Genomic DNA, 286,947 nt, shown 5'->3' with positions numbered 1-286,947 from the left:
ACACAACTTCATGTAGCAAATTATATTATTGCATGAAACTTAAATTGATTTCATTGGGTTTAAAGATATAACCTGAGATCTGGATCTATATTTAATCTTTTCCTGTGTTTCAACTTCAATAATGCAAATGATTAAGCGTATCTTAAGGAATTACATAAATATGTTCAAGACTTTGCTAATTTAGGATTTAAGACTTCATACTTTCATCAAATTGTCTTGCGAGTAGACTTGAAATGTCAGATTTAGTCTCAGGTCACCCGATTACTCTGTAAAACTATCTTAGCCATTCAAAGAGAAGGCTAGCCAGCTTGAGTTATTAAACACAGCATCAAATGGATCACTTCTCCACATATTATTGGTACTAAGAACACAAAATATTTCCCTCTTTCTAGTTACTACCACAGTTATTCCCAATGAACAGTTTTGACAGTTGATATCCATAGAGAGGTATCATGAGCATCTTAGCCTGTGATTATGACCGTTATTAATGCTTAGTAAGTACCAGGAGCTGTTCTAAATGAGTAAACCAATTCAGCCAAGCCTCCAACAACCCTTCAAAACAGGTCCTTCTGCCAGGCTCACTTTACAGATGGAGGGAAACTGAGACACAGGAAGGTTAGCTAATTTGCCCAGGATCAGACCTAGAGTAAGTGACAGAGCTGGGATTTGAACCCAGGCAAGTCTGGCTCCAGAGGCTCCCATGATACCCTCCATGATACTACCATTGAGTGTGGTCCCACTGGTCACGGGGTAGGTGCTTCTTAATCTGGGATGATGATTACACTTCGTGCCCTGTCATGACTCCATTCCCTCACCAATCTTCTCTCTTGGAACAACTGAGAAATGTCCATTTACCCAAGCTTTCTGCCATTTGGCTTCTTGGGCTAGAATAGACAAAAGATGCCATTGCACATTCTGCACTAAACTCACGTAGATCAAGGGTCAACAATAAGCCTTTGTAGTAGTTTGCTGGGGACTGTCATAAAAAAAAAATTAAAAAAAAAGACTACTGATTGAATGGCTTAAATGACAGAAATGTATTTTTTCACAGTTCTGGAGGCTACAGGTCTGAGAACAAAGCTTCAGCAGTGTTGGTTCTCCTGAGAGTGAGGGAAGAATCTGTCCCAACCCAGTCTCCATCTTCTCTCTCTTCATATCGTTTTCCTTCTGTGTGTGTCTCTGTCCAAATTTTCTCTTAAGAGCAGTAGTCATATTGGATTAGAGCCCATCCTAATGATCTCATTTTAATTTAATTACCTCTTAAAGACCCTATCTTCAAATATGGTCACATTCTGAGGTATTGGGGGTTAGGACTTCGACATGTGAAATTTTGAAAGGATACAATTTGAAACCTTCATTGTTTTAAGCTCCTGAGTTTTGGGTGTGTCTGTTACCACAACATATTCCAGACTATCCTGACACATACAAAAAAACACACAATCACACATAGACTCGAAATGACAGAGTTGTCTGTCCATATTTATGACCCTATTAAAAACCACACTAGAGACTTCACTGAAAAGAAAATCACATGTATTGCAGACATGAATAGATTAGCCCACAGAAGTATTCTTAGAGCTGGAATATCTTTATTTTTTTCTCCATTTCAGGAAGCTAAAGACTAGAGACGATAAATTTCTTTTTCTGGCCAATAGGAAAGTCCCGGATCCAGGACGACTCCCAGTCACATGCTCATTCCAGCCAGCTTGGCCGCCTTCCCGCCTCACTGGGATCCAAGATGGCAGCACCAGTCACCCAGTGAAGCATTTTTTTCCCCTCAGGCCAGACCTGTCAGTGACTCCACAGGCCTGTCCAGCCTTGACAGTTATGAACTTGGAATGCCTCTTGCTCACCTAGATGTTGTCATCTGACTTGTGACAGATTAATTCCTTAATCATCTGTTTGAGTTTTTCTACTTCATATTAAACCTCTCTTCCTATTTCCTCATGGTGGTGAGATTGTCAGAGAGTTAAGAGGTGGTTTATGTCTTCCCCAGGGGAGGACCTTCAGACTGAGAGGAGCTCCTGGGGGAGGGGAAATACCTTCTGTCATAGTTTCCTGTGGCTGTTGTAACAAATTACCACAAACTTGGTGACTTAACATGAAAGAAATGTTTTCTCTCACAGCTCTGGAGGCCACACGTCCAAAATCGAGGCGTCAGCAGAACCGCATGTCCTCAGAGAGTTCTGGGGGAGAATCCTTCTTTGCCTCCTCCTGCTCTGGGGCCTCTCAGCATTCCCTGGCTTTCTCGGCTGTGTCCCTCCAGTCTCTGCCTCAGTCTTCACACAGCCTTCTCTGGAGTCGCAAATCTCCCTTAGAAGGATTCTTGTCACCGGGTTTAGGGTCCACCTGGATAACACAGGATCATCTCATCTCAGGATCCTTGACTTATTTACATCTGCAAAGATCCTTTTTCCAAATAAGACAACTTCTAGGAATGAGGAGGGGATCAGCATTCAGTTCACTCTACTCTCTCTGTGTGGTGTTGTGAAAACTTCCTCCCAGAACAAGTGTGGAACTTAAATGAAGGTTGCGTTCACCTGTTTGCCCCGTTCTTCCTGGTTTGTCCCCTCTTTGCCTCCTTCTGCTTCTGCCTTCTCTCCACAGCCAAGGACAATCGTGCTCGCTGACTAATTTGGTCTAAGGTTTTAGGGGATAGGCGCTTCCTCCCAGGTAACGGTGGCTTAAATTTGAATAAGAGAGGGGACAGTTCTGCACCAGCGCAAAGTTTTCTCCTTGTAAAATATTAGATGTTGCTGAGGGATATATTTCTGGATGGGAAGAGGGAAAGGGAGTGGGAGGATTCCTTCCAATGGGTGCATACCTTGCATCAGATTCTATCAGATTCTACTGTCACATTAGTTTTGGGGACAGAGTCACACACTGGTCAAATGTGGGCTTCGATCTAAGTCAAGAGGGGGTGTGTGTGTGTGTGTGTGTGTGTGTGTGTGAGATAGAATTACTACCCAACCTCATCAAGCTAGATTGCTGAAACCAGGAAAATTAAACCAAACAAAGATAATACTAATATTGCTAATAAAATACTGTCATTTATTTGGCATTTACAACGGGCTAGGCACTATAAAGTTTCTTACCCATTTTCCCAGTTTTATTTGCAGAAACAACTATACATGTTTAAGATGGGCACAACCTGTTTAAAAGTGGTTCTTGGGGCTCATGGGTGACTCAGTCGGTTAAGCATCTCTCTTTGGCTCAGGTTGTGATCCTGGGCTCCTGGGATCACACCTTGTGTCGGGTTCCCTCCTGGGCAGGGAGCCTGCTTCTCCCTCCGCCTCCGCACATCCCCCTGACTTGTGCTCTCTCTTTCTCTCAAATATATAAATAAAATCTTAAAAAAAAAAAAAAGTGGTTCTCGTGGGGCACCTGGTTGGCTTGGTCAGTAGAACGCGCAGTTCTTGATCTCAGGGTTGTGAGTTCAAGCCCTGCATTGGATGTAGAGATTACCTAAACATAAAATCTTTTGTTTAAAGATTTTATTTATTTATTTGACAGAGATCACAAGTAGGCAGAGAGGCAGGCAGAGAGATGGGGGAAGCAGGCTCCCCACTGAACAGAGAGCCCGATGCGGGGCTCGATCCCAGGACTCTGAGCTGAAGGCAGAGGCTTAACCCACTGAGGCACCCACGCGCCCCACCTAAACATAAAATCTTAACAAATTTTTTTTTTTAAAGATTTTATTTATTTATTGGATAGACAGAGATTGCAACTAGTCAGAGAGGCAGGCAGGGAGAGAGAGGAGGAAGCAGGCTCCCTGCTGAGCAGAGAGCCCGATGTGGGGCTCGATCCCAGGACCCCGGGATCATGACCTGAGCTGAAGGCAGAGGCTTTAACCCACTGAGCCACCCAGGCGTCCCAACAAATTTTTAAAAATAAATGAAAGTGGTTCCTATGAAAAAAATATAAAGGTTTCAGTCAACCACAAGCTTAGTCAATGAGTAACATCATCACATGTGTGGCTGCAGAAGGGGGCACAAGTTAAGGCTGTTTTCATGCCATTGTAGTGCCCAGATCGAGGGTAGCAAATAGATCTAGTTTAGCAAGAAGCCCCCTCTTATACTCCATTAACTGAGCTCAGGGTCTTGAGGGACACAAGATAAAGGAAGTATCTTCCAATGTTATGGTCACTCATTTGTGGACAGAATATCTTCTCTATATCCTGGAGGAGGCTTGAACATTCTAGAAGCAAAGCTTGAATCTCTCCCTTTAGCTCTCTCTCCCTCCACACAGCACAACCTTGGAAGAGCCACTTCTACCTTGACCCTTAACCTCATCTTCCTCCCGGGCAGCCAAAGGCTTCCTCCCACCAGTACAGCCCAGCCCTCAGAGTTATCTCCCCACTCTAGGGCAACAACATCCCTTCTTGCTTCAGTCTGTCTTCACCGTGAGCCTCTCCAGGAAGAGGACCAATGAAGACGGGGCAAATGAGGGAAGAAATAAAGCTTGTAGACCAGCATTTGAAGAGAGACAACTGGAATGGGACTAGGAGCTGGCCCCCCAAGCGGGAGTGAACAGCTGAAGGAAATGGAGGTATTTAACTTGGAGAAGAGATTGGGGGTCCCATAAGCACGCCATCTATTGCATGACTGCTGGGTTCCAGACTCTATTCTCCATGCTTTGTCTACCCTCTGCCTCCTTACTTTGACTTCACAGGAACCTTCTGAAAACTCAATGGCCCTCTTTAAAGAAGAGCAATTCAAGGCCATGAGAGTTTCAGTAATTCACGTGAGGGCCAATAGCTAAGTTAATGTCAAAGCCAGCCCTCCACCTGGGGAGGTCTAACCTCACTGTAACACCATCAAGAGGGAGAAAGCAAAGAGGTGTATTATGTTTCACACCAGAAGATAAATGTAGCGGCGAAGGGCCAACATTCCAGGGAGGCAGATTGTTGGCTCGGTCTAGGGAAGGATTCGGTAACAGTTAGAGCTGCCCAGTAACGAGTGGGCGGCCCCGCGGCTCCCTGCGGCTCCCACCAAGGAGGCTCTAAGCAGAACTTGGGCAACCATCTGCCTGGATATAATTAGGAATTCCGCCCTGGAGGGAAGGTTGGGCCAGGGGAACTCGGTGAGAGAGGATAGATGTGCACTAACTGATTCTAGGCAGTTCTAAAAAAAAAAAAAACTAACATTCTAGGATTCCCCAAACCTGACCAACTTGCTTGAAATACGAAATCCATAACAGTCACTGTCTTCCACAGCTTGGCATCCAAACCAGAGAAAAGCAGTTGACCATGTTCATTTCCTGGGCCGCTTCTCCTATGGTCTCTCTCACTTAGGATTACTTTTTCACTCACTGTATTTTCTTTTCCTTTACTATACACTGAAGAACAATAGCATACTTCAACTCTCATTAGAGCATTCCTGAGGCATGAATCACGCCTGAATTCTCCATTCCCATCATGAATGATTTCATGTGTGCCAAGTATCAGTTCATACGCTCTATTCCGCAGAAAGCTTTCGGGTTTCAGGCTGTGTGTTCTGGAAATCTGGTATAAGAACTCTCTGGCAACCTCTGCTTCATGATGAGTCTCTATATTTCATCATTTTAACAACCTCATTCTGGAAGCCTGAGAGCACTGATGTGGGGAAAAGGCGATCTAAACTCAGTAGTAAAGACACGACAAGCCCTAACCCTTCCCTAATGCCTACTGTGTGCCAGGCTCTGTGTGGAACATTTTCCATATACTAGCTTATTTCATATTCGTAACTGCCCTATGAGATCGGTACTATTCTAATTACCCCCATTTTAAAGATGGGGAGGTAGAGGCGTGGGGACGTAGGGTAATTTGCAAGGAGTGGGGCTAGGATTCAAATCAGGGCGGTTGGGTCCCAAGATCCCCACACTTCATCCACACTATCCTGCCTCTGGCTGTGGACCCATGGATGGCCGAGAGACCCTGGGTGAGTTGTCTGCTTCACCGAGCTGTGGCTTGTCTGTGACACGCAGGACTCTTCGGGAACTTGGCAACCTCCAGCCCTGAGATTCTAGGAAGCAGCATTTCCAGGCTGCTACACTGGGTACGCATGAGGCTCTCCATCTCCCTGGGAGCCAGCCAAGAAGCCTCCATTCCCCTGATGGGAGAGACTCGTCAGTCTGCTTTCAGAACTCTCCAGGCATGAAAATATAGACCCTCTTAGACTAAGGGATCTGTTTCGGGGTGTGGCTGTACCAGCTACAATCCATTTCCCTCATTCTTAGGTGCCACCTGAGGACCAGGGCTCAGCATGTGTTAAAACACCCTCCACATCCTCAAAGTTGTTCATTAGAATTTCCTAACTTCCATCCAACAAAGTATACCATTAATCACACGCTTTAGATTCATTTATTCATGTACCCAGTGCACATTTATTGAGTGCGAGGCAAGTGACTGGGCTCTGTGTCTATATATTTAGAGTTTGGTGAAATCTGGTACTGGCCGCTGTCTTAGGCTTACGCTCGCTGCTCTAAGAGATACGTCTCCGTGTTTTAACACCTTCACAGACCAAGGTTGATTTCTTATTCAGATAGGCTAAGTCGATTCTCACCCACTTTCTTTCCCTCCTGTGGCCCCACCTTCCCTGGGGCATGAGAGTCATTTCCACTCAGCTCCCTGATAGGAAATGAGCCAGATCGTAGAGGACACTCCTTTCTCCAACTCACCTTTGCCCAGAAGTGACACACGTCTCTATTTATACTGGTGAAGGTCTAGATGTGAGGTCTGGGTGCGTGGATCGGGGTGGGTGCTCAGAAATGTCCTCCTCGCTTGGCAGCCTCTTCCCAGAGGGCAGCCACTCTGGTGGGTGGCGGCCGGCATGAGCCACATGGGGCCAGTAAACGGGGATGTGCCACCAGGAACCGCTAGGCTCTGCAGTGGAATTTCCCCAGGCAGGTATGCCCTATGGCAGGGATGTGGACATGGCTCAGTACGTACACCTTTGGCAACTTTGGAAATCACTTTGAAAGCAATTTGGGAACAAAGGATCTTTCTTTGTAAACCCTTCAATGGTGGCTGTGTGCATTCTCTGTGGGCTGATTTAATTCTTGCAAATTAGTCATGAGTCATTCAGAGCCAAGTCTGGAACATGAAGCAGAGGCTCAGTAATGCCCTTTGGAATCAAAGTCGAAATGTATCAGTGCAGTGAGGAGAGGGAGTGTCCTGTGTGCTGGCCGGCTTGACCCTGAAAACATTTCCCTGAGAGGAGCTGAGCTCCCGGAGTGTTTTGAATCAAGGCGGGACCGTTGGATGAGGGCAGCGGGAGCAAGAAGGCTCTTCTGCGTGTCAGAGGATGTGAATGTCGGGTGTGTAACCCGGGACGGGACTCAGGACTCTCTCTGAGCCTGGTCCTCATCAGTAAACTGAGGACGGGCTGGCGGGGGGCGGGAGGGTTGTGGATCAGGTCGCCTCTCACCCTTGAAGCGCTGACATTTGAGATTCTAAGGAGAAAGCTTTCAAACACCACCTTTCATCTGCATAGGTCAGCAACGATGGGGCCGTTTTAAATACTGCCTCATTATTGCTCACAGTCAGCCTGGATTTCTGGGTATTTACCCACTGTATGTTCTAGAATCAGAGAAGCCCAGGCAGGAAGTTCCATCCATCAGGGGGCCTGTGGGTTACATGTGACACCCGCCGGGCCTCAGAGCCTCCCTCCACTTTCTCCAGTATGAACTGGAAAAATGATAGTCCCCTCCCCGTGGGCATAGTGTGAACATGAAAATAAGAGAATGCAGTATCTTTTTTTTTTAAATTTATTTATTTGTCGGAAAGAGAGAGCACAAGCAGGCAGGGTGGCAGGCAGAGGCAGAGGGAGAAGCAGGCTCCCGGCTGAGCAAGCAGCCCCATGTGGGACTTGATCCCAGGACCCTGGGATCATGCCCTGAGCTGAAGACAGCCGCTTAACCCACTGAGCCACCCAGGTGTCCCAGGAACGCAGTATCTTAGCACAATGCCTGACACCAGAAAGTGCCGGTCAGTCCTCCTGCTTGGACGGGATCCCTGTGACTGTAACTGTCACCCATCCCACTTCCAGAACGTCTCCGCGACACCCCTGCCAGTGATCGGGCTCCTTTGGCATGCCCCTCACACAGGACTCCTTGCTTCCCTGGGCAGCATTCCTCTTTGGATAGTGCTGTTCTTAAACATTTATTTCAGGGGCACCTGGGTGGCTCAGTCGGCTGGGCATCTGCCTTCAGCTCATGTCCTGACTCCAGAGCTCTGGGATTGAGGTGTCAGGGTCCCTGCTAAACGGAAAGTCTGCTTCTCCCTCTGTCCCCACCCCCATGCATGCGTAGGCACGCTCTCTGAAATAAACCGGTAAGATCTTGAAAAAAAATAAACCTTTATTTCATAAAAAGTAATAATAATAGCTACTACCATACAAAGGCTGCCAGACAAAGAAGCCTCTTCCATGAGAAGGCTCTCACAGGCGGAATGCCAGCTCTAAACGCTCTCCTGACTGTCTCTCCACTGTCCTCGTGTTTGTACTTTTTTAATTGTTCCTCTTATAAAAACGAATTGTTGTTCTTTCACAATTCTGACTCCTCCCTGAATAGGAACCGGCTTGTCTTTATTTCCCTTAAGTGGAGCACATGGATGGGGCAGGAGGTGTGATTGGGCCTGAGCCCAGCCGGACAGGAGTGTCTCAGGGGCTCAGCCGGGCCTGTGCACCACAACCGCCTGGGAGCTTTTAAGAAATCATATCTCAGACCATTTGCATCAACTGCCTCGAGAATTTGACATCAATTTTTTTTAAGCTTCTAGGTGATTCTAACGTGCAGCCAAGACTTAAAAGCAATGTTCTAGATGCTCCTATTAATGTGGTCTAATAGTACCATCAGTGTTTGCTAGGCTCATTCATCACAATGGTGAGTCGTATTTAGGCTGGCTCAGTGGGTTGGGCCGCTGCCTTCGGCTCGGGTCGTGGTCTCGGAGTCCTGGGATCGAGTCCCGCCTCGGGCTCTCTGCTCAGCGGTGAGCCTGCTTCCCTCTCTCTCTCTGCCTGCCTCTCTGTCTACTTGTGATCTCTCTGTGTCAAATAAATAAATAAAATCTTTAAAAAAAAAAAAAAAAAAAAGAATGACCACATCTTTTTCTACTGAGTCAAGAATCCCCAATTATTTACTGTGTATATATATTTAAATATATAACATTATATTAGATATCTTTTTTTTTTAAAGATTTATTTATTTATTTGACAGACAGAGATCACAAGTAGGCAGAGAGGCAGGCAGAGAGAGAGGGGCAAGCAGGCTCCCTGCTGAGCAGAGAGCCCAATGTTGGGCTCGATCCCAGGACCCTGGGATCATGACCTGAGCCCAAGGCAGAGGCTTAACCCACTGAGCCCCCCAGGCGCCCCTATATATCTATTTTAAAGATTTATTTAGTTTTTTGAGAGGGAGTATGCAACCAAGGGGAGGGGCAGAGGGAGAGAGAGAGAAACTCAAGCCGGTTCCCTGCCAAGGGTGGAGCCCGGAGCAAGGCTTCATCTCATGACCTTGAGTTGAAACCAAGAGTGGGTCGCTTTACCCACTGAGCCACCTAGGAGCCCCTGTGCCTGGTTTTTGTATTATTCAAGTGCAAATACTTCATACAGATGAACTCTTTTCCGGCTAAATATGTCTCTTTTGTATAACCCAGAAGTAAGCAAATTTTATGTTATGTTCACCACAATTTTAAAAACCCCAAGAGCCAAAGGCTGGCTCTAAAGACCTCCCTCCAGTTCTCATCAGTGCCTGAGTCAGGACCCCTCAGAAAAAACCAGTCTGCAGCCTAGAGCAGGTGGCAGGAAACTGCGAATAAAAATAAGTAAATGAAGCTGATGTCGGCCTCCCACGGACATCATCATTCCCCTCTGGTAGACCAGACCCTAATGGATCTCATCAGTGCGTGAGCATGCTCCCTAATCTGTTAGCGCATCTGTGAACCCACCAGCTTCCTCGCCTTTCAAGGAAGGAACTGAGGTTGGAGAAAACAGTGGGAGGAAGGCAGGGGAACCAGGCTGCTCGCCCCGCCTGCTCGGGAGCTCCTCTCGGGGCCGGCTGCCGCCTGCGGACCCGAACAGACACCTGCCGGGCCCCTCACGACAGGTGGAGCAAAGAGCTGCTCTTCCTTCCTTTTGCTTATTTCCGTGCACTCAGCGTGAAATGCCCAGGGACAGCGGACCGCTACCGGTCGGGCTCGGGCCGGGGGGAGGCAGCCAGCTCCGCGGTGTGTAGCTCCCCCTAGCGTTCGTGGGGTTCCCTTCGCGGGTCAGAAACGCGGTGAAAACGATTTCGCATTTTAATAACACCATCAAGTTTGTCGTGCAGTCTCCATCAGCCTTTGTACCCGTCACCCTCCGAGGAAACCCTCCACGTGGTAATATGAAAACATCTAGGGTTCCTTGGACTAAGTCTATACAGACAAAGAAAGAAAACAGAAACTATGGGGCTTTTTTGGTGTTTAGGTCTCAGCAAAATCCTCTTGTGACATGGGATTTCTTAGGGGGAAGATCAGTTCCCTTTGCTTCATCAGCGTCCGTCTGTCATTAGCATCCTGCAGAGAGCATCATATCTCTGACCTTACGGCCGCAAAGCGGGAGGCGCCTTGCCTTCCTGCTCCCAGGGCGGACTTACTACAGGCCAGACCCTTACCCTGTAAGGTCAGGTTGGAATACTTTTCTCTGCAAAAGAAGTGGCTTACCCTTGATACACATATTTTTGGAAGTCACAGACTCTTGAGAAAATAAGGCAAATTCTGGACCCGCCTCCCTTCTCTGCCCCTCAAATGCACACGCCTACAAACACACACGCACAAAGTGTGCACACAACTGCGGGATGTGTGGGGGTTCGGTCTCCCTAAAAGGCATTCATGGACTCTGGATTCCAGGTCAAGAACCTGATGGGGGTCCTAGATGCCCCGAGGGTTGGGAGTGCAGTGCCCAGTGAGAACGCAGCTGGCTCCATTCCTGGGGGGGAGGGTCGCCAATCTGAGGCAAGCAGGCACCTGTTAGAGCCGCTTACGGTTTTCAGAGCAGCTCACAGACATCGTCTCCAGGGAGATCGGTAAGGGCAGGACCACTCAAGGCAGGGCGACAGCCGCTGAGGGAAGAGATGCAGACAGAATATCATAACCAAATCCTTATAAAATAGTTCTCCCTCTTCTCCACACCCATGGAGCCATCAGCTGATGACGACAGTGAAGGGACACAAGGGGGAAGGAACTGTCTCGTAACGCGCTGGGGAGGCAACGTCATGGACACCGTGCTCATTCAGGGAGATGCTGAGTTATCCTGACCCAGGCCTTTGGGGGGAACCCTAAGAGAGGCTGGCAACTGGACACCAGGCTTGTCACTAAATGAATAGAGGCGTTTTCAGCCAGTGGGATATCCACTGTACCAAAGTGTCGTCTTCCCCGCCACCTCGAAGGATGCCCAAGTCAGCTGCAGGGTGGCTGCCGCTGCTGGGAGCGTGGGTAGTCCCTTGACAGAGCGTCCTCTGCTGCTCTGCAATGATCAGTTATGAATCTTCATCTCTCACCGGCCACATGTAATCCCAGTCTCCAACTCAACTCAAGAATCATCACCTTCTGTGTTTGTCTAGGTCCTCTGAGAAGCAAATGCCAAGAGGGGGTTAAATACGCGAGGATTTTAACAGGGGGAGTGCGTGTGTGAGGAAAAAACCGGGAGCTGGCCGAGGCTGGGAGAGCTGTAGGATGTGATGCAAGTTTAAGTGAGTGAAGAAGAACAGGAGAGAAGGTCGGTGGGAGGGTTCTTGGACTGTGCCATCTGAGGAAGGCTCATCAAAGCTGAGTTAGGGAGGTCCTCCTGCCCAAAGTCAACCTTCTAAGGAGTGTGTGCCCCCTGAATGATCCAGCCTTAGTATCCTTGCCGCACTCATCTGGTAGTGGGAACAGCCTATGGTGAGCATGGTCTTGGGGCCAAGACAGTGCCATTGGTCACTTACACTCCCTATAGTTGGAGGCCTGTGGGTACCGTCTCATGGCCATCACACCTTCTGTCCTGACAGCTCGTTTCAGTTCTCCAGCCTCACTGGCTCCGAAGCTTGCTAGCTTCACTTCTCCACCATCCATCACTCCTCTGTGACTCATTTCCCTTCTCCAGCAACTTAGATGACAGGGCCCGTCCCTAGAATCGCTCTCCTGCAAACACCCTGAAGGCGGCTGACCGTGGCTTGCTCTGAGATGCTCATCTGGTCTAGCAGACCCTGGTTTTGGTGTGTCTGTTCCCCACACCCTTCTGCTTAGCAGAACCCTCCCGTTGTTCGTGGAGTTCAGCACACTGTCCTAAGCCAATGGTTGTCAAACTTCGCCGTGGCTCAGAATCACCTGAAAGGCTTGTTAAGGCACAGAGCGTGGGCCTCACTCCTGTTCTGATTCAACAGGTCTCCACAGAGGCTCAAGAATTTACTCAGTAGTAAGTTCTCAGGTGATGCTCAAGTTGTAGGTCAAAAATCCCACTCTGAGAACCGCGGTCTCAATTCATCCTAGCAAACCCACGGCCCTCTTGCCGCGGTAGTTGTCAGAATCTGAAGAAGAGGCCGTGGGCTCCCTGGCTGGTGGAAGATTCTCTCTCCCTCCTGCGCCGCATGAACAAGGAAGCAGGTGGACCTAATTGCCAATAGCAGTCATGTCACAACCGCAAGACACAAGTCATGGCGAGGAACCGATACGTGAACAGCAGAGCAGAGAAGAAAGAATCCGGATCCTTGAAGAAACCACTGGGCCACGGAATCACCCATCCCTGGAGCTTGACCTACCTCTGAACTTCCCTTTAAGTTAAATAATTCATTTTCTTATTGTTTAAGCTGGTTTGAGAGAGGTTTTCTGTTACTAGCAAACAAAAATATCCTAGCTGGTACACCTAGGAAAAACCAAACCCTCACCTAACCCAACTGATGTCTGAGCTTGTACCTACACCTAAACAGCTGAATACTTAAAAAAAAAAAAAAGGTTTTGTTTATTTATTTGAGGGAGAGAAAGAGCATGAGCAGGGGGATGGTTAGGGGGAGAGGGAGAAGCAGGCTCCCCCCCTGAGCGGGGAGCCTAACTCTGGGCTTAATCCCAGGAGCCTGAGACCGTGACCTAAGCCAAAGTCAGATGCTTAACAGACTGAGCCACCCAGGCACCCCTAAAAATGTGTAGTTATCTTGCTATTAGACCAGCTGTACATCCTGTGTGGTGGTTGAGCAGAACTCCACTTACCTTATTGCATTTGCTTATCTACCTGCCCATTGGGCATAATTCTTTCATATAGCTGGAAGCCAAAAAATCTTCCTTTGGCGTTGGTTTGATGACACGCTGTATGTCTCACGTCTCAGCAGCAGCAGGGGGCTACTGCTCAGCTCTGTGGCCAGCTGGCAGCTACTACCATAGGATGAAATATAACGACCTTTCCCGTTTTAACCATTTTAAGCATTCAGTTCAGTGGCTTCACATTTTATGTTGACCTGCTCCAGTCGCCCTGACAAAGCAGCACAGACTGAGTGGCCTTCAACACCAGAAATTGACGGTTCTGGAGGCTGGAAGTCCAAGGTCAAGACCCAGCAAGCTTCCATTTCTTTTCTTTTTTTTTTTTTTAAGATTTATTTATTTATTTATTTGACAGAGAGGGACATGGCAAGAGAGGGAACACAAGCAAGGGGAGTGGGAAAGGGAGAAGTACGGTTCCCGCTGAGGAGGGAGCCCCGATGAGGGGCTCGATCCCAGAACCCCAGAATCAGGACCTGAGCCAAAGGTAAATGCTTAACGACTGAGCCACCCAGGTGCCCCAAGCTTCCATTTCTGACGAGGGCTCTCTTCCTGGCTTACAGAGGGCTGCCCTCTCTGTGTCCTCTCATGGCCTTTTTTCCTGTGTCTGCACAGACAGGGGGGTTAGTGAGGGAGTTGGGGAGAGAGAGACATCCAATGATACGGCACAGGATTTGGACCAGGGCTCTTTCCTATTTCTCCCCCAGGAGCAGATTTGTTCTTCTTTCCTTTCCCCAGAAGTGATGGGTCCTTATCTAGGGTTTGGGAGGTAGAGGTTTGATGTCCCTTCCCCAGCAGTTTAAGACTTTTGCTCTGTATGCAAGAGGAGTCCCAGCACGGAAGGTTTTGTTTTTTTTTTCCTTTAATTGCTTTATTTTATTTTATTTTTTATTTTTATCAACGTATAATGTATTATTAGCCCCAGGGGTACAGGTCTGTGAATCACCAGGTTTACACACTTCACAGCACTCACCGTAGCACATACCTTCCCCAGTGTTCATAACCCCACCACCCTCTCCCAACCCCACCTCCCCCCGGCAACCCTCAGTTTGTTTTGTGAGATTAAAAGTCTCTTTTGGCTTGTCTCCCTCCCTGATCCCATCTTGTTTCATTTTTTCCTTCCCTACCTCCAAACCCCCACTTTGCCTCTCAAATTCCTCATATCAGGGAGATCATATGATAATTGTCTTTCTCTGATTGACTTATTTCGCTCAGCATAATACCCTTTAGTTCTATCCACATGGTTGCAAATGACAAGATTTCATTTCTTTTGATGGCTGCATAGTATTCCATTGTATATATATACCACATCTTCTTTATCCATTCATCTGTTGATGGACATCTAGGCTCTTTCCATAGTTTGGCTATTGTGGACATTGCTGCTATAAACATTTGGGTGCACGTGTCCCTTTGGATCACTACATTTGCATCTTTAGAGTAAATACCCAGTAGTGCGATTGCTGGGTTGTAGGGTAGCTCTATTTTCAACTTTTTGAGGAATGTCCATGCTGTTTTCCAGAGTGGCTGCACTAGCTTGCATTCCCACCAACAGTGTAGGAGGGTTCCCCTTTCTCAGCATCCTCGCCAGCATCTGTCATTTCCTGACTTGTTAATTTTAGCCATTCTGACGGGTGTGAGGTGGTATCTCATTGTGGTTTTGATTGTATTTCCTGATGCCAAGTGATGTGGAGCACTTTTTCATGTGTCTGTTGGCCATTTGGGTATCTTCTTTGCAGAAATGTCTGTTCATGTCCTCTGCCCCTGTCTTGATTAGATTATTTGTTCTTTGGGTGTTGAGTTTGATAACGACAGGGAAGTTTTATGCCATGTGACAATCGTGGCCAAACCCCTCCCACAGGCCCACACTGGTGCCTCTGGTCTTCCACCCGGCCCCCAGGGTTCTTGTGAGCGCCCAGTGGAAGCCCCTGGAAAAGAGCTATCCATGAATGCCAACTTCTCTTGTGTTTGGTCCTACACTGTCTTGCCAGTGTATACTCAACCTTTAACAATTTGTTAAAATTTTAGCTGATTTCCTCTCACCTGCTTGTACGGCGGTCAGTGCCTCTTCCTCCCAAGCTCTGCCACAGATAGAACAGTCCACGTGTCCATCTTTACTCAGGGGGTCCTTTGCCTCCTTGGAATTCCAGCTACTTATCTGCCTTGCAACACTGGCTGTTGTGAAGCCCTCCAAAGAAGTCCTGGTGTAGATGACCCGGCTTCCTCTTGTCGTTAGGGCGAGAACAGTGTTCTTCCCAGCTTTCAGCGTCTTTGGTGGGAGAAGAGCCGTCACACAGAGGTATGCTGAGATCCAAATGGAGGAATGTACGTGCTGCCACTTGATCGATTCTATGGTCCTTGTAAATTACGGTCATGAAACTTACACAAGGGTAGCAGGGCTACTCCTGATCTCTAACCGCAACCAAACAGACAATGCAAACAATCCTAATTTCAGGCGACGGCAGAGCAGAAAAACAGTAAGGCAGCCCGTAATGGGATGCCACACAGAGGTGAACACGTTACTGCATCAACCGCACTAAAAAAATCTAAGCAATACAACAAGCTGAGGAAACCAGACACAAAAGAGCACAGACGCTGTGATTCCACTTAGAGCAAGTTCAAAAACATGCAAAAAACTACAAAACATAGGTTAAGGTGATAAAGCTATAATGAAAAACAAAAGAATGATTAGCGTAAGATTCAGAATAGGGGTTTGCATTTTTTGAAGAAAGAAGTTGGTAAAATGCCAGTACAATTTAGGATTTCTGTTTCCCCATGACAATTGTTTCATTGCTTTAAAGGGCTTTAGGGAAGGTCAAATGTAATGAGTGCTGACGTAACTGGTCTGATTAAACATTAATTTTCCGGTGCCAGATGTGGAGCCTGAATTAGGTTCTTTGCTCCGTGGAGGTGAGGACTGCGCCCAGGAACACTGACCTGCAGGACATGTGAGGCGCGTCGTCACCTCTTGTCATTTTGACACCCAGAGCATTAGGTATGGAGCCTCTCCAATAAAGGAGGCCATTAAGGACTCAAGTTTCTCCTGGGTCTAGCACGATTTGGTACAAGTTGAGTCCAGAAAAGGGGGGTGTGATCTACTACAACAGCTTAGGTGTCCTCGAAGAAAGCTGGGTCCCATCTTGTCTCACTAGAGAGGGACCAGCCCTGGGCCGGGGAGGTCTCCGTGGGTGGAAGAGCAATAGACCATCTAGGGACCCCAAAAAGAAAGCCATGTTTCAAAGCAGCATGTGTTTTGGCAGGGTCTGATCCCCGTTCCGCTAAGAGACGCCAAAGAGGAAAGTGCTTTGAAAAGCATCTAATAAAGCACTTACCCAGCCTTTCCCGAGTACTTATGGAATGCCAGGCACTGTTCTAGGCTCATTATAAATATTAGCCCATTTAATACTCATAACCGCCATAAGAGGTGGGTAATATTATTATTCCCATTTTACAGAGGGGAACACTTGCTCTGGGGAGTACGGAGAGTAAAGAAGGGGCTGGAACATGGGCTCGGTGGTCCAGCTCCTGAGCCCCGCTCTTCACCAACCCCCCGGGCTGCCTCAGAGTCTCCAGCAGTCCTCACAAAACCTTGTGACTGATCTATGACTCAGGAGTTCTAAGGTCCCCGGTTGGAAGAGGCAGAGGAAGGGTCTTGCCCAACTGGAGACGTGGGCTTGTTTTCATAGAATTTAACTACTGGTCTGGAGTCATCAGCCGCATTTGCATAGCCCATAGACCAGCCCCAGGTGAATGCCACCTATGGCCCTCAGAGCTGGGAGGATTGTCTCCTCTCCCTCGTACAGACTTTGTACAGCAGCCCTGGAAACAAAATCACAAGAAAGTACAAGAGACAGGGTTAAAATTTGCACTAAAATGATAAATCGGATGAACGATCTAGTAAGTCTGGCAGAAGACCAAAGGTCAACAAGAAACTGCTCTCAACCTTGACTGTGGACAGCTCTTTCCAGGGCCCCACCTGCGAAATGAAAAGCTGGACCAGGAATTTCCAAACACAACTATGCTTCCGGGTCCCCCAGAGAGATGTGGAAAAAACAGAGACTTCTCCTCCCTACCCCCCACAGTTCTGAATGACCACGGAAAGCTAGGGACAAATCATTCTAGAGTGATTCGTTGGGGTTTAGCATACACCACGTCCTATGAAACAGATTCTACATGACCACGAGATTTGCATTACTTAGAGTTAAAAAGAATTCCTTACCAAAATGTCCACAACTCCAATACTTAAAGAAGTTGGTTGGGACAGTTGGCTAGGAAGAAAGAGGAGCTCAGATCCCTTTCTCTTATAAAAATATGTAGTTTTAAATTGTGAATGGGCAGGGAAAGGAGTTCTTTTTTAGGTCTCAGTCATGGGTCACATGTCAGACAACACGCCAGGCCCACATCCTCTTAACTGGAACTAAGTGACGAACGTCCTATCATCCCCACTTTGCAGGTGAAAAGTGAGATTAGGGGAAAAAATGAGCATTTCACCGATAATCACAAAGCTCAGAAAGTCAGCCAGACGCTAGATAAATACATGCATACAGAGATAAATACATCTCCGTGTATAAACACGTCTCTGAAGCTTTCTATTTCCGTGCGTTCACCCATGAGTCTTCACGTGTAAACCGCATATCTTCATCCAGTCTGTTTTTCTTACTACCGAGAACATAAAAACGTGTCAAGTATCCCCCAGGGACAAGGTTTCTTCCTGCTTGATTAGTAGCCCATCTCAAATTACCCCGTTTTTTTCAAAATTAGGGACCCTGAGCAGAGGGAAAGGATCCAAACCCTCACCAAATGAACTTGGATAAACCCTTGACTCTCTACTAATAAAAAACCAATTCTCTGTTTTAAGAGCAACTATCTTCACCCTATAGTCAATACACATTTTTGGATAATTTTTAAAGACAGTTAATAGGAATATTAGTATTAAAAGAAATCTTGAGAAAGGAACACTGGAATAAACCAAATTCAGCTTAAAAAAAAAAAAACGAGAGAGAGAGAGATTTAGAATAGCTATCCATGTTTCAAAAAACTTTTTTCTCAAACAGCATTGATGATATTGGGCTCCAGCCATAGTTAATAAGTAACCGAAATGTACACACTCAGTCTCCCCCCACCCCACCCCCGTACACTGCATATCCAGAAAAACTCCTGGTGTAGCATTGTCCATCTAAACACTATCATTTCAGTTTGTTTAAATATTTATTATTAAAACAACTTTCCAAACAAGTGACTTCATTTAAATTATTTTTGCCCACACTTTGATGGCCCAATGCAAACACTTTCCATAGCTTCATGTACCTTTATCATTTTGAATGGCAATACATGATTTTGCATAACTGTCTTTAGTACGTGTCAAATTTGGTGATACTTTCAATTCCAAATATCTTGGCAAGTACTTTTTCAAAGGTGTGACAGAATAGGGGCGCCTGGGTGGCTCAGTGGGTTAAGCCCTTGCCTTTGGCTCAGGTCATGATCTCAGGGTCCTGGGATTGAGCCCCACATCGGGCTTTCTGCTCAGCGGGGAGTCTGCTTCCCTTCCTCTCTCTCTGCCTGCCTCTCTGCCTACTTGTCATCTCTCTCTCTCTCTCTGTCAAATAAATAAATAAAATATTTGAAAAAAAAAAGGTGTGACAGAATATACAAGTGTTTCCTTTTGGATAGCTGCACACTTACTAGGCGCCATCTTTTGAAAACGAAAACAAGAAAACACTAGTCATGGATTTTAGCTCTAGAAGTATCCTTAGAGAGCATTTGGGCCAAAAGTCCTATTGTATGCTTGATAAAACCAAAGTCCAGAACTTGCTCACTCCTTTGCCGGAGGCTTCTTCTCTGTAGGCTGCTTTTGAAGATCTACGTGAGAACCATGTTCCTCTGACTTCGCCGGGACTGCAGCCAGGAGAAGGAGGAGGGGGGCAGTAAGGAATGAAGGACAGTGGTGAGCCATCTGGGCCCATCCATCCTGCGCCTCTGTGGCATAGACTGGGGTGGGAGCTGGGGAAAGAGGACACACAGGCGTTCATGTACGCACACTTCCTGCAAGATCCCGTTCACTTAGACAAGAAGACAAGGGTCTAGACAAAGTGAGTCACATGCATGGGACAGGATCCAAGCACAGGAGCCATACCCTTGTGCAGCTTTTCCTAGGTTCCCTTCAGTGCGTGTGACAGTTGTTAGATGAAAAGAAAAGTCGAGAACTCTGTTCTCTCAGACCCTCAACTCTACGCGATAGACCTGTCATGTCACGTAAGTATAGTTGGGAGCCTACTGGAATCATGGCCGGGGAGGGCATGTAGCTCTGTGGTTCCCAAGAACCAGGGTTCCAGGTAAGTAGGCAGGTCAGGGGTGGCGCCTCAGAATCTAGAGTCTAACTTTTAAAAGTCCTTTAAATTGTTCTGATGGGCAGACTGGTTCGGGAGGCACTGATATGGCCCATCTCCCACCTGGGTGTGAGACTCACGTCTCATGCAGCCAGGAGCTTGACTTGGGAAGCTTGATGTCAGGGATGGAGGGAATTAATTTCTATCTCCAATGTTGTTCAATCTGATGTAATAACCTTTGCTTGGATAACAAGACTTATGTAATACAATGTTGGTTACATTTTCCATTAGCTCAGTGCGGTCTTCTAGATATACCTTGACAAGATATGCCTGTTGGGTATGAGCCAAACCCTGCCAACCACCAGCTTACTCAGAGCTCACTCTCCAAACTTGGAGAGTTGGAGTTGGAGAGCTCACTCTCCAAACTAGCTGATACACTCACCATTCCTGCTTCCCTCTGGGTTTTGATGGGGTGCCCTCAACCGCTCCATTTCCTTTTCATACTTCCCGCTCCTCTTTCAAGACTAAGCTCTGGTGCCATTATTTCTGGAAAACTTTCCCTTACCACCATGGCCTGGGTTAGAGGCCCTCCTTGGCTTCACAACAGCCTCTGCTTTTCTCTAATGCTGGACGAGGAATAGATCTGGGGAAGTAGAATCAAGACCCAAGTTTTGTACCTGTTCACATTGAGCCTTGGTGCACGCCAACATTTGGAGGTCTGGAAGAAGGGGAAGAGCAGTAAAGGATGTTGGGGAGGAACGACCAGTGAAAAGGAGAAGTTTCACACATAACTGTCTCCATCTCAAACTTTCGTGTCTCACTCATGTCAAGTCCAAATCTACGCTCTTGACTGGCATCAGAGGGGCTCTGCTCCACACAGTGACTCAGGGACCCAGGCGACGATGCTTTGTCACCTGCAGCAGTGGCTTCCATGGTTACCCTGGGCATCCCCCCCCCAGCCAGATGGCAAAGAGCAGGGTAAAGGAGGTGCTCCTTAGCCTGGGACCAAGCCTCACCACTTCTGCTCACATTCCACTGCAAGAACTACTTTGTGCCCTGACTAGGTGACAGAAGGCTCTGGAAAAGGTAGTCCCCTGCCAAGCAGCTCCATCCCAGAAACAGCTCTGAGTGGAAAAGGAAGAATGAGTCATTGGTGGACATCCATCTGACTGTGCCATAGATACCTTGAAATGAAAGAGAAGACAGCAGCTCGGGAAGCAGGCAGTGATCAGCTGGGTGAAATGCTCCTTTTCTGTCCCTTTCATGAAGGCTGAGGGTTGTCTGGTGGTTGATGGAGCGGTTTTGGGGGGGTGATGGAGTCAAAAGTATGAATGGAGTCAACGCGTGTACCCCCTTTACAGATCAAAGAGCCAGGAAAAAAAAGTGATTTTTATATATTTCCCCCTGGAGGATTGGTGGATTTTGTTAAATGTCTCCAGGAATTTTGGTTACAGTGGTGCATCTGGTTCTGGTCTGAGTATAACATGAAAACAAGAGACAAGAACCATCAGAGTCTGCCCCAGTCAACGCGGAGAAGGCTGGACCATTTTCTGATCCTAACTCTTTTCACAGGTCAGATCTTGCCTCAGACCCAAGGATTTAATTCTCCTAGCTTCCAGCGCTCTCTTTGTGAAAGCCATTCTCTTTTGTCACCTTCTCTGATTCCTTAGTAGGAAAATCCCCACTTGTCCAATATTCCGGCCATTTGAAATTTGAAATTTTACGCCCGAGAGTGTGATTTATACAGAAAGGAGCAATTTGCGGCCCATTTATTGTACCCTATGTTATTTTTTAAAATTCAGGTCATTTGCCCTGATCTTTATTGCTGAAAGTGAGTTGACCATTTGCAGGAGCATAGTAGCTGCTAAGAGGAATCTGTTGTAGACCATTCTTGAGGACCATTAGCTTTTCGCTGGGGGGCAGATGGTGTTTGCTATTTATTGTGTGGTTCGGTTGCCTGCATCTTTCCCCCAGAGGTTGTAGATAGAACCTTTGAAAGCACTGAGGATAAGCTTTTAGAGTGCCACGAAAATGCACAGGGTAAGATGGAGTTGGAGAGTTAGCTAGTAGGCGGAAGGGTGGCTAGCAAGGGCTTTATTTTACTTATGATCAGGCTGATTTAACTGCCTCCTGACTCCATATGTTACTCCCCTTCTCCCGAGCTCCAGAGTTAATCATAAATAATGTGTATCTATTCATTTCACCCTAAATGCAAATACCAGTCCTGGAACAAATATTTAAATGGTGCCAATCAGAGCCTTTTATGTTCTTCTTATCAAACCCCAAAGTAAACACAGCTTCAGAAAATACTTTCTTTTCTATGAATGTTATTCTGAAATCTAGTTTACAGGCTACAGGATTTTAACTCAGCCCCTGGCTCTACCACAGAGAAAACCAAGGCCTAGGGCAGGTGTCGGGATAGGCTCAAGGAGACTTGGTGATAGAGTTGGAAATAAAACCCAGGTCCCTCCACTGGCCCGGTGCTCCCCTCCGCTCCCTCTCTAAGTGCACCCCTTCATTTCAGGGGTGGGGGAGTTACAGTTAGAGCCATGTCCACAAGACCCACTCCTGCCCCTCTCCGGGTTCAATGCCCTTGCTGGGGGAGGGGGCATTAGAGGAAGATGGGGGATCTCCTCTCATTGCCAGACAGGGCAAGACAGCCACCTGTCAGTCCCTGGCGTAGAAGGAAGGCACAAGCCCCTTTTCACTGAATGCTACGAGGAAGGGTGGGGCAGAGAAGATGAGGAAAATAGGGAAGAGGAAGAACCCCTCTTAAAGGAGAATGGATGGGGGAGCTCATTCTCTACCAGAGCCTGAATATGTCTACACCCCCCATCTGTCCCCTTCTCTGCAACACTGCCCGCTCTGCTCCAGACCACCATCACTCTACACTCAGCCCGGGGAAGACTTCCGAGGGGACTCCTGTCCAGGCCCACCTCCTCCCATCCAACACCAGCACAGCAGCCTGGAGACCTTTCTTAAAATGCAGATCTGATAACTCCGGCCAGAAATCTCCGCAGGAGCAGGAGGAAGCCCACCCTTTACAACAGGACTTCCAGGATGGCTGGTGATCTCCCCCTGGTGCTCCTTCAGCCTTATGACTCCTGACTCTCTCCCCTGACTCCTCTCTCTCCTGACTCCTCAACAGAATGTTCCAACAGACACTCTCTCGCCCCAGACCTCTGCCTCGGGAGGTCCTGCAGACGGGAGCGTTCTCTCCCCCACCTACTCTTGGTATAATTGTTTGTTTAATGCTTGTCTCCCCCCACCCCCATACCTGGTGAAGTACCATGAGGGCAAGGTCGTTGTTGTCTTCCTAGCTCTAGCATAATGCCTCGGATTTCAAAGATCCTTTGTAAATGTATAAAAATTGAATGAACAGGTAAGTGACATTCTGCATGTCTTGCAAAGTTCGTAATGGAAGTCCCCTCCAGGAGGGAGCTTTCCCACGATTCCCAAAGCACAGAAGGTGCCAACCTACGTGCTCCCACCACAGCTCAGGCCACCCTGGCACTTCTCATACTGGGGTGTCATTGCCCATCTTCTCTGTCTCCTCCCTCTGAGGAGGATGGGGTGGGGGAGCGGTGGGGTGCACAGGGAACACGGCAGTCTTCCCCACTTTATTGCCGCACTGAGGTCAGGGCCACAGACAGCATTCAAACTCAATACTTGTCCAACGAAGGACCCTACGCAGAACTTCTTTGATTTCCAAGTTGAAGCCCCCACCTTTGCTTTCAAAAAGGGTGGAAACCCAGAGTCTCGGGGTCACGGTCGTCCACATCTACCATCTACATCTACGTTCCTTTTGTGCTGGGCCCTGTGATAAGCACTTCGCAGACCCCATGAGCGACGTCCAGGCTCCACCAGCTGGTGAGTACGACTGAGGGCTCCGATCTCATTATTTCCCATATTACCTGAGTTTGAACACCCATTGCCCCCAAGTACCAATGTCTGGCTGGCTGTCTTTTTCTTCCTCTGATGGCATGAGTTCCGGCCTTTTTTGGTTTGTGAATCTTCATCTCTCTCTCTCTCTCTATCTCATGTTTTTTTTTTTTTTTTTTTTTTTTTTTTTGCTTCTTTATGTAAAGCTAACATTCTGACTCTGGGTAAATGATTCCACTTCACGGTCTTTTCCTTCCATAACTATAATTTGGAAGTAATAATAATACCTCATGGGACTGTGGCAGACTGAAAGAACCTTATGCTATAAAACACGGAGGACAGAGTGTTCTGATGCCAGTGCTGCGGCCGGTCTCGCTGTGCCACCCGCCAGTCATCCGCGCCCCGCTCAGCCTCACGCTTGTGCAGGAAGCGATCTGCAGACAGAGCCAGCATCTGCCTGATTCCAGCCTCCCAGGGGACCCCACGCAGGTCAGGGGCTTAATCTGATATAGCAGGGGATCTGGGTCGGTGGGTGGTGGAGGGGGTTGGTGTGTGGAGATCGAGAGCAGGATTATATGCTATTATGAGCCAAACTGCATCCTCGCCCACCCCCAATTCATAAGTTCAAGCCCCAGCCCCTGGTGTGATTGAATCTGGAGAGAGGGCCTTTAAGGAGGTAACTAAGGGTAAAGGAGGTCATCTGCGTGGAGCTCTAACCCAGTAGGATTGGTGTCCTTCTTATCTAAGAAGAGGAAAAGACGCCAGGGATGAGAACCCACGAGCAAGATGGCGAGAGGACGTGGGCGGAAGGAGGCCACCTGTAAGCCAAAGAGAGGTGGCGGGAGGAACCAAACCTGGGGACACCTCGATAGCAGACTTCCAGCCTCGAACGGTGAGAAATGAGAAATGTTTGTTATTTAAGTCCCCGCAGTGGGCGGTATTTTGCAGGGCAGCTTTAGCAAAGTAATGTATTACCCAAAGATGGTTATTGGCTCTCATTTTTGTGTTTGGGAGAGCGGCTATCATGATTTAGACAGAAAGAAGTTTCCCTTTTTTTCTTTTTTTAAGATTTTATTTATTTATTTAAGATAGAGCACAAGGACGGGGAGGACTGAGGGAGAGGGAGAAGCAGCCTCCCCGCTGAGCAGAGAGCCCAACACAGGGCTCGATCCCAGGACCCTGGAATCATGATGTGAGCCAGATGCAGACGCTTCACCATCTGAGCCACCCAGGCGCCCCAGAAGTTTCCTTCTAAAAATGGTGCTTGGGGGGCTCAGACTCTTCATTTCAGTTCAGGTCATGATCTCAGGGTGAGGAGATGGAGCCCTGTGACTGGCTCCAGACTCAGCAGGGACCCTGAGTGGTCTCAGGTCTCTCCCCCTCTCCCTCTGACCCCTCAATGCCCTCTTAAAAAAAAAAAGTGCCTGGAGCAGGATATGTGAACTGCAAATGACAGTAGCCATTTTGTCACTGCTGTTGATGGTGGTCATGTTGTCACGGTTAGGCTCATTGCTGAGAGGAACTGCTTGCTCAGAGCGCTCCACAGCCTGGAAGGTTCAGACACCCTCAGGAGAAAGCCAGAGATCGACTGTGTTCTCCACATACTAGATTTTTTTTTTTTTTTAAGATTTCATTTATTTATTTGAGAGAGAGAGACAGCAAGGGCGGGAACTCAAGCAGGAGCAGAGAGAGAGGGAGAAGCAGGCTTCCCGCTGAGCAGGGAGCCTGATGTGTGACTCGATTCCAGGACCCTGGGATCATGACCTGAGCCAAAAGCAGACGCTTAGCGACTTAGCCCCCCAGGCGCCCCACAAGATTTGTTTCTGAGGTATACTCGGCCTATAACTTTATACGAGCTTCAGATGTGCGACAAGAGGATTCTACACTTGTGCGTACTGCAAAACGGTCACTGTTAGTAAGTCTCTTACCCACGATCACACAGTTACGGAAGATTTTTTTGGTTATGAGAACTTTTAAAAAATTCAACTTCAAAAAAATAATTTAGTTCTGTTAACTATACTCACCATGCTATAAATACATCACCAGGACTTACTTATTTTGTAACTGGAAGTTTGTACCTTTTCACCCTCTTCATCCATTCCCCTGCCCCCACCACCTCTGAGAATCTATTCTCTGTATCTATGAACTATTTTTTATTGCTATTTTTCCCTTTTTAAAGATTCTGCGTATAGCTGAGGTCATATGGTATTTGTCTTCTCTCATTTATTTCTTTTAGCACAATGCCCTCCCGTGCCATCCATTGTTAGGAGCGGCAGGACTTCCATCTTTTTTACGGCTAAATAATATTCTACCATCTCTCTCTCCCGGTGGACTCTTCGATTGTTCCCATATTTTGACTATTGTATATAATGTTGCACTGAGCGTGGAGGTGCATATATCTATTTGAATTAGTGTTTTAATTTTATTCAGATAATATCCAGAAGTAGAGTTGCTGAATCAAGTGGGAGCTCTATTTTTGATTTCCGGAGAAGCCTCTGTATTGTTTTCCATGATCACACTGGTTTACATTCCCACCAACAGGATACAAAGTTTCCCTTTTTCTTCATATCCTCATCAACACTTATTTCTTGTCTTCTGGGGAACAGCCATTCTTTTTTTTTTTTTTTTAAAGATTTTATTTATTTGACAGACAGAGATCACAAGTAGGCAGAGAGGCAGGCAGAGAGAGAGGAGGAAGCAGGCTCCCCGCGGAGCAGAGAGCCCGATGTGGGGCTTGATCCCAGGACCCTGAGATCATGACCTGAGCTGAAGGCAGAGGCTTAACCCACTGAGCCACCCAGGCGCCCCGGAAACAGCCATTCTAACAGGTATGAGGTGGCATCTCATTGCAGTGTTTTTATTTGAAGTATAATTAACACAAAATGTTAGTTTTGGGTATACAACATCGACTGAACAATTTTTTTTGAAGATTTTTTTTTTAAAGATTTATTTATTCAAGAGAGAGAGAGAGAGAAAACAGGGGGAGGAGCAGAGGGAGAGAGAATCCCAAGCAGATTCCTCGCTGAGTGTGGAGCCCAACTTGGGGCTTGATCTCACAACCTTGAGATCATGACCTGAGACCAAGAGTCAGATGCTCAACCAGTTGAGCCACCCAGGTGCCCCTTGAGTCAACAATTCTATATATTACTGAGTGCTTACCACGGTCAGTGTGGTCACCATCTGTCAGCATACAGCAATTTCACAGTATTATCGACTGCATTCCCCATGCTGAACTTGTCATCTCTGGGACTTATTTATTTTATAACTGGAAGTTTGTACTTAATCCCCTTCACCTATTTCACCCTTTCCCCACCACCCTCCACTCCGGCAACCATCCATTTGTTCTCTCTAAGAGTCTGTTCATCGTGGTTTCGATTTGCATTTTCCTGATAATGAGTGATGTTGAGCAACTTTACATGCGACGGCTGTCCACCTGGATGTCTTCTTGGGGAAAATGTCTTTTCAGATCCTCTGCCCAGTTTTTAATCGATTGTCTGTTGTTTTGCTGTTGAGTTGTTGAGTTCTTCATGTATTTTGGAGATTAGCCCCTTATCAGATATACGATTTGCAAATATTTTCTCCCATTCAGTAGGTTGTCTTTCCATTTTGTTGGTGGTTTCCTTTGCTGTGCAGGTTTTTGTAGTCCCACACAAGACTTTTTTTCATCTTGAAATTCCATGGGTGAAATCGAAGATGATTTGTTTGAATCCAAACAAACGGACCAGAAGGGAGATGGACAATAATGAAGATAATTAAAACGGGAAAAGCATTTAAACACGAAGGCAAGATGGATATTGTGAACAAGGGTGAGAGGGAAAGCCTTAAAGCCAATCATAATGGAGCAAATAGGAAGGAATAAAATCACTTTAGATGAATAACTGATAAGAGGGTATCCTGCTGTATATTTCTCACATCAGTGTAACAAAATACTTTCTGTATAAACTTCTTTTTATTTTTTGAGGCAAAGGAAAGGTCTATTCTCTTTCCTTTCAGTGTAACAAAGCGCTGTTGGCCTTCTGAGTCACTGTGAATTATGTGGACTTCTGTTGTTTGCCTCAGAATCTTGCCATCATTTTTATGTTGTTCTATGAGAAAATTGTGTTTTGCATTCCAAGCGGATTTTGCATCACAACATGTCTATAAATTGGGACAGCTGGTTTCGAATTTTAACAAGAGGCCGTCATTGCTGCCAACACTCAGACTGATGTATCATACCCCATAGGAGGGAAAAGAAAACTATCAGATCACAGCTAAGTTGAAATTCACTTTCTGCCTCATAAATGTGTTCTAAAGGAGGAAGGCTAACTGCCTCCCCCTATTAAACTCTGACTTCCGTGTTAGTGAATTTCCTCTTTATTTTTTGTGTATTCCAAAGTCCCTACAACAATCTCTATTTCATTTTTGCAATCCGAAAAAAATATAACAAAGGCTTTTTAAAAGAGAGACTCTTTCATGTGGTTAAAAAAAAAAGTCCTTAAAGTTAAAAAAATTCCGTTTGGCCCTGAGAAGATTTCATTTATTCCTGTCTCTTTGGAGCAATGCCACAAACTTCATTTGTAATGTACCAAGTTTATCTTTGGAGGGAAGATTGCAGAACAGTGAGGAGGGCAGGTGTCCTTTATTTGCCCATAACCTCATAAACTTCAGCTTATTCTGTGCCCTGTTGTCACCAACACCTGCATGACGGCTGGGGCTAACAAAAGAGGCATTCAGGGGCAGAAAACTATCGTTAACAGAACTCCAAAGTCAAAGTTGCGTCTTTGTTGAGTCCGCTCAGTTAGCGGTGGATTTCTTTTCTCAATGATAAATAATTCACATAGTTCATGAACTTAAAAATATGAGACGCTTTACAGTGAAAACTTTTGGGTTCTTCTTCTGTGCAGTTTTGATCTCTGAGACTTCACAGGTCACTAATTACTTTTGTCAATTTCAGGTTTATTCTTTCAGAACTTCTTTAGGCAAATACAAGCTTATATGACCTCGTGTATACTTTAGTCTGGGGATCATTTAAAGAACACCATACAGGGTCACCTGGGTGGCTCAGTGGGTTAAAGCCTCTGCCTTCGGCTCAGGTCATGATCCCAGGGTCCTGGGATCGAGCCCTGCATCTCTCTGCTCAGCAGGGAGTCAGCTTCCTCCTCTCTCTCTGTCTGCCTCTCTGCCTACTTGTGATCTCTGTCTGTCAAATGAATAAATAAAATCTTAAAAAAAAAAAGAGCACCATACAAAGTAGAAATGATCTTCTTCTAGGATTTTTTTTCCTTTTGGGTGTAAGAAAAATTACTGAACCTTATTATATGTTTTTAGTTTTCTAGCAATAGTAGAGATAGCCCAGCCTACCAACCAGTGCTTGGCTAGGCATCAATACATGTGCCTTTAGTTTAAACATGACACTGAACTATAGTTCCTTGACTTCAGTGAAGAGAATACGCATCTGTTACTGCGAAATGGGGAGAGATGTGTCAGGGCTCCGAGGAGTGTAAGTTCCCAGGCAAAAAGAAGGAATTAATGATTACCTTCATGTGGACTATGATGTCTTCTAATCTTCCTTTGATGATGCATGAACAGCCTTAAATTGTGGCTCAAAACTATTAAACTAATTTGCAAGGCAAGACACATCTATCAGATATAATCTCCAATAACGAACTTGGCAGGCGACCTTCTTTTATTGCTTGTAAATGCCACTGCCGTTAGCCGAAGTTTACTGAATCTTCGGAACGCGCTTGCTACCATCCAGAGTGAGATGACTGAGTCGGGGGAGATCTCTGGACATTTAGAATGTCTAAAAAAGCCATTGGTAACTAGCCACAGAAGAGAGCTATGGCAATTTGCTAAGGAAGCAATGGCGGTATGCCCTCTGTCTTTCAATATGTCTGAAGGCACTCATTTAACTGGATTTCACAGAATTGTTTTGCATAAATCAATATTAACACTCAGGTTATATTTTATTTTTTTAAAGATTTTTATTTATTTATTTATCTGAGAGAGAGCGAGCCCATAATCAGGGGGAGCAGACTCCCTGCTGAGCAGGGAGCCGGATACGGGACTTGATCCCAGGACCCTGGGATCATGACCTGAGCCAAAGGCAGACGCTTAACTCACTGAGCCACCCAGCACCCAATTGTTGATTGGTAAATACATTTTGTTTTCCTGGACAAGAAAAAGCAACTTCATCATTCTGGATATTGACCTTTTGCATATTGCTAGAATCTATGAATATTTTGTGTAGGATTTTACATTTAATGTTCACAAGGGAGAATAGCCTGGAATTATCCTTTCTCATAATAGCTTTGTTAAATGTTAATATCAAATTTATACTGGGCTCATAAAATGAGGCAGGAAGTGTCCTCTCCCCCAGCATAAATAATTTATTATGAACATTCTAATGTCACACTAGTGGGCTTGAGAGTTCACTCAGGAGGACTCTGCTCGGGGGGCCAGGAGGTAGGTGGGAAGACAGGATGCTGAGGATCAGACTTCAGGCCGTAGCCTTGCTCAGCTAAGTGGTGCCAGGCAGGAAAAAAAACCAGGCCAGGTCAAGAACCCTCAGGTCTCCCTTAGCCAGGCCACTCAAGGTTTTGTGCCCTTACCCCTGCTTCCTCATTCATGGGCTCTTCAGGAAGAGAGAGGTGGGAGGAGGCAAGAAGCTCTCTATGGGAGCCTGGCGGGCTCAGGCGATTGAGTGTCTGGCTCTTGAATTCGGCTCAGGTCATGATCTCAGAGTCGTGGGATCGAGCCCCGCATGGGGCTCCATGCTTCTCCTTCTGGCCCTCCACCTTCCCCTGATTGTGTGTGTGTGTGTGTGCACTTGTAGGTTTTCAGTGTTCTCTCCCAGTAGGGGGGACCTCACCTGCTCTGATGGAGACTGCCATTTCCACGCCTTCTGGAGGACGATAAACACTGTTTTGTCTGTCAGGGTTTAGAAATACTCTTCTGCTTTTTTTTTTTTTAATACTTTATTTATTTATTGACAGGGCAAGAGAGAGAGAAAGCAAGAGAGCACAAGCAGGGGGAGAGGCAGAGACGGAAGGAAAAGCAGACTCCCTGCTGAGCGGGGAGCCGGATGGAGGGCTGGATCCCAGGACCCTGAAGTCCTGACCTGAGCCAAAGGCAGACGCTTAACTGACTGAGCCACCCGGGCGCCCAGTACTGTCTGGTCTTTCCTGTGGGGCCATCTTGTCTGCCAGCTTCGGGCTGTCCTGGACCTAGAAGGGGCCCCCCACAAACCGTGGGTCACCATGTCCTTCTTTACGCTCTGGTTGGTAGGGCTGGCCCTGAAGGGCTGGGTCCTGGAGGTTTCCAGACGCTGCCACCGAGGTGCTCACTGCCGCATACATGGAGAGGGACTCACAGTAGAAAAAGCTGAGGAACTTCATGGTATATTCCAGCGGCATCAGCTGGACTGCCTTGTACCACCCCCAACAGCCTCCTAACCTTCTAGTTCTGCCTCTGGGAGAGAGTTCCTCCATCTCCATGTCTGGGAGAGATTATATCAGCCTGGAGGAGGAGGAGAAAAAAAGAGAAAACGAAGAATGCATTCAGTAGAATTCCGTTTATTGAAATTTCAAAAACAGGCAAAAATAAGCTCTCCTGTTTAGTAATGCATTCAGAGCTGGCAGAGCTGGAGAGAGGAGCGAGAAAGTGTGCATCACAAGGATCAGAACGGCAGCTGTGCCTTGAAGGGAGCGGGGATTAACCCTGCAGCATGGGCCAACAGAAACTGCTCCGGTGTTAAGTGTTACTGAGCTGGGTGGTGGGGAAGAAAATGTGCATCACAAGGATCAGAAGGGCAGCTGTGCCTTGAAGGGAGCGGGGATTAACCCTCCAGCATGGGCCAACAGAAACTGCTCCGGTGTTACGTGTTACTGAGCTGGGTGGTGGGGAAGAACGTTGCATTGAAATCCCTTAAACCCGGGGTTATAATTCGGTTTTAAGGCATAGTCTTTGAGTGATGATCTCTGGACCAAATCCAGCTTGCTGCCTTTTTTACAATAATATTTACTGGAATACAACCATTATTAATCATGTGCTTTAGTGCTACAAACATTCTACAGAAGTTCTGACAGAGACCGGATGTCCCACAAAGCCAGAAATATTTACTGTCTGGCCCAGAAGAATTCATGAAACATGTGCATAGTTTCAAGCGGAGGTTGTTTTATTATTTTTTAAAATTTATTTATTTTTAAAGATTTTGTTTATTTATTTGAGAGGGAGAGAGAAGAGAACACGAGCAAGAAGCAGGGGCAGAGAGAGAAACAGCCTCCCCACTGAGCTGGGAGCGCAGCTTGGGGCTCCGTCCCAGGACCCTGAGATCATGACCTGAACCAAAGGCAGATGCCTAACCACCTGAGCCGCCCACCCACCACAGGCAGACGTTGTTTTGAACCTTATATATAAATTGTATGCACTCTTCTGTATGGAAGGCATTTCACATTTTTTAGAAGCAGAAAAAGAGATGAAAAATGAATGGGATTAGTTCCTAATATGGTTAATATTTATTCATTAGTTTATATAATCTTTGTTTTGAAGACCCACTCTGAGAATCGGATTCAAGGATCATTTGGTGTCATTAACAAAAACTCATTTGTGCTGGTTCATGTAAAGGAAGCATAGGCATCCAGCTTGTAGTAATGGGCAGGTAGGGGTGGCTCCCCTGGCCTGTGGGAACAGAAGCATTTCTAAGAAGGGATTGTGGGTTGGGAACAATGATTTCACACATCTAACAACATAAGAAAGGAACAGGGGTGGGCCTTGTACCATAAACCGTAGGGGTAAGTGATAGATGTTGAAAGTTATTACACGATCCCTTTGAAGTGTATACAGGGATTAATTTGCACCTGGTATTAAAATATTTATAAATATTTTTAAGCCCTTGAACTAGGAGGCTAAATTTGGGGGAAGGATGGAAGAGAATGATGAGATGTTAGTGGAAAACAACAACTATAACAACAACAAAAACAAACAAAAAAACCCCAAAACAAAAACAGCTGAGAAGGAAGGGCAAAAGCTAACAAAGACATTGACGGAAAGCCTTTGAATAGGATTGATTTGCAAATGAGCACAGGGGAGTGCACACACTAAATGATTCTTACATCAAAATAGTAGTCCCAGGCGGTGTGCGTTTGTGATTAACTTGCTGGAAATCACACGTACTGAACTCTTACTGCAGTACGTGCCCTGGGCTCTTTACACTCAAAGCAGCTGTCACTCTACCTCCCACTTAGAGATGCAAATGAACTAGCTGGAACTGGAGCCCGCTGGGGAGGGATGGGTGTGGCGCAGTTTTCCCAACCTCCTCTAGTGGAGATGTGCGAGCTGGGGAAATTCGGTTCCTTTGACTGGCCTAACTCCCCAGGGGAGAACGGACGTAACCTTACAGTAAATTAGGGGATATATTCTGTAGGCAATGGACTAGGTTTCCGTTATGGCAGTGAACATCACTTTGGATGAACTTTAAAATACAGGCTACATACCCCGAAGTGGAATGCCTCCTTGAACTGTTCGCACCTTCCTCAAGGCTTTGGATGGATAAATTGCCCAATTGTTTTCCAAAAACCTGTAGCAAGTCAGACTGTCTCTGGCAATGCAGAGGGCTCCTGGCTTCTCAGCATCCTTGCTGGTACAGATGAATTTCTGTAAGCCTGCAAGTAGAAAATACTGCCTTGTTTTACTCTGTGCCGAATTACTTGAGATGACAGACCTAGGTAGCTCGGTAGATAAAGTTCTAGTCTTTAAAAGGTGAAAATTTTCCACAACTGAGGGCAGTCAAAAGAATATGCCTCAGAGTACCCCCAGAAAAAGCCCGAAAAGAGAGTTTCCGCAGTGCTGTGAGCGGTGATAGCAATGCTGGGATAACAATGTTCATGGACCATTTATTCAGAAAAATAACTTCTCATGTTTATGTTTTAGGAAAGGAAGAAAGCATATTTTTAGTTGGATTAATAGGAGTCCTAAATAAGATAATACATGCAAAAAATGTAAAAAGTCACATAATTTTATTTATTTTTATTACTTTTTGTAATTTTTAATCATACCCAACGTGGGGCTCGAACTCACAACCCCGAGATCAAGAGTTGCATGCTCCACTGACTGAGCCAGTCAGGCACCCCCAAAGTCACATATTTTTAAAGACACGCTTCAGGTAGATCATGTATTAGCAAATATGGAAAGTATACTAAAGTCAGGTTCGGGAAATGATAGTTATGAAAAATACTCATAACCCTCCAACCCCCCAAAGCCAAGCAAGTTTACCACCACAGACTCTGTATGTGTGCTGATGGGATCGAGCACGAGGTGTTTACACGAGGAACCACATTCATTCAAACCAGCTGACCTACGTAGTGCCCATATGTCATTTCTAGACACTGCTAGCAAACATCTAGAAAGTCGTAGAACAGTCCACGACTGTCATACCGAAAATGCTGTTTAACCCTATGTTCAGCAGAACAGGACACTGAATGGCAAGACAGATTTCTAAGTAGATACACTTACCAAAGCAAATGGGTATTAGGTGCCAAATAACAGTTCTATAAATGTATATATCCTGAGGTAATTCCAAATTAAAAAATTGTTTCATCCCCAAGTGCAGTTTTTATTTTATTTATTTTTTATTTTTTATTTTATTTTATTTATTTTTTTTTAAAGATTTTATTTATTTATTTGACAGAGATCACAAGTAGGCAGAGAGGCAGGCAGAGAGAGAGAGGAGGAAGCAGGCTCCCTGCTGAGCAGAGAGCCCGATGTGGGGCTCGATCCTAGGACCCTGGGATCATGACCTGAGCCAAAGGCAGAAGCTTTAACCCACTGACCCACCCAGGCACCCCTTTTATTTATTTTTTAAAATATTTTATTTATTTGACAGAGAGAGAGAGAGGGACTGCGCCTGTGCACGCATGCACATGTGGCATGAGTTGGGGGAGGGGCAGAGGGGGTAGGACAAGCAGACTCCCCGCTGAGCACAGAGGACCCCACACAGGGCTGGATCCTAGGACCCTGGGATCATGACCTGAGCCAACGTCAGATGCTTAACCAAATGAGCCACCCAGGTGCCCCCCAAATGTGGTTTTTATTTTTTTAATTTTTTAAAAGATTTTATTTATTTATTTGACAGAGAGAGACAGCAAGAGAGGGAACACAAGCAGGGGGAATGGGAGAGGGAGAAGCAGGCTTCCCCCTGCGCAGGGAGCCCAATGTGGGGCTCCATCCCAGGACCCTCATGATCATGACCTGATCTGCAGGCAGACACTCAACGACTGAGTCACCCCGGCACCCCACAAATGTGGTTTTTAAAATACTTTTTATTTTGAAATGATACATTCACAAGACGTTGCAGGAAAAAACCACCCAGGGAAGTTCAGCGAGCTTTGTCTGGCCTCTTCCAGTGGTAACATCCATAGCATCAGAGCAAAACCAGGAAACTGACTGCTCATATGATCCACAGAGCTTATTCACGTGTCTCCGATTTCACAAGCACTCCTGTGTGTGTGTGTGTGTGTGTCTATGCAATTTCAAGTGTAGCTTCACCTAATCACCAATCTAATTAAGATACAGACCTGTTCTGTCACCGCATGCCTGCCTCCTGTGTCCCTTCTATATCCTCCCAACTCCCACCCTTAACCCCGGCAATCACTAGTCTTTTGTTATTTCTAGAATGTTCTATAAATGAAATCATACAATATATAACCTTTGAACTGTTTTTGTTTTTTTTTCATTCAGACTGATTCCCTAGATCCAAGTTGTGGAGTGTATCATTAGTTCCTTCCTCATTATTGCACAGCAGTGTTCCATGACATGGCTGCGTGGCAGTTTGCTCAACCATTCACCCATCGAAGGACATCTGGGCTATTTCCAGTTTGGGACTATCGTGAATAAAGCCACTACAAACACTTGTGTATAGATTTTGCATGAACTTGAGTTATTTCTTGGGATCAACGCCAACGCCAAAGCGCACGATTGCTGGGACATACGGGAAGTGCATGTTTAGTTCTTTAAGCCCCTGCCAAACTATTTTCCAGAGTGGCTGTACTATTTTACATTCCTATCCGGTGATTCTATATTCTTGCCAGCATTTTGTGTCATCAGTATTTTTTTATTTTAGTGATTCTGATTAGGTTTGTCATGATATCTCACTGTGGTTTTAATTTGCATTTCCATAGTAGCTAATAATGTTGAATGTCTTTGTGTGTGCTTGGTCATTTGTGTATGCTTTCCACTGCCATGTCTGCTTATGTCCTAGTTGGATTGTTTGGGTTTTTTAAAAAATTCATCATTTGTATATGCTTTCTGGTAAAATATGTTTGTTTTCAATTGGATTGTTTGGGTTTTGGGAGAACTTCTTATATATTCTGGATATAAGTCCTTTGTTGGATATGTGGTATATAAGCATTTTTTCCCAATCCATAACTTGCCTTCTTACCCTTGTTCACAAAGCAAAAATGCTTAATTCTGATGAGGTCTAATTTATCAGTTTTTCCTTTTATGGATTGTACTCTCAGTGTGAAGTCTAAAAACTCTTCATCTAGTCTTAGAGTCCATAAATGTCCCATTTTTTTCCTAATAGTTTTTAGATTTACACTGTATATTTAAGTTCAAACCCTCTAGCACAGTATAGCAAGCCCACCACTAGCCAGCCAGCCACCTCTCCAGCCACACACCATCCGTCCCTGATACTGAAACATTGCCATCTGTGAAACAGATGGCGGGGTAGGTGTGCCGAGGGTTGCTGGCTCATGAGGCAGGTAACTGACTATTTGCTTAAGGATCTAAAAGTACCTTGAGACAGAGAGCCATGATTTCAAAGTTCTAAACATGAGAGTCTGCCCAGGGTTCTCTGATAGAATTATTGGTTTTGAACTTTCTCCTCTCGTGATAGGAAGCAAGAACACTCATAGTCGGAGATCTTGCAAAATAAGAGAGTGGGAGATGATGGGACACCCACCTCCCCCATAATCAACCCAGAGAAAGCAAATTTCAACTCCAAGAGGAAAGTATGAGTGTCTTTGCCCATGTGGCTCAGGAACCCCATCTCTTTTGGAAACACTGGAATTATGAGAGAGCAGCAGGACTGATCTTCTTGCCAAAAGTTGCATCAAAAATAAGTACCAAAAATTAGTCTGACTTGCGGACAGGCAAAGGGAAAGTTCTTATTTTTTACTAAAATGTTCTTGAGAATGAAAGATCTGGCAGACTCCAGAAGATGGTCCTCTGATAGTTTAGCGGTTAGAAGAAGATGTCCCCATGCTCCCATCCACCTCAGCACGCACAGAGTTGGGCCCAGTGACACCGCACAGGCTGGAGCGCAAGGGCAACACAGCTACCCCAGGCTGCCGAGGCTGGTGGATCTTCCCCAGAGACAAGGGTCGACCTCCACCCTCCTGGGTAGGGGGAGGGTCTTCCATCCACCTGTGAGCTGCCTAGGAGTCAAATGACAAAAACAGACAAGTGGAGATTTCTAAAAGAATTTCAAGGTATCTTATGGTTTGGGGTGCCATTGTAAATGGGATCGACTCCTTAATTTCTCTTTCTTCTGTCTTGCTATTGGTGTAGAGGAATGCAGCTGATTTCTGTGCATTGATTTTATATCCTGACACTTTACTGAATTCTTGTATGAATTCTAGCAGTTTTGGGGTGGAGGCTTTTGGGTTTTCCACATAAAGTATCATATCATCTGCAACGAGTGAGAGTTTGACTTCTTCTTTGCTAATTTGGATACCTTTTAGTTCTTTTTCTTGTCTGATTGTTGAGGCTAGGATTTCTAGTACTATGTTCAGTACCAGTGGTGATAGTCAACAGCCCTGCCATGTTCCTGACCTTAGGGGAAAAGCTCTCAGTTTTTCCCCATTGAGGATGATATTTGCTGTGGGTTTTTCATAGATGGCTTTGATGATATTGAGGTATAAACCCTCTATCCCTATACTTTGCAGAGTTTTGATCAAGAAAGGATGCTGTACTTTGTCAAATGCTTTTTCAGCATCTATTGAGAGTATCATATGGTTCTTGTTCTTTCTTTTATTAATGTATCATATCACATTGATTGATTTGCAGATGTTGAACCAACATTCCAGCCCAGGAATAAATCCTACTTGGTCGTGGTGAGTAATCCTTTCAATGTACTGTTGTATCCTATTGGCTAGAATTTTTGCATCCTTGTTCCTCAGGGATAGTGGTCTGTAATTCTCCTTTTTGATGGGGTCTTTGGTTTTAGGATCAAGATAATGCTGGCCTCATAAAATGAGTTTGGAAGTTTCCCTTCCATTTCTATTTCTTGGAACAGTTTCAGGAGAATATGTATTAATTTTTATTTTTTTTAATTTAAAAGATTTTATTATTTATTTGACAGAGAGAGAGATCACAAGTAGGCAGAGAGGCAGGCAGCGGTTGTGGGGGACAGGCTCTCTGCTGAGCAGAGAGCCCGATGCGGGGCTCGATTCCAGGACCCTGAGATCATGACCTGGCCTGAAGGCAGAGGCTTAACCACGGAGCCCCATTGGTGCCCCATCTTCTTTAAATGTTTGGGAGAATTCCCCTGGAAAGCCATGTGGCCCTGGGCTTTTGTTTATTGGGAGATTTTTTTTTTTAAAAGATTTTATTTATTTATTTGACAGAGAGAAATCACAACAAGGCAGAGAGGCAGGCAGAGAGAGAGAGAGAGGGAAGCAGGCTCCCTGCTGAGCAGAGAGCCCGATGCGGGACTCGATCCCAGGACCCTGAGATCATGACCCGAGCCGAAGGCAGCGGCTTAACCCACTGAGCCACCCAGGCGCCCCTATTGGGAGATTTTTGATGACTGCTTCAATCTCCTTACTGGATATGGGTCTGTCCAGGTTTTCTGTTTCTTCGTGGTTCAATTTTTGTAGTTTATATGTCTCTAGGAATGCATCCCTTTCTTCCAGATTGCCAAATTTGCTGGCCTATAGTTGCTCATAAAATGTTCTTATAATTGTTTGTTATTTCTTTGGTGTTGGTTGTGATCTCTCCTCTTTCACTCATAATTTTATTAATTTGGGTCCTTTCTCTTTTCTTTTTGATAAGTCTGGCTAGGGGTTTATCAATCTTATTAATTCTTTCAAAGAACCAACTCCTAGTTTCGTTGATTTGTTCTACTGTTCTTTTGGTTTCTATTTCATTGATTTCTGCTCTGATCTTTATTATTTCTCTTCTCCTTCTGGGTTTGGGTTTTCTTTGCTGTTCTTTCTCCAGCTCCTTTAGGTTGTGTACTTGAAACCTTTCTTGTTTCCTGAGAAAGGCTTGTATTGCTATATACTTTCCTCTCAGGACTGCCTTTGCTGAGAGACACATGTAATTTTAAGTTTCTTAGTAGCTGCATTTTTAAAAGTATGAGAAACATGGAGCGCCTGGGTGACTCAGGGGGTCGAACTTCTGCCTTTGGCTTAGGTCGTGATCTCAGGGTCTTGGGATCAAGCCCCGCATCGGGCTCTCTCCTCAGCGGGGAGCCTGCTTCCCCCTCTGTCTCTGCCTGCTTCTCTGCCTACTTGTGATCTCTCTGTCTGTCAAGTAAAAAAAAAAAAAAAAATAGAAACAGGAGAAACTGATTATAATTATCTATTTTATTTAACCCAATACATCCAAGAGTTTATCGATATAAAAATTACTTGCCTTTTCCTATACTAAGTCTTCAATATCTGGCATCTACTTTATTATTTTATAGTCACATCATATCTCAGTTTAGACGAGGCAGGTTTCAAGTGTTCGGTAACCACACATGGCTTGTGGCTACTGTCTGGGACAGTGCAGATCTAGAAAAAACAGTTCCAGGTGCCACAATTGACACCGTGTACAAAGAAACTTATTTTATTTTTAAAGATTTTATTTATTTGTGAGGGAGAGAGCAAGTGAGCATGAGGGCAAGCAGGGGGAGCTGCAGGCAGAGGGAGAAGCAGGCTTCCCGCTGAGCAGGGAGCCCAATGTGGGACTTGATCCCAGGACCCTGGGATCATGACCTGAGCTGAAGGGAGATGCTTAACCAACTGAGCCACCCAGGAGTCCTGAAACTTATTTTATTTTTAAAAGACATGTTTAGGGGCACCTGGGTGGCTCAGTTGTTAAGCATCTGCCTTTGGCTCAGGTCATGATCCCAGGGTCCTCAGATCAAGCCCCACCTTGGGCTCCCTGATTGATAAGCCTGCCTCTCCCTCTCCCTCTGCTGGCTGCTCTCCCTGATGTGTTCTTTCTCTGTCAAATAAATGAATAAAATCTTTTAAAAAAAGATTAAAAAAAAGATTTTATTCATTTATTTGACAGAGAGATAGACAACGAGAGAGGGAACACAAGCAGGGGGAGTGGCAGGGGGGAGAAGCAGGCTTCCTGCTGAGCAGGGAGCCCTATGTGGGGCTCAATCCCAGTACTCCAGGACCACAACCTGAGCCGAAGGCAGATGCTCAACATCTGAGCCACCCAGGCACCCCATGAATAAAATCTTAAAAAATAAAAATAAAAAAATTATAAGACATGTTTATGTGTATATCCACAGGAGAATACATTGTAGTATATACTCACACATATAGTAAATAGCAGTGAAAGTTAATGAGCTAGAGTTTCACATATCAAGCTGATGGACCTCTCAATGTGGAATAGAAAGAACCATTGCAGTAGAATACATATCCTAGGGTCACCTGGATGGTTCGGTCATTAAGCGGCTGCCTTTAGCTCAGGTCATGATCCCAGGATGGGATCAAGTCTGGTGTCTGGTTCCCTGCTCAGCAGGGAGCCTGCTTCTCCCTCTCCTGCTGCTGCTCCCCTTGCTTGTGCTCTCTCTCACTCTCTGTGCCAAATAAATAAATAAAACCTTTAAAAAATGTCTTAAATGTTTCATGGCAAATTTCTTAGGAATGTGGGAAAACACATTATTATTATTATTTTTAATTTGAGAGAGAGAGCATAAGTGGGGAGGAGGGGCAGAGAGAGAGGAGAAGCGGACTCTCAGATAAGCAGGCCACCCCATGCAGGGCTCAATCCCAGGACTCTATGATCATGACCTGAGCCAAAGGCAGACATTTAACCCACTGAGCCACCCAGGCACCCCAGAAAACACCATATTTTATTTTATTTTTTTTATTTTTTTTATTTTTTTAAAGATTCTATTTATTTATTTGACAGAGAGAGATCACAAGTAGGCAGAGAGGCAGGCAGAGAGAGAGGAGGAAGCAGGCTCCCTGTGGAGCAGAGAGCCCGATGCGGGGCTCGATCCCAGGACCCTGAGATCATGACCTGAGCCGAAGGCAGCGGCTTAATCCACTGAGCCACCCAGGCGCCCCGAAAACACCATATTTTAGTACTACTATTACTATTGTTATTTTGATAATAGCTTATAAAGCTAATTGAACCTAAGGACTCTCCTTCAGGAGGAAAACTGCAAGAAATGAACGAAGGGTAGAGCTGGGATGCTCACACATCAAAAAGTCAAATCTCTATGTCCCCAAAGCACTGAAGAGCCAGACATGAAGCTGCAGCTCTTTCTCCCCATCAGCTAAGAAGGGACTGACGCTTCGTGGAATCCTTCAGTTAGGAGAGCTTCAACTAGAGCAGGTAGGAAAGTCCTATCTGTCATTTCCCTACTCCTGACAGCCATCCCCGAGGAGAAGAGAAGCTATAGACTGGGCTCGGAAAGGCGGGTCTTAAAACCATCTTGTCAAAAACCACATCTGATTACTCAGCCTCCACTGTTGCGGACCGAGCCACGTGGAATGCAAACTCCAGCTAGATAAGCTCTTGGTCATTCACCTTCCACTCAGCCCTGAAGTGAAATCAAGAGATCGCATGTAGGCAGACCTGCCCTAAACACAAGATTATCTGCTTCCCAAGATGACCTAACACTCCAGACTTAGGGAGCTCATCCTGAGATGAGAATTCAGTCACCGTAGCCCCTGAGCCCGGGGAAACGCTGGCCATGTGTCTATCCTTCCATAGAGATCAAAGGACAAGATTGCCAAAGTCTAACCCAAGAGGGGAGGTCACTGACACGAGCTGGCTATCAGCATGTGGATCTGAATCTTGACCAATTTGCAAGAGAAGAAATGAAAGCAGAGGGATTTGTCACTCAAGGAATTTATTTCTCTGGGTGAATTATAGTGAGTTGTCACATTCCTCCACATATTCGAAATTGCTTTTGAGCCACCCTAGGAAGTGAGTACGATTTGACTTTGTTCTTCCATCCCTCATTCTCTCCCCTCCCCTCCCCTCATCTGATTTTTTTTTCTTTTGATGGTGAAATTAATTAAGATACTATAATAAGATACTATAACAGAGTATCTTATAAATAAGATACTGTAATAGAGAAGCCTTCAAATAATACTGGCTATCTTACCAGTAAGATAGCTGTTTATTTCTCCGATGCGTAGAGGTCCAAGCTAGCATGGCAATCCCAGCCATACCAGGAAGCTTTTTCTTACCTAAATTACTCTGTCGTCTACAGCATGTGGTTGTTAATCTTCTCATGATCCAGCCTGGTGGCTCCTGACCCCGATGACTCATCTGTACTCCATTCTGCAGAAAGAAAGAACAGGCCGCTTTCCCTGAAAGTCATGTCTATCTGTAGATAGAATAAAGCCCCCAAGGAGATTCATGTTCCAATCCCCAGAACCTGTGAAATAGCAAAAAGGACTTTACAGATGTGGTTAAGTTAAGGATCTTGGTGTGGGAGTACGATTTCTTAACTTCGGATTTACTGCTGGTGAGTAAGCTCACTGGGCTCGTTTTGTCCAGGAGAGACACACTTTTCCCCAAAGTGGCAGCAGTAGGAAACCATATGATGAAAACAAGTTAGTTATTTCAAAGAAGGGAGGACTGAAGTTGTAACAGTAATTTGGCTCAGATATGTTGGTTTGTATATTGATTTTGATTTTATAGGCATCATTGATGGCAAAATGCAGGAACAATGATACATTATTTGTAGAAATGGATAGTTTGGGGCGCCTGGGTGGCTCAGAGGGTTAAGCCTCTGCCTTCGGCTCAGGTCATGATCTCAGGGTCCTGGGATCGAGCCCCGTATCAGGATCTCTGCTCAGCAAGCAGGGAGCTTGCTTCTCCCTCTCTCTGCTTACCTGTGATTTCTGTCAAATAAATAAATAAAATCTTTAAAAAAAAAAAAAAGGAAGAGATAGTCTGATGAACCAATGGAACCGCCAAAACTTAAGCAGCACTAAACATGCAAAACAGAAGAGTTCTCAGGGGACCCCGCGATCATGACCCGAGCCGAAAACAAGAGTCAGAGGTTTAACCAACTGCCACACAGGCCCCCCTGTGTGGAGCCTACCTTAAAATAAAATAAAATTTTGAGATGTCTGGGAGGCTCAATTGGCTAAGCGTCTGCCTTTGGCTCAGGTCATGGTCCCAGGGTCCTGGCGTAGAGCCCTGAGTCCGGCTCTCTGCTCACTGGGGAGTCTGCTCTTCCCTCTACCCTTTGATCGCTCTCTCAAATAAATAAAATCTTGGGGCACCTGGGTTGAAGCCTCTGCCTTGGGCTCAGGTCATGATCCCAGGGTCCTGGGATCGGGCCCTGTGTGGGCCTCTCTGCTCGGCGGGGAGCCTGCTTCCTCCTCTCTCTGCCTGCCTCTCTGCCTACTTGTGGTCTCTGTCTGTCAAATAAATAAAATCTTAATAAATAAATAAATAAATAAATAAAATCTTTAATAAAATTTCAAAAAATACAGTTGCTGAGATGCCAGTAAAAAAGACTGAATCAAAGAGGTTTGCTTGGAAGTAGGTGAATCTGTGTAAAGATAGCTCAGGAATGTTTGTCTAGGATAGCGTAGCTCAGTGTTTTCAGGAACTGACTAGTGCTATAGACCAACCAACTGAACAAGTAAAGCTACTGTTTTCATTGCAGCTTGATAAATGAAGAGAATTTGCTAATGATAATATTTAAAGTATATTTTGAACACAATGGCATTATAAAGGAAGGATTATTTCTTTCAGCTTCATTGACTACAGACACAATTAGCTCTGAACTGTATAAAACTCTGAGGGGTTATATTGGCAATTAAATGTAGCTTGGAGTTTCAGATTTATGCAGGAATGAGTTTTGATGGTGTAGGTGTAATGACCGGGAAGTTCCTGGAATAGTTACACAGATTAAGGGTTTTATCCCAAAATGTAAATCAACATACGGCTTCCCTCATCAAAAAGTCTTTCCACAAAAAAACTAAAAAATGCATGCCTAGTGTCATAGTGAAAATTATGAGTTAAATAAGAACTAATGTGTTAAATTGAGATTATTCTTTTTGTTAATATCGTGAAAGCTGATTGTATATAATTATTATTTCATGCTGCAGTACAGTATTTATTGAGGAAAGCAGTTAGGTCGAAAATGTTTGAACTAAGGGATGCCTGGGTGGCTCAGTGGGTTAAGGTCTGCCTTTGGCTCAGGTGGTGATCCCAGGTTGTGGGATCGAGTCCCACATCAGGCTCCCTGTTCAGTGGGGAGCCTGTCTCTCCCTTTGCCTGCTGCTTCCCCTGTTTGTGCATGCGCTCTCTCTCTGACAAATAAATAAAATCCTTAAAAAATAATAATAAAATAAAAAATTTGAACTAAGAAACAAAATTGATGCTACTGCAAAATGAGAAATTGGGTTAGTCCCAAAGTTTTAAAGAATGAATTAGGGACACCTGGGTGGCTCAGTCGGTTAAGCATCTGACTTCAGCTCAGGTCACGCTCTCAGGGTCCTGGGATCCAGCCTAGGGTCAGGCTCCCCACTCAGCGGGGAGTCTGCTTGTCCCTCTGCCCCTCCCCCGACTCGTATTCTCCCTCTCTCTCTCTCTCAAATAAATAAATAAAATCTTTTTAAAAGGGAAAGAAATATTTACATCCAAATGACTTAAATCTTCAGAAAAATTCTGTCACAAAAGGTATAAGTTTCGGTTATCTAGAAAACAGAGCAATATAAACATTTCTCATGCCCCACGGGTAAGTTCAATTAGACGAGCGGTCACAAGGAGTCTCTGTCATATGAATTTAGATTATGAAAAAACCAAGAGGATGAGACTTTTCAAACAGAACTTCAGAGTATTCCATTCAGAAACCATGTCCCAGTGCTGAGATGAGAAAAATCCAGAAGATGTTAAAGGGCCAAGTGTTCAGTCCGGATGGGTAGATCCCAGCTGTGGCTGCAATTCGGGTTTTGGCAGCAGATTAGAATTCCCCGGTGAGCACTTGCAGATCCTGGGCCCTGGCCATCCTCAACAATAAAAATCAGGATCTTGAAGCTTCCCGGGTGAGTCCAATGTGCATTCAAGCTTGCTTGAGTGCCCCCCCCCCCCCCCCCCCCCCGTCTACAGCAGCGCTTCTCAAAACCCCGCAGGTCCTGTTAAATGCAAATTCCACTTCAGTAGGTCTGGGGCGAGACTGTGCTTCCGGCTGATGGCGAGGTTGCCAGTCCAGAGAACCTTGAAGAAACAAGGTTCAAGGTGGTAGGGGGCATGCCACCCCAAGGTGCAACTCATGAGCAATTAGAAGGACAACAGGTGAGACTTTTAAAAAAATTCCCACACTTTTTTTTTTGACGGTAAAATATACAGAACATGACATTTCCCATTTTTATCATTTTAAGTGCACAGTTCAGCGGCATCACATACACTCACACCACCCGCCTCCAGGACTTCATCTTCCTAAACTGAAGATCATTCAACACTGACTTCTCATTTCCCCTCCTCCTCTTGAGCCTCTGGCAACCACCGTTCTACTTTCTCTATCAGTTTGACAACTCTGGGAGCCTCTATCAGTGGAATCATGTAATATCTGTCCTTTTTTTTTTTTTTTTTTTTTTTAAATAAACTCTACCCACAACGTGGGGCTTGAACTCACGACCCCAGCATCAAGAGTCGCATGCTCTGCCGACTGAGCCAGCCAGACGCCCCGATAGTTGTTCTTTTGTGACCAGCGTCATGGAGCACAGTATCCTTAAGTTTCATCTGTGTTCTAGCCTGTGTCAGAATTTCCTTCCCTTTTAAGACTGGGTAACATTGAAGCATCTGTATAGACACATTATTTTTTAGCAAATCTCTGTTGGAAACAGACAGCAGTTTTGATTGCCAAAGAACATACCCAGAACATTCCCCAGAGCAAAAGGAATCTGTCCTTCGTAATAGGAAGATGGCCTGATGCCAGGGGCCCCGACTGATCACCCTCTTCCCATTTAACATTAATTGGGGAATTCCTGGTTTGAAAGAATTATTTATTAATGACCTAACTATGTCATCGAGAGGTCAGCCACTTGCATTTTGATGACAAAGCTGGTGGCGGGACCAGGTCCAGGAGGGTGTGGTCGCAGATGAACCTTGGCTCATGTGCTCTGAGGTCACGCCGAAATGACGGAGAACCTTTACATGAAAATGCCTCAGTGATAACTGTGCAGAGGCAGCCGACCTCTGGGGCTGGCTCTGGTAACCGGTTTTTCCTGGTGGAGGTAATGCCTCCCTAAAAAAAGAAAAAAAAAATTCCCCCAAAGGAAATGCACAGTGAATTCTTAGCAGGACTAAAATGAAAAAGGTTGACACCCAAAAATAAAACAATGTAAGAAAATTCCAAAGGAAACGTTTGGTCTCCATTTAGAAATGTGAGAACACATTTCCAGCAAGTCAATTAAGATTGAAACTGACAAACGGGGAGGGGTGGGTATTTTTGTGAGTCTCAAGTATCAGGAAGCTTCCCCCTTGACAGGCCCTGCGTATCTCGCTGTGATCTCTGCAACCGGTGGTTTTTACTTGGAGGCTACATTTTGCCCTGCTGCTCTCTTTCCGTGTTTAACTGGCATTTGTGAACAGGGGCTTATTTCATAATTCTAGAATGGGAGGGATCTGTCTTCTTGATTCCAGAAACAACCTGGTATTAGTGGAAAGAGCTTAGAACTGAGAATTCCATAGGCCCAGGAGAGACTCGTCCTCTGTCACTCACCAGATTTTGGCAGGTTATTTATTTTTACTGTCTCAGCTTCATGGATCTTATTGGTGAAACGAAACTAACAATACCTTCCACATAGGGTCAGTGTAAGGGCACATGAGATAGCGTTGGTAGAAGTGTCTGGATATAGGAGCACTCTACAAATATTGGTACGTCCTTTCTGTGTTTGTGATGCATGCACTGTTAGGTCTCAGGGACTCGAGAGGAGCCAAACTAGACCTATCCTCAAAGAGCTTAAAGTCTAGAGGGGAGGCGGTTCTTAATCAAACAATCACAAATGTCTAGTCGAACCTGGGTTTAAGCTGTGTGGCAAAAGAAAGATGCAGAAGGCGGGGCGCCTGGGTGGCTCAGTGGATTAAGCCACTGCCTTCGGCTCAGGTCATGATCTCAGGGTCCTGGGATCGAGCCCCGCATCGGGCTCTCTGCTCGGCGGGGAGCCTGCTTCCTCCTCTCTCTCTGCCTGCCTCTCTGCCTACTTGTGATCTCTCTCTCTGTCAAATAAATAAATAAAAAATCTTTAAAAAAAAAAAAAAAGAAAGATGCAGAAGGCTATCAGATGAATTATGAGGGTGTGAGTGCGACTGTAGGGGAGGGTTTCTCTGGGAAGGGACGACTGGCCTGGGATTTGAAGGACAAGCAGGCATCAGGCAGAAGACTGTTCTAGGGAGAGGCCTCCAGATGGACAGTTGCAGGCAAGTGAGAGGGTGAGGGCAGACAGACAGCGGGAGCCCACAGGGAGAAGTTGCTATGGCAGTGAGGGAGGCCCAGCCTGGGGATGGGGGTGGTACTGGGTCACACCCAGGAGTTTTGTCTTTATTCTGAGACCAGGGGAAGCCATGGAAGGTGAAGAAGTCACTGTTGAAGGCGAACAGTTCACTCGGAGGAAGTTCCCTGGTCCAGCAGGCAGATGGTGGTAGACTGGGACGGTGGTGATCAAGATGGCGGCGTGAATTGGAAACCTTCGAGGACATAAACGTCTAGGCGTCACATGGCATCTGCTCCATACATGTTTGTAGAACGTATCAATGAATCAGTGGCACTTTTTGTGTAGGACTGATGACTGGCCTGATGTCAATCTGAAGCCCATGATGTGGCTCAGTGGTTTAGGCCACTGCCTTCGGCTCAGGTCATGATCTCAGGGTCCTGGGATCGAGTCCCGCATGGGGCTCTCTGCTCGGCAGGGAGCCTGCTTCCTCCTCTCTCTTTCTGGCTGCCTCTCTGCCTACTTGTGATCTCTGTCTGTCAAATCAATAAATAAAATCTTTAAAAAAAAAAAAAGAGTGAAACACAGGTGAACCTTGAAAACATGAGGGGAGGTGCAGAAATCCGCCACAAAAGACCACATATTATATGCTTCCTCTTATACGAAATGTTTGAAATATTAAGACAAGCAAAAACTGGGGTGCCTGGCTGGCTCAGTCGGCAGAGCACGTGACCCTTGACCTCAGGGTCATGAGTTCAAGCCCTATGTTGGGTGTAGAGATGACTTAAATGAATGAATGGATAAATAATGAATGAATGGATGAATAAATTAATTTAAAAAATGAAAAGGCCTTGGGGACCCACCTGGCTGGAACACATTGCCTTTATTTACAGCCACGATGGCTCTTTTAAAAATTTTTTTAAAAAGGAAGACCAAAAACTATAGAGGCAAAGTAGTTAACGGGTGCCAGGGGCTGAGAGAAATGGGGAGATTGAAGGCTTACAGCTAAAGGTTCAGGGTTTCTTTTTGAGGTGGTGAAATACTCTAAAATTGTGGAGGGGGTTGAACAACTCTGTACTAAAACCCATGACACCATACATTTTAAGGGAGTAAATAATATGCTTTGTAAATTATATCTCAATAAAGCTGTTACACACACACACATATTCAAAATATCCATACACGGTAGCGACAGGGGGGAGAAGGCGGCCCACGGTCATAAACGCCGCTGCCCATTGCCGGAATAGTCCAGTGGGCATGATCTCTGTGGTGTTGAGGTTGGCACTTCCTGACTCAGTGTCCTCAGGGGAGGAAAGCATCCCTGCCCCTTCGCCCCACCCTTGTCCTGGCTTCAGACTCCTTCCAGAGTGAATGAAGTGCTGTGTACAGACCTGGAGGGAAGGAAGAGGGAGGGCGCTTCATTTTTCTAGCCACCGCCTGGCTGCTTTGCTCTGTAGATCTGGAGTGAGGAACGGTCCCATGACAGCAGCTGCCACTGAACAGTGATTCAGAGGAGGACAGAAACTCCTACTCATCCTCTAGGTCTCTCTTTAGATTACACCTCCTCCAAGAAGCCTTCTGTGACTTCTGAGAATGAGTCAGGGCCATTCCTGCCTTGCGACCCAGCTTACTTATGACGTTATGATGGCTTGTTTCCCTCCCCGCGTTCCCGCTGAGCTGCCACCTCCTTCAGGGCGGGCATGGGGCTTATTGGCTAGTTGTTACCCCCCCCCCCCACCACCACCACTCAACCGTAGGGGCTCATGCATGAGTCTTTAGGAAATGAATGAAACAAACGCAGCCCTGAGCCCATTTGCAAAGACGATGAAAACCGGGCTTTCCGAAGATGGTTTCACAAAGTCTTAGTGCAGAAAAGATTTTGTAGCCACAGCAGCCGAAAGAGACTGGTCTGAGGGAAGTTGCTGGGGAGCCAGATGCTTGGCGGGTAAGAGGACATGAATCAACGCGTGCAGATGACCTCATGCTTCCCCAGAGCAGCGATCGCTTTCGCATTGCTCAAGCACTGGGAATCTCTCTTCCTTCCCAAACAATTCCAGGTCCTAATACAGGTGACACTTTGTACGACCAACGTCTCCTCTTCCAGCCCGTGGGGGAGGAACGATAGTCCACTAGTGCTGATACAAAGGTGTTTCCTTTATTTATTTATGTTTATTTATTTTTTCTTTTTCCTTTCAATAACACACAGACTGGAGTTCTGGGATTCAGGGTTGAAATTCATGGTCTCCTTTCATGGGTCCCCATACTCTAGGAAAATGGTTATATACTAACCTATTTTGGTTTCTTTAATGCTACAAACATGCGAAATGCCCCCCCCTTCAACAGAGTGTCATTTGGCTTTATTAATAGCTAAAAAGTATTTTTTTTTAAGATTTTATTTATTTATTTGACATAGAGAGAGATCACAAGTAGGCAGAGAGGCAGGCAGGGAGAGAGAAGGGGAGGCAGGCTCCCTGCTGAGCAGAGAGCCCGCTGCGGGGCTCCATCCCAGGACCCTGGAATGATGACCTGAGCTGAAGGCAGAGGCTTTAACCCACTGAGCCACCCAGGCGCCCCAGTAGCTAAAAAGTATTTACATGTAATTGGACCAAGTTGCACCTACCCACTTTGAAAGGGCAAGCGGGCTGTGCTGGGGCCATTAATACTTCATTTTGCTGGGCTCTGCCATACCCTGGCCTTGGAGCCTCAGTTTCCAACTGCGTAAAATGGCTGGGTGGCTGAGGGTTTTAAGGTTGTTTCTATCTCTCATGGGGATGTAGTTTTTAACTGTGGGTGAGGTCCAGAACCAAGGTCCAAGGCCAAGGAAGAACTCTTGAGACATTTTTGGTGCAAAAGGTGATTTTATTAAAGCACGGGAGGGCACCTGTGGGCAGAAAGAGCTGCACTGGTGTTGTGAGGGGGGACAGATTCTCTACTTGGGAGCTGGGGGAGGTAGGGACAAAGGGAGGCATCCAAGAGGACTTTGATATGCTAAAGAAGGCTCTCAGGATCCTGGAGGCTTTGCCCGGGTCCAGCTAAGGTGGTTTTTCCCTCTAGCAAAGCGTTAACATTCAGACCAGTTGGGAGTTTCCTAAAGGAATGTCATACTCAAGTACTGGTCCATGGACTTCAGGTTATCAGGAAATTTTATTTTGTTTACATTCCTTTCTACCTCTGTTTCCCACATCACTTCGGAGGGGAGGGTGATGTGAGGGCTCCTGGCATTGAGTTATGGGTCTATCAATAACCTAAGAATGCTTTTCTTCTTGTAAATCACTAAGACATTTGTAAACGAATGGAGACTTGTGTCTTCTAGGACCGTGATCTCTAATAGTTAACCATTTGTTTTTCCTTCCCTTAGTGTTAGGGTGGCCAGGAGTGACTGAGGAAGATCACCCCTGTCAGGGTGTGGGACGAGGGAGAAAGCAGGGGAACAAAGTCTCCCATCAGCGAGTCAAGTGTCCACCACACCACTGCTTAACCCAAACAACTGTGTGAGTGCAAATGACATTCCAAGAGAGATAAGGTTCCCCTTGTACCCATGTTGACAGGACTCTTGTGTCCTTCAACCCGGGTTAGTCTCTTGCTTCCGGAACAATGGGTGGTGGCCTCTTGTAACTTGAGGGGTTCTCAAAGAATGCCTGCTCCAAGAGCTCAAGGAGGATCTTTTCTCCTCAGACTTGGCTGTAGCTGCTGCCTAAAATTTCACCACCAACCACCAAGAGTTAGGTCATCCAGCTAAAACATTAATTTCTGTTGAAAATGACGATAATCTTGGAAGGGTTAACACATGTGGCTGTGATCTGTCATTTCTCTCTCCCAACTGACACCTAGCAGGAGAAGGCGTACCAAACCATGGGGAGAAGAGTGAGCTGTCTCATCACGATCACTGAAGTCCTTCTTGAAGAAGGTGGGCCCAGGCTGAGCCCGAGGGGAGCCTGGGATGGCAGGAGGGTGGGATGAGACTTCCTAGCACCTCAGGGATGGAAGAATGAGCCCGAGGATGGAAGCTCCCATGAGAGAGACAGTGGAGATGGATTTTGGATCAAAAGCTTTCAGTTTCGAAAAGGACCTTGATGGTCATTTGGTCACACACACCCACTTTACATGGGAAGGATCTCTGTCAGAGAAAGGTCAGGTGATTTGAGGAGGCACCTAAGAGGCCCCTAGCAGGTGTCTGAGGTACAGGCCTCAGACCCTGTCCCTGATTTCTAGTTCGGGAATTGTACCGTCTTCCAGGTCGTTTTTTAATTTTGTTCCCCACAGGTGTGGGGTTCCGTGGAGGGGGGCTGAAGTGTTGAGGGAAAGGGATGAGGTGCTAGGGCTTGGCTGGTGGGGGAACCAGGTTTTATGGGGCCTGAGGTTTGTACCAGGGGTGGAGGGATGGGCTCTCTAAAAAACAATTACAGGGCGCCTGGGTGGCTCAGTGGGTTAAAGCCTCTGCCTTCGGCTCAGGTCATGATCCCAGAGTCATGGGATCAAGCCTCGCATCAGGCTCTCTGCTCAGTGGGGAGCCTGCTTCCTCCTCTCTCTCTGCCTGCCTCTCTGCCTACTTGTGATCTCTGTCTGTCAAATAAATAAATAAAATCTTTAAAAAAAATTACAAAATTAAAAATAACAAACTTAGGCACAAGGCCTTTGAGGGTCCCTGAAGGCTGGGCGCCATTAGCTTCATGGTAGACCTGCCATCGGGGTCCCACCATGGGTTCAGACAGGTCAGCGCCTCACAGGACACTCCCGCTTTAAGGTCTTACGGTTAAAAAAGAGAGAGAAAATTTTGTAAAAAAGTCTGAAAATCGCTGCTCTGTATTAGCTGTTACTTGGCATCAATTAGGACTAGCCAGCATGGACCTCATCATCTGCCAACGTTTAATTGTCAACATTTTTGAGAAATTAATTTTTTTTTTTTTTTAGAAATTAGTTTTAAGTGAGTCATAGGACATATGCTTGTGCAGGACTCAAAGCTAGGACTCGGAGAAGCGCAGTAACGTTTGACTCACAAGATGGAATCTGAGTGATTTTTTATCAGGTGCCCCACAATCAGATGTCATAGATTGTTCAGATTTTAATGCACAGGGCTTTAACCCATTTTTTTTTAAAAGTTTTTTTTTTTTTTTTAATTTATTTGACAGCGAGAGAGAGAGTGAGAGAGCACAAGCAGGGGGAACAGCAAAAGGAGACGGAGAAGTAGGCTCCCCACTGAGCAGGGAGCCCAACCCCCCCGGGCTCACTCCCAGGGTCCTGGGATCATGACCCGAGCTGAAGGGAGATGCTTAACCAGCTGAGCCACCCAGGTGCCCTATAATGCACAGCAGTTTAAAAATTACTTTTAAATGAAGCATACCTTAAAAAGCCTTTTTTTGTTTGTTATGTTTTGTTCCGGCCTGTGTTCTAAATACTGGCATCTTTCTCATTCATGGATGGGGGAAGGAAAGTCAGCTAGAACTCTCAATGCATGAGAATGGGAGGAATGTCCTCATCCTAAGGAAAGAGAAGTGGGAGCAACAGGCTTCAGTACTATCAAGTCCTTGATAATCTAGAAGATAAAGTTGTCCTGAGGGTAGCATGAGTTTTATCAGTTAGCTCTGTCCTTTGTCCTTCTGGATTGTTTGTGGGTTCTAATATTGCTCTTGTTGGTTGGACAGTTACGGAGTCAGGGCCAGGGTCCCCAACAGGAAAATACGGAGTCAGGACAGCTGAAATCAAACAGCACTAATGTCCCGTCTGCAGCTTAGACAGGACAGCACTGGCATTCTGCTTTGCAGTCTTTGCAGAAATGACTTCTGCAAAAGGTCCTCAAATAAGGCAATTAATTAACCACAAGACATTTGTCAATAACACGGGCAAGGGGCAGTTAAGACATAAGCCCCAGATGTAGAGGGAATCTTAAGCAGACTCTGCACCGAGCGGGGAACCCAACATGGGGCTCGATGGCATGACCCCGAGATCATGACCTGAGCTGAAACCAAGAGTCATGTTTTAACCAACCGGGCCACCCAGGAGCCCCTCACCCTTTTTGATGCCCAACTTTAATTTGTAAAAAAATGGGGGGGGGGCATGTGTTAACTGACCTCATTATGGTAAACATTTCATAATACATGTGTACCAAATCATCAGTTGTACACTTGAAATGTACACAGTGTTATAGATCAAATATATTTCCAAAAGGCTGGGGTAGGGGGAAGAAAAGCTATGAGAGAGGACGGGTTCCAACAGATATTAAATATAACTAGAAAGGCTTTCCACAGTGTGGTGTTGGTGCACAGAAGCAAACAGCAGTAGAAGAAAATCAGATGAAATTGCCTAATTAGTATATGATGAAAGTGCCATCTCATCTCATCACGGAGGCAAATGTTGGCTTTTAATAAATAATGCTGGGATGTGTGGTTAGCCACTTGAGAAAATAAAATTAGAGGAATACTTTATGTGATGCATAAGATATAAATTCCAAATGCATCAGGGTTGTAAATGTGAAAGGGAAGGAAGGAAGAAGGGAAGGAAAAGAAAGGAAGGAAGGGTTAGAGGGTTAGAAGCTGATTGTGATTTGAAGAGTAAAAAAATACAAACTTCTTTTTTTTATATTAGTTTCAGAAGTAAATATGAACTTTTAAAAAAAAAGATTTTATTTATTCATTTGGCGGAGAGAGACACAGCAAGAGAGGGAACACAAGCAGGAGGAGTGGGAGAGGGAGAAGCAGGCTCACAGGGAACCCAAGGTGGGGCTCAATGCCAGGATCCTGGGAACAGGACCTGAGCCTAAGGCAGATGCCCAATGACTGGGCCACCCAGGCAACCCCCATCTTTAAAAGATTTTATTTTAAATATGAACTTCTTAACTATCAGTTATTATTGTGAAATTCCTACCTTTTACCCATTCATTTGGGATAAAAATACTGAAGACCACGAAGGCCTAAATGTTTGGTGGAATGAAAGCTCATTGAAGTATTTCAAGTTCTTGTACCGCTCCGTGAATTAATTTATAAGGTTACAACTCTGGTTGTAAAAGCATTGGTTTTCGGTTAGTTTTGCACATGAACGAAAGGCAATGAGGATGGGTTGGGGGCGAGGTAGTAGAGGGTGAGAGTCTGGTTCTGGGGTTCCACACTAAGACACATTCCAGTAAAAATTTAGAACCGGAGAAAAACCTTCCTAAAAGTGGAAAGCTGATCATCTGTAAAGAACTGGGAATCAAAATAATATCAAACATCTGAACAGCAACACTGGAGTCTAGACGCTAAGGAATTCTAAAAAATTCTTTAAAAAAGTGTTTTCCAACCTCAAGTTCAATATGCAGTTAAACTATGAGAGCGGAATAAAGACATTTCCAGATGTGGAAATGTATAGGTCCTGTGGGTTGCCTATCCAACAGCTACTCTCCTAAAACTCCATCCCTACTGACAAAGACCAGTTCCCACAACGGGTGCTGATAATGACATATACTCGTTTTTTTTGGTCTTCTACCAAGCTAAGATTGGTCAGATGACCAGTTTCTGACAAATGAAATTAGCTAGCTGCTGCAGCCACCTGTGACCTGAAAGAGGGAAATCATCACCATTCTGATGAAAACAGGGCAGAAGTATGAGAAGTACCTGGGCTCTGACGCAATCACTGAGCCACTAACCCAACTGAGAACCCTCCACCTCCAGAGACTTACAGGTTTGATGATGATGATGATGATGATGATGACGGTAAAACAACCCATTTGTATTCCAGAACACCAAAGGCATCTTAATGGACATAGTAAGCCTCAAAATATTCCTTTCTCATGTTTCCTTTTTCAGATGTGCTCCACCAGAATTAGCAAGTCCAACAAAAATGAAAATGTGAAGTAACAGGAAGTCTCAGGAGGGTGGTGAGGGGAAGTCCTTCAGGACAACAATAGTATTCACAGAAGAACAGGGACAGAAGGCTCCAGCAGAAGACATTGCAAGGAGGGAGAATGTAAACTGGTAAGTTATGTGTTTGTCTATCCCGAGAAGAGCTTTGTGGTTATGGGAGCAATTTAAGGCTTAAATTAATGGTAGGAAAAAGGTGGGGATTAGTAATTGGGAAAAAAGAAAGGCAATAATTAACCCAGGTCAAAACAAAAAACTTTAGGAGAAAGGAAATATAATCATAGAATACCATGTAGCTTAGGTGAAAACAATATTCCTGTAGTCATAATACCGGATCCACTGAACATGATTTAACTATAGATGGCAATCTAATTATGATGGGAGACAGGGTGAGTGAGTGTGTGGGCACATCGTTGTGCTGGGAATAGAATGCATGACAGTTAACTCTTCCTCCCCCATAGCAAAAAGTCCATAGATGATGTCTAAGACAGAAAAAACATCAGAAATAGCAATATAAACATGTTATTCATATTGTGAAAGTAAATGCAAGAACCAACAAAAACTTCTCTGGAGAACATTTGAGCATGAGAAATGGTGGGGTAGGGGCATTATTGCCTTTCGTTAGAAACGTTGTAGTACTACTTGAGTTTTTAAACTTTACGTATTTATTACTTTGACCAAACTAAGTTAAATTTAAAAATTATACAGGGACATAGTAAAAAAAAAAAAGAATTTCAACTGTACAAAGACATTTGTGAAAATGTCTCCTCTATAGAGATGAGCACTGTGAATAATTTCTTGTGCATCCTTCCAGGTTATCTATCTACCTTTCTATCACACAAATACATAACACACATGTATATTATTTACATGTTACACAAATGGAGACAACTTGTAAACATCACATAAATTTTATTTGTATACACATACTCTTCTGTACTTTGCATTTTCACATAACAGTATATCTTGGGGATGTTCCAAACAGCAGCACAAGTAGGTCTCCTAATTTTTAACAAGGCTGATTATTATCCTGTTTTATGGATGTAACCTCTTTTAATGGACATTGAGGCCACCTCTGGTCTTTTGCAGTGAAGAATGTGCTGCAATGAATATTTGTGTACATTTACCTTTGTGTAAATGCTTACATATATCTCTAGGATAAATTCCTAGACACGGATTGTTGTGGCACAAGGCACACATGTTTTGTTATGTGCTTCTGTATTTCCTCCCAAAGGAATCACATAATACACAGCCACCAATAGTCTAGGAATGCCCATTTCCTCATAAACACTGTCCATGCAGTGCAATTCCAGAATTTCCTTTTTTTTGTCTTTGCCAGTGTGATCAGTGTTTCTTACTGCTTTGTTCTTGCGCTTAGTTGGGAGGGACAATCATTCATGCTGGCTGGCAGTTTAGGAAAATTAAAAAGGCAGTATTCATATACAGGCTAGGCTGCTGTAACTTTATGGAAGAATTTGAATACCATTCTTTGTATTGCTCCAATGATGGCAACAAAGGCTTAAAAATATCCCAGTTCTAATAAAACACAAACTTTTCTTGTACCAGGGGCCCACCATTTCCAGAAGCAAGTCAAGGAGGGCAAATCACAACCCACTAAATAATAAGAACTGGAGAAAAGTAAGAGGTTTAGAAGCCTTTAAAATAGTGGTGGGTTGGGTGCCTGGGTGGCTCAGTTGGTTAAGCCATTGCCTTTGGCTCAGGTCATGATCCCAGAGTCCTGGGATCGATTGAGTCCCACAATAGGCTCTCAGCTCCATGGGGAGTCTGCTACTCCCTCTGACCTTCTCCCCTCTCATGCTCTTGATCACTCTCTCTCTCTCAAATAAATAAATAAATAAATAAATAAAATCTTTAAAAAAAATGAAATAGTGGTGGGTTGTAGTTGGTCAGATATTTCTGGAAGCCAGTCTGGTAAATACAGAAATATTCAACAATAGCAATGATTAAATAAATCATCAGCAGGAGAAAATACAAATATTGAGAATGATGACTATGCAGACCCTGCTATGAGAATTACTAGGCACTTAGGTGACAGAGCAATGTTCGATGCCAAGAAAGACCAAGAAGAATAAGACTCAGGGGCGCCTGGGTGCCTCAGTCATTAAGCTTCTGCCTTTGTCTCGGGTCATGATCCCAGGGTCCTGGAATGAAGCTCTGCACCAGGCTCTCTGCTCAGCAGGAAGCCTCCTTCTCCCTCTCCCACTCCCCCTGCTTGTGTTCCCTCTCTCTATCAAATGAATAAATAAAATCTTTTTTTTTTTTTAAAGATTTTATTTATTTATTTGACAGAGAGAGATCACAAGTAGGCAGACAGGCAGGCAGAGAGAGAGGGGGAAGCAGGCTCCCTGCTTAGCAGGGAACCTGATGCGGGGCTGGGTCTCAGAACCCTGGGATCATGACCTGAGCCAAAGGCAGAGGCTTTAACCCACTGAGCCACCCAGGTGCCCTGCATAAATAAAATCTTAAAAAAAAAAAAAAAGTCTCAGTCTTGGGTCTCAAAGATCTCCCATGTAGTGGGAAATAAGCACTGGTTAACAGTTAAAATACGGTGGGATTAAGGCTTCTTTATGCTATGGGGACTATACTATTGTCTGGGGGCATCTGGGCATGGCTTACCCAGAGGAAGTTACTTTGGCTGGAGACCAGGCAGATGAATCAGGAGGACATTTTTTAAAGATTTATTTATTTGAGACAGAGGGAGAGAGAAGGAGAGAGAGAGAGCACATGCATGAGTGGGGGTGGGGAGGAGCAAAGGCAGAGAGAGAAACAGACTCCCCACTGAAGCAGGAAACCTGATGCGGGGCTCAATCCCAGGCCTGTGAGATCATGACCGAGCCAACGGCAGGCATACACCTAACTGACTGAGCCACCCAGGTGCCCCCATCAAGTGCTATTTAGAATTCAATGAACTGGGGCGCCTGGGTAGCTGTGTTGGGCCTCTACCTTGGGCTTGGGTCATGATATCAGGGTCCTGGGATCGAGCCCCTCATCTCAGGTTCAGTGGGGAGCCTGCTTCCCCTCCCTTTGTGCCTCTCTGCCTCCTTGTAATCTCTCTGTCAAATAAATAAATAAATAATCTTTAAAAAAAAAAGAATTCAGTGAACTGCAAGCAGCTCAGAATAGTAGGAACTTAGTTCATGAGGGATGATGGATGAAGTTGGAAAAGTGAACTGTTTTCATGTAAAATGTAAAAGGTAAATGATGAAAACTGTTCTCATGACACCGTGGTAAATGATGAAAATGGAATACGTACAGACTTCTTACGATCACGTGAAAACATGGCTCTGTACGCTAAAAGGTCACCAGGTATTTTCAAAATTGTTGATTAATTATGAATTAAGTTTAACTGGTGTTAATAGTTCAATGTAATGTTCATGACATTTTCATATAGATAGTAGGTAATGAAAATCTCCTTGTAAAAAAAACTGTAGATGAATTCTATATATTTACATACTCATGAATATGAAAGAAAGAGATGTGAACTTAATGTGCTGAGAAATATCACCTCCCCTGACATCTCTTGCGTGTTAAGCGTGGGTACTAACAAAATAATGGAGACACAGTTCCCTAATGTTTAAGGTTTCTTTTGCAGTCCAATTTTTTATTTAAAATGGTGGTCAGAAAAAAAGAAGTCAGTAAGGAGTAAAGGAAGTATTGCCTCCTTTAAATCAGAAGAATTTGGAAAATCATTTTGCAGAGACAACAGATAATATCGCCTATATCTGTTGTTTTAAATGACATTTCAAAGAAAGTGAGGCAGACTATTTGAAGCTTCTAATTCCACTTATTGCAAAGACAGACTCACCTAAGAGGTACGTTCTTATCATGTTTAGAATTCTGGAGCTGGGCTAGAAAATGGCTGGGAAAAATTGCCTTCCAACTGCGTTAATCTTGAGCATCAGGCACGGGTTAGGGTAGCACCTAGTGTGGCTTGAATACCTTTCTGTTGGCATTAAATGCTTTAGTTTATTTAAAGTGACCACTGAGCTTACTAAAGAGGTGAATACAGTCAGTATACCTCCCTTTAAACATCTTTCATTCTTTACCTCGTATCTTGTAGGAAAAAATTCTAGGAAATGAATTTTCAGTAAAATGAGCTTGTTCTCTTGGAACCTCCCCAGCCTTCCTACCCACACCATGGAAATGCACAGGAGTGTTGCCAAGAAAAGGAAAAAAAAAAAAAAAAAAAAACAGAGAGAGAGAAGGAAAAAAAAAAACAACAAACAAACAAAAAGAAACAGGAAACTGCAAACCGGCAAACCCTGAAAAACATTGTTAGCCTTATTTAGAAATGGCTGTTTCTGTTAATTACTTTCCCCAACATGGAATTATTTTCCCCTTGCAAGGGAAAGCTGTTGGTTATGGAGCGGGAGTGGCTTCTCCATAAAACCAGAATACTTATTCCATCCCATCGGGGTACGCTGAGAAAACAGTGCAGAGGTTGGTGGGATCAGGGCGGGATTCCAGGACAGAGTGACTCATGGAAGATTCATTTCAAAATCAATCTCTTTGTCGCATTCATGAAACACTTTCAGGGATTGACCTGACTAGACCCCCTGAAATTTGGCATGGTTCTCTCACAGAGGACAAAAGTCAGGACTTCGAGGTGAGCTCCTTCCTTTCTCAGCAAGGGCAAATGTGCTCTGAGAGCTGCCTTCTCAATGACCGGGAGAGCGCATGGGAGGGCAACATAGCAGGACAGGGTTTGAACACGCTTTGGTGGGTTCTAGGTGAGATGAGTTTTCAAGGAATTTCTCTCCCCTAGGATGAAACTCCTTCGCCTTCTTGCAAGTCTTTTCCAAACCCAACTCTTCATGAAGCCTACCTTGACCATTAATTTAAAATTGCAACTGTTTCTCTCACTCCTAATCTCTTAACCCTACTCTACTTTTATTATGTATTTTTAATGTACAGTTCGTAAGTGTACGGGACAGTGAGCTCTTACATATGTGTACACTCATATAACCATCACCCAGGTCAAGATACAGAATTTGTAGAGCACCCTAGCAGTCTGCCTCAGTGGCCCCTCGCAGCCAGTCCTGTTCTATTTTCTCAAAGCGTTGTCTCTTTTTAAGATGCAACTTGCCAGATTGGTTCACTGATATATCCCAGCAACTGGAACAGTCAGCGCCTACTAAGTGCTATTGTTAAATGAATGAATCTTTATTTTTTTTAGAAGATGGTGTTTATTTATTTAAGAGAGAGAATGAGAGAGAGAGAGAGAGAGAGAGCATAAAAGGAGAAAGGTCAGCGGGAGAAGCAGACTCCCTGCAGAGCAGGAAGCCTGATGTGGGGACTGGATCCTGTGACTCCAGGATCATGACCTGAGCCAAAGGCAGTTGCTCAACCAACTGAGCCACCCAGGCACCCCAATGAATGATCTTTAAAACAATACCCACCGTGTCCCCTTTTCCCCACCTCTCCCCACCCTCTACTCCACGTGGTCTGTAAGAGAAACAAACTGGCTTGAAATCTTGGTGTCTACACAGGGGTGTTAAACACAGCCACAGCAATGTTACTGACCCGATGTGAGTTTAGGTGGGGACTGGATGGATCTTAGTATAATCTGTTTTCTATGCAATGCTTTCTTGGACAGATTGATCACTTGCTGGTAGATCTGCAAGAAAGAAGGGATTCTTCCTTTAGTCTAGAATCCTCTCTTTACTCTTAGGTGTACCGGCCTTTCTCGTGGTGGGGCAGAACCCTCCTCGGTGGCCTGCCTTCCTTCTGACTCTGCTGTTACTAATGCCAGCACCTAGCTTGGGGAACTTGGCCCATCTTCATGCTTCTGTCTGCCAGTCAGTTGTAGATTCTGGCCACTCTGTGCCCTGCCATTACTCTTGATGCTGTCCCGGAACGTTCCTCCTCCTTCCAGTGGCAAGTCCTTCGGGCCCACTTTATGTTGCTTTACTAACTTCTTAACTTCAGTCTTACCTTCTTTCAAGCTAGTCTAGTTATTTTCCCTAGAACACAACACGGATCGTGCAACAGTTGTGGTCATAAACTTTCAATGGCTTGCAAGTGCTGTCAAAAGCAAGCCCAAAGTCCTTAACCCACCCCTCCAGCCCTATGGACAGCCGTTGCACTGTCAGCCAACTGGTTTTCCCCATTGCTGTTCACTGGTCCCTGTGTTTTCCCGCTTCTATACCTTTGCCCTGCTGTTGGGTTCAGAAAATGGAAGGAACCATTTGAGGTCATCCAATCCAGTCTCATTTTACAGATGAGGAAACTGAGGCCCAGAGAGATTAAGTGACTGACCAGCCCACTTGCTCAAAGTCAAGTGTGACAGGGTGCCTGGTTGGGCTCAGTGGGTGGGGCATCTGACTCTTGATCTTGGGGTCCTAAGTTCAAGCCTCATGTTGGGCACAGAGATTACTTAAAAAAAAAAATCAAGAGTGTCTAATGATAAAGAAACTCGGGGCAGTTTAGGGTTTAACGATACCAGTGGAATCTTTCACATACCGGGAGGAAAAATAGTGGGCTATTCTTTGAATATCCTCTCCGCCCAACTCTGATCCCTGAAAGTGTGGCTCTCCTAGCCCCAACTGAGGCATGGCCTCCTCAGAGAAGGCTTCCTTAAGCCCCCAGGTGGGTGTCTGAACTCTTAGGCCCCGGACCTGAAACTCTGATCTGCAGGTAACTAGATATTTATCTGTGAATTCTATCTTCCCTACTACACTTTAAGCAAACTTTTTTTTTTTTTTTTGAAGATTTTACTTATTTATTTGAGAGAGACACAGCGAGAAAGGGTACACAATCAGGGGGAGTGGCAGAAGGAGAAGCAGGATTCCTGATGCCGGGCTTGATCCCAGGACTCTGGGATCTTGACCTGAACCCATGGCAGAGGCTTAACGACCGAGCCACGCAGGCGCCCCTAAGCAAATTCTTTGATTCTCTTTAGAGACTCTTCCACTGTGGGTGAGCAGTAAACTGCTGCTGAACGGAGTTTCCAGTGTGCGGCACACACTTGAGGAGGCAAGATTCACAAGCCCAGACACCTGCCCGGCGACCACGCACGGGAGTCCCAAACTTCCAGCTACTGCGAGCCGTTTCACCCGCTGCACCTTGGCTGGCAGACCCAACCCCCTAAAGGTGAAGGTTGGTCCCCACAGAAGGCCTGCGTGCTGCCACCCCACAATAAGTTTCTCCAGGTCTTTCGGCGTAGTCCCTTTCCCCACCCTCCTCGCGGTGAGCCGCGACGCGCGTTGGGTGACCGGTCCTGGAACGTGACTTGGCGTCGAGAGTGCACGGCTCCCCTTACCGAGGGAGGTCAGGTCCCCGGCAGGCCGCAGCCCGGCCAGCTTTCCGGGCTGGCGCGGTCACCGACCCCGGGTGGCGGCCAGGCTGGCGGAGGCCGGCGGGAAAATGACGCGAGGCTGGTGGGGCGGGGTGGCGAGCGCGGCCCCCAGGGAGGCGGGGGCGCCGGAGGAGCCGACAGCGACCGCAGCTGCCAGGTCGCGGGTCCGGCGAGGCGGGGGACGCGCTCCGGGGACGGCCGGGGTGCCCACCTGCCGCCAGGGCGCACGGAGGGCGCCAGGCAGGACCTGGGCCTGGTGTGCCCGCCCAGGGGCTCCCCGTTCAGCCCCTCTCCGCCCCCGGGAGGGACAAAGGGAGGGCGGACGGCCGGGCCCGCCCCTAGCCCCAGCCCCAGCCGCGGCTGCGGGAGAGACTGGAGGCACCACCCCGGAGCGGAGAAACCAGTTTAGCCGGTCCGGGGGTGCGGAGGGAAAAGGGCGGCCGCTGAGGACGGGCGCACGGACGCGGGGCGGGAGAAGGCGGGGGAGCCAGTGGCGAGAGGCGAGAGCCAGAGGAGCCGACGCCAACTGGACACGCTTCCAGGGGCTCCGAGCCAGCCCCCGTGCGCCATGAAGCGCTAGCGCGGCCGCCGGGGCTGGGGCCAGGCGGTGGCGGCGGCGGCCAGGTGCGCAGCGAGCGCGCGGAGGGGCGCGCCCCCGGCGGATGTCCCAGCCCGGGCCAGAGAGCGCCAGGTAAGGAGGGGCGCGGCGCGGAGCCCCCAGACTTCCCCACTCGGGCGATCCCGCGGTGTCCCACAGGTCCTCTGGCCGCCCCGAAGCGGGCGGACTCCCGGGATCCGGGATGCGGTGGCCCTGGCTGTCCGCGGCCCCCGGCTCCGGAGCCCCAAAGGGTGGGATTCAGGTGGGGGCTGTAGGAAACTTGGCGGCCTCGGGGACGGGGAGGCACAGCTGGCGGGACAGGCAGCGCCCAGAAGACGTCCAGGTTTCACTTGCCGGGAGGAGAGGGAACTCGCAGGTGGCGTTTGGGCTGTTCGGGTTTGCCACGCACATGTCTGGGGTTAAGCTTTAAGGGGCGAGCCAGGCAGGACTTGCAGGCCCTTGAGGGGAGAGCCGCTGGTTTTCCTGCCGTGTCTGCCGCGCCTCGGGAAGTCTCCCCTGGCCAAGTTCTGTTGGGGCCCCCTTTGGGAGCCGATGCCAACGTGTCTGGAAAAGACCTTAGGACCTCATGTACCAGGCGCACCTGCGGGGAGGGTTGGAGGGCGCCTGCTGCAGGACCAGGTACGCTCCTGGCATCTTTCGTGAGCTTTAACGCGGGTCGGGAGGTGATGGGGAAGAGGGACACTTTTCCCGGTGATGGTAGGGTCGTCTCCGCCAACTCCGGCGTCACCGCCACAGGCCATCTCCTTCCCTCCCCAGTATGATGCCCGGCGCTGTCACTTCGCGGCTGTGCGTGCGGAGCGGCAGCTGTCGCCGCGGAGGTTGCAGAGAAGGGCGAGTGTTTTAACCCTCCGCTTCCCCACACACTCCCCAGGGAAAGAAGAGGCTTCAGTGGTCCGCCCAGCTTCTCCGAGGGGGTGTGCGCGTCGGGTCCCGGAACGCGGCTGGGGGGGCGGATTCGCCACAGCTGTAGGGGGAGGACGAGAGGGCGGAGGGGATGCGGAACGCGGGAGGGGAGTTGACACGCGCGGGTCTGGGGCCCCTGGGCGGCATTTCCGCCCCGCGAGTGCCCCCAACCCCACCTGACCCCTCCCGCCTGCCCGCGGTGCCCCCGGCCGAGTCCAAGTTCTCGTTCAGCGCCCGAAGCCGCCGGGCTCCCTTCCCGGAAACTGCCCGCCCCGTTGGCGTGAGAAAAGATTGTCTCCCATCTTCCTGGTTGCGTTGCCTGCAGATTTCTGCCTCCACTCCTTGAGCATTGCAGGAGACAGCACAGGCGACGAGCCTGGAGATCGCCAGGCACGCAGTACGCTATGGGCGAAGGTTGACTCCTTTTAGGAACAAAAACTGAAAATGTGTGGTAAAATCTCCAGGGATGGTAAATACTAGAGCGTAGAAAAAAGAGAAAGCACAAATTGTGAATTTTCACGGTCTCCAGAGCACTTTGGTGTTACACCTAAAATGCCACTCGTTAATGTGGGGCCTATTGGGGAAGGCTTTATGTGAACGTCCTATAAATACTTTCACCGTGCCAAAGATAATGAATGCTTGTTAGCTGGTTCCTTTCTGGGGGAGAAGTCCGCCTGCAGTTACTCTCAGAATTTTCTTAATGACTTTCATTATGTGCTGGAGGCTTCCTTGTTGTAATTTTAGGTAAGAAACCGTAACCACTTTCTTCTTTTGCTGCTTGCTGGTGGCTGTGCTTTGGGGATTCTTGGCGATTCTCTCGTGTCTGTTACGGAGGGCCAAATAAGGCTCTTGCGGCTTGATGCTGGTGAACGTGCATGCCGTCTGTGTGAGAGCACCTCTGGCTGTTTTCGAGCTTTCCTTCTGGCTTTTAAGGAAAATGCGTGCCAGAGTGCACTTGTTCTTGATAGTGATGGACTTAGGAGATTTTTTTTTCTTTAATTTGTTTGTTTGTTTTTAAAGATTTATTTATTTATTTATTTGACAGACAGAGATCACAAGCAGGCAGAGAGGCAGGCAGAGAGAGAGGGGGGGAAGCAGGCTCCCCGCCAAGCAGAGAGTAGGATGTGGGCCAGACCCCAGGACCCAGAGACCATGACCCAGGCCGAAGGGAGAGGCCCAACCCACTGAGCCACCCAGGCGCCCCTTTAATTTTGTTTTTAAATTGAGACTTTATTTTTTTTTAAGTTTTTTTTTGGAAAATTTTTTTTGAGAGCGATAGAGAGTACAAGCAGGGGGAGCAGCAGGCTCCCCACTGAGCAGGGAGCCTGCTGTGGGGCTCTATCCTAGGACCCTGAGATCACAACCTGAGCAGAGGGCAGATGCTTAACCTATAGAGCCAGGCAGGTGCCCCTAAATTGAGACTTTAAAATACTGCTCAGCGTGGAGCCTGCTTGTCACTCTCCTTCTGGTCCCCTTCCCGCTGCTTGTGCTCTCAAATGAATACAGTCTTTAAAAATGATTTGGTACGGATCACCTCCTGCTGTGAGGTGTTTCCCTGTCTGCCTGCCTAACTTTCCTTCCTTCCTTCCTCTTCCTAAAGCAGGGAGTAGTGGAAAACCTGTGGTTTTAGATTCCCGCAGGATTTCATTCAGTTCTTTTACTTATTTTAAGTTGTATTTGATTTTTATAATTTTTTATTATATTTGCTTTTTATTTTTGTTTATGTATTTATTTTTACCGATTTTCTTTATTTATGAGAGATGAAGAGAGGGAGGGAGGCAGAGGGAGAAGGAGAGGAAGAAGCAGTCTCCCCACAGAGCCGGGAGCTTGATGAGGGACTAAATCCCAGGATCCTGGGATCATGACCTGAGCTGAGCAGACACTTAATAACTGAGTCACCCAGGCGCCCTGCATTTACTTTTAAAATTGTCTAAACTTAGAAAATTCCTAAATTTTCTGAACCTCAATTTACCCCCAAAAAGTTATTATCAACTTCCTTTGGTTGTTGTCGAGAGAATTAGAGAACAGACGAATGTCCTTTAAACATAGTACGTGTTCTTATGTTCTTTCTTCATTAGACTGCTATTTTAAAAATAGTATAATGCCCAGATGTTTGATGTATTTTTTTAAAAGATTTTATTTATTTATTTGATAGCACAAGCAGGTGGGAAAGGCAGAGGGAGAGACTCTGCAGGCTTCCCCCTAAGCAGGGAGCCCAATGCAGGGCTCTATCCCAAGACCTTGGGGTCATGACCTGAGCCCAAGGCAGATGCTTAACCAACTGAGCCACCCAGGTGCCCGTTCCATGTATTTTTAGTATTTTATTGCCTTGCTGGTTTGAATTCCTTTTCATAAACAACATTCATGAGATCCAGGTGATCCTTATAACTCTAGTGAGATTTGAATCTGTTATTTACGTTTTCTCTTATGAATGCAGAGGCACTTGCTTTTTAGTTACCTGAACGAGTTTTGTGGGGTCCATCCATGTCACGTATGTCTAAAGAAAGGTGTTTTTAAAGTCCCTTTAGTGCATAATTTTAGATTGCTTCTGTGTTTGCTTCTAGATCCCTCTCGTGGGAAGTTTCTTTGGAAGGGGGGGGTCATGTGAGTTTTCAGGTGTTTGTTGGCATCACTGTTAGCTTAATTGTATTCATAACACCTGCAGATATTTTGTTACTTATTAAGATAAATAAAAATTAATTTGCTGCCAGGGAGTTTTAATAACACAAAAAGAAGAGAGCTTATCCTTCATTTTGTTAGCCAGGTTATTCTTGAATGCCCATCCCTGTGCCCAACTGAAAAGAATGCCCAATCTGAGATCTTGTCAGATCTGGTGTTCATGGAAGACTAGCATGGTGGAGGAAGAATCTAGAAAGTGTGTATGTATAATACAGTCTTGTTTCTTTTTCTTATTTTTCAAAAACGGAGAAATTACCATCTGATCCTAAGAATACATTAGTATTCTCCCCAATACTTCTAAATGCGTTGTGCTTTTAAATACATTGTTTCCCAAACATGCGCAACAGGAGGTGTGTTCCATACTGGTCCCAGGGCCCCTGGAGCCCAGAGGCTGGTGACTTGCGGGCTTCGCAGTCCTTTGACCTAACTTGGAATCCGGGTCTCACAGCTTTCTTAGCCGCATAACCTAGGCCAAGTTACTTAATCCGTCTGGCTTCAGTTTTTTAATCTGTAACATGGAATAATAATAATAACAACAACAACAGCAGCAGCACCTCACAAGGTTTGTGATGAATTCCAAATAGCAGCATGAATCCAGCGAAATTTAGCGTGGCACAGAGCTCAGTAAGACATAGTCATGAATATTGGTATCGGGTTGGGGCACCTGGGGCACAATCGGTTAAGTGTCCGACTCTTGGTTCTGGCTCAGGTCCTGATCTCAGGGTCCTGAGATCGAGCCCTGAGGAGGGCTCCACACTCAACATGGAATCTGCTTAAGATTCTTTCCCTCTCCCTTTCCCACCCCCACCCCCCCACACTTGCATTCTTTCTCTCTTTCTCTCCTCTCTCTCCAAAAATTGTTTTACTGTTATGTTGTCATTGCTATTGCTCAGTAAATACTCATTGCTCACCCAGCATTTGCCTCTCTCCTAGACTATGTAGGAAACAGGAATCACTTTGCATGTTGGTATTTATTTAAAAAAACATAGGTGCGGGGCGCCTGGGTGGCTTAGTGGTTTAAGCCGCTGCCTTCGGCTCAGGTCATGATCTCAGGGTCCTGGGATCGAGCCCCACGTCGGGCTCTCTGCTCTGAAGGGAGCCTGCTTCCCTCTCACTCTCTCTGCCTGCCTCTCTGCCTACTTGTGATCTCTCTCTGATCAATAAATAAATTCTTAAAAAAAAAAACCAAACATAGGTGACTGTTTGCACCAAGCCCTGGCAATAAAGAGTCTCTTAGGGTAGGAGTGGGATTCTGAACCTTCATATCCAGGATTTGACTTCTGGAGCATAGATGTTTGGGGACAGCATGAAATTCAACTGGCCTCGGTGGCCTACGGACATGCCCACTCAGTCACAACCATGAGCTTCTGGGTTGGTGGAGTTGCTTGGGACATATGGAGCACTTCTGGGTCTCCTTTACCCCCCACCTGCTATCTCTTTCCTTCGGCCTCTGTACTTGCATTAAAAAAAAAAATTACTCTTCCGTGTTCAGAACTCAGGAGTTTCTGGAACTTGAGTCTTCCCGAAAGGATCTGCGCCCTCTGTGTCTCTCATTTGTGGCGCCTAGTAAGCAGTGCTAATCAGCGACCCTTGGGACAGTCCAATTCATTCCTTCATTTAAAAAAATGCCTTGAGGCTCTCTTCTCTAGGCTCACTGTCCTGGGGATTACCTACCTCCCTGCTTTGTCGAAGCCTGTGAGCATAGCAGAGGGTCTGAGTTATGGGTTTGTTTGTTTTTTCTTCTTTGGCAAGAAAGGAGCCCGGGTGTTCTCTTTTCCCTCTGGTCTCTGGATGTTGTCCCTCTTAGCAAGGGGAGATGGTGAGCCCAGCCGGATTCTGGCTCAGAGGCTCTGTGGTCATTATCCGTCTCCAGGCTAGTGAATTTGCACTGAAGAAGGGAGAGAGCTGGGCCAGGAAGCTGCCTCTCAGTCTGGGGAAAGGCGTGGACTCCTGATGGGGGTGGGTGGTGGGTGCTGAGGTCACCCTTGTCCTGGGGCAGCCTTTCAGTGTCCGTGGCCACCTCCCCTTCTTGGCACTGAGAACCCTGTCGTTTGGCATTGAGTACATGTGTATCCTGACCTTTGGCTGGTGGCTTTGCTCGATGACGGGGGCTGTCCTTTATGACTTTGTCTCTCTGTTGAGTGGCTTTCCTTCACCAGAATTGAGGCTTGTTTGGTTTAGAGCACACGGTGTTTGAAATCTGTTTGCTAACTTTCCTCATGTTGGGGGGGGATGTTCTCATTGGAACTGCTCAGGCACCCAGCATGGTCCTTACATGGTCTCCGATAGTCTGCTCTTGCTGTTGGGGGAGCTCCCGTGGGATGGATGCATTATTTTATAAAGTGCAAAGTGACTTGTACACAGATTCCTTGTGTCTTCTTGGGGTGCAGTGACCTACGGAGACCATTCTCTGAGATACGTATAGAGGACCCGTGGATCCAGAAGAAACGTTTAACGTTCTCTAAAAGGAAACTGTTGACCATCTGTCTTGGGTGGTTTCAGTACTCACTCACATGAGAAGATGGGTCAGATTTTGTATGTTTCGTGCTGGAAACTGTTGGTCTCACCACAGGATCAGGAATCAATTTGCGGGCCTCTAAGCCCGGCACTGGCAAACGTTATATCAGAAATTCTGGAGGCTTACTAAGCAAGCAAAAGCAAGTGTGTAGGGCTCATCGGAGGGAAGAGATTGTGGAGATTCTGTGAAAATCTGTACTCATGATCTCCCCGTAGTGGAGAAGTTTATTTCATGGGAATTTTGTCTAACTGTGGTAAAATTTTGATACAATTTGGCTTTAAAAAAATTTTTTTTAAAGATTTTATTTATTTATTTGACAGAGACACAGTGAGAGAGGGAACACAAGCAGGGAGTGGAAGAGGGAGAAGCAGGCTTCCCCACCCCGAGCAGGGAGCCCCGGACGTGGGACTTGATCTCAGAATTCTGGAACATGACCTGAGCCGAAGGCAGACGCTTAACAACTGAGCCACCCAGGCGTCCCAAGCCGGTTTTAAATGTGAATTCAGTGGCAGTGAACACCTTTATGGTATCTGGTAACAGTCACCACTGTCCATTTTTCATGAATTTTTTCATCATCCCATTCTGAGACATGGTATCCATGAAACAGTAGCTCCCCCATTCCCCCTATTCGAGTTTTTTAAAAAGATTTTATTTATTTATTTGACAGAGAGATCACAAATAGGCAGAGAGGCAGGCAGAGAGAGACGGGGAAGCAGGCTTCCTGCTAAGCAGAGAGCCTGATGTGGGGCTCAATCTCGGGACCCTGGGACCATGACCTGAGCTGAAGACAGAGGCTTAACCCACTGAGCCACCCAGGTGCCCCCTCTATTCCATTTTGTCTCCGTGGATTTGGCTAAGTACCTCATGTAAGTGCCATCATGCAAAAAAAATGTATCCTTTTGGGACTGGATTATTTCATCCAACACAGTGTCCTCATGGTTCACCCATGTCTTAGCAGATGTCAGTTGCCTGCCTTTTCAGGGCTGAATAATCACTGTATATACCACATTTTGTTTATCCATTCGTCATCCATTGACACTCCGGTCAAGTCCACCCTTGGCTGTTGTGAATAATGTTGCTATGAAGATAGGCAAATGAGTGTCTGTTTGTTCATAGATTTTTTATTTTAAAGATTTTATTTATTTATTTGACAGATCATAAGTAGGCAGAGAGGCAGGCAGAGAGAGGAGGAAGCAGGCGGGTCCCCACTGAGCAGAGAGCCTGATGTGGGGCTCGATCCCAGGACCCTGAGATCATGACCTGAGCTGAAGGCAGAGGACTAACCCCCTGAGCCACCCAGGTGCCCCTTGTTCATAGGTGTTTTTGAGATCATTTTTGGTTTTGTGACACTTACCTTTCAAAGAAAGTGGCTAAGAAGAGCAGGGACGATTTCTTCCAAAACAGCTTGGAGATGAGAACGAGTGGAACCACGGCGAGGCTGGTTGTGAGGGTGGTTGCGTGGAGGGCTGTGAAGGGCGTGACACGCTTCTCTTTTTCACCTGCCGCTGCTCCTAGGAAGCCGACCCGTGGTATGGCTGATACTGTGCTTGCCCGCACAGGTGTGGACGCTCAGGAGCCCTGGTTCCACAATCTGGAAGCTTCTGCAGACCACAGCTGTCTTCCAGGGGGGACATTCTGTAGTAGAGAGAGAAAAAAAAATCCTTTCCTCCAAAAGTGACTTGGGTGAACACACACTGTTTTCTTTTGGTGGGAGGAGGGTTAGCATGTGAGAGAAACTGACATTTAAATGTTTGAAAATGGAATACTTAATAGACTGAGTTCTACCCTGGGATCGAATCCATGGTTTTCAAACAAAGCTTTAAGGCCAAAGGTCAGTTATAGACCGCGGAATGGCAGAATTTGCCCATGTTGCATCTGTGTAATAATAGCAGGAGAAAAACCAGAAGCCCTTTTTATATAATTAGATGTCAGTCTATTAGATTAAGGGTCTCTTAATCTGTATTTTTTTAAAAGATTTTATTTATTTATTTGACAGACAGAGATCACAAGTAGGCAGAGAGGCAGGCAGAGAGAGAGGGGGAAGCAGTCTCCCTGCCAAGCAGAGAGCCCGATGCGGGATTTGATCCCAGGACCCTGAGATTATGACCTGAGCTGAAGGCAGAGGCTTTAACCCACTGAGCCACCCAGGCGCCCAATCTGTATTTTCTAGAGAACAGCAGACTCTCAGTTTATGTTCAGACTGTGAAAAATTAGCCAAAATAAGAATTTGCATGTTTTAAAAACAGTTTTTTTTTTTAAAGTGAAAAAAATAGTACTCAAACTAACCCCCAATACTACCATCCTTGGGTATGCTAGTCCTATGCTAGTCACAGCCACAAAAAAAGGATGTTGGGGCTAACATGGCTGATGTCTCGGAGGTTTGATACTTGATTTTGTCCAGCACAACTTGATTAAGATTGTTCAGAATTTTTTTTTTTTTTTCTCGGTCTTGGGCATCCCCCCTTATGAGAACCTCAGGCTGTGTGAGTTGGTGAATAGAAGGCATCTGATCTGTCCCTTTGAGATCACTTGGACCAACAGTCTTTTTGAAGCTGAAGGCAGTTTGCTCAGGCCTGTCTCCTTGTTCGACTGACTCTTGGCCTCCCTTCCTGAGTTCCATGGCCAGAGAAGGACACTCTCGGTTTCTCTTAAGGAACTTTCTGTCTCCTCCTCCATTCCGCCTAGTGGACCCTCTTTCTTAACCTACTGGTCTGAAACAGAGACCTCATTTATCCATCCTCCCGGCTGCCCAGGAGATGTTAAAAGGCACATGCTGTGTGCCAGGCACTTGGCATCTGTTGGTGAATCCAGTCCATGAGGAGACACTCTTCGTGGGCTCACCTTCTAGAGAGGGGAGAGAAACAGTAGATACTAAAGGTAGTAAACGTGTATGATGTGGCCTGTCTAACAATAAGTACTGGGGAGGGGCAGGATGAACAGCAAGCTGGACCGGGTAGAGGGGCGTGGAGGAGGGGATGGAGAGAACAGGATGCCGTTGTCACGTGGAGAAGGTGACATTTGAGCAAAGACTCAGCAGGGACAGGGGGAACCTTGAAGATCTGGGAACAGAGTGTCCCTAAAGGCAGAGGGAACCGATTTCTCTGGGCAGAGGCCCTAATGTGCAGGTGCTTGGTTCCTGATTGGTCTGATGGGGTCCATGAACAGGTGGTTGGCTATTCTTCAAGCCAGTGAGTGAAGAGGGAAGTGGGAGGAGAAGCCGCGAGCAGCAGGAGGGAGACCCCCACCGTGCAGGGCTTCCTAGGTGTATAAGGACTTGGCTTGGAGGGTTTGACGTTGTGCAGGACTGGGCGGCGGTTGGTGCGGGATGTTGCCCGGTGGAGTAGCGTGATCTGTGGTCTGGTTGCGTTTTAAAAGGGTCATTCTGGTTGCTGTGCTGGGATGGGGGAGGGGGTGGTCCTAGGCAGGGAGACGGGGCAGGAAGCTGACCCAGGTGAGCTGTGGTGGAGGCTGAGACCTGGGCGAGCTCTCTGTGCGGGAGAGAGTTGTGGACATATGGAAAGGCAGAGCCAACAGGATCTGCGGTCGGATCTGCCGTGGGGCATTAGAGAGGAGCCAGAGATAACTTTCTTGGCAGAACCTGGGTTGCAGACGGAAATCTGAGTTTCAGAATGCTGTAAACTCAATGGGCTGTGGTCTAAAGCGGCTCTTCAGAAATATGCATATTTATGTAAAATCTTGGTCCGGAGGGCTTTGCCTTTGTTTATCCTCAGAGCCTGTCTTCCTGCTTTGGTGGGGGTGGGGGAGGAGGACTGGTGTTAGAAAAAGGCAACGGTTTGCATAAAGCAGAGGCCTTTCCTGGAAGGCAGATGGTCTGTAATCCACAGGGTTTGCAGCGCAGGGGGGCCTGTGCTGCGGGAGGGAGACGGTGGCGTCTCCTGGAGGGTGCTGCGGCTGTTGGTGCTGGCCCCTTGCTGTGCATCTCCGCGGGAAGACAGGCTCTTCCCACCCCTCAAACGCGGGCAGACCTCCTCCCTCTCCAGCCACATGTTATCTTGTTTGTTTGTTTGTTTGTTTGTTTTGAGAGAGAGCGAGAGCAAGCAGGGCTTGGAGGGGGTGGGCAGGGAGACTCTGAAGCAGACTCTCCGCTCAGTGTGGAGCCTGAGGCAGGGCTCGATCTCGCCACCCCCAGATCATGACTGGAGCAGAAACCCAGAGTCAGGCTTAACCAACTGAGCCACCCAGCAGTCCCCTCCCCCCACCCCACACAGGTGGTCTTTTTCTTAAGCAGCTTTGTGGAGATAAAATTCCAGTACCTAGAATTCGTCCTTTTAAAGTGCTCGGTCTAGTGGTTTTTAGGATATTCACCGAGGTGTGCAGCCCTCACCGCGGTCTGTTGTGGAACGTTTTCATCACTCCAGAAAAGAGGTCCTGTGCCGCTGAGCGGTGGCTCCTGTTCCTTCCTCCGCTCAGCTCCTGGCCAGGTCCAGTCCGCTTTCCCCACTCTGGACTCTGTGTATTTGCCTCTCTGGACATTTTGCATAAACAGAATCCTCCAACATCTGTTCTGCTGTGTGTGACTCCTCTTAGCAGAATGTTTTCTTTTGTTAAAGACTTTTTATTTATTTATTCGAGGGAGCATGGGGGAGGAGCAGAGCGACAGGGACAAGCTCGCTGCGCTAAGCATGGAGGCTGACTCGGGGTGCGATCTCATGTCCCTGAGGTCATGACCTGAGCCCGAACCAGGAGTTGGATGTTTAAGTGACTGAGCCCCACCCCCCCCCACCCCACCCCGTCCTGGGGGCCCCTGAGCAGAGATATCCGCATTGTAACATTTATCTGTACTTAATTCCTTTTCCTTGCTGAACACACCAGTTACTTTTGCACGTGATGCGTTCCTGAAAAAAGACACAGGAAATGGAAACATTAGTCATGAACAGATCAACTGACATGTTACAAAGGGAATTGCTTGTGCCCGGAGAGCTAAGTGTGAGCTAAGTGTGAGCACACACACACACACACACACACACACACACACACACCCACCCTCATGCATGTACATTAATTTGTTCTCTTTCCCAGTTGACGAGTGCATGGAATCTGTGGTTGCATCTAAGGACCATGGCTTTCTGGTATCCTCATGATTTTCTTTCAATGAATGATTCAACAATTACTTATCACATCCCCCCCTACACTCCAGAGCCTGTGCCGGGAAATGCTCACTAATAGAAGGATGAACAAAACACACATGTCCTCCTCTTCCTGGAGCTTACAAGGGTCGTTAGGGGTGGGGTGACAGAACTAGATATTAAATAAAATACTGAATAAAGGAAATAGGAAACAAACTGATATTGGAATTACCATCTGTGATAAGCACTTGAAGTAAAAATAAGACACTTTTTTTTTAAGATTTTATTTATTTATTTGACAGAGAGAGATCACAAGTAGGCAGAGAGGCAGGAAGCAGGCTCCCCGCTGAGCAGAGAGACCGATGTGGGGCTCGATCCCAAGACTCCGAGATCCTGACCTGAGCCAAAGGCAGAGGCTGTAACCCACTGAGCCACCCAGGCGCCCCATAATATAAGACACTCTTAAAAGAATAATGAGATCCTACTTAAAAATGGCCCCAGAGGAACCTGGATGGGCTGTTGATGGATGAGTGGATAAACAAATACGGTGTATCCATAGAGTGGAATGTTATTCAGTCTTTCAAAAGGGAAGAAGCTCTGACACATACTGTAACATGAGTGAAACTTAAAGACCTTGTGCTTGGTTAAATAAGCCAAACACAAAAGGACCAGTATCCTACGATTCCACTCTATGAGGTACCTAGGATAGTCAAGTTCACAGAGATGGAAAGTAGAACAGTGCTCCCCAGGGGCAGGGGAAGGGGGAATGGGGAATTATTGTTTAATAAGCATTTCAGTCTGGGATGATGAAAAAATTCTGGAGCTGGGTGATGGTCATAGTGGCACAACAGTGCAAGGGGAATGTACTTAGTATCACTGAACTGTACTCTTAAAAATGGTTCAAACAGTAAATTTTTGTTACATGTATTTAACCACGATAAAAAAAAAAAATAGCCTAGGTGTGTCTCTTGGAGGAGATTATACTTGAGTTGAGACCTGAAGGATGAGGAGCACCAGTTAAGACTTCCCCTGGTTCAGCTGATGGGAAGGGCATGTGCAAAGACCCTGTGGTGAGAGCTCATTCTGTGTTCTAGGAGCTGTGAGAAGGCCAGAATAGCTGGGGTAGGTCATGGTGAGGCCAAGAAGCATGAAATGAGGTAGGCAGGGACCAAGCTGATGGGAGGGCAGTCAAGTATTTTTAAGCAGCAGAGTGACATGATTTGATTTCTGATTTTAGTGTGTAACTCAGACTGTGATGTGCGGAATGCGTTTGGGGGGCACGAAAGCAGTTGGATGTCCGTGAGGGAGATGATGGGGGCTCGGTGTGGACCAGGGTGACCGGAGTAGAGATGAGACATGGAGGATAGGAACTGTGTTTGAGAGGTGGGGTCTTGGTCTTGGTGTGGATCAGATTTGAGGACCTCCTAGAAGGAAGTGTCTGGTGAGGCTCAGATTTCTAATATAAGTGACTAAAGATTATGGCCTCAGAGGCAGAGGAGCAGGCATGAAGGGGAAGAGTTTAGCTTCCGTCATGTTCAGTTCTAGTGGCTGGGATACCCAGGAAGGGCCAGAGGTCCAGCTTAGATCGGTTCAGAAAGCTTGGCTGCAGACACATAACTCTGGGAACTGGAGGCGTGGAGATGAGTTTCTGGAGTTCCACAGGGACGTTGGAAAGCCTATGAAACTGGTGCATTCTAATCCTCAGGGTCAGGCTTTTAATTTTGATAGATTTTTATGAAATCATACATTCAGCCTTTTTTTTTTTTTTAAGTAATAAAGCATTTACATTTGAGCAAAAAAAAAAAAAAAAAAAAGGCACTTGTCCAAAGGCACTGGCCCTGCTTTATGGATAAAGAGGAGGTGGAGGGCCGATGCAGTATTGTCTAATACACAGAACAACTGCCCACACACCAAAATGTTTATCGGATGCAGGAGAGGGCCAGTTTGTTTTGAATGGGGACTTGATAAAGTCCCGGGATTTCTCAGATAGTCAGGCATTTAAATTGTGTGGTGTATGTATTTACTGGCCTCTTTTTGCAAGTGAAGGAGCTATAACCTGCCAGAGGCCTCAAAAACTGGAAGTTAAAAACAAAACAAACAAACAAACAAAAACCCTGGAAGCTCAACTGTGTTTTCTCAGCTCCCAAGGTGAGGGTTCTTTCCAGAACCTCACAGCTGTGTTAGAAAAGCATTACAAATGACCCAGAAATTGGTTAGCCAATGAGAATACAGGGCACACAGTTACATTTGAATCTCAGATGAACAGCAAACAAAAAACTTTTTTTAACATAAGTATATCCCATGTAGTGTTTGGGACAGACTTACACACACACAAAAAATTTGTATCTGAAATTCAGATTTAACTGCACGTCCTACATTTTATTTAGAAACACTACCCAGAATTGAACTTTTGGAACACAAAGATGTTTGCGATTTGAGGACTACTTGTGTTTTTGAAAATTGGGGGGGAGGAGGGTTGGTTTACTTGTTCCCTCAAAATGGCTGTGTTGTGTTACTTACCTGGTCTTTGATGAATATTCATTATTTGTGATAAACAGCAGCCTGGTGTTGGGGAAAGGCCTTGGGGTCAGGAGATGTCTGATCTGGCCAAGTCACTGACCAGTGACTACACCTTGGCTAGTAATAACATACTTTTACTAGTATTTTTAGGCCACTTCATTGCTTTGAAGTCATCTCACTTGGCAGTTATTTGGCTGGATGGTGTATCCCCATGGACCAGAAGAGCAACACAAGGGAGAGCAAGGTCTGGGTGGATGGTCTCTGGCTGGAGCTGGGCTAGGACCCTCTTCACAACTTTAAGTTCAGTGGCGGCAATTAATTTTCAAAGCTCCCATTTCCTGTGCTTCCTGCCACGCCCCTGCATTTGATAGCATACCTTCCTGATGTCATTCTCTGCACAGTCTCTATGCCGTAAGGTTCCAACTTTTAAAAGTTACATGGTGGGCATAATTCCAAGATGTAAGTTAAGACAATGAAACATGCCGCTTTGGCAGTCAGGGGCAGCCTCCCTGTACATTGTCCTTCCTCTGATGGAGCCGGTAGTATCTGACAAGCCTGATTTGGAATTGAAAGCTTAGTTTCTTAGATGAGACATTTCCATAATAACAGTGATGCTTATTGGGATTTTTGAAATCCTGATACTTAAAGTGTACAGTCCCAGTGGATACCTCCAATATCTATAGACCCAGATGTGGATAGCGCATATTCTATATTTTGGGGAGTTCTTCCTGTTCCTTTTGGAATATACTGTTGTTACATGCAGCCAGTGCTAACCACAGCTCCTGGCACACAGTAGGAACTCAACAATGTGTTGACTGAGCCATTATAACGGACCCTATCCCTTGAGGACAGCTGTGAAGGCTATTACGTTCACCTTTCATGCTGACTTAGAGAGCTGTAGCTGTGCTAGAGTTAGTGCTTCCCTTCACATATTTAATATGTAGTGGGGGAATCATACAAAAACCTATTTCAGGTACAAGGAGGTAACGGTTTTCGTACAAGGTAAGAAAAAAGAAACCCGCCTTTCCGACGGCAGTCTGTCTTGTTTCATCCCAGATTCACTTTGATGAAGTTTTTTTTAATGTTTACCCAACAAATACCATAGAGCCCTTCAGAAGGTTTATCAAATTTTAAATGAGGCCTTTTTGTTTTAAATGGGTTTTTTCCTGCATTTTGAGAAGTTTTTAATCTACAGAATAATAGTTCCAACATTCTAGTCACTAAAGTTTGGCCAGAATTTAGAGCATCTTTATTTTTTTATTTTTATTTTTATTTTTTTTTAAAGATTATTTATTTATTTATTTGACAGAGAGAGACCACAAGTAGACAGAGAAGCAGGCAGAGAGAGAGAGAGGGAAGCAGGCTCGCCGCCGAGCAGAGAGCCCAATGCGGGACTCGATCCCAGGACCTTGAGATCATGACCTGAGCCGAAGGCAGCGGCTTAACCCACTGAGCCACCCAGGCGCCCCTAGAGCATCTTTAAATCAAAAGGCTCTTTTTTAAAAGTTAAAAATCAGTAAAGCTGTGCAATTTGTAAGGCACGACTTCAGGTTTGACGAGGAAGTTTCCAGCAAAGACCCAGCCGGAATAACAAAAGGAAATCTAGAGCCCGTCCCACGCTACCCGGCCTCCGTGTTCTGGTGGGATTTTATGCTTACTTTTTATCAGATGAAGTTCTGTTTTATTTATAGGTTCCTTGGCATGTGTCCTGAGGAAATCAGTAAGGATAATATGGCTTTGATTGTACTTGTTAGAGGACTGAGGGAGCACACATGTTGGTGACTGTTGTAAGAACTTTTGATCATAAAGTAACATTTTGTTCGTGGCATTGTCTTAGGAATGGCCCAATGACTTTCAGTCTAGAGGACCCTTAGGATTTGTTAATATCACAAAGTTCATTGTTTTCAAATTTTTATGTTAGCATACTTCAAAGGGGCAGCTGGGTGGCTCAGTTGTTAATTGCCTGCCTTCGGCTCAGGTCATGATCCTGGGGTCCTGGGATCAAGCCCCACATCGGGCTCCCTGCTCAGTGGGGAGTCTGCTTCTCCCCCTGCCACTCCCCCTGTTTGTGTTCTCCCTCTCTCTCTGTCAAAAAATAAACAAAATCTTAAAAAAATAGTTCAAATCTTTCAAACAATATATTTTTTAAAGATTGTATTTATTAGAGAGAGAGAGCAAGTGGGGGTGCAGGGGGGCATACAAGAGGGCTGTGCTGGAGAGTGGAGCTGGATGCTGGGCTAGATCAGATCCGGACCCTGGGATCATGACCCGAGTTTTACCGACTGAGCCACCCAGGCACCCCTCAAACAATACTTTTATCCTAACATCCTGCTGGCCAGTCCTTCTGTACTTTAGCATTTGTCTGATTAAGCTCTAAGTGGTTAGGAATCCTTTTTCTGTCCCAAAGGGTTCAGTCGGTGTTATCTCCCAGATCTGGTGGTATTTTAACCCCTTGTACTAAACAAAGATAGTAGTATCCCTCCTTTGATTGTTGATTTTTTCTTTTTATAAAACTCCCTATAACATTTTTGGGGGTTCCTAGTTTTCATGAACCTTTAGATGACCACATTTATTATTGAAATGAAGGCTCTTAGATTAGAGGCTACCCAACAAAATTCCCAGCTCTTTCTCCCTGTTTACGTTAAATTTAACTGGATCCTTCCCTCCCTGACCTCTGCCCACATTAGTCTCCACTTAACAGGTGACCCTGAGATTTCTATTTTATTTCTTTGCTTATTTCCTGGACTGGTGTGGGTCCCATCTTTATTTATTTTCTTTAAAGATTTTTATTTATTTATTTGACGGGGAGAGAGCGAGCACGCACAAGCAGGGGGAGTACGAGGGAGAGGGAGAAACAGGCTTCCCATTGCACAGGGAGCCCAACACAGGGCTCAATTCGAGGAAACTGAGATCATGACCTGATCCAAAGGCAGGTACTCAACCGACTGAGCCACCCAGGTACCCCAGGTCCAATCTTTCGACCAACTGAGCAGCCTACATTTACTCATATCCTTAGTAGCAAAATTAAAATGGCAGAGTGATTAGTACTTGATAATCTGGCATTGTGATAGACTCTTTTTAAGATTTTTTTTTTTTTAAGTCATCTCCACACCCAGTGTGGGGCTCGAACTCATAACCCTGAGATTGAAAGTTGTACCCTCTGTGGACTGAGCCAGCCAGCTGCTGCTATGATAGACTCTTAAAAAGCCCAAGCTATTGTCTAAGGAGGAAAGCATTTAATGCAAAAAGAAAAAGGCTGACAATGATATATTTGATCATTAAAATGCTTTCAGTAGGAAAGGAATGTTTTCATTCCTGAAGTTAATGGTGCAGTCACTTCTCCTGTTACCTGATATGAAATGTCATTTCCCTCTTAGCTGGAATTCTAATAGGACCGAGTATACTCCTCTGTCTGAGGGTCTCCGCCTGTGCCTTGTTCTTTGTCTGTGATTCCCATACCCCCCACATACCTGCCGATCAGGAGCTACTTCCTCCTTGAAGACTTCCTGATTCTCCAACCTCCCGGGTCAAAGTGAGGGGCCCCTCCTCTGTTCTGGTCACTCTCTGTACATTCCTGACTCAGATCTCACCCTCTCCGAGATGGTACCTAGCTTTTATTTCCTGTGCAAACTCCTCTTGATTTAGGGGTAGTTACCTAAACTCTGCTTTTCAAAGAATGGTCCTAAAGCAGCAGCCGCAGACTTCCCCAGTTAGAAGCTCGGGAAGCAGAACCCAGCCATCTGTGTCTGAATGGAACTTTCACATGATTCGGACACCTGCTCCAGTTGAGGACCGCTGCCCTGCAAGGTTTTGGTGAGTAGGATTCTGAAGGCACGTCTAGCTGTGGCAGGGAAGGGTATGCTAAGATTTCTTAGTGACCTCCATCACCTTGAGCAAGGGAGAAGCAGGACAGATGTGGGCTCGGGCAGTGCTATGCTGCACTGCAGTGTAATCGCTGGTCTGTCTGTCTCTGCACCAATCTGTCACCTGCCTGAGAAGAGCCTGTCGAGGGGCTCTTCTAACCCATCCCCCAGCATGGCGCTTACTGGTAGCAGCAGCTCTGCAAGGATAAGGACAGCAGCGGAGTCAGACAGATGCACTTTTCCACACTGAGAGTCACTGGAATGAGCTGTTGTTATTCGAAGATGTTCTCTGAGAGCAGGTGTTTAAGTTGGTTGTTGAAGAACCACCTGTGGCCTGATCAAGTAAACTTCATGGCTTCATTCCTTTAGTAAGGTGCCAGAAGAGAATAACCACATTCTTGGACTTTATGACTTATTAAAATAGTCACAAAAATTGGTATTTTAAGTTTTTTAGTACTAACTTCTGGTGCATATTGCCATCCTTTGCAAATGCCACAAAATACCGGGGATTATTTTTAGTTTGCTCCTACTTGGGGAAAACGGACTCTTGTGACATCTTGGTTTGGATAGGAGATCTTTTTACCAGTGATACTTGGAAGCTTCTAGCCCATTCCATCACTCTGAGCTATAAAATACTTGCATACAAGGGCAAAACAGCTCCCACCAAGATTCACTCACTATTTGGGGTTCTGTGTTTTATTATCAAAAGACAATAAAGCCAAAAGGTTTTCAAGATCTATGGACCCTGTTGGGGTTAGCACAACTACAATTGTTTCTTTCTAGATAGAGTAAGGTCAAGCTTAGGAGTAGGTCTGGTTTTACTCAGTGAATTCTAGGCGCTTGTCCACAAAGCCAGAATATGAGAAAGGTGAAGCGATTTGTGGAACTCTTCCCCTGGGTGGGCTGTGGACTTTGAAGACCAAAGTCCGGCTCCAGCTTTATTAGAGACGGCAAAAGCATCCCTAACCTAATCAACCGGGGCGATTTGGGGTCCTAAGGGGATGTTTTAGGTTGTCGCAACTGAGGGGGTGCTGCTAACATTGACAACACCCAGGAGGCTGCTAAACATCCCATGATGCCCAGGACCACTTGAACAACAAGACATCCCGCCCGAAATGTACAGTGCCCGGCTGGGGAAATCTTACCCTACACCTTGGACCAGAGTCCTCTGAGAATGCCGGTTCCCGGGACTCCCTCCCTGCGTGCTTCTGCTTTCCTGAGGGAATCTGCTCCGTTTCAGTGGCTTTCAGTGCCGTTAACACAGCAGTCCCTGCAGTTTTCTCCCTGCCAGCCTGTCCTGTCCTGTCCGCTCTCCAGGTCTCCGGGTCTCCAGAATGGCGCTGACCGCCCCCCTCCTCCCCAGCTGGTTTAGAATGACTCCTCTCCAGCTGGTGCTGAAGCCAGGCACTTGGACTTGAACCATGACCCCTTCCTTCTCCACATTGCGTCAACCCGACCTCCATTTCCTTTTTTTTTTTTTTTTTTTTAAAGATTTTACTTATTTGAGATAGAGCATGAGGAGGGTGGGTAAGGCAGAGGGAGAAGTGGGCTCCTCGCTGAGCAGGGAGCCTGATGAGGGACTCAATCCCAGGACCTTTGGATCATGACCTGAGCTGGCAGCAGACACTTAACGGACTGAGCCCCGCAGGCGCCCTGCGACCTCCGTTTCCAGTCCATCTGTTAGGTCTGCTGCTTCTACGTCCACGAGACCTTGAGTCCACCTGATTGTCTCCACTGCCTCCCCCTTGTTCAAGCCACCACCACCCTCCTCCTGAGCTCCCCTCCCCGCCAGGAGTCCCCTAGCTGATGTCTCCATTCCCATTCCAGAGCACTGCTCGGGTCCTGGACACATCTGTGCCCAGCTGTGAGGTTTTTTGTAGCTCATTATGGCATTGATAACATTTACCTCCTTCCTGTGGCTTAGCAGGTCCAGCCTGTGACCCTCCTGCCAGTTTCACTCTTGTCCTGCTTCAGCCGCTGGAGCATGATGGCCCTTTCCTGTCTCAGGACCTGCACATTGGTTGCTTTCTCGCCTGAAAAGCTCTTCCCCCCAAGGACTCCTTATCTTTTGCTTTTGGGGCCCAAGTTCATTTCATTGGAGTATTCTCTGATCACCCCTCGTAAAAGTAGGTCCCCCTTGCTTCTTCTCATCCCTTCATTTGCTTATGGGTTCTTTGGTGTGCGGCTCCCTGAATCTGGAAGCTTCCAGAGAAGGGACCACATCTGTCCTGCTCTGTACAGCTCAGTGGTGGACGGAATGGCTGCGGCTTGGTGTTTGATCACTATCTGGGGGATGTTAGTGGGAGTGGTTGCTGCCTGGGTGGTCGGGTGAGTGAAGGGAGAGCAGCCTGCAGGGGTGAGGGGGCACAGAGAAGGGAGTTACTCAGGTCAGGGGCACTCAGGAAGCTTCCTAAGAGGGGGTTTAAACTGGAGGACATTCTTGAAGAATGGGTGGGGAAAATACTTTAAAGGGAGCCTGAAGCAGCTCTGGCCTCTGAGAGACCCACAGCCACCCAGAAAAGTGGCTACTTCGACAGTGTAGACCACGGTCTTCTCAAACATGAATGCGTATATGATCTCTGGGGAATCTTGTGAAAATGTAGATTCAGGGTTGGTTGGAAGGTGAAATTGTGCAACTTTCCCAAGCTCTGGATGATGCCAGGGCTGCCGGTCTGCAGGGCACCAGGCTGGGCAGGACCAGCTTATTGTTGAAAGGACAGCAGCTCCGTCCTTATGGGCCCTTTGATAAAGGGTGGAAGACATACCTTCCATATTTTCTCCGAAAATTTTCTTCTGGACTTTCCTGTGGAACAAGGAGACATCTGATGGCTTCATTTTAGGCAGCATCTTCCAGCTGTAACTTGATAACTTTCAAGTTCTTATTACCCGGGCCTTCTAGTGTCATTAGGGAAGTAGACATATACACATAGTTGTTTCTGAGCCCCGATGTTCTGTCCTGTTACCTGTTGTCAAAGGACCACAGCAAGCATGTTGGCACTTTGTTAGATACCAGGCCCGTAAATACTACCCGTTCTGTGTCCCTGCCCAGGTGCATTCTCCTGTAATCTGCACCTTGTCTGTTTCACGGCTTCTCCACAGCACGTCTGTTGCTCGAACACTCTGTTCTCTGCTACTTCTGGGCAATCACCCCGCTTTCCTATCAGCCTGTGCATCTTTTAAAAAAACAAACTAGTATTGGGGCGCCTGGGTGGCTCAGTGGGTTAAAGCCTCTGCCTTCAGCTCAGGTCATGATCCTAGGGTCCTGGGATCAAGCCCCACATCGGGCTCTCTGCTTAGCTGGGAGCCTGCTTCCTTCTCTCTCTCTGCCTGCCTCTCTGCCTACTTGTAATCTCTATCTGTCCAATAAATAAGTCTTAAAAAAACAAACAAACAAACAAAAAAACCCAACAAACTAGTATTAATCCAGGCCAGTCATCATTCCGAGGGTAAATCTGTTTTCCTGAAAGAACCCCATCATAGTCCAGTCTGGAACAGTGGATTCCCTATTAACCTCAAGATGTGTAAACCAGCAGTGACTGGGGAGTTGTCTGTGTGGGGGTGTTCAGTCTTCTTGGGGTTGTAATAAACGAGGGTCTTCAACTCGGCTGCACGTTGGAGTCACCTGGGGAGCGTCAGCTGTATTGATGCCCTGAGTCCCCCACGTGGTGGTGGTGGTGGGGGGAGGTGGGGGGGTTTAGTGCTGGGAGTCACCCAGGTCGGGTACATCTGGGGGTTTCCAATGCATAGTGGAGGCAGAGAATTGCCTGGAAAGTAGACACTGGAGAAGTCTGCCCTCTATGGGATGTCTTTCAGTGTGTCCGAAGTTCACAGGGGCTTGTGGAAATGCGGGGATATCAGCATATGGGGGAAGGGATTGAAATAAATGAGCCGTGTCACTCTGACTCAGGACTGGGTTCTGTGATCGTAGCCGCTGTGGGCGGCCTGGATGGAGTCCCAGCCTCAGCTCACCTCTGTGTTGGGAGTTGCTGATGACAAAATACTTTCAGCTGCAGTATCTTTAGGTCACAAGAATTCTAAAGAGGGCAGGCTGCCTTTGCTCTGTCTGTCCTTTCCTCGAGGGGCACAATTCTTTGTCATCGGCGATTCCCCTGTGGTGTTGTCCTGGCCTGGAGCCCCTCCCAGCCTGTCTTTAGGCTGCGTTAGGGACCAGGCTCCCAAGGCAGCCGGAGCGTCTCCTGGCACTTCCCGTATTGAACTGTAACAATCTGTGATGGTTTCTCCCCTCTTAAGGGTCATGATCATGGTAGCCCCTTCACCCCAAGGGTCTGTAACCCAGTAGGCAGTCACTAACTGATGATTTCCATCCATCCGTCACTGCTTTCAGCTGGGGACACAGGGCGCGGGGAGACGAAATAGAGTCCAGCGCTCACCTCCCCTAACCTTTCAGAGCCCCAGATTCCTCTCACAAAAATGAAGAGTTTGGAAATTTTCTCTAACGTCCCTTACAGTTCTGAAACAGGTGGTTCTGTTTATCATTTTAACTCTTTGTTGCAAAAACTCAACAAAGCTCTCCGGGAGGGTGTGAGACAGTCTTAAGAAGATAGAGTACAGGTATGATGGGCAGGAGCAGAAATTCCCATGTCCCTTCAGCCTGGACCAGGGACCCAGTCCTGACTGCAGTGCGTTAGTATCCCCTCAGGAGGTTGAGAAAGTAGAAACTCCAGGGTCAGACCCTTTTCTGACCTTCCCCAGGTGATTCTGATGTAAGCCAACTGGCGTTGGAGGGTCTCTTGTGTTCTTCTGGAGGTAGCTCCTGTCTGATCAGCAGTGGTTACGTGAATGGACTTCAAGTCCATTTTTATGAATTCTAAACAGCTACCCGACCCCCAGCAGCCCCGCTGGGCCCTGACCAGCGACATGCGTCGTGCACACATTGCTGAGACCAGCAAGGGGCCTTCTGTCCAGATCATGAGGGAGTCAGGGACGTGGCTGCATACACCTGACTCGTGACCCCTTAGACATCACTTCCTAATCAGGGTGAGGAGGAGGGGCGGGTGTGGGCAAACAGAAGAGAGGAGGACATGGGAAACCACATCTTCCTCCTCTTGGGTAAAACTGTTCACAGAAAAAATAAGTTCACATATGGTGTACAATATTGATTGCAAGGCAGCCGCTTTGGCTAAAGCCAGTGAGAAGGTTTTGAGGCTTGGGGTGCCGGGTTGGCTCAGTCTGTTGAGCGGCTCACTCTTGGTTTCCACTCAGGTCACGATCTCAGGGTTCTGGAATAGAGCCCTGCGTCCGGGCTCTACGCTCAGCAGGGGGTCTGTTAGAAATTCTCTCCCTCCCTTCCCCTCTGTCCCCCTCACCCCCTCCCCATTTTCTCAGGCATGCACTCTCTTCTCTCTTTTTAACAATAAATGAATTTTAAAGATGTTTAAGGGTTGTAAAATGGGATCATTTCTCTGGCCTTGTGTCTGACTGGCAAACGATTGAAAATTCGCATTGCCAGTGTAATTTTGACTCTCCCTGGCCCCAACACACACCTTTCCAGAAGCCCGCTTTTTCTTGGTCTCCGCACGCACACCCCCCCCCCCCCCCCCGCCCCCCCGCAACCCAGCTTGGAATGGAAGGCAACCTACCATCGCTCAGCAGTGTGATAAGATCTGACTCCTCATTGTTAAATTCCCAAGCTGTTAATGTATACCAACAAGCAACAGGATGTCCCTTACAGCTGCACATCTCGGGTTTGGGAGCCCCGCCAAAGGGAGCCATTCACCGAGTCAATCCTGTAAAACCTTCAGTTATGTTTACCGTCATTGCGAACTCATCCGTTTTCGCAGAAGGGCATTTTAAGGAAATTGACCCATTAAATATTTTCCTTTCAAGGGTTTAGTTAAGTGAGTAAAAGATTAAAATGGCCTTGTTTGCTTTACCTTTTCTAACTTCAGATTAAAAAAAAAAATCTCCAGGGGCGCCTGGGTGGCTCAGTGGTTTAGGCCACTGCCTTCAGCTCAGGTCATGATCTCAGGGTCCTGGGATCGAGTCCCGCATCGGGCTCTCTGCTCAGCAGGGAGCCTGCTTCCCTCTCACTCTCTCTGCTTGCCTCTCTGCCTACTTGTGATCTCTCTCTGTCAAATAAATAAATAAAATCTTTAAAAAAAAAAAAAAAAAAAAAAAATCTCCATTTATCAGTATCTCCAAGACAGTTTTATATATATAGCCCAATTTGGGAATAGGAGATTCATAATAATCCAATAGGATCAGAAATGTGGACTTAAAGGTCAGTTGATTGAGCTTTTGAACTATGGCATTGATGTGCTGCAGTGGTTTACAGAGGGCTCAGCGAAAGGAGAATGCTTACCGGGATTGCCTGTTTCATTTCCCTTTTATTGCATAACACAGGCTAAGCCTTGATAATTATCCCCGCCCCCCACCCATTAAATCTAAACACTGTATTCAGTGATGCTAAAATAAAAAAAAGGATGCTAAAATAAAAAAATAACGTATCACACCAGGGCTGATAACCCTTTGATTTTTTAAAAGTGAATTTGGGATTTTACTTTTGCCTCCCTCTGGAACCTTCCAGTTCCATGAATGCTTGTAATGCTTCACGTCTGCTGGTTTTTTGATGGGAAGTCTCGGCTCCCTGTTTTGCATCGACTGCTAGATCTCTCATGCTTGTCGCATGCGAGCTGTCTCAAGGGACTTTTTTACCAAATTTGGGGCCCCGCTGAAATGTCTCTATTCTCGTCAGTGTAGTTTGCGGTTTCTGCTGTTTCTGGGACACCTCTCTCCTTGTCAAGGAGTTGGACCTGATGATGCGCTTGTCATGAACAGGATATGACACAAGGGATGGGACGTCACTTCCAAGGTGAGGGTGGAAAAAAGACCCTCCTTTTGACTTGCTCTCTGAGCCGCCAGCTTGCAGCCACCAGCCCACAGGAACCAAATCCTGCCAGGAGGCCTGTGAGTGAGCCGAGAAGCAGAGGCTTAGGTCAGACCCAAGATCCTGAGCTATTGAAACTGAGATAATACTGTGTTTTCAATGGCCAAAGTCGGGGTCATTTGTTACGCAGCAGTCGGTAACTCATACAAGGACACAAATTCAAGGTACAATTAAAGTGTCCCCTGCTGCTGGGGCACACTCCCTCTGTCGTGAGTGTTGGAGTTGCCAAGCATCATGGGTAAGGCAACATGTGAAATCATCATGGTTACTTTCTGATGAAGGACTCCAACAAAATTAGCTTCCAAGCTTCAGTGTTCCCATGTATTTTTGTTTGTTTTTCAGTTTAATTTTTGGAATAAGTGAAACCCGTGAATGCTACAGTCTTCGAAAGGTCCGAAAGGGTGTAAAGTGTGGAGTCAGTCTTCCCCCTTCCGTGTCAGTGCCCACGTCCCCGCCCCAAAGTCAGTAGCCCTTACCAGTTTATCTGTTGCCTTTCTAGAGAGAGTCTTTGCATTTACAAATGTGTACATGACGGATGGGTGCAGACCTGTCCCGCCCCCACACAGAAACCACATGGCAGTGAAGTTTGACTTTCAGCTTGGACTCAGAATCAGGAATGTGGTTGATACATAATCGATGGAAAACTTATGTAATTCCCGCCAATGGATTCTTTTTTTTTTTTTTTTAAACATTTATTTGACAGAGACAGATCACAAGTAGATAGAGAGGCAGGCAGAGAGAGAGAGGGAGGGAAGCAGGCTCCCTGCCGAGCAGAGAGCCCCATGTGGGACTTGATCCCAGGACCCCGAGATCATGACCTGAGCCGAAGGCAGCGGCTTAACCCACTGAGCCACCCAGGCGCCCCCGCCAATGGATTCTGACCTGAACCTCACAGATAAGAAATTCACTTAAGGAAACAGTGGAAAAACCCTGGAGAGACATGATGATAACAAGTCCTAGAATGACTGGGCTTCGTGGAACCCCCTGGTTTGTCCCCTTGCCTCTTGGGCAGGATAGTATTTAAACCATCCAGAGGGGCTGCTTTTGAGAGACTGCCATCATGAGATAGCTTCTTGATCATTGAGGAAACGGCGAGATGGAAATAACTCTCCTTACCAGAAAATGTCCCAGATGGTTGTTCTAGAATTTTCTCCCCAGAAACCCTATTGTGAAAAATTAGGGGTGCGTGTGTGGTTTGCTTCTGGGAACTAAGATGGCTCTGCATTAGCTATGGAGTGAGTCCCAAGGACAGATCTGAAGAGAAGGGCTTGTTCTCGCTCCTCTACTCGTCTGTGTGCCTGCCCCCGTGATGGCTCTGGGTAATGGTTGTTAATGGTCTGGTTGGTGGCCCCGGCTGTGGAATGGGTGCTGAGTCCTTCCTTGGGTGGCTCTGCAGCCTTTCCCTCACCTCTCACCTGTTCCTGTCTCCATTTCCTCTCTGCAAGGGGAAGGTGGTGACACCGTAGCTTTCAAGGATGGGGAGGCCCAATAAACACGGTGTTTGAAGGCCAATAAATGCCTTAGAAGAAAGGCGCCATATGAGTTTGAGGTGGTTATTCTCGTTAAGGTCGTTACCTGTACAGCTGCGGGCAGCAGGCCAGACAGCTCGCCCCAGAGGTCAAAGGGCGGAGCCGTGGGATTCAGCGGCACACAGGTGTTAGCTGTGTTTCCTTGGTGTGTAGTGTCGGCCCTGACTGGAATGGAACCAGAAAGTACGCCCACCTGGATCATCGTCACGGGTCCGCCAGTGCCCTGCACTTCTGGTTGGCAGAGCACTAGGAGAAAGTGCAACGATGGCGGCCATGGTTCGGTGACTCATGGTTCCTTGGACTGGAATCCAGTGTATTGTGTGCTCCTTGTTCTGGCATCCCTAGTAGATCCTTGTTTTTATTCTGACTAAGGCCTCACAGGAACGGTGTGGTTTCCCATGAATGCTTCCTTAGGTCACCGCTCTCTGACAGGATCTCTTTCCATGTGGAGAAATCTGAGAGCCAGTTAATGTTTCTTAATTTTAGGCCACTCACCTGTGACCCTGATGGTTGGAGTGAGAATTCCTTCCTTCCCACCTTCCTCTGTCCTCCCTCCATCTCCGTCCTCCCTCCATCTCCGTCCTCCCTCCGCCTTCCTCTTTCCATCCCCTTCCTTCCTTCCTTCCCTCCTTCCTTCCTTCCTTCCACCAAACACTGGAGCACCTTCTATGTGCCTGGCACTGTTCTAGATGTTCTGGATTCACTGAAGAGAAAAAGAGAGCATATTTCTGTCCTTACTGAGCTTACGTTCCCACATGGAGAGAGGGAGAAGAAACGCACGAGCGCACGGCTGTTGGCTGGTGAGAAATGCAATGGCAGGAGGGGTGAAGACTAACAGTGAGGAGATGAGGGTTTACTGTTCTGCGTGGTCACGAGGAGGTCTTTCTCACAAGCTGAGTGTTGCTCCATCCCACGAGTGTCTGTTGCCTCCTTCGCCTTGGGCTGCACTCTGGCTGCCCCATTTACCCCAGCTGGTGGGACTGGCTTACCCCACCTGCCTGCTGCCCCGTCCTGTCGCATTTTCCGTCCTCCTTCCCAGCTACAAACAGGCTCTACCGTGTCCTGCACCATCTGCCTCTCCCACCAGAACGGATGCTCCCCGAGGGAAGGGATTTTTGTTTCTTGTGTTCAGATCTGCCTGAAAGCTGTTTCTTCTCCCTGGGAAGGGCTTTCAGTGAGCCCTCTCCCTGCTCTGCCTTCGCCTGTCTTTGTCATCTGCAAGCCGCAGGACCGTAGGGACTTCCTGTCATCTTGCCTCAGCCACAGATTGGCTTCCTCTCTCCCTGGAGTCCCTGCTCAGGCTTATCATTTCTAAACTGCCTATCTGATGAGGCCAGTTTCTGGGAAAGAGGCCCCAGGCTCTTGACACGGACACTTCCGGGAAGAGCGCTCCCCCTCCTTCCATGCTCTGCTGATGCTTCAGCCCCTGGAGCCATCCTTGCTTGTTCTGGAATGTTCCTGCCCCTTCCCACATCTCCATGTCCTCCCTGTCCCAGTGTCACTCTGTCACAGTGTAGATACTCTGTGGGCCTTATTCCTGTCTGTCTCCCCGGAGACGGAAGCATGGGAGGGACAGGAGGCCTGTCTTGCCCACAAGCCGCTGGCAGATTACCTGCCTGAAGGCCTGGGGATAGTTGTCTGAAGCATGAGGAGCCTCTCATGGCCTCTGCTTGCTGAGCTCACAGTTCCAAATGCCTCCCTCCTGCAAGGCCTCCCAAGCCTTGCCTCAGTCTACCTCTCCAGCCTCCTCTTCAAACTGTCTTCTTCCTACACCTGCCTGCGCTCTTGTAGCTAATCCCGGCATCCCCTAGGTTTCCTCTCCTGACCTGTCTTTCTCTTACTTCCCGTCTCCCACCCGGATCACCGCCCAACTCAAATAACTCCCGTCCGCTCTTTACCCTTCCTTGAGGTCCCCGCTCTCTCCTGTGGCTTCTCCTTCTAGAACCTGTCATGCTGAATTATAGTCACCTGGATATTGGTCACTGTTGCTGTTTGGACTGCAAGAGGAGGACAGGGCTCCTATTTTATATGTCACTGTATACTCTAGGTATATATATGTCATATTCGTGTATATTTGATCTTTATATCTGTGAATATCTTTAATATACTTCATATATATCTCTCTAATCATGTGGGTTTTTTTAAATAAGATTTTACTTATTTATTTCACAGAGATCACAAGTAGGCAGAGAGGCAGGCAAAGAGGGGGGAAGCAGGCTCCCCGCTGAGCAGAGAGCCCGATGCGGGGCTCGATCCCAGGACCCTGAGACCATGACCTGAGCCGAAGGCAGCGGCTTAACCCACTGAGCCACCCAGGTGCCCCACAATCACATGGTTTTTGGATTAACAGAGGAAATGGTGGAATTTTGTGTCTTAGGAGGTTTGTTTCTTATGACTACTCTTAACTTTTCTGTAATGCATGGATATGATAGAATTACAGTTTAACCTCCGCTCTGGAAGGTTTCCTGTGGTGGGACTTCGGGGCTTTACAGTGTGGCTTCTTTGTCTCACAGCTAAACGTAGAGCCTGCCTTTTCTTCTGGGTATTTATCAGGAGTTTCTGGGCCTCAAGCTGTGCTCCCTTCTGAATGTGGTTTTCCTGGTTGTTCAAGAAAAATGCTGAGAGTGTCCCTTGACGTTGCAGGAAAATGAACTTCTCTTGTCTGACACTACTCAGATCTGGAAACTGGGTGTGTTCTGATCAGATCCCTGCTCTCCGACATCGGGGATCGTAGTAGAATTCAGACCTGAGGCAGCGCCCCAGAGCTGGAGCGTGCGTGGCGCATGTGACGGACTCAGAGGGCTCATCACCTACCAAAAAGGAAACACGGCAATAGACGTTTATTTACTGATTAGATTTCCAAGGAGGCTCCGTGCCCGGGGCAGGGCTCGAACTCCCCACTCCGCCATCAAGAACTGAGATCAAGAGTGGGACACTTTACCAAGTGAGCCACCCAGGGACCCCTACAAATGGGCTTTTAAAGCGCAGATCACTTAGCTTTATGGAAGCTTCATGCGGGAAACCTGCTAACCTCAGACACTGAGGAATTACCGAGAAGGCAAGTCGAAGGGTTTGAAGTTGAGCAGAGGACGGAATGGCCTTGAAGGAGGCGATGCACGGCTGCCGAGGAGGGAGCCGTGGGATGGCTGGTAAAATGCCATCTGCCTGTGCAAAGGACGACCAGCCTGTCCCCTAAAGCAGGGGGTGTGTCTCCAAGAGAAATGGCTCTATCATGAATTTATGAAATGGCTGTGGAAAAAATTAACCCTCTTAATTTTCCTATCAGCGGTACTGGCACGAAACCCAGATTTCATGATAAAAATTAAAGTTCATGTCCCTACTAGGGAGGTGACATTAAGTAACCCGTGTCTGACTGTCCCTTGTCTGTTCTTCTAGCTCTCTTTCACAGCAGGCATGTGGGGATGCTTTTGCCTACGGATCTATTGCTGTGCCCTTGAAACCTGCGGTGGCGGGCAGGCTCAGGGTACCTGTCCTTAGGTGTGCTTTGCTCCACGGAGAAGCCACCGTACCGGCTGGAAGTTGATCTCGAGGCTCTGTGGCCTGGTCCGGTTCTCAGCGCGGGGCTGGCTGGAGCTAGTGGGAGGAGCTTTGTGTCTCCTGGGGGGCCCCTGGGTGAGCAAGGGGAGCAGTGGGGAGAGGGCTTCCGGCAGCCACAGAAAGAAACATTATTGCACGTGGTGACCCAGTGCCACGGTACCGTTTTGTATAGAACGCAGGCCTCTTGAGGCAGTTGAGCGTTTTGTGGACGAGTCTGGAAAGATCCATTCTGATCTTCAGACAAGCAGCTAAAATCTTTGGATTCCTATCAGCAGCTTGGTGTGAGCGGGGCACGTGGGCGGCCGGCTGCGCGGTTCCGTCTGCTTCTGCCTGAGAGCAAGAGAAAGGAGTTCCAGGCAGCAGGACAGTTCATGCGGGAACCTGAGGGACTAGGTTTGAATCTAGGCTCTCTGATATACTAGTTGTGAGGTCCTGGGAGGCTTTCTAGGCCTCAGTGTCTTCATCTGTGAAATGGGAACAGCAGAACCTATGTCATTGGGCCCTTGTGAGTTCCAGATGCATTTGTGTGTGTGAAGTGCTTGGAAGAGGACCCAGCACATAGTATTGGCTTGAGCGAGGCGGGCTGGTGCCCTGTCATTACTTTGCTAAGTCAGAAAAACAAGTCAACGCTTCTTGCATACTCTGTGCCTTTTGCTGTGCGTCTGGAATGCGGCCGCCGTGGTGCTCCTGTCTCTTCTCTGTACTCCCTTCTGGACTCTTTGGGGTCCTGTTCAGTGTTTCCTGCCCTTGAGATAATCCGCAGACTAACTGCTTCCTGCTTTACCCCGGCCTCCCCGAGGGACCTAACGCTGTTTCTTGAGAGTCCTTGTGGATGTTCGCCAAACTGGGGATTGGTGGATAAATGGCCTTCCATTCATGGTGGTTTGGTGTGAAAAGGCCATGGGCATCCCTGGGAAGGCTCTAGAGAAACTGGTTTTCACCCCAGGAAGGGCTCTAATCAGGGCGTGGAGGAGGGAGCCAATTAGATCTTCATTTCCATCCCCGCAGGGCAGAGCCGGGCAGAGAGGAAGCCCGAGGACAGGCAGCTGGCCTGCAGACAGGCACAAGACCCCACGGGGCAGTGAGGATGGGGCTGTTCTGGACTCCCAGGCTTTTGAGCAGTATAGACACTCAGCTCTCCTTCCGAGATGTCCCTCCCCTTAACATGCCTGGGCCAGGAGAATGTTGAACAAAGATGCGATGTGTGGTTGGCCTCAGTTCGCTTCCAGAAGCCACCTGTCCCCTTGGCATCGGGACTTGGATGCTCAGACAATCTGGTTGGACCTATCTCCTCTCGGGAAACTTGCCCCCCCTCCCCGAACCTTCAAGGGGAGGCAGCCCTGGGGGACCCAGAACTCTTGGGTGTTGCCTCCCTCCTCAGGCTGTGCAATTCCTTTCTGAGCAACTGGGAAAAGAAAAACATCGCTGGATTTTTATTTGCATCCGTCCTCACCCACCCCTGGCTTCTTGGGCTTTTTAACTGGCTAGAAACGATGGCCGGTGCGGTCAGCCCAAGGGTTAAATCTCTCTGCTGGGCGTGTGTTTCATTTTGGAGCAGAACTCATTTCCTCCCCGCATCACTTTCCAGTTGTCCTCACTTGGGGTTTGTTACCAACTTGGCATGAATGTCTCTTGGCTTTTATTTTTAGAACTTAGAGTAAGGATTAGCAATGTAATATTATGAATCCTGTGTATTGAATTAGGTAGAATGAACAATAGAGAAAAAGCCTTCAAAGCTTAGCTTTTTGGCATGTAAACAGTAAAATGGCTTTGTAGAATTTTAATCTAGGGTATATTATCCTCCCTCTGTTCCCCTGGCCAATTATTTTAAGGATTTAGAAGTGGTTTTGGAGAGTGAGTGTGATTCTGGGATTCTTTGTAGTGGCTTGGAAAAAATATTCCTTTTATGTCTTATGATAAGGAATATGTAAGGATATTTATAGCTTGGGTATATATGATGAGGAACTGCTACTTGTCTAGGTTTTTATTCTGTAATTAAAAAAAAATCAATTTAGAGCTTGTATTTCTGAGTTTTCCTTCCTGAAGGCCCAAACCAGTTACATGCTGGTTTAATGCAGTAAAACCGAGATGCCTGGCCCGTCTTAAGTCCAGTCCTGTGTTTCATCTCCCGGACCAGCGCTGTCCGATAGAACTTGCCGTGATTATAAAATGTTGTCTGTCTGGTCACTGGCCACATGAGCATTTGAAATGTGGCTAATGCCGTGGAAAAACTGGCTTTCATTTTTGGTAAATAGCATCACACGATTAGGGGTTCCTTGTATGGGACTGGATAGTGGACCTGGGCTGTTCACAGGACAGCCTGAACAGCCTGTGACTCGGGCAGCAGTTGGCTTTTGGAGAAGCTAGAGCTAGGATCAGGTGGGATCAACCTAGAATCAGAGGGAAGTGTGTCTCTGGCCCCTCCCTAACACCCAGAGGCAATGTCTGCGGGACCTAAGCCCTCTCAGAGAGGTCCTGTTCAGGCCTTTGGTCTTAGAGGTAAAGCCATTAATGCTGAAAGCCCTTGCTGAGGCTCTGTGTTGCCTTGAGGATAAACCCTGAGGTCTTCAATGTCCATAGTCTCTCCTCACCTCTCACACCCTCACGCATCACCTTCCTCATCACCCCCAACTTCCCACCACAGGGAAAGTTTTGTGTTCCAAGAACAGGGGGTGCACCTTCTCCTCTCTCGACCTTTGCAAATCCTGTGCCCTCTGCCTTCAGTGCCCTTTCCCTCCCACTCCCCTGCCTCTCTCCAGCATGTCCCGTGGGTCTCGGTTTAGATGTCCAGTCTTACAGCACCTCCTCTAGGAAAGGCTTTCTTGGTCTCTCCTAGGACTGATGGGTGCCCCCGCCGGTAGACATCCTGGGTGGATCCCCGTTATAGCCTCTACCACACTTGATTGAAATTGCTTATTTACCTGTGCATCTCTGCCCTTATGCTAGAGCTTCTCCGAGTGGGGTCCCTGGACCAGGAGTCTTAGCATCACCTGGGAACTTGCTAGAAATGCAGACTCTCGGGCCTAAGCTAAGATCTCCCGAATCAGAAATTCTGGGCTAAACCGTAAGCTCGGCAAAGATAGGGATCTGTGACTCTCTATTTGTCACTGTCTCCCTAGCACACTGCCTGGCCTGGGGTAGTGGATCCTCAAGAAATACCTCCAGAAATCATCTGTTATTCTTTGGGCAACTTGTCCACTTCAGAAATGTTTAGCTGAAATCCATTTAAATCTCTTTGTTCTCCAGAGGAGAGAAAGAACAACTGAGTACTTTTTTTTTTTAATTAAGGTAAAATTTTAAAAAAATAACAAAATTTACCATTTGAACCGTTTTTCCCATTTTAACCACTTTTAAGTGTACATTTCAATGGAATAAGTAAATTTTTATTGTTGTGCAGTCATCTCCACTGTCCCTCTCAAGAACTTCATCTTCCCAAACTGAAACTCTACACATGGTAAACACTAACTCCTCATTGCCCGCTCTGCCCTATCCCTGGTAACACTATTCCACTTTCTGCCTTTATGAATTTGACTCTAGATACCTTGTATAAGTGGAATCATAGTGTATTTGTCCCTTGGTGGCTGGCTTATTTTACTTGGCATAATATCCTCAGGGATCGGACCATATACCCCTCCTTGGTTCATCCATTCATCTGTTGATGGACATTTGCATGGTTTCTACCTTTTAGGTATTATGATTAATGCTGCTGTGGACATGGTGTTCAGTTCTTTTGGGCAAGTACCTGGAAGTAGAGTTGCTAGAGTATATGATGATTCTGTGTTTGATTTTTTAATTTATTAATTTATTAAAAATTTTTATTTTTTTATTAAATTTTTTTAAAAAAAATTTTGCTTATTTGAGAAAGAGCAAGTGTACAAGTAGAGGGGAGGATCAGAGAGAGAGGGACAAGCAGACTCCACACTGAGCATGGGGCTGGACCCCACAACCCTGAGATCATGACCTGAGCCGAAATCCAGAGTTTGCCGCTTACCCGATTGAGCCACCCCCAGGCGCTCCTGTGTTTGATTTTTCAAAGGAGACACCAACCATACTGTTCCTACAGTGGCTGCCTCACCTGCTGTTCCCACCAGCAATGAACGAGGGGTCCAGCTTCTCCACCTCCTTACTATACTTGTTAGTTTCTGTCTTTGGACAACCGAACACTTAAAAGAGAAAAGCTAACTTGAGGGTGTCAGAGAAAGAGCTCTGAATTTTCTTAAATGTATTTCTTTGATGAATTAAAACGTACACACTGAGGACCTATTGTACAGCAAATTTTCGTATTAAAAGAAAATCAATAGAATTTATTTCAGATGGCCCATGAAATGGTTTATTGGAATTTGGGGGCGGGGGAAAGGGCATAATGAAAATTTAAATGGTGGAATGTTACCAGTTCCTGATGCAATTTGTGGAAACAGAACCCCATCTTTAGAGAATGGCTTTTTGACAACCATTCTATCCTTGGCATTTATCCCTAAGGAAATGACTGAATGACTACAAAAGTGTATGTTCAAGGAGCTTCATTTCCCGTAAGATTCTCATTGTTTTCGCCCCCGAATTTCATAGAATTTCAGGTACCAGTTATCTTTGGATCAAGGGAAGTAATTTCTATCAACGCCTAGTTGTCATCTCTTGGAGTTCTTAAGAAAAATAGTGTAAGGCTCTAAAGTCATTGTGTTTGATTGTATCTGGGAAGCACATTACATGCCAGGAAATACCCATGGATTTGGTTGTTTAAGTAACACAGATACATCCTGTTGGAAAAGATACCCTAAGTGCTAAGAGGGAAAAGTGAAAAAGCAAAAAAGTAGATTTCTGTGTTTGTGGTGTGTTTATGGTCATTATACCGATGTTCCGTGTAAATATCTTTGATTTGTCCTAACCTCAGGATCAGTGCACATCAGCTGACTTCTGTCTCTCCTGCTGCCTGTTATCGTGTGCCCTGCTCTTGACAGCAAGTCCTACTCAAGGGAGCATTTAAACTAGGAAACATACATGTCATTGTACATGTGTCAAGCCCTATAGAATGTACAACACAGGGACTGAACCCTCAAGTGAACTGTGGACTTTCGTTAACAGTTAATGATAATGTATCAGTACTGGCTCATCAGCTGTAACAAATGTATCCTTCTAAACAAGGGGTGAGTCGCAGGAGCAACAAGACAAAGGGCTAAGTGGGTAGATGGGAATTCTCTGTACATGGCTCAGTTTTTCTGTAAAGCTCAAACTAATTTTTAACAAAGTCTCCTTAGGAAAAACATGTTTTAAATCTGATGAAGTTAAGAAATTTAGTGCCAGAAGGGATCTCAGACATCTTCTAGAAAAGCCTTAGGACAGTCTGCCTCTGTTCCCCAGTCTAGTTTTAGGTCTGGGTCAGCAATCTGTTGTGTTTAAAAGCATTCTGTGGGATTCCTACATGTGGTCCTGTTTCAGAAGGAGTGATCTGGTCAAGAACCTTTCCTTGCACTTGAAAATGTGAGCCGGGTGGGGACACAGTCTGCCTAAGGCCATACAGCTAGTGTCCGCTGTCCTAGACTTTCTCCACTGCCTGTACTGCCTCAAGGACCTTCAGAAAGGCCATTTATGGCAACCTAACAATTGCTTGAAGCATGGGTGGCACCGCTGCTCTGGTCTCTTTAAAAATAAAAAAAAAAAGGGTGTGTGTGTGTGTGTGTGTGTGGAATGATTCAGCTGGCCCCTTGGCTGGACTAGTCTTATTTCCTCTTGTTTTAAGAAAATCTTTTCAAGCAAGCTGCCCATGTGGGGAGGTGAAGATACTTTTTATGACTTATTCCACTTTCAGTAATAAAAATTCCCAGTGATTACTGATTCTAGAACATGCTATTCCAGTTAGGCATACTGATCCTTTTAAAGGCTATCTAAAAGGGTGCCTGGGTGGCTCAGTCGTTAAATGTCTGCCTTGGGCTCAGGTCATGATCTCAGGGTCCTGGGATTGAGCCTCGCGTTGGGCTCCCTGTTCTGCGGGAAGCCTGCTTTTCCCTCTCCCACTCCCCCCGCTTTTGTTCACTCTCTCGCTGTGTCTCTGTCAAATAAATAAATAAAATCTTTTTTAAAAATGCTTTCTCTAGGACCGAAGCAAATTTTTAATTGTGGAGGAGCAATTAAATTAGAATCCATTACGTACGGATTTCAGGGGTATGAATATCTATTTCTGTTAGGTATGTATCTCTTAAGAAACAACTTTTGGGCTTTAAAAATTTGTTTTTACGATACAGTGGTGAACAAAGGGGAGGATCGGCATATTTTCTTGTCAGAGTTTCGTGAAAGGAAAAACTGTTGCAGGAGGTCCAGGAATAAACCAGGATGTGCATTACTCATGAACCATATCTTGCGGAAGTCACTGGCTTCTCTTTCCCTCCAGGGAGACTAGTTTTCGGTTTGGCGAAGGTGACAAAGAAGGTAGAGAGGGGCTGGCTAGGGGAGGGAGTCATCAGGCCTTTCTTTCTTTCTTTCTTTCTTTCTTTTTTTTTTTTTTTAATTTATTTATTTGACAGAGATCACAAGCAGGCAGAGAGGCAGGCAGAGAGAGAGGAGAACGCAGGCTCCTTGCCAAGCAGAGAGCCCGATGTGGGACTCTATCCCAGGACCTGGAGTCATGACCTGAGCCGAAGGCAGAGGCCTCAACCCACTGAGCCACCCAGGCGCCCCTTCATCAGGCATTTCTGGACCTGGCTCTGCCCAGCACTGCCCTGTTCCCAGCTGGTGGGGTCTCGGGGATAGGACCGTTCCCTCAGCGAGACCTAGGACAGGTACCGAGGGACATGCTCCTCAGGTGTTCTATCCGCCCAGGCCTTATCCCACAGTGACTGTTATTGAACTGTCAGTCCCCCGAGACCGTTAATTGTCTGTACTGACCATTAATTACTGTACTGAATTCTTCTGTGGCTTTCTGACATTTATAATTCTGGGTGCTCATCAAACTCACTACAGATGCCTGGATGGCTCAGTTGGTTAAGTGTCTGCCTTCAGCTCAGGCCACGATCCCAGGGTCCTGGGATTGAGTCCAGAGTCAGGGCTCCCTGCTCAATGGGGAGTCTGCTTCTCCCTCTGTCCCTCCCCGTGCCCATGCTCGCTCCCTCTCTCTGTATCTCTCACTCTCCCTCATTCAGATAAATAAGCAAAATCTTAAAAAATAAAATAAAAACCCTTGGAAGGGGATCACTTTTAGTCATCATCTTTTCCCGTTTGTGTATTGGAGAGAGTGGCCAGCTTGGAAAAGCCGGGTGCCACAGCACGGACCCCTTCCTGTTGGTGTGCAGAGAGCTTGGTGTGCTGACGACAAATTCTGAGGAACTCCCAGCCGCCATCCTTCGTGGTGGGAAGGACGAGAGGGTGGCAGAAACGCCAGGGGGAGGAAAGTAGCCTTGAAGGGACAGTTGCTTGCCAATGGCAGGACTGGCAGTGGGAGTCCCAGCAGTGGAGATGGATTGGTTTTGAGTCATCCTAACAGCCTTTTTTTTTTTTTTTCCTGGTTCCTTTTGACATGAGTTGCCAGACACCTGCCTGGGATGAAAGATTCACAAAGGGAACTTTCTTTATCTCCTTGGAGTATAGACCTAGTTGCTACATTGGGGCTACCTCTTTAGATCGAAATGTTGCCTGGGGGAAGTCCCTGGAAGTCATGAGTATCTTTCCTGGATGTTAGTAAAGTCACTGTCCCAATATAACAGCCCTGGCGAGGTTGAGTCCCTAGAGGCAAGCCAGACATGAGGACATGGAGGGGTGGGTGAGGACTTCTGTCTTCAAGAACAGAGAGGGAGGGAAAGGGAGCAAAGCATGGTGGGATCTATGGATTTATTCAAAAAACATTCCCAGGAGATGACTTGTTCACACACATAAATGTTTCTCTACTTGTAAACGGTGCCTAAAAAGTGACTTCTAGTGATCCCAGGAAATAGTAAGTAAAAGAAGCAAGTGAAAAGGGTCACGTATATTCTACTTCAGTATAAGAAAGATAAATATGAAATAAATATTGGTGGTTATTTTTATGAAAAGAAACACAAGAAGAATAAATGGAAATCAGTGAAGTGAATTGCCAACAAGGAGTGGGTGGGAAAAAGAAGAGGATATGCAAGGGAGAGCCATTTGGCTAAGTATGCCTTTTTGCAGTGTTTTGACACTTGGGAGCATGTTAATGTTCTCCATATTCAAAAAATAAATTTAAGTCAATAAAATATGAAGGAGGGGAAAAAACCCTGAGATGGAAACCCAAATGAAATGAATGAATCCAGTTACTTTTCAAATGAACTGTGGTGAAGAGGGGAAAAAAGAGAAAGAATTCAAGGCACTGTGAACACAGTGTTTTCCTATAAATACTCAGTCTCAGACAGTGTATGGGAAAAAGACCAAACACATCCTCGACTATTTTAGGGTTTTTTTTAATTTTTCATTTTTTTATTTTAGGGGTTTTATGTAGTGCTGTTGGCAAAGCAATTCTGAGACAGTTTTTAGGCATGATCTTAGCCAAAAGGCCGAGAAGCAATCTGAGACAATCTTTAGATGTTAGCATTGAACAGAGGAGTGAATGCATTGTTTGGGGGGAGAGGTTTCTCACTGAAGGAGAAGGAACATACAGGTAATAGATGGGAGAAGTTGTGGGGATCAGTTGGAATCTGAGGTTTTGGCGTGGGCTTGGTTTCTTGAAGTACATGCAGAAGTGTTCTTTTTTTTTTTTAAGATTTTATTTATTTATCTGACAGAGAGAAATCACAAGTAGGCAGAGAGAGTGAGAAGGAAGCAGGCTCCCTGCCAAGCAGAGAGCCCGATGCGGGACTCGATCCCAGGATCCCGAGATCATGACCTGAGCCAAAGGCAGCAGCTTAAACCACTGAGCCACCCAGGCGCCCCTGAAGTGTTCTCATGTAACATGTGTGTATTTGTATGTGTGAGTATATCTGTATGTATGTGTGTATGTTTCTTCTTTCCACCAAAGGGCCAGGAAGCAGAGACACCCCAGTAGCAGTGAGCACCTCTAGTGCCCAGACTTTGGTCTCTAATGTCATTCCCCCACTGAGAGGAACAGGCTGTCCTGGGGCAGGTGCAGCAAGCTTGGAATGCCTTGTTACTGCTGCAAAGTATGGAAATGCTCTAAGAAAAATGAGGGTCTCCCACAGGATATATGTGCCAGTTTGAAGGGACTCCACTGGCCACACACTGGGCAATTTGAACACTGATTGTGGACAGTAAGGAGTTAGAAGCCTTAGAAGAGTTAGAAGGAAAAATAGAATTTGGGCTTCCATACCGATAACCAATGGATAAACAGATAAGTAACCGGGAAGAGGGGAGCCTCTGCTAAAAGTGGAATGCTCAGGCTGGGGGATGAATGTGAAGGGTATGCTGGAATGGGGAGTCATGCTGCTGTAGCCATGAGGGCCCAGACAGGATTGGGCAAGAATCCCCAGTGGATGCCACAACTAGGAGGAGATTTTGATAAGGAGCGGGATGTTGCCATTGCCTTAAAGTGTTGCCCCACAGATTACAAATTAAAAAAAAAAAATACAGTGGCGAAATCAGACAACACCTTGACCAAGTGATGGAAGTTAAACCCCCAATGAGATGTGGAGGACATCAGGTGCCTCCATTTGCCAGGTCCTGAGAAGGACACAGCATCATATATGCTGGGTTCCAGCCAGGGTGCGTAACTGGGTTCAGTGGTGGGGAAACCTCAAAGACCAAATGAGAAGCTCTCTGGTTAAGAAAAAAATAAATAAAAGGGGTGGGATGGGGACTGTATTCTTTTTTTTTTTTTTTTTTTTTTAAGACTTCAGTGTCAACAAATGACATCAGGGACAAAAAATAGAACATTCCAGATTAAAGGACTTAGCCATTTAAGGTAATAACTGTTTCTGGGTTGGATCTCATCCTGGAGGAAAAATAATACTCTAAAGGCCAGTATTGAGTCAGTAATAAAAGAATACTAGGTAGCATGTTAATACTGACTTTTGTGAAGTTGGTTGCTCGATTACGATTATGTAGGGAATGGAAGTTTCCCCTGAGGTGTTCAGGGGTACAGGGAAGTGGTGAAGCCGATCCCCAGATGGTTCAGAGGGACACACACACACACACACACACACACACACACACACTCATACACACATACAGACGAGAGGGGCTAAGAGTAAAGCGAATGGTGTAAAATGTCAGCAGTCCAATGTAGGTCAGCAACAGCAAATATTGTTAATGCGGAACCACCCTCTAGTTGCGCAGATGATTTTTCTTTTCTTTTACTTTTTTAAGAAGTTTATGGCAAATCGGTGGCTCTCTTTATATTTTGGAATTCAGCGCAGCCTCTATGGATTACCTTTAGCGGGTGCTTTCTCTTTTGCAGATACAGAATTTGAAAATTACCCAGGTGTGTCTGTCTCGCCCTTAGACAGGCTAATTCCCTCGTTGAAAGGGGACAGGTGAGCCACAGAGCTTGGTCCTAACAAACACTGCCGGTTCTGGAATGAAGCCAACCTTGACTGCAACTCCAGCTTGCCGCTTGCTGGTTGTATGACATTGAGGAAATCACTAACCTCCAAGCCTCAGTTTCCTTATCTGTAAAATGGGCATAATTGCAGTATTTGACTCTCCGAAATTCAATTCCTGCAAAGGCCAGGGAGGGTCGGGCTGGCTGCGGGGTGGTTATGGGGTTGGGACTGGAGCAAGTAGTCACACATCACTCAAAAGAAGAGCTGCTACCGCCCCCCCCCCCATGGCTGTTTTGCCTAAGTGTTGGATTTTAGGCAAAATCAATAGATTTTTCAATGCAACTAATTAAAATTTTAACAAACAAGAAACCCTCAGTGAGTGAGTCGAACAGCTAGCTCATGGCTGTGGGTTGTATTCAACCCGCTGTACGGTATGGTTTCTGCTCTAACTCCAGCCGGATCGGGTGGGGAGCTGGCCTGGGTATTTGGAAATCCGACGCCAATCCCAGAAAGGCTGCCCCCGTGTTCTGGACTGAGCACCACTATGACTGTGTAGAGTATATAACAGAATAAGAAGGATTCCCGTATTTAAGGCCTGGGAAAGATTAGGGTATTGACCCCTTCTGCCTATTCTTTAAACAGTTAAAAGTTAAAACCTCCCTCTGGGAGCTTGCCTATGTAAACAGGTGAGACCGAGCAGCTGACCAGGAGGCAGCCCAGCCTGGGATCCACAGAGAGTGAAGGAATCAATCATTAAACACGTAAATAATCATGGATTAACTTGATTAAACAGTTGATGTGAAATTTCCAGAACCATTGGAAATTTTATCAAGGATTTTTATCTTGGTAGGAAACAAAGGGGAGGATTCAGTGTCTTTTAACCGTTCCCTTCCCAAATGTTGACATGGTTATATAATTACTTGAGTTCTACTTAAATAGGAGGCTTTCCGAGGAAGCATTTAATAAAGCAGTTCTGATGGGTGTGTAGTATCTGGGTAGAAGAACACGTTCAGCTCAAGGCTCTCCGATGTACAATTACACATTGTTGATAAACAACCCAGACTATTTCTGGCGGGCAGGTATAGTGTGTCTCTTACTGGCAAGACAGATACCGTATATCGTGGCAGGTGTCAGATGTAAAAACGGTTTCTGTTTCTGGAAATAACACTTTCTCTTGGTGAAAAAAACCCCAAAACCACTTTTATCCATTTTGCAAAAATAGGGACTGTGAGATGTTCCATTTATATGCTACTTTAAATTCCAGACTCTGAGTTTTATGACTGCTTTCCTCTTCACTCAGGAGAGCTGGAGAAGGAGGTAATGGGATACACCGCGGGCTGCTTTGTTGTGAGCAGCTGGGAGAGTAAAATATTTAATGTCTCTCTCACTCCTAGGGTGACGCAGCAGGTTACGAGCTGGGTATTCCCCTAGCTATCAATGATTCAGAGGAAGGTACATTGGAGCCCAGGCGTGCATCGTAGTAGTTTCTCGGCTGTTCCTGAAGGGTCCAGTTTGGTCACACAGTTTGGTTTCAGTGTTTAATTCTCCCACATAGGATTAGCAATGGCTAATATTTATTGTGCCTTTCCTTGGGGCTTGGCTCTGTCCTAGGAGTTTTGTCTGTATCAGCTCATTTCATCCTCATGGCAACCCCCGAGGCAGGCACTGCTGTTTTACCCATTTTGCAGATGAGCAAGCTGAGGAACGGCAGTGTTACCTAACGAGCTTTCTGGAGGCCTCCCAGCAGGCAGGGAGGGTGACTCCGAGCCCAGACTCATCCCAGTTGCACCAGAATGAACCATGGGCATGCTGTGGGGGATGCTGTGACCTGGCCCTGTGGACTGACCTTGGCAGCTGGAGTGTTTGGACGTGGCTCCCGTTGCAGCGCTTATGGTAACCAGCTGTGTGACCTTGCGCCCTCCACATAAGCTCTCTGGGCCTCCATTTGCTCATCCTCAAAATGGAGATAATAGCACTGTTTCACTCACGCGCTGGAGGAGAAAATGACGTAATAAAGGATGGGAACAGTTTTTGAGCTAAAAATGGTTCTTAAAAGAAAGGCGGCGAAAATGCACAAAAACAAGGTTCAATGCTGAATGTTCTCCGCGATCTGAAGAGTCCTTATGCCGCCCCTGGTACCGTAGAGACGGGACAGCCCTAACTTAACAAAATGTTTCAGTTTCCTGTTCTGTTTTCACTTTAGGAACTATTTGGTGAAATTCACTGTTTATTTTGTGAAACAGGAAATATTCCATGTCATTTAAAAATACTCTTTTTAACTATGAAAAGACTTACTATTTAACATTTGAGTTATTTGATACCTGGGTTCTCAAGATGGGCGAGTGGCTGCTCAAAGCATGGGGTTTCACAGAGCCTGTGTTAGGAATGAGGACATAACATGCCACATATGACAGTGACCTAATGTCATACATTAGTTTATTCTAATGCTATTTTGTTGTTTCATTTTTTAATCAAGGTAGGTTTGAAATATACAGAATAGAAACAGTCATATAATGAACCCCCCACTTCGTTCATGGCCATGGCCAGTGAAGGGTCTTGAATCTGCTCCTCTGTCTACTTCCTTCCCCATATTACCTCAAAGCAAACTCAACCAGTGCATCTTTTTATTAACCTTGGTTTTGAAATTTAAGTGTTTCACTTGTTCATACCATGATAAAGATTGTCTGAAATTGTTGACTCTGGAGCCGCCCAGGTCCCAGGTCCCGTACACCCTGCCGAGGGTTTTTGTTTTTTTTTTTTAAATATTTTATTTATTTATTTATTAGTCAGAGAGAGAGAGCACAGGCAGACAGAGAGGCAGGCAGAGGCAGAGGGCGAAGCAGGCTCCCTGCCGAGCAAGGAGCCCGATGTGGGACTCGATCCCAGGACGCTAGGATCATGACCTGAGCCGAAGGCAGCCACTCAACTGACTGAGCCACCCAGGCGTCCCCCTGCGGAGGGTTTTACCGGAGATTGAAGTTTGAGGACCCTGTAATGTAGGTATTATCTTCATGTTGTGAATGAGGAGGCTTATTGAGGATACTTTCCCCGAGGCCCCCAAAGTCCCCCAGGTCGTAAGTGTTAAGTGATTGGGAAACAAGAATCCGAGCCTTTGAAATTTACTCACAGAAACAAAACCAAGCACAGTGCAAGTTGGAATACAAAGAATGGGTTGGGCAGACAGTAAGGTCCAGTACAAATGAAAAAAAAAAACAACACAAAAACCAAAAAACATTGCATCAGGGTGTGAGGTTGTGGGAAAGGAACAAAGTGCCTTGTTGCCTTGGCGACTGTGTCAGTTTGTCCCTGGGAGTAGACAGGAGGCAGAGCTGGGAGGAACCTGCCATGAGGGGTGGGCAACAGGTAGATCAGGCTAATCTCTAATGCCATGTGAAACTAACAATTTCCAGAGTAGCCCACGAAACACTCCATCTGTCATAGCTTCTGATGATATCCTGAATAGTCTCACACGTTTCTCATCGGACCTAGCCCAGCCATTCCTCGAGAGCTGTTAATTCAGATTGCAGACATTATCTTCTGTATTTGCTCTCGGTAGCAAAATGTAAATGTCATTCAAAGGAGTCCTCTTGTCCTGACAGCCTAACAGTTGAAACGGGGGCCAGCATCCATAATGTGTAAGTCTCTTGTGATACATGCACAGAATTAGCTGCAACACCGTTTTCTGTGCCTGGGGTTTGGACTTTGGGAAGCCAAGATAACAAATTCGCCATAGCCAGAGCTCTAAGGTGAAGGAGGAAAAGGGAGGGATAGCCTCTGAGTTCGGATTGGGGTGTTAACCAGTAATGAGCCCAGGGACAGAGCTGCTAGGCGGGTCTGGCTGAGGAGTGCTCATAGGTGGCCTCTTTTGGGGCCAAAAAACCCAGCCTGGGGTCTTGAGTGTGGTTTGGCTTTTCACTGATTGTATGATGATAAAGCCTGTATCACAACTATGAAATAGGGAGGGATGGCCTTAGGTCAGTCCAGAGCACAATTTTTTTCGGAGTGCTTTTAAAACATGCTTTGAAAAGATTTTAATTAGTTTCAGATATTTGCAGTTCAAATCTATGTGGTATTTTAAGGCTTGTAAGTAGTTTTTTCTTGGGTTGTGCACTGTACATACATATTTATTCCTGACTTGGTTATGATGATTTATGGATTACTTAAACCCCTCATTCTATTCCCAATGATGTTCTCTTTATTTTTCTATTAGTTTGCTTGCTTTCTTAAAGAGCTCTGCGAAGTCAGGATTGTTTTGCTGAAATATCAAAGTTTAGGACAGTCAGATTTGCTCCATTTGGGGCTGTATCCCTAACATTGGTTTCTGATGGGCAGCTGAGGGAATAGAGAATTCTTGGGACTAGAGGTGGAGTGGGAGGTAGACTGGTTGAGGATGAAGGGAGAGTCCTCTGAACACAGCCAGAGCCTGCTTCTTCCCCAGACCTACAAGAAATAATTACGGTGAGCTCTGTTTCCTACATAAAGGAATGATGTTCCTGGTTCAACTCAAGAGTTCTACAGTAATGCCTTCACTTAAATCACATGTTAAATATTACAAAAGTTTATAAACATTAGGAATAGTGTGATAAAAGTTATAAACAGTATGGCGATAACAGTAGGGTTGAAGAAGTAAATTTTCTGTGTCATGAGTCCAGTCGCATTCAAGGAAGTCCTTGCAAGAGATGCAGGTTGAAATCTGGGTCTCTAGAGAAAGGGGGCGGGGCGGATATGGAAGAGCAAAAATATTCAAATATATTTGGGCTGGTTGTTTTTTTATTTTATTTCACTTCAGCGTTTAAACAAAAGTTCTCTTTATCACATGGCTTTGGGAGTAGGGGTTGGGAATGGGGTGTCACTAACTCAAATCCAAGCCCCCACCACTGGGCTAAAGCTCTCAAAAGGTACCGAGTTTTTAAAGGGTAGCAAATGTTGATGAAGAAAGAAAAATATCACTGGAAGAAAAAAGTTCTGGAATGAATTGGCATTTTTTCCTGGGGTCATGTTTTTTTAGGAGATGGAGTAGAAAGCCTATTTCATTGGTACTTTAAAACCTCAAAAGGGTTTCAATGTTTTAATCAATGTTAGAAACTTCTTTGGGCTTAGTTCTCTCTCTCTCTCTCTCTCTTTTTTTTTTTTTAACTGTTTTCTCTTAAAATGCAAATCAGAATATGTGTTGGTACAGGGCCTGCATTAGTCATCCCTGTCTGAGCAGGCTGTCCTTATTTGCATTAAATACTTGTTTCTTCCGGGTATTTCCTGCAAATAATTTTTATAATCTAGTTAAGTAGCAAAAAAATAGCATGTTTTACCTTTGGGTAATTAGAAGAGAGAAAGGAAAATATGGTCATTTATGTCTTAGTTGGTAATGTGTTAACAGAAACTAGCCACAACTTTCCCTTTTGGATACACAGTCATGGTGGGGGGTGAGTTCTGAATTTGTAGACACAGTGAGCAGTATTTGACTTAAACATTCTTTGCAAGGGGGTGGGGGATACTGTGTAACCAGTAGTACTCAGCATTTGCTTCCGTAGAATCCAGTGTTTATCATACGATAAGTCATTTTCTAAAGTGCTTTATTATTATTTTTTTATGCTTGTATGTTATCAAAACAGAGCAGTAAAACAAAACTGAGCAGTTACTACAGCAAAAAGATTTTTGAGAGGAGGCGTATTTTATCATGGACATTACCCATTCATGGTAATAACAATTATGACTTTCTGGTTGGTTTTGCTACCATTTTTCGAACCTTCTGCGGGGAATGTACTTTCTTATTACCTGTAAGCTGAGCCAGTGAATGCCTCCTCCCCTCCTGGTGGGGTCCTGCAGTGACAGCCTGGCCCCCACTGGCTGTGGGAATTTGGATGACTTGCATTAAGGATTCTGCACCCAATCCCTATTGTGTGTGGTTTTTCCACACCACCAAGCAAGGATCTGACATCAGCTGGGTGTCGTACACCTCAGCACCAAGCTGACACGATCTCCCGGGAGATAGCATCAGATCCCACAGGCTCAGGGCTCCGTCTCACAGGACTGTCCCCCCCCCCCCACGACTTCACACGCCAACTGCCACTCTCACGTATCACCTGGTGCTTACGACAGGCAGGCTGGAAATTGGAGGTTCTGATGACTCCCTTTTGCGGTTTAATTCATTCGCTAGAGCAGGTCACAGAACTCAGACAGTTTCCCTACGAGATCACTGGCTTATTACAGAAGGATCCAACTCAAAGAGCCAGATGGAAGAGAGGCACAGGGCAATGTGTGCCTCCTTTTCCAGGCAAATCACTTGTCGGAATCTTCATGTGTTCCCCAACCCCGAAACTCCAAACCTTCACCTTCTGGGTTTTTATGGAGACGTCATTCCATTGGCATGACTGATGAAATCCCTGGCCATTGGTGACTGAACTCAATCTCCAGTCCCTTTCCCCTTCTTCTCATCCTTAGCTTATCTAGGTGCTTTCCAGAAGTCACCTCGCTAACGTAACAAAAGAACTTCATCACTCTCACCACTTGGGAAATTCCAGGGGCTTGGGGAGCTCTGTGCCAAGAACAGGAAGAAGATCAAGTACATATTTTTTTTTTTAAAGATTTTATTTATTTATTTGACAGAGAGAGATCATAAGTAGGCAGAGAGGCAGACGATCTCTCATTCTTAACTCCTTGGGAGAATGCGCTAAGCAGCTCATCATATGTTTCCTTTTCTTTTCTTTTTCTTTCTTTCTTTTTTTTTTTTTTTTGAAAACCATAGTTCTTTAAATAAAAATTCTGCCGTATTCCATAGTCAGATGTAAATGAGATGGCAGCTGAACTGCTGGGTCCTGCTGCCCTAGGAGCTGTGCTAAGGAGGAGAGCCATGGGGCATCTCTGGAAAACCACCTGACCTGTGCATGTGGGGAACGAGCAGGAGATGGGCCAGGAGGAAACCAGGTAGCCCTAAAGACTGCTTCTTTTCATGTGAACAGAGGGCAAAAGGTAATTCCCTACAAAGTCAGAGACCTGGATTCTATAATAGTGGAGAAATCCTCTTGCACGGGTGAACACACCCTTGCTAGGGGTGCCTCCATTTTATGCCCCTCCCCCTTCTCCATTTCCACCCTGAGTGTCGCAATCAGAGGATGACGTCAAGATGGCTGGATACCCGCCCATTCCGGCTCGGACAGAGATTTAACTGTATCTCTTAGGTGTTTCTGCAGATCAGAGGAACTGTCTGTTCTCCAATTTGTGCCACGGAGATAATAGGTACAATTAAGGCACTGAGTGTTGTGACTGAGCCCAGATTATTGACAAAGAATTTTATCCCAGTTACCACCTACTTGTGCTTGGGCAAAGAACTTGATCTTTCAATGTCGGTGTCCTCACCTGTGAAATGGGGATGATCGTTTGACCCTCAGCAAATGATGTTAGAACATATATGGAGCACTTAGCTCTGGGCCTAATCCGTAGGATGTGTGGTCTGTTCTCTTGGAAACGCTCACCAACAGCATCCCATAAAAACCCTGGGAGCTTCAGAAGCTCACTTTTATAAGCGTTGTCGTTAAGTTCTTAGAACAATCTGATATGGAGAAACATAGACGGTCCTGTTGACTGACCAGTCCAGAATCTGAAAGCCAGAGCAGGCCATTAGGCTTGTCCCCTGCCTGTAGGAAACTCTGAAGGTGCTATACGCCCAAATGTGTTTCCAAGGGACATACGAAATAATTGACCACGTGTTTGCAGGATGGTCTTGGTCCTGAGCTTCTGGCGTGAATTCAGCTGTCTGGGAAGAGTTTGTAATCTCAGTTGAGTCCTCTAAGCTGACTTTAAATACAGTGGAGGAGACGGTGATTTAATAGAAGATGTGGCCTTGCCCCTTAGACTTCTGGGACCCGGAATTTGTGAAGGTGGTAAATTTTTTCTTTTCTTTTTTTTTTTTTTTTTTTTAAGATTTTCTTTATTTGTCAGAGAGAGAGAGAGAGCACAGGCAGGCAGAGGCAGAGGGAGAAGCAGGCTCCCTGCCGAGCGAGGAGCCTGATGTGGGACTTAATCCCAGGACGCTAGGGCCATGACCTGAGCCGAAGGCAGCCGCTTAACCGGCTGAACCACCCAGGCGTCCCAAGGTGGTAACTTTTTTTTTTTTTTTAAAGATTTTATTTATTTATTTGACAGATAGAGATCACAAGTAGGGAGAGAGGCAGGCAGAGAGAGGAGGAAGCAGGCTCCCTGCCAAGCAGAGAGCCCGATGCGGGGCTCGATCCCAGGACTCTGGGATCATGACCTGAGCGAAAGGCAGAGGCTTTAACCCACTGAGCCACCCAGGCGCCCCCCAAGGTGGTAACTTTTAAATGGAGTGAGAAGTAAGGTTCTGTTGGCCAGTCACAGATACTCATGAAACTATGCCAGTGTCTAGGAAAATAATCCAGTAGGTGCCTCCATCATACTTGATGTGTCAGTCCTACATCGTGTCCATTTAAGCCTTGGCACATATTTCTATATGAACACTTGGAAAATTTAAAACATATTTACATATGAAAAGGGTGTATTCAGAGGGTTGGGGTTTTCAGTGGAAACCATGAAAAGGTTCACAGACCTTTAGGATGCAGATTACAAGGGGTGAGGAATGAACTTTGTAAATCACTGTCGCTGGACCTGTGCCCAGGGCTCTTGAGATCAGTTGACCTTAGTGCATAAAGGTCACTGGTTTGGGGTCTCCCTCTACACATAGTGTAGGTCAGTAAAGGGCTCTTAGAGGAAGAGGACAGACACAGACTAGATTTCATGGCATCTCGTGATCGTTAGGAGACTCTTAGATCTTAGGAGTGCACTGGGAAGGTACAATGACACGTGGCAGGTAAGCCATCCCTTCTCTGAGCCCAGCTGCCGCCTGTGGATGACACGAGCTGGCTCTCAGGCTGCTGTCTTTGGTTTTGTAGTCATCTGCAAAGACAGAATGATTGAAAGTGGGTGGGTAGAGTCCACCCCGATGCAATTTTTCTCCCCCTGTGACAAATCCAAAGAAATCTGGGGGCAGACAGATTTGGTTGAAACTTCACTGTATGACCCTGGAGGAGTCCCCTAACCTTTAAAATGAGGGTGATGCTTTGTTTTGGGGCATACCGTGAGGATTTTCATGAAATGAGCCCAGCACATAACTGCCAGCTTGGTAGTCTTTGGGTGCAAGGGGTAGGTAGGTGTTACCAATCGCTGATTCTTTTGGAAAGAGAAACACACAGTAAGTCTCTTGTTTGAGAGCAAAAAGTCTTTTCTAAAACACGTGTGTGACTTACAAAACTGCAGTAACAGGACCCAGTTCTGATTTCTGGCCTTCCCCCTTTTAAAGTTGTATGGAAAACATTTCCTGTGTTTCTGTGGCTGTCGTTTCTAACGGCTGCCCTAAAATCATGATTTATAAAACCATTATCCTGTTGGACTCCCAGGTGGTTTCTGTTCCTGCACTTTTTATCGCTAATCATGACCACCAAAAGTTTTGTGTGAATCATTATTTTACTTGTTGGTTTCTATTGGAAGAGTTTCTAGAAATGAGATCATTGGGTCAAATGTTAAAAATACCTTTAGTGTTCTTGGTGCTTAAAGTGTTGCTATATTGTTTTTATACATAAATGAATGGACCAGTTTCAATGGTGGCAGCAGCGCTGCGTGTGTGCCTGTGTGTGTGTGTGTGTGTGTGAGAGAGAGAGAGAGAGAGAGCATTCATTCATTCAGCTATATCCCAGCCAGCACGAGATGCAGTAATTGAATACTGTTAACCTAATAAGGCATGAAATGGTGTCTTGATTTTCCTCTTTGTGCCTTTCTCTGATTATTCATCTTATTCATATTTTCCCTGTGTGTTTATCATTCCAGTTACTTACACATCTCACCCTTCTGCTTCCCTTTCCATTCAGACAGCGGTCCTATTGACTCCGGAGGAATGTAAGCTGTCTTTCTGCGTATTTAAGGTTCATGTTTAGTTCTGGAAAATTATGCCGATTCTTACGTCTTTCTGTAGTGTAGTCTTTTAACTTTCTATTTCTCTCCTTTTTTTTTTTAATTTTATTTATTTGACAGAGAGAGATCACAAGCAGGCAGAGAGGCAGCAGAGTGGTTGTGGTGAAGGGGAACAGGCTCCCTGCTGAGCAGAGAGCCTGATGTGGGGCCCAATCCCAGGACCCTGAGATCATGACCAGAGCTGAAGGTAGAGGCTTAACCCACTGAGCCACCCAGGTGCCCCAACTTTCTTTTTTTTTAAAGTAGGCTCCATGCCCAGCATGGGGCCCAATGTGGAGCTTGAACTGAGATCAAGAGTCGGATGCTCAACCGACTGAGCCACCCGGGCGCCCCTGTGGTGTCGTCTTTACGTTAAATGTGGCCACATATCCATAGGTTGGTGACTCTTCAAGCATTCAGATTAACTTAACTTGACATATTTATTTCTTATTTCACCTTGGAGGTTTTGCCTTCAGGCAGCTATCAATTGTACTGTCCTTATGGTTTTACATTATTTAAGCACAAATATAATTTAAAAACCTAATCATAGAGGCAATAGTAATGAAGTAAAAATAAGGCCATTGTCCTTACCAAGTGAGAATGAAGCGTGACTGTACAAACAATGCTTTTTTCCCTTTCAGTATTTATTATAAAAATACATTGTGGATTGAGGCTGAGGCTCTAAAGTAAACATTTGGGGAATTCTGGCATTATTATCCTATGGGAACCAGTGCTAGTCTTTTGTTTACTTTTTCCCTTAGTTTTCCAGACAAAAGAACAGCAGCCCCACCCGGTCTTAATTTTGAACACATTTTTCTGGTTGCCACCACCCTGATTCAGGCCTGTATTCCTCCTTGCTTCAGCTGCATTCACACAAGAGTGTTGTTTCTGAATGTGACTGCGGAGGTAATAGGACCCAAACTGCCTGGTTTTACAGATGACAAAGCCAGAACAGCCGATGGCTCGGTGGCCAGCGTGACCTCTGGGCGGTCTCCGTGTCTGGCTCTCACCTTCCGGGCCACCCACACTCCCTCCTCTATCAGATTAATCTTGCTGGAGCACAGTGTGGATCATGTTCCTCTTCTTGCAAACACCTTCAGGGGTTCCTTCCACTCCCTGGAAGAGAGCCTGGCCAAGCCCTCGTGGGTCGGGGCAGAGGACTCCAAGCAACCCTTCCCCAGCTCCTCTCCTGCACCCTGAATCTTTCAGGTGGGTGGGTGCCTCATGTTTGCCTGCTGCCTGGTCTTTACCCAGGCTGTTCCTCATTCCTGAAAATCTCTCCCCACCCACCCTGAGCATGCTCTCCTCTGTGATTTTCCAATCCTCAGCTCAAAACACCAAGGAAATCATTACTGATTTAAATGCTCTCCTATGTGATACAAGCTGGGGAGCATTTAACATTTCCCCACTTATTGGTATAGGTCAGTCTGTAGACCATGAAATTTGCTTTATTTTTCTTGTCAGTTTCCCCATTTTCTTTTGCTTAGGTTTTTCTTGTGACGGATGATGCTCTCAGTTGATACGTGGCAGGAGAAAGCAGTGGGAGCTCCAAGTAGGGGAGTAGGCTCAGGTGCTTCTGGGACAGAACTTGAATTCCAGTCCAAATCCACATGTGTTAACTGTACCGCACAATCTGTGTAGCACAGACTTGGTTGTGCCATCAGAGGGCCTGAATCCAATCTGATGTTACCGAGCTGAATAACCTGGGCCTTCACCACCTCTGTCTTCTCTTTGGTAAAATGGCAACCATAGTGCACGGCCACACATCTCAGAATGAGTCTACGACGATTGTGAGAGACGAGAGGTGTGAAAGATACTTAGTGATCCATAAGGGGACACCTCGTATTAATAAGAAGTCCTCATCCTTGCTAGAGAATGTTAGTGAGCTCATGACAGAGTCAGGACAGTATCACTAAGAAATCCTCTACGTTTCACCAGGAAAATGAGAAAACTGCCCTTCTCTTAGAGGTCCAAGTTTTGAGGTTTCCCTGCACCTTTTCAACGGTATCCCGCAGAGTCGTGTGGTACCACATGGTCATCCGCTTCCTTTGTGGCACAGGGCTCCACGGTGGACTTTGAGAGAAGTGGAGGATGAAGCTGTGGCCCCAGAGAAGACTTTTCTGTCCTGAGGAAAGGTCTTGTCTGATTGTCCCCACAGTGGTGACATCTTTCATCCCTTAGTTCTATGGGAGTTATCCCAGGCTTCTAGGCTTTCTAGGTTTCAGTTTAGGAGGAAATAAAAAATATAACCCTCTTTGTCCCGAGGACAGTAGAGTCATGTTTCAATAACTGTATAAAGTTTAAATTTAATCTAGATCTTAGATATGTTTTATTACTATTGCTTCATGACTTTGTCTAATTACAACTGTCATCAAGCTTGTTGGCTTTTACTCTGCAGAGTGTTGGACAGATTCCAAGAGGGGTGTGGCCAGTGTCTGGACTAACTGGGATTACAGAGAAGATTTCTGCAGCCTCTTAGGTTGGGCTGTTCTTCAGAATAACTTAGAAATAGTCTTACCCCAGAATCCTGATTATTCATGATTCCTGATACATGAATGAGTTCTCTATCATTACAAATGACTCCAAAATTTAGCAGCTTACAGCAGCACAACATTTGTTAGTTACCAGTTTTTCTGCATGGAGAATCCAGTACCACTTGATGGTGTTCTCTGTTCTGGGATCTCAGGAGACTGCAGTGAAGGCATCAGCCCAGGCTGGGCGTGGGGGGTGGTCTCATCTGAAGGGTGGACTGAAGAAGGATAGGCCATTTCCAAGTTCCTGTGGTTGTTGGCAAAATTTATTTCCTTCCCCCTCACCTTAAAAAATCTTTTTTTGCAGTTTTGTTGAGCTATGACAGCATAATGATATATGCATATATAGTAAAATGATCACCACTGTTATGCTTAGTGAACATTCATCACCTATATATACTTACAGTTTTTTCTTGTGATAACTTTTAAGATCTACTCTCTGATGTTAAGAAAGTTACTCTCTGAGTAACTTTCAAATATACAACATGTCTTGGTAGCTGTAGTCACCATGCCGTACATACGGAAAATTAATTTCCTTGAGGGTTGTTGGTCTGAAGACCCCAGTTCCTTGTTGGCTGTTGGCTGGACAGGCACGGAGTTTCTTGCCACGTGAGCCCCTCCATAGGGCAGCTGCTTCATGAAAGCCAGGAAGGGGAGAGAGCTGGCTGGCTGGCAGGGAGTCGTCATCTCCTGTAACCTAATCATGGATGAAACATCCCATTACTTGTGTCATAGCAGGTTGGTTACAAGCAAGGTCTTATGTCCAGCCCACTCTCACGGGGAGGGGGTTACACAAGAGCTGGAACGGCAGGTGGTGGCATCATTGGAGGCTGGCGGATTCTGCCTGCCAGAGGTGTAGTTTATTCTATTTAGTGTAGAACATATCATATAAACACACATAGTATAGACATATGGAAGTGCAGTGCACAGATTTATTATGTCATGTTATGCTACTTTGCATTATCTTTGATTATAATAATAACAATAATAGGAGAGGAAAGGAGGAAAAGCACATGTTAGAAATACCCTTTCTTGAGGCAGGCTTGAAGAACCATAAAAACAGATGGTGCAGAATGAACAAAAATGAATTTGGTGACTCTTCCTTTCTAAGCTGGACATGAATCAAGTGCGGCAACAAAGCTGTCATTGACCGGGGCCTCTTGGCCATCCCCAGCCTCTGAGTTCTCTTTGTGTTCGCAGACAGGTCCTACCCTGGCCATGACAAAACTCAGCTTTTTGTCCCTCCTTTGCCTTCACTGAAATCTAGAAACCTTGTGATGGCAGGAAAAGCCTTGCGGACTTTGGGCTTTTTTATCGCAAAGTGGAAAGACAATTCTTTTGGCCTGGGTTCCCTTTTTCCTCTCTCCTTCAGTGCCTCCCCTACAAAGGAAGAAGGATATCGTTCATTCATTCACTTGCACGTAGTTGGAGCTAAGTATATTAGGTGACAAATGATGGGCGTTAGGGTACATGTTCAGAAACTCTGTCCTTCACACCTCTTGTCTTGGGGGGATTTATGACCAAGAGGGCTGAACACGATGGAAGGCAGGATGGAAAATGAAGCACCCTTTTATTAAGAGCTGGAAAAGACCCAAATCAAGCTCTGGTATAAGTAAATGATGCCTCTTGGTTCCTGCTCCTCCCGGCTCCCTCTACCTGGCACTGTTTTTTAGGCAGGACTGCAGAAAAGTCTGGAGGGACAGAACAGGGAGAGAGGAGGATGGTTGCTGGAAGGCGGAACCCATCCTGGGGTCTTGCTCTCATGGAGATGGTAAGGTAGGAAACAACCCACACTCTGTACTGAACTTTAACTCAGCTGAGAGAGCAACGTCTCCCTTAGGGCTGCAGGCTCTGAGCTGTGTGGGTCTTAAGGCCCCTTCCTTGGGCAGGAGCAGGGGAAGAGGGTGGGGTGCTGAGGCAGTGTCCTTTGAGGTGGGTGTAGTCTTTGAGTCTTTGTTTTGCAAATTCCTCTCTCTTAAGGACTCTGGAAAGAACCCAGTGGATACTAGCCTGTATCTGGTATCTACTCCCTGTGGGTTGTCATAAGGGTTTTTATACCGGGAGGTAGCTAAGCAAATCCTTACTGTATTTGAAGGGTCACTATCCCCCTGCCCCTTTCTCTTTTTTTTAACAGATGGGACAACTAAGCTTTCAAAATGTTAAATAACCCACCCAAGTTATACACTGGTGAGTAGAAGAGCTGGGATTTCAATCCAGGCTCATTCTTTCAAAGAGACCGTGCTGCTCAGCTGAAGCAGGGGCTGGGTCAGAGTATTTCTGAAGATCCTGTGACCAGAAATGGCCTTGAATGCTAAGTCCTTGATGACTCAAAAAGAATTCTGATACATCCTTTGCCTAACATCTAGTCAGGTTGACTTTGAACGCCATGATTATACGCTCCTGGATTAACCGGGGGAGTGCCACACTCCAGCAGGGGTGTGGTCACCATGCCTCACTTGCTGAGGGAGATGACGGTGTGTTGCCCCACAGGCGGGGGCCGGTGTGTGTGCTCTCCAGTTACACAGCTGAGACGCTACTATTCCCAACCAACAGGGCAGCTGTGCTGGGGCCATTTTCCCACCAGCGCACCTGGTCATTCATTCCATATTCCCAGAGCATGCCGGGTTTACCCAGGTCAGTACTCGTTTTCTCTAGCTGTGGGCCTTTGGTATTGGCTACATATTGCTGCTGTCTCTTATCTTTTGTTTTAGTCTGGGGGTCAACAGACTTTTCTGTAAAGAGCCGGATAAGAAATATTTTAGACTCTGAGGCCATAAGGCATCCACTGTAAGCCTTTAGCTTTGCTGTGGCCTAAGAGCAGCCTAGACAGGATGTCAAGGGATGAACAAGGATGTGTTCTACTAAAACCTGATTTACAAAAACAGGTGGTCAGCCGACCCTGGCCCGGAGGCTGTCGTTTGCTAACTCACATCTGGACTACAAGCCCCGTCAGGACAGAGGCAGAAGTAGGCTCTTGCCAGGTACTGGGGTGATAGTGAGAAGCAAGAAAGATCAGGGCTTCCCTCAGTACCTTACCACAGACTGGTTTAATTCGTCTGTCTGTAGCAGAATCTTGGGCGGTAAGTTTTGGGTGGCCTTGAATAGAGACTCTTGAAGAGTTGCTAGTGTACAACCTCTTCTCATTGCTCTCAAGCTCTCCTCCTTCATCCACTGACAGCTCGAAGGTTTCTACCGTGTGGTAGCTAGGAACTGTGGAGAGATGGCAAAGATAGCTTTGAGGGCTTTGTTGAAAGTTCATTTTTTTCTTTCCCCGGATCTTTGTGTGACGTCTAAGTGGTTGGCACTGAGTATTCCCACATGGGACTCTGTTCGTGTACAGCTTGTGGTCTAGTGGGAGAGACAGATGACAGATAAGTAAAAGTGAATGTATATTTAAAAATTGTGGTAAGTTCCTCTCAGAAGAGAGAGGTAAGTGTTAGGGAGGTTTGTGGTAGCAGGAAGAAGAGGGCAGAGACCTGTTCAACACCGTCCGTGGAAGTGGGTATTGAAGTTGAGATCTAAAGAATGAGAAATAGTAGCCATGCCGAGAACTGGGAGAGGAGCATTTCAGGCAGTAGGAGGAGCATGTCCAAAGGGCCTGAGGCAGGAAAGGCTTCACTGGCTTAAGCTGAAAGTGGGGCCATGGGGCCGAGGATTATTGAGCAAGAAAGAAGTTACAGAACTGTGCAGAACTCTCAGACTTGGGGGAAAATGTGGACTTAGTTCAAAGTATAGTGGGAAACCACAGTCTGCTTGGACTGCCCTAGCAAAATACCACAGGCTGGGTGGCTTCAACCACAGACATTTATTTTCTCTCCTTTCCGAAAGCTGGAAGTCCAAGATCAAGGTGCCAGTCCTGTTGGTTTCTGGGGAGGCCTCTCTTCTTGGCTTGTAGATGGCCACCATCTTGCTGTGGCCTCTCCTGTGTGCATGCATGGAAGGAGAACTCTCTGATGTCTCTTCTCGTCTTGGGAGGACACCAAACCTGTCAGAAAAGGGTCCTGCCCTTACAAAGTTGTTTAGTCTTCATGACCTCCTTAAAGGCCCTATCTCCACACATAGTCACACGGGGGGTTAGGGTTTCAACCTGTGATTTTTTTAAGGGGGCACAACTCCGTCCAGAATGCCTAGGAAGGGTCTATAAACGGGAGAGTGGCATGACTGGGGGGGCCGCGTGGAAGGTGATCATGGCAAGGCCAGTGGGGGTCCACCTGTAGCATTGCAGGAGAGAGATGATGGTGGTCTGAAGTAGGGTGGCAGCCATGGGGCTGGAGATGAGGGAATGGATTGGAGGTGTTTCTGCAGAAATGACTGGACTTGCTGTGGATCATGGCTCTCATGCCCAGTTTACTCACCTGTACCCCTGAATAACCTGGAAGTCTCCAGAGGGTCTGTTTCCAGTGCCGGTGTGGTGGTTGGCATGAGCAGGTGCTTAGTGAAGGTTGAGTAAAGGCACACGTGGCTGGAGAGTGCCACAGGGGCGGCCAGAGATGTGCCAATGTTTCCAAATCCATATTCTAGATAGTGCCTGCCTTACAGGTGTCATGGTTTCGATCCAGAAAGCTCCTCATGTCACTCGGAGCTTCAAAGAAATGATTTCTTCCTAATTTTTCTTTGGTAGTGCTAAGATGATGGAGCAAAGCAATTCCAGTATGCCTGCATCACACGCCTGCGCGCACACGCACGCACACACACACACACGCACACACACACATGCACACACACACATGCACACACACTGCAGAGAACTTCCACTCAGCTCAGAGCTCTGCTTTCCAAGTAGCCCACACAGTCTGGCCTGGCGTAGATGTTCTGCGTTATGCAACGTCTTATTTACTCTGGATCATATCCTCGTGGTTGTCAAAGCCATTCATCCTTGTCGGCTGCTCCCTCCACCTCAAAGGACTGGATCCATTTTTTTTTTTTTTTAAAGATTTTATTTATTTATCTGACAGAGATCACAAGTAGGCAGAGAGGCAGGCAGAGAGAGAGGAAGGAAGCAGGCTCCCCGCCAAACAGAGAGCCGGATGTAGGGCTCGATCCCAGGATCCTGGGACCACAACCCAAGCCGAAGGCAGAGGCCTTAACCCACTGAGCCCCCCAGGAGCCCTGGACTGGATCCATTTTTAATGTGGGAAATAAGCATGGAGACGCTTGCCGGTAATCATGATGAGGAAATGATCTACAGAACATTTCTGAGATACACTGACCCGGACCCCTGAAAATGGTTAAAGTGGCTCGTTTGAAGTCATGTATGATGATGAAAAAGTGTTTCTATATGGTGCTTTCAGACTTGTTAATACTGTATATGACCCTTGGCGGAGAGATTAGCTCCTAACTCCTGCCACTCAGTGGCTGAGCAATAGTGCCCTTATCTGTAGGATGGGATATCATCATCCATCTCACAGGGCGGTTCTGCTTGACACGCAGCAAGTGCTCCGAAAATGGTAACGGCTTTCATTACTTTAGTTCTGAAATGTTGCTAGTGCAAGTTTTGCATTTAAGGTTTGTGAATTTTATTTTATTTATTTTTAAAGATTTTATTTGACAGGCAGAGATTACAAGTAGGCAGAAAGGCAGGCAGAAATTGGGGGGGGGGGGGGGAGGAGCAGTCTCCCCGCTGAGCAGAGAGCCCCATGCAGGGCTCCATCCCAGGATCCTGGGATCATGACTGAGCCAAAGGCAAAGGCTGTAACCCACTGAGCCACCCAGACACTCTAGGTTTGGGAATTTTAAAGGGAGTGCATTAAATTTAAGTATCATCTAAAGCATGGCTGGCAGTATATTACAGAACCACAAATAAGGCCAATGAAACATGTGTAAAACCCCAAGAAATAGTTATTTACTAGCCCACAGAAAACTGGGAAAGCGGAAAAATGTTTTACTCTGCAATTAAAAGGTTTTAAAATAGAATATGCCTATGCTTAAATGTAGTCCTATTGTAGTCTAATAATTTACCTCCTGGTGAGGGGCAGATACATTTTAGAAGAGATTTCAAGAGATGGAAAAACCTAAAAAGGATAAATTCTCACACCATTCCATTTGTGATTATAAATAACATTTTTTCTTAATTTTGGAGCAGTCCGCAGTAACAGTAACCTCACATTTGCTCACTTACTTTACTGTGAGGACTGTATTGAGTATTTACAGGAGGCCAAATACTGAGCCGACCATCATTTCTCTTAAATGATGCATGGCAGTTGTTGGCATTTTGGAAAATGAATAAATGTCTGGATAACCGGGACTATTTTATACATACGGATTGTTAACTCACCCTTTTAACTCAACATGTTTGGACTTTTGCAGTGTCATTAAAAACTCTTCTTATCTGTGCGCCTGGTTAAGGTGGTTTCCACTCCGGTCATAATCTCAGGGTTGTGGGATCGAGCCCTATGTTGGGCTTCGAGATCAACAGAGTAGTTTGAGACTCTCTTTCCCTTCTCTGCCCCTCCTGCCCCCGTGTAGTCTCTCTCACTCTCTAATAACTAAATCTTTGAAAAAAAGGTCTTCTGATCATGGTCCACATTGTGTACTATCCCATAGTAGGAGGATATCACAGTTTCTCTACACAGTGACCAACCCGTGGATACCCAAATTGCTTCTGGGTTTTACGGTTTTAAGTAATGCTGGACAAAACCCTCACATAAGTATTTAAACATTTCCTACCTGCTTAGCTAGGGCTATGCAAATTTAGATATCTACGATGCTAGATTCGATACAAAGCATGCAGTCAGCCAAGTGGTTCCACTCAAGGCAACTGAGACTTGATGAAAACATATAAGAAACTATAATATAAAAGTACAAGATAGAAAGTCTCTCCTAGGAGGGCAGTTGTTTTTGCCGCAAAAAAAATTTTTTTAAGTAAGCTAGATGCCCAGCGTGAGGCTTGAACTCATGACCCCAAGATCAAGACTTGCATGCTCTACCAATTCACCCAGACAGATGCCCCTTTGCTGCAAATTTTTAATAATTATGCAAGTTATTCAAGGAATTTCAGCGTTTTCCTCTAGAGTGGGAATGACAGCAATACCTTCAGTGGGGTGCCGTGGGAAGTTTCGAGGACCCAGTGCCCCCAAAGCATTTCACCCTGACCTGACGTGCAGTTACCACTATATAAATGTGAACTGCTATTATGAACAATGTCAAGTACATGGCCATGCGATGCTAATGTAAATAATGCCAGGCTGTATGTCTGTCTTCAGGTCTCCTATGGTCTCTGTGTCAGTATTTTTCTAATACAACTGAGGTTGTGCTTGTCCCTTCTGCAGTCACTTTACACAGGGGTGTGCTCACACACAGGCCACAGACATAGTGTGGGTGGGGGTCGTTTGGGAGGGAGGGGGTGAGGGAGTGCTCCCAGGAAGCCCTTAATAAAGTGTGAGCTTGTATTCAAAATGTATCACAGAGCAAAGTCTTAGAGTATGAGCCTTAGCAGAAACCAGGTGTCCGAGGGCAGGGTTTCCCAAATGTTGCCAGCAACCCATAGTGAGAGATGTAATGTCATTTAGGGCCACAAAGCAAATAAACATGTCTACGTGCTGGTTATGTCAAGCCGTTTCAGCAAACAGGACCGACTCTCGTGATGCCTGCTGTACGCTCATATTTTATGGGCTGTTTCATTTCATTGTAAGGTTGGTTATGGATTCAGTTTATTTTGCCAGGTAGAGACCCCCCCCCAATTTGAAATACTACCTTAAAGTTTGTATCTGCTTTAAGAGTTTGCAACTATGTTTTTGTCGTTAAATCTCACTGAGGCACGGAATCGCTAACGAATGGTTAATTTGAACTGTGGGGGGCGCTATTCAGACACACTTGCCTGTGAGTTGCGAGAATGTTCTGTCAAAAGGGCACTATAACAGGATGCAGGCAGGATTCAGCCAAACCCTGGGCACCCGTTGTAAGTCGCTCTGGTTTCTCTGTCTCTTCATCCAGGTAGTTCCAGTGTGCCGGCAGCATGAGTTCAGAAAGAGACTCGGAAACGACCTTTGAGGAGGATTCTCACCCTAATGACGAAGTGGTTCCCTATAGCGATGATGAAACCGAAGATGAGCTTGACGACCAGGGGCCTGCGGTCGAGCCGGAACAGAACCGAGTCAACAGAGAAGCTGAGGAAACCCGGGAGACCCTCCGAAAAGGTGACCTCACTGGGGCGGGGACCCTGGGACCTGTCCGTGTCCGCGCCCACGGGGCAGCGGCGACAGGTGCACAGGCCAGCCGGCCCATGTTAGATGGTCCAGGAGGTCCCTTCGTTCTCCGAGGGTGATGCGGCTGGGAGAACGGTCGCTGGGCTTGGACGGGGACACGTCGTCCTCGGCGTGCAGGGCCGCTCCACCGACCTGACCAGGTCTGCCTGGAAAGTGGCAAGCTTTGGCTAGTGGCTACTTTCAAAGGGAGTTGCCTACGGAAGAATTTGCCTGTTCCTGCACCCAGGAAGCTTCGCATTACCAGACCTTTTGCTCAGTGGGTTGTGACCGCGAGATGGCTTGGGCTCTGCTTGCTGCAACGGGCCTGTCTACATGCGGCAGCCAGCCAACCCCAGAGTGGGGGCAGCTCCGAGGCCGGGTCTGGACCAGGCGCCAGGACCCGACAGTAACTGTTTCAGGCTCTGTGTGCCATGTGCTCTCTGTCACACCTACTCGGCTCTCCCGGGAGCTCTTAAATATAGCCCTAGACAGTCCGTCATTGAGGCCAAAAGAGTGTAGCTTACTTTTATGATGTGGATTTTCCCCTGCAGCTTTTCTGTTTCATTTTCCGCTGCTTCTCCCACCCTGGGAAGCAGATGTGATCTTTTCCTGTGGCCGATCCTTTCCTCCTTGGGCCCCAGATTTGCTCCAGATTTCAGGTGGAAAATATTTCGTCCACAGTCCTTAGAATTCCAGCTAAACAGCTTCGGTTTCTCATTTATAGAAATTTCCGCTAAGTTATGGTTTCTGACTCTCAGGATGTTGTCACCACAGCCTTGGTGAGAATAACCTCTGATCCTCTCTGGTTTCCCCAAAATCTCTGTCACTAGCCCATCTGTCCTCCCAGGTGCCCCTGAAGTCTGCTTCCCTCGGGTTACTCCCTGCCCCCCTCATCTTTCCTGCTGGGTTCCGCTCCCTGGTCCATGTGGGGTTTTTTCCAAACCATTTTCACCTGTAGAAAGAGCAACAGGCATGAAATACCACTCGTGGGACGATTCTTCCTGCTCTGGCCAGACACTGCCTCTCTCCCCGATGTGGGGAGGTTCTCCTTGGGGGAGAACATGCATCCAAATGGGCCTCTGCCCAGAATAGGCTCCAAAACCTGGCAGGCTGGCAACCCATGTAGACTGCCGTCTTTGGTTTTCCATATCAGACATTTAGAATGATCAAAATTTACTGTGGCTTTCTGGCTGTGATTTCAAGCTGTTGAGTGTTAAGCTTAAGTGCTTTCTGCCTTGAAGCAGAAGGTACTGAAATCAGGATAATCGAGCTAAATTAAAATGGAAACACTGCTGATCTGGACAGGAATGTGGCCTCTGTCATAACAGGTCCAGGCTGGATGTTGTTCGAAGGGGGTTCAAGCCAAAGTAGCCTGACAAGTTAAGTTAGCAAAGAAGTTCTAGCTGACTGCCCCAGTCCTGAATACCATGTTTCTTCCTCATTCCTTCTCCCGCCGAACCTCTCAGTTTCCTAGCACAATCTCGGAGTCGCTATCATATGTGGCTATCTGATGAGTTGGCAGGGGACCGGCTCAGTAAGGTTCAAGGTGAACTTTGCTGTTGCTGCCTGGTGCCATGCTGCCCGCCGTGTGGTCCAGGACGCAACAAAGACCGGGGTTGGGTGCCTGCAGAAATGTCAGGGAAGCACGTAGTGGACGGAAACTCTCACCTCTGGTTTTTTCCAACTCCGCTTTCATATCTTGGTGCTCGGGACCCTCTCCTGATCATTCCTTTGCACGTCATCTTCCTTACAGATTTCTACTGTTGGAATACAGGCCGCAAGGGAGCCCAGACGTGTTCTTGGCTCTTCATAGCCTTTTCCCATGGTGGTTTATATTTTTAGGGGACTCTGGTGGCCCGCCCTTCCTTCCTTCCTCCCTCCCTCCCTCTCTTCTTTCCTTTCTCTCTCTCTTTCTCTCTGTCTTTCTTTCGATTACTTACTTATTTGAGAGAGCAAGCATGAACAGGGAGAAGGGCAGAGGGAGAGGGAGAAGCAGACTCCCCACTGAGCAGAGAGCCCAATGCGGGGCTTGATCCAAGGACCCCAGGATCGTGACCTGAGCCAAAGGCAGACACTTAACCAACTGAGCCACCCAGGCACCAATCCCCCCCGCCTTTTTTTTTTTAAGATTTTATTTTTAAGGAATCTCTACATCTACACCCAGTGTGAGGCTCAAACACACAACCCCAAGATCAGGAGTTATATGCTTTACCAGCTGAGCCAGCCAGGGGCCCCTGGTGGTTCTCATTTCTTAAAATTCCTGTCCAATGACCTTGCTTGTGACTTTCAGAAATATTTTTCTAACACCTCTACCTGCCCTTCCCAAACACACAGAGGACATTCAGTAAGTGCTAGAACCTGTCTCCCTACAGTCCCATTTCTGCCCTGCACACCCCACAACAGATCGGCTTCCTCTCCTCCTCCCTCACTCCCTCTGTCCCTCCCTTTTTCCTCTGCACCCCTCCTTCTCCCTTCTTATTTTTTTTTCCCATACTCTCACTTGGTCATTTTCCCAATTAAGGGTGGGTCATTCTGACTTGTTTCAATTCAGCCATCCTCTGTCTGGACATTTTATATGAAGGACAGTTTTTTGTTGTTGTTGTTGTTTTTTTTTTTTTTTTTTTCAAAGAAATCAGTTCTTTATTTTTTAAAAAGATTTTATTTATTTGACAGAGAGACACAGCGAGAGAGGGAACACAAGCAGAGGGAGTGGGAGAGGGAGAAGCAGGCTTCCGGCCAAGCAGGGAGCCCCATGTGGGGCTCGTAGCCAGGACCCTAGGATCATGACCTGAGCCGAAGACAGAAGCCCAACTGACTGAGCCACCCAGGTGCCCCCAGAAAGCTGGTTTCGTAAAGATGCCCTAGGCCAGCTGAGTTCAGCAGGTGTTTTGCGAGACCCATTTTGCATGCTTTTCCGTTGGAGGACCTTGGCTGTGGGCTGTGACTCTAGCACAAGGATAGGCGTGCTGCTAGAGTGCGCCACAGAGGAGGAGATCAACCCCCAGGTTCTCCGGGAGTAATTTTACCCTTAGTTTACTTTGAGCAAGGATGGGCAAAAACATGGGTGTGTTTCCCATGCTGTGGGATGGGCCCTCATTTCCTGAGGAGTACACAAGAACAGCATTTCCTAGGGTGCCTCTGGGAGACACGACGTTTGCCAGATGCACCAGGACACAGATCTGTAGCCTCTGAGACTGGAAACTCAGAATTCTGACATCTCTTCCTGGAGTTTCAGGTTGTCCGTTAGCTTGAAAGGATCCAAGAACTTGAATCATTCAGTAAAGCCGTTTAATTTTATATAGCCACACTTCCTAAAATTTCTTGACTCTAGAATGCTGTGGGTTTTTAAAATTTTTTATTTTTTTCCCATCCCACCATCTTGGTGTCCCCTAGGTCAACTCCTTGGGTAATTCTGGGCCAGTGAGGAACCGGCTTCCAGATGAAGTCCTTGGGAGTGAATAAGGGATTGGGAGAGGTTGCTGGATTAATGCATACTGGCTCTTTCTTCGGAGCCTGGGCCTCCTGGGCCACACTGCCTTATTGGTGACCTCTCTCATCTGTTCACTCTGCTGGCTTATGTGTGTACTCACAGCTTCCCTCTCTGCAGCGCCTTCCTACCTGAATCCTGCCTTCTGCCTTGCCTGGTGTCCTGTCTCCTGTTGTCATGGCCAAGCTTCTGGAAACCCATTTCTCCAGCACCACATCCTCCCGTTGCCCTGGGTTCTTCCCCTCCATGGGCTGCCCCACCACCCCGAGCATAACGCTTTCGTTAAAGTCCCCAAGAACCCCAGTGCAAGGCCGGTGAGCTTTCTGTCAGCCCTCGCATTCTGGCCTGTTCTCTCTGGAGTGCCATACCTTTGTAGCAGCCTCTCCTTGGCAGGTGGCAACATCCTCTCGTCCCAGCACTCTTCCTGTTTCTCCTTCCTTCTGGAGAATGTTCACCTCTGCCTTCACACTCCATTCTGTCTGTTCAGACCTTCCTTTGGCAAGCCGACTCCCTTTAACCTGCGAACATACCGCACCTCTCTGTCACTCTGAGAGGCAAGATGCATGGTGGGGAGGAGGGACGACGCTGGGTGCAGGCTCTGGGCTTCAGCCCTGCTTCATCTCCTGCTTGCTAGGAGAAGGCCCCTTGCTAGCTGTGTGACCTTGAGGAAAGGACTTCCCTGCTCCATGCCGCAGTGGGCCCATCTGTGCAATGGGCACAGTCTTTGTCCTTACTTCATTGGGTAGTTGTGCAGATTAAATCAGAAAATCAGTGTAAAGGATTTAGGACTGTTTCGGGCATACAGTAAGTGCTCAGTCAACGGTAGCTATTATCCCCATCACCCCCTCTGGCCAGTTCCTCCCTTAATGTCTTTCATGTCAGACTGAAAGTGTCTACCCTTTCCCATTGTCTCCTCCCTTCTTTCCATCATCAGAACTTCTTCTTGAGCCCTGTACCCCCTTTTGGGGTACTCAGGTTCTCCTGGACAGCCCCAGGCTGCAGCTGCAGACTCATTCTTCTAAACAGCTCCTTTTGTCCCCAAAGCCAAGTACAGTGAATGGTTGCGGAGGTGGATGGGCTGAAGAACAGGCCATTTTCCCAGGAATGAGTTTGCCCACATACTGAGGAAATTTGGGGTGATTTACGGTCATCCCTGCCTCTGCCATCCTATAAGCCTTTCCCATGAACACAGCCTTCTCCAGCCTTTTTGCTTGCAGACCTGTGGTCTTTCGAAGCCCCCGGTGGTTTCTTAGGTGAAGCTTCCCCCCTACCCCCCCCCCCCCCCGTCTCAGGTGGTAGGTGGTTCAGCATACCCGCAGGAGGTCAAGGCGTAAGTCTCTCCAGCAGAGAAAGCAGAAATCTCTGTCCATGGAAAAGTTCACCCAGGCACACGTGAAACCGCAGGGACAGAGGGAAAGCTTGCAGAAGGAGCCCCACTCATGCGGTGACCTGGTCTTGTAATGGGTTGACCTGTGCTTCCGCCCCGCGGGCTGGGACAGGGGAGGCTGCCCTGCTTCCGCATGTGAGAGGCATGCATGAGCTGCCGAGTGGAGATGGGGAGGAGCTTGCTAGGAGAAGGGAGGGGGAGGCAGGGGCATCTCGCGGGGGCACCAGGCTCAGCGGGCATTTGTGCTGGGGTGCATCAGAGAGCCTCAACACAAGTGTGACTGCGGAATCAGGTGTGCCCTTCACCAGCCTTCCCTGGTCAAGGAAGGCTTCCTGGAGGGAAGGGCGCCTGAGCGGAGCCCTCAGTTAAGTGTGAGAGGGAAATCAGCCCCCGGGGTGTCAGGAGCAGGACGTTCAAGCGGTGGCAGCGTGATGGGGGGCTCCGAGCTGCTGAGGGTGCAGGGAGCCGTGAGCCATGTTTGGAGCCTAGATGGCGAGCTGGGGCTGGAGTCCGGACCTTGTCCTGAAGGCCCCAGGGAGCCATGGCAGCATTCTAGGCGCAAATAACATGGCTAGATGTGCGGTAGCCTCCTCCCAGCGTGGCTGCTGCGTGGCCACGCCTGTCCTCCCCGTCCAGGCTTCATGGGGGTGGGGCGGGGAATGACTTCCCTGCACCTGGGATCCAACTCCAGCTCCTTCCCTTGGCTGCTCCGGCCCCTGTGGTTTGGGCCTCTTGTCCTCTCCCGGCTGCCTGCTGTGGGGCGCAGCCGTTCTCGCTGTGCTCGGTCACCCTGTCCTCCCCTCGCTTCCCTGTCCTCCTCACGCCTCCCCAGCCCGTGACTTCCCATCCTTCCCCAGTGCAGCTCCTCCCGTGTGCCTGGCTCCTTCTCAACCTTCAGCTCAGTGGAGTTGTCGCTTCCATAGAGAAATCTTCCATGAGCGCCGGCCCTAGCCTGGAGCAGACCCCCGACGCCAACCCCTCATTGTACGAGCCCCTTGCACTTCCCTTCATACCCCTGAGGGTACTTAGGATTATGTCCTTGAATGACTGTGTGACTCTCTCCCACCAGACTGTTGGCTTCATGAGAATTGGGGCCATGTTTATCCCATGCAAAGCCCAGAAGAGGCAACTATGAAGGGGACACGGATTTATGTTAGAAACCCCATGTTGGCACCAGCAGGGAGCAGAGAGCAGACAGTAATCCGGGTAAAAACTGGTCAGGACCCAAACCAAGATGGCGGGGATGGAGAGAAGGGTGACAGATCATGATCGATGTCAGGGATTTGACTTTCATAAATCCCACTGGATCCGAGGGTCAAGAGGAAAGGAGGCCTGAGGAATCACCTCTGGCTTAGGCACCCCAGTGGGTGGTCTGGTTGTCCGTTGCTGCATGAAAAACCACTCCAGACCTATTGGCACAAAGTCATCATCGTGGTGTTCACAGATTCCGTGAGTCTGGGGTTAGACGAGATGTGGCAGGAGTGGTTTGTTTCTGTTCTCGGATGTCTGGGCCCTCAGCTATGTGAAGACCTGAACAACCAAGGTGATTGGAACCACCAGGAGCCTGGAATCATCTGGAAGCTTCTTCACTCAGGTCTGGCCCCTGAGCCGAGTAACTCAAAGGCTGAACTGGTCTGTAGATGGAAGCATCTCTCTGTGGTTTGGGCTTCTGCCGGCGTAGCACTGGGGCTGCGGTGGAGTGTCCTCTGAGGGGCCTGTCTGAGGAGCCAGCATTCCAAAAGGTCAAGATCACAGCGGAAGCTGGTTGCAGAATTTAGGCAGAATCACCTGTGCTGAGCATCTCTCGGTCGCAAGAGAGTCCCCGAAGCTAGATCTGATTCAAGGGAAGGGAAATTTAGATGCCCTTTGTTGATGAGAAGTGAGAAGGTCACATTGAACTTGGGAGATCCTCTTGCAGCCCCCTTTGGAGAGTGCTTTCTGCGTCCGTGGATAACAGAGCCCTTCGCAGGGATGACGAATGCAGGGGGAAGGAGAGGGGATGGTTGTTTTGAACCTCACAAGTCGGGGACCTTGGTGGGATGTCCACTTGTGTTGCTGGCCACCTGGAAGTTAAATAGAGATCATGAAGTGGTAAGAAATGATGCAGAACGAAGCCGCCTTGTTGCTGGGAAATGATAGCGCTTCACATTCTTAACCACAAGCTCAGACAGCTCTGAGTTTCGGCTCCCGGACAGCCATCCCAGGGACGTGTTGGACCAACTCCTGGGGCTTGCTGCTTCACAGAAGTGGTGAGTTCTTAGGGAGAGGGTGACGGCAGGTCATGGCTTTGGGTCGGGGGGTTGGCTGGTGAGTACTCAGCCCTCACCCCACCTACAAACACACACGCACACCCCCACACGCCACAGCCATCTCCCAGCCACTGGGCTCCTGGGGCACCCACCTGCCTGGCCTGCCTACCGTCTGTGCTTGAGTTAGCCGAGAACATGACAACTGCCCATGAGGACTGATTCTGCTCCCGCAGCTTTGAAATTGGAGCCGATGCGCACAGAGGCTGTGACGTCATTTGTCTTTGGTTTTGTTTTTTTTGTTTAGAGCCCAGTAGTAACATGAACAGCATCACGTGGGGGATGCTAAGCCACTCACAGAGCAGTTTCTAGATGCTTCTGAAACGTGAGCCCATGAGCAGCTGGCTCGTTCACGTGGCGCTCTTCTCAACAGGAGGTCCGCAGAGACCTTTCTTCTTGCCCGGGATGGGCAGCCCTCTATACCTAAAGGTAGAAAACGGTGTTTCTTTTTTAAAAGTGAACTCTAGGCCCAACATGGGGCTTGAATTCCTGACCCCAAGATCCAGGAGTCACGCGCTCTACCGACTGAGTCGGCCGGGTGCCCCCAAACTACATTTCTTCGAAACCCTTCTCCAACTCAGAATTTTGTTCAGAATTTTCTTCAGGGGTGAAATGATCGGCGGTTGGTAGTATTTAAGTTGGAATGCTCCATCGAGGAGGTTGCCCTCGCCGGGCATGATTTCAGGTGGGGTGTGGCATCAACGGAACGAGGGCAGCTGTATGCCTGTCGAAAGCGGTATCCTCCCAGAAGGATCTGGAATTAAGATTGTGGATCTCTAGAACATTTGTGATTTCATTCTGCTCTGGGACCAGAACACAGACTGGCTCACCGAGATCCGTAAATCACAGGAAATCCATGAAACATGCCGGTGAGCTGTATTTTCCACTCGAGTGGATGCATTTTGACTTCTCGACTCATCCCCCATGCGGAAGTTCCACTCTGGCTACTTATTTTTTTTTGCCTCCAAGAAGCTGTAGGCCGCCTTCTACTGCTTTAGCTTTGTGAATACCACAGTCACTGTCTGCTCATGAAATGAAGGGTGTGTGTGGGGGGGGGTTCCTGGCTAAGGGATTTGTCATGGGGGAGGGGATGATGAGACTGTGCTTGCTCCTTCTGTAGAACCTGCTTTTTAAGAAGATTTTATTTATTTGACAGACAGATTGCAAGTAGGCAGAGAGGCAGGCGGGCGGCGGGGGGAGCAGGCTTCCCTGCTGAGCAGAGAGCCTGATATGGGGCTCGATCCCAGGATCCTGAGATCATGGTCTGAGCCGGAGGCAGAGGCTTTAACCCATTGAGCCACCCAGGCGCCCCTAGAACCTGCTTTTGTGTAACGTCATTCATGACGGAACCTCGAGCAGGAAGCTCTTGCTTATGGGGACCTGCGCGGTGTTGGCTTTTCTGAGGGCCGGTTTGAAACCTGCATCTCTAACGTGAGTTTTCGATGATAGAAGTCACCTGAGGAAGACACTTACCGTCAGTGTCTTTATGGTTCTCCATCCTGCTGGCGGAACGGAATCTTGTGTGGAGGTTTTAACTCCCTCAGTGCCTGGGTTGAGTTTCTAGAGGTGCTGAGAGGGTGGGTCTAGAGTGAGGCCACGGGAGGACCCATATTTTAAACTAAATCTCGGGGTGCCCGGGTGGCTCCGTCGGTTAAGGATCTGCCTTTGGCTCAGGTCATGATCCCAAGGTCCTGGGATCGAGCCCCGCGTCAGGCTCCCTGCTCAGTGAGGAGTGTGTCTGCTTCTCCCTCTGCCCCTCCCCACTGTTCATGCACTCTCTCTCAAATAAATAAATAAAATCTTTTTTAAAAAAATAAAATGAACCCCACCAGGTTCAGCCTCACTTCAGGACCGTCGTCTGACACGTCCCCCCAGTGTACCTGCTCCTCAGAGCGTGGTGTCTCAGCTCGCCTCACCTGGGTCTCTGTCCTAAAACCATCACCTAATGGGCGCAGCCCCCCTTTATTTTCTTATCCAGAGGACACGTCTCTTATTCCATAAGGTCACTAACGGGATTCTGATCACCAAATCACTGGACATCTCTCGTGTCTGCTTACTGGGCACGTGTCTGTTTGCTACTAAGGCTCATGCATTTTCACCGTTGTGACACGAGTTCTCCTGATTTCACCCTGAGCCTCACAGTCTCTTTCCTGGATCCCTGTTCTCCTCCCACTACTTAATATCTCGCCTGCTCGTAGCTTTGTTTCTTCCTGGCTCGCTTCTGACATAACCCATTCATGCTCCTGGTTTCCACCCACATCTGCATGTCTAGTACCTTCCAATCTCTGTCTCTGCCCTAAACCTCAGCCTGGAGTCCAGATCTGTTTCTGTGGCTTCTGGATGGTCATGTCCCCCAGACATGTCCTCTAGGTGTCTTCAGTTCACCAGTCCCCCAGCTAGACCTGTACCTCTGTGTCCTCTAGCTCGTCCGTGGCTCGTCGGCCCATCCAGTCACCCCAGAAGTCACCCTGGGGTAGTCTTTTTCTCCTTTTGACTTCGTTTTGATTTCTCATTCTTCCCTGTCCACATTCAGACCATTGTCCTACAGTTCTTAAATCTGGCTTCTCTCCATTTCCATTCCCTTAGTTCTGGCTCAGGCTCCCATCCACTCTCCCTTCAGTGACCGCACTGGTCTTCTGCCTCTAGATCTGTTCTCTTCAAATACATCCTGCCCATTGCTGTGAGTGTGACCAGGGAAAACCACGATCTGACCAGCCACTCCTGTCGTGAATCCCTTCGGCTTGGCTGGACATCAGAACCCATGACCGCATAGACTTCCATCTTTTCCTGTATTGTTCACTCTTTTTTTTTTTTAAGATTTTATTCATTTATTTGACAGACAGAGATCACAAGCAGGCAGAGAGGCAGGCAGAGAGAGAGAGGCGGAAGCAGGCTCCCTGCTGAGCAGAGAGCCCGATGTGGGGCTCGATCCCAGGACCCTGAGATCATGACCTGAGCCGAAGGCAGAGCTTTAACCCACTGAGCCACCCAGGTGCCTTTGTATTGTTCACTCTTGATCTATTCGCACCCATTCCGTGCCTTTAGAAAAGTAGATACAGTGGTATAATGACCATAAGAAAATCAAGCAACTTACACATTGGCTTCATATGTAAACCTATAGAGGGAAGGAATTGAATTGTAAGCATATTGTTTTAAAAGGGAGTGTGTGCCCATGGATCCTAATTATAGGAGGGAACAGTGAAGATGAAGTCTCCTAACTTGTCTCCTCTGTTCTTCAGCCCTGAGGTTTCCTTTCCCAGAAAGAAACTGGTATCAGTTTCTCAAATGACCTTCCGGAGATATACGAACACCTGTATATGCAAAGAATACTTACAAACCTGTGTCCCTGTGTACTTAGAGATACATAAACACTTTGTCAGTACGTGTATAAGCATGCATCCCTATTGTGCATTAATTCTGTGTGTCCCATGCCTGGAAGCACAGTACGGTGGACATCCCAGCTTTTTTTTTTTTTTTTAATTATGTTATGTTAGTCGCCATACAATACATCATTAATTTTTGATGTAGTGTTCCAAGATTCATTGTTAGTGTGTAACACCCAATGCTCCATGCAGTATGTGCCCTCCTTAATACCCACCACCAGGCTCACCCATCCCTTCACCCCCCTTCCCTATAAAACCCTCAGTTTGTTTCTCAGAGTCCACAGTCTCTTGTGATTCATCTCCCCGTCCGATTCCCTTTCCTTCTCCTAATATCCTCCGTGTTATTCCTTATGTTCCACAAGTAAGTGAAACAATATGATAATTGACTCTCTCTGCTTGACTTATTTCACTCAGCATGATCTCCTCCAGTCCTGTCCATGTTGATACGAAAGTTGGGTATTCATCCTTGCCCTTGGCTGAGTAATACTCCATTGTGTATATGGACCACATCTTCTTTATCCATTTGTCTGTCGAAAGGCATCTCGGCTCTTTCCACAGTTTGGCTATTGTGGCCATTGCTGCTATGAACACTGAGGTACATATGGCATTTTTTTTTTCACTACATCTGTATCTTTGGGGTAAATACCCAGGAGTGCAATTGCAGGGTCATAGGGAAGCTCTATTTTTAATTTCTTGAGGAATCTCCACACTGTTCTCCAAAGTGGCTACACCAACTTGCATTCCCACCAACAGTGTAAGAGGGTTCCCCTTTCTCCACATCCTCTCTAACATCCTGCCTTGCTAATCTTTGCCATTCTGACTGGTGTAAGGTGGTATCTCAATGCAGTTTTGCTTTGAATTTCCCTGATGGCTAATGATGATGAGCACTGTTTCATGTGTCTATTACCCATTTGTATGTCTTCACAGTGTCTGTTCATGTCTTCTGCCCATTTCTTGACTTGACATCCCTGCTTCTCACCCTTAGTGTGATTTGGAGATCTTTCTGTGAGAACATAGAAAGCTGTCTTATTCTTTTTTTTTTTTTTTAAGGATTTAATTTATTGAGGGACGCCTGGGTGGCTCAGTGGGTTAAGCCACTGCCTTCGGCTCAGGTCGTGTTCTGAGGGTCCTGGGATCGAGCCCTGCATCAGGCTCTCTACTTGTTGGGGAGCCTGCTTCCTCCTCCCTCTCTGCCTACTTGTGATCTCTGTCAAATAAATAAATAAAATCTTTAAAAAAAAAAGATTTAATTTATTGAGAGAGACAGAGAGCATGAGCAGGGGGAAGGGCAGAGGGAGAGGGACAAGAAGACTCAGCTCGCTTGCAGGACCCCAACTGAGATCATGACCTGAGCTGATATCAGACCCTTAACCAACAGAACCACGCAGGCGCCTCAGCATGCCTCAGTCTTGCAGACTGCATAGACTTTTGTCATGTAGATGTTTGACCGGTTGCTCATGGTGGCATTTTTTCTGATCGTCCTGATAAACAGGGCTATGTTGAATAGTGCCAAGACGTATCATTTCTCCTGTGCATGAATACATACGTAGGGGGTAAATTTCTAGAAGTGAAATTGCTCCATCTGGGGCGCCTGGGTGGCTCAGTGGATTAAGCCGCTGCCTTCGGCTCGGGTCATGATCTCAGGGTCCTGGGATCGAGCCCCGCATCGGGCTCTCTGCTCGGCAGGGAGCCTGCTTCCCTCTCACTCTCTCTGCCTGCCTCTCTGCCTACTTGTGATCTCTCTCTGTCAAAATAAATAAATAAAAATCTTTAAAAAAAAAAAAAAAAAAAAAAAAAAAAAAAAAAAAAAGAAATTGCTCCATCTGCCAGGGCCCGTGGGTGTGTTAAAATCTGATAGATGTGGTTCAGTTGCTGTTCACAGAGACCACTTAAGGGGGCCTGACCCTCTACTCTCTTTTCAACCCAGCGTGTCATCGGATTCTTTGCTCTTTGCCAATATTTTGCCATTGTAGGCTAAAAATTTGCCATTGTAGGCTAAAAATTAGGCTAAAAATCCGCGAAGAACTGCACTTCTCCTTTTATGAACTTGAGTATCTTTTCATATATTTAAGAGCCATTGGAATTTCCCTTTTTATGAAATGTCTGTTAATGTCCTTTACCCATTTTTCTCTTCTGTAGTTTGTTGGTTTTTCCTTTTGATGTTAAACTTGAGATCTTTTTACTCTGCTGCTCCATTGTGGTTCGCACCAACCCGTGTAGCTGTTTGGTTGTTGGTGTGTCTGTAAGCAAGAAATCAGAACCAGCAGTAAGGATGAGGGTCCAGGGGAACTTACTTTCTGTATGGCAGCTGTCAAAGGTTCAGGTGCCAGTGGGAGCACTCCGAACATCGTGTGGCAATGTTTAGATGTGTTGAATATGCATTTACCAAATTGGGGGATGATTTTAAGCCATAGCTGGCCGACGTCGCGTTGCATTGATGGGTTTACAAATGTTGTTAGTTGCTATCTTCAGAGCTTTTTACCAAAGGGCCATTTGTGCATTTTTTGCTGGTCAGTTTATTATTTCTTCTCTTCTCTTAGTATTTCCATTCTAGAAAATGAGATAAGCTCTCTTCTTTTTCTGTAAATTAGCCTTGTGGTCCAAATGTCTAGTAAAGTTCTCTGTTCCAAGTGAGTAATTTAGTAAATGTTTGATGGAAGAGATGAGTATTTCCAGGTGCTATTTTGCTGCCCTTCCTAAAGGCATGTGCTTTAGCACAGAGTTTCTCAAACCATATTAGGTGTTGTGTGATTTAAAAAAAAAAATGTGCCAATGGTCACATTAATTTTGAAAAGACCAAATTACGTACAATTAAATACATTTCTTCTCTGAGCCCTTAATATGCCAGTGGGTGCATTGATGGTCCAAAAGAGGGATGCAATATGGTATAATGTGTTTTGTAAATGCATTTAAACCCCAGAACACTGTCTTCACTTTTCTTAGGGTCCCCGCTGGAAATATTCCTCAAGCGATTAGCATAACACTCAGAGGAGAATCAGGAGAAGGCATCAGTTTGTTTGCCCTCTGATTTGCCTGAATTACACCAAACAAGGAACCTTGCTGGAAATAGGGTTATTGATTATTTGACTGCAGCCAGATTTCTAAAATTAACTGGAAAATTCCTGCGGTTAAGGTCAGCATGTTGCAGATCAAGACGTACTGGTTACTTTCTCCAGTCTCCCCAAGGTGTTAGCACAGCATAAAATGAAGAGACCAAGGGCATTTCTGGTAGACCCTTCACTGCCCCTGCTTGGGGTCAGACCCTCTTTCTGTCAGAAGCAATAACAGCAGAACGGGCTGGGGGTGAGGCAAAGTGCGGGATGGACGGAGGAACCACTGGCTAGGGCACTTAATTATGGGGGAAATTTCAAGCAAAGTGAGGGTTGCTGGAGGGGGTGGGTGGGTGGGTGCGTGATGGAATGAGCACCGGGTGTTACATGCAACTGATGAATCACTAAATCCTACCCTGAAATTAATGCGCTATATGGTAACTAAATTGAATTGATTTATTTTTAAGATTTTATTCATTTATTGGAGAGAGATAGTGCACACGAGTGCAAGAACAGGGGAGGGGGGCAGAGAGAGAAGCAGACTCCCCGCTGAGTGGGGGGCTGGATCTCAGGACCCTGGGATCATGACCTGAGCCAAAGGCACACACTTAACCGACTGAGCCACCCAGGCATCCCAACTAAATCGAATTTATTTATTTATTTATTTTTAAGATTTTATTTATTTATTTGACAGAGACACAGCAGGAGAGGGAACACAAGCAGAAGGAGTGGCAGAGGGAGAGGAGGAAGCAGGCTCCCGAAGGAGCAGGGAGCCGGATGCGGGGCTTGATCCCAGGACCTGGGATCATGACCTGAACCGAAGGCAGACGCCCAACGACTGAGCCACCCAGGTGCCCCCTAAATTGAATTTAAATAAAAAATTAAAACAAAAAAGAGCCACGAGGTGCGGGGGAGGCAGTGAATCTAGCTCATTCACTAACTGTGCAGCTTATCCTTTCCTCTTGAGTTTTTCTGAGATTGATTTTTATCCCTTCCCTTTGGCCTTTTCTTGCTTCTTGAGGAACCAGTCTGTTTTCCTTCGAAGCCTTCGTGGATTTTAGCACAGCAGCTCGGTGAGGTTCTGGGACACTGGTAGGTGGAGCTGTGTCGCAAACCATCTGCAAGCTAACAGAAACTGTTAACAGCACATACATTTTCAAATTACCAAAACCTAGAATGGATTCAAGATCACCCTTTAAAATCTCTTTTTTAGCTCCTTTTATTTAGATCTCCTGTTCCAGCGGGGGAGAACTCTTCTGATCGTGCGCACTATATTCTGGTCGGGAGAACTCTTCTGATCGTGCGCACTATATTCTGGTCGGGAGAACTCTTCTGATCGTGCGCACTATATTCTGGTCGTGCGACAGCGCATGTTGTAGCAGTGCTTGTGAGTTGTCTTACGGTTCCATTTCAGTTTTCCCGTTTGATTGCACGTCCGCTAGAAAGAGGCTGGGCGCAGTTCCATGTGTAATGGCACGATCATTATGATTACCCAATGAAGGGCAGCCAAAATGAGGCAAGCGGAATTTGCAGTAATGGTACTGTGGTTTTTAAAAAAGTAAAACAGAAAAGGAATCATTTAAAAACTGAAATACAGTATTTTCAGAAGTATATCTTTATTTTGATAATTGGATAGGATTGGTAATTTTAGGGGCACCCCGGTGGCTCAGGTCATGATCCCAGGGTCCTGAGATCGAACTCTGCATCCGGCTCCATGCTCAGTGGGGGGTCTGCTTCTCCCTCTCCCTCAGCCCCTCCCCCTGCTTGTGCTTGCTCCTGCTCGCTCTCTGTTAAATAAATAAAATCTTTAAAAAATAATAATAATTTTAGAATTCTTACCTGTAAATGTTCGTTAATATATTCCCATCTCCACAAATAGTCGAGTCCATTTAGTTGTTAATTTCCCTCTCTTGCCAGTTGCCAGGGAGGGGGAGGGGTGCATCCCCAACTGGGTTGACCACTCATGTACGGCCTACAAAGGAAGTTCATCGGATATGCACATTCAAACTCAAGTCCGTGGAAGACCTGATAGCAAGAGGCGCTTCCTCAACTTTCCTTCCTGATAGATGACATCCTTGTCTTGAGTTTTCATAGTAGCACTATGCTTATCCCTTCCTGTGAGGAAACCAAGCGTGGTCGGGTGCTTGACTTCCGCCCCTCCTGGTGGAAAAGTCAACCCTGTGCTCAGAAGCAACCCTCCCACCTCGGCTCATGGGCAGACTTCTCGGGGTGGTTTGGAACATAGATCACAAAAGAAGGCCCAGTGCATACAGCCAAGTGGTCGGAGAAACTGGACTCCTTAGCGTGATGTCTTATACGTAGTAAGCACTGAACAAATGTTCGCTCCAGGCCCACACGTCATGGGCCAGAAGAAGTCAAGCAGCAGGTGGATGAAACAGACCAGGCGGGTGGAAATATTTTCCTTCTATGGAAGTAGCCTGACTGCCAGGTGCATCATCACTCAGTGAGAAGGTCCCTTTCGCTGAAATTTCCGTTAGGTTCTGGGCTCCATCAATAGGGCATCCGCGGCGACAGAGAGGACTTGAGCCAGAAGTAAAGTAGATCTCACCTTGCAGGCTTTACCTTTCCTAGTCATCAGGAAGGTCTGCAAGCATATCTTCCATGAGTACTTTCAGCACATCATGGGGGGCCCCAGTCTGCCCGGTGAGCTGGTTGCAGGCCCAGAGACCACCGGCATGCCTGTCGCCAAAGCAGCTAAGCCTGCAGTAGGGGGACCCTCGTTTCACATTTGCAGAGTGAAGGCCACGTAAGCATACAGGTTGGAAGCCAGCGAGCCTCCAAGGCCAGCACTGAAGCTCAAGAGGAAAGAAGGGAGGACCAGACACCCAGTAGGAGGAGTTCATCCCATGGATGGCTGACAGTTGCTATAACATAGGGGGTGACAGGTCAACTCAGAAATCTACCTCCAGCGAGTCCTTAGCTGGCTGTGGACCCACTAGAAATGACCAAAAGAAACGAGTCTGGACCAGCCCAGGAAGCAGCAGCTACAGCCACACCACAAAGGACCCCAGGACACTTTCCACATCGGGGAGGAGCCCATCTCCGGCTGATTCAGGTCTGGGGAGTAAGAGAGCCACTGGGTTGGCTCTTTGTTGAGAAACTTTAAAGCCAGCCCTACCACAAAACAGTGGTCCCACCATGAGGTAGACAGGTGGGTGTTGTGTCTCAGGCTGTGGAGGGAGGAACATGGAGACCACTGTGGAGACGGCAGAAGGTAGCCAGGGTCTGGGTTTTGGAAGCAAGGAAACTGTAACCTTGGAGTCTCATTAAAAAGGAGACAGGGGCAAGCTCCTGTAGAGGCCCAGGCTCAGAGAAGACTTCCTGGAGACCATTCCAGCTTGCCTTTGTGTGGGTTAGATAAACATACAGGCCATCTCAAAGTGGAACACATCTTTTGTTGGAATCTCTATGTCCCACAGCCTAGTGGTAACCTCACAGTGGACTGACTATGTGATGTCACCATGGTACAAGCTGAGATACCGATCTTGAAGTCAGACGACCCCCACCTCACCCTCTGGCTCTTTAGAGACCATATGAGGGCGCCATCTTGCCTCAGGCCTTCCTGACAGGTTCTCCAATGCTGTAGCTGAAGTCGTACAACCAACACCGCTTCCCTCTCCTCTTCCCGCCCCCCAAAGCCCCAAGTCCCTGAATGTAGACTGGACTCCTGTCCCTTCAGGGGCAGTCAAGAAAAGGAGGAGGAGGCTGCAGCAAGAATTGTGGGCAACCAAGAGAGGAGAGTCATCACCTGGAATTTCCGCTTCTAAACAGATACCTGGAAAAAATTCTTATGAGTTCCAGAAGACAATCTGAGAATGTTTATAGCAAAAAAAATTTGTAATAACAAGATGCTAGAAGTACCCCAAATATTCACCAACAGAAAGAACTGATAACCTGTGGTCTACACATGGTACTATAAGCCAGTGGCAGTAAAGAGCAGTTACCCACACTGGTGTTGATGAAACTCACATAGTGTTGAAGGTGGAAAAGCAATTCACAGAAGAATCCACGTGATACAGCTAAAATTGGCCTGAACAACTTATTTTGGGGGGTGCGTACTTGATAAACCTATACAGAAAAATAAGGGGATGATAAGCACAGATGTTAGGAATGTGGTTGGTGGTTAGGGTGGGAATGAGGAAGATGTGATCTCCCAGGAGATAGGAATTGTTCTACTAAACCCGTAGACAGCGTCTTCCTGTAACCATGGAGAAAACTATCCCCAAGGAGAATCAGGTTAGGAAGAGCTAGTGCTGGGCCGTGGGGGAGGGCTTTATGAGACACCTGTTGGGTGAGAAATGATCCCCCCAGCATTAGAGATGCTGTGGACGTTCTCAGGTTCCTGGGAACTTGGGTCTGTGCTGACTGAATGGGCAGAGTCCACTCAGCACTGCAGGTGTGACATTAAGCCCGTGAGCTAGAGCAGAGGACATTGATCTGTGATCAGGCCCCAAGAGTGTTGAATTAGTCAGTGGTGGCCTTTTTCTTTGATTTATCCATTCGCTCACTATTTAATGGGTTATAAACTTTACAAACCAAGTCCATGAGTGTGAAAATAATAATTTGATTTCATTTAGCTGTGACCTTCCGAGGCTCTGGGATTGGGTTTGCCTCGTGTTTAACGAGGACAACTCTTAGAACCCCAGTGTTCTATGGACAGTCGGTCAAATGACAACATGTCCACTAGTTTGCTGGGGCTGCTGTAACAAAGTGTCACCATCTGGGTGGCTTCAACAGCAGAAACTTAATTATCTCCGATCTGGAGCCTGCAAGTCTGTGATCCAGGGTGTGGGCAGGGGTTGGTTCCTCTGGAGGCTGGAAGGGAAAGAAGGGTCTGTTCCAGGCCTCACCTGTCGGTTGGCAGGTGGTGGTGGTGTCCCTGTGACTTCATCACCTCGCCCCACGGTGCATTCTGTGTGCGGATTTACTTTCTTTGAGAAGGCCATCAGTCCTCTTGGGTTGGGGGCAACTCTAGTGACCTCATTTTAACTTGCTTACATCTGCAGTAACCCGAATTGGAAGTCAGGTCATCGTATAATATAAAGGTTGTGTTATCAGGTTATATTCCGAGGCATGGAGTGGGAGTTCAGACTTCAACATCTGAACCCGGGAAGGACAGAACTCAGCCCATACCCATAGGCTAATTCTCTGTGTGATGGACTTTTTTCTCTTTCTTTTTGAAAGATTGTACGTGGCAAGTCAAAGCAAATGATCGAAACTTCCATGAACAGCCTCACTTCATGAACACAAGGTTCTTCTGTATCAAGGAGAGCAAGTACGCGGTAAGTTGATTTTAACTTTCTAAAAACTCTTTACTAAAAGCCAGCGTCTTCTAGTGGGCCTTATGCTTACCAGTTTCATGAGACACCTGCCTTCCAGATCATCCTGATTACCCTGTTGGTAATCATTGTCCGTTCTATAGAATATCGTGATTATTCATCACACTCAGTTTCATAAAGGTGAGTGGGAGTGGCTTGACATGGACCAAAACAAAATTATGTAGACTGAAATCTCCCCTGTGTGCACAGAGTTCTCTTAATGTTTTATATAAGAATTTACAATAATGTCAGAGAAGCCTTGTGTTTGAAAGTAGTAAGAATTTGAAAGGAATCTTGATAACTTCCCTCCAACTTCTCTGCCTGTGATAGACTTAGAGACTTTGAAGATATTTTCACCTCAGACAATCCTGATTACCTTTAAAATATGATAACACCTGTCAAGTGTGTGCTTACATGTTGTAATATGTCTTTTAGCTCTCTAGCACATCCGTAACAGGGACACAAATGGGCTGGTTTAAGGCAACAGAAATTCGTTCTCTTACAGTTTAGGGAGCCAGAAGTCCAAAATCACGGTGTCAGCAGGGTTGGTTCCTTCTAGAAGGTGTGAGGGAAGGTCTGTTCAAAGTTTCTCCCCTAGCTTCAGAAGGTGGCTGACAGTCCTTGGTGCCCCCAGGCTTGTAGACACATCCCTTCAATCTCTGGCTTCATCTTCACATGGTCTTGTCCCTGTGTGTCTCCATGTCTGTGTCCAGCTGTCCTCGTCTTCTAAAGATGGCAGTCACCAGATCAGGACCCACCTTAATCCAGTGAGAGGTCTCTGTAACATGATCCCATTTGCAAAAGACTCCCTTCCCAAATAAGATGACAGTCCCGGGTCCTACAATTAGGTTCGAGCATATCTTTTGGGGCACACAGTTCAACGCATAGGAGCCTTCATCCCTCCTTCAGTAAAAGAGTGTCCCTTCTCCAGCTTTATGGTCCACGCAGACATCTCGCTTTGCCCCATTTTCTAAGAGGCTCTGAGGAGTCAAGGAATCTGCCAGCAGCGTTTTGCCATGGAGATCCTTTGAGGGCAAATGTCTCCTTCTTGTTACTGTCTCTGACCTGAGCCTCCAAGGAGTCAAGGAGGCCCTGTTTAGAATTAAAGGCATAAAGGAAATCTCAGTGTCTTTCTGGCCAGTGTCCCTGTGTCACTGTAGGCCATCAGGCTTCAGGGATTTTTGCAGGTGTGTTTAACTGGGATGAATGTGTGACCTCATGTAGAGTGACTTTCATTTTTTTTTTTCCCCAACAGAATAATGCAATTAAAACATACAAGTATAATGCGTTTTCCTTTCTACCGATGAATTTGTTGGAGCAGTTTAAGAGAGCAGCCAATTTCTATTTCCTGATCCTTCTTATCTTACAGGTAATGACCTTTCACATCTTAAATCTGTTTTGAATTGTGATGACTCAGTAACACAAACTGTGGACATGTATAATCTTGAAAGTAGTTACACTAATGTAAGGGAATAGTGCTCACACAGAACCAGGGTGACAGTGTTCCATGAACAGGGAAAGGAAGCGAACGGAGATGTTTTAATTGTATATTTTTAAAAAATTCCATTTCATCCTGATGTGAGTGTTAAAACTGGTTTCCCCAAAGCGACTACAGTTAAAGCCTTCACTTTGTAAAATTATTTGTACCTTAAAATTCTGGTTTTCTGTGTGCTTGCTTGCCCTTTGTTTTTTCTCCAGATGCTTGATTTCCTCAAGAATATTAATTTGTGTTAATATTTGAGTCCTAAATCTCAATAAATTATTTTTGCAAACTGCTTTTACGTGGACAAAAGGCCTCTTCTTTTCCTGAGTCTTTGTCCCCATTGTGGCAAAGGATTCACTTACCTGGAGAGTGTTAATTGTCCCTGTGTAGTAACTGTTGTTAGAATCAGAGGAACTCTACACCCTCTCGTTGCCAGAATGTTGACCTTTAGCCCCTGATGTGCAGGCTACAAAGGGCAGCATAGCCACTTGTGTTTATCAGCTTCTTTACAACCAGAATTGGATTTAGGAAACGGTCTCATCTGCCGGGATTCCCTCCGAAGGCTTCATGAGATGGGAGTGTGTGTGTGCCCAGGTGGCCATGGAAGGTGCGGGGAGTGGCGAGGAAACCTGGGGGAGAAACAGAGACCCGACAGATGCGGTAGATTATGAAACCTCCAGGCTTGAGAGTAGAGAATGGTTCTGTTATCAGGAGGGACCACTGAAATAGGCCCGTGTGGAGACAAACACTAAAATTTGAAGGCTCTGCTTTGTGATATGTGAGCTGTCTTTCCCTGCCTGCCTGCCTTCGAACAAAGAAAAGGGGAATTACACAGTGAGAATAATGCGGCAAGTGATCTTTCTCTCTTCCAGCCCACCCCTAATCATCTTCTCCTAAGACAGAGCAATTTCAATTAGAAAAAATTATAGCCAGTTGCTTGCCTGGTTACTTCACTTAATTCTTGTTCTCTGTGATGCGAGGGCTATCATAACCTCCATTTTGCAGAGAAACTGAGGCCTGGGCAGGTACAGGAGCTTGCTCCAAATCCCAAAGCCCTAAGTGAGAGAGCAGGACAGGATTTGGATCCAGGAATTTCTCTGCAGAGCTTGTCCTTTTAACCACTATATTACGTGGTCTGAGGATCCATAGGACGGTTACAAGAGATCTTTACTATTCTTGCTTCCCAATCTTTTGTTCCAAGCCTGTCTTGTCTTCAAGGGGACAAGGCCTCTTCCAGGGGCAGCCCCTTTCTCGGCTGGACCAGTAGCGGTGACCGCCAAAGACGCCCAAAGCAATAATGAGCTTTCAGCCACTCCCTAATGCATCCTGACCTCCAGCCTGAGACCCTCAGAGACCACTGGCTGGGCAACCAGCAGTGGAGAGCCTGTTCTCTGCATGCCCTCCGGGGTCTATTCCTGGAGGCCAGAAGCTGGAGCGGGCAGCAGGAAGAAGGTTGGCCGGAGGCTCGGATGCCTTTCCTTTCCTCCAGGCTCTGCAAGGTGTAGACTCGGGTGTTGGGGGAGATTGGAGTTAGCAGCCACCTGTAGAGGCCATGCCTCCATGGGCACACATCTTCCTTGTGTTTCTGGCAGGCAATACCTGAAATCTCGACCCTGGCGTGGTACACCACCCTGTTCCCCTTGCTCGTGGTGCTGGGCATCACGGCCATCAAGGACCTAGTGGACGACGTGGTAAGGATTGCTTGTGCGGCTTTCTCCTCGCCAAGGCGGCATCCGTACCTTCTATTTTGAGATGATTAAAATAACCTTTTGTCTTCTTTCTTCTAAAGGCTCGCCATAAAATGGATAATGAAATCAATAATAGGACGTGTGAAGTCATTAAGGATGGCAGGTACTGTGCCTTCCTTTGTTGGTCACTTAGTTGCAGGGATAGAGTGGGTCACTGTGCTCAGAAACATACTTAGAAACAACCCTTCTGACCTTAGAAGGCTATCAGCACAGCGGCGGTTTCCCTTGAAGGGTCTCTGTTAATTTCCTAAGACTTGGTCTCCTCCTCGCGACCCAGAGGCTATAGCCAAGTTGGGTTATGGGCCCTACGGTATCAGCACTATTGTGTTTCTTTCTTTATTTTTTTAACTTTTATTTATTATTTGAGAGGGAGAAAGATTGAGTAGGGGGAGGGGCAGAGGGAGAAGCAGACTCCCCGCTGAGCAGAGAGCCCGATGCAGGACTGGATCCCAGGACCCCAGGGATCATGACCTGAGCCGAAGGCAGACGCTGAAGTGACTGAGTGACTGAGCCCCCCGACGCCCCAGCGCTGTTGACACTGTTTACTCCTTCAGCCTGGAGTCGCCATCTTTGCTATTCCCAAACCCATGTGTTCAAGATTCCGCCCACATACCTTGACACCTTTCCTCATTCTCCATCTCAAGGGATTTCTCCCTTCCCTTCACTTTGAGGGCATTTTGCTTTGCTCTTTCTTCTTGTGGCCTGCCTTTCATTAGGGTTATTGGTGTCGGTGTCTCAGCTGTCCTGAACTCTAGGTTTCTCAAGGAGACTGTCCTGATGGTATTCGGTTAGGGTTTTTTTTTTGTTTGTTTGTTTGTTTTGGTGCATCAGAGCCTCCAATGCACCGAAAGTGCTCCATAAATGTTAAATAACCATCGTCAGCTGTGAGCGAGGTGCCAACTCACAGACCAGGAATGAGCTGTTTCTGCGCAGCGCCTGGAGGCAGAACCACAAGTCAGGGGCTAAAAATAGTGACTGAGAAGATGCCAAATCACTGTGCTGTACCCCTGAAACTAGGATATTCTAGATCAATCACACTTCAGTGAAAAAGAAAAAAATAGTGTGAAGGCCCAATTCAAAGACTTTCTTAGGTGTCGACCCTGAGAAAAAGAAGGTGACTTAGACGCATAGTTCCGCTGTGTGTAATTTGCATACAGACGCTGTCTGTCTGTTTGGATGGCTTTTTTTCCTGCCCTGATAAGTGGATTCTGTTCTGAAGGTTACCTTTCAAATCACTTAGAGTCACTGTCATGGAGAGCAGTAAGATTCACAGCCAGCCCCCATGACCCTGGCAATAGGCCACAGCCTGGTTAACTCCATTGATAAAGAGTAGTTCCGAGTGGCCTTGAATTTGGGGTCAGGGTGCATATCTGATGGGACTGTCGCCCCAGCTCCCCCTGGACTAGGGCCAAGCCTGTGTGGAGACTCGGACCTTGTCGGGAGGTCAGGGGACCTCCCAAGGGGAAATCAGATGTCACAGTGGAAGGGTTCAACCGAATTGCCTCTCATACCCCCAAAAAGCTGTGGGAAGAATGTTCTTAACTTGTTCATTTATAATTTGACACTCATATGCCAATTCTAATTTATAGTTTTCCAGATACCGACATGTAAACTAACTACCCCTTCATTTATTGACAGATGAGCCAAGTTTTTTTTTGCTGCTAAGATTAAGAATTGAGTATTAAATTCTAATAAAATTGGTGAAACCGGTGTATAGGCATATATTTAGGATGTATTTTAAGTTGAAAAAAAAGTACGTATTTTCAACTCCAGGTCTCTTTTATCCATGAATTAATGGGAGGACGCACATAGTAATTGGATTTCTGCCTCCAAAGAAATTAACATTATTAGTTGTGATAGATTTGCAATATCTCTCAGGGATACCTTTTCTATAGATGAACATCTTTAAAACAGACTACTTGTTTTAAAAGATATTTTAAAAAGATGTTTAAAAAAGATGTTGACTTGTTAGATATTTAAAGGGCATTTCCTATGAAATTTAAGACTGAAAATAGCCGCGGGACCACCTGAGACCTGCGTCCTGAGCAGGTGGTGGACAACCCAGAGGAAAGAGAGCAGGAGAGGTAGGAGCACACGGACGTGAGCAAAACCAAAGGCGGTGCCCGGCATCCCTCTTTGCCGCACATTTAAGTAGCCCCCTCTAGTCCTCATTACACGACCTAGGAAAAGAACAGGTTGCAAAGGTCCCATCACCACCGCTTCCTTTAGAGGAGACCATGATTCCCGCGACCACGCAATGTGGTATCATCATTCACGGCTGTACTTTTAGGAAACCTTTTCTCTGTGATAGTCACGCTTTCCCCAGAATCGTTGGCTTCTAGAAAGAATAATTCCAAATCTTTTGCCAGTAACTTTGAAAAAGCCAATAAACTATCATTATGTTTAACATTTTAGATTCAAAGTTGCCAAGTGGAAAGAGATTCAAGTTGGAGATGTCATTCGCCTGAAAAAAAATGATTTTATTCCTGTAAGTGAATAAACCCTGCATGCCTCGTGTGTTGACCTCCCAGCGGCTCTGGCGCTCAGTTTTGCCTTGGGGATCTTTGTGTGATCGCTGTGTTTTGTTCTGAGCAGGCTGACGTCCTGCTGCTGTCCAGCTCGGAGCCCAACAGCCTCTGCTATGTCGAAACAGCCGAACTGGACGGGTAAGTGGGTCTTCACTGGGCCTGTTCTGAGGCCGATGGTTGCAGGCACATTCATTCCATTGAAAAGTGCATCATGAAAAGGAGCCTGAGGTCTGGCCCTTCCCCCAGCGCTTGCTGCGTATCCAGCAGTGTCCCTAGCAGACCAGCCTCTCTTTTTCCCAATTCCATCTGTAAAGTGGGGATCTCAAGCCTGCCCCCCCGCCCCCCGCAACTTCGAGGGAAGGTAGAAGCATGGACGCCTGAACCGTTCGTCAGCTTTGTCAGCTTTTGGTACAGCTGAGCAGTGTCGAGATGTCAAGATGCATACGAATGACTGTCCTTATAACCTCTTTTAGAAAAAACCAGATCCTTAAGAGTATTTGTCAGTTAGCACTTCTGGATTACTCTGGTTACTCGCCGCCACTGCTTTTGACCAGTTTGGAATGTGTTGCTTGAGTGCTTACTGTGTTGCCTTAGCTCTGTATTAGCTCATTTAGTCTCCTCAGCAGCCCTGAGGGACAAGTATTGGCCTCACCTCGACGTTACCCACGAGGAAAGGGGGGCACAAGGGGATGAGGTAGCCCGCCCAACGTCACACAGCGAGTGGCCGGGTTGGGACACTGCTCGCCTATGCTGGTTCTCCAGGCTGGTGTCGGCACTTCCCCTCTGAGGTGAACACCTTACCTCACACCCTAGATACCCGTAAGGTCTCTGTGGAGAGCTGAAGTCCTCTCAGAGGCACCAGGTCTGTCTTTGCTCTGTAAGTTAGTCAGCTGATCAGTCTTCCCTATAAAACAGCCATTATCCCCATGAGGGAGAGCCTCTAAAACTTTCCAAAGGTAGCAAATCCCAACAGGCCCTGTCCGAACAGACAGAATGGGAAGGTTGAGGGTCACAGGTCAGCATCTGAATATATGGGAACCCCAGAGTCCATGTTCGGGGAGCCCACAAAAGGACGTCCAGCGCCCAGATGCCCAGCCTGACTCTCCTTTTTCCAGAGTGTGCGCCTTCCTTGCTCTGTGCGTGGGAAATGCCACGTGCTGGGGGGTAAGGCTCCCACCTCCGCTCCTACGTAGAATTCTCTTCAGAGATACGGGATCCAGTTATTCTCTCTGGAAATAATAGGTTGATAGAGTCCAAACACTTTCTGTAACAAATATGTCTTGTAGAATAATCTTATCGTGATTAAATATTAGAAGCTAAGTTTTGTTGGTTTTTTTTTTTTTAAAGATTTTATTTGTTTCTTTTAGGGAGAGAGCCTGAGCAGGGGGAGGGTGAAGGGTCAGAATCTCGAGTAGACTCTGTGGTGAGCACGCAGCCCAGTGCAGGGCTTGGTCCCGTGACCCTGAGATTATGACCTGGGCTGAAATCAAGAGTCTAATGCTCAGGCGACTAACCTCCCCGGGATCCCCCAGGGAGCTAAGTTTTTAAATAGCAGTTTGATGGGGCGCCTGGGTGGTTCAGTGGGTTAAATCTTCTGCCTTCGGCACAGGTCATGGTCCCAAGGTCCTGGGATGGAGCCCCACGTCGGGCTCTCTGCTCAGCAGGGAGCCTGCTTCCGCTCTCTCTCTCTCTGCCTACTTGTGATCTCTGTCAAATAAATGAATAAAACCTTAAAAAATAATAATAGCAGTTTGATAGTCTAGGCGGGTGGCGAAAGCGAAGTTAGTAAGGAGGAGGACAGGAAGCACATGGGTGCCTCTGTCCCAACCATATTGGCCCATAAAAACAAACAGCGAAGGGGACCAACATTGCCCAAGTCATTGCCAAGGAAGTTTTTCTGTTGTTCTGGAAATAACCTCACTAAATCCAAAGTTCCAAGACAAACAGAGTTTGAAAATTGGAAAAGCTAATGACCTAGCTTTTGCTTCCAGGCATACCTAATGTTACTTTGTAGCATTTTTCATATATTTCCTTTCCAGGCTCCAAATTTTACTCATTTAATTTTCTTTTCCTCTCCTTTTAGAGAAACCAATCTAAAGTTCAAAATGGCACTTGAAATCACACACCAATACCTCCAAAGAGAAAATTCCCTGACAACATTTGATGGTTTGTGCAAACATGTCTGTCTTTGTTTTAAATTTTAGTTGCTTAGCTCAGTCGCAATTAATTAAAACCACAAGCTCTTTTGTATGTGAGTACTTACGTGAATCATATTTTTCTAAAGGTTTTATTGAATGTGAAGAACCCAATAATCGACTAGATAAGTTTACAGGAACATTGTTTTGGAGAAACACAAGTTTTCCTCTGGATGCAGACAAAATTTTGTTACGTGGCTGTGTAATTAGGAACACGGATTTCTGCCATGGATTGGTCATTTTTGCAGGTAACTTCGGAGTTTCTTGGGAAATTGATCTGATAGGTGCTTTTAAGTCTTAACGAGGGGATGGCTTTTTCTGTTCATTGTCCATCAAAACTGAAGAAAGAGTAATTTTATTGACATGGCCGTGAATTGATTTTCCCAAGTATTGATCATATTGAATTTTCCGCTTTTAGGTGCTGACACAAAAATAATGAAGAATAGTGGGAAAACCAGATTTAAAAGAACTAAAATCGATTACCTGATGAACTACATGGTTTATACGGTACTTATTTTCTATTTCAGTAGACGAGAGGCTAGACTGCTGTCTTTTGCTGTAATGCTGTTTTAGCCTTTTTTATTTTATTTTATTTTATTTTATTTATTTGACAGAGAAAGATCGCAAGTAGGCAGAGAGGCAGGCAGAGAGAGAGGGGGAATCAGGCTCCCCACTGAGCAGAGAGCCTGATGTGGGGCTCGATCCCAGGATCCTGAGATCATGACCTGAGCCGAAGGCAGAGGCTTTAACCTACTGAGCCACCCAGGTGCCCCTGTTTTAAGCTTTTCTTATGCAGAGAAATCTTACCTCTGCGGGCCAAGAAGAAGAATGCATGTGGTGTTCCAAGGCTAGATGGGAGAGAGAGGACTCGCTTACTTTTTTCTCAGAAATGCCATACCTCCAATAAGAGAATCCTTTCGGGAATGGAAATTCCAGTTGTCGGGGCCTCTGAGTGCTTGAGCATCTTGTGAACTAGCGTGACCAGCTAGAAAACCAGGGAGCCCAAGATAAGTTCAGGGACTGGGCTCCTAGAGTCAATGTAGGGCTGATTTTACTGCTGTTAGTTTCCCCAAGGGGTAGTTCTTGTAAACACAAACTTTTCCCCTGACATACACTGTATAAGTCTGCATAAAAGGCCAGGCTAAGTATAAGGTGTGTTGAGGGGTCCCCAAGAACACCCCCGGGTTTGGTGTTTCACTAGAAGGACTCAGACTGGAGCAGCTAGTTGGCCTCATAGCTATGACTTACTGTAACTTGCTACGAAGCAGGATCAGCAAAGGCAAAAGGCCCGTGAGGCGGAGTCTGGAGGAAGCCAAGTGGCAGCTTCCAGGAGTCAGTCCTCTCCCAGTAGGCTCACACGGCAAGACACACTTAATTCCCTGAGCAACAGTTTGTGACAGGCCACGTGAAATGTCCATACCAGGGAAACTCTGTGCCTGGGCTTTTATTGGGATCTGCTCACATAGGCACCATCGGCCAGGCAGGTACCAAAATTCCAGATTCCCTGGAAGAATGCAGGTGGTCGGCATAAACCATATTGTTTTGCACAGTTAGGCACAAAGAGCCGTTCTTATCAGGAAATAAGGAAAAAGGAAACCTTCCATCTAAGTTCCCAGATGTCAGCGAAAGGCAAACCTTGCAAGAAGGTCATTTAAGGATAGCATCTCAGGCCTGGCTCCAAATACTAGGCAATCCTCTGATTTCCCAGTGAAAATTCACTTTCTCGCAAGTATTTAGGTTAATTTGAATCCATAAGGTTTTGGGAACTTCTAAAACTTACAGTACTTTACATATACATGTTCAAAGTCATATAAAAGTAATATACTGATTTGAGAAACAACTCCTTTTTTCTCTGATCCGGCATTTCATGAAAACTTCGAACTTTTCAAGTGCATCTTCAATGTCATTGTCCTGGTTATGGCCAAAGTACTCACAATGAGTTCTCCTTTCCTGTGGCGCCACATGGTTTTGAGATAGAGCACTTTTGGAATCTGTGTCCAGAAATTTAAATATGTCCTTGGAAATTGTATTCCTACCCATAAATACCAGATACCATGAGGACAGTGGACTTTTGCATTCATCCCCTAAGTGTATCCTCATAATTTCCCCAACAGCATATACTTACGGTACCACTTTTTTTTTTTTAAAGATTTTATTTATTTATTTGACAGAGAGAGAGATCACAAGTAGGCAGAGAGGCAGGCAGAGAGAGAGGAGGAAACAGGTTCCCTGCGGAGCAGAGAGCCTGATGCGGGGCTCGATCCCAGGACCCTGAGATCACGACCTGAGCCGAAGGCAGCGGCTTAATCCACTGAGCCACCCAGGCGCCCCATGGTACCACTTTTTAAGTGAGCTTAAACTTGAAGTGATAATTAAAATTTCAGGAATAATTATCCAAATCTAGGTGAAATTCTCTTAGCTTAAAAAACTTACTCCTTCAGGGGCACCTGGGTGGCTCAGTGGATTAAAGCCTCTGCCTTCAGCTCAGGTCATGAACCCAGGGTCCTGGGATCGAGCCTCACATCGGGCTCTCTGCTCCGGGGTGAGCCTGCTCCCCCCACCCCGCCCTGCCTGCCTCTCTGCCTATTTGTGATCTCTCTCTGTCAAATAAATAAATAAAATCTTAAAAAAAAAAAAAAAAACTTACTCCTTCAGATAATTTTCTCTAAGCATCCCAAGTCAGCATGGCTTGAAATTATTTCATGTAAGTTACCTTCCCCAAGCAATATGATGTTATTCATACTGAAGGTCATGGATTGAATGCCCTCCAGGCATTAAAGGACGATGAAGGATTTGAACATAAGACACCACTTTCTCTTTTGAACTGTAGCTTTGGAGACAAAACTGTGCCTATATGTGTGACGCAGGGTAGTCAATCACAGAACTCAAATGGGCTTTCAAAGCATCCTGGTGGCGTCGTTTTCCCTTAAAGTGTGTTGTATTTACTGACTACTAAATTATTAACATGCGAGGTATTCAGTAAGCTTAGTTAGCATCTCTGACTTTCTGGGAGTTTGCAGTCTGTCTTCCAAATACACATCAGTGTTTCTTGTCTTCTAGATCTTTGTTGTTCTCATCCTGGTTTCTGCCGGTCTTGCCATTGGCCATGCTTACTGGGAAGCTCAAGTTGGCAACTATTCTTGGTACCTCTATGATGGAGAAGACTATACACCCTCCTACCGTGGATTCCTAAATTTCTGGGGCTACATCATTATTCTGAACACCATGGTGCCCATCTCTCTCTATGTCAGGTAAGGCTGTCCTCTCGTGGGCCTCCTGCTCTAAGGGAAGTGTGAGCCCATTTTCCCAATTTCGCACCTTCATTTCTGTCAGTAATTGTTGGTCTTTGAGGCCGTGAGGAACAAGTAAGAAGATGACATTCATGTCAGGATTGGGGGTGGTAGGGGGAAAGGAAATCAACACTGGAGTGTCTGCTCCGTGCCAGACGCAGCACCTTGTGTCTTGACCACTTTGCAGATGAGACCGCCAGAGTCCAGAAGTCACTCCTTGGTTAAGATTCCTTCTCAGTGGACTTCAGAGCCCAAGCTTCAGAAAGGGCCTTGGGAGAAGGTGGAGATTTCTAGTGTCGTGGGAAAACTTAGTTGTTTTCCTTTTCAAGAGCCTTCCTAATCTCTTAGCTGTTTATTACCACCCGGCACATCCCTTGCCAGTAAAATGCTTCCTGGCCACTACTTTCTGTTGGGAATGTCCCTCTCCCCTCCCTCGGTCTGCCTCTCAGAATGTTCTGTTTCTCATCTCAATCTCAACCACAATAGAGGAGTCAAGGTCCTATTCTGACAGTGGTGATCACCTTGCTTGGTGAGATTCCTCCCTTGTTCACTTTTTTCCTTCTTTAATCTCAAGGTCTGCTGTCATTCAGCAGCTGGATTTTAGACCCCCTGGAAGGGGAGTTGTGTCTTGGAATATACCCAGGAGCCAGAGTCTCCTCTGAGTTCTAATGAAGTAACAGCCTAGAGACATACAGGATCACATATACTTCTGTAATTAGAAGCACTTGTTTTATTTTAATTTTATTACATGTGCATTTGTTTGATTTGTAATTTTATTACATGTAGTTACTGCTATTCTCTCACCATGGAGGAGAGCCCTGGGGAGCCATGTGTTTGCAGTCACTTAAAAAACAACAACAACAACAAAATCTGAGATGAGTTTTACCTTTGTTGAGGGAGCTGTTAAACAGATTATTTTGCTTAAAACTGTGTGTCAGTTTCAGTTTTTAAAAAATCATGTCGTGATTAATGTGATTTCCTTATTTCTCTTGGAAATAAAGGTCCTTCTAGATCTGATAAGTCAGATCAGGTCATTCTGCTTTGTTTTCTACCCTGTGGTAGTTTTCCATGGCCTTCAGGATAAACTCATTATTGAGGCCATGCTATGACCCACAAGGCCCAGTGTGGTCTGTTGCTCTCCTCTCCCCCCACTCATCACCTCCTGTACCTCGCCCCCTCCTTAGGCTCCCTCAACTCCAGCCACCTTGTTACTCCTCAGGGTGGTGCCAGTACCTACCACAGACCCTTTGCACCTGCTCTGGTCCTTGCCTGGAATGTTTCCGCCTCTTACCTACATGGTTGCTGTTTCATTTCCTTCAGACCTCTGCTTGGACATCCCCTTAGCACGCTGGCCTTTTCGGACCCACTCCATCTCAGAAGTCACTTCGTTCCCTGTTGCTCTCCATCTTCCCTTTACCCTGCTTTGATGTTCTGTGGGGAATTTTCACCACATGCTGTATTTACAGGTTTCTGTATTTGTCCCCAGTAGAAGGTAGCCTCCTTAAAGACAGGGATTTTGTCGGTTCTGTTTCCTAATGTGGCCTCCTGTACCTAGAATGGTGTCTGGACATAGCGGGCACTCAGGAAATACTTACAGGGTGAGAGAGAAGGAGTTCTTTTTCCATCTCTTTAATTTATTATAAGACCTCTTTTGACATTCAACCTTGGCTGAATATGTAAACAGCTTCCTTAGAACTGCGATATATTTAATCTCTTAAGAGTTTTAAAACTGAGATGATTCTTCTAGACTATCTTATTTGGGACATTCTTTATCTCCATAAAAATTTAGGAAAAAAAACCCCTGCTTTTTCACAGTGTGGAATCACAGTGTAGGAGTTAATTGCCAAGAACCCTAGGGCCTACTTGTGAGCACACAGGGCCTGCAACCTCGAGGACCCTCCCCTCCAGCTGGGGGCAGAGGTGAGCACGGCCATTCCAGGCATCCCGAGGTGCCATGGGGAATGAGAGAGGGATCGCTCCATTATCACCATGTCGCTAGTCCCACAGGGCCCTGGGGTCAGATATACTCAGGATTGCGTGAGAAATCAAGGCTGGAGAAAGATGTGTCTGGTGAGGAGAACCCGGAGGTTGGCCGCGTGGACCCTGCAGGGCTCATGGGCAGCCCGTTCCTGTGCACGCAGGTGTAGATGACGCCCGCTCCCTTCCTCTCGGATCTGAGAGCGCCATCCAGAGTAACCTTTCGTCCTGTCTTCCCAGTGTGGAAGTGATCCGGCTTGGACAGAGTTACTTCATAAACTGGGACCTACAGATGTACTATCCAGAGAAGGACACGCCTGCAAAGGCCAGAACCACCACGCTGAACGAGCAACTCGGCCAGATCCATTACATTTTCTCAGACAAGACGGGGACACTCACGCAAAACATCATGACCTTTAAGAAGTGCTGCATCAAGGGGCAAATCTATGGTGAGTGGAAGCCATCGCTCGGTCCCCCGGGGCCCGTGTGACCAGGGTCTGCCTTCCCAGAATTGCCAGGGTCCTCCCCAAGCCCAGCCCTGGTGGCCATTCTGGGCTGAGTTCTGAGGTGACTTCACTGGTGGCCTCGGGAACACATGCGTGGGAGAGGTCAGCAGTCAGAAGTAGGCACACGTGCCTCAACAAATGAAACATAAAGTTACCGTGTGATCCAACAATTCCATTTCTTGGTATGAACCCAAAAGAAGCAAAAACAGGGGTGGGGAGGGGGATTTGCACAAGCATGTTCTTACCAGCATTATTCACAATAGCTAAAGTGTGGAAGCAACCCTCAGGGGATGAGTGGCTAAAATGTGAGCTGCACATACACCCGGAATATTAGTCAGTCTTGAAAAGGAAAACGTTCTGCCAGACGCTGCACCATGGGTGAACCTGGAGGGTACCATGCTCAGTGAAAGAAGCCAGTCACAAAAGGACACACATTTACACAGATGGGAAGTGGAATGGGTTGTTGCCGGGGGTGGGGGGAGGGGAGGATGGGCAGTTACTGTTTAACGAGTACCGAGTTTCAGCTTTACCAGATGAGTGAGCTCTGAAGTGGGTGGGGGTGATGCATGGCAGTGGGACTGTATTTAATGTCACCAAACTGTACACTTAGAAATGGTTAAGGTGGGACGCGCCTGGGTGGCTCAGTCGGTTAAATGTCTGCCTTAGCTCAGGCCATGATCCCAGGATCCTGGGATCGAGCCCCACATTGGGCTCCCTGCTCGGCGGGGAGCCTGCTTCTCCCTTGCCCACTCCCCCTGCTTGTGTTCCCTCTGTCAAATAAATAAAAAAATAGTTAACGTGGTGAATTTTATATGTATGTCCCATAATTATTGTGAAAAAGTTGCTGTGCATTCTAATATCCTGAAACATACTGCATATTTATAAAAATATTAAGGCTAATACTGTATTCAATGAGAATGTTCTTTTAAATAAAGATTTAATACAGTTTTTAATCATTTTATTTTTTTTAAGAGATTTTATTTATTTGAGAGAGAGTGAGCACGAGCAGGGGAAAGAGCAGAGGGAGAGGATTACGTAGACTCCGTGCCGGATGCAGAGCTCGACGTGAGGCTCGATCCCGCCATCCCAAGATCACGACCCCAGTGAAATCAAGAGTTGGATGTCAGGCACCTGGGTGGCTCAGTTGGTTAAGTGGCTGACTCTTGGTTTCAGCTCAGATCATGTTCTCAGGGTCCTGGGATCGAGCCCCATGTGGGGCTCCGTGCTCAACAGGGAGTTTGCTGGAGGAGTCTCTCTCTCCCTCTGCCCCCTCCCACTGTGTACTCTCTCTCTCTCAAATAAGTAAATAAACCTAGAAAAAAAAAAAAAGATGCTTAACTGACGGAGCTAACCAGGCACCCACTTCATACAATTTTTTAAAAGAGCAATTAGAACACCGTGTGCTTTTCCCTTGTAGAAAACTATACCATGAATGTGTTTTTACATAAGGAGCATCTCAGACATGGGGTCTGTGAGGGAGGTGGTGGGACACTGGGCGTCCAGGAAATGGTTGTTCTCATGTACATGAGAGAGAATTTATTTTCATGGTGGTTGCAGGAGGCAGGTAAAGCACTTCAAGGGACAGGAGTCTGGACCCCGAGGAGGATGCCATGTGGAAGGACAGAGGCACCAGTATTTGAACCTCTAGACCGGGGGGTTGGCGGGTGGGGGTCAGCAAACCTCTTGTGTAAGGAGCCAATTAGAAAGCATATTTGAGCCTTTGCAGGTCGTGTATCGTTGGCATCAGATTTTCTTGTTAGGTTCTCTTTTGTTTTCACAACTCTTGAAAAATGTGAAAATCAGGGCACCTGGGTGGCTCAGTGGGTTAAAGCCTCTGCCTTTGGCTCAGGTCATGGTCCCGGGGTCCTGGGATCGAGTTCCGCATCGGGCTCTCTGCTCAGCAGGGAGCCTGCTTCCTCTTCTCTCTGCCTGCCTCTCTGCCTACTTGTGATCTCTGTCAAATAAATAAACAAAATCTTAAAAAAAAAAAAAAAAAGTGAAAATCGTTCTAAACTTGAAGGCTGTCCAGAAACAGGCTGAGACCCATAGAACCAAAGCAAGGTGGGGCGGGACCTCCGCACACGGGAGGAGACTCCATTTCTTGTGTCCTGTTTGTTTTTCAGGAGACCATCGGGATGCTTCGCAAAACAGTCACAGCAAGATCGAGGTGAGTCCTTTCACCTCGGGAAGGGTTCAGGGGTGCGCATTTGTTGCCCACAGTGGCTGAAACAAAGTACCACGAAATGGGTGGCTGAAAACAACAGAAGTTCATTCTCTCACAGCTCTGGAGGCCCGAAGTCTGAAATCAAGCTCGCAGCAGGGCCATGCTCCCTCCGAGGTCCTAGAGAAGAGTGCTTCCTTGCCACCTCCTAGCTTCCGGTGGTGGCCTGCAGTTCTTGCCATCCCTTGGCTTACAGACCCGACCCTAAAATGTCTGCTTCCGTCGTCCCATGATGGTCTCCCTGGGCATCTGTGTATGTGTCCAGATTTCCTTCCTCTTATAAAGATACCAGTCACTGGATTAGTGTCCCCCATCATCCAGTAGGACCTCATTGTAACTTGATTCCATCTGCAAAGACCTTATTTCCAAATAAGGTCGTCCTCACAGCTACCAGGGGTCAGGATTTCCACGCATCTTTCTGGGGGACGCCATTTAAGCCCACCACAGGGTGCCTTTTTGTTTTAAGACAGGTGTGACCCTCTTGACACTAAAAAGAGTGTGTTAAAAATCCCAAGATCACTTTTCCAGAATGACTTGGCTTCGAAGACAAGCGGCTATCGTTTGTGACGCCCACGTGGACATGTTGAAACTCTCATGTCTGTTTCTTCTCTCCACGTCTCTCAGCAAGTCGACTTTAGCTGGAATCCGTTTGCTGATGGGAAGCTTGCGTTTCATGACCACTATCTCATTGAGCAAATCCAGTCGGGGAAAGAGTCAGAAGTCCGCCAGTTTTTCTTCCTGCTTGCGGTCTGCCACACGGTCATGGTGGATCGTCTGGACGGTGAGTGGCTCTCTGGCATCTCGGGCATGGGGACAATGTTCTCATCCGCAGGTAACTCACACTCGGCACTCACGTGCATATAAGGTACCAGACGTGTGTGTCTTTTACTCAGTGAACATCAGTGAGCCGTCACCCCGATGGTGTAGGAGGCGGCAAGACAGGAAACCAGCTCTCAGGCTCTGAAAATGCACATCTGCTTCAAAGTTATGGCTCCATATGTGTTTATCGCTTTGCAAGTGAAATCTTATCGTTAACAGAAATGATGGACTCTTGCATTATCACTGGAAGAACCCCAATCTTCCCTCCCTGCTATTACTTGACATTTATTGAGAGTGAAAAGTCAAGCCTTATCTGGATCGTAAGGGAACTTTGAACTTGAACAATCTTTACTACAAAATAATTTCAGAGAGAATTTATTTTCTGGATTCAGATGTGTTTGGGGTTTGAAGGAATACCCACCAGAGGCTGGGCTCACTTAAGGTGCCTTTTTCATGGGAAGGAGCATAATTCGTGTGTATTTGCATGGGAGCCAGCAAAGCTGACTTGTAGGTTCCTTTGCAGAATTCTTTTTTTCTTTGGTTTTGTTTTTTTTTTTGGAAGATTTTTATTTATTAGAGAGAGAGAGAGAGAGAAGAGTGCACACAAGTAGGGCAGGGGCAGAGGGAGAAGCAGGCTCCCACTGAGCAGGGAACCAATGTGGGGCTCGATCCCAGGGCCAAAGGCAGACGCTGAATGACGGAGGCATCCAGGCGCCCGCTTTGCAGATTTCTTTAAATACAGCCGAGCCAGCTTTGTTGCAGCAACTTGGTCCCGTGTCCGTGAAAGCTAGCCCTTTTTCCACACGCGGACACTACAGTAGGTTATATAAATATACCTGTGCATTATCGAAATGCAAAAGCCACCCTTTTGCAGTTCTGCAGTGAAGCACGGTCTGCCTGTCCAGCCTCCCCTCGGATCAGTGCGGCAGAGGAGGGGGCCGTTCTGTTTTCTGACCTTGCGACCTCACGTGTGGCGAGTATGAGCTCTCCGGGGGGAAGGAATATGCAGAAAAGCTGAACGTGTATACAAGCTCCGTGTGGTATCTTTCAGCAGATTTCAAAGAAACCCATCCCAAGGCAGGCTCCACGGTGCAATAAAGCGAGATAACCGCAGAATTCAAATGGGGGCAGACACACGGAAGGCTGTTAGCGGGCAGAGTGGGGGAAGACAGGGACACACCAGGTCGTGAGTAACCAACACGCAGGTCAAGGTCTGTTTGTAGCCGAGCACATTTTATCATACAGTAAGCATCCACTGTGATGTTTCTAAGCAACATGGTTCTCTTAGGTCTTGACCCATTAGTAACCTTATTCTGCGCCCCCCCCCTTTTTTTTTAATAGCGTGTGGTGGTATTTTGAGAACTAACCAGCTGACTTAGGCAAACATCCTTCAATCTTACGGCCTATATGTTCTTTTCTCCTCCCTGGGATGTTACGGGAAGAGCCCTGTTCTGCCAGAGATGGGCCGGCCCCGTCTGGGTTCCTGCCACAGCACACGGTGCAGACCCGGGTCTTGCGTCCGAGTCCAGTGTCCTCCGTGCTGGCTGGCGGAGGGTTGGAGTTCAATGTTCCTTCCAGCCGAACGTTGCGCAGCTCTTTGTCCCACTGTCCACTGAGGCCAAGAGTTGTACGTCTCGAGGAAACTTCTTTCACACGGTCCGTGATGGGCACTTGCAGTCAGCCACGGCGACCTAGAATGGATTTCTAGGCGCAGGAGGCTGAAAGAGAAATTGGTTGGGGTTTGATATGTGAAGTACCTTGAAAGGGTCCCTTGGAAGGACCTTGGGAACCCCTCCTCCCGCTGTGATCGATCATCCAGCCCCAGAAAGCCCATGGACCTGCCTGACCCACGCAGCAGGTCAAGCAAGACCCCTTCTGGTTGGGTCCCCTTGCCGTGCCGCTGCCTGCTGGGCGCCTTCGCTTCTGCTCTTGCATTTTCTCTTCTGTAGGAATAATGGAGACTGGTCAGTCTTTACTACGCATCACATCAACAGGAGAGGGAGGCAGTCCATTCACACATGTTGCCGTAGACCTCAGACTAGCTCAGTGGCAGTCTGTGTGACTCGAGTGTGGGGTCTCTGTGGGGGCACCTGGGGACAGAGCTTGGAGAGGCGGCTTTGGTATTCTGTTGCTCTGTAGTGAGTGACCGCGACTCAGTAGCTGGAAACACACATCATGCGCTGATGGGCCTGTAGGCCAGAAGTCTGGGCATGGCATGCCAGGGCTCTGTCCTGGAGATCGCCCTAACATCAAGGTCAGGCCATGTGCTCATCTGGAGCTCCCGAGTCCTCCTCCAAGCTCACAGGACAGTGCGGGACTCTGTTTTCCATAAAGGACGGAAGTCTTCCTTCCCTGCTCCTATAGGTCTCCCTTCTTCCTGGCCACGTGGCCCCTACTCTCTTCAAAGTCAGGAAACAAGAATATCCCTTCCATGGAATCCCTTCCATGGTTCCAATCTTTCTCCCCAGGAAAAGCCCTGTCCCTTTTAAGGTCTGACCTGATTAGGTTGCAAACACTCAGATAATCTCCCTATCTTGAGTTCAACTGATTTGGACCTTAATGACACCTGCAAAATGCCTTCTGGGCAGGACCTAGATTAGCACTTGAATAACCTGGAGGAGGTGTGTGTACCCGGGGGGTGTGTTGGGGGAGTGGGCAGGAACCCCAGGGCCACCTTTGATTCCTGCCTCCGGCAGAGCTGTGTGCAAGCAGAGTGTGGAAGGCTTGGAAGCCTTTTCTTTGTGAAGTCTGGATGCGCTGTGGGCCTGGGTGTGCGTGGGGTCTGTGGGAAGGACCAGGAAGTCCCGAATGCGGGAGACACTCAGCAGTGCGTTGCAGGGGGTGAGGTTGTTGAGGGGGTCGTCAGAGAGGTCCCTTGTTTTAGGGCTGGTGACGAGGAGATGGAGGGCTGGAACCTGCCAGAGAAAGCTCTGGCGGCAGGCTCGCCACAGGTGTGATTTGTGGTTGGAGGATCTTTTTATCTGCCTGGTTTCATGGTCCCCAAATTAGTTTCTGAAAGAAAAGAGTGTCTCTCTGGTTGCCTCCAACTGTACAGTAAATAAGGAGTTCTCTTTGGCAATGGTTCCCGACGGATATTTTTGGTCCTGGTTTCTTCCTGCAAACATCAAGCTGGAGTTTGGACCAGCTCCTTGAGTTCCTTCCGGTCTCTACTCGTGGGCAGTTCTGTGACCCCATTAGGAGAAGCAGATGGAAGGGGGGGGGCGGTTTTGGGTAATGATAACAGTATCAGTGTTTGTTCCAGATAGGATTGTCCTAGTCATGGGAACTTTACCACCTTTTATCACGTCATTGCTTTTTTTCTGCTGGAAATAAGCTCGCCATCAGCACCGTGCCACAGGGTGTCAGCCACACGGGCCCAGGGGCGGCATTGTGTCCCCACTGCTGCTTGTTTAGCTCTGGTCAAATATTTGCCCTCGGGAGTGTGGGAGTGTGCGTGTGTGCGTGTGTGTGTTTCTGGAATGGATGGACTCAGCGTGTACATTCGTAACTTCTGGTACACGACTTTCTGGGTGACAGAAAATCTGAACTGTCATCTTAAGTTACTAATCGGGAACTGATTGATACGGACTTAATTAGAGTGAGCCATGTGAGCAGGTGTGTAGAGGGGTGGGTGTGAGGGGGAGGCAGGTGTGTGTGGGGATGGGTGGGGGGGGCGGTGGGTGTGGAAGTGTCACTCTCCCCACAGCTTATTCACCCCAGAGCATCCTCCCCTTCCTAGTGGACCGATGGTGTAAAAAGCTGCTCATCCCTCCACGTCTGCATCCTGCTCAAACCATGGTGGGAAACGAAATGCCTTTTTCTGTGAAAATTCATCTCACTGTGGAAGTACTTTTCTTTCTGCTTTGAGGCAGAATAACTGAAGTAGAAAAATGGCAGGGCGCCTGGGTGACTCAGTCGGTGAAGCGTCTGCCTTCGGCTCAGGTCATGATCCGAGGCTCCTGGGATCCAGCCCCGCGTCGGGCTCCCTGCTCAGTGGGAAGCCTGCTGCTCCCTCCACTCTTCCCCGCTGCTCATGATCTCTCTCTCTCACTCTCAAATAAGTAAAAATCTTAAAAAAGAAAAATGGAGGGCGCCTGGGTGGCTCAGTGGTTTAGGCCGCTGCCTTCAGCTCAGGTCATGATCTCAGGGTCCTGGAATCGAGTCCCGCGTCCGGCTCTCTGCTCTGAGGGGAGCCTGCTTCCCTCTCAATCTCTCTGCCTGCCTCCCTGCCTACTTGTGCTCTCTCTCTGTCAAATAAATAAATAAAATCTTAAAAAAAAAAAAAGAAAGAAAAATGGAAAATCTTTTTCAACTTTTTGCTGAAGTACAACATGTGTATGGAGACGAGCATATGGCTGAGTTTTTTTTCACCAACTAATCCTCCCATGTCATGAACACCCACATTTTTAAAAAACAGAACATTACGAGTCCCATAGAAGTCCCCTTGTGTTCCCTTCCAGTCAGTGCCCCTCTGAGGGAACTAACCAGTCCTGACTTGGCACAGCCCGGGTTAGCTTTGTTGGTTTTGTGGTCGGTGTAAGTACAGTCATAGCGCGTAGACTTGCATGTCTGCCTTCTTTGGCTCAGCGTGGTGAGATTTATCCCACTTGTCGAAGTGTGCTTATGAGCAGAAGGTAACTTTCCATTAATTAACTTTAAACATCAGGCTATGGAACAGATTGATGAATTTTGAGGGTTTTCTCCTTCTTTTTTTTTTTTTCTTTTTTTTAGTATGGGAATATGGCTGTGGTTACGTAAGCACACTCTTCCAGAGGGAAGACAAAGGGTACAATCCTTTTAGAAAATAAATGAGTAATATTTGCCAACCAACTAAAAATTATCAGAATTCTTTAGCTGTGTATTTTCACTCCTGGGAAGCTATCCTTAGAAAATAGTCAGCAAAACCTCTGCACACAGACCAAATAGTTATTATGATGTTATTTTTGAGAACAGAAAAATTTGGAAATAAGCTAAGTGCCTGTAATTGGAAAATAGTGACATGTTCACATTCGTTAAAATAATGTTTAGAAAGAATCTTTAAAGCTATGTTAAGATGCTCCAAATGTAAGGTTTAAGTAATCGGGGTGTAGATGTATGTTCAGTATGATAGAAACTATTACCGAAATAGACATTTTCAGAAGGACTGGAAAGAATTGTAACACACTGTCAATACTGTTGTTTTTCCTCTGGATGGTGGGGTTAGAGGAATCCTTTCCCCTATTCCTCGCCAGTTGTTTTGTTTTGTCTTGTTTTGTTTTACTTCTAGTTTATGTTACTGTTTATAATTAGAAATAAAAACCTTAAAGTTTGACAAGTGTTAATGTTGGCATACTCCTTAAGAATCAGCGATTTGTTTTGGGGGGGGTGTTTTGGGCTTTGCGCTACATCCTTACCCTGACGTGAACCCCAGCCGTGAGCTCGGGGTGGTGAGCTCTGCATCTGGCTTTACAGCTTCCCTGGTTTTCTCTGTTAGGTCACCTCAACTACCAGGCGGCCTCTCCCGACGAAGGTGCTCTAGTGAGCGCGGCCCGGAACTTTGGCTTTGCCTTCCTCGCGAGGACCCAGAACACCATCACCATCAGTGAGTTGGGAACAGAGAGGACTTACGATGTTCTTGCCATTTTGGACTTCAACAGTGACCGGAAGCGAATGTCTATCATTGGTAGGTCTCTTTCAAGAGTGTGTCTGTGTGTCACCCATTGATCCATTTTATTTTATTTTTTAAGATTTTATTCCCTTATTTGACAGAGAGAGAGACAGCGAGAGAGGGAACACGAGCAGGGGGAGTGGGAGAGGGAGAACCAGGCTTCCCACTGAGCAGGGAGCCTGATGCGGGGCTCGATCCCAAGACCCTGGGATCATGATCTGAGCCAAAGACAGATGCTTAACGACTGAGCCACCCAGGCACCCCTGTATCAATCATTTAGATGCAGCCTTTTGCACATTTTATTTAATAACCCCAGAATAACACGGGCAGTGAATGAACCACTTGGCTCCTGGGAAATTGCCGCGCTCCTGGGAAATTGCCGCGGAAACCTGTTTTTTTTCCCGGCATCCTGGTTGGTGTCCGTCACTCAAAGGGACACCTGCAGTATATCTGAATCTTGCAAATGTTGGCCTTCCTCCACGATATGAGCCGCCAGGTGCTGACTCGAGGGGGGGAACATGGTGGGTGGTCAGAGGCCACACACACGTTGTTACTTTGTGAGGCCCTCCGAGCACTTCTGCTCTGCACTTGGCATCAGGGAAGGGAGAGATGGTAAGAGAGGGGTACAGAGAAAAGCAAGGCTGTGCTCAGGAAGCAAGAGTGTACCTCCAGTCCAGGCACAGGACAGCAGGCCACCAAGTGGAGAGGATGACTGCTTCCCAGTATTGAAAGTTTTAAGTTCATGATTTAAAACAATTTCAGATTTACAGAAAGACTGCAGGAATGATTTTTAAAAACTCTTGTATCTCTTCCGTAGCTACCAACTGTTAGATTGGCCACATAGCCTTCATCATTTTCATCATACACGGATTCTTGTTTCCTGAACCATTTGAGAGTAAATTGTGGAGCCGACGCTCCTTTTCCCTAAATACTTAAGTAGCTATGTCCGATGAATAAGAACATTCACTTATATATAAATAAAAGATCTGAATCAGGAAATTTAACATGAAACACTATTATTATCTAATCTACAGGATGTTTTCTGATTTTACCAGAAATTTTCTTTCCCCTCCTCCCTCCTTTTCTTCCCTTCCTCCTGCCCGGTTCAAGATCCAAGACTGCATACGGCAATAGGGGACTGTTAACTCCAGTCTCCTTTAATTTACAAAATTTCTCAATTTTTTTCTTCTGTACATTGACATTTTTGAAAAGCACAGGCCCACTGTTTTGTGGAAAGTCTCTTGATTCGGGTCTGTCGGAAATGCCCTCCTGATTGAATTCAGGTTATGCACTGTTGGTGCTCTGCCCTTCCAGCGTATCACATCCGGAGGCCCGTGATCACTAGTGATGTTGGCTTTGATCGCTCAAAGTATCTGAGATTTCTCCACTCTGAGACTGAATTTTTTATTTATTTCACAGACAGAGATCACAGGCAGGCAGAGAGGCAGGCAGAGAGAGAGGAGGAAGCCGGCTCTCCGCGGAGCAGAGAACCCGATGCGGGGCTCGATCCCAGGACCCTGGGATCATGACCTAAGCCGAAGGCAGAGGCTTAACCCACTGAGCTACCCAGGCGCCCCTGAGACTGAATTTTTTTTTTTTATATTTTATTTATTTATTTGACAGACAGAGATCACAAGTAGGCAGAGAGGCAGGCAGAGAGAGAGAGAGGATGAAGCAGGCTCCCTGCGGAGCAGAGAGCCCGATGCGGGACTCGATCCCAGGACCCCGAGATCATGACCTGAGCCGAAGGCAGAGGCTCAACCCACTGAGCCACCCAGGCGCCCCTGAGACTGAATTTTTAACCAGTAAAAATATATAGGTTCAACTGTCTACTGAATGCTGATTAGGCATATTTTACTGAGTGCTTTCTATGTGCCTTAGCACTGATCTAGACCGATTATCATGCTTAGCCTTTACCTTGAAGAATTCAAAATCCAGTTCGCGAAGAGGGCACATGCCGTTATTACCACACAGATCCAAAAATCTAAGAAAAATGGTCACAGGAAGTCATGTTATGGTCTGAGTATTTAAGGCAGTAAGTGTTAGGGGTTTATATGTAAAAGAAAGATTCCTGCAGTATCGACAAAGAAGGCATCATGGAAGAAACTAGAACACAGTTGGGAATCTGGCACACAGTTGGGAATCGGTCAGTATTTGCTGCGAAACTAAGAATATGAAAAGCTGAGCCGAAAAAAGGAATCTTTTCATATTTATGTCACTCTTACATTGTATGTAGGTGGTGGCTTGCCAAGTTTGTTGAGAGTGACGTTTTTCTAGGCACATTCATGATTTTAAATTAATGGTGAATTATTAGCAGACTAACCTTCAGATTAGCTTTAGCAATGTGGTTTTCTATTACAAAATCAAACCCACCTTCATTATTTGCTTTTCCTTCTCTTGCTGTTAGTAAGAACCCCAGAAGGCAGTATCAGGCTTTACTGTAAAGGGGCTGACACGGTGATTTATGAGCGGTTACATCAGAAGAATCCAACAAAGCAGGAGACACAGGATGCCCTGGATGTAAGTCCCACCCTTACCCTTTATGCCACTGATTGCAAACCCCCTTTCTGATACTCTCTTGTAAGATCAAGTGAAAATTCTGTGTTAACTCTTGGCCCCTCCCTTGTCTCGGCGTAGCTGTGTGGAAAGGGCATGAATGTAGGAATAGGGCAGGCTGGTTCTGGCTCTGCCCCTGCTCCTGACTTCCTGGGACGTGGCCATGCTGTCCTTTCCAGCATCCAGGTTGGCTGCATCTGCAGGGCTGGCCCAGGGTAATGACTGGTCTCTCTTCCAGTGACCTTGAGCAAGCTACATAACCGTAGCAAGCTGTCGTCTTAATATCTGTGTGGGCTCCAGGAATTCCACCAGCCTCCTAGTGTACGATGAGGGAAAGAGCATTCGTGTATGATGGGGCATGACAAAGCAATGAGGTGGATAATTGAGTTTGAGGTGTTTGTCAGTAAATCAGTTTGGTCTTCGTTACTTCAGATTTGTTATCTGAGGGGAGTGTGAACTTAGTCCAGTGATAATTGCAGTTAATTCAGAATGCTTCTGGAAATGTCGCCCTTGGAATTGCCTACCAATCCTCTTACTGTTTTGGTTCTCTCAATGATGGCAATGAAGTATGGAGGACATCCATCGGTCCTAGTATCCCAGTCCTGCCTTTTTGTTTTGTGTTCTTGGGGAAACAGTTGTGTTTCACTGAAGCATTAATTGCCCATGTGGAAGAGGAAGAGGAAGAAGATAATTCCTACTAAGGAAGGTTGTTGCAAGGGAAAGCATCTTGCACAATTCCCAGCATTTAGTAAGTGCTTAGTAAAGGGTAATTTCTTCCCTTTACTTTAAGGGTCTGGTTGAGTTTTGGGACCAGCCAAAGGTCCTTCAGGAAGAAGCCTGATATGTTACTTCTTGGGATCGCATTTTAAGTTAAGATAGGTTGTCAAAGTAGTTACAATGGATTTCTCATGAGGATATGAACAATGGCAATTTAATCAAACAGATGCACAACCTTCCAAAGAATCTTTGAAAGTGAAGGCGAACTAATTCCGCCATCTTGGCTAGACAAGATGCAGCTGTGAAGTAATAAAGCATTTTTACTGGCTCACACTTGAGCTATTTAAAATAGCTTAAATGTGTTCACCATGATTAAATTTTCCGGACACTCTTTTTCATTTAAATGTTTTATCTCACCTTTAACAGGAGTTCAGGTATTTCAGAATTGGCTTGAGGAAACAATGCTTGGTTGAGAGTTCACAGCTGATTCAGCTCGTAACAGTTTATGGGAACAAGTTATAAAATTGTCAGGTCTGTGTTTACAACATCAGTACACCCCGCAGCTCCCTCATCTGTTATTTTCTGAGTCGTTACAAGAAAAAGTTTTCTTCACTCTAGTGACTTGATGTAGAAGAAATCTATACTTTTCTCTTTAACTAGTTTGGGAACTATAGATAGGATCCTGAGAATACTTAGAAAAACAAAGTATTTGTTTAATCTCGTCCACAGAATGTATTTATTCAGAATTCGTTATCTTTCATGACCTCTTTTTAAATTCTTACTGTATAACTTCAAAGAATGATTTCAAACTCGATCTGGAATTACATAAAATTAACTGTTGTTTGTTGGATGGATTATCTTTTGAATAGATCTTCGCAAGCGAGACTCTTAGAACTCTGTGCCTTTGCTACAAGGAAATTGAAGAAAAAGAGTATGAAGAATGGAACAAAAAGTTTATGGCCGCCAGTTTAGTTTCCACCAACCGAGATGAAGCTCTGGATAAAGTGTATGAGGAGATTGAAAAAGACTTAATTGTGAGTCTCAACTTTTCCTAACTCGATATTCTAAAGAGAACTGGAAGTTTTACTAAGTTTTGTTATATTTTTAATCTCATGCTTGAAAGAGAATTCTAACTTTAGCATTTCAAATTGGTACAATGGAACTAGGTCATTTGAGTTTCTTTTGTTCAGCAGGCAACATAGAAATTACCATTATGAGAAACCAAAAGACAGAAAACATGGAGATTCTAATTAGATTCTGTTATTTTTGTATCACTCATTAAAATGCATTATGATTTTTACATAACCAACCAGCACATATTCATTACATTTGGAGAATCACTGAAATGATTTTTATTTTGAAAAACCTTGAAACAAGAAAAACGTACCATTTTTTTAAGTGAAATTTCTCAAAATTGAACACTTACTGCCTGGAGAGTTTAGGTTAGAAGGACATGTTCAACAAAGGGCTAGTATCAACCTTTAGTGAAAGGAAGTGGCTTGTGTTGATTGAGGCAGTATGTAGACAATGAAAGTGTATTTTTAATGTCCTTAATTTTATACTGAGGTTTTTATCTTGGTAAACAAAGAAAAAAATTTTTTGTATGTTTTGGGTTTTGGTGAGTGTGAAACACAGCAGCCTTTCCTGTGGCTGCTGGCCGTCCGCCCCAGCGGAGCACCGACTAGGGGGGTGTATAATCAGCCCTTCTTCTGGTTACACGTTGGCAGATTGCAATTACAGAACATTTTTTTTTAAAAGATTTTATTTATTTATTTGACATAGAGAGATCACAAGTAGGCAGAGAGGCAGGCAGAGAGAGAGAGAGAAGCAGGCTCCCTGCCAAGCAGAGAGCCCGATGCGGGACTCGATCCCAGGACCCTGAGGTCATGACCTGAGCCGAAGGCAGTGGTTTAACCCACTGAGCCACCCAGGTGCCCGCAATTACAGAACATTTTGAGCTTATTCGCTAATTCCTATTTTTTTTTTTTTTAATGTACATTTCAGCTACTGGGAGCAACAGCAATTGAAGACAAGCTCCAGGATGGAGTCCCAGAAACCATTTCAAAACTCGCAAAGGCCGACATTAAGATCTGGGTGCTCACTGGAGACAAAAAGGGTAATTCTGTTTGTGGGGAAGCGTATCTGTTAATTCATTAAATAGTCATAGCTCCTATTTCCCTTGCCCAAGATGACTTTCTCAGACTTCCATCCTGCACAAACACTATCCATTTCTTTAAGAAAACCTTCTCCATTACCCCAGTTCTCTTGGACAGCATCCTTCTGGAAACCCCCTCAGTAGCAGAGTTTATGTCTTAACATTGAGCTCCTGGTTCGGCCATGCTGACTGTGATCAGTCTTATGTCCCCAGCCAGAGGTGGGCTCCTCTGATGAAAGGACCATCCCTTTTGTCCCTTCTGTCCTCCCCAGCACTTTGCCGTTATGTTGGGCACAGAATGGAACAACACAGAATGCTGATCAACCACTTCTGTTTTCTGACCCATTTGATTGCTTTAAAATGATTAATTAAAATTTTATACCCAAGGGGTGATCTTACTTCTTAAATCCAGAGCTCCACAAGGAGTTGTTTGGCATTGCTACCTCACTCCACAAGCCTCCTGCAGAAAATCGGATAATTTCTCTTACCCTGACGTTGTTAACGGGTTACACACTCTGATAAGCTAAGGGAAGTCCTGACCTTAAACAAATAACAATGGGTGGTAATGGAAAAAAAGGGGGGTATCTCCAGTAGGAGCCCTGTGTAAAGGTTTATGGAAATAGTTACCTTTTCTTTTCTTCTATAGCAGAATGATTAAACCACAGGAACTGACTGCTTAGTGTTTCAGTGAACACTGATTTATTAAATAACCAGTTCATGTGTTTGATGATACAGTTCTTTTTATAACTGAAAACATCTCAAACAAGACTGACTTATTTTATCAAAGAAAATGGGCTTTTTCTCCCCTTTGTGTGATTTCTATACATTGCTACAGAAAAAAGAGCATACTGGCTTGAATCTGCCTATTTCATGACTTGAAAAAAAGGCTCATTACTAGCGAAAGTCCATCATTCATCAATTGGAACAACACTTAATTTTTAAAATTTATTTATTTTTAGATTTTTTTGAATTTTTATTTTTTATTAACATAAAGTGTCATATATTATATACCTGTTTCAGGGATACAGGTCTGTGATTCATCAGTCTTACACAATACACAGCACTCACTACAACACCCTCACTTAATTTTTTTCTGTTACAGAAACTGCAGAAAATATAGGATTTGCGTGTGAACTTCTGACTGAAGACACCACTATCTGCTATGGGGAAGATATAAAGTAAGTAAAGGCAAAACTAGAGGCAGTAGACATGGCAGATGGGGAGAAATGGGAGCTGACTGTCATCTCAGTTTTCCTCACATTTACATGAAGCAGGAGAACCCAGGTAGTTCCAAGTTATCATGGTTTGACCTTAGTTTGAGCAGGTTTTAGGGTTCAGGGGGGTTGGGGCCTTTATTTACTCTTTCAGAGGCCATTTCTCTCCATTCCTTGGGAAGTCCTCCGTGCTTACCTGCTGACCAAAAAAAAAAAAAAAAAGAGAGGTCAAGATGTCAGTAGCCAATTAATCTGAATTCTCTCCATGTGCTGCCTTTTCTAAGAATTATAATTCTGAAAGAAATACAGAAGGAAAGAACGCCACAGTTTTGCTTGGAAGGAGACAGCTAGATGAGATGTACCTCTAGACTTGTCTGGAGGGGGCAGGGTACTTCAAAGCACAGCTTCTCCTGAAACCCTCAAGAGCCCAGGGGCACAGCAGACCTGGAAAGGCATCAGGAAGAGCCGTGTCCTGTTCAAAAGCTGAGAGTGTGTTGCACGAGTTCTTGGGCGGTGCTGTCTTGACAGCTATATTTCTTTCTCAGATCTTTTCCTTACAACACCTCCCCGAGGCTGTCCCAAGGCCAGAAGCTATGGGCAGACACACGTGCCTCGTCTGGTAGGATGATGAGGGACTTAACGCCCGAGCTTAGCCCAAAGGCCGAGAAGTGATAAGACGATGAGGGAGTTGATGGTTGTGGTTAGTCTTCTTTCTAATGATGGTGCTAGAGCTTTTGCGAGCTGGTCCAGTATAATGGGCACTCGGCTAAATTAGACAAAACCGGTAGCTCTAACATCTAAATAGATCAGTTCTGTTTGCATAAACCATGCCTCTTTGTGCTTTTTAGCTTTTAAAAAATAGGGATAGACAAATAAATACTAATATGTTTATGTAAGTAGTTTCTTGGTTTCAAGTGGTTTGGCTAATGGCCAGATGGTCTTATTTCTTATAGATGGGGGCCTTAATAGAGTTCGGGTCTCTCTTTCTCAAGTGTTGAAAATTGGGCCCTGAGCTAAATTAGAAGGTAAAATCTATGCAAGTAGCAAATTCTGTGAGCCTGCTGTTAGTTAGGTTTACTTTGTAGAGGGAGGACTCCATCTTTCTCTGTAGATGCTTCCTGAAAGGCTGATTCCTGTATAATGGCTTGGATGGGGAACTTGCTGTTTTTTCTCTTCCAGCCTTTTAGCAATTTGTCTTGATGACTCTTTAATTTCAACTTGAAAATGAGCAATTAATGTAGAAAAAAAGTAACAGATACCTAATGCTCTGGGGCACTGGTTCTCAACCAGAGGTGATTTTTGCCTTCCAGGGAACATTTGGCAATGTCCAGAGACATCTTTCGTTGTCATAATGCAGGGGGCGGGGTAGGGGCCAGGGATGCTGCTGAACATCCGATGATACAACGGACAGCCGCACACAACTCCCTGGCCCTGAGACACAGTAGTGCTAAGGTGGAGAACAGTGGCTCTGTGTGTGTCATGAGGCAGGCTCTGGACTGAGAGTAAGGAGACCTGAGTTTTCATTGCTGTTTTCCTATCAATTTGGTGCAGGTCAATCACCTCATCTCTCTTGGATTTGATCTCCCTATTTGTAAAGGAAGAGTATGGATGAGATCTTTGTGGACCCTTCCACTCCCAAATTCCATAACTCATTTTTCTTTCACATGATTGTATTATATGCAGTCTTCTCAATTACTTGTTGATATAAAGCACTGAGAATTTCTCAGAAGCAAACATAACTTTATGTGGGAGTAAGCTGCTTCTTGCCAACTAGTAGCCACTGTTCATGATACACCGGGGGTTCACGCCAGGTATTAAAATTCAGATCAAGATTGTCTGCCTTCTTCCGATGCTTGTGAACACATTTTCAGCTGTGTCTTCCGTGAGCTGTCTTTGGCAGATAACAAAGTACCAAGCACATGGTGCCCCACAAAGGGAGGAATTAAGACTTAATGAGATTATGTCATCGGATTTAAAAATGGGCAAAGGACTTGAATGACTTTTCTCCAAAGAGGATGTACCAATGGCCACCAAGCATATGAAATGATGCTCAACATCACTAAACATTAGGGAAATGCAAATTAAAGCTGGAATAAGCTGTCACTGTATACCCTTTTAGGATGGCTCCTATCAAAACAACAACAGGGTGCCTGGGTGGCTCAGTTGGTTAAGTGTCTGCCTTTGGCTCAGGTCATGATCCCAGGGCCCTGGGATCGAGCCCCACGTCAGGCCCCCTGCTAAGCTAATTCTCTCTCTTCTCCCTGCCTGTGCCCTCTGTCGTGCCCTCTGTCGTGCGCTCTCTCTCTCTCTTTTAAATAAATAAAATCTTTAAAACAACAATAATAATAACAAAAAACCCTAAAAACAACAACAAACAGAAAATAACAAATGTGGGCAAGCATGTGAAAATTAGAACCCTTGTTCACCAGTGGTAGGAAATAAAATGGTGCAGCTACTATGGAAAACAGTATCATGATTCCTCAGAAAAATCACAAGTAGAATTACAGTATGATCCAGCAATCCTGCTTGTGGATATATATCGCAAAGAATTGAAAGCCAGAACTCAGAGTTTTTCATACCCATGTCCATAGCAGCACTAGTGACAATAGCCAAAAGTTGAAGCAACCCAAATTCCCACTGATGGAGGGATGAATGGATAAACAAAATGTAGCATAGCCATACAATGGGATAGTCTTAAAGAGGAAGGAAACTCTAACATGTGCTACAATAGGAATGAACCTTGAGGACTGTGAAATAAGCCAAATGCAAAACAAACAAACAAACCCAAATACTGTGTGATTCCACTTACAGGAGTTATCTAGAGCGGTCAAATTCACAGAAACAGAATATAAAGTAGTAGTGACCAGGGAGGGAAAGGAGGAAATGGGGAGTTCTTTAATTGGTATAGAGTTTCAGTTTTGAAAGATGAAAAAGTTCTGGAGATTGGTTACAAAGCAAAGTGAATATACTTAATTCTACTGAACTGTATACGTAGTAGAAATAGTTATGATAAATTTTACGTGTTTTTAAAATCACAGTTTTAAAAAGATTATTTATCCAAAATACCTCACAGTCAAGGGCCGTTTATAGTCTTGCACTCTTAAAACACTTGAATTTCTTCCCCCCCAGTGCTCTTCTTCATACAAGGATGGAAAACCAGAGGAATAGAGGTGGCGTCTATGCAAAATTTGTACCCCCGGTGCATGAACCTTTTTTTCCATCTGGTGAAAACCGTGCCTTGATAATTACTGGTTCTTGGTTGGTGCGTATCATTACTGTATCTGTATCTCTGGCTTAAACTAAAGCAGTTCATTGTGGACTGATTTGAGATGGTTTCCCATGTTAACTGCCCACTTAAAAATCTCTTAGCCTGCAAAGGAATGGGCAATTTCCCAAGTTTGAGAATTAATATCATATGATGTACAAAAGGAATATCACACTGGTAATAGTGGTTATCCCTGGTTCATCAATCAATGGGTCATTTTAATTTTCTTCTTTGTACATTTTTGTATTTTCTAAAGTTTATGGTAAATAGGGTTTATAGTCAGAACAGTATCACCCATGATGTAACCCAAGAACCATCCTTCACATGATTAAGGTCTTGGGAATGACACTCTTGATACAAAAACGCAAATGTTGGGGTGCCTGGGTGGCTCAGTGGGTTAAAGCCTCTTTTCAGCTCAGATCATGATCCCAGGGTCCTGGGATCGAGCCCCGCATCAGGCTCTCTGCTCAGCGGGGAGCCTGCTTCCTCCTCTCTCTTTCTGCCTGTCTCTCTGCCTACTTGTGATCTCTCTCTCTCAAATAAATAAATAAAATCTTTAAAAAAAAAGGTAAAAAAAGAAACAAAACAAAACGCAAATGGTTCTAATCCTCTGATTTCACCCAGAATGAAATTCTTCTGGAGAAAAAGACCAAGAGAAGTAAGATTCTGAAGCTGAAGTTCCCAAGGACGGAAGAAGAACGACGCATGCGGACTCAGAGTAAGCGGCATCTGGAAGCTAGGAAAGAACAGCAGCAGAAGAACTTCGTCGACCTGGCCTGCGAGTGCAGCGCGGTCATCTGCTGCCGGGTCACCCCCAAGCAGAAGGCGATGGTGGTGGACCTGGTGAAGAGGTACAAGAAGGCCATCACGCTGGCGATCGGAGATGGGGCCAATGACGTAAACATGATCAAAAGTGAGTCTCGCCCACAGCCGGTGCCACCAGAGCTGCCAGAGAGAAGCAGTGGCAGGGATGTTTGTGGGGGCGGGTAGTCTTTCCGACCGTCATTGCTTAGGCTTTCATAAAGCACAGCCTGACAAAGCCCCTTCCGCATGATGACGACACCTGTCACCTGTGACCCCGCCCTCAGGAAGCTCAGGCTACGCAGTAGGAGGGAGCAGGGAGGACACTGCCACTTGGGAAATGCCAAGTGGAGGATGAGTTCCAGATGGGGGAATTTAGCCTTATTTGTTGCCCTCTTACGTACATGTGGATTTGTTTTCCTTCTCTTGCTACTTCTCCATATTTCCTTAAGGCTTATTAAAAAAAATCCTGCTATTCAATGGTTTTGCAAAAAATCTCGGCTGAGCTTGGAGTGAATTCTCTTGGTTTTTGAGAGTATTTTTTTTTTCATCTGAGCATCTTTTTCTAGGGCTTTCTTCTTGCTCTTGGCAAACTGGGTGACCAGGGTAACACATGGCATTGAAGCAAAGCTCCAACATGGTCTCACGAGCCTCCTGACCTTCCTAGAAGAGTCTCAAGGGTCGTTTCGCTGGTTGGAGCACCCTAGGTCTTCAAAATGGAAGAACCGAGTCCTATCACGCAGAAATACATTGTGCTCGTAGTAAAGTGTGCAGAACCAAACCCTCATCAGCATGTCTGAATCCTGGGTTGGTTTTTGTTTTCTTCTTCCCTCCCTGTGTTACTGTCAGGGGGCTTCTCGTAATGGAAAGGCCCCAGCTAGCAAGACCTGAATGCTTGTCCTCACTCTGATGCCAACATGCCGTGTTACCTTGGGCTCATGTTCAGGCCTCAGCTTTCTCATCTAAAAACCAGTATTACCTTTGATGTCCCCTCCAGTTTTGTGGTATGATGAAGATGAACCGTTTGTTACATGACCGCACATCCCGTGATGCTGGCTACTTCAACTGCATAATGTGTAACTAGGCTTAATTCAGCCCATTTTGTAATTCATGTCTTTTTCTTTTCTTAGAGTCTCCTCCTCCTCCTCCTCCATCTATACTAAGAATATTCCAACTTTATCTTCCTCAGCAGGAGTCAGCTGTATGACGTATGTCTTCTTTATCATGTGTATGTCTGTGGCCACCGCTAGTTGTCATTCCTCTCCACTGTGTTTTGCATGTGTTCACCCTGCCGTAGGACTGGCATTTCTTGCTCCAAATGCTCTCCCTTTCTTGCCCCTACAGCCGGTTCTAGTTCATTTTCCATTTGGGATGAAAATCAAAGAAACGCAGGTCTCCTCAGAAGTCAAAGTACTGATAGTGCCTTTTTGTACTTTAGAAAAACTGGCATCACTTTTGTCTGCATAAAAAATAATATGCAGAAATGATATTTGCTTAGAAGGAAGTACAGTGAAATTTACATGTCCAGAAATCTGGCCATTTGTTAGCATATTCCACGTTTAGTAGTGTAGCCTATGGAAGTGGAGGGAATTGAAACCCGCCATATGGACGCAAGGACTCTCCAGGGCTGCATGCCCTCTCTCCCTCTCTTGGGCTGGAAGAGGTCTGCTGGCTGGTGCCCTAAGAAGGTCTAACACCCTAAGAAGGAGCAAGCAGCATGAGAGGGGAGACAGAGGCAGAAAAGCGTGAGGACATGATGGGTTTGTTAAACAGCTATGAAGGAGTCTACCAGCAAGGCATCTGAAATTACATTTTTGAAGCTTCAGGAAAATCTAGGTGTCTATCTTTAGATCATAGGGGAAAAAAAAGAGTGTGGCCTTATAAAGTACATCTGTTCAGTTGCCTTGAATCCCCTGTGAGCTGTGGCTGTGTTCGTTTCACATACTATCCTTGGTGTGCTCAGCAAACAGGCTGGGCTGGACATCAGGGCCTGTGGCCGGCGTTCCTCCTCCCTGGCCCCAGGGGCATCTGCAGATTACCCTTTGTTGCTTGTTCAGGAAAGAAGGCCACGGTTTGGGAGGAAAGGGCAGTTTGGCAACCATGACTAGTCATAAGAATTATTTATGTGTTTTGAGAGAAATCATAAATACTGACTGAGACATGCAATTTATTTTATTTTTTAGAATTGCAAAGTGTTACTGAAAACTTGGGTTTGGCCAAGTCACTGTGTCGCTTTGAATTTGTCAGACCTTGTATTCTGCCACCATGGCAGGATTTCGGGAGCGTCTTTCACTTGGAAACCCTCCTGAGTTGGCAGTCGCTCTCAGGTCTAAGCAAAGATACATTGTGTTCTCCAACGCATGTTCTCTAATTGATGTCAGTACATCTTTACTTCCATGTCTTTTAAGACCTAGATAAAGTTCACAATTCTCAAAGTTGAAACTGTGACTAAGTGACTTTTGGAAGGACGGATAAAAATTTGGCTTTCATTTTTATCCATTCTGGAACCTTCCCCAGAAAAAAACTGTGCCTCTTAAGGTCATGGTGGGCCATGATTAAATGCTGAAAGTTTAATATTATCTTTGTTAAAATACTTTTGATTGCAAATATTAGAGAACAACTAAAGTAAGCTCAAGACAAAAAGATATTTATTTTAAAAGATAAAAAGATGGGGGCACCTGGGCGGGGGCTCAGCTGGTTAAGTGTCTGCCTTCAGCTCCGATTGTGATCCCTGGGTTCTGGGATCAAGCCCATGTTCGGCTCCCCCACTCAGTGGGGAGTCTGCTTCTTCCTCTGCCTCTCCTCTGCACTCCTACTCTCTCTGTCCCAAATTTTTTTTAAAAATATTTTATTTATTTGACAGAGAGAAATCACAACTAGGCAGAGAGGCAGGCAGAGAGAGAGGAGGCAGCAGGCTCCCTGCGGAGCAGAGAGCCTGATGCGGGGCTCGATCCCAGAACCCTGGGATCATGAGCTGAGCCGAAGGCAGAGGCTTTAACCCACTTAGCCACCCAGGTGCCCCTCTCTGTCCCAAATTTAAAAAAAAAAAAAAAAAAAAAAAATTTGTGCCTCCCAGGAAGCCAGGCCTCAGAAAGATGCTAGAACCAGGACCTGGAACTGCACGAGGAACCCAGCTTCTGGTTTCTCCCTCTTTCTAGACTTCTTCAGTTCTCTGCCCCTCAGAACCTCTCAGGGGGAAAATATACATATATATATAAATTTAAATTATATAAATATAAATATATATAAAATATAAATATATATTATTTATATATATATAAAATATATATATATCCCACACCTCAAGAACGTACAGGTTAAAATTCCAAAGACAAACACAACTGAATCTTAATTCCGAAATGTGAAAGAGACACTGATCGCCCCAGCTTGGGTTTTCAGTCAAGGTTACTACAAGAACCAGACCCGGCTGGGTACTTCAAGCAGGAAGTGATTAATACAAGGGACCAGGTGCTCATGAAAGCTCTGGATGGGCGGAAGAAAGCAGGTGCTAGCTCGAGTCTCTAACATCTTAGTCACTTACCGGAGGAGCTTCTAGCTTTGAGGCTCCTGTGAAGGGCTTTTCAGTTGAGCAGCTTTTGTCTATCAACATCCAGGCAGCTGGAGAGAGGATATGAACTGTGCTGAAGAAATGCCAAAAAAAGGAAGGGGTGCTGAGCTCCAGCTCGCGTCGACTTCCACTTCAAGTGGCTCGTAACAATGGAACCCAATTCACAAACAGAACTAGTGCCAGGGAGTGCGAGCGGTATAAGGTTTTTATGTGCTTTCCCACCTTTCCCATAGAACAAGGGTGGCAGGGAAGTTGGGAGGGCCAGTGTGTAGCATCCGCTGCAGAGGACCTATGTGCTCTCAGCCGGCTCAGCCGTGGCCAGGGATGCACAGTCTGCATGGACTCCTCGGGTTGACCCGGTGGGTGGAAGGATGGCTAACGAGCTGGGCAGATAATCCTAATGGAATTCGCCACCCACCTGAGATCCTTCCACAAACACCTTTTAGAGGCCCCAGCGTGGGCTCTTTTGAGCAACCCGTTTCTCGGACACTGAGTTCAGAAGCTCGGGTGGGGCTGGTGAGCGAGTTTTCACGTGTATTGTTCCATGAATGTGTTTCTGTGTTTGGCCGTGGAAACATTTTCATCGCCTCAGTGTTTCGCCTTAAAATTGGCTTATGATTCACGTGTGTGCTCCGTCTGCCCACAGCTGCCCACATCGGCGTTGGCATAAGCGGGCAAGAAGGCATGCAGGCGGTCATGTCAAGCGACTACTCCTTCGCGCAGTTCCGATACTTGCAGAGGCTGCTGCTGGTGCATGGCCGGTGGTCCTACATTCGGATGTGCAAGTTCCTGCGCTACTTCTTCTACAAGAACTTCGCATTCACTCTGGTCCATTTCTGGTACTCCTTCTTCAATGGGTACTCTGCGCAGGTAACAGCGATAATTAGTGTTATCTGATGAGTAGAAATCTCCCATAAATAAAACCCTACTTGCAAAAAAACCATTTCCTCTCCGCACTTGCGGTTTGGATGCTCTAACAGTTGAGGCATGGATTGAGATTATAGATGACTTTTCCAAAAGGTTTCTGGTGCTTTAAAAAATACTTTATTTTGCCTTCAGAAAGTTGGGATTTGTTCCTGACCTACTGGCTTTTGTTATGTGTCTTTGCCTTTACCCTAGATTTTTTTTTTCCCTGCGTCACCTTGCCATTAATAGCGAGAACAAATTACTCAACGCTGACCACATAAAATGATATTGTGGGGGCGCCTGGGTGGCTCAGTGGGTTAAGCCGCTGCCTTCGGCTCAGGTCATGATCTCGGGGTCCTGGGATCGAGTCCCGCATCGGGCTCTCTGCTCAGCGGGGAGCCTGCTTCCCTCTCTCTCTCTCTCTCTGCCTGCCTCTCTGTCTACTTGTGATCTCTCTCTGTCAAATAAATAAATAAAATCTTTAAAAAAATGATATTGTGACAGGCTAAAGGGATTATATAAATTTTGGGTGATCATCAATCTGTTCTCTTCACCTGTTGATTTTTGCTTTTGTTAGTGCTGAAATGGCAGTGGGGGACATACAGAATATGCTGAAATGGTAGATACAGCGGGAAAATATCATGAGTAACAATGAACTTAAATCAGTGCTTGTGGTTGTCCAAACTTCTGATGCCACAGACAGATGGTATCAGAAGAGCCTCCAAACCCGAGGGCCCAGGGCAGCCTGGAGCACAGTGAGGGCCTTCGTCCTGCTCCCGCAGGCCTGTGTGCTGCTGGTGGTGAGGAGTGAGCCTAGCTCCTCTCCGCCGCCCTGAGGACCCGTTTGTGCATATGCCTGCTCATGCTTCCAGGAGCCCATTTTTCATATTCACATTCTGCATGTGATGTTTACATGGAAACGTGAGACTCGCAAAGCAAAAGAACATTTGAATGATACCTTATGTGCTTTTTGATGTTTCGGTGTTATGTATTCTACGTATGTATGTATTCTATGTATGTATTCTAATTCATTAATCAAGGGATATAAAAAGCATATAGCACCAGCATATTTTCCAGCATTAGTCAAACAGAGGGGACTCCTTTTCCAAAACATGTTTTGGTGTATATTCCCCTATCTATGTTGGAAGGCAGGTTTGTTTCTGAGGAGCGCTCTTTGATTCTGCCCATTCCACGGGATGTGGGTCCAGCAGAGGCCACATACAGCCAGAGCCCTGCCCGCTCTGGGAGAGGGGAATGCGGGCAGCGCATGCTGGTTGGTGACTCGGCCACGGTCTTCTCCCCACAGACTGCCTACGAGGACTGGTTCATCACGCTCTACAACGTGCTCTACTCCAGCCTGCCCGTGCTCCTCATGGGGCTGCTTGACCAGGTAGGAGCCTCGCGCGGATGCAGACACTTCAGGGCAGACTGGGCCCCTGTTTGAGAAGTTAAGCTAATATTTCAGGGCATTCTTTTGGTTTTCATGGGTTCCCAAGAAAACCCTATTCTTGTCCTGTTGTTTGGCGACCAGAATAGCTGTTGTACTTCTATATGACAGTGACTAAAGGGGATTCATGGACAGGAGAGTTTATTATCTCCCTTTTGGACACTAGGAGTTTCTTATCAAGACACCTGACAGTATGTCTCTAGAGTAGTGACTTGAAAGTTGTTTTACTCTTTCTCCAAACACCTGTGTTTAATTCCCAAATTAGTCCACATTCCATCCAGGGAGCAATTCTTGGAGAAAGTGCTTTAATGAATAAAAGAGAATAGTCTGGAATTAACCCATCAACTTGTATGTGAAAACTTTCTTAAAAAATTAGAATATATGCTCCCAGGAGGTAAAAATAGTCTCCCTACATTTTTTTTTTTTTTTTTTGACATGACTATTCGCTTTCCTTCTATGAGTAGCAAACTAAGAGATCACTACCTAGTCCCTTTCTTAATTAAATAGCAAATAATGGTGGACTGAAGTAAAGGGTTTGGTCTCTGCACACCGAAACCATTCTGGACTTAACCTTGTTGAGGTTTTCCCTTCCTAAAACTAAGCTGAATCTCTTTGTGAGAGAGAAACTGGAATGGATCTCAGAGCTCTTGGGTCCTGGATGGTACACAACTATTTTTCGTGTGTTTTTTCCCTTTAAGGATGTGAGTGACAAACTGAGCCTCCGCTTCCCTGGGTTGTACGTCGTAGGACAGAGAGACTTACTATTCAACTACAAGAAGTTCTTTGTGAGCTTGGTGCATGGGATTTTAACATCGATGGTTCTCTTCTTCATACCTTTGGGAGCGTATCTGCAGACTGTGGGACAGGATGGAGAGGCGCCTTCAGACTACCAGTCTTTTGCTGTGACCATTGCTTCTGCTCTTATAATTACAGTGAATTTCCAGGTACATGGCGTCATTCGACTGTTCCCAGTATCTGTCAGTTACCTGCGTTTCTGTACGCGGACCGGTGTGTGCGTCCACCTGGCTCCCACTCTCCCTCCCGCTGAGCCTCGGCCACCTTACAAAATGCGGATGCTATCTGCACCCCTTACACCGAGCACATTTCCTGCTTCTTGCCTAGCCAAGGATAGTTTTTGATTGTTCGGTATTCAAGCCAAATCATGCCTAAGTTGTTGAATTCTATTTTCAGAATCCTTAGATTCTTTATTCCTTGGTAACTCCCCAAAAGTGAGTGCTCTATTTTTCTCTGGTTTCTCTACAGATTGGCTTGGATACTTCTTACTGGACTTTTGTGAATGCTTTTTCCATTTTTGGAAGCATTGCTCTTTATTTTGGCATCATGTTTGACTTTCATAGTGCTGGAATACATGTCCTCTTTCCATCTGCATTTCAATTTACAGGTTGGTATTTTCTAAATTCCAAAAATAAAGGTATAGAAAAGTGTTACTGGTTTAGACTCCGAGGTAACTTCTAAGTAATAACACAACGTGTAAGTTATTGCTAGTGAAAATTAATGTCCTGACTGGCAACTGAATGACGGTGGTGGGCTGGAAGTGTGGGGATAATGTGACAGGAAGAAAGCAAAATTTAAAAATTGGTTATAATTGCATCTGTTCAGTCAGACAGGAGATTCCCCCCCCTCCAAGTCTAATATTGGTATGTTCCTGGGAAATCGAGAATCACGTAATGCTGGTAGCATGATAATATGTTTCCAAAGCACTATCTGTAAATACATAACGAACTATAAAACTTCTCATACATTTGGACCCAGGATTTTCACTTGGGGATAACACATACCAATTTTTGGAAAAATCAATTTGTACAAAGATTATACCACTGCAGTTCTAATTTTTTAAAAATATTTTATTTATTTATTTGACAGAGAGAGATCACAAGTAGGTGGAGAGGCAGGCAGAGAGAGAGGAAGGAAGGAGGCTCCCTGCTGAGCAGAGAGCCCGATGTGGGGCTCGATCCCAGGACCCTGGGATCATGACCTGAGCTGAAGGCAGAGGCTTTAACCCACTGAGCCGCCTAGGCACCCCTCTAATTGTTTTTTAAAAATGGAAATAGTTCAAAGACCTAATAAGAATATTATCGTAGCTAATCAAGGTATGAGTCCCATATGATGAAATTTTAGAATTCCAGGGGTGCCTGGGTGGCTCAGTGGGTTAAAGCCTCTGCCTTCGGCTCAGGTCATGATCCCGGGGTCCTGGGATCGAGCCCCACATCGGGCTCTCTGCTCCGCGGGGAGCCTGCTTCCTCCTCTCTCTCTGCCTGCCTCTCCACCTAGTTGTGATTTCTCTCTGTCAAATAAATAAAATATTAAAAAAAAAAAAAAAAAAAATTTTAGAATTCCAAAGTGGAAAACCTACCACATCATTAGAAGAATGTATACAGAGGGGCACCTGGGTGGCTCAGTGGGTTAAAGCCTCTGCCTTCCGCTCAGGTCATGATCCCAAGGTCCTGGGGTCGAGCCCCGCATCGGGCTCTCTGCTCAGCACGGAGCTTGCTTCCCCACCCCCTCTCTGCCTGCCTCTCTGCCTACTTGTGATCTCTGTCAAATAAATAAATAAAACCTTTTAAAAAAATGTATGCAAAGCAATAACTAAACTTACAAAAATAGTTTAGAAACAGTTTACAGCTGTATAAAATAGGACAAATGATAAATACTAGAATGAATTTGAACCATTTCATACATATTACAAATTTTTAAATATCATGAATTAGAATTTACAAACTTCTTAGTTTATTAAATAGAGTAGCTTGGATTCACAATGAGGAAAAAAGTCCCCATAAACTAGTTTCCCTGTAAAAGACTAGTTTGTTTTTTGGGTTTTTTTTTTTTTTTTTAATGGCCAGCTGTAAAAAGACATTTGCTGTGGTAATAACCCTTTTCTTGGGATTGAGGTCATTTTTTTGATGATTGTTTTTCTTCACCGACTCTGTGTTTTAAAAAGCAAATTAGTACCCTGTTACTTAGAATATTCCCAAAGGGAGGGAGTGTTTTTTATTTATCAGTGAAAAACACATTTAAAAAATTAAGGCCACTACTTTTATAAATTTACAGTGTACGTAGTACAGGGAACACTGTGATAGATTTGGCTCTAAGGGATATTAATTATAAAATTGGGTAGGTCTATATGATTATCTGGTTGTATGAGTTATTACTTTCTCTGACATAAACTAGCTGCCGAACTGCAATGGAAAAAGCGAGGCTCTAGTCAGATGGATGTAGGGTTTAATTTAGGAGTTGCCATGGCTAGTTGTTACCCTGGGAAACCTTATTACTTCTCCACAACTCAATTTCCTTGTGTGGCAAGGAGGTTACTCTTCATCCCTCAGAGGTAATTAGATGGCATGACCTGTATAAAACACCTGCCATAAGGGCTATCATACTAATGGCAGGGGACTTGCTACTGTTACTTGGAGTTTCAAACTGTAAATTGGAAAGTAAATTCCTGGAAAAATATATTAGTGTAGATGGCCTAACTTTGCATTTTTACCTAATGCCATGTCAAAAAATACTTTATTTTTTCCTTATTTAGTTGTTCAGTGATGTACACTTGCCTTCCTCATTTTCCTTCGCTTAGTCCTATTTTTAGTTTAAAGATATTCTTTATTTGACACATACAGAGAGAGACAGCGAGAGAAGGAATATAAGCAGGGGGAGTGGGAGAGGGAGAAGCAGGCTTCCTGCCGAACAGGGAGCCTGATGCAGGGCTCGATCCCAGGACTCTGGGATCATGACCTGAGCTGAAGGCAGATGCTTAGCAACTGAGCCACCCAGGCACTCTGCTTAGTTCCGTTTTTAAAATGTTCATTCCTTCAGCAGTGATGGGATGTTCTGGGGAGGCCAGTCTGTGAAAGTTTACCACAGACAATCATTTAAGGCTTAAGGAATATTCACTCTGCCCTGAGGATGAAGGACCCTGGGATTAACTGTCCATGTTTTTACAGGCACAGCATCGAATGCCTTGAGACAGCCATACATTTGGTTGACCATCATCTTGACCGTTGCCGTGTGCCTGCTGCCCGTCATTGCCATACGGTTCTTGTCAATGACCATCTGGCCATCAGAAAGTGATAAGGTACAGAAAAAATAGGATTCTCCTCATTCTGAGTGCCCCTCACAGAAAGCAAGGCCTGTCCCCAAAGCAGCTTTGCTGCAAAATTCTAAATCCGTGGCAAGTTTGGTGTGAAGATTTTTTAATACTACTTCTCTTACACTCTATCTTGCAAATAAGTCCTTTGGGACTGGGATTTTTGTTTGCATGCTTTTTATTTTAAACTTTATCAAAGGGAGAATAGTATAATGAACCCCATAGGTCTATCCGCTCAGTTTAACAGTTATAATATTAACATTTTTTTCCTGCGAAGAGGTTGGGGTGTTCTTCATGTCAAGAAAAATGCCCCCTCTTCTGGCCGGATCCTCTGAGCTGCAAGTTGGCCAAATACTGCCTCACTTCAGCTCGCATACTGACTAAGCAGGCTTGGGTGACTGAGCACCTTAAGTCATCCAAGAGGACTGAGCGCCTTAATGCCTGTCAGAAAAGACTGGGGTTCTTTCCATCGCTCCCCTCTGCTATCCTTGCTATAGCTTCAGCTTGGAGCTGGGGGTTAGCTGCTGCAGTTCTGGGCATCTCCTGACACTTCACTGGCCAGGGGAGGCCAGAAGCTTTCCCTTAGGAGCCCCGGAATGGGGCATGGGAGGGCCCCCGCCCACTCCTGGCAGGCCTCTGGGGCCAGACCAGGTCACGTGGCCGTTCCTGGCCGGTGCTGGGCGAGGCAAGTCCCCGGTCCTGCTCCTGGGATCGCCGTCCACATCCACGGAGGGCTGGGGCTATATGCGGGACAACTCCATTTTCATCAGGAAGGAGGGGACACTGGGCAGGCAACCTTCAGGGTCCCCTAGATGGCCCTTTTCCGTTGACAAGAAGATGCAGTAGCAACAAGGGTTTCTCTTGAACCCGCACCAGTCTGACTTGTCATGGGAAGGGACGGTAGCGTAGGCGAGTGGCATTTTCGGCTCTCTGGGAGACCCTGGGAGTGCTCCGTAACCTCTCTGTATGAGAGGAGGCCGGGGCCGCCGCCTTCCAGGAGACAGCTTGCAACAGGCCCCCCACCCACGTTAGCCCCCGCCCGGTCCCCCTCCGCCGTCCCACGCCATCCCACACCTTTGATGTCTCTGCGGTCCGCAGATTCAGAAGCACCGCAAGCGCTTGAAAGCCGAGGAGCAGTGGAAGCGGCGGCAGCAAGTGTTCCGCCGGGGCGTGTCCTCCCGCCGCTCCGCCTACGCCTTCTCGCACCAGCGCGGCTACGCGGACCTCATCTCCTCCGGGCGCAGCATCCGCAAGAAGCGCTCCCCCCTGGATGCCATCATCGCCGAGGGCACCGCCGAATACCGGCGGACGGTGGAGAGCTGACGCGCCTGCCCACCGGGTACAAATGTCTATTTTTTTACGGAAAGATTCTCAGGACTTTTTTAAGACAAGAAAACCCTGAATTTGTCATGAGGATGTTAAAGACCACCACCTTCATCACTAGCTACTTGGGCTGCTGGACTGTTGCAATAGCGAAGGATACCTTCCCAAGTCCTGTTATACAACTGTGTTCTTTATGATTCAAAGGGAACGTGTTAATCCAGTCCCCGTCTAGGACAGCAGAATTAGGAAATGTCTTCTATTTCAGTTCAAATGGTACTCGTTATAAAATCACATATAGATCATCCTGTCTGGGACCTTCAACACGAATTTCCAGAGGCTGCTTTCTTCCCCATAGGCTACCTTTTAAACAAAGATCTTGTATTTATAATGGCAAGGACAAAAAAATTCATGAATATTCATCACCTGGAAGCAAAGTGGTCCAATGACTTTTTCAGAGTCGACAATGAACTGCGTGGTTTCCTCTTCTCCTCTTATTTGTTTAATAGCTCAAGGAAACCACTTCACATTTCATAAGTACAAGCCTTCCATCTGCTAAGTTTACTACCAGGTTAAAAGTGTGCATCATGTACGTTTACTCTTACTTTGCATATTAGCCACTTCCTTCCCTACTTTCATTTTTAAAAGATGTGTTTAAATATTTATGGGCTTTTTTAAAAAGTTCTTAAAAACTAAGGACATCAGTGATAAATTGTGATTTTGGGGGGTAAAGCTTTCTTTTGAAAAGCAAGCTCTGCACCTGCCTATATATGTATAAGGGACTCGAACAGAGGCCTCACGTTTTCACTTGTCTTATGTCTTCAAAGAAAAGGCTGTTGGCAACCACATTTCTAAGACTAACAGTGTATCCTTCAAAAATTGAAATTAATTTTAAGCAATTATGGAAACTATCCTCAAAGAGTCAAAAGTTATTTTTCTAGAGGCTTTTCTCATTCCTGTTTTTCATACATTAGTTTCCATATTCTAGTGAAGATACAGAAGTGTTTTCAATAATTCTGTTCTTTACCATTAGACTGTGAATGTTCACAATATCTGTCCCCTTTGAATTCCTATAAGAAAATCACAACATGTATATAGTTCATCTTCTAGGTGTGATGAAAGAATGTATGGGTCTTTATCCTATGGAAGTAAATTTCTGGAAGTTTACAACTTTATCTTGTAAATTTAAAAAAAAACTGTTTTGTTGTTGTTGTTGTTTGGTAAAGCAAAGTTTGCTTGTATAATTCTCAGTTTTCTCTCCTGTTTTGTGAATTGTGGGAAAAGTCGACAATGCAAATGTGTCAAAGACTTACACTGTCGGGTGCAATATTAACAATTTTAAAATGCAAATTGCTTTGGATAAATTATTTCTATATTCTGTAAATCTGAGATTTAATGTATATTTTTGTTTAAAAAATAAATGCTTTAGTAAAATCTTTGGAAAGTATCTTTTAAGTAGGGGATGTGACAGGAGCTAAGGCCTGCAAGGTTGCTAAAGAAGCACAAGGGTCCTCTTGCGGTATGAAATAAAAGTTGGGGCAGGGTGCTAAGTCTTAGCGGAGACGGAGAGAAGAGACCCTGAGACTGTAGAAGGCTGGTGGATGCGGATTAATGATCGGCAAGGACAACTGTGTCCAGACAGGGTACATCTTTGGATACTTAGGTAAGGTGTAGATTTTAAAAATGACCTCAATTCTGAAGGTAGAATAAAAGCAAAGGTAACCTTTGACCAAAAGTAGGGGCTGGGAAGTGAGTAAATGATCAAAGGGAAATTAAGGCGTTGAGGGGCAGGAGAGCAGAGGAGGAGAAGGGGACATGAGGCTTGAGGCTGGGGAGGGCGGAGCATGACCGGCCAACTACAGGAGGGACAGGCCACTCCTGGACAGTATGGAAAACTGTGACCCCAAAGAAATGGGACTATGCCACAGACTTTTTCCAGAGAGAGCATGGGTCTAAGTTGGGGGTGAGGGGGATCTGAAGCAGATTCAGCACTGCCCGATGCAGGGCTGTATCCCAGGACCCTGAGTTGAAATCTGAAATCAAGAGTCGGACGCCTGACCGATGGAGCCACCCAGGCGCCCCAGGACTATGCCACAGAGACGGAGGTTCTCTTAGAAGGACATCCGTGGGGGACTTGTCTGGGAGGCAAAACTGACAGCAGGTGATGAGAGAGCCTCAACCTGGGTGCTTTCTAAGGTGGAAAATTAGACACACACACCCCCCTTTGCTATTCCACAATTGACAGTTGGCTTCTGAAGCAGAACTTCATGTCTGTATCAGAGCAATCCTTTCGAAATGGGGTGAAAGGACACAGGACAGATTAGACTCTGCAAGAAAAATTGTGTAAGAAAAAGTTCTGAGCAGACAGGATATAGTCCCTTAAAAGGGGTGGGGGCACTTTTTCCTCCAGGATTTCCTACTGTATTTAAAGGGGTTGAGGAATTTATTTATTTATTTATTTATTTTTTAATTTGACAGCCAGAGATCACAAGCAAGCAGAGAGGCATGCAGAGAGAGAGGAGGGGAAGCAGACTTCCCGCTGAGCAGAGAGCCCGATGCAGGACTCGATCCCAGGACCTTGGGATCATGACCTGAGCAGAAGGCAGAGGCTTTAACCAACTGAGCCACCCAGGCACCCAAGAAATATATGGTGTTTTTTTTTTAAGATTATTTATTTATTTGACAGACAGAAATCACAAGTAGGCAGAGAGGCAGGCAGAGAGAGAGGAGGAAGCAGGCTCCCTGCTGAGCAGAGAGCCCGATGCGGGGCTCGACCCCAGAACCCCGAGATCATGACCTGAGCTGAAGGCAGAGGCTTAACCCACTGAGCCACCCAGGCACCCGAGGAATATATGTTTTTAATCAAAGAGCACCACCTAAAGGTTCTTACTGATGATCAATATCAGAAACTGTTCAGTAAGGATATCCAATGAGGATAAAGTAGTTCTTAAGGGACTCCAATGTAATAGCAAAACCAAATGTGCCCCAACAGACTCTGTATTTTAGCAGCTGTTGCCTTCGTGTGATGTAAGTGAAACCTGGGAAAATTATAAGACAGCTTCTAAGAGTCCCCTCAGAATCTGCTAGACTGCTATAGCTACAGGGGTGTCTGGGTGGCTCAGAAGTTAAGCATTTGCCTTCAGCTCAGGTCACGATCCCAGGGTCCTGGGATCAAGTCCTGCTTCCGGCTCCCTGCTCAACGGGAAGTCTGCTTCTCCCTCTCCTATCCCCCCTGCTTGTGTTCCCTCTCTCACTGTGTCTCTCTCTGTCAAAGTCTTTTAAAAAAAAGTTACGGCTACAATAAAACATCTGGTGCATTTATAATTACAAAAAGACCTGTCAGAAAACACTATAAAAATTATTTTCTTGACTTAAATTGACATTTCTTTGAAGAAGATCTGTAAGTGGCCAAAAAGTATATAAAAACATCCTCAACAACATTAGTCATCAGGGAAATGTAAATCAAAACCACAATGAGATACCACGTCACATCCACGAGGAAGGGAATAGAATTAATAGAAAAGGAAGGGTGCCTGGCTGGCTCAGTCAGTAGAGCACGGGACTCTTGTTCTCGGGGTTGTGAGCTCAAGCCCCGTGTCGGGTGTAGAGCTTACTTAAAAGGCCGGGGGTGGGGCGAGGAATAAGTGTTAGCAAGGACTGTGGAGAAACCAGAACCTCATCCACTGTTGGTGGTGATGTAAAATGCTGCAACCAGTGCTGAAACAGTCTGGCGGTTCCTCCAGAAGTTACACAGAATTACCATATTAACAGCAATTCTCCAAAGTGTATACACATATACACACCGCGAAACCCTGAAAACAGGTACTCAAATATTTGCGCGTGAAAGCTCACAACAGCACTACTCATAACATCCAACAAAGGCAGAACAACCTCGATGTCCATCCACAGCTGACTGGATACACAAAATGTGGGCTATACCGAGAACGGAATATAATTTAGCCACAAAAAGGAATAAGGCCAGTTCAAGATGGAGACATAAGGCAGATCCTGAACTCACCCCCTTCCATGGACACACCAGATCCACAGCTATATCCAGAACGATTTCCTCCGAAAACAGAAACAAAAGCTAAGGGACTGGTAACTTGGGGCAAACGGCCCACACCGAGGTGGGGAGGCAAGGCAGAGAAGTAGTCTTGCTGAAAACCCCATCTCCAGCATTGAACCCCATATTGGGGTTCAATCGAAAGCCCAACTTTTAAGACCCATGCCTGACTCAATATTATCAAAGCCATCTATGAAAAACCCACCGCAAATATCATTCTCAATGGAGAAAAACTGAAAGCTTTTCCGTTAAGGTCAGGAACACGGCAGGGATGTCCATTATCACCACTGCTATTCAACATAGTACTAGAAGTCCTAGCCTCAGCAATCAGACAACAAAAAGAAATTAAAGGCATCCAAATTGGTAAAGAAGAAGTCAAACTATCACTCTTCGCAGATGATATGATACTATATGTGGAAAACCCAAAAGACTCCACTCCAAAACTGCTAGAACTTGTACAGGAATTCAGTAAAGTGTCAGGATATAAAATCAATGCACAGAAAGCAGTTGCATTTCTGTACACCAACAACAAGACTGAAGAAAGAGAAATTAAGGAGTCAATCCCATTTACAATTGTACCCAAAACTATAAGATACCTAGGAATAAACCTAACCAAAGAGACTAAGAATCTATACACAGAAAATTATAAAGTACTCATGAAAGAAATTGAGGAAGACACAAAAAAATGGAAAAATGTTCCATGCTCCTGGATTGGAAGAATAAATATTGTGAAAATGTCTATGCTACCTAAAGCAATCTACACATTTAATGCAATCCCTATCAAAATACCATCCATTTTTTTCAAAGAAATGGAACAAATAATCCTAAAATTTATATGGAACCAGAAAAGACCTCGAATAGCCAAAGGAATATTGAAGAACAAAGCCAAAGTTGGTGGCATCACAATTCCGGACTTCAAGCTCTATTACAAAGCTGTCATCATCAAGACAGCATGGTACTGGCACAAAAACAGACACATAGATCAGTGGAACAGAATAGAGAGCCCAGAAATCGACCCTCAACTCTATGGTCAACTAATCTTCGACAAAGCAGGAAAGAATGTCCAATGGAAAAAAGACAGCCTCTTCAATAAATGGTGCTGGGAAAATTGGACAGCCACATGCAGAAAAATGAAATTGGACCACTTCCTTACACCACACACGAAAATAGACTCCAAATGGATGAAGGACCTCAATGTGAGAAAGGAATCCATCAAAATCCTTGAGGAGAATGCAGGCAGCAACCTCTTCGACCTCAGCTGTAGCAACATCTTCCTAGGAACAACGGCAAAGGCAAGGGAAGCAAGGGCAAAAATGAACTATTGGGATTTCATCAAGATCAAAAGCTTTTGCACAGCAAAGGAAACAGTTAACAAAACCAAAAGACAACTGACAGAATGGGAGAAGATATTTGCAAACGACATATCAGATAAAGGGCTAGTATCCAAAATCTATAAGGAACTTAGCAAACTCAACACCCAAAGAACAAACAATCCAATCAAGAAATGGGCAGAGGACATGAACAGACATTTCTGCAAAGAAGACATCCAGATGGCCAACAGACACATGAAAAAGTGCTCCACGTCACTCGGCATCAGGGAAATACAAATCAAAACCAAAATGAGATATCACCTCACACCAGTCAGAATGGCTAAAATTAACAAGTCAGGAAATGACAGATGCTGGAGAGGATGTGGAGAAAGGGGAACCCTCCTCCACTGTTGGTGGGAATGCAAGCTGGTGCAACCACTCTGGAAAACAGCATGGAGGTTCCTCAAAATGTTAAAAATAGAACTACCCTATGACCCAGCAATTGCACTACTGGGTATTTACCCTAAAGATACAAACATAGTGATCCGAAGGGGCACGTGTACCCGAATGTTTATAGCAGCAATGTCTACAATAGCCAGACTATGGAAAGAACCTAGATGTCCATCAACAGATGAATGGATAAAGAAGATGTGGTATATATACACAATGGAATACTATGCAGCCATCAAAAGAAATGAAATCATGCCATTTGCGACGACGTGGATGGAACTAGAGCGTATCATGCTTAGTGAAATAAGTCAATCGGAGAAAGACAACTATCATATGATCTCCCTGATATGAGGACATGGAGAAGCAACATGGGGGGGTAGGGGGATAGGAGAAGAGTAAATGATACAAGATGGGATTGGGAGGGAGACAAACCATAAATGACTCTTAATCTCACAAAACAAACTGGGGGTTGCTGGGGGGAGGTGGGATTGGGAGAGGGGGAGCGGGCTATGGACATTGGGGAGGGGAGGCGAACCATAAGAGACTATGGACTCTGAAAAACAACCTGAGGGTTTTGAAGGGTCAGGGGTGGGAGGTTGGGGCAATCTGAGGGTTTTGAAGGGTCAGGGGTGGGAGGTTGTGGGAACAGGTGGTGGGTAATGGGGAGGGCACGTTTTGCATGGAGCACTGGGTGTTGTGCAAAAAGAATGAATACTGTTACACTGAAAAAATAAATAAAATGAGAAAAAAAAATGCTCAGAACATATCTATTTATTAGCCTGCAGCTGGCCCAAATCCTATAACACAAAGCCTATCTAATAATAAAGGGTTGAATATCCCATGCAATGTATTGAATACTGAAAGTGAGAAACTAGATGGCTGTATGAGTGCAGAGCAGACGTAAATGCATCAGTTGTTTACCCTCCAGGTCACCTAGCTGAAAGGGAGGTGTGCTGCTGCGCAGCACCATGAGAGAGTATCTACTAAGAGCATCATTAGCCTGGGAGAAGATCAAAATTTAGAACACTAAGTTCAGTTTCAATTGAATGCTTATCACTTTCATACCATCCTAAAGTCAAAAAATTCTGTCAAACCGTAAGTTGGGGATTGTCTGTATAGAGAAAGCAAATGTGGCAAAGCTTTAATAACTGGTGAATCTTGGTGAAGGGTATAAGGGTATTACACTATGTTTACAACGTTTTTCTAGATTTGAAAATAAACATGGACTTAAAAAAAAAAAAAAAAAAGACCCATGCCTGAGAAATAAGGCATGGGTCTTAGGAGCTTTGGAAACCAACAAGGATTGCATCATGAGGCCTGAAAGGCTAGTGTGCAAACTGAGAAGTGGCTCGGACCGGCCTCAGGCCCCTGGCTTCTCCCACATACTACAGCCCAGCACAGGAGCAGCCAGACTTGACATCAAAGAGGCTTTCCGCTCTTAAAAGCATCGGCGTGCATCAAAAGAAATGAAATCTTGCCATTTGCGACGACGTGGATGGAACTAGAGGGTATCATGTTTAGTGAAATAAGTCAATCGGAGAAAGACAACTATCATACGATCTCCCTGATATGAGGACGTGAAGATGCAACATGGGGGGTTGGTGGGTAGGAGAAGAATAAAAAGACCCAATCTCAAAAAACAGACTGAGGGTTGCTGGGGGGAGGGGGTGGGGAGAGGGGGGTGGGGTTATGGACATTGGGGAGGGTATGTGCTGTGGTGAGTGCTGTGAAGTGTGTAAACCTGGCGATTCGCAGACCTGTACCCCTGGGGATAAAAATACATTATATGTTCATAAAAAGAATTTAAAAATTAATTTTTAAAAATCTGTCAAATAGGAAAAAAGAAAAAACATCGGCGTGAGAGGCAGGCATCTCACTTAACACATCTGGGGGACTGCAGGGTACTCTCCAAGGATGGAGGCCAGCGGACACTTGTTAATCTCGGCACCACCTTCAGGCCGCACCCCCGCTGCACTCCAGAGCACCAGTATCTCCCAGAGGAGAGCTTTTCATTGCCTCTCATACCATTTTTACACCTGGCGCCCAGTTTTTGCAAGCACCCACCCAGTGGACACCCCTTGATCGCCTGGCTCTGGGGGCCAGCAGGGCCTGCATTCCGGAGACCCACACGACTGTATCAATCAGATACAAGTTCTGGGCTGGCTGCCAGGGTCCTGCACAGCTAGCAGACTGAAATAGACGCCCAGGCTCTCTGTGATGTGTCTGTCCTGGCAGCGTCAGCCCAAGGGGCAGGCCTCTGGTTTGGCACACAGCTAGAGTCCGTATCTCCCAGAAAGGAGTTTATACCGTCACCTGGTGCCCTTTTGCGGGTGCTATGAGGTGGCACCTCCAGATTGCCTAGCATGGGTCACACAGGACTGTAACCAAGAGAGAAAAGAGTTTTTAACTGCTACCATTCCCAGAGCACAGCCATAGGCAAGTCCGACGAGCCGAGTTTCCCTGTGAAAGAGGCCCACGAGCTCATCTCCACAGCTACGTCAGAGGGTAGACCTCTAACCCAGCACACACCCGAGGGCCGTCTGTGAGCCTTTCCAGAGACCTCAGAGGACTAGCTTTGTGTTCTCCTTCTGCCGCGCTCCAGCGTGCCAGCGTCGCCCAGGGGGCAGTTTGTACACAGGTCTGGTACCAGTTGCTATGTCTGGGGCCTTGACTGCTATGGACAGGTGAAGGACGGCCCTTCACCACCTAGCTCCGGTGGCCCTCAAGATCTGCATTCCCGTGGCCCGCTGGACTGTAACAGGTGGGGAGGCCAACTGTGGCCTGCTACAAACTCCAGGACACAACTTGCACGCGTGCATGCGCACGCACACACACACACACACACGGGCTAACACCCCCCCCCCCACACACACACACACTCTCTGTGATAAAGGACTATTTGCTTGTTCTGGAGCTCTGGCCCAAGGGGAAGGCTTTTGGTTTGACGTACACCTAGGGAGCTTCTAAGATGCTGTACTGGGACAGAAGTCGGGAGATGCCAGCCTGTGCACCCCACCCGCCTTCCTTCAGACTGCTGGTGTCCTCCAGAAAGGAAGCCATATAGTTGTCTGGTGCCCCAATTTTTGTGACTGACACTCGGGACACTCCCAAGGTGCCCACCGTAGGTAGCCAGTGGGACTTAATGCTTGCAGTCCTACAGGACTGTATATATTTGTAAGCTGCTGCCCTAGGGGTCTGACTTACAGTCAGCCTGAATCTCGGTGCTGACGTAGATCCTCCTATGAGGCAGCTAACAGATATAATCAATGAGCTGAAAAATAACCAGGGAGGTTCAACAGTAAACTAGATGAAGAAGAAGAAAGGGCAAGTAAACTCAAATACAGGGCAGGAGAATTCACCCAATCAGAGAAGCAAAAACAAGCAAACAAACAAAAAAAAAACCCAACCCTAATGTAAAAAAGTAGGTAACTTATAGGGCTTATGAAACAACATCAAACAGTCCAACACATGCATTACAAGGATCCAGAAGAAGGAGAAAAGAGAAAGGGGCAGAAAGCTCATGTGAAGAAAGAACAGCCAGCTGAAATTTCTCTAACTTGGGGAAGGAGACAGACTTCCAGATCCAGGCAGCCCTGAGAGTTCCAAATAAGAACCTGAAGGACTCAAACCAAGGCACATTATAATTAAAATCTCAAAAGTTAAAGACAAGGAAAGAATTTTAAAAGCATCAAGAGAAAAACAATTTGTTATGTAAAAGAGATTCCCCCATTATACAATCAACAGATTTTTTTCAGGAGAAGCTTTGCAGACCAGAAGGGAGTATCAGGATATACTCAAAGTTATGAAAGAAAAAAAAAAAAAAAAAACCTTCCAAACTTTCAAATAAGAATTACAGTGCCCCACAGTGTTTCAATTCAGAATTTCAGGTATGATAAAGAGTTTTCCAGACAAGCAAAAGCAAAAAAGAGTTCATCACCACTACACTGGTCTTAGAAGAAAGCTTAAAGCGGGGCACCTGGGTGGCTCAGTGGGTTAAGTCTCTGCCTTCAGCTCAGGTTGGTCTCGGGGATCGAGCCCCACCTCGAGCCCCCCCATTGGGCTCCCTACTCGGCGGGGAGCCTGCTTTCCCCCTCTCTGTCGCCTCTCTGCCTACTTGTGATCTCTCTCTCTGTCAAATAAGTAAATAACATATTAAAAAAAAAGCTTAGGGGCGCCTGGGTGGCTCAGTGGGTTAAGCCTCTGCCTTCAGCTCAGGTCATGATCTCAGGGTCTCTGGGATCGAGCCCCGTATCGGGCTCTCTGCTTGGCAGGGAGCCTGCTTCCTCCCCTCTCTGGCTGCTGCTCTGCCTACTTGTAATCTCTCTCTCTCTCTCTCTCTCTATCTGTAAAAAAGAAAAAAAAAATTAAAAAAAAAAAAAAAAGCTTAAAGGTACTTCTATAAGCTTTAATGGGAGGGTGCTAATTAGTAACAGGTAAAACGCAAAAGTATAAATCTCACTAGTGTAGGTAAATATACAGTGAAATTCAGAATCTAATATAAAGGCGGTGGATTGATATTTTAAAAAGCTTGTATAGTGGGGCACCTGGGTGGCTCAGTCGATTAAGCCTCTGCCTTCCGCTCAGGGCATGATCTGAGGGTCCTGGGATCAAGTCCTACATTGGGCTCCCTGCTACAAGGAGCCCGCTTCTCCTTCTCCTCCCCACTCATATGTGTCTCCTCTATTTTTTTCTCTCTCTCTCCTTTCTCCCCTGCTTGCACGTGCTATCTCTGCCACTATCTCTCTCTCTCTCTAATAAAATCTATTTTTTAAAATATTTTATTTATTTGACGGAAAGAGATCACAAGTAGGCAGAGAGGCAGGCAGAGAGGGGGGCGGAGGCAGGCAGAGAGGGGGGCGAAGGCAGGCTCCCTGCTGAGCAGAGAGTCCAGGGACTTGATCCGAGGACCCTGAGGTCACGATCTGAGCGGAAGGCAGAGGCTTAACCCGCTGAGCCACCCAGGCGCCCCTCAAATAAAATCTAAAAAAAAAAAAGAAGCTTGTATAGAGTTGAAACACAGAGATAGTAAAAATAGCTGTAACTATAATAATTTAATAAGCGATACACAAAATAAAAAGACAAAAAAAATAAAACTGGTGGGGGGTGCAGTTAAAAATGTAGAGCTTTAAAAGGTATTCAAACTTAAGTTATTATCAACTTAAAATACACGGTTACTAAGTTGTTAAGTGTTAACTTCACAGTAACCACAAAGCAAAAATCTACAGTTGATACACAAAAGGCACACACTACTTCAAATGTAAAAGAACTAAATTCTTTTTTTTTATAAAATTTTTTTAAGGATTTTATTTATTTATTTGAGAGAGAATGAGTGAGAGAGAGCATGAGAGAGGAGAAGGTCAAAGGGAGAAGCAGACTCCCCAAGGAGCTGGGAGCCCGATGCGGGACTCTATCCTGGAAGCCCAGGATCATGACCTGAGTGGAAGGCAGTCGCTCAACAGAGCCAGCCAGGCACCCAAGAACTAAATTCTTTAATCAAAAGACAAAGAGTGGCTGAATGGGTAAAAGACAAGACCCATGTAAGATAAGACAAATGCAGACTAAAAGTGAAGGGATAGAAAAACAGTCCCTGCAAATGGAAACAGAAAGAAAGCGGGGTGGCTATAATTACATCAGATAATATAGACTTTAAAACCAGGGCTATAATAAGAGACAAAGAAGGTCATTACATAATGATAAAAGAATCACCCACCAAGAGCACATAGCATTTGTAAATATTTATGCACCCAAAAATAGTAGCAACAAAATATGTAAAGCAAATGTTAACAGACATAATGAGAGAAATAACCAGCAACACAATAATATTACAGTATTTTAATACCCCAGTTTCATCGATGGATAGATCATCCAGACAGAAAATCAATAAGGAAACACTGGCTCTAAAAATTCCGTTAGACCAGATAGCTATAACAAATATATAGAGAACATTCCATCCAAAACCAGCAGAATATACATTTTCCTCAAGTGCACAAATAACATTATTCAGGAGATTACATATTAGGCCACAAAACAAGTCTTAATAAATTTAAGAAGGTTTAAATCATACCAAGCATCTTTTTTTTTTAATATTTTATTTATTTGACAGAGAGAAATCACAACTAGGCAGAGAGGCAGGCAGAGAGAGAGGAGGAAGCAGGCTCCCTGCGGAGCAGAGAGCCCAATGTGGGGCTCGATCCCAGGACCCTGGGATCATGACCTGAGCCGAAGGCAGAGGCCTTAACCCACTGAGCCACCCAGGCGCCCCATACCAAGCATCTTTTCTGACCACAATGGATGAAACGAGAAATCTATTACAAGAAGAAAACTGGGGGCACCTGGGTGGCTCAGTGGGTTAAAGCCTCTGCCTTCCACTTGGGTCGTGATCCCAGGGTCCTGGGATCGAGCCCCGCATCGGGCTCTCTGCTCTATGGGGAGCCTGCTTCCTCCTCCCTCTCTGCCTGCTTCTCTGCCTACTTGTGATCTCTGTCTGTCAAATAAATAAATAAAATCTAAAAAAAAAAAAAGACTGGAAAATTCACAAATATATGTACATTACACAATATGCTACTGAACAACCAATGAGTCAAAAAAATATCAAAAGTGAAATAAAAAATGCCTTGAGACAAATGAAAATACAAATACCAAAACCTATGGGATGCAAAAAAAGCAGTTCTAGGAGGGAAGTGCAGAACAATAAACGATTACCACAAGAAACAAGAAAATCTCAAAAACCAAACCAAAACAAAAACACCTAACTTTACACACCAAAAAACCAGGAAAAGAGGAACAGAGCCCAAACTCAGTAGAAGGAAAAAACAAAAACAAAAACAAAGGTCAAAGCAAAGATAAATGAAATAAAGACTAAAAAAGCAAAAGGAAAAAGATCAATGAAACTAAGCTGGTTTTGGGGTGCCTGGGTGGCTCAGACAGTTAGCCTCTGCCTTTGTCTCAGGTCATGATCCCCATGTCCTGGGATCCAGCCCTGCATCAGGCTCCCCGCTCAACAGGGAGTCTGCTTCTCTCTCTGTCCTTCACCCTACGAATACACGCACTCTCTATCTCTCAAATAAATAAAATATTTTTTTTTTAAAAAAAAGCTGTTTTTGAAAAGATACATAAAATTTACAAATCTTTAGACACACCAAGAAGAAAGTGGTACCACAGAAATACAAAGGATCATAACAGAATACTACAAAACTTATACTCCAACAAATTGAACAACCCAGAAGAAATGGATAAATTCCTAGAAACCTACAAGACTGAAGAAACAGAAAAGCTAAACAGACCAATTTACTAGTAAGGAGAATGGAGCAGTAATCAAAAACCTCCCAACCAACAAGTCCAGGACCGGAGAGCTTCACTGGTGAATTCTACCAAATATAATGCCAATCCTTCTAAAACTCTTCCCAAAATCAGAAGAGGAAGAATACTTCCACATTCATTTTATGAGGCCAGCATTACCCTGATAGCAAGCCAAAGGAATATACAACAAGAAGAGAAAATTACAGGTCAATATACTTGATGAACATAGATGCAAAAATCCTCAATAAAATATAGGCAAACAAAACTCAAGAACGCATTAAGAACTATACACAACGGTCAGGCGGGATTTATTCCAGGGATACAAAGGTGATACGGCACCCACAAATCAATCAATGTGATACAGCACAGTAACAAAATAAATGAAAATCATACAATCATCCTAGTAGATGAAAAAAAAGCATTTGATAAAATTCAACATCCATTTTTTTTTAAGTTTTTTTTAGAGGTTTTATGTATTTGACTGAGAGGTCACAAGTAGACAGAGAGACAGGCAGAGAGGTGGGGGGGAGGCAGGGTCCCTGCTGAGCAGAGAGCCCAATGATGCGGGGCTCAATCCCAGGACCCTGAGATCATGACCTGAGCTGAAGGCAGAGGCTTAACCCACTGAGTCACCCATGCACCCCTGTCTTCACCTTTTTTAAAGGCTATCCCAAGTTCCCATCATACCCAAGACAATCAGTGAAGAAACTAGCCCAAGCTGATGCTAACTGTACTTTTAGGAAGAAACGGTAGGCTGGACCATACACAGCCTGGTGAGTCTGCATGGCCACAGGGCGGGAATCCTGAGAGCAAAAGGAAATCATGGAAAGTTGCCACCGGGAAAATAAAATGGTTGGATTTATTTTTTTAACTATTCTCCTGGGCTGGAATAGAGATTAGCTTGGGGAGCTGTGGAGACCTGGGAGACCCGCAGAGGAGTTGTCAGTTTAGAGGACAATAGTTCATTTTCCTAGAAGGACAGCTTAGGTGTTGAATAGGGAAGTTTGAGGGCAGAAAGGGAGCACAAGCAGACAGCTCCTATGCAACAGCCTGAAGCAAGAAACAAGTCATTTGCTGAGAGGTGGGGTAGTGAGAAGGATTTGCAGATTCGGAGACAAGCTGAATCCTGAATTCCTGAGACTTTCAGGAAATGAAGAGGGAGTGAGTGAACACGGAAATGGGGCAGGTCCACCGGAAAGCCTCAGCAGTTTGGTCCAAGGCTTGAAGATTTGATTCGCACAGAATCATGAAACAAGAGATTAACAATGATTAATACCATTTCTAACCTAACACAGAAGGCTTACTGGATGCCCACCAGATACTAGGCATTTTGTATACTTGATCTCGTAACAACCTTTCCAGATTATCATTTCAAGGTAGAAAAATCTGTGGCTCAGGGATGTGAAGGAACCTGGTCAGGGTCACTGAAGCAGAACAGAAGAGTCTGGTATCCTGTGTGTGTATCCTATGGTTTTAGGGCCTCAGCGCAGAGGTCATCATTCACCTCCTTACAGGAAAGCGTTTAGCAGGACTTTAGAATGACTTTTCCTTTTTTTTTTTTTTTCTTTCTTTTTTAAGGCAGAGAGTATAGATTCGGTGCTTATAAATGAGCAGTTCACAAACATGAAGAAGCCTGGAAATCACTGAAATAAACGAACGAGCAAACCTAAGCGCTTAAACTTTACAACAAAAGGAAAGTTACGTTTACAATTGCTTAAACTGAAGTTTCATCGTAATCACTCCCACTTTTTCTTTGCAGTTTCGGGCCGGTTTTAAACAGGACTGAGATTTTTGGATTGCTCGACCACTCGCTAATTACCAAAACCCTGGGCCTCCCCTCCCCCACCCTGCCGCCGTTCCCAGCTCGAGGACAGGTGGAGGAGCCTCAAAGGTGCTTACAGGGATGTTTGCCTCTTCTCTCTCCGGAGACTCTTTTGAGGAGCAAATCGCTAGATGCACAAGAGTAAACTATAGACACTTGGGGGTTTGCTCCGAGATAGTGCCCTGAAGTCAGCGCTCCCGGAGCGCGTCCTCCCACACCTGGAGGTAGTGGGTGGAGCCACGAGGCAACCCCAGGTGAGCGAAAGGCGGAAATGGCCGGAGACGACATGGCGGCGCCGGCGTCTCGCGCCCTGAGCTCAAACAGGCAGTCGGCTACGGTGGCCCATGAGGGCCATCACAATGTTAGGACTGCGACTCGCATATGGAGACTGGAGAGAAGTGGGAGTCAGCCCAGACTGGGACAACCCTGAGGGGGCGCGGAGACCGACAGTCGAGGACCGAGAGAAGGGGGCGGCCCCAACTGGCCAGTCGGATGAGGAGACAGAAGAGCAATGCCATTCATTTTCATTTCATTTCATTCATTCATTCAGTTTGTTCTTGGAAGTGACCCTTTAAGTGACACTGCAAGGGAAGTTCTGCTTGCGTGAGACTGTCAGCCAAACAGTGCAGGAAGGGCAGACCAGATGACGGTTTCTTAGTGCCGCCGGACCGGACCGGAGCCAGATGCAGCCAACTTGCGGCAAGGCAGCTGGGCGAACAAATACCCCGAGCTTACTGTCCTCCCTCTTGCTCTCCTGCCTGTGCTCCCCTCTAGCTGTATCTGACCAGAAGACAGCACGTTGATGCAGTCCCCATCAGTCAGCCTCTGGGGGCCCAGGGCAGGGCGAAGAGGAGAAATTCGTCTGGCTGGGGGCAGGCAGCCCCTAAGATGGTTTCCACTGAGCCTCACCTCCTGGTCTTCACCCCTGTGTAGTCCTCTCCCGTGTTGTACGAGGGTTGGTCCGTGTGACCAAAACAGTAAGTAGAAACGATGAAATGTTACGTCACTAATCAGGTGACAAGAGGCACCGTAGTTTGGGGAGGCAGCTTTCTAAGATGGCCACATCGACCTCGCCTCCTAATAGGCATGCGCTGGTGTAAAAACCCTTTGAGAGTAGGCTGGACCAGGTGACAGGATTCCAGTAAAGCAGCATATGGTGCAGGTTAGGGATGTCACTTCGGAGGGTAGGTTACAAATGACTGTGGCTTCCGTCTTGTTTGCTTGCTCTGCTGAAGCCTGCTGCTTGATGGCGAGGCCCACGTGGCAAAGAATTGAGCCCAACACTCAGCTGAGTAAGCGTGATAGAGGATCCATCCCAGGTGAGACTTCAGAGTCTGAAAATATGATGCCTGCAGTCCCAGCTGACACCTGGATTGTTGCCTTGTGAGAGACCCAAATTCCTGGTCCACAGACAACGCGAGAAGCCAAATGTTGTTTGAAGTTTGGGGGTAATTTATTACACAGCAATAGGTAACTAATACAGCTTTCCTTCTCTCTGATCACTTGCTTTTGGAAATGTCAGCTGTCCCGTCATTAGAAGCGCTATGGGGAGCCCAACCCGCAAAGAACCCAGGCCTTCTGCTAGCAGCCCTATGAGTGAGCCTGGTAGCGGATCCTCACCTAGCCAAGCTTCAGAAGACTGCAGCCCCGGCAAGCTTGATTCAGGAGACCCTGAGACCCAATCCCCAGTGAAGCCACCCCTGGATTCGTCACTTTTCAGAAACTGTGTGAAGTAATGACTGTTCATTGTCTTAAGCTCCAAAGCTCTAATTTGCTTTGGGGTTTGCTTTGCAGCAACAGGTAACGATTATATGTGTGGGCAAACACAAAAAGTTAGCAAAGAGGGAAAAGGGGAATTCCGTGAAACTGGATGACATACTCTTGAAGAAAAGTATTTGGTTCATATTCTCCAGAGTCTGAACTTATGTTTGGAGTTATTTTTAGTTTCTCTGGTAATGCAAATAAGTTTTCCTTCCTCTCAAAGATAAACTCTGGTATTTCACTCAACAAAGAATGATAATTTTAGCTATCTTTTATTTAGCATCTATTATGTGCTGGGCAGTGAATTTACACCATCCTTCACAAACAGGGAAATTGAAGCTTAGGCTGGGTACTTCTTCCCAAAGCACAGTTAGTAAAAGGCGGAACCAGAATTCCAAGAGCGTTTGAAGCCCTAGTTTTCCCCCACAACGTTATTATAACCTCCCTAATAGCGATCCTTATAACTTTAAATAAAAGTATCAATAATCCGAATCATAAATACAGAAGTACTACACGTTCATCCATTTAGGTTGCAAAATTAAATGGCCTTGATATTTCACAACAGGCAATGCACGTGAGATAGGGCTACTCTCACGCCCCTAACACCTGCTCCCAACCCTCCTCGTGGCCGGTGCTCAATACACTTGATGATGACATTAATTCCACAAGCATTCCAGCATTTGTGGTTAAGGAACGAAATTGGTCTAGTTTCCAGAAGGGCCCCAGCGCACCTACAGCGGGGGGAGAAACTGCACAATTCAGTAGGAAAAGTAGGAAGGTGGGGACCGAAGGCAGAGAAGACTGCTGCCCCTAGTGGGTCTAGGTTTCCAGGGAGTCCGGGGTCGGCGGGACCCGGAAAGCCAGAGCGCGCCGGGGCGGAGCGGCGGGCCCGGAAGTTGCCTCTGCCCGGCTCAAAGATGGCCGCAGCAGCGACATCCGCCCACTTATCATATCCTTCTGTAACCAATGGCGCCGCGACGCTCGGGTGACTCACTGGGGCGACCTATGCATGACGTTCTGATGCAACGTCCTAGTCGAGGAAGCCGCCGGTGCACGTTGGGGTGACAAGGCGGCTGAGTGTTGGAGACGATGTCCTTGGAGGTGACCGGGCCGACCGCCGGGATGGTACTAGGTGAGTGAAGCCCGGGAATCCCGGGCTGTGTAAGTGGAGCGGGAACCCTATGTGGGCCAGGAACCGAGTTGCGGCGGATGGCCCGGCTTCGAGTGGGCGGTCCACCGGTATTTGTACAGGAAAGATTGGAGCCGGGGGTGGGGGGGGGAGGGAGGAGCCTGGACCCCTGCTGGGCCGCGACTCGCTGGGCGGGGCCGGTCCCCCCTCGAGGCCCCCTCGGGCACCCCCACCCTGTCCGGCCACTGGGATGGCGGCCACTGCTCGCCCTGCCCCCCTGCAAACAGTCCGGTGATTCAGCTGAGACTTAGCCGCCGCGAGGCAGTATAAGACGTCAGAGTACCCCCAAATATGTAAGCTCTTCGAAATGATCGTCCGTGAAGGGACTCTTGAATTCTAATTCGCTTTCACACATCCTCATTTATATTGAAATTTCCAGGGAGACCGTATGGTGCAATAGAAAAAGGGGAAAAGGGACCAAGATTGATGTTGGTGTTCACACTTAATTAGTTGTAAGGTCTTGTGCAATTCGTTAAGCTCAGAGCTTCATTTCCTTTAAAGATCAGAAGGAAGTGGTATTTATTTGACATCGGTGCACTCTCGCTGGGATAGCTGATTGGTACGTGTTTCTTCATTACGTCCTCAGTACAGCCCTTCAAGATGGGTATTGTTTTTTCCCCGCATTTCCTACACAAATAAGCTCAGATAGGTTAAGTGAATTCCCCAGTCACCCTGGCTTTTAAGGTACAACATCCAAGATTCCAGTCTGGTCTGGCCAACTTCAAAGCCTTCATCAAGGAGCTAGAAGCAGTATCGCAGATTAAAATCATCAAAGTCCATTTTGAAAAGCCAGATTTGTAGCTAGTATGTTTTTATGTGATAGATGTCACTGAATTAGAGGCGTGGGAAGAATCATGATTATAATTTCTTTTGGGCTGTGGTAATTTTTACTAATCAGACGCTTGTTCTGTTCACAAAGATAGAGAATGGATGAAGTAGTTACAGTATGAAATGACTAATAATTCCTGGCCAAATGAATAACTCATTCTCCTTTTGTAAAACAGCAGAGCTCTATGTCTCCGATCGAGAGGGAAATGATGCTACAGGTGATGGAACCAAAGAGAAACCTTTTAAGACGGGCTTAAAGGTAGTATTTCTTCTAATTCAGAAAATGACTACATTTATTAATGACTAGTGTCTGTTAATATCTGACTTGTCAATAACTGTATTTCAGGCGCTAGGTTTTGGAGAGAATTTTCAGAAAAGAGAAAATGAGGAATGTATACAGCTGTGTAGCTTTAAGAGTATTGGATGAATAAGTCCAAACTTATATTTGAACATTTTTATTTTTATGTTTTATTTTATTTTTTTATTCGTTTATTTGTTTATTTACAGCACAACAGTGTTCATTGTTTTGGCATCACACCCAGTGCTCCATGCAGTACGTGCCCTCCCTATTACCCACCACCTGGTTCCCCCAACCTCCCACCCCCGCCCCTTCAAAACCCTTAGGTTGTTTTTCAGAGTCCATGAGACTTTTTTTTTAAATTAATTAATTTATTTTTTCAGCGTAACAGTATTCATTGTTTTTGCACAACATCCAGTACTCCATGCAATACGCGCCCTCCCTATTACCCACCACCTGGTGTATTTGAACATTTTTAACATGTGTCTTTTTTTCCGTATCCTGCTGAGAGAATATGCTAAATTCACTTGAGGATTTTAGATCCTGAGAAATAATAGTACATTAGTAAATTAGCATTCCAGATTCATGAGTTACTGAGTGTCTGCTCTGAGAAATGAGTCCATTCTTAGTGTACTGATATCAGTTAAGTCTTTGAGTCTCAAGGCTTAGGATCACATCTGGATTCTACTGGTAAATTCAGCAAGAGGCCTCTTAGGAGTTCATTTAGAAGAAATCTGGGTAGGAGCACCTGGCTGACTCACTTGGTTGAGTGTCTACCTTCAGCTCAGGTCATGATCCCAGGGTCCTGGGATCCAGTCCCGTCCCCTCCCCTGTGTTTCAGGCTCTCTACCCAGTGGAGAGCCTGCTTCTCCCTCTCCCTCTGCCTGCCACTTCCCTGCTTGTGCTTTCTCTCTCTCTCTCTCTCTCTCTCTCTCTCTCTGTGTCAAATAAATAAACAAAATCTTTTTTAAAAAAAGAAGAAATCTGGGCATGAACTTAGTGGGACTTGGGGAAGCTGAGTCTTGCCTTTTAATTTTTGGCTCTCATTTCCAGTTGTTGAGGTGATTCCTGTGGCTCCCCAAAACTGACATCTAGGTGAATGTTTGCAAAATGTCACTATTAGCAAAGTGTGCTGTTCTCATTTGGGGAATTACAGGTTGGCGTCTAACTTTCAGTTTCTGTGATTTAAAAAAGGAGGAATCAATAGAGACTGTCAGATAGCAAATAGTGATTTACAAATCTCTACCAAGTGTAATTTTTTTAAAAAAGATTTTTATTTATTTATTTGAGAGAGAGAATGAGTGAGAGAGAGCATGAGGAGGGGAGGGTCAGAGGGAGAAGCATGCGGGGACTCAATGCTGGGATTCCAGGATCATGACCTGAGCCCAAAGCGGTCAGTCGTTTAACCAACTGAGCCACCCAGGCACCCCTCAAGTGTAGTTATTAAAAAGAAGAACTCTATGTTGTTGGGGTTTTTTTGGAGATTTTATTTATTTATTTGACAGAGATCACAAGTAGGCAGAGAATCAGGCAGAGAGGTGGAGGGGAAGCAGGCTCCCTGGTGAGCAGAGAGCCCGATGTCGGGCTCCATCCCAGGACCCTGAAATCATGACCTAAGCCAAAGGCAGAGGCTTAACCCACTGAGCCACCCAGGCACCCCTCTCTTAGATGTTTTTAAAAGATCCAGGTTCCCTCCTCTGCAGTGATCATTGAGTTGGGGTTAAGTGTTAAAAGAAAATGAAAAGTATTTTCCAGGTCTGGAATTAGATCTTTAGTTTCCACAAGCTTCAGATCATACAACCAGAGAGATTAATTTGTTAACATTTCTTGGCCGACTTAATCAAGTTATACAACCTATGAAATATAAATGGCACAGCAACCCCTGACATGTCCTCATATTTATGAAAAGAGGTATTCTACATACAGGAATTTTTCAAATTAAATGAAGCTTAGCCTTTTATGTTCTTAACCATTACTTTTATTTCTGAAAGAGTTTCAGAAATAACTTCCCTGATTTCTTGGTGAAGATGAGCCATTTAGGTGTGATCTGCCGTCGACTTTTACTGTCCATTGTCTCTCCTCTCTTGTTGTCAGTATACTTCCTGCCGGTCCCTGCAGCCTCTGGAAACCCGCTGCTTCTAGTCTGCTTGTACTGGGAAACTGTATACACTCGACCCTTGAACAACGCAGGGTTAGGGGCTCTGACCCCTGCAGAGTCAAAAGTCTGCTACAGCTTTCGACTTCCTTACAACTGAAATACCAATAGCCGACAATTGACCAGAAGCCAGTAACATAGCAGTCCCATAAACCAATAGCAGAAACAGTCAACACATATTCTAAATGTTATGTGTATTCTATACTGTATTTTCACAAAGAAGTAAACTAGGAAACAGCAAATGCTGAAAATCATCAGGAGAACAAAATGTATCTACAGCACTGTAATGTATCTATGGGAAAACATCTGCATATAAGTGGATCCACGCAGTTTAAACCCGTGTTCGGGGATCAACTGTACTGTGTAGCCACGCGTGCTGGAATTGTTTGTCAGAGGACCATATGGCTTCTGCTTTAAGCAAAGTTTTCTTGGTATGTCCAACCAGTCATTCAATGTTCACTTTCGGCCATTGGGGTTTGTATGCTGCTTTTTTTCTTGGCTCTTTTTTTTTTAAGGTTTTATTTATTTATTTGTCAGAGAGAGAGAGAGAGAAACAGAGCATGAGCAGGGGCAGTGGCAGGAAGAGGGAGAAGCAGACTTCCCGCTGAGCAAGGAGCCTGATGTGGGGCTCGATCCCAGGACCCGGGATCATGACCTGAGCTGAAGGCAGATGCTTAACCCACTGAGCCACCCAGGCATCCCTCTTCTTGGCTCTTGATAGTGTTCTAGATGGTTGAAGTTACCTCATAATTAGGATGTTATTTTGATGTCAGATATGGTACAGTACTAAATTTTCTTTTTCTCCCTTCCCACTCAAGGCTCTGATGACAGTAGGAAAAGAACCGTTTCCGACCATTTACATAGATTCACAAAAAGAAAATGAGGTAGGATGAGCCAAAGACTCTACCAAATTATATTTTGTGAATAAGTTTTCATCATAACATCGAGATTCTGGAAAAAACTAAATATCTCTTTTTCTCTCCAGAGGTGGGATGTTATTTCTAAATCACAGATGAAAAACATTAAAAAAATGTGGCACAGGGAACAAATGAAGAGTGAATCCCGGGAAAAGAAAGAGGTGAGCAATGATTTTGCCGCTGTGAATGTTTTTTAAGTTAGAATACTGGAAACCTTGTGTTAACAGACTGCTTTATTGTTAAAAATTAGGCAGAAGACAATTTGCGGAGAGAAAAGAACCTGGAAGAAGCAAAGAAGATTACCATTAAAAACGACCCAAATCTTCCAGAGCCAAAATGTGTGAGTGTGACACATACTGTCCCAAATACTGCCGTCACACCGTCAGACTGTCGGTTCTGTGTCCGAGGGCCGGGCCGCCTGTGCTCCTTCCTTTCTTTCTTCCTTCTTTCCTCCTTTTAGAAGGGATAGAGAGAGAATAACATTTTAAAGTCACGAGGCTGGTTCTTTGGGGGATCACTTTATTATAAAATTTAATAATTACGTGTTGAACGATTCCCGCCCCACCTAAAAGCCAGCTAAGTGTCTGCCCTCCCTTCGTGTCCATTTCCTCGCCGTAAAACGAGGAGGTCAAAATCCATGATTTTCACGGTTTTTTTAAATAGATAAAATGTTCTGTGATTTTTTTGTGAATTGGATTCTTCTGCATTTTTTCTGGAACAGATGTTGGGCTGTGAGTGGTCGTGCTTAGATTTCAAATAGTTCTTACTGCTCATAGATGGTCATCTTTTTCCTGTGTCCTTAGTGATGAAGGTGTCTTGGCTACCTTCGCCCTCCCCTTCCTGTACTCCTCTGTTCTTCCTCCTCCAAACCGATAGCTAGCCTTGGCTAGCTTCTGCCTCGTGTGTCGGGAGGAACTGTGAGGGCAGGAAGGGCTTCATGCAGACTTGTTGCTCTTATGAATTCATTTATTCATTGATTTTATATAGAAGTATCTGAAATTCCAAATGGTTCTCAGTGTCAGTTTTGCACTAAGATAAAGACTTGGATTTTTTTTTTTAACCACTCCAACATGGTGAACGTTTATTGTAGAATGACTGTCGTTTTGCATCATTTGTGAATTTGTAACACTTTACCGCCGTCCATCTAGTATTAGTGGAGAAGCTGATACGTAATAAATAACATGATCGGTCGAACGTTATTGACTTCAATTTCACAGGTGAAGATTCATGCCCTAGGAGGATACAAAGGCCAAAGAGTAAAGGTGTTTGGCTGGGTCCACAGGCTGCGTAGGCAAGGTAAATGGTATAGCTTTTCTTTCGTCTCTCTTTAACTTTAAACATCCCTGCTCTAGATGAAGAGGAACATAAAAACATTCACTTAGGTGGGGGATATGTCTAGTTTGAGGTGCTAGTTTATAAAAGAAGATAGTGAATTACATCCTAAATTTGTTATTACGGGTTTAAAAATTATTTAAATGCTATTTTACTGGAAGCAATCACAGAGATCAGGAGTACCCAGTAAATATTTGTCTAGCCGGATTGAATTACTTAATGAAAGGCATGGGGTGTGTTACAGGAAGGACAGAGCCAACTCTGAAATTCATTCCTGGCAGTAGTGTTGGCTGTTATAATTAGTGTGTTTGCATTCTGCGTCTCTCAGTCCTCACTTTTGCTTGCTCTTACTATTATTTTATTACATGTATTTTATTATAAGTAGTTACACATCCTTTATAAAAAGAGATGGGGCATAAATGAAAAGGGATTCTGGGCAGCAACATATATATATATATATATTTCCCCCCCCCAAGATTTTATTTATTTATTTAACAGAGAGAGAGCGTGCGCCACAAGCAGGGGGAACAGCAGGCAGAGGCAGAGGGAGAAGCAGGCTCCCTGCCAAGCAAGGAGCCTGATGCGGGACTCGATTCCAGGACCCTAGGATCATGACCTGAACTGAAGGCAGCTGCTTAACTGACTGAGCCACCCAGGCGTCCCTGGGCAGCAATATTTATCTACCTCCCATTGAGTGCACAGCACTATGCTAGGCCTTGCAGGGGATTCAGTGGTGAGGGAGACACAATCCCTCGTGTCAAGTTTCTGACAGCCTTGATTTCCCGTGATCACGTGGATCATGAGGCTCACGTAGGATGTGGAAATACGGGGAAGAAGGTGAAATGCTGTACAGATACTGAGTAGTGATGTTTCCAGCGGCCACTTGAGAGGAAAGGGGCCACGTGGGAGGTTTGAACTCATAACAATTTAACTGTGGAGTTACCTATTATAAGATTAAATTATGAGAACTTTAAAGGTACTTTTAAGTGCCTTGAGAGCGGTCAGGCTACATTTTTCTTTCTCTTTTTTAGGAAAGAATTTAATGTTTCTGGTGTTACGGGACGGTACAGGCTATCTTCAGTGTGTCTTGTCAGATGATCTGGTAAATATTTTTTCTTACTTCTCACTGAAAATCTGTTTTTTTTTTTCCAGGAAGTTCCTTTATTGTTAGTTTTGGGAATTTTAGGATCTGCATATATATTTTAAACTGTTAGAGAAAATTTCTAGCACATAAAAAATAGAACAGTACAGTTGACCATTGAACAACATGGGTCTGAACTGCACGGGTCTGCTGGGGCCTGGATTTTTTTTTTTTTTTTTTTACAGTACTATGAGTGAATTTTCTCTTCTTTATGACTTTCTTCTTTATGACCACCTTTTCTCAAGAAAAGAAGTATCATAGTGCAGTATTATAAGAATGCAGTATGATACACCTAATACATAAAATATATGTTAGTTGACTTTGTGTTGTCAGTAAGGCTTCTGGTCAACCGTAGGCCATTAGTTAAGTTGTGGGAGAATCAAGTTGTATGTGGATTTTAGACTGTGCAGGGGGTCAGCACCCCTAATCCCCAAATTGTTCGAAGTCACCTGTATAAGGAGACCTCGTGTGCTCATCACCCAGCTTTGGTAAGGTCTTAGTCATAGACTGGGTGGCATATAAACAAAGGAATTTGTCTCACAGTCCTGCAGTCTGGAAGTCGAGCTCAGGGTGTCAGTATGGTCATGTTCCGGGGAGGGCCCTCTTCCAGGCTGCACACTGCCAGGTTGCTGGCGCATCCTTGCGTGGTGGAGAGCAGAAGGGGGAGCAAACTCTCATCTCACCCTATTCACCTGTCCAAGGGCCCACTTCCTCACACCGGCACACGGGGGCCTAGAATTTCAACACAGGAATTTTAGAGGGGCAAAAACATTAAGTCCCTAACAAGTAATGACTAATAAATGGCCAATTCTGGTTTACTGCTCTCCCCTCTGACCCCCCTAGACATCGTATCATTTTATATAAATACACTTGCAAACGCATCTCCAAGAAAAAGTATTTGTGCTAATATTAATTACACCCTCCCCAAACAGGCAACTCCTGAACATCAGTCAGATTCTCTCAGTTGATTCATAATGTCTTTCTACAGTTGTTTGGTTTGAATGAGAACCCAGACGAGATCTCCGTACTCCCCTGAGCGGATGTGGCTCTGAAACTCTTTCAATCTGTAACCATTTGTCCTTTCTATTGTCTTTTCTACCAAATTTGTTTAAAACAACCTGTTTGGTTGTCCAGTGGCTCTCTTCCACTCCGAGTCTGGTGGGTTGCCCCCTTAGGGGTCATTTAACGTGTTCCTCTCCTCTGTAGTTCTTACAAGCTTATCATATTCAGGTTTGGGGGCTTTTCATTTTGTTTGACTTAGTTGGATGTCTTTTTTGGCACAACTACTTCATGGGCAAGGCTGTGCGCTTCTCATTGTGTCGCGTCAAAGACACATAATGTCCTCTTGCCTTTTTTTATGATTTTATGATAGTGGGTTGAAGTGTTGGTAGCCTGATCCCTCTGTTGCAAAGCTACCTGTCATTTCTGTCCTAGCGGTGTTAGCAAGCATTGATCATAGCCCAGGTGGACAGTTTATTATCCCAGCAGTCTGAATTTTAAAGAAAATAAAATGAGCTGTTCAGATATTTTTAAGGGATGTGGGTTACTGGCATTTATGCATATGTATATATGTAAAATATCTGTTTACATACATATTTCTCTGTGATGAATCCTCCCACAAAAATAGCTATTCTTGGTTAATACTAAAAAAAAATCTATGGCCATCTTCTTTTACTAGTTTTAGACCAGGTAACTTTTATTTGAGTAATCTGCTTAGCTTTCTGTATCTTAATGTAAATGTGAGTAGGTAAATACGGACTTTTGTCTTTCTTATAGTGTCAGTGTTACAATGGCGTCGTCTTGGCCACGGAGAGTAGTGTTGCCGTGTACGGGACACTAAATCTGACCCCAGAGGGCAAGCAGGTGAGTAGGTTGATTTTCTCAGTGGGTGAGTAAGTGTGTCTTTGTTCTCCAGTGTTCTTATTGGTACTTTAGGGATTTGGCAAATAAAAACACAGATGCAATGTACTTGATAAATTTAGGATGCCTTTTCCTCTTCCAGGGAAATATGTCTACCACACAACTCATACGATATAACACACTCAGGGATTTCCAACTTTATAGAATTCATAAATAACCCTCATGGGCCATAGTACAGTCACTTTGCTGTGGATGCATGAATAACTTTTCAGCCAGGTGGAAATAAAAATAATCTACCCATGGGGCGCCTCAGTGGGTTAAAGCCTCTGCCTTTGGCTCAGGTCATGGTCCCAGGGTCCTGGGATCGAGCCCCGCATCGGGCTCTCTGCTCAGCAGGGAGCCTGCTTCCTCCTCTCTCTCTGCCTGCCTCTCTGCCTACTTGTGATCTCTGTCTGTGAAATAAATAAATAAAATCTTTAAAAAAAAAAAAATCTACCCAAAAACTTCAGGAAAGAGCAGTAATCTAAACCTGAAACTTCCTGAATAGAATTTGAAAGTTTCTTTTAGAGAAAGTTAAATATAATTCTGATACTCAGAGAGTTGTTTCTTCTCCAGCCAACAGGCATGTAATGGTTACTTGTTGGTAATTACTTTTCAAATAATTACTGTGGTTATATTTGTTGGCTGGGAAAGAAAACAAACAAATGTGACCTATTAACCACCAGAGGGAGCCCCTAGAGTCCTTCTTAATAGACTAGAAATATCGATATCAGAGGGTCTCCCAGAGTTCATGTAAAAGAACCTACATTAAGCATGAATATTTGATTCAAGTTCACTGAAGTAATGTGATTTGCAGAACGGAATTGTTATGACGTGTTACTTGCTCTCCAGGGTTTGGCACCAAGGTAATTGTATATTCCATGATGTGTGGCTTCTAAAATAAATTGCTTTTAGTGGAATTACTAGGGAGAAATTAAATTTCTATCATATATCCATTCCAAAGAGAAACAGCTTTCAGTAAAACCTTTGCATTTAAGGAGTGTTTCAGTGTCGATAAAATGATATTTTAACTTATCGGGGAAGGGTTAGGAAGATACATCAAATGATAACAGCAGTTAGTAATTACTCCAAGTTGCAAGATTATAATTTATTTTCTAGTTTTTGCTTTTCTGTTGTTTAAAAATCATGTGTGGATTTACTCTGAAAGGAATATTAAATATCAAAATATCAAAGTAAAATCAGATTATTAGGTCTTTGTCTAGAAGGGTAGGCTGATCATGATGATGTCTAAAATTAGCTTACCAACAATTTTGACGTAAATTAAAATCTCCAGTAATGTTAGTTTTTTGTTTACTTCTCTCTCCTTTTTCCCTGCCCCCCCCTTTCTAAAATGGAGGCTCCCGGTGGCCATGAGCTGAGCTGCGACTTCTGGGAACTGATTGGGCTGGCCCCCGCTGGAGGAGCTGATAACTTGATCAACGAGGAGTCTGACGTGGACGTTCAGCTCAACAACCGACACATGATGATCCGGGGAGAGAACATGTCCAAGATCCTGAAAGCACGTTCTGTGGTCACCCGGTGCTTTCGAGATCACTTCTTTGATAGGGGGTACTATGAAGTAAGTGTGTGTTCATCATCTTTTGCAAACAAACAATACCTTTGGCCATTTTTTTTCCCTTTGGCCATTTTTAAACTTGAATGGTGGCACTCACAGTCGGCCTTTACTTACAGGTTACTCCTCCAACGTTAGTGCAGACCCAGGTGGAAGGAGGCGCCACGCTCTTCAAGCTTGACTATTTTGGGGAAGAGGCATTTTTGACTCAGTCCTCTCAGTTGTACCTGGAGACCTGCATTCCAGCTCTGGGAGATGTGTTTTGTATCGCACAGTCATACAGGGCAGAACAGTCTAGAACACGAAGGCACCTGGCTGAGTATGAAATTGTCTTTTTATTTTTGTTTAAAAAATTACTTTTAAGAGTATATGTTTAGTGTAGCAGTCTTTATGTAGGCAATGTGAAAAAATGGGAAATTTTAAGAGTGTGTGGAGGGCAATTCCACAAATTAATGGAAGCCATGTACGAAGTTTTGCCTCCTGGGCTGTAGCTAGCTATGTTCTCTTCTTTCACTTTTCTTTGATCCTTTATATGTTAAGGAATAAACAAGAAATCACTCTCTAAGGGAGGAAGGGTAGGTCCTCTAAAACTAATGTGTGGGCCGCCTGGGTGGCTCGGTGGTTGGGCGTCTGCCTTTGGCTCAGGTCATGATTCCAGGGTCCGGGGATCAAGCCCTGCATCGGGCTCAGTGGGAGGCCTGCTTCTCCCTCTCCCACTCCCTCTGCTTGTGTTCCCTCTCTTGCTGTCTCTGTCTGACAAATAAATAAAATCTTTAAAAAAAATAAACTGAAATAAAGCTAATGTGCTGAGTGGGGAGTTGGTTAGCGGTGCCGGAATTTTACATTTCTCTGCAGTTTTGTGATGTTAAAATCCTTACTTCAGAGGAACTTGGCAGAAAAGAGAGTGGCTGCCAGCTCGTGTCTTGTTCTTTAGATACACTCACGTGGAAGCAGAGTGTCCTTTCCTGACCTTTGATGAGCTCCTGAACCGATTGGAGGACTTGGTTTGTGACGTGGTAGATAGAGTCTTAAAATCACCGGCAGCGAGCATAGTGCGTGACCTCAACCCGGTAGGTGTGCTGTTTATGGAAATGCAAAGTCATGATTTGGTGGGGGAAGGGGGGAGGTATTGATGTCTTCACCTTTGGTTTTTATAGATTTAATGGCGTGGCGGGCTTTGCTATAAGTGCATATATATATACACATACTATATTTTTATTATTTTTTGAGGTAAAATTGATAGCATTATGTTAGTTTCAGGTGTACAGCATGATGATTTGATAGTTGTGTGTATTATGAAATGATTATCATAAGTCTAGATAACATCTCTTAGCAGACATTGGTACAATTTGTTCTTTTTTCTGCTGCAGCCTCCTAAGATCTACTCTCTTAGCAAATTTTACATTTATAAATAGAGTATTGTCAGCTGTAGTCCCCTTGCTGCACATTATATCCTCAGAACTGACTATTTTATAACTGGAAGTTTGTACCTTTTGACTACCTTCACTCATTTTTATACCTGTATTTTTAAGAGTAAAACTTGATACTAGTCATTGCCAATAATTTTATAATATTTTGCATAGGGGGAGGTCACGTATATTTTCCATTTTTAGGAATGTCCTCGTTGTTTCCTTGCCTGAAATAACATTTTACACTAACAACAGATAGTTTTCCTTAAAATGGAAATTTTAATGTTCAGTTTCTTTATATACACTCTGTTTTTTTCTTCCTATTGTAGAACTTCAAGCCTCCCAAACGGCCTTTTAAGCGGATGAACTATTCAGATGCTATTGTGTGGCTGAAGGAACACAACATAAAGAAAGAAGATGGAACTTTCTATGAATTTGGAGAGGTATGTGTCGCCGAAGTGTGTTGCTGCTGAGGTGAACGAACCAGTAATGCAGGGGGCAGCCGCTTGTCAAAAAAATGGTGACAACAGACCCTCCTGGGAGTTGTCTGAGGATTCACTGAGTCCCCAGATGTGGAGTTGACTTCAGTCCGCTTCTGTAGCGGTCAGTAAATATTAGCGCCGTGGTAGCCTTCACAGCTCATCTTTTGCTTTTTTCCTCTTCTTCCGTGGTCAGTCCATGCTCAGTCCATGCTCCTGACTTTACTCTAGTGGTAGTCTCTAGGCTGGCACGATGCCTCAGACATTGCATGCAAAATTTCAGGCTTTAAAATTTCATGCAAAATGTTGATATGCGTATATTCGTTTTATTCGTTTGGAGAAAGTATCCGGCTTTTTCAAATAGGAAGCCTCCCGCAAAGGAGCTTGTTGAAGTTCCTCCATGTGGAGAAGAGTCAAAGAAGAAAATAGCTGTTGGTTAAAATGCAAAACCCAAGACAGAAGGCCTGGCCGGGGAAGGTGGTCTGGCGTCCCAGATACACTGAGCGGACGTACCAGAGGTGTAGACCGTGAAGCCCTCTTCCCAGTGCATTTGACCGTTTCTCACATAGTATTTGCAGGTCCACTTTATAGATAAAAGAGGAGCAGCTACTGCTTAGAGTTTTAATTTTTAGAAGGAATTTACGGAGAGAACAAACAGGACTCTCGACCTATATAAATTATTGTCACCATTTCATGAATTCGTTGGTGGTACAGAGTAATAAAGTTTTGTATTAAAATTTAAGAAGTGTTATTACCTAAAACTTAGCAAAGTAGTATGATGGAATGCAAAGAGCCCCATCTTTGGAGGAAATGCCCCCCAGGTGGCTTAGCTCCCATGTCCTTACTGCTGTGTGACAGAAGGCCAGTGACCCCACCCTCTTTCCTCAGAGGTCACATCTACTTTGCAAAGTTGTGAGGACTCAAAGCTAAATAGGGTTCACGGTTCAGAAAGCCCTTGTTGCTTGTCCACATTTATCGTATTCTGATGTCATCCCATGCACATGAGGTCACCAGAGTAGATGAATGGTCTTCCAACTTTTTGGAACGTGCAGTAAGACTGTTTCCCCCCAGTTAAATCCTACTGTGGTATGTAGAGCAGATAAAAGCTGAGAGACCAGAACCATCCCACTCATCTCCCATGGGTCTCTGGGGCCTGGGGCCTCAGGACAGCTGTGCCAGGAGATTGCCGAGCTCCATTTTGGTTCTTAAAGCAAACAAATCAATGAGTCTTCTCGAGTTCTCTCAGTCACTTTGTACTGGGACAAGAGTTTTCGGTATTACCTTCAGTTTATATGTGGGTTACTGAAGGATGTTTTGAGACAGAGGCAGATTAACTTGGTTCATCATCATTTGACATTTCTTGGCTAAGTGTGGTTACGCTTGGAAATGTCACACTGGTTATTTGTCTTAGGACTCTGTCTTACTACCATTGAAGCCATACAGATGTACTGTAACAGGCAAGAAGTCCAGATAACAGGAAGGTTTAGAGATTGGTGTTATTAATAACACAGGCTGTGCATAGACCAACGATGTTTTGGAGCATTCACTGATTGTCTTATACCTCTTGGGACTAAGTGGACCATGTTTTCTTCAGAGCTGGATAAAACTGGCCACTGAAAAAAAATAACTACACAGTATCTAGTCTCAGTGATAATGGCTTCGAGTGTTGTTTTTTTTTTCTTAATATTTTGGGGTTTGTTGGGTGGGTTTTCATTCCTCAAGCAGCATGGCGCTGGAGATCTACTATAAAGGGAAGCAGGTCTTCTTACAGTTGGTTTAATAAATGCGTGCGAGTTGTTAAAGTATTTTTATTGTTTTTGGAAGAAAGTGTTGCTTCCCCCCCCCGTGGATGGGTTGTGGACGGGTGTGTAGTCTCTGCTACATTACATGAATAACATGAAGGGCTGCTGTGGGTGAGACCTGCTTCTGTCTTGTTGCCTTCTGAGTTGTAGATGTTAATGAAGTCTTGTTTAACCTCAGGATATCCCAGAAGCTCCTGAGAGACTGATGACGGACACCATTAATGAGCCCATCTTGCTGTGTCGATTTCCTGTAGAGATCAAGTCCTTCTATATGCAGCGATGTCCTGAGGACTCCCGCCTTACAGAATCTGTCAGTCTGTGGTTCAAATAGTATTAGTAATTTTGCTTTCTAAGGGGGTGGGGACTGCCACTGGAAGGAGATAGAGCTCATGGCAAATACTTCATTATACATCTAGCATGGCAGTATTTAAAGAAGTGGCTTTTGTCCTCTGATGGGGCTTAACATATCTCGTTAAATTATAGGCTTTGAGTATTTGAGTATTACATGACATAGTGCTCCTTTAGCTATGAGTTTAATTGTGATTTTCCTTGAAACTGTAGCCTGGTAGTAACTGCATTTTATTTACTTGTTTTTAAAGGTTGATGTGTTGATGCCCAACGTCGGTGAGATTGTGGGAGGCTCAATGCGCATCTGGGATAGTGAGGAAATACTGGCAGGTTATAAAAGGGAAGGAATTGACCCCACTCCCTATTACTGGTACACAGATCAGGTAAAGTTTTGTTTTTGTTTTGTTTTTAACACTCTTTAAATTGTTTTCATTTTAATAGTTCCATATAAATTGGAATTTTTAAAAGAAGAGAATTCAGTGTGGTACTTTGATGTGGGAACAAGCTATATTCAGTTTCATGGTTGTAATGTGGCGTGTGACTGTTGCTAGTTTTGTCTTTGTCTAATATGTTGACTTAATTTGAAAAACAACCCAGCTGCTGGCCTTGCTCAATGCAGTTCTTCTCTTCTTTTTTTTTTTTAAACAGAGAAAATACGGCACGTGTCCTCATGGAGGATATGGCTTGGGCTTGGAACGATTCCTGACCTGGATTCTGAATAGGTATCACATCCGAGATGTATGCTTGTACCCACGATTTGTCCAGCGCTGCAAGCCGTAACCGGGTCCTCCAAAAGCATTAAGGAAAGAATACAGTTTATGAAAGGAACAGACTGCCTCTTAAAAAAAATCAAAAACAAAAAGCCAGAATCTTCCCTTTTTTATTCCATTGGTGTATGGCCATTTCTTTTTTCTCTCACAAAAAGCAGTCCAAATCATGTGAATATCAGGTGACGTCAGTGTTAGCATTTTAAGGAACACTCTCCATCCATCACAAAGTTTGGGGGAGCTATGTGGCATGTAACACTACAGTCGGAAGTCCACTTCAGCATTTTACCCAATTATAGGTTGTAATTTTTGCATATATCATTAAGCAGATTTTAATTATGATCTAAGACATTCCAGTAACTTAATCTTTCCGCCCTGTTAAGTGTAACTGGAATTCTTTAATTTATATCATTTTATTGTACAGGCGAGTTATAACAAACATCTTGAGGGAAAATTGACAATGTGGTGTAAAAATCTGCAAGTATTAGTGAAATTCATTGGTAGATACTGGAATCAAAGACAGTTTGCATTGGTTATTAATCTTTCTAATCCTATAGAGCTGCTTACAATTCTAAAGCATACAAATTGATATGGAGAGATTTAAAAAAATGGGAATTTTGTGTTAAACAATTTGAAATAACAGCGAATTCTTTTTTGTTGTTGTTGCTGTTCTTTGCATTAGTTTAAGCTAAAGGCAGAGTGATTTTCTCTCTTTCCTGGTAGTTTCTAAGTAATTAAGAATAAGTAAGTTCCAAAAGAATTTGCAGCTGGAATCTTAATGACAACTGTATGTGGCCGTTTGACTCTTCCCACACTGTGACTTTAGATCTAATCTGCTACCTTATTAACTCCCAGCAGGCTTATTGAATGGCTTCATTTCAGATTTGGTTAATTTCTCTCCCAAAATGCATGTCATGTATACTCAGTAGGCTGTATTCCCAGCAATCAATAAATGGACACACATTAAAAACTATTTGCTGGCTTTAATTTTCCTAAAGCTGAACGCCTCGGTCTTACATTGGTTCATGTGTTTTGCATTTTTAAAAATCTTTTTATTTTTCATGATGTATATATGTGAAATTAGCTATTAAATTCAGTGGTATTACAAAAACACATGGTAATGAAAAGGCACAATTTTTTCACATTAGCTGTAGGTTCTAGTCATGTTTTAAAATCTTTTTTTATTTTTCGACACATTAGATTATATCCTGTTTTTCAATTAAGTGAAATGACAGATGGAAATGAGACATTTATAGTATATTTGGCCTGTATCTTTAAAATCAAAAATACTCGCAAGAATGAATGAGCTCTAATTGGATTCATCTAGGCAGTTCACTTGATCAGGATTTAAGGAAGAGGTTAGACCCAGTTAACCTGAATTTTAATTGTGCAAATGAATCGAGAGTTTTAAATACAGAGGGAAAGCTGTGGAATTAGGTGGGGACACGATGCCAAGAATCAGCATAGCGAGCAACAAACCCCATACGCGAGGATTTTCTTCCCTTGACTGTGTCATTGTCGCTGCAATCTGGTGTCCCATGGACCCGCTGTGTGTCCAGCCACAGACACCCCAGTTCTGAGTTCCTGCTGCTATGGGACTCTCCTCTCACGGCTCTTTCCTGATGTGGCTCTTCAAGTTGATTCTTACGTCAAAACTCTTTACTTTGGCAGCAGACCTGCTGGAGGTTTTGGAGATATGTGGGAGGCTGATACTCCAGCAAACTGAAGGGCTTCGGTTTTAACTTTCCCTCTTCCTGGGTCTCCTGCAGCCACATCTAGCCAGCCTGCTTTTCCCTTGTGGCTCAGTCCCCCTCCCCACTCTGCCTCTGCACGTCTCTAGCATTTCCCAGTAATTTCTTCTTTATACAGCAGTTTAACTCTATCGGAAGCAACCTTCTTACACACTGGAGTCACTTGTAGACCTGAAAAACACTCGTATCTGGGCCTTATCCCAGACAACGGGAGTCCAAATTTCAGGGACAGGCCCATGATGGTTTTTGGAAGCTCCCCAGGCAAGGTTTTTGCAGGACTAGGTTGACCATCACTAAGTACCTCCCTGCTACTTCTAAACTCAACCTTAAGCCTCGCGTTATCACTATAGGTCCTCATTTAATTATTTCCCATTAGTCCCTGTGGGGAAACGGGACACTTTGGGCAAGCGAAACCGATTCAATATCAGCCGATGGGTACAAAAATGTTCCATGTGTTTCCATTTAGCTTTCAAGGCGTATTGAGAAGTGCTCCAAGGTATGAGAGCTGCCGCTAATGCAGGAGAGCCTTGTGCAGGCCATGCCCAGTCCTGGGCTTTAATCCTCATAATAACGTTGTAATCCTCATAATAATGTTTAGCCCTGAGATAATGGCTGAAAAAAGTTAAAAGCTTGCCCAAATGGGGCACCCGGGTGGCTCAGTCAGTTAAGCGTCCAGCTCTTGATTTCGGCTCAGGTCATGATCTCAGGGTTGTGAGATCGAGTCTTGCGTTGGGCTTGGTGTGGAGCCTACTTAAGATTCTCCCTGAAGTCCTCCCTGGCTCCCCGGCCCCGCCGAAAGTGCCCAAAACTGCACATGTAGTTAAGTGGCAGAATAAAGTTTTAAACTCCAATCTTGAACTACTTTAAACTGAGAATCAGTATGTTTCATTCAGCCATTCTAGGGGGAAAAAAAGGATGCCATGATGTCCAAATACTGTACTAGTACTTGGCAATTGCTGGTGAATTAAATGATTGGGTTTCTCACGCTGAGAAGTTTCTTTCTATCTCATGGTTCATTACTAATGTGATGATCAGTGATGAACACCGGGTAGCCATAGTTACATCTTTCCACAGAAGCTTCCGGAGCCTCCGTCTGCTTTAGTCTGAACGAGCCACCCTCTGTTCTTGGCACAGGTATCTTGGGGTTATCTTTCACTATCCCCTTGCCTTTCTGTATCGGACACCCTATTTCTATATCGGACATCTCATTTCCTATGTACCATGTTTCCCCCCTTGGTTCACTTCCTTGGTTTGGTGGTGCATATCCTCCAGTAGTTCACTGAGCCAAGGGTGTGGGGAAAGGAAATTCACTGAGACACTTGCATATCTAAATATGTTGTTCATCTATCTTCCCGCTTGAATCATCGTCTCCATAGGAAAATGTGGGCTAGCAAGCACTTTCCCCCCAGGATTTCGAAGTCCTGGCTTCCCGTGTTGCTACTGAGAGTCCCTAAGCATTCTCATACCTGGTCCTTGACATATGACCTATTTCGGAAACTTGTCCCCACTCTTCTGAAATTTCATGACGCTATTTCTTGGAAATTTGCATCCATCTCACGGGGTGGTTGACAGGACCCTCACATCCAGGAAATCATGCCCTTGAGTTGTGACCAAAGTTTCTAAAATTGTTTCATTCATGGAAGTCTTTTTCCTGTTTCGCGTTCTCTCTAAACCTGTTACTAGTCAGGTATTAAGCCATTTATTTATTTACTTATAAAGATTTTATTTATTGGAGAGAGTGAGAGAGCACGGGTGGGAGGGGCAGAAGCAGAGGGGGAGAGAAGCCCAAGTAGACTCCATGCTGAGCCGAACACAGGGCTCGATCTCTTGACCCTGAAATTAGGACCTGAGCGGAAACCGAGAGACGGATGCTTGACTTGACTGTGCCACCCAACCAGTGCCTTCAGATATTAGGCCTTTGAAATGTTCTTTTGTCTTTTTTTTTTTCTTTCTATTTTCTGGGAGTTACTTTCCCCCAATTCTTGTATTGGGTTTTTCATCTCTTAGCAAAATAAAGGGGGAAGAAAATTTTTTAAAAATTCTTATTCTGGCCTCAAAACGTTCCATCTTTATGGTCTTTCTCTTCCAGGTTTTCTTTGTGAGTCTTCCCTGTTCTTCCATATGGTTTTCTTCTACTTGGCTGGGTCTCTCTTTCTTCTGTCAGAGTCTCTCCTCGGTTGTCGGGCAGTGCTTAGTTACCTGCAGAGAATTCCCAGGAGGGATGCAGATGCTCGGGTGTGTGGGGAGGAGACGTGCACCTGCTCTGCGCTGCATCTGGCATCAGGTCAGAGCCAGGTGTGGCCTCCCCAGCAACATGACCCCCAGCCAGCCGCTGGGTGCGTGGGGTCAGTTGGCTGCTGCTGCAGGGGGACCTGGGCCACCGGACTTCTTTGTCCCCCTTTCAGTCCATCTCGTTCTGGAATCTCTCTCGTCACCCCCACTTCCAGAGGTGCCTGGTACTACCAACCCTGAACCGCCTAGGGGTTCTGTCATGTAAACCTCTGAGGTTCTTGTCTTAGGATAACGGCCAGCGAAGGAGTCGGTTCTCTTGGGTCTGTTAAATCACTAACCAGGTATCCACCTGCCCTCCAGCTTCCAAAATCCTGTTGCCATGATTCCCTTTCCCTTCTCCCCCAATCCTTCTAGGTCTGTGCTTGAAAGCAAACAAAACAGCGCCAGCACCGTCTCCTGCCTGTTTTCCCCGCGCGCCAGTCGCACACTCTGTAGCCTGAACGTGTTTGCTCAACTGTTTTCCTCAGGGCACGGCCCCGAACACCGACTGTCATAACTATCACCAATCCATTACAGACCAAGGTCCAAGGCCTGAGAACTTTCCAGCTTGCCCCTGACCTTAACTCTTAACCCTTCCCCTCCCCAGCGCCATGGTGAGAGAGTACAGGTGGGTTTGTTAGTCCATCTGTACTCCCTGCTTATCATGGACTCTCAGGAATGAATACAGACGGACTAACAAACCCATCATCACTTGTGGGCTTAAGGCTCTGAGTGTGTGGTGAAGAGAGGAATTCAGGGGCACCTGGGTGGCTCAGTCATTAAGTGTCTGCCTTCGGCTCAGGTCATGATCCCAGTGTCCTGGGATCGAGCCCCACATTGGGCTCCCTACTCAGTGGGGAGCCAGCTTCTCCCTCTCCCACTCCCCCTGCTTGTGTTCCCTCTCTTGCTGCCTGTCAAATAAATAAAATCTTAAAAAAAAAGAGAGAGAGAGAGAGAGAGGAATTCAAAATGCACGGCACATTGGCCCAGACTGGGTCCTCACCTCTTTGCTATAAAGCAATTGTGGGGACCATTGATCTGATGTCTCGAGTGATCGTTATAGCTCACCGTTTGCCTGCCTCGCCCTGCCACTGTTTCTCTTGTACCACACACCGCCTCTTCCTGCCCTGTTGCTTTTCTGATTAAGGAGACAGAATTGAGTAATCTAAATTTAGTGTGTGTAGCTCAGAGGTGCCAATCATGACAAATAATGAATTAGGTGATCCCCCTGCCCTTCCCTGAAGCACTGAGCTGAAACCAACAAGTTCATTTCATTTAGGACCAAAGGCTGAACTCAGAGTGTTGTCTGTGACAGGAGAGTGCTTTCTTCACTAATTAAGTCACCCGGGCTCAGACAAACCTTCTCCCCTGTGATGGGGGTGCGGCTTATCAAGTTGGCGCAGAGACTGTGTCTTTGGCCTTCTGTTTGCTAAGGGAAGTGGTATATACCTTTGTTACAAATGTGTAAGCCAGGAAAAAATGCATTTCTATGTACATATGCACACACACACACACACACGTAAATGTCATGCACTTTTATAAATTTCTTTGGCCTTTTAAGGTCTTTTCTGGTTTTCTTAGCAAACCCACATTTAGAATTCACAATTTCTGGGTCACCAGGGTGGCGCAGTCAGTTAGGCATCTACCTCTTGGTTTTTACCTCAGGTCACGGTCAGGGGCATGAGATCCACCCCCGAGTCAGGCCCCATGCTCAGCTTGGAGTCTGTTTGAGATTCTCTTTCCTTCTCCCTCTGCTCCCTCCTCCTCCTTGCGTCTCTCTCTCTCTCCCTCTCAAATCAATCAATCCATCTTTAGAATTCACAATTTCTGGGTTAAGGGCTGTGTTTTTGAATCAGTTTTGAAAAGGACCTGTATAAAACGCATTTTATTTGCTTTCATAAAAACATAAAAATTTACTTGTTGGAAAGCTATTATATTCGATGTTTGTAAGAAATAAGCCATAGATTAGAAATAATATTTTTTTTAAATTTTTTTTAAATTTATTTATTTGACAGAGAGAGATCACAAGTAGACAGAGAGGCAGGCAGAGAGAGAGGGAAGCAGGCTCGCCGCTGAGCAGAGAGCCCGATGCAGGACTCGATCCCAGGACCCTGAGATCATGACCTGAGCCGAAGGCAGCGGCTTAACCCACTGAGCCACCCAGGCGCCCTAGAAATAATAATTTTTATGATACTGTCTGTTCTGGAGAAATAATGAAGTTCTGTTTCCATCTATGACCTTTGAGTCTTTATTTTTATATTTTGATCTATGAGTCTTAATATGCGGATCAGGGAGGTTTTATACATGAGGGATTTTGAATGAGTCTTTTTCAAGTTAGTACAAATGAAAATAAAAGATGTAAATAAAATACATGAAACGGTGCCAATTCAGTTTTTATAATGTTATTATGCTGATATATTTAATAAAGCATGTGTTGCTAGTTCCTTTCTCCTCTCCGGTCAGATCCTGTCACAGTTGTTGATTATGTGGATTTGGCACCTTTGTGCATTGTCACTAATCATCGGCATTTCCCTAGGAGGGGCCAGAAGACCCCTGTTATCTCTACCTAGCAGAAGGGGCACAGCCCTGGGAAGGAGGGGTGACTTATCCAGAACCTTCCAGAGTAGCTGAGAAGAGCCCATGCGTTTCAAACATCTAAAACCCTCAGTCTTTCCTAGTTCTCTGGACCTGTCTGCACTTTGTCCAGAATAGAAGTTCAAAATGTAGAGCTTTTTTTGTGCAGCTTCCTTAAAAGAAATGGGTTTAAGCTTCAGGTAGAAAAGTACATTATAAAGATCACATCTAAAGGGCAAAATAAATGAATATAATTTTAAGTATGAGGGTAGAGAGTTAGCAAAATATATAGGAAAGCAGTTTGTAACTTGGAGCAGGTTTACTCTTCATTTCTCAGGGAACATCTCCTACTTGGATCTGAAGATCACGCAGGTAACATGAAGGACAATCCATTTAATATGATATTTTACATTTGGCTTATAACCAGAAGGAGGGCCAACTTTAATAACAAACTAACTCAATCAGGAACATTAATTTTATGCTACAGATAGGTGATTTTTAAAAAAATATTTTATTTATTTATTTGACAGAGATCGCAAGTAGGCAGAGAGGCAGGCAGAGAGGCGGGGGAAGCGGGCCCCCTGCTGAGCAGAGAGCCCCATTTGGGGCTCGATCCCAGGACCCTGAGATCATAGCCTGTGCTGAAGGCAGAGGCTTTAACCCAGTGAGCCACCCAGGAGCCCCAGATAGGTGATTTTAACTCAATCTGGACTCCATCTTCCTGGAATGTTACACGAATCTTGCCCCCTTACTTCCTTCCGGCCTTTGTCCAGATGTCAGTGAGAATTTCTCTGACCCATCTATTTCATTTTTAAAAAATATTTTATTTATTTATTTGTCAGAGAGAGAGAGCGCAAGCAGGGGCAGCGGCAGGCAGAAGGAGAAACTGGCTCCTTGCTGAGTAGTGAGCCCTACACAGGGCTTGATCCCAGGACTCTGGGATCATGACCTGAGCTAAAGGCAGACACTCAACTGACTGAGCCACCTAGGCATCCCTTGACCCATCTACATCAAATTGCATTAGCCTCCCTTTCCCCCATCTCCCTCACGTTGCTTCCTTCTTCTTTCTAACACTAATCATCACTTCAAATAATACATATTCTCATTATTTTGTCTCTCCCTTAACCCCCACATAAGACACTTGTCTGGTCTGTTCACTGCTGTCTTCCAGTGCACGCAGTAGGTGGTCAATACTTGTTCAACGGATGAATAACGTCTGAGACCTTTCTGCTCCAAGGTTGGTCTTGTACTCCGAGATGCACAGAACAGTGGGCAGGGTGGGCAGGTGGAAGCGTGGGAATGCAGGAATGGCTAGAAATGAGAGAGGGGCCTGTCGCGAGTGCTGGATTGGGGCCCGAGAGCTACCTTGCAAGGGTGCGCACATATACCCACAAACTCCAGCACGCCATCCTTCCCAGAAACGCGTTTGCTGGACTGGCCCTCCCTTTCCTAGGTTCCCGTTTCCTCCTGTTAGCAGTATAGTGTTTGCTTTCTGGTCCCACCTGTCAAACTCTGCTACATAGAGACGCTACAGAGAAATCGAGTAATATGTCATTCATGAGTGTCTCGTAAAACAATTCCTTTCCCTACTCTGCAAACCACGCATAACGGAACTGGGTCTGCACAATGAGCGGTTACAAGGCAAGGCAAGCCGACTGGAGAACTGAGGCACAAGCAATCTCGGCATCTCGGGAAAAGTGTTGGAAATGTCTGCAAAGTCCTTTGCTGAGTTGTGGCTGTGGTTCCTGAATTGGCCGAATTGGCAGAGGCCACCAGGGCATTCGTTCAGGGTGATCCGGGCTCCAGTACCGGGAACAGCCCGGTGGTGGGGCGCAGCCACTGAGGCAGCTCGGGGCCGGTTTTACCCCCCGGACCGTCCCGTGGCCGGCTCCCGCGAGGGGCGTGTCTTCCTTGGCCCCGCCCCTGAGGCCCCGGCCGGGTGCGGCCCGCGGCGAATGAGCAGGCGCGCCGTGAGGGCTCAGGGGGGCAACGACGCGAGATAAGGCCTGGGGGTGGCGGTGACAGCAGCTCGGCGCCTGGGGGCCCGGCACCCGATCGCGCCACCGCGGGAGGAACCCGGGTTCCGGGCGAGGCTGCCCCGGGAATGCTTTCAGGAGGCACAAACATGGCTGCGGCCGTGCGAGCTGCGGGCGCCCTGCTCCGCGACCGGCGTAAGTGAGGCTGTCGCAGCCGCAGCCGCCGCGAGCGTCCCTGAGACGGCGGGGGCAGCCGGCGCCGGGGACCCCGGGCCTGGAGGCTTCCGGGAGCGGCGCAGGAAGCTCCGCGCGACGGGGCGAGGGGCGCTGTGGAGGTGGGACCGGAAAGGGGTGGCCCTCTGGGAGGGCGAGAGCTGGTACGTGGGTCATCAGCGGGGCGCTGCCGGGAGGGGTCCCGGGGCGCTGCCGGGAGGGGTCCGGGAGCACCGCGGGTCTGCTGGGTGGCCTCGAGCAGTGCGGGAATTTGTCAGCGCCTTAGTTCTTACCTGTAAAATCAGTAGTGAGCTTCAGGGGGTTGTTGGGAACGTTAGGGAAGGGAGGGTGTGTTAAGGACCTGCCAGGGAGGATGATAACTAAGGCATCATGGTCATCACCGCGGACATGGGTCCTGGAGTTCCCTCCCGGGTGATGGAGGTCGCAGCCTACCCACTGCTGCTGAATGGTGACTGGGCATGGACCTGCCTTATTTTTTCTAAGCAGTTTCCCAGTTCACCAGTCTGGTGCCCACTGAGAAGGAATGGAGAGAATCCACTTTGAATTTCCATCATCTTATTCCAGGTGCCTTTGTGGAAAGATGGGTAGGACCCAGTTTATACTGAGGGTCAGGTCCGTAAGGGTACTGGGAGCAAAAGGCATTATCTTTTAAGAAGAGGAAGGGCAGTGCCAGTAATAGGTCTGAAACGTGGACTGAATTAGTGTTTTCTTTCTTCCGCCCTTTCTGTGGAAAATCTGATAGGTTCTACATTTGAGGTCATAGAACAGTATGAGAAACTTTAAATGATTTGTTGTTCAGATTATAAGTAACTAAGTGGAAGGATTCAGAGACCATAACAAAAGTGGATTTGAAGTCAATTGAATTATGGACTCTGATTTTAAGATGTAGTTATAATACCTTAATCATCTTGTTGAAATGAGGGAATCAGTATTATCGAGTTGGAAAAAAAATTGAGTAGTATTTCTGAAAACAAATTCTGAAGGTGAAAGTGTAAAGCAAAGTCTTATACTATGTTTTTAGCATATTACAGAATCAGTAGGAACTTCCCTGGGGTGGGCCACATACTGTGCATACTATATATATTTTTATATTAGAAAGTGGGTAGGTTAATGAGTTATCGTTTTTTCTTTTTGTCTTTTCTTTCCAAATTTTCCACATTAAGCATCTATGTCTTTCATGATTAGAAAAAATTTTCTGGAATAATAATAAAAAAAAGAGCACTAGTGTTTAAATTAGGGACACTTGTTGCACCTGGGTGGCTCAGTGGGTTAAAGCCTCTGCTTTCGGCTCAGGTCATGATCTCAGGGTCCTGGGACAGAGCCCGGCATTGGGCTCTCTGCTCAGCAGGGAGCCTGCTTCCCCCTCTCTCTCTTCCTACTTGTGATCTCTCTCTCTCTCAAATACATAAATAAAATCTTTAAAAAAAAATAAATTAGGGACACTAGAACATTTTGGTGCCATACCAGAAAATAATTCTTTTTTGAAAGCCTCCCCTCTCCAAGTGTTTATTAATAGTCACCATATAGTACATTATTTCTGCTGATTTTCAAAATGGTACCTATTTTTGTAAGTACCTTTTGAAATAAGCCTCATCCCTTATGTGGTAGGAAAAGGCTCCGTTATGTATTTAAGTGCTTGTGTGCCTTTATACCCTCCCCTTGCCCAACCCTAAGCATCCAAAATATTAAATAATTTGGTTTTGGAGAACCAGTTGATAGCCATGAACTTAAGTCACAGATAAACTTTTGAATGCTTTACCTTTTGGGTTTGTCCAGGAGTTAGAAAGTTTTGCTTTCTTTCTGTTCTCTTCTGCATTTTCTTAATTTTATAGCTTTCATGGTTTTGTAGGCCTTCCACAGGTGGACTGGCAGTTCATGTCATAAGAAGGGTTAGAATACCTGGTCTTAGTTCATAAGTGGGCAAGTCCCTGTTACTGAGTATTCTTCTCATTTAACCACATGTGGTGTGCCTGGTCCTGTTGTTAGGGCTGGACGTAGATTTAAAAATTTTTTCCTAATCTTCACAACAGTCCTGCAGGGTTAGCTTTATCGCCGTTTTACAGATGAGAAAAGTGAGGCTTGGCGTAGTTCTTTGAGTTGCCCAAGTACTGCCACACAGCCTGTTCGGTACTATCAGGGGTTTTTACAAGATCTCTCTGGCTCTGGAAACGGACACTCTGTGCCACACCATGCTGTCTCTGCTTTGGATTTCTCTTAAGCTGTGAGCTGAGTATATATTTAGGAGTCTCAGTTGATCCTTCGTTTGAATAATTAAACAACTTTAGCTACAGGTATACTAAATGGTCGGAGACTACTCTTTGTTTCTCTGAAATCTTCAGATCATTAGATCTTCAGATCATTAGAGAAGAAGTTCTTGAGAGGTGGGTATATTAACCCTAAGTCCTGAGCACAGAGGACCCATTATTAGCAGCATTGTGCTGAGAATTTGTTCAACCATAGCGGATTCTGTAAGTGTAGGGCATGGAAACAGATCAGCAGCTTGAAAAGGTCCCGGCTCCCAGACTGTCCGAGGAAGTCCTAATGTACTAGTTGACGATTCTAGTCTCACCCTCATTCCCTTCTGCCACTCCCTTTTTAAGATTCACAGGGGGAAATCTTATTACCAGCAGTCAAATCATGTAATGCCCAAATTCTATTCCGATACCCAATGGAACCCAGTATAATCTCATTCATATAAGGAATCACAGACATTGTGACATGATTGAGAACCTGGTTAAATCTCATGCAGTTCAGAATTAAACTTGTCTAAAATAAGGAGATGTGAGTTGGTTTGAGACTTCATTTGAGCAGAATTGAACTTCTTTATGTCAATCTCTTGCACTTTCACTTTGAGTTAATAAGGACTGTTCAGCACAAGCTCACGTAATTGGCTCTGTTGGGAATGTGCACAATATGGATAGTTGGAAATCTAAAGGGCCTGGAGATACCATTCTCCTATATCTTATAGACAGGGTAGGTGAAAAAAAACCAGCAGGTGTATTCCCTATGCTCTTGCAAATGGAGCTAATGCGAGCACTGATCATCTACAGCAGGCGCTGTGAGGAGTGTGCCATGGGTGTCCTTGGCTGTAATCATCACAAGGATCCTGGTAGCAAGCTGTTGACATTTTCCTGGGGAAACGAAGGCTCAGAAAGAGTGTAGCCTGGCCCCAGTACATTAGTAGTAAGTAGCAGAGCTGGGTGCAGTCAGATCTGCTGGCCCACAGCCGGAGTTCCTTACCCGGTCTCTTCTGACTCATAAGTAGGAGGAGGGTAGAAGGCGACTGATCTCAGCTGATTTCAGACCAGCTGGTTTGAGAGCAGAGAAGGGAGAGGTCCTGTGTACAGGGTGGGGCACCGCAGTAACCACTGTCCCACATTGCCATCTGGAGGACCTACTGTAGAGCTTCAGTTTAATTTCACTGTGGTCGTTTAAGGACGAAGATTCTTCCAGCTACAGCTAAATAGGGCCCACGGACTCCTCAGTTCAGGTGGCTTCTCCAGGCCCACACCTAACTCTTGTGGGGCCGGGACAAGAGGGGAGATGGAGACCCACATATCATATGTGGGATAGCCAGCTAACAAGCTGTGAGATATGTTCTCTTCTCCACCACTGGCAACTAGGCCTTCGTCGCGTCCTGGAAGGGTGCACTGTTGAACTCTCCAGAGTGCCTACAGAAATGTCGCTGCCTTGTGGAGAGCTGCCTCTGGCCTGTAGGCTTCCCTGCTTCTCTTTCTACTGCCGGCTCTGTCCTGTGCATATGCCCGGGCGGACACTCCAGTCTGTGTGTTCGAGCTCTGTTCTTGTCTCTGCCCATAGCTTCCCTCAGGTCAAGAATTGCTTGCACTGACGGCGCAACCAGCCCTCAGGAGGCGAGATCTAGGAAGGAGGCCTGTGCAGACCCTGGCGCTGGGTGTGGGGCTCTGGGGACAGGGAATTCTGGGGTTCTGGGTCCTGGGAGCCTGGTCAGGAATGTGGGCCATGGACTCTGGGGTCCATGAATCCTTGGCTGTGCAGACCGCATACCCTGTTGCGGGGGGCTTCAGCAGGAGGAGGGCCAGAACGGGCCCACTAAAGTACCCTTGTCAGGGCCCAAGGGCAATGCTAGGGTTCTCAGCACTGATGCTTTTTTTCTTTCTTTCTTTTTTTAAGATTTAAAATTTATTTGTCAGAGAGAGAGAGTGTGTACACAGGGAGAGAGAGAAACAAGCTGGGGGAATGGCAGACAGAGGGAGGGGAGCCCTATGCAGGACTTGATCCCAGGACAGTGGACCACAACCTGAGCCAAAGGCAGACACTTAATTGACGGAGCCACCCTGGGTCCCTAGCACTGATGCTTTAAGGGAGAAGGCTTATAGGCCGATGAGGTCTGTGCAACTAACAGTGGAAAACTGGCTTGATGGCCACTCCCTTCAATCAATGGCTCTTAGCCTGTCCTGCAAGCTTCTTACTTTCGTATCAGCAGCATGCTGCTGCCAGTAACTTCCAGAAATGTGCAGCAATCGAGTCAGAATTTGCCGAGGCTGAGTGAGGAGGTGTGTTTCTAAAAAGGCTCCCTGCAAGTCTTGATACGCTGCCCTAGGGGGCGCCACCCCACCTCGTCAGAGGGATTTTTAACTGCCTTGACCTATGTGCAGAGAAACGCCGGGAAAACTTGTGCTACATCACAGGTTTTTTTTTAAACTTTCTTTAAGTTTTAAGTCCAGGACTGCTGCTCTGAGGACCTTTTCCAAAGGAGTTACTTCCCCGCTAGATTTCATGCTGCTGCTTTAACTTTGTCACAGTGGTGCGTGGCGGCTCGAGGACCTGCCAGCCATGGAGGTGCCAGTCCGTGGGAGCCACAGCGACAGCTACCGCAGAAACAGCCCAACGGGCCAGAAGCCCAAAACCACAGGTGCAACCGGGGAAGAGGTAGGACTCTAACTTGCGGTACTAATAAGAATTTCTGTTTGTGGATGCAAGCTGCCTGAGGAGAAAGCTGCTGGGGCATGCCAGTATGTAAGAGTGGGATGTTAGAGTCTTGGCTTCCTTTCAATAGCAGGAAAACTACAGATCTCTCTCTCACACACAAACACTCACACACCCCTAAGGTTTTAAATTTTTTTTGAAATTTTTAACAGATTTTTAAAATTTTTTATTAAAAATTTTTTCCCAGCTTTATTGAGGTATGCTTGACAAATGAAAATCCCATGGGCTTTTGTTAAAGGACACATAGCTCAGTACAGTCTGCAAATCATGTAGGAATTTAGTTCTGGAATACATCATGTAACACAAATTATATGTGTGCTGGAAGTGTATTTACAAACCTAACATAATTACCCCTATGAAATGTCTGTCCTGTATAGGATAAAGAAGAACTCATCCGTCAAGAGTTTATATAGTAAACTCTGCCCATTATTTTTCACTGTTAACACAGTGAACATAAGTAGAAATGAAATAATATGATTTGCGATTTATTAAAGGAAGAAAGGGCCTGCTGTTTGCTGGTGGACGTCAGCGGGCATGGCGTTGTTGTTGGGTGTCCTCTTCCATAACAGCAGCCACAGCTGTGCCCGAGTCTTCCTTGGTACAGAGGCAGCCCAAGACTCTAAAAGGCAATCATTTAGATAAATTCACAGAAACACACACTCCAGCCCCAGCAGGGTGAAAGAAGGAAAGTTGCCGTGAGCTAGTAACTTCCTGACCTTTCTTCTAGACCGGATGTTCCGTGAAAGCAATACAGCCGTGAAAATGAATAGTCTTATTTTGTGTGTGTTATTTTTCATTGTGTGATTCTGGGTACGTTGATTGAACACTGAGGAAACTGAGGTTTGGTGGGGATAGAGCCATAGGCAAAGTGTTGAAATCTTTTCGAGGGAGAAGTTTTAAATATGTTACGCTATTTATACTTTTACATTCAAACAAAGGGAACCTGACATTCAGAGCTTGGTGTCAGATGGGCTGTGTCTGGAGGGGAGGAGAGACAGACCATGGCTAAAGCTTTGCACTTCACATTCTCGCATAGAGGGTGTTGGACTAGGACCGCTAATGCGCCATTCGTCATGCACAACACAGTTTTGAATTAAGTGCGTGTGTATTTAGGTATTTTCAAATCGTGTGCATCTCTTTCATGTGTAAGCTCATCGTGGTTTACAAAACACGGGTTTGCAGAGCAGAGTAACATCCAATTCAAAGCCACTCTTGTTCTGAGCTCAGGTGTTATAGATGGAAAACAGTTCCAAATCTCGTTTGCACATTGATACCCTCTGTGGCTTAGGTAAGTCTCTTAGCTTGGGGTTTCTTAACCAGTAATCTGTTAACTGGCAGCAATCCATGGGAAAAAGCGCTTAATTTATTGTGAGTCACAGATTTTGAGGGTGAGACACAGGATCCCAGAACACTGGTGGTCTAAAAAGAAAGATTAAAGGAGTATTACAGCTTCACAATATAATGAATTTGGAATTTTCAGGTATCAGGAAAAGAAAACTAAATACCAGCTTGTTAATTCATTGATAGGACTTTTGGACAGAGGAGGTGGAAAAGTGGTAGGACAATGACCACTTTCCAAAATAGTTGCTTGGTTTAGTAAAAAAGAGAGTAAACCCCCTTCCTCTAACCTCTAGTGGTTCTCAGCAGAGGGAGCGGGGAGCTCTTCCCTCCCACTCCCCAGGCGTATTTGGCAATGTATGGAGACATTTTCGGTGGTCACAACTCGGGTGGGGTTTGTGTGGTTGCCATCCAGTGAAGAGAGGCCAGGATGCTACCGAAACCCTGCAACATGCAGCACAGCCCTCCACGGCCAGGGATCGTCCAGCCCAGAATGCCAGGAGTGCCGAGGAAGAGAAAGGCTGGCCCAAGACAGTACTGTGACAAGTGGACCTAGTTCATCCTAAATGGGAAGATCCCTGACATCGCTGGAATGCAATACTGCCCTTACTCCAGGAATTGGTTCTTATTTTGGAAACTTAGGCTGAGAAATTCAGATTCCTGCCTCATTTCTGTTTGCTCAAGCCAACAGTTTCCACCTGTATGCATTTGACACACTGTCCTGCCTCACATTATCACCACGTTAGTGTTTCTTTAAAATTGCAATAAAAATGTGCTCATGATCTTGTTGACTTTTTAGAACACATTAGGACTGGTCCTCCAAATGAGCCATCTCGGCAGGGCCAGCTCAGCCACTGCGGTAGTTTGAGGTGGTCTTGATGGAGGAGGGTTAGAAAGTGGGACCCGTCCGCATTTGTAACAGTAGTGTTTGACATAAACTACAGTCTGGTGGTTTCTCAGCTGCTTTATCAAGAGTGAATGGAGACTACTTCAGCCAGAAAAAAGAAAGAAGTACTGATAATCATCCTGTGACATGGCTGAACCTTGAAAATTGTATGCTAAGGGAAAGAAACCAGACACAAAGGGTCACATATTATGTGATTCTATTTCTTTTTTTTTTAATCTTTTTAAAAAGATTTTATTTATTTATTTGACGGAGATCACAAGTGGGCAGAGAGAGGGGGAAGCAGGCTCCCCGCTGAGCAGAGAGCCCGAAGTGGGACTCGATCCCAAAACCCTGAGATCATGACCCAAGCTGAAGGGAGAGGCTTAACCCCCCGAGCCACCCAGGTGCCCCTATGTGATTCTATTTCTATCAATAAGCAGATCCATAGACCCAGAAAGCAGATCAGTGGTTGCCAAGAATGAACAGGAGGAAGAATGGGGAATGTCTCTAGGTTGGGGGGCGCAGATATTCTTTCAGGGTAACGAAAATGTTTAGGAATTAGATAGTTGTAATGGTTGCATAACTTGGTGCATATATTAGAAACCACTGGATTGTAGTTTAAAGTGTCAGATGTTATGGCATGTAAATCATATATAAATTTTTACAAATGCAAAAAAAAAAAGCACGTGAATGAAAGAAACACTTGTCCTTTAGTGTCGCCACAGCAGGCTCTTTCACTGCTGTCACGGGGCTACACTCACGGGGCCACGCAGGCCTCCAGTTCTCCGGCCTCTCGTCTCTGGCTATGACCTCAGTTCCAAGTCTCCAGTCTTTTTTTTTTTTTTTTAAAGATTTTATTTATTTATTTGACAGAGAGACATCACAATAGGCAGAGAGGCAGGCAGAGAGAGTGAGAGGGAAGCAGGCTCCCCGCCAAGCAGAGAGCCCGATGCAGGACTCGATCCCAGGACCCCGAGACCATGACCCGAGCCGAAGGCAGTCTTGGGCTGCTGGCGGCTACCGGAAGCATGCAGGAAGCCCTTGGTCCCAGTCTGGCTCCATCTTGCACCCTGAAGGGGTTTAGGGATGGGGAACTCATTTTGGCCTGGCTCCGTTTAGTCTGTGCGGGCTCCAGAGTGGCTCTGGAATTTAGAGGTTTGGAGTTTGCATAGTCCTTTTGTTTATTTAACTTCCCCCAAACTGTTTGATTTTCTTTTTTTGCTTCTTCTGGCTTATTCGGTGCTTGGTTCTTTAGACTGGGAACTATTTGAATAAGGTAGAGCGATTTCTTGTAGGAATCCGCTAAGCAGTGGCTGTAGATGAAGGGTGGAGAGGTGAGTGCAACGTGAGAAGTGTGTGTACTTTATTGTAGCAGGAGACACGAAGAAGGCGTAAAGGCAAGCTCTCGAGAAGGCAGCAGAGTAGCAAGAAATAACTTGTCAGTAATACTTTAGTAATTAAGAAGAAGGGAGCAGATAAAGAATTAGAGATGGGCTGGTATTATACTGTGGAGGTTTAAACTTCTAGGAAACCCATGGCTTCTCTGTGTATAATAGAACTTCTATGTTCCAGATCATGCAAATTAAGTACACTATCTATTTAGTTCTCCAGACAGCATTTGAGATAGTTGGTGGACTCTCTATCTTATAGATGAGGAAACCGATGTTCGGGGAGACCAAGTTATTTGTGTATTCGTGAGCTATTCGCATGAACAGTTGCTCCAACCACGGGACAGTTTAGATTTATACCTTGGCTCTCGGTCCCTAGGGCATGGGATCTTTGTTCAGGGCTGACCATTTAGTGGATCAACGTTTCAAGCCCAGAGAGTCCAGCATCGTGGAGGGAGCTAGGAGACCGAGGTTAAAGTCAAAGCTGGGTCCGTGTGGAACCGGAGGCCTCGTGCGTTCCCAGATAGGTATAGCCGTGGGATGCGTAGCTCTGTAGCTCTGTACCTTTGCTTTGAACAGGTTGGATGTGAATTTGCTACGGAACCAAGATTGTACCTTAGGGGAAACAAATCAACCGTTGCATTCTGTTTCTGTAGGAAGCCGAAAACTGGAATATTGATGCTAAACATGGGAGGCCCTGAAACGCTGGGGGATGTTCACGACTTCCTTCTGAGGCTCTTCTTGGACCGAGACCTCATGACGCTTCCTATCCAAGAGTAAGATAGGTCTACGCACCTGTGCTTCCTCCTGACTTGTGCAACGCCTCTTGCCTTACGTGTACCTTGGTTCTTTAGTTTAAAAAACATAAATGGTTTTAATACATATCTGGTAGTGGCTAGAGCAGCAGCACTGTTTTCCATTAGGTATAAGAGGGATATGGTACTGCAAGAATTGCAGCGGAGAGAGAAAGCAAGGGTGGGGGGTGGAATTCCCCTTGAGCCCTTTCTTCCCCAGTGCTCTGGAAGTTGCAGTTGTCTTGTCACAGCTGATGTCCCTTTAAAGACTGTTACAGAGATATTTGTGCTTGACACTCCATGGCTGATTCATACTCAGGGAAGCAAGGATGAGTACTCGTTCATACTGTGACTATGGACTGTGGCTCTCCCCTTTCATCTTTCCCTCCCTGTTTATTTATTCCCTTCTCTTTTAAAATAGGTTTTTGTAAAAAAAAATGTATACATGCATATGATAAAAAATGCAAATAGCAGAACAACGTTCACAGTAAAAAGCAAGTATCCCTTTCCTTGGGATTCCAGCCTTCCAGTTACCCACTGGGAGGTTAGAGATGTAACCAGAAATAGAGGAATCTGTAACTGTACAGATGTCTTTCTGGTTACATTTAGAACTAGTTTGTGCATACGCAAGCATATACGTATCTTTATTTATATAGATATATAGGTTTACATGCACTTGTATATCCTCCCTGTTCTGTCCAGCACAAATGTGAATGTACTTATGTACGTTATTTAACACTTTGATGTTATTTTTTTCTTTAAATTTAATGTATCTTGGAGATTGTTCCAGAACAGATTACATAGATCTGGTTTATTATTTTTTTTTCCACGACTATATAGAATTGCGTTGAGTCATACCTTAATTTATTTAACGTGTGGCTCATGGTGGGCATTTATGTTGTTTACGTGTCAAAATGAACATTCGTGTGGTTTGCCTACATCTTTGCTCACAGATGTAAATGTATCTATGATTAGTATGCATTTTCTTAAAGCAAGAGGAATATATGCTTCCTAATGTCTTCTATATCCCACTTCCTACAGGTGTAGGATCAGACATTGCTAAGACAGTGGCTCGCGTGCATCTAGGGTCTGTGCTTCAGTGTTGAGTGTCCTGCTTCTTCAGACTGTGTCGCTAGAATGTCACGTGGGGCAGAGGTGGCCGCCCCTCCGAGGGCGTTTAGTTTGCTGCCTACTCAGGGCCAGTAGAGCTGGCTGTTGTCACTCAAGTCTTCTTCTTTTTTTTTTTTTTTAAAGCTTTTATTTATTTATTTGACAGACAGATCACAAGTCGGCAGAGAGGCAGGCAGAGAGAGAGGAGGAAACAGGCTCTCTGCTCAGCAGGGACTCGATCCCAGGACCTTGAGATCATGACCTGAGCTGAAGGCAGAGGCTTTAACCCACTGAGCCACCCAGGCGCCCCGTCACTCAAGTCTTCTGTTTCTAAAGGCTTGATATATTTAGGCTCTTCTTATAATTTTGCTTATCTTTTCTATTGAGTAGTTTCTGAGGTTGCTCAGGTGGAATAAGACCCACTTACCTACCTGTTAAATGATTTAGCAAGCTGGCGCCAATCATCGCCAAACGCCGAACCCCCAAAATTCAGGAGCAGTACCGCAGGATTGGAGGCGGGTCTCCCATCAAGATGTGGACCTCCACGCAGGGAGAAGGCATGGTGAAGCTGCTGGATGAGTTGTCCCCACACACAGGTACTTAATCTCCGTCTCACTAGGCTTGTTCTTGCAAATCAGATCTGAAGTCCTGAACACGACTGGGTGGTGGGTGCAGTTCTAGGGGGTTCCTGTGTGATGCATGGTCCCTTAACTCTGTCCTCCAGGCATTATCCTTCATTGTGGGCCATGTAGCCTGTTACTTCCTTAGGTTGCAGGGGAAAGAGCTAAAGATTTGGAACATTAGTTTCAAAAGGAGGTTTGAGGTGTGGGTTAAGTTGAGCTAGATCGTAAGAAAGAGGCCACATACCACGAAGAAAAGATGCAGATCTCATTGCCCCGGAAAGAAATCTTTGGGAAATGGAACAGGGCTGCTGTTAGTTCCTTTCCTTTCTGTGCAGAAAGCTAGTTAGATAAACAGAGCAGAATTCTCTAGCTTTCGGAGCAGCCGTGAGACCGTAAGCAACTTTCAGCAGCTGCTCTCGGCACTCAGCGATACTGGCTAGCATGAGGCGCTGGAGGACTGCATGCAGCCAGTAACTGTCCTCTGAGAACCTCTTATGTGGAAGAAGAATGTGCAGAATGAAGCCTTAACTGCACGAAAAGAATTGTAAGTGCTGCATTTAGCTGTACTCAAGACCCATTGCACGTTGGTGGACCCACCATCATTCTTCTTTTTTTTTTTTTAAAGATTTTATTTATTTATTTGTCAGAGAGAGAGAGACAGAGAGAGAAAGAACACAAGTAGGCAGAGAGGTAGGCAGAGGCAGAGGGAGAAGCAGGCTCCCTGCCGAGCAAGGAGCCCGATATGGGACTCGATCCCAGGACGCTGGGATCATGACCTGAGCCGAAGGCAGCCGCTTAACCAACTGAGCCACCCAGGCGTCCCACCATCGTTCTTATGTATATCGAGACAAGAAACTCTGCCTGCTGATACTAAGACAGCATCTGTTGCAGACGTGGACCAAAATGAGAAACGTTAAACCAAGAGATGTGCGTGTAAGGTGCATGAAATACATGAATTACAGGTGCATTTTGGGGCTTCAGAATCAGGACAGGAGTATGGCACAGTGAGGAGCCTCGAGGACCGCCACCCCTCCAGGCGGGACCCAAAGCATTTCACTTTGCTCTGAGAGAACAGCACTGAGTGTCATCTCAAGCTGCTCTCAGAAGCCACCATTTCCCGTCACACACAGGGACAAAGGCTCTAGCTCAGCTCATCTCACTTGGAAAATTGTTCAGTCACGCTTCTGAGCATCGGGTGTGCCTCCTGCTTTCTCTGGTGGCTCAAGGGCATTTCCTACGCAGTTCAGCCACTCGCACCACAATGTGTCTTGAAAACATTAGATGAGGGGAGCTTGGCTGTGCCCTACTCACACCTACCTGATAGAGAACAAGCCCCCTGGTCCTAAACAGTTTATCACCACAAATGGTTTAGTGTGAATCAGACCTTCAGTTGCTGTGCTGTCTTCAGTGGAAAAAAGAGGGGGCGAGATGCCGTTTCTGTCTGTTGGTGTAGTGGTGTAGTACTCATCACCACCAAGGACCCGGCAGAGCTGTCCACCGTGGAAAAACCCAGGTGGAGGGCACCTTTCGCGTCTCTTCTCCCTAGGTGGGGCTGCTGGGTTGTCCAGATCAGACCGGCCAGCCATGGACTCAGCCTCCTGGCTTGGCCTGGAAAGAGTCCTGTGGAATGAACTAGATGTAAATCACTTACTATCAAACATCTGATTATTTTAATCTGTGGCCATTTAGTACAAAGGAAGTTACACCATCTAGATTCTAGGATTATTCCCTGCTTTGCTAGGGGCCAAAGAATAGCAATGTCTCCATTATATTTTCATAGTCAGAACTGTGATTTTTGAAAGATCGATTATTAAGCATTCCATCTTACAGAGACTTATCTGAAAAAGTAAAGTCTATTATTCTTTCTTGTAACTTTGGAGATAAGTTTAGGGTGTACACTCAGTGGCTTGCCTCTCCCGTCCCTCAGTCATTACTAATGTGACAAGAAGTCATCTTTCCTCCTTTCTCGCTCCATTCACTGGGAATTAGCTGCTTTTTTCACGCGGTAATTCCCACTTCCATCCATTCTTAAATCCAGCCAGCTGCCAGGTGTTTGTTAAGCACTGACCACACTCAGGTACGGTATAAGTGGTAAGGGATGAAGTAGTGAGTACGTCACACCCTTACCTTCATGGAGCTCAGTGACCTGGTCATTGTCACCAAGGCAGGGAGTTGTCTCAGGCTGCTTTTAGTTTCTCTGGATCTGAGAACCTTGTCCAGGGCCTGGTCCTGGGAGGGCTTTGGTGCTGATGACCTTTTGACCTACCACTGTTCTCTGTGGCCCATACTTGGGACCCTCGGAGCGGGCAGTTGAATTAATTGCTCTCTCCTGCACGGTAGATGGCCACTAGCAGTTTTGGCAGACCCACCCTGGGGCTGTGGTAGAGATGCTCGATGAGGCCCAAGACTGGCCATCCGTTCATTCATCCGTGGTGCCCCGAGTGCCCTGCACTGTTCGATACTGCTTTTCAAAGTCAAAAAAACATGGTTTCTACTTACGAGAAGCTTCCAGTCCAGGGAGACCCTGCAGCTGGAGCTGCAGCCTAGTCTGCTTAAGGGGCAGAGAGAAAATCTTTTAAGATTAACCGGAGAAATGCTACACAAAACAGGTGGACCAGTGATCACACTGAATGCAGAAGGAGGAAAAATGGAATAGTCTCAAGGTTTGGAAACTGCTTTGGGGAAGATTTGTGCTGAAGACCAGGATTATCAGGTGTGGCTCTGTGGCTCTGCCAGGGGCCTACCCAGATTACCTAGAAAGAGGTTCCTTGTCCTGCTGTCTAAGGCTTCACAGAATGGGCCTGAGCCAGCGCTGAAGACCCAGGTCCCTCACCCCATTCGTGTGGATTTTCCTTCCTGCTTTCTCTGTCCTTCCCGCCTTTCCTCTCTTTCTCCTTCCTCTTCCCTTCTCATACTTTCACACAAAACCATAAAGTATACTTTTAAACTATGTCATTTGTTTATTTCTATTGGGAGAAAGTGCTCTTTAGGCAAAACAGTGTGATGATTACGAGCAGGTAGAAATGTTTCAAACTCTCTTTTTTCTTAGGGAAGTAGTTATTGCTTAGTAGCTGGTGTAGAGATCTCAGCTTGCTCTGGCTTTGTGTAGAATTGACTGTTAAGTCCTATGGTCAGTTTAATGAGGGAATATAACTTGGAATTGGTTTCATGTGATTACACCGCATTACAGGAATTGAGGGAATACAGAAGGAAATAGATGAGAAGTGTAATCATTTCATGAAAGTCTAAATCTCAGATATATACGATAAATGATAGCTTGGTTATGTAGATAGTTTGGTTATGTAGACTGTGACTGCTTCTCAGGCAGCTGTAAGTATGCGCTGCTCCGTAGAATAAGTGAGTAGTTCTTTACAGGATGAATGGTGGGGAGGAGCATGGGTTTTCTTCAGATGGAGCTGGCTTCCCTGGGCCTGCTTGTAGGACTTCAGCCAGATGACTTATCCCACTAAACCTCATCTCGAAAGTGGGGGTGATCACAGAACCCAATTCCTAGAATCATTGTGAATATTACACAAGATAATCATGAAAGGCATCAGCCTGGTGCATGGTACGTGGTAAAAATTCAGTACATGTGAGCCTTTATTATGATTCATTGTTGGCCTAGGGCTCATGACATGATACAACTCAAAAAGCATCATGCTATTTCACACCTTTCTCTCAAAGAGTCATGTACAAATCAGACATTTGATCTGTGGGCTGGAAAGGAATGAAGTTTCATGGCTCAAAAATTCAATCAGTTCTTTCTTTCTTTCTTTCTTTCTTTTTTTTTTTTTCTTTTCCTGGTCACATGTCACCAAAGACTTCCGGGTGGTTGGTGGCTCCAAGGGTAGACTAGGAGAGACCGGGGAGTGGCCTTCGGGGAAACATGTTTCCTGAGGCTCGGTCCAGTCAGAGAGAGAGGGAGCACATTGCTCTTCTCCAGTAGTACTCTGCAGGCCATCTTTAACGGAAACAGTCTAGCAAGTCTTATCTGTTTCTTGCAGAATATTTTACCCTCCCTCCCTTCCAGGTGAGGTCGCCACCCTGCGTTTATCTGCGCGCCGCTCACTCCGCCTCTCTTGCCTGCAGTATTGGAGGAACACCCTGGCCCTAGGCATTTAGGCTGCAGCTTTTCCCAGGTGGAAGGAAAATGCCGGAAGCTTGTTGGCTGGTAGTATTGGAGGAACTCCCTGGCCCTAGGCATTTAGGCTGCAGCTTTTCCCAGGTGGAAGGAAAATGCCGGAAGCTTGTTGGCTGGTAGTATTGGAGGCTCTTACCCTAGCAATCTAGTCATAGGATTGTCTCAGAATAGATTAGAAGGCAAATGCCACTTCAGTCTCAGCTTAGGTCCCCCAGAGCTCCTCAGACAGGGAGGCTTGGTAGCGTGGTAGCTGGCGGTTTTCGGATGAACCACATTGTCATCTTCAGCCAGTCAGTTAGTCATTTGGACTTCGCTTACAGCATCAGGCATTCTGGTGTATTTTAGCTGCCATTCATCATTTTACAGAAGAGAACATAAAATTGGTAGCCTAGAAGGGACAGACTGCTGAAAAGGATTCCCCTTAGACCCTTTCCTTCCTCTTTTTGCGGTCCCTAGCCAGAGGCTATCAGAGCAGCCAGTCCTTCCCATGCACATACAGCTTCTCTCTCCTTTCTGTCGTCCACTCCTGTCCTTGGGAACATGTATCCCTGACTGCCCATTGCCTGTGTCCCGTCACTGAGGAACTGTTTATACAGATACACGAACGTGTACCTTTTCTTCCACTGCAGCCGAAATGTTTCTTGTGGCTATTTTCATGTCCCATACTTAGTGTAGCCCCTGCTCACGCTAGGACAGTAGCATCACCTTGGTTCTGTTACGGCTTAACATTTATGTTGCGTATTCCCAGTGTCATCCCTGAGTGGGAGAAGCTTTGTCCTGTGAAATGGCAGGAAACTTTCAGTTGCATGATTTTCTAAATGCCTAAGAAATTGTGAGCTGGCGGGTGTTTTTAAGATCCAGGACAAAAAGATGGAGAAGGACAAAGGATGGCTAGGAGGAGGGGTTTGTAAGGAATGTACAGGGAAGGCAGGCAAGGGTATACACCGGCTTGGGCTGTTACTTCAAATCCGGATGGGTGCCTCGAATTTAAGCTTTGCTGTTGGGTTTCTTTCCTCTCTTAAATGAGGAGAATCATTTCAATCGTTTGTTATCCATGAACAGCTGTTGAGTATCCCAGAGCTCACGTAGGTGACCTGGAGCCTGAGGGAGCAGGAGGGAACAGGCCGGGTGGAAGCAGGCGGGGGTAGGGGCAGGAAGGGGCACAGGCTTGGGAGGGGCGAGACCCACATTCACGTTCAGTCCCACTGTCTGCTGGTGTGACTTTGGGCAGGTTCGTTAACCCTGGAGAGTTTCAGTTTCTTTATCTGAATAATGGGGCTTCAATGAAAGAAAAAAACGGAAGCGAAGTGTCCACCGTGGTATCTGGCACATCAGAGGAGGTTATGTTTCAAGAATAAGTGCTAGTTCTTTCCTTCCTGCCTTTGAGTCTCTCTTCGCTCAGTCAGGACCAGAGACCAAAGCACAGAAGTTTGAGTTTTGAAAACCACTGTGCTCAGCAAAGGTGTGTTGGGGGGCGGGGGTGTAGAGGTTGATCCCGGAAAATAGTGCCTAAAAGTCCCAGCACTAGCAAAGACTGGATAAGATCTGAGGAATATTCTAAACTTACCCCCAGTATCAGCCTCCCAGGAAATTAGGTTAACTGTTCTTTGTTCTGGGCTTTGCATGACGTTTGGCACTCCGAGGAATCTATATAAAGATTAATACTTTCTCCTTTCCACACTTGCCTCCTAATAGCCCCTCACAAATACTATATTGGATTCCGGTACGTTCATCCTCTAACAGAAGAAGCAATTGAGGAGATGGAGAGAGACGGGATCGAAAGGGCTATCGCCTTCACACAGTATCCACAGTACAGTTGCTCCACGACCGGTGAGCCTTCCCCTTGACCGTGGGTGCGCGGGGATGCCGGGCCCTGGCAGCCATCACCAGGGAACTTGCGTGCAGCAGGAAAGGATAAATCATTTTCCATTTGAATGGCATATCTAGCCTGCCCCCTTGAAACACAAGAGTGCAGCTCAGTCCATTTGAAATCTCAGGGTTCGTCTGTCCTTGAGTTATGGGCCAGTCGTCTGAGAGTCACAAACAGTGGGTTTGGAAGGCGGTCGCCGCTCCTCGGTGCTTTAATGCAGTTGTGTAATGGATCAGAGATGAACGTTAAGCCACTTCTTATATTTGCATAATTAACCCTATTTTTATGGCAACCCTAATACTCTCAGTAACGTAGCAAAGGTGATAGCTGTTTCCATTTTGAAATCAGAGGTACCCAGGTGGCACAAGAAATATTGGTATATTTTTTAGTTGTACTTTATTTATGGGTTGGTTTACTGGTTAAACCAAAGCCCAACTTGAGGTTCCCTTTGCAAACTTCTCTCAGTGTTCTAGATTTTGGAGGATATTACTGTGTATTGTTTCCTGTATACTTAGATGGAGCAGGAGAATAGTCATGTTTGTCCTTCTCTGTAGCATCGGTAATAGGTAAAGCTTCTACTGTTGCCCACAAATGTATTTGCTTGCATTCTGTTTCAAGGATTGGGCTCAGCACATTTTGACTGCCAAATTGTTTTTGGGTGTTAGTGCATATTGTTTCTATAATTACACAGAGAAGCAAAAGGCTGTCCGAGGAGATGTTCAAAACCTGTTGTATGCCTTAAATATTTGCTCAGAGTCCCTATGAAAATGCCTGAGTTCTCAGACGCCCTCAAGAGTTTGAGTTGCGACTTCTTTTGGAAATATACCTCTGCAGCTCAAAATGTCTGCTAATATGTTATTGGAGAAGGAGTCAGATTTTATAAATTTCTAAGCATAGCTTTGCCTTGCTTTACACAATAGACCTCAAACGTAGGTGTGCCTGGGTGGCTCAGTCGGTTGGTTGAGCATCCACCTCTTGATTTCAGCTCAGGTCCTGATCTCGAGCCCTGAGTCAGGCTCCACGCTTAGTGTGGAGCTGCTTCTCCCCCTCCCTCTGCTCTTCCCCTGCTTGCGCGCCCTCTCTCTCTTGCGCGCCCTCAAATAAATACATAAATGAATGAATGAGTGAAATCTTTAAAAGAAATGTATACTTCAATTGTAGATGTCTGCTCTCAAAATTAGACAAGTTAAGAAGATGGTAGTTTGTATGTCAGAGGATTGACTGGGTTTCATTTCACAGCTGAGTCTCCCAGTGGGTCTCAGGTGTCCGAGTCTTTGCGCCCTTTCCCTGGTCCATCTCACATGAAAAGGCAGGTACATCTTCACTCAGAGATGTGAAAGCCCTCGGGAAGCACATCCATTCTTGGAGGCCAGGAGAGTGTTGTTTACCTGTTGTATCATTTAGACACACGTTGTTGGGGTAGAGCCAGGATATCCTGTATGTCAGTTGCATGCAGTTGTTCTGTTTTCCCCTTCATTACTACTTCGGGTCATTTATCAAATGTTTCTGAGTGACCCAGAAGAACTGATGTGGCTTCCAGAAGTCCTTCTGTGGCTTCAGAAGTCCTGAGGATGATATTCGCCTGTACGGTGTGGCTTGCAGTGTGACTATGCTGGTGACTCTGTGATTTCTGGAGAGATCGTTTTTGAACGTGCAGTAGACTTGATTTGGATTTATCTGACTCATTGGATTTTGGAATGAAACTCATTTATCTTTTTGAAAATTTCAGTTTAGGCTAAGTGTACATTTGATTTAACTATGGGCTGTATCCAGGCTCTTATTTTAATCTGGAGACATACCAGATTAACAGCCTTCATCGTTACAGAAACCGGTGCATTGATGTTGGGAAGCAGGGAAATGTGGTGGAACATTTGCCCTATGTTAACACTGAGAAAGAGCCTCCGTGTTAGGACTGGTTGCATAGGATTAGCTTTGGCCCACGTGGCAACTCCCCTCGGCCAGGAGTAAGTTCCATTGAGTTGGCACCATCTGCCTTCCTTCAGCCTTTGAATTTTTGTGATTGTGACCTCTTGGTTAAAAATACAAGTTTTGTTAGATTACTGGTAAGGATTTGCTACCCATTTATCTTAACCCCGGGGAATGATGATAATCTTGTAGAACCAGATAAAAATAGAGAATGCTTGTACAAACCTAAATAAGCTAGTCTTCTTATCAACAAGCATTTAAAAAGATGGCTATAAATACTGTAGAGTAGAAAATATGCATCTCAAAAAAAAAAGAAAATATGCATCTCATAATATTAAATAAAAATGTGCCAAGCACTCAGGATACAAAACTGCATACATGCTAAAATTACAATTTTGTGGAACAGAACAGCTATACAGGAACGTAATAGGAAAGAACTCTGCTAGAATAAAACCATGGCTGAATTAGCATGCTGGATCATGGCCGTTTTCTTTTTTCCTTTCTCCTCCCCCCCTTACCTTTTCTGCTGGGGCTGATACTTTCATAATGGGGGGAGGGGATTAACATGTGTTCAGTTGTTAGACTTCGTTCCTCAAAAGAGCGGCGGTTTATATTTCATAAATCCTCTACCATCCTGTTTCTCACTAGAAAGGGCCGCACTCATCTTTGAAAGGCCATTGCAATTGATTGCTTTTTAGTGATCTTCGTTTGCAGGGTAGTTAAATCTATCTGCATTTTAGAGCGTTGAAATGATTGTAATTAGACCAATTCCGTACAGAAGCAGTTACCTATGTTGAACCTACTGCCTTTACTAGTCTGTTTTTCATTTTTGCTATCATCAACACGCATCTACTAAGTGGTCCCCTGTATGTTTCAGGCAGCAGCTTAAATGCCATTTATAGATACTATAACCAGGTGGGCAAGAAGCCTGGGATGAAGTGGAGCACCATTGACAGGTGGCCCACGCACCCGCTCCTCATTCAGGTAAGCCAGCCACTGCCCGCAGCCCCCTTGGCCCAGCTTCTGGGGTGGGTCAGGTTCTTGTCCCTGCCTAGTTTGTGGTGTCCTTACGAGCCGTATTTTTCTCTTGCTTAAATTGTGTGCTGGGGGCCAAAAAAAGTATTAGAGACTTGACTTGTTATGACAAGAGAAAATAAATTTGAAGATTAAAGGTTAGAGTCTCCTTTCTTTGGATTAACAGTGTTAGTTACAAGCTAGAACAGAATTATGTTTTCACGTTCGTGTTTCCCAATAACCAGGACATGAAAGATTATACAAAGTGTTTCCATTAATTTACATTTATAGGTTAAATGACTGACAGATCCTATATTTTCTAAATCCTTAAAATGACAAAAGGTCTTAAAAATTTTCAAGGTACTAAATCTAAATGTTCTGACATGAAAATAGATTTAACATTTCTGGGGCGCCTGGGTGGCTCAGTGGGTTAAAGCCTCTGCCTTCAGCTCAGGTCATGATCCTAGGTTCCTGGGATCGAGCTCCGCATTGGGCTCTCTGCTTGGCAGGGAGCCTGCTTCCCCCCGCCTCTCTCTGCCTACTTGTGATCTCTGTCAAATAAATAAATAAAATCTTTAAAAAAAAAAAGATTTAACATTTCAGTTGAGAAAGTCATATTAGAAGAAATTTCAGATTTCTCCCATACAGTTGTAATATTTTCAAGAACAGATGCTTGGTTTTTGGAGAATCAGTTAAAACTACAATTCGAAAGCCAGTAGCTTTGAATTGGTGTTACTATTTACTTTTTTGCCATTTGTAACTTGAGAGTAGTATTGGTAATTGCCCTAAAATGTACAAATATAGTTTTCTTCTGTCAGAGGAGATTTCTGCCTTTGAGTTAGTCTAGGTAGGAGACATAGGAAGTGATTGAGGTTTCATCCACTTTGTGTTTCACTCCATGGACATTTCTCTGGCAAAACAGCCCGGAGTCCCTTAAAATCTCACACCACTAGGTGGGGCCAGACGTCGGTAAATGCAGGCCCGCTCTCCACTGGAACAGGCCCTCATCCTTAGGCACAGAGGTGATGTCAAGGGTTAACACTTTGGTGGAAAACAGGTTTAAGTAGAAATGAAAAGGAGGTGCCTTCCCTCAGGGATGGGTATAGTTCTGCTTTGAGGGCTCCACCCCTTCGCTGTACTGCTGGGCGCTAAGCCCAGCCTGCCCCTCCCGGTTTGCTCTGGGCGGCCTGGGACGGGGAGCGAGGGCTTTCGGGTCAGCACTGACATGTGGTAGCAGAGAGCGGAGGGGTCTGCACAGCATCTGCCTGCCCTGATCCACCGAGCAATTAGGTTTGCATTAAAATTCAGCCCTTTGAAAAGGGGGAAGCAGAAAGACGGAAAGGTCTCTTAACTGAGGAAGTCTCCGCTCACAAAATGAAAGGGAATTTTCGAGGCATTTATCTGCCCTTCTAGATGGTGTGATTGAAGGCTCTGAGAGCCGCCTGCCTCCTTCATTCCGCAGAGAGATTGCGCATCGAGGACACCGCAGATGGATTGTAGGTGATCTAAGCAGCCTCCTCCTGGCCCCTGGCTCCTGGGTGTAGACGATGCCTTAGCGTCTGTTGCAAGCCGGAACAAATTGTGTTTCTGCTCACTCTTTTGTTAGAGGAGAAAACGAAAAATGCTAACATTTTTTAGAAGCGAAAGTTTACAGATAGGTTTTATGCTTCGTGTCACGAAGCTGACATGAGGAGATTTGATATCTAGCAGAGATTTTTTTAAAAGACAAGTCAAGGGGCGCCTGGGTGGCTCAGTGGGTTAAGCCGCTGCCTTCGGCTCAGGTCATGATCTCAGGGTCCTGGGATCGAGTCCCGCATCTGGCTCTCTGCTCAGCAGGGAGCCTGCTTCCCTCTCTCTCTCTCTCTGCCTGCCTCTCTGTCTACTTGTGATCTCTCTCTGTCAAATAAATAAATAAAATCTTTAAAAAAAAAAAGACAAGTCAAACCCTAATCAGAAACTAAAAATACAGTTAAAAACGAACACTGAAAATAACACCTTACTCTACATTTCTACTTGTTTTAGGTAGTAATTACTTGAAATTGTCCTTTTTCTACTGTCATCCCTAATAGCGCTGTGTGGCGAGCTGCCGGGGTAAAAGGAGTAAACGTAGCTTCAGGTTCAGACTCCTACGTAAGCTTCGCAGTGGGTCTCCTTCCTCGGGCTGCTGTCCGTCCAGAGTCCTTCCTGCGCACCCTTCATTTCCCGGCACTGCAAGACCACCAGAAAATACTGGTTCTTTTTTTAAATCTATATCTAATCTAATCACATTTACTCTGTAAAGTATAAATTTTGAAAAGGAAACTCTCTGGGCACCAACTTGTGCCTTCGTGCATTTCTTCACCAAATTTGGAGGGGTTGGAGAGATTAGTAATATCTCAGTGCTGATTAGGGAATTATTTGCTCCTCTTATAGTATCAACCACTGATCTATCAAAATACCAACAAGCACAAAGGTACGTGGTTCTGGTAAATCATCCTTTACGATTTTTCAAAAACCTTCTATGGAAGTAAGTTTAAACATGCAGAAAAGTACAAGACTAAGAACAGTGCAGGGACTGGACTCTTTGCCTATTTTCACAGATTACTACCCTTTATTCCGCTCCATCATTGGTACACTCGGTATGTGTGTGTGCATACAGTTTGCTTCTGAACCTTTTGAGAGTAACTTGTCTCTGTAAAACCACCCTTGACACCGAAATAGCAAGGACCTTCTCCTCCATAACCATGATCCAGTATTCAACCCCAGTAAATTTACCGTCGATACTTAAATTCATCTGATCTACATTCATATTCCGATTCTGTCAATTGACCCATTAATGTCCTTCGTAGCATTTGCTTTCGGAGTTAAGTGACGAAGAATGATTAAAGTGGAAGATGAAAGAAAGCCTCTTCACATCCGGTATTTCAGCACCTATTGACGTAGATCGGAAAGCGCCAACTAGACGGAGGGAATAAACTGGTCTGGTGGACAGAGTTTTGGAGGCGGAGGCGGGGCCTGCCTGGCAGCCCTGGTCCCGCAGATGTGACTGAATGGCCCCCAGGCCCGCCGCCTCTTCCCCCCTTTGTGAATTTAATGAGAGTTGGACAACCTCTCATCTGTTGTTATGAAGGTTGTTACGAAGACTGGCTGAGGGAGGATACTGGGCTCAGAAGGAGAAGGTCATAAAAATAGAATAGTATTTTCTTATTCCTCTACTATTTGTGTCTAATGTATTTTAATGTCATAGGCCTGAAAGCCAAACTGAGGAAGATTTAGAAAGAGCCTGTAAGCTGTTTTCCTGCTAACCGAGCAAATGAGAGGTCTTAAAACAACTTCTCCTTCCCATCTGTGTCTTCTTTCCATCTGGAAGTGTGCCCTGTTCCTCCCGAGGGGAAGCAGATCCAGAGCGCTCATTTTCAGTGAGCCATTAGCGAGCTTCAGAAGTTTCCCATCAAATTCCCTAGGCCCCTGAAACCGTTATGAGCCATTTTCATGATGAACCAAAGCGAGAAGAGGCTGTACTGTTTGCAGTTTTTTAAAAAGAGAGTTCCAGTTTTTGAGGGTTGCCAGGAGATTTTTGTCATAGCTCTCATTCTAAACATATTTTCTTTTCCTTCTATTTTTTCTTCCCACCTCCTTCTCATCCTCCTTTCTTGCTGTCCCCACAGTGCTTTGCAGACCATATAATGAAAGAACTGGACCATTTTCCACTTGAGAAGAGAAGTGAGGTGGTCATTCTGTTTTCGGCTCACTCCCTGCCGATGTCTGTAAGTAAGAGCGTTTCGTCGGATGACTGGTAGAGGATTTCTGAATGTGCAAACGGGACCCAGCTTCTCAAACATCCCGAGCCCAGTGCAAGGATGAGTTCTAACATCTCAGACTTACCTAGGTGCTCATTTTAACTAGACTCCTTTCTTGAAACCCAATTATAATTAATTCAAATTATAATATTGTGAATAGGTATTGTCCTAATAAACCCCTTTGAAATGATAACTGGAAGGTGTATTCACGAGTAGGGATTTTCAGTACATGGGGCGGGTAGAGGAAGGCTGCTTTTGCCTGCCCCATTGAGGGAGCTCACCTGACGTCAGGGTCAGTGTCAAGCCCTGAGGGCCTCCAGTCACACTGAACTATCTCAGGTCCCGTTCTTTTGTCAGGACTGGGTAGGGGCTATTTGAATTCCAGGAAGTGATTACAGATTTTAATCTGCTAGGACTAGAGCCCACATTTTAGCAAGTGAATACGGAGTGTATCACGTTATGATCAGGTTGCTCCTGAGTTTTTCACGTTACGCTGGGTGTTCACTAAAATACCACCTCCACGCGCCCTCCTCGTTGCACATGTGCAAACGAGAATGGTGGAGCTAGTGCGCTGGGTGGTACAGAGATGTGCATGGAATGAGCAGCCAGTTTCATCAGCTCACAACTATCATCACGCTCCAAAACAGTGCTTTTGAAGCCGGAGACGTGGAGAATGAGGTCTTCGGAGGTGCCATTTAGGGCTTAACTCCAGAGTTAATGCAGTTAACCCGAGTGTCTGGTGCCCCTCTTCTAATCGGTCTTTACTGCCACCTGCTGGTCACTGGGGTCGAACCCTTACAGCTCTCCACTCCGCCGTCTCCACCCAGCCGGGCCGGTTCAGCTATAGGTGGCTCAAGAGAGAAACTTCTGCCCTCTGGAAGCCTGCCTACTTTATTTTCACAAGTTCATAGTCTCTCTTCTGGTGTCATGCAAATCCTCTTCAAATGTGTGTCCTGCTGCTCCGCCCGCATCCTTTCCCTAACCGTGCTAGGTGGGATGAGGCCATGTCTGAAGGGGAAGCTCTTGAACGAGGAGCGAGGAGCGGAGGAAACGCGTTTTTCTACGTGAACGATTCCAGGTGCTGCCTGCCCTTCCCTCGCTGCCTGCCCTTCCCTAGCTGCCTGCCCTTCCCTCACCGCCCGCCGCACTTCCCTTTCCTTCCTCAGGGACGGACGGAGCGTGCTGCTGCGGCCTTCTTTGCCGCCCGGGGCCCCTGTGGGACTGAGGAGTGGGGAAAGACAAGGGATAGTCAAGGGAGAAGTCTGTTCGGGGGCGCTTTTCTCTTCCCCTGCACTTGCTTCTAATGACTTTTTCCTCCTTCATGACTTTTTAAAGACTCATTATTTGGAAGTAATTTTAGACTTTAGGCAAAGTTGCAAAGACAGTACAGAGCATAGTATGGCATGCATATATACCCTCCCCGTACGTCCCCTCCTGCTGACAGGTCCGTAACCATAGCGCGGTGGCCCAAACCGGGAGGCTGACAGCGGGGCAGTGCCATGAGCCAAGGCCAGGCTGCATCAGATTGCACCACTTCGTCCACAACGGTCCTTTTCTGTGCTGGGATCCAGTCCGGCATCCCATGTCACATTTCCTTGGCACATCTCAGTATCCCCCAATCTGTGACAGTCCTCCTGCTTTCCCTGTCTTATCGTGACCTTGATACTTTTGAAGAATGATTTAGTGGAACGTCAGTCATGTCGTAGCATGCTCCTGCACTTGCATCTGTCTGCTCTTTCCCGTGGTTCGACTGAGGCTCTGCAGTACTGGGAAGAACATCCCAGGGTGCTCTGTCCTTCTCAGTGCGTGGTGTGGGGGTACATGATGGCACACGCCCTACCACGGGCGATGTCATCCTCGGCCATTTGTGTAAGGTGGTGTCTGCTGGATTTCTACATTGTAAGGTTACTGCTTTTCTCCTTGTAATTTCAAATAGCTTAGGTAACATACTCTGAGACTACGTGAATGTCTTCTTGGTCCTTGACCTTTGCTCACTAATTTTAGCACGATCCAGTAGATCTTGCCTATAGGGGTTATTTCTGTGCTGTTCTAATGGCGACTTCCTATTTCCCTCCTTCATTCTCTGTTTAGGTGTCTAATGGTTTTTTAACTAACTTTTAATAATATCATAAATTAGTTTATCAGTATTTCATTTCAACAATATTTATTGAGCACTATTCTATCCACTGTATTCTAAGCACTGTTCCCCACACTGTCATAGGATATGGGAAGGAACAAAATAGGTAGAAGTCTTTCCCCCCAGAGAGCAGGGGTGGGGGACAGATAATAAACATAGTACAGAAGAAAACAGTTCGGTATGTTAGTAAGTTCGGTATGTTAGTAAGTGGTATGGGAAGCAATCAAGCCATGCAAGGGGTTAGTGTGCCTGTACACAGCTGAATGTTAAAGCAGTAAAAACAAAATTCCTGTTGAACATTTTTAAGAGTATTAACACACTGCTGCGTCAGGACCAGTCAGACATTCACGGTGCACAGAGCGCTCAACTCGCTGTCTATTGCTGTGGGGCACATGGCGAGAGGAAAGGGATTAGAAGGCGCAGGTGGTATTCTCGAGGAGTCTGGAGTCTGAACCCCCGTGCTGCCTCTCCCCTCCGTCTTACTACAAAAGCACTTGGCCCTGTGTTGACTGGCCCCATGGATTCAGTAGGTCCATGCACCATCCATACAACACTCGCAGTCCCGCCTTCCCTGCTTCAGATGTGGGAATGGAGAGACTCATCCTCCCATGAATAACACAGATGTAGAATTTGGTATATTCCTAGGGACTTAGAGAAGCATGAGTACACTGTTCTCCTTTGGCCCCTGAAGACATAGATCCAAGGAAAGTTTGGCAAATGAGCTCAGATCGCATCATCATTAGTGCAGAAGACAAAAGGGAGGACTCTGGTCCCCGGCTCACAGCACCGCACAGCACAGCCTGAGGCTCTTAGAACCCTTCATTGTGTTGGTGACTAAACACTCATGTGTCTCTGCTGCAGGTGGTCAACAGAGGGGACCCCTATCCTCAGGAGGTGGGCGCCACTGTGCAGAGCGTCATGGATAAGCTGGATCACTCCAACCCCTACCGCCTGGTGTGGCAGTCTAAGGTAGGTGGTTCCCACAGGCTTGAGGGCAGTCAGCAACTCCAAGGACATCTGTTTTAGGACTTAGTTATAAAATGATTCGGCTTGGCTCTTTCATATACACAGAATGTTCTATAACCTGATGGCTCACCATGAGCAGAGGAACTCTGCAAGCAGGACAAGAAATGAACAAGAAATCAAGTGACTAGTTGAATTTCATTGATTTAATGTATTATTTTTCGTTGTGATGACAGAAATTGTGACCTATTTATATTATGCCAACTTCGAGAAGGATTCAAGCTTAATACAGAAATACTGAAAGCCACTAACATAGATATAAAGTGTGGCCCTCGAACTTACCAGGAGGGGGGTGTGTGTGTGTGTCCAGGGCAGTGGGCTGTGGTGTGCCACAGACACAGGGAGAAGTGGGTCCCTGTGTGCCTTCCATTCTCCTTTCTCACAGGTTGGTCCGATGCCCTGGCTGGGCCCTCAAACAGATGAGACTATCAGAGGGCTTTGTGAGAGGGGACGGAAGAACATTCTTTTGGTTCCAATAGCATTTACCAGCGATCACATTGAAACGCTGTATGAACTGGACATCGAGTACTCTCAAGTTCTAGCTAAAGAGGTGAGTGTGAGTATTAATCCCAGTCTCGAACTGTGATTTGTTTTGAAAGGAAACTGTCTCTGCAGTGATATAATTGTATCATGTAAAAGTATTGCTCAGTGGTTAGCAGAGGGGCATGAGGGAAGTAGGAGGAGGGGTTCAGAGCACAGCCTGTCTTGATGAACTCTGAGTAACGCGCAGAGCTGTTGAATCACTGTATTGTATGTCTGAAACTAGAACACAGTGTGTTAACTGCACTGGAAACTTCCATTACACTGTTTGCTGCAACTTCTGCGTGTACCGTGGCCTCCTAATTCTGGGTAACAGCCTGAGTTCATCGGCACACATCAGGGTAATTCCATGTCAGCCCAGCGGTGGGGAAGCACTTTTGTTCCTGTGTGAAACCTGGTTCGCAGGCATTACTGACAGCAACATCATTTTGTCCAGCGTGAGTCACTGTACTACCTGGAAGTGATAAACTACATTTTCTTTAGAAAAAAACAATTGTTCTTCTCACCAGTTTGGAGGAAAAGAATTGTATTGTGCTATCATTCCTTTTCTTGGCTTGATGGCGCCTTTTACTTGGGGCTTTTACACGGGTTCTTGGTGGGTTTTGAGGCATAGAAGAGTCCTTGTCATTTAGGAGAAGACCGTGGAACGAACACTGAAGCAGTGTGTGTTCTAATTCCCTTGACCTCTTCCGTACACTCACTTAATTAGCTGTTCGTGGCAGTGTTGTGATCAATCTGATTGTTGAAATAACAAATACCATCCTTAGTGTCTTGTAATCTAAGATGGATGTGAGTTATCATTCGCAGCAGAGAAAAACTTACCGTTCTCCCATCGCACAGCTTTCGAGGGCCGACCTGAAACCTGAATCCAGTTTATAGCATTGTTTCTGTGGGGAATGGTGGTAACTCTAGGACCCAGGAAATGCTTCCCCCTCTCATCTTCTGCCAGAACTGATCCTGGTCCTTTCCATGCGTGACGGATGGAGGCCCGGCCTCCAAGGATACTTCACTCTCTCCGGGACTGGGTGACAGGTGCAGGGCAGGGTGAGAGTGGGTTGGGGACAGCTTTAGCCAGCACCCAGCCCCACAGGTTTGTGTTTATGCGGTGCATGCCGGTCATCAATCAAACGCCGGGGAAGTTAGAGGCTGCGTAAATTGCTTGTCAATAGTTCTGATACAGAATTTATAGTGAAGTTGTAATTGGCTAAAGTGAGGTTGCAGGGTTGTCTGCGGATTTCATGTAATGGTGCCTTCCATATCCCACCCTGACCTTGACTAACTGTGAACTTGCTAAAAAGAGGCGTGCAAATATAGGTCATTCCAGTGTGTTTGGAAAGTAAGTTTTGTTTGTGCTGAATGATAATTCACATTCATTAATATCACTAAACCGAGGTTATTCCTCAGTAATCAAATGGATTATTAGTGACCAATAAGTTAGACCATAGAGAGAATAAAGAAAACCATCTAGCTACAGTTTATTTCATTGTTTTTGTTTTGTTTTTAAAGATTTTTATGTATTTATTTGACAGAGAGAGATCACAAGTAGGCAGAGAGGCAGGCAGAGAGAGTGAGAGGGAAGCAGGCTCCCTTCAGAGCAGAGAGCCGGACGTGGGACTCGATCCCAGGACCCTGAGACCATGACCTGAGCCGAAGGCAGCGGCTTAAACCACTGAGCCACCCAGGCTCCCCTATTTCATTGTTTTGTTGGGAGAATAGACTGTGTTTAAAAAGACTTCCTTTAAAAAATAGTTTGGAGTTTTTCTTAAGATGAAATGATTGCTTTTTGGTAATACAAATAATAAAGAGCTCGGACAATTCGGAGAAGTATTGCATAGAGAGTAGAGCTCATTCAGAATCTAACTGGGTGGCTCAATCTGTTGAGTGTCTGACGCTTGATTTTGGCTCAGGTCCTGATCTCAGGGTTGTGAGATCGGGCTCTGCACTGAGTGTGGAGACTGCTTAGGATTCTCTCCCTCCCCCTACCGATCCACTGTCTCTCTCTCTCCCTCTTTTAAAGATTTAATTTATTTATTTGACAGAGAGAGAGAGAGAGAGAGAGAGCACAAGTAAACAGAGTGTCAGGCAGAGGAAGAGGGAGAAGCAGGCTCCCTGCTGAGCAAGGAGTCTGATGCGAGGCTCGATCCCAGGACCCTGGAATCATGACCTGAGCTGAAGGCAGCCGCTTAACCAACTTAGCCACCCAGGCGACCCCCCCCTTAAAAAAAAAATCTTACCCTAAGAGATGTTAATATTTTAATAAAAATAAGTCCCCTTTTTCTCTGAATATTTATGAATAAAATACCATTTTTGCATGGTATTTTATTCATACTGTTTTGTAACCTTTTTTTCCCCTTAAAAATATATGGACCTAAATCAATAAATGTAATTAGATCTATATAATTATTTTAAATGAATCCTTGATCAATATATATTTAAGATATTTCCAACTTTTTACTTTCCTAAACTGCTCTGTAATAAACATCATTTTCTTTTTTTTCTATTTATTCTCTTAGGAAAAATTCCTAGAAATGGAATTTAAATGTTGATAGATGTTTTACTGGATTGCCCTACAGAGTTGTATCCTTTGACTCTCCCAACCATAGTGTTCAAGAACCCTGCCAGCATTGGTTGTCTTGCTGTCACTGACTTCCACATGGAGTTGTAGTGTATAGGCTCCTTTTTTCCTTTTTCTTTTTAAAAAGATTTATTTTTTACTTGATAGAGTTTGCAAGCATGCTCACATGCGTGCAGGGGGGCGGCGGGGGGAGGGAGGAGAGAGGGAGACTCTTGAGCAAATGCCTTGCTGATATGGGGCTTGATCTCAAGAACCTGAGATCATGATCGGAGCCAAAATCAAGAGTTGGTCGCTTAACCAACTGAGTCACCCAAGCACAGTTTCTTTTCGGGTTGCGAACTATGTGTTTGCTGAATCACCATTTTTCCCATGCTGGTTAAAGTTAATTTAAAAGGTGAAACAACTGAAAAACCATTGCAATATTTCGGAAAGGGAAAGAGAAGATTTTGACTACCTGAGTGAACAATAATTAGGTGTTTCTTAATCATTTGGGGGATAATCAACTGGGTATTTTGGAGGGAAGCAAGGATGATAGTAAAACAGTCCTCGGGTTTTATTTTGGGTTTTTCTATGTAAGAATATATTTAAAAACCCCAATCTGCATTGGAACCCATCTAGGTTCAATATACCTTGAATTAATCTACCTCTTTTGGCAGTTAGAATCAAAACAGGCATAAAGATTTATTTAATTAAAGCAACATTCTGCTTAGGTAGAGCCTGTCAAAGTGTGTATTAGAAAGGTAGAATAAAAAAAAGAATAGTAAGCAGATTTGAGTTCCTTGAGAATTCTGTCAAATATAGCCTCAAAAAACGGTTTAGAAACTGAACACCTATGGGGAAGGTAGTCGGGTGGGGGAAGGGATAGAAACTGAGAGCAGTTTTATGATAACAGAGGTGAAAATCTGCCTCTGTGTCTAGCCCGAGACTGTTTTCATTTCTGAGCCGTCTGGGAACACTTTGGAAGTCAGGTTTTTAAGTTGTGTATGCGTCTAAGTCCATTTATTTATTTATTTTTTTGTAGCGGTTTCTTTAAAAAAAAAAGGAAAATAAAACATGTATGTGTTTTTCCTTCTTTTTCTCATTTGATTCAGTGTGGAGTTGAAAACATCAGAAGAGCAGAGTCTCTTAATGGAAATCCATTGTTCTCCAAGGTATCTACAGTGTTACAACCATTTTAGTAGAACATATCGGAGAGAAATCCTCTGAGAAACTCTTACAGATATTGGTTTTCTCACATATTAGAACATTTTGAGTTCCAATTAATTACAAAAATAAAATCGAATTCCTTATACTCTTGCTCCTTTTTCCTTTATCTAGCCCCAATTTTCTTATTTTTACCCATCTATAACTATGACGGATTTCAGAGCTGCCTTCCAGAGGCAGGGTTTAGCAGGTAGGGTAAGAGGATATCCTCTAAAATCTCTATTTTAACTTTTCTCTAAGCCGAGGGTCCTTAAGAAATAAAGATGTTAGAGAATCCAGTTCAAAGCAGTCATAATTCACATGAAAAAAGCAACCCTCAGCCATAGCGATTATTGGGGCAGATGGGAGGGGGAGATGCGCTGGGGGACAGCAGACGTTTTGCTTCTGAGGAATCTCTCTTTCTTGTCGCCCGTCTTCCAGGCCCTGGCCGATCTGGTGCTCTCGCACATCCAGTCAAACGAGCTGTGCTCCAAGCAGTTGACTCTGAGTTGTCCGCTCTGTGTAAATCCTGTCTGCAGGGAGACTAAATCCTTCTTCACCAGCCAGCAGCTGTGACCCCCGCCAGAGGACCCCATGGGATTAGGCAAATGCCCAACCCCCAGATGCCCCTGTTGTGGAGGAGATGTATTTAGAGGTCAAGAAAGAAAGTTACACGGGTATCTGTACAGCCCTCGGGCACAGATTGTGTGATTTCTTGAAGAACAGACTCTGAAATCCTTATTGGGGTTTTCTATTTTTGTATGCCAGTACAGTAAGCATTTATAGTCCCCCTCTGTGGGTAGAGTTACCAGTTTGGAATGTCCACCCGGCTAAAAAATGAGTTTTAAAATTTTATCTGAATAGATGCAGACATATTTTAAAATATAGATTTTGGTTTTATTGCCCCAAACCCCTGCAAGGATAGCTGTGGGCTGTCAGCGTGCACGAGCTCTGTTTATAGTCTCATGCAAATAGTTGGTGGTCCTTGTTTTTGAAGGGAACATAGTTGAGCAAAGGAAATATAATTTGAAAAGAAACTGTTACCTGGCCTTTCCCTAAGCCCGTGGGGCCCAGAGTGCCGGTGAGGTGGTGTGGTTGCCTGTAATGGCTGTTCCTGCCAGTGATGTCGCAATTAGTTTGTCATTTGGGGACTTGTGAACCTCACTTTCTTCACCCTAAAACCAAATCAAGTACAGATTCCGGAAGTGCTTTAAGATTCCCCAGGCACACAAGGCTGATAGACATGTAGAAATCCAGCGTTTGTCATCCGTGCTCTGTGGTGCCACCGACAGGAAAGGGGGCTCCCCCTGCTTCCTGTCCCCAGGGCTGGGGAGGCCGGGAAGTGCTCACGATGGGCTTCAGCTGTAAAGCTCATCCCAGGACCGAGTGAACCTTTCCGTGGAGCATCTCCTGCATTTTGGCTGAATGTCTTTCTGCCTATTTGTTTGAAGCATTATTTTACAAAGTCAGCTATGTTTTGTAATCTTGAATTCTTAACTTACAATTTTTATTATAAAAATTATATAACCCTCCCACTAGAACTTTGAAAAGTAGAGAAAAGAGAAATAACCACTCTAATGTTATTAAACAGCCATTAATCATGTTATGTCTCATGCCATTCCTTTCCTGTGGATATTTTTAATGCTACTGTAGCCTTGAATTTATGAGTGAAAAGTTGTTCTAAAATTGTGGAAATAATGTAAGATCAGAATCTAATCTCCTATACCTGGATTTAAATGGATTAAAAAAATCTCTGATGGATCCGTAATGAATTTGTAATGATTACCTTCTCTTTCCTCCAAGCTCTATAACTTTGTTCTTCAAAAGAGCATGTCTTTGATGTTTTTAAAGCCAGTTCTTAAACTAAAGTGTTAGAGGAGTCATAGATCTTCTATATTTGGGATTTACTATATTAATAAATATTATCACATCATTAAGGTTTTAACAATTTGATCCGTGCTCTCTGTGAAATCAAAACTAATGCAAGTTAGTTAATAATCAAAATTATTAAATAGGAGGAATTTAGTTTGGAATACAAGAAAAGAAACATGCCGTCCATTTTAGTTAATAATTTTCCCACACTGATAACAGCTCTGAAGTTTGAGTAACAGGTGCGTTTTTTTTTCCAAATTTGTTTTCCTGTTAGTAGATTGTGTTTCCAGAGAAAGTTGCAAGGCATGGATAGCCGGCTGTTTCCATCAGGTTTGGGGGATTAACTTCAAGGTAAACCGGGTGACTGTCGCCCGGTGGAGTGAATGCTCTGGGTCTGTGGGATGGCCCTGGAAGGCAGGACATGCTTAGAGCCCTTCTCCCCGGCACATCTGCTAAGGGCCCGCTTCACTTTGATTGTATTATGCAGGTGTTACAGAAAACTCCAATTCAGGAGTCTTTTTTTTTTTTAAAGATTTTATTTATTTATTTGACAGAGACACAATGAGAGAGGGAGCACAAGCAGGGGGAGTGGGAGGAGGCGTAGCAGGCTTCTGCAGAGCAGGGAGCCGGATGTAGGGCTTGATCCCAGGGACCCTGGGGAATCATGACCTGAGCCGAAGACAGACACTTGACCAGACTGAGCCACCCAGGCACCTGCAATTCAGGAGTCTTGCTGGGATATCTGAAAACCCTCATTTGCTAAGGAAACCTCTCAATCAACAGTGACTGGGCTGTCTGGAATAATATCCTTGACCGAGCGGGACCAGACCGGCTCTTGTAAGTGAGAGGCTGAGGGTGTTACTGGGATCCGTGTTCATGGCATGGGTTGTCTTGAGCAGGGTTACCTGGGACTGTTATTAACCAAAGATGCAGAAAGGTCGCACTCGAGGGGGCACGTGGTAGGACAAAATCCACGACTGTTCTTTTTTTTTTTTTTTAATTTTTTTTTTAAGATTTTATTTATTTATTTGACAGACAGAGATCACAAGTAGGCAGAGAGGCAGGCTGAGAGAGAGAGGAGGAAGCAGGCTCTCCGCTGAGCAGAGAGCCCGATGCAGGGCTTGATCCCAGGACCCTGGGATCATGACCTGAGCTGAAGGCAGAGGCTTCAACCCACCGAGACACCCAGGCGCCCCCACAACTGTTCTTCTCAGAGCTGATAGTCTTTGAGAATGGTGATGCTCTTTGTCGACTTTGAAGTCTCCGTGTTTGCCCTGGTAATTCATTAGCTAGCGGGCAGCGCCTTCTTGGGAACAGCCCTGGCTCTACCTGATGCATCAACCCGCACAGGAGACTTGCCGCGCTGTGGCCAGGAGGCTGTGCAGCCTCCCGGGGTCCTTGGAAGGCCCGGCTCCCTGGACAGACAGCACAGGACGGAGCCTTTAGTACCTTGACTCTAAGCGCTTAACCTCGCCCGAGAAACCCCTTCTATCTGATCTTTGCCTTAAATATTGTGCCTCTTTTCAAAATCCACTTACTTTGGAAAGGAAAAAGTGTGCCGAATTAGACAGCACCCAGCTGAGCTGTGGGGACCGGTGGGTGCCGGAGAGGAATAAGGTGAGGTCGTCCGTATTTGCCCTGTGGCCCTCACATGACCGCAGGAGCGCCTGGTGCAGGAGCCGCGTCTTCCAGGAGCTCTGGGGGATAGATGCCCCCTAGAGAACACATTCATAACCTAGGTCCCTGGGGAGGAAGACAGCCTTTTGCTCTTGCTGTGGGAATCTTATTAAGCTTCTCTACAGGAAGAAGGATGTGGAAAACGAGTGCAGCCGGTGATCATCGGTTTCTTACCATATACTCTGATAGTACTGGCTTACTTGTTTTTAGCTGAAATCATTAGCTTCCATTTTTAGTAAAACAAACTACTGGCCAAATTAGCCTGTAGTAAGCCATTAAGATGGATGTTAGAATTAAAAACATTTTTGGAAAAAAGCCTGGTTTGAGCCTTTGTTTGAAGGCTTTGGGCAGCAATCGGGTCCTGTTTCTGGTGGCTTGAGAGCTGTCACTCCCACGTCCCAGGCGTACTGCTCCTGGTGTGGGAATGCACGGGTCACCCTTTCTGCCGGCCGTCTCCCCGTGGGTCAAAGCTTTACTTGCTTGACAGGTTAAGAAGCAATAGATTTTACCCTAAGAATTCATGAAGTAGTCTTTTCCTTGGGGGGGATATATATAATATCTATATTTAATATAGATATAATTATATATTTATTTATAAATACATATAAATATAAATAATATAGAGAGAGAACTATATAAATAATATATATATAGAATTGACTGCACAGACATATAAGCCAAGGCATGCAGGTTGATTGTTAAAATGTCTATTAAACAGCAATTGTTAAAAATTCTCTATCTTAAATTATACAAAAACCAAAAGTAGCAAATATTCAAAATCATCATGTCTCAATTCTTTTACTCCATTAAAATAAATATTTTATTTATTTATTTGACAGAGATCACAAGTAGGCAGAGAGGCAGGTGGGGGGAGGGGGTAGCAGGCTCCCCACTGAGCAGAGAGCCTGATGCAGGCTTGATCCCCAGACCCCGAGATCATGACCTGAGCGGAAGGCAGAGGCTTTAACCCACTGAGCCACCCAGGCGTCCCTACACTGACTTTTTTAAGAGAAAGAATGAGCCTGTGAGCAGGGGTGGGGAGCAGAAGGAGAGGGGGAGAGAGAATCCTAAGCAGACTCCCTACTGAACACAGAGCCCCACTCGAGGCTCGATCCCACCCTGAGGTCTTCGCCTGAGCTGAAATCAAGAGCCAGATCTTAACCACCTGAGCCACCCAGACGCTCCTTTTACTCCATTTTATTACGGTTGTTGTAGTGCTCATTTACATTTATCGTGCTATCTGGTGGAAACAATATATATGATGAGTTACCGTGCCTCTTTCCAAGTCAGCGCACTGGCATCGTGGTAGCTTACAGTGGGCTGTGATGAGGGCCATGTACACTGTGGGAATCAGCAAATACTATAAATTAGGACTTGACGGTTTTATTGATTATCTAGACTTAAGAAAGTGACAGAAAAAACATTAGTAATGCAGATGAAAAGTTGTCATCTGTAGCCATTACATTGTGAATAGTGCAAAAACTTGAAATACCCTTCCATTCTTTGAAAAGTATTATCCGAAGGATCCAAGTGAAGTCTCGGCATCCAAAGAAATTGTTTGACTTTTGTATTACTCATTAAAAAAAAAAAAATCAGCATTCATGGCCGAACTCTGCTTGTTGACCCACTGCAACCAGAGGCTGCCTACAGACGCAGGAACTTGGTAAGAATCAACAAAAGGCTTTCTTTGAGGAGCCACAGACTATATGGATTTCCAGTAAAGAGCAGTGTGTGTTTTACTATTGTTTGTGTAAAGTGTGTCATAGCTTTTATGCTGCTAAAATTTACAGTAAATACACACTCACAGATGCATAGGTGGTTTTTTCCAGAGAGCTGGTTGGTGAGCGTTCACCAAACACTAGTGCCCCAAAGGGCACTCTTCTGGGGTGATGTGAATGGTCCATGCGGACTGCATACTTGTTCCTCGGACACACGGAGGCAACTCTCTCTATCACCGTCTATTCTGAGAGGAGGCTGCCCCACGGTAAGGAGGAATTTTCATCTTTTTAGTAAGATTCCAGTGGTCTCCAACAAGATTCCACGAGCCCGTTGTACTAACAGAATCCCTGGAAAGTGGAGATGTGTGGCTCCCCCCATCGGTTGCAGCTGGGGGGGGCTGGCGGGGGTCTGCCGAGGACGGCTTTGGGCCGCCTCTCCTCTCCCGCGGCCCCAGAGAGCTGTCACACGTGAGGGCCACCCGTGGCCATTGGGACTCGCTCAGGGAGCGTGAATCACTCTCTCGAGAGCCGCAGGGGCTCGGTCAGGGCCTGCTCCTGGTTCACGTCGGCTCCTCGGGAAGGCCCAACCTCATGACGTCCGTGACAGCCAGAGAGAATGATGCCCTCTGGGTCCCCGGCCGCCCCGCGTGCTCCCACCAGGGCCACCCCCGTCACCGCAGATTCATCCCACCCTCGTGGCTCTGGTTTCCACAGTTCCTATTTTTCCCGAAGCCAAGGGGCCTTTTCTCAGGGCTGGGCTCTGCAGACAGGCGTTTTCTTTCATTTGTGTCTTTCTTATGTCAAGTCTGTGACAGGGAAGAGAAAGCTGCATCGAGCCGTGAATTCCAGTGCCTCGTACGCCTCAGAACTTGACCAGGATAGAGACAGGTCCTCTCTCGGCAGGCGCTTCAGCCTCCTGGGCTTCCGAGAGGCCTTCTTTTGTTTCCAGCCCTGCGTGATCCTTTGTCGCAATCCCTTGGTCCTCAGGAGCCGGGGCGATCTTGAGGGTTTTACGCCTGATCCTTCCTGTATCCCCCAATGCCAAGTCCGTAGCGGAGCCGTGGTTGGGATCTCCGGTGGAGGAGGTTAACCTGGCCTTCCCTTGCAGGGAGCTGGGCATCTCTCAGGGAGCATCTCAGACATGATGGCCACTGTGCAGTGTGGGGTACTGTTTTGTGGGTATGTGGCAGCTCGGTGACAGCCGCTTCTTAAAGAAATTTAAATGGATTCCCCCAGACTAAGGATCTGCCCCAGTGAACGCTTCTGCCTGTTATTTCTGTCTGCATTAGCACCAACTGGACCGAATTATCTCCTGATCAAGTTTCCCTTCCAGCCACGTAGCCCACAAGTGCAGAAAGTGCAGAGACGGTTCACGCAGTGCCAGCAGAGGTGGCCCGGGGACAGGCCGCCGTGCCCCAGGGTCCCCCAGGGAAGTCTCAGGGCCAAGACCGAGTTTGCAGCCAGAACCGGCACCTACTGGGGAGTGGATCACTCTACTCGCCCCCACCATCGAGTTTAGAAATGGAAGAAGGGTGCTAGGTGGCCTTTCTTGGACTCTGAAGAGGACACAGCAAAAGGAAACAAACTCAAGTGGCCGCAAGGAGGGTGGAGAGGAGGCAGACTGGCAAGGTTTTGTAAATATTGGGAGTTTTCTGAATAACATGTCGTCCTAAGAGCGTTCACATCCTGCCTTAGTCTGTGCAGGCGGAATCCTGTTGAAAGCCAGGTCTGCATAGATAGAGACCTTCTCTGCAGTACATGGACTTCTAGTTGTGACCCTGCAGTGGGGGCTGGTAACTGTGTAACTCTTGGCTCTCTGCGGGAAGAAAGCAGCTCTGATTTCTTGAGTCTGCCACTTTCCATGGTGTAAATACTCCCACCATGGCCAAGCTACCTTTTGTGATGTCACTGATGGCAGGCTTGGGAAGAGATGCCAATAACTGACTTTCCCCCGGGGGGGGTCAGAGGCAGCTCCCTGGTACTGTGGACTCTCATCCAGTTCACAGATTCTGCTTCCCAGGTATTCTGGAATGTTGGCCGTCCTTCCCACTCTAGGCTGAGTGGAATCCTGGAGAACCTGGGCCCTGGAGGGGGAGGGCTTGGGGAGCCAAAGGAAGAATGAGACAGATTGCTTTGAGAGCCCCAGATGCAGCAGGTGGGGCCACACTCCCCACAGTGGACGTGGAGGGCTTGGGGTGGACGGCCTGTGGGTCATGGCCAGGGACAGCCTTGCTCTGCGCAGACTTGCGCCGCCCTCCTGCCCGTGGGGCGAGGGGAACCTCTGGCTTCTTCTTACCATTCTTTTATTTGTGTGTGTGTGTTTGAGATTCTCTGCCCTTCCCAAACATCTCTGTCTACTGAAAGTGTTGCTGTGAGGGTCCGCTGAGACAGGGTGCCAAAACTACATTATAGACCAGAGAGGGCTTTGTCTGTGCAATGGGCTCTTCTTAAGCTAATGCAGAGCTATCCTTATTTGGACATACTACCTAGGTCATAATAAAAAAAAAATACTTTTCTTATTAGAAATTATAAAAGATTAGAAATTAAGAGAAATAAAATGAAGAAAAAGAATCACCCATAATCTATGACACTTTGATGAATTTCATCACATACTTCACGCATTATATGTATTACATTCTGTAATTTCTTAAATATAGTCCTATTGTTCTACTCTTCTTCTGCTTACTGAACACTCTCTCCTAGACATATTTTATTGGTCAATACATATTCTTTCACAGCATAGTGTTAAATGGCTACACAGTATTATATTGAATGGATATATTGTAATTCTACCACATCTCCACTGTTGGAACATTTGCTTATTTTCATTTTTTGCTTAAATTGGATAAACACCCTTATAAACAGAATCTTTGGACGTATCCTTAATTACTTCTATGAGAAGAACTCCTAGAAGTGGATATTCTGAATCAAAGGATATTTTTGCAGATCAAAAATAAAGGATTCAATGAAATCACATGCATAATGTATTTACTACAGTGTGGTGCGGTGTGTGTGTGTGTGTGTGTGTGTGTGTGTGTGAGAGAGAGAGAGAGAGAGAGAGAGAAAGGCCCCATAAATGACAGCTGTTGCTGTTACTCATTTGATTAGCAGACTATTGCCATATTGGTCTCAGTGGTGACTATTCTAGGAGGTGGAATTTTCTGGGTTGTTGTTCGAGGGACATTAGAAGAGAGCGTGACGGTGGAATGGATGTCATTGCTGAAGTTCAGAGCACTCACGGAGCCTCCAGGAATCCGAGATCAATTCTCCAGTCCTGCCTTTGATGTTCCTTGTTGCATTTACTTTTGGTCACTTGCCCTGAGAAGGTCACGGGTAGAGGGAGAAGAGACAGACTCTAAAGCTGTCAATCCTTATTCGTCAATAACTTTGCAAAGAGTTTGAGTGTTGAGAGAAAGTGGAGTTTTGGGTTAGAACTACTTGGGGGCTTATGCGTGCATTTCACTTACCCTTTACGGGTCTGCAGGTACCTGAGCAATACCTGTGTGTGTCCCACACACCCTCCTGTCCCCACGTGCCTCTGAGATGGGCTCCCAAAGGGCAGAACCGCCATCAAAGCCAGGCCGGCCTCCAGCTCCCGGTAACCACCGCACTTACACAATTGTCCCTTTAAGAAAGGTCAGCAGGGGATGTGTTCCTTCCTGCTTCTATGCTCCCGAAGGTTTTCATGTCCACACTAACCCACTGCGGGTCTGGGCCAAGGCCAAGTTGCCCATCAATATTTTAAAGTAGCGGTGTTATAAAATTTATGGAAGACGCACAAAGGACAATTCCCTGAAGTGACGAGCCCGCTGAGAGGGGATATTGGCTAAAAGGAGATTTCGCTTTGAAACAGTGTGAGATCAGGTGCCAAGCTGGGGAAGCCCTTTATATGCATGGGCTGGGAGCGTGGGGGAGAGGGAAATCTGACCTGGTTTCAAATCCCACCTACAACTGTTAATTTATTTGGTTATCTATTAACAGTCTCCTGGCAGCTTACTTTTATGTTTAAAATTAAGTGCTTGATTGATTATTTTCTAGAACAGTGATGGGATGTTGTTCTATACTTAAGCCAATCCATTAGTGGGCTCTCTCATTACTGATCTCCTTTCCTTCCTTTCTTGGTTCCTTGTGTGTGTGTGGGGGGGGCATGCGCACGTGCACGTGTGCACGAGGACGTGCACGTGCACACGTGGCTGCGTCTGTGTGCGTGTGAGTACACGTGTGTGCACCTGAAGGTTGAGAGAGTTGGAGGTGGGAGGAAGGGGGTCTCCGTCCTGAAAGGGAAGGGAAGTGGGGCTTTTATTTGTTCCCCAAGCTATACGTCCACAGGATTTTTCCAGCATCCAAGGCAAAGTGGTTCATTGTCAGCGTGATTCACAGGTAGGAGCAGAGTCCTGGATAATTTTTTATTTCGATGATCTCATTTTATCAAAACCCTTGGCATAAGCTTCTATTTTTTTAAAAAAACTTTACTCTCTTTTTATCTGCTTGGGAGGCACCTTTAAATATTTTCGTATTTCTTAAGATTTGCTTCTGAGGATTGGAACTGTATCACTTTTTTAAAAATTGGGCTCATTAAATATTAAATACATGCAGAAAATAAGCTTTATAGGGCAGAGCCTTGTGACTCTTGTGCCGGGGCAGGTTTCTCTGATTGCTTACTGGTCCCCTAGCCCTTGGCGTGGCCAGGTGTGGTTCGAGGCGGCCGGACCCCCCAGGCTGGTCACGTCTGGACGCTCAGAACAGCACCAGCAAAGCAGGATGTGGCCCGCGTCCTACCGGAGAAAGGTTGGGAATCCCGGGAAGGAAGTCCGAGGGGCGACAATCGAATGAGCACCAATGTCCGCAGCGCAGGGTGCAAGGGGCAAGCCTGTGCCATCTCTCCTCACCTGTCCTCATTTGGGGCAGGTGGCCCTTCCGGTTGACAGGCGAGAAGCACGGGCACAGGGAAGGATGACCCCCTCCAGCAGCGGGAATGAGGAGCTGCGTCCCCCCGGCCTGTGCTGAGCTGGGTCACAGAGCTGAGTCACCCGCAGTGCGGCCCTCCGCCCTTCACCGCAGAACCTGAATGTTGAGCGTGAACAAGCAGGCAGTCCGCACCATGGACCACGCTTTTCCTGAGAGGCGTGATCCCAAACATTTGCACGGGAAGTGAGCTTTGTAAATCTAGTGACCTCGCACGGCTGTTCGGGAGGGATTGGAATCTAAAGGAAAGCTTCCATGGAGGAAAGAACCTTCCTCCAACACATGCCCATGCTGGCTAATTTGTAAATCTACATTTTTGACTCAGGCTGGAACGAGTCTCCCTAAGAGAAAGGAACTGGGTGTCCTTAAGCACGATGTACATGGAATAACAGTCCCCAGAGCCGCTCCTGGCAGTTTTGCAATGGTCAAGTGCCTGAGGACAACAGGTCGGGGCCTGGGCTGGGGTTGGCATTCAGTTACCACATGGCCCTTCTAGCTCTCACGCTTCCTGGAAGGAAGGAGATTTCACATTGACAGAACCCACGGCTGTGGCCTCAGAAACCTGAAGAACTACTCTGGCTTCACAGGAGGAGCTCTGACGCCACACTTCTGACAAGAAAGCTGTCTCAGTTCCCTGGGGCTGCTGTAACAAAGTACCACCAACTGAATGACTTTAAAAAAAAAAAAAATTCCAGAAATGTATTCTCTCACAGTTCTGAAGGCCAGAAATCCAAAATCGAGGTGTTGGCAGGGCTACACTCCCTCCAGAGGCTCCGGGGAGAACCTTTGCATCTTCTGGTGGCTCCAGCATGTTCCTTGGCTTGTACCTGCATCGCTTCAGTCTCTGCCTTGTCTTCACATGGCCTTCTCTGGGTCTTGTGTCTTTCATAAGAATCACTTGTCATGGGATTGAGGGCCTGCCCCAGATAATCCAGGATGGTCTCACCTTGAGATCCTTAATTATATCTACAAAGACTCTTTTCTCAATGTAGGTCACATTGCAGGCTCTTGGGGGGTTAGGACACAGACGTGTCTTTCCAGAGGACAGCTTTCAGCCCCCTCCACACCCCCCACTCTCCTTAGGATCAGCCGAGTTCACATCTCCCCCTTATGAGGCAGCACTGTATGGTCAGAGCATAGAAATGGGGTCTCAGGGCTGAGGTGGGTGGTGACAGGCATGGGCCTGGAACCCAATCCTCGCTCCCCAGAGACCAGGGGTGAGATCTGAGCCATCAAACCTCTCAGGACTCTGGTTCCTCATCTCTGAGACGAGGAGAATAACATGGTCGTAGAGATGAGCTGATGTGGCTCATAGATAGCCCACGTGCTGGGCCACAGTAACCACTCGCTAGCATGGGGTTATTATGGCCTGGCGATGGAGAAACCCGACTCACAGCCTGACGCTTCCCAGCTAGCCACGTGACCTCCTGTGAGCCCCTGTGGAATTGGATAAAGTGTCGGAGTGTCTATGGAATGGGTAGAAAGGCGGTGATCTAATGAGGAGACCCCTGGCCTTTCCAGCCACAACGGCCTGGAGCCCTTGGTCCGGCAGACCCAACCAGAACTATGAGGTTCTGGAACCTCAGTTTGCACCAGCTCTCAACTAGTTCCTGTCCACACCTTGGGATGGGCTTCCAGAAGAGCCCCGAGGATGTTGTGGCCCACTTAACAATATATTTGCTGCTCAGTTATCACTTGGAAAATGGTTTCTCTATTTCTGAGAAGGACATAATCTGTGGAAGCCCTGAGTGGGAGAATAGGGTTGTAGAAATAGTGATTTAGTCCGTTCTCCTATGCCCAGATAAGAGTGTCCGAACCAGAGAAATTGTGAGCCAATACGGTACCGTCTGGACCCTTGGGGTAGGGTCTCTGCAGAGCGGGCTGCTGGAAAGGAGCATGATTCCAACTTACAGATGAAGAAAGTGAAGCTTGGGGGCAGGCGGGGTGGCCTGTTCGAGGCCCTCCAACTGTAGGACCGGGCTTCATCCTTCCTCACTTCTTTCTGGGAATTCCTAATTCCATCTGACATTGCTTTTGGGTTCCGGTGTTGGGGGCACATTTTTATCAAACGCAGCTGTGCTACTGCTCAGATCGAGACAACGATGTATTCCCTCCCAGCGAAATCACAATCTGACGCAAAGTGGAAAGAGGAGCACGAGCCTGGGTGAGGCAGGGCGGAGAGGAACTTCTTCCAAACGGAGGATCGGTGGCGGGAATCTGGGAGCTCCTGCACACCACTTCAGTTTCACTGTAGAAGAAGACGCACGCTTTATCCACAAACCCAGTCCTCGTCTGAAAGGGTAAGGCCCATCTTCTCTCCCTGTGGTCTGTTCTCTGAACACCACTCTCACTCATCTCGACTCATTTTTGCAAAGTTCTAAAGGCCTATGTCCCAGTGCCAGCATCTTCTCTGCCAGGCTAGATACACACTCGTAGGTATTTCTTTCTTGGAGAAACAAAACTGTCATAGTCATGAAACACAGGGGGCCGGCCTGACTATATGAATAGAATTTCTCGCCATTTCAAAAATGAGTCTGACCTTTGCCCGGGGGCATGTGCGTCAGGGGTTGAGGGCTGTGGAGGGACACTCTGTGTCATATGGGAGGTGACATCTCTTCTACAGAATGGGACAAGTCCTCATCTCTCTTGTCGGCTGCCCGCTCTACTGACTTTCTGCCTGTTTCTGAGGATGGTTCCAGCGGCGAAGGAGGAAACACTTGGCCTTTGATGGGTCTCGCTGATTTGTCCAGCTTAGCGCTGGGCAAGCCTTTAGAAAAGAAAATGCTCGATTTTCAAACAGTGGCATAGTACTGGCCACTGTGTGTGTGTGCGTGCGTGTGTGTGCGTGCGTGCGTGTGTGTGTGCGTGAGTGTGCCCGCGGGCGCTCGCTCATCCCGCGTGCACGTATGCTTGTGTGTGGATGGAGGGGGGAGAAAGACAATTTATAAATCACGTCTTGCAAATCCTTCCATTCCGAACCGGTTGTAAACTCATTGCTTTGCTTTTCTCAAGCTTTGATTTATGTACTGGGATCCTGGGGCGTGTGTCCCTTCTTCTGATAAGTTTGAATTTATCAGGATGCTCCATAAACATGTTGGGTGATTTGCATGGTCTGGGCTGATTGAGTTGCATTCTCTATATGGCCATTTTTAGATGGATTGTCTCTGCGGGCCTCTGGCCTTTTGTTTTCTGGGGCTCAGAGGTTACATCAAAAACCTTCCTGCCTGCTGCCTGATGTGACCTTTGAACTCCAAAGGGCACAAGATCACGAGGCCATAAAATCAAGCACAAAGGCTAAAGGTGTCATTCTGACTGTCCTCTGAGGACAGGACTTTAGGTCTCCGTCACAGGATCTGGGGTAGCGGAAATACTGAGAGAGCAAAAAGCAGGGACCACCGACCATCCGAACGTCAATCCCTAGTCAGGAAGATTGTACAAAAGCCTGGAGGGAGGCGTGGGGATAGCCATTGTGCAAACTGCTAAAAATGTCGGCTGCGTGTTTCGTTTCTCTGGGCATTTCTGGTAGGACAGCCCCAAGGAGGTCAGCATGCCAAATCTGCCGGCTGTGGGGGTAAGCTGCCATTTTCCAACGGTGTCCCCACAGTCTGGGGCGCCTTTCTGTAGGCTGCCTGCCCTGGGCGCCGTGAAGGCAGCAGGAAGTCACCGGGAGGAGTCCTGGGTGCTGTTCCAACTCTCAGGAAGGACAGGCTGAAATCTGAGAGCCCAGCCTGCGTGCTGGGGAGGAAGAGCTCTAGAGGAGCTGCTGCTTTTTAAAAGGGGAAGAGGCCCTGGCTGCGTGTCAAACCTCCAAAGAGTTTGTCATTAGAAAAAGGGGAAAAATCTATTCGGAATAATGATGAAGGTCTCCCTGTGGCCGGCTTGCATTTCAGGGCAAACCAAAACAAACATGCAAAGGAAATGCAGAAGAGGCCTGCAGGGCACGGGTTGAAAAGAGAAGGCTCAGGCTCAGGCACCGGGACACCAAATAAATGATCCAGAATATTCTAAAACCATAAATGAACTTCTTCTGATTTATGCAGAGGTTTCTGAGGTCTTTCAAAAATGCATGGGAGGAGCATTTCCGCTCCCCAGTGGCATGGGAAATGTTCCTCCGCAGCAGAAAGGAGCGGAGCTGAACGCGGCTGAAAGCCTCCAGCTGCAAAGAAGCTGCCATCATGGAAAAAAGCCCATAAACAGGATCAGGAGCAGGGGGAGGGGTCGTCCTTGGAGAGAGGTCAGCGTCCACTCTGGACTGCACGTAGGGGGAGACGGAGCCCCAGGACAAAGGTGGCCCAGAGACATCTGTCCCCAGATGTTATTCCCCTGCCCAAACGGAGGGGAGGGTTGTTTTTATTTTAAAGGGTGTGTAGAAATCTGAGCTCCCCCCCAAGGGCAAGGAAAGGGGACACCCCTGCTCTGTAACTCAGATGGAGGCTGTGGGTTTGAAGGCCTTAGAAATCCAGGCACAGATTTGAGAGTTTGGGGCTAAATTCTTGAGAATGGACTGCCGCTGAGGAGTGAGGGGTCCAGGTGGGGTGGCGAGAAGGAGGAGGGCGGACAGGGGGCCAGCTGATGGGTCGGAGAAGAGGCGGGAGGGAAGATGGCTCTCACTGGGTTGGCTGGTTCTCAAGCTGGAGAGGGATTTGCAAACGTGTGCATAGGATGGCGTGTGCATATTTTCTTGGGAGTGACCGGGTTTTTTCCTTACTCCAGGCCCCCTCCAGGCACTGAGGGATTCTGGGAAGCGCTAAGCCAGGGGAACAAAACTCTTGTCTGTTTCTGCCTCTCAGAGTAGCTGTTTTGCGGGTGAGGATGCTGAGTTTCAAGTGTTTGATGGGGTGAGTCCCCGGGTCTCCTTTCTTCTGGGACCACCAGGCTGCTCTCCCAGAGGTCAGAGGCCCCGCTTGGCTCCTTGTGCTTTCCTGGATTTGGTTTGCTCGACGGAAAAGGGGGGCAAACCCTGAGGCTGCTAGAGAGCGATGAACATCGGAACTGTTCCTTTGACCGGAGCTCTGGGAGCTGGCTGGGGAGAGGCCAGAGAACAGGCCCTGTGGCAGGGCTGGCTTCCCATAGCGTGGCGGGGAAAAGAACTCCCTCAAGCCGCCGGCTCGTTATCCAGGCCCGTGGGCCTCCCGCCTTTTCCATTTTTCTGAAACCTACCTTTCCTCAAAAGGTCAGGTTAAATCCCCCCACTTCCGGGCAGTCCTCCTGGACCAGCCACATCAGAGTGGCTTTTCTTGTCTGACTGTGCGGAGCGCTGTTGGTTCCGTGTGTATCGCGCTCGGTCTCCTCCTCTCAACCAGACAGACTGCACACGTGCGTGTGTGTTTCCATGAGCGCGGGCCCCCCTCCCCCGCCCCCCCCCCCCACGTCCAACCTCTCCTGCAGCTCGGCCGGAACTCCTCTCCTCTATCTCCCCCTCTCTAAAAATGTCTCTTGGTTAATTGACCTATCGACTTCTTGGGTGCACCACACTTCTTTCTCTGATGAACGCTCATTTTATTAGAAGCCTTAGTGGGAGAACGGTGATGGAGCCTCCCCCTGGCTTCCCCGCGCCCGTGTCCCGTGAGTCCCTGAATATGGGAGCTAGCCACGCAAGTGACAGCCCAGTCCCGTGTCACTTGTACACAGTGGTACTTCCGGGGGGGGGCAAGGGTGTCGGAGAGTTCGGATTTGCTGCAGCCGTGAAGGGAGTCAGCCTGGGAGCCAGGGCGCCAGCCCCAGCCGCAGAGATTGTGTCAGGGGCTCGAGTTGAGACCCAGGTGTACGTATTTCTTCCAAGCCCCCCAGATGGCTCTGATGGGCCTGCAGGGCTGGGGATCACTGGTCTGTATGGTGAAGTAAGACTCTCTCCAGGTTCTTGGGATGAATGGTTGCAATTCCCACCCACACGAGGTCTGTGGTCTCTGGATGTCGATTCCAGATTAGTGAGAGAGGACATTGGATTGGCTGGCTAGTTGGATCCGGTTAGCCACGGCAGGGGTTGCGGGGGAGGGTGAAGTCACGAATTAACAAACCTGATGATCGATACTCCTTTAGATTTGGGGTGTATTTCCTAGGAGTGACAGGTTGTGAGCTGGGCAGACATCCCCAAATGTGACTGGTACCTCTCCTTGGGCCATTACGGTAGCAAACTTCATCACGATGGTTTTTGTGTTGAGGTTTGTGACTTCTTCAAGGGCAGAGACTGTCATTTTTGGAGAGCCTGTGTATTAAGTAGATCTTTAATTTTCTCCATTTTATGACGCTTTGACATCTTGGGGCCTTGCAGAGCCGGGGAGGGACTGCCCCTCCCAGCCTTAGCTAATTCCTAGAGATAGCAAACAACTTACCTGCAAACCCACCAATCCCAAATCCATATACTCCAACCAATCCTCCTGCCCTAAATCTCCCATCCCGCGGCCAGCTACTGGAGGACTGGGAACCACCCCTAGAGCTGAGAGCCTGCTGAAATGCTTGAAACTATCCAACCTCGAGCTTGCTAAGCTGCTTACCCTGCCTCACCCATTTCTTCCCACAAAAACCACAAGAAGGGCTTTTGCCCATGACTTTCCACTTGCTCCTTCGTCTCCTGACTGACCCCGGTGCTTCTCTGTGTGGCCCCGCAGTGGTGTGGCGGGGTGCCCCTCCTCCTTTTAGCAACTGTAAACAATGAACTATCTTTTCCTTCTACATTTGCATTCTCTCATGTAACAACCACGCAGAGCACCTTATATAATCTAGTTAGCTCGCTGGAGGGTTCCCTCCGAAGTCAATAACCACCCACCTGGAGGTAACCTCGACTCTGACTTCTCTAAGTTTTAGAGGTTCTTTTTTTCTTTTGTTTTTAAAGATTTTATATATTATTTATTTGAGAGAGAGAGAGAGAGAGAAAGAGAGAGCACGAGTAAGGGAGGAGGAATAGAGGGAGAAGCAGCCTCCTGCTGAGCAGGGAGCCCGACCTGGGACTCGATCCCAGGACCCCGGGATCATGACCTGAGCAGAAGGCAGACGTTTAAACGACGGAGTCACCCAGGCGCCCCTAGATGTTCTTGAACTCTGCAGGAAGGGATCTCTTTTCCATCTGTCTGCTCACACTCGTCCTTGTTCTCGGAGATTCATCCCAGCTTCTGCGTGTGTTTACAGCTTGTTCTTTTTTGTTGCTGTGTGGCGATCCACCGCATCAGACTGGGACCTGTCGGGCTGCTGGGAGGGCCACAGCGAGCTCTCTTTTGGTGCTGGCCATTGCCTTGGTCTGTTGGTCTCACCAAACCTGAATAAAACCAAGATCCCCAGGACATCTTAGAATACCTTGGCACCTGGTACAGGGCCTGTCACATCCAAGGCAAATGATAAATATTCGGTGAGTTGAAGAAATGGGTGGGGGCATGAGCAGAGTCTTGAGAATTCATTGGGGGCCCGGGTGTGGCATTTTATGCCTGACCCAGCCCTAAGATAACAGGACGGAAGGACGAGGTGACTCTCTGAAACGGAGCAATCAGACTGAAGACCAAGGGCAGAAGAAGAAGGTGTGAGTCCAGCATCCCCGGCCGGGCGGGAGCTCATCGCGGTGTCTGTAAATGGCCATGATGAATGTGTTTGTGTCATCGTGCCGGACCTTTCTGCCCACCTCCCCTCACATCCTCTCTCTAGGACAGAAGCCGCCTCGCACGGAAGAACCGTTGTCCCTTCTACTCAGAACCCGGGGAAACTGACAAGCTCCATTCTAGTTCATTAGGCCCCTCGATGAATTATGGGAAACGGAGGGACATCGTGACTGGAGCGCACTTAATGAACCCAGGAACCCCAGTGATGGATGGATAGATGGAAATGAACATTAATCTACTCTCAGTCACTCCGATGATGTCATTTTTAACCAACCGTGAACCATGAACATCGCCCAGAAGCCAACCTGGAGACAGAGCGGGGATAATGGGGGGGGGGGGGCGGTGCAGCCGAGGGAGCACCGTGAACCAGACTTCGGAACCCTGACAGCGGGCCAGGCTGCGAGTTCATTCAAACGCTCAGCTTAGCTCTTGAATTAAAACAAGACAGGGCTAAAATTTGAATCAATCCGGTTCAGCTGCTACACTCAGGCATGAGCAGAGAATAAAATGAAGGTCACGGGAGAAGTCCGCGAGAGAGAATTTGACAGTCTGTGCAGATGAATGGGGCGATGCCAAATGGCCTTGGAGATGAAAAGGAGGCCCAGGCCGGCAGTTCATTGAGAGCAGGAGCGGCAATCTGTCGATAGCTGGTGCCGGACTCCTGAGCCCTGTTTTTCTGGGAGGATGCAGGTGTGTGTGCGTGTGCACGTGTGTGCCCTCACCTGCCCTGGTAGAAAAATAGGTAAGAACCTGCTAAAAAAAAAAAAAAAGAAAGAAAGAAAAAAGAAAGAGAAAAAACAAAAACAAAAAAACCCCCAAAACCCTCTCCTTCCACGTTCACTTAAACAAGAGACTGACTTACGTTAGTTAGCAACTCATTTCCATGGAGGGTTATTCCATTTTGGTGTACATGGTGTTTCCTCACATCTTTAGATTGCTTTAGTCTAATTCCTCAGGAATCCAGGGAAGGGTCGGGGATGTCAGAACCCGGTGCGCACGGCAGCGTGGGCAGAGGCAGCTAACGAGGGTGCAGAGCAGGAGAGGAGGGGAGCAGGGCGCAAAGACCAGTCTCTCCTGCAGATTTGGCTTAGCGCCCTGCGAGCACCCGTCACAAGGTACAGGAGAGGCCCTCTGTCTTGCGTGTGCTGGGGAGAGACCATGCAGCGGGGAGAGGACAGTGGGCAATGACCTGGCAGTGAGGAGCCCGGAGGATACGGTGCACACTTTGGGGCCGTAGGTCACATCTGATGTGACTGCAGCCCAGACCTTCCCTCTTGCGACACCCCACCCGCATTGCCTTGACCCTTCCTCGCCAGAAACGTAGACACTACTCTAGAAAAGGAGGAGAGAGGTCCCTGTGTTAAGTAAGGCTGCCTCTGTCCTTTCTGACCAGAGCAGCTGACTGTATTCTGCTTCTCTGCTAGTTCTGAGTCATCTCTCTCTCCCTCCCTCTCTCTGTCTCTCTAAATCCCCCCCCCCCCCAGAGTGGCCTCCTTGCAGATCAATGCCAAGACATACTCCTGCCCCAGGGCCTTTGCATTCACTGTTCCCACTTTCTAGAATGCTCTATGCCCAGATACGCTCGTGATTCCCTTCCCACTCTCCTGTTTAAATGTCACACTTTCAGAGACGCTTTCCCTGGCACTTTATTTAAAATAACAGCGTCATCCATCCCTCTTTGTCCTGTTTCGTCTTCTGAGCACTTGTCACCACTGACGGTATGTGTGTGGAAATGCGTATGGATATAAACCCAGTATATGTATGTGTGTGTATGAGTCATATGTTTTTGTTTATTGTCTTTTTCCCTCATTAGGATGTCAGCTCCACGAGAGCAAGGGCTCAGTCTCTCAGTACCCACCGTGTTCAGAACAGTGGGCGTGCACGGACACTTCCTGAATGCACGCTGCCCCCCCTGCCCTTGCCCCCCCCCCCCGCCCCTGCCCCCGACTGCCCGGGCACGTGTGGAGCCCCCGGGACTTGGCTACAATCTGCCCCTCAGGGCTCCCGTCACACACCTCTGCCTTTGGGACCCGCCATTTAAGCCCTCTCTTCCTCTCTACCTCCCCGCTGCCTCAGCCCCGAGAAACTTTATCTAGCCTGGGGCAGAGCTGTCTGGCGCTGACTGATCACGTATTCTTCCAAATCTATTATTTATGTCTCACCAGTTTGCCCGGAGCCCTTCAGGCCTGAGGCTTCTTACACTCAAAAGCCACACTTTGAAACACAGAAAGCTTTCTCCCCCCCTTAAAACTATAGTCTCTGCTGTGAGTTTCCAAAAGCCTATTTTGTAATGTGGAAGCGAAAGCTGGATTCCTTTTACTGCATTTTGCAGCGTCATCACTTTCCTAATGCGGGACCCAGAAGGTCCCCGCGGCGGCCTGTGTCCGTGGGCAGGCCAAAGTGTAAGGTGTAGGGTGAGGTGGGTAGGACAAAACACTCTCTGCCTCATACGGAGTGGAGAGGAGCTCCCATAGGTATTGCAAGTGTAAGGGACCTCAGTAAAATCTCTCGACACGCACCTTCTAATGGGTGCTGAGGAATGAACAAACATAAGTAAAAATAATAAAACCCAGTGTGACCGCGGATGCGCGGAAACACAGTGCACTGCCTGCATGGCATTCATTCCTTCCGGGATTTCTAGAGAGCAGTCTAGCATAACAGGAGCTCTAGATAGTTATTCTTGGCAGCACGTTGGTATTGCGCCCCGGTAATCCCCTCTGGAGGATATGCTCGAGGAGTCTGAGCCAGAGGAGCAAATGAGAAACCAAAATTTGTTCGAATGTAATCGTGGCATTATTTAGTCCCCATGAACACGCCCAAGACAGAGCAGTGGTTAAGCAGACTGATCTGTTCCAGTAATAGCCAAGCAGCTAAGAATAGTAGCTAAGGCCAGGGTCAGGACAGGAGAACTGTTTGAAAAAAAACACATCAAACCTGGGTGACTTATCACAGCAAAGGTCGTTTTCTTGCCCACATCACAGTCCTGTGTCAGTCAGAGGAGTCTATTGCACAGAGTCACTCAGGGACCTGGGCCCCTGACATTCATGGGCTCCATCATTTCCTCTCTCTCTTTGGTAGGTGAATGAGGGAGAGAAGGGATGACAGAGGGCCACAAGGGAGATTTCATAAGGTAGATCCGGAGTTCTGGGGCAGCATTATGACTACCCACACTCTAGTGGCCAGAAGGCAGTCATCTGTTCATACCTAACTGTGAGGCTGGGGAATGCGGTCTCACTACACGCCCAGAGGGTAAGGGTGATCGGGTTTGGCGAACACATAACAATGACTGCCACATCAATAGAAGGACGTGCATGGGGGTGCCTGGGTGGCTCAGCCGTTGGGCATCTGCCTTCGGCTCAGGTCATGATCCTGGAGTCCCACGATTGAGTCCTGTGTCGGGATCCCTGCTCACTGGGGAGTCTGCTTCTCCCTCTACTCCTCATCCCACTTGAGCTCTCTCTCTCTCTCTCTCCCTCTCAAATAAATGAAAGCTTAAAGAAATAAAGTGATATTCTTGTTGACTCTACTGATACATGGGAACTTAAATATTAAATAATGGTAAACAGAAGAGGCAGAACACAGAAGCACTCGTGAGGACAAATTAGAGGCAGTTTCTAATAACTGTAACTACAACCATGTGCATTCATCAACTTGGAAGTGATTTTAGTGGCTGCGTAGGATCTTTTTTCCTCTGTGAAATGAGGGAGCGCGATGGGCGGAGGGAACAGCGGAGGTGGAGTCACGTGAATAGAGGTTGCGTTCCATTATGCCATTTACCTTTTCCAGACCTCTTCATGGAAAACACTGAGGCTTATCTCAATTATTTTTTTCTGACTATATGAGGAATGTCTTCCGGGCCACCGACATTATTCCAAAGTGTTAATGGTTTTACAATAGTCCATTCGGTTGATATGTCAGAATCTCAACGACTCTCTTCTTGGAGGACTTTGTTTCTGTATTTTATTGTTGTAAATTACTCTCTAAAGAATGCCTTTTACAGACACTGAGGCCCACATTTCTGATCACTTTTTAGGACTGAGTCCTTAAAGAGGAGTTACCAGGGCAGAGAGTATGATTATTTTCAAGGTTCTGGAAGTGCATTGCCAAAGCAAGTTCCAGAAAGGTCATATGATTTATATTCCTCTCCCACCACACCTTTGTAGCATCTGGTGCTATCAATCTTCCTATTGTTTTTGCTAATTTGATAAGCAAGAGGCTGTATCTGGCGACTGCCTTTAATTTCTCTGATTACTTTTTTATGGCTGAATAGCTTTTCGTATGTGAATTTGACAGGCATTTGTATTTTCTCTTCTGTAAATTGTCTATTCATAGCCTTTACCCATTTTAAAATTTTGTTTTCTTATTGATTTATACAGGTATCTTATGTAGTAAGAATATTAGTCTTTTGCCTGTTATGTGTAGGGCTCACACTTTTCCAGTTCATTGTTTGCTCTTATTTTATTTTTTATATCTGGACATTTAAAATCTTTGTGTGATAGAATCCGTTAGTCTTTTCCCTTGTGACTCCCTGTGTCGTTTTGTGCTTGGAAAAATGCTTTACCCGACTCAATGCAGAGAATGGATAAATAAATATTTACCTACATTTTCTTAGAGTTTTTAAAGTAATTTTTGGGTATTGTAATTTTGACGTGTCTGGCATTTATTTTATTTTGTCATGTGAAATGAGGGTTTACGTTTCCTGCCCCTGGAGAGCCAGTTTTCCTAAAATCACATTTGAACAATGTATCCCTTTTTCACTGACTTGTGATACCTCCTTTATTAGCTGTGAGGCTCTTATTAAAGGGCAGATTTTAGAAGATCTAAGATGAAAATAATCTGTGACCAGGCACCTAGAGTCATCACGAAAATCGAATGAGATAGATCTGTGTGAAGCGGTTTCGCAAATTCTGAAACTACAAATGCTTTGATGGCTCACAAAAGTAAGGAAGGGGACAGCCAAAGTAGATGCCAAAGTGCTCACCATTTTTGTACAGAAAACACACATGGTGATGTCCAGGCAACGATTGACGCCCTAGGGTTGGAAGCACCATGAGGATTATAAGGCCTTTTGTATTTTCCCATTCCATGATTGTGTCTCTCTTTGCTCATATTCACGTCTCGCCAAAGCCAGGAGAAGAGAAGGTGGGCTGTTTTTTCCCCCAAGTCTTATAAAAATGGGGAGAGAATGGTTTTGGGGGGAAAAGGGTGGGAGGTTACAGCGCAAGAAGAAATGAACTGCAGAAATTAAATTCAGGCACGGTCTAGAGATTTCGCTGTCCTTGTGCCCCCGGTCTCCAGATGACAGCTGGCTGGGTTCAGCAACTCAGTTGACCGCACAACGATGGACTGAGAGTCTGCTGTGAGCACTGAGCTAGGGCTTGGTGAGAGACACGTGCCATAGGACAGACTGTCACGTGTTCAAGGAAGGCAGTCCAGCCCATGAAAAAGCCAAGGGCACTAAGGCAATACACAGCCAAGGTGCAAATGGGGTCCCAGAAGAGCCAGTGGAAATGGTAAGTGCTCCTGGTGATGGGAAGTAGGAAGAAAACAACCAATGAAGAGAATGGCATGAGGAAATGACAGCAGTAGGCAGGTTCCGAGTGCAAAGAAAGATGGCCTGAGCTCAGGTTTGGGTGCAAGCCCCCCCGCCCCCGGGGTGGGTTGAGAACAGACGGGTCTGCAGAGGAGAGGTAGTCCCACGCTGGGCTGGTGTGGACACTCTGAGCAATGGGCAGATGTGTTTGTCAATTTCTTTAAAAAAAAATGCTGTTCCTCGGGAGCAGAAACTTAGGAACAGGAAGTGGGTTTGCAGGAGAAGTTTGGGCAGAAAAGAAGGCGTCATAGACACATGGTTGGACCTTTTCATGGCATTTTAGTTCATCATGCACACTTTTTTTTTTTTTTTGGTAATGATTTTATTTGTTTATTTGAGAGAGAGAGCATGAGAGAGGAGAAGGTCAGAGGGAGAAGCAGACTCCCTGGGAGCTGGGAGCCCTCATCATGCAAACTCTTAGTCCAAAGGGGTCTTCAGAAGATTGCACGCTCCAGGGCGGAATCAGCTCTGAGCCGGAGTACTCCTGAGGAACTTCCTCTGTGAGTTTTCTGGAATATATGCCTCCCTTGGGTTTGACAGCGCCCCAGGAACAGAAAATGACTGACATGCTTACTTCCTTAGGGATGTGAGCACATCCAAACCCACGGTGCCTCTCCTTTTCCTCTTCCGTTTCAGTACAAAAACAGTCATCGTGCTCAGTATTCAGAAAGCTGTGGGTCTAGACGGGGAATTCTTCTTCTTCTTCTTATTTTTTTTTCCCACGGAGGACAGTGGCGGAAGAGCTGATATCCACCCCACGTGGCCCTGGGTGATTTTTTTCTGTCATCTTTAAGGATGACGCACAATGTGTGAATATGGCCCACGACTGAGGCCTAATTACGATTCTCCAGTGAGAGCGCTGCATTTTGGAGGAAGTCTTAACCGAGCACTTAAGCAGTAATGCCTGCCAGCACGCCACTGTGGATTTGGAGGAGAGCTTCGATCCCTGCACCGGGAGCAGACGGCTCCCACGCTGCTCCCACAAGCACTTTTATCACCCAGTTATTAGACCATTATGGTCTACGATTGTCTTTTACCGCCTTTGATTTTTTTCTGTTGTCAGACGTGGGGAAAGTGATGTGTAATACGATCCAAAATGCTCTTGTTTGTTTTAATCTACTGTTTTAATATATTATGGCTTCCTGCCATTACCCTTCTCTGGCAGGGCCCTAGGGCCCTTTGGAGAGGGTACAGGCCTGGAATATGCTGGGCAGTTTGGGGCTTTGGCCCAAAGTATGGACATGCACGCCCCTGCCCCTCAGGGACTCAGCCGAATGAATGCTGGAGGTCCCCAGGAAGGAGAATGTCCTGGGCACTGGACAAGTGGAAGTGGTCCCCCCAAGGATATCTCATAAGCTCTGAGTCCCAGCCAATACTTGCATGACTTTGGGGTCCAAAGTATTTTTTTTTTTAAGAGAAAGGTAGGATTTTTTTTTTAAAGATTTTATTTATTTATTTGACAGAGAGAGATCATAAGTAGGCAGAGAGGCAGGCAGAGAGAGAGAGTGGGGAAGCAGGCTCTCCACTGAGCAAAGAGCCCGATGCAGGGCTTGATCTTTGGACCCTGAGATCATGACCTGGGCCGAAGACAGAGGCTTAACCCACTGAGCCACCCAGGCACTCTGGGTCTAAAGTCTTCTTGGACTTGAGAGGTGGTTTAGGTCAGTTTCCCGAAACCCAGCTTGGCATCATCAAAAAGAGACGCCTCCAAGAAGTGTTTCAGAATAGTAGGACTTTCATGGGTTAGGGCATGGTGCCGGGTGATATGTGACAATTGTATGGGACACTCTAGTTTGGGCTCTGTCCCTAACTGGGCAAGTCCCATTTCCATTCAGGGCCGCTGGGTCCCTTATCTCTAAAAGGAGAGTGTAAGACTTAATGACCGAAGGTCCTTTCATAATTCCCAACATTTTCCTGTAGACCCCGTCTCGTCTTGCCAGCCTTTCTGGTGGTACATGAGTACTTTGTACATGGGAAGCTGTTGGCTTGTGGAGGCTGTGACCAGAGCTATCTATGCCTGCTTTGCTTTTGTGAGGATCATCAAAGTCCTTCTGGAAAGTTCTCTGGGAGATCTGGCAGAGCCTGGTCCACTCTGCATGCCAGCCTGGATGCTGACAGGAAGGCTGATCACCGCTGTTGACCCTAAGCAGTCATGCCCTTAGAATAAGACACCTGCCTTGAAACATTCATTTAATGCCCGGTTGGGGAAGGGAGATAGGGAACTGCCAGTTCACAGGAACTGAGTTCACCATAAACCACCATCATTGCCCTGATGCAGGTGAGGGGCCAGATCATGTGTGGAAACGCACACCCTCCTGGAGGGAACCCATCATGGCTTCCTGAGTTGGTCAGCTGAGCGTTTCCTGCGTAAATACCAAGAGCAATCCAAGTCAGCGAAGGAAACAGCACGCAGAGAAGACGGACGTGAAAAATGACACCCAAAGGTAAAAAATATCTCAGGAACGAAAAGAGTGTTTTTAACTGAAGTGTAATTGATGAAAGAAGTTTTAACAATCTGATGAGAGTCCTCAGAGAGAGCCAAGATCTCGTACCCACAAAGAAAGAACAGGCTGCGACGAAAAGAAGCCTACAGAAACAAAAAGAATTATTGGAAAAGAAATATACGACTGCCAGCATAAAAATCAAATACAATGGCTGAAGATGAATTTCACGAACTCTCTCAGAGCAGAGTAAAATGGCGAAAAGATGAAAAATACAAGAGGAAGGGGTGCCTGGGTAGCTCAGTGGGTTAAGTGTCCGGCTCTTAGTATCGGCTCAGGTCATGAGCTTGGGGTTGTGGGATCAAGGCCTGCCTTGGGCTCTACACACAACGCAAAATCTACTTGTCCATCTTCCTCTGCCCCTCTTCACTGCACTCCCCCTCAAATAAATAAGTAAGTGAAATATTTTTAAAAAAACAGAGAGAGAAGAAAAATACGAGAGGATGGTGTGCCTGGGTGGCTCAGTGGATTAAGCCTCTGCCTTCGACTCAGGTCATGATCTCAGAGTCCTGGGATTGAGCCCCGCATCGGGCTCTCTGCTCAGCAGGGAGCCTGTTTCCCCCCACCTCTCTGCCTACGTGTGATCTTTCTCTCTCTCTGTCAAATAAATAAATAAAATCTTAAAAAAAAATAAGAGGAAAATTAAGACAGAAAATATCAGTACAAGAGCTCCAGCTTTCAAGTAACGAGAGGTCCAGAAAGAACAAGAGAGAAGTGATGACGCAAATTATGGTATGAGCACCTCACAGTGACAGAAAAACACAAGTTTTAAAATTTATAAGTCATACTAATTTCTAGGCAAGAAAATGGGAAGAAATGAGAAAAACATCCATATCTTTAGGTGAAGCAATACACACAAAGATACAGCATTGTCCAGTGGCCAGAGGCCATGTGTGGCTATCAAGCACTTGAAATGTTACAAGTCTAGATTGAAATATGCCACAACTACAAAATACACACTAGATTTCAAAGGCTTAGTAGGAGAAAAATAATGTGAAATATCTAATAAATAAGTTTAAACTTTTTTTTTTTAAGATTTTATTTATTTATTTGACAGAGATCACAAGTAGGCAGAGAGGCAGGCAGAGAGAGAGAGGAAGGGAAGCAGGCTCCCTGTTGAGCAGGGAACCCGATACGGGGCTCAATCCCAGGACCCTGGGATCATGACCTGAGCCG

General features: G+C 46.1%; 3 protein-coding genes across 9 annotated transcripts; all 3 read left to right on the top strand.

Moving 5' to 3' along the window:
* Positions 1–62,634: 62,634 nt before the first annotated feature.
* Positions 62,635–188,351, top strand: ATP8B1 (ATPase phospholipid transporting 8B1). 3 transcript variants are annotated; one of them, XM_046024392.1, is made up of 29 exons: positions 62,635–62,904; positions 104,518–104,722; positions 123,250–123,452; positions 142,319–142,416; positions 143,708–143,821; positions 145,528–145,626; positions 145,725–145,786; positions 148,099–148,171; positions 148,279–148,349; positions 150,295–150,377; positions 150,496–150,654; positions 150,825–150,913; positions 153,467–153,657; positions 155,914–156,122; positions 158,303–158,346; positions 159,025–159,181; positions 164,693–164,881; positions 167,274–167,386; positions 169,009–169,173; positions 170,144–170,255; positions 171,397–171,472; positions 174,638–174,770; positions 175,398–175,686; positions 179,789–180,012; positions 181,355–181,438; positions 182,194–182,439; positions 182,759–182,897; positions 185,455–185,585; positions 186,696–188,351. In XM_046024392.1, the coding sequence occupies exons 3-29, from the start codon at positions 123,272–123,274 to the stop codon at positions 186,918–186,920; spliced, it is 3,756 nt and encodes a 1,251-aa protein (XP_045880348.1). In that variant the 5' UTR covers positions 62,635–62,904; positions 104,518–104,722; positions 123,250–123,271; the 3' UTR covers positions 186,921–188,351. The 3 variants fall into 3 exon arrangements, with proteins under 3 accessions (XP_045880348.1, XP_045880347.1, XP_045880349.1); XM_046024391.1 differs by lacking the exon at positions 104,518–104,722 and having other exon boundaries at positions 62,636–62,904; XM_046024393.1 differs by lacking the exons at positions 62,635–62,904; positions 104,518–104,722 and adding an exon at positions 113,973–113,995.
* Positions 188,352–204,603: 16,252 nt separating this feature from the next.
* Positions 204,604–220,732, top strand: NARS1 (asparaginyl-tRNA synthetase 1). Of its 2 annotated transcripts, none has more exons than XM_046025695.1 (15): positions 204,604–204,754; positions 205,816–205,898; positions 208,911–208,976; positions 209,078–209,170; positions 209,260–209,349; positions 210,227–210,305; positions 211,373–211,443; positions 213,259–213,345; positions 214,739–214,960; positions 215,074–215,273; positions 215,889–216,024; positions 216,693–216,806; positions 218,823–218,954; positions 219,244–219,375; positions 219,641–220,732. In XM_046025695.1, exons 1-15 carry the CDS (start codon positions 204,712–204,714, stop codon positions 219,770–219,772), a joined length of 1,680 nt encoding a protein of 559 aa, XP_045881651.1. In that variant the 5' UTR covers positions 204,604–204,711; the 3' UTR covers positions 219,773–220,732. The 2 variants fall into 2 exon arrangements, with proteins under 2 accessions (XP_045881651.1, XP_045881652.1); XM_046025696.1 differs by having other exon boundaries at positions 204,645–204,754; positions 205,819–205,898.
* A 7,551-nt stretch (positions 220,733–228,283) lies between these two features.
* Positions 228,284–261,627, top strand: FECH (ferrochelatase). 4 transcript variants are annotated; one of them, XM_046025252.1, is made up of 11 exons: positions 228,284–228,526; positions 233,350–233,476; positions 237,802–237,921; positions 239,497–239,645; positions 245,509–245,643; positions 248,487–248,593; positions 252,271–252,369; positions 255,401–255,508; positions 255,948–256,112; positions 259,769–259,828; positions 260,301–261,627. In XM_046025252.1, exons 1-11 carry the CDS (start codon positions 228,460–228,462, stop codon positions 260,433–260,435), a joined length of 1,272 nt encoding a protein of 423 aa, XP_045881208.1. In that variant the 5' UTR covers positions 228,284–228,459; the 3' UTR covers positions 260,436–261,627. The 4 variants fall into 4 exon arrangements, with proteins under 4 accessions (XP_045881208.1, XP_045881211.1, XP_045881210.1 ...); XM_046025254.1 differs by having other exon boundaries at positions 228,285–228,526; positions 233,260–233,476; XM_046025253.1 differs by lacking the exon at positions 228,284–228,526 and adding an exon at positions 228,569–228,708.
* Positions 261,628–286,947: the final 25,320 nt, after the last annotated feature.

This window comes from Meles meles, chromosome 12 (genome assembly GCF_922984935.1).
Source record: "Meles meles chromosome 12, mMelMel3.1 paternal haplotype, whole genome shotgun sequence".
Classification (NCBI taxonomy): Eukaryota; Metazoa; Chordata; class Mammalia; order Carnivora; family Mustelidae; genus Meles; species Meles meles.
The sequence above is the reverse complement of the archived record's forward strand: the minus strand, read 5'-3'. Positions and strand labels throughout refer to the sequence as shown.

Bases quoted from the DNA above. Each gene is read 5' to 3' on its own strand.
- NARS1 (XM_046025695.1), top strand. From the start codon at position 204,712: ATGTCCTTGGAGGTGACCGGGCCGACCGCCGGGATGGTACTAG. The intron at 204,755-205,815 runs GTGAGTGAAGCC...TTTGTAAAACAG, and splicing joins GACCGCCGGGATGGTACTAG to CAGAGCTCTATGTCTCCGAT. The intron at 215,274-215,888 runs GTATGAAATTGT...CTTGTTCTTTAG, and splicing joins ACACGAAGGCACCTGGCTGA to ATACACTCACGTGGAAGCAG.
- ATP8B1 (XM_046024392.1), top strand. From the start codon at position 123,272: ATGAGTTCAGAAAGAGACTCGGAAACGACCTTTGAGGAGGATTCTCAC. The intron at 145,627-145,724 runs GTAAGGATTGCT...TTTCTTCTAAAG, and splicing joins AGGACCTAGTGGACGACGTG to GCTCGCCATAAAATGGATAA. The intron at 145,787-148,098 runs GTACTGTGCCTT...TTAACATTTTAG, and splicing joins GAAGTCATTAAGGATGGCAG to ATTCAAAGTTGCCAAGTGGA.
- FECH (XM_046025252.1), top strand. From the start codon at position 228,460: ATGCTTTCAGGAGGCACAAACATGGCTGCGGCCGTGCGAGCTGCGGGC. The intron at 237,922-239,496 runs GTAAGATAGGTC...TAAATGATTTAG, and splicing joins ATGACGCTTCCTATCCAAGA to CAAGCTGGCGCCAATCATCG. The intron at 239,646-245,508 runs GTACTTAATCTC...GCCTCCTAATAG, and splicing joins TGAGTTGTCCCCACACACAG to CCCCTCACAAATACTATATT.